Here is a 280,429-nt window from a genome sequence, read left to right on the forward strand (position 1 = left end):
ATTGAAGCGATAGAGTTAGTATGGTGGGAAAGACAGGCAGTGAGGTGTAGGAGAACAAGGGCTTTGGAGACAAAATAGTTGGGTTCACATCCTTACATCTTTTTTAAAAAAATTATATTAAAATTAATTTTTAGAAGAAAGGAGAGAAAGAAACATTGATGTGAGAAACATCAGTCGGCTGCCTCTCACATGTACCCAGATCAGAAATCGAACCCACAACCTTTTGATTACAGGATGACACCCCATCCAACTGAGCCACACTGGCCAGGGCTTACATCTTTATTTCCTCACTTTGACTGTAGATAAGTCATTTCACCTATCTGAACCTTAAATATGGAACTAATACCCATTTCCTAGAATTGGTGTTCAGGGTTAAATAAGATATTTAAAATGCCTAATTCTTAGAAGGTGCTGTGTAAATATTGATATATTAGGTTGGTCCTGGGATAGTTAAATCTGGAGATGAGATTGGATTAGATGATTTCCAGAGGCTTCATCTTTGTTTTAGAATTCTGTTTAGATGGCATTTTAAGTAAGGCTAATATGTAAAAAAACAACATTTGGGCAGGGGTAGGGGCATCAGAACCCTACCCTCTTGTCTCTCACAGATCTCATCCCTACCTCTTCCCTGGAGTCCCTGAGGAATTTCTTTGATTATAATTTGAAAACCACTCATTTTATAGGAAGAGCTCCACCTGGGTGAGGGACCTGTCAAGAGTACCACTGCTGCCTGTGGTGGCAGAGCTGGAACAAAAGCCGTGGGCTCTTACTATTGCTTTGTGAGTTTCCAAACTATTGGTATATGTATTGCTCACATTTGTTTGCCAGATTTAGGGTAGAACACAGAGGAGACAGGAAAGTGGCAGAAATTGCCCCCTAGTTTGAAAGAACATTGGACTGTTGAAGAGTATGATGCCAGAAGTCTTCCTTTTATGATGAAACATACAGGTAGTTTTACACTGTCTTCTTGGCTTGAGACATTCGCCTTCTCCAAATACACACACAGCTCTATTCCCTAGCACCCGATTATCTCCTCATTGCCACATAAGCCTTTACTGCTGTTTAGAGCATCCAATTCGTTTGGTATAAACAGCATAAACAACCACACTGAGTTGACACAGAATCTGCCATGTAAGTTGAGTAGCTCATTACTGATGAGTGTTGAAAATATGAAGATTGTTTAAGCACTTCAATATTAGTTCAGGGGCTCTAGCCTGGGAAACACTGATAAAAAGTAAAGGTTCCTTGACATTTTTGAAGCTAAGAATGTGTGTGTCAAAATATGTTCTTCTACCTGGCCCGTGTGCTTAGTGGTTAGAGCACCGACTCACACAGCCAGGGTCTCGAGTTTGATTCCTGGTCAAGGGCATGTACCTGGGTTGCAGGTTCGATCCCCGGCCCCAGCCCCAGTCGAGGCGTGTGTGGGAGGCAACCAATCAATGTGTCTGTCACATCCATGTTTCCCCCTCTCCTTCCCTTCTCTTCCACTCTCTCTAAAAAAATTCAATGGAAGAAATATCATCGGGTGAGGATTAACCAAAAAAAATAAAAATCTGTTCTTTCTTAAGATATGCTGGTTAAGGAAGGAGTAGAGAGAGTTTTCAGTCATATACAGAAATAGAATCTACTGTCCTGTTGGCAGGATACTGTGATGAGAATGTATAGTGTTAGAAGCTACAATGTACAAGATGAGGGTTGGGACAAGGTCAACTCCTTTGGAAGATGATCATTGTTTACGTGGTGGATTTGTTTTCCCATCATTGCTGCAGTCTGTGGGTGCCAGAGAATTCCCTTTTAAGAAACTTGAAACCATTAGCCGGTACCACCTAAACTTCAGGGGTTTAACACCATGAAGTTCCTTACAGGTGAAAAAGTGGTGCTATTGGGCTGCTATCCACTGGTGGTGGACTACTGCTGGGTTATAAAGTTTCAAAACAAGTTCTTTTGTGTTCTTATATGGCTTATTACAGGAAAATTAGAAAATAAGGCAAAAAATTTTCATCTGCCACCTAAGACATTGTTAACATCTTTCACATCTTCTAGGTTCTAAGATGCTTCTTCCTATCTCTTGCATTGCTGAAAATGCAGTGCACTTCACAATGTCAGAAGAAACTTGTCAACTATTCCTTAATTTCTAGCCCACAAGGGGCACTCTATAATGTGTTGGCATGTTAGATGTTATATAGAAAAGGTATGAGGCTGGGTGATCTCTGGGATTGCTTCCAACCTCAGTAATTACTTCTGTCTTCTTTGTGTTATCTTGTAATGCCTTGGTTCAGAGTCACCTCTGAAGTTATCTTTGACAATTAAAATGGAAAGTGATTCCTGTAATTTGATATCATACTAGAGGCCTGATGCACGAAATTCGTGCAAGAGTAGGCTTTCCTTACCCCGGCTGCTGGCACCGGCTTCCCTCTGGCACCCAGAACCTGCGCTTCCCTCGCAGCCCTGGCTTCATCCAGAAGGTCGTCTGGAAGGACATCTGGTCTAATTAACATATTACACTTTTATTATTATATAATGGCATATGACTTGTATGCCTTGTAATATAGCTACTTGTTTAGGTTTATCTTTAGTGGCCTAATGGGGATTTTGAGACTCTTAAGGCAAGGATTATGGCTTAAACATTTTTGTATTATTTCCTACTAGTAGCCCTGTGCACGAATCCGTGCACCAGTAGCTTTCTGTGGGGCCTGGCCTCTCCACGCCCACTGCCCAGAGGCCCATCTGTGCCCTGGCCTGGCCAAAGGCCCATCCGTGACTGGGCACAGGACACTTACCTCGTTGCCAGAGCAACGAGGCAAGCGTCCGCCAGGCCACTCACACTGCCCGCTCTCAGCGGCTGCCCCCCTGGGACTGGGGGACTCTGGCTGGGCTGAAAGGACTGGGAGCTGCCATCTTGTGGCTATGGGTGCCACCAGCTTTGTGACGGAGTGATGGTTAATTTGCATATTATCCTTTTATTAGATAAGATAACCCAGCCGTGGAGATAAGACTAGAATTTTGAAAGACTAGAAGGTAGAATTTTGAAAGTCATCAGTTTAATAACTTGAGTTGCCTCAGCCACAGTAAAAAGTGGTCCAGGATTGACTGGGTTTTGAAGAAAGCTTGAAATCCGGTTTGGGAAGAGACAGGAGACTAGTAAAAGGCATGGGAGGGAATGGGAAGGGCAGCATCTCTCATTCCAGCTTGAGAAGCAGTGGGGCTTTCCCCCAGGTTTCTCCAGAGCAGATTTGGGCAACTGGGACCAAGGCTGGTCAGATTGTGGCCTCCCAATTTTTATTGATTTCAGAGAGGAAGGGAGAAGGAGAGATAGAAACATCAGTGATGAGAGAGAATCATTGATGGGCTGCCTCCTACTGGGGATCGAGTCCACAACCTGGGCATGTGTCCTTGGCCAGAATCGAACCTGGGACCCTTCAGTCCACAGGCTGACGCTCTATCCACTAAGCCAAACTGGTGAGGGCACTCTCTTTCTTTTTTATTTTTATAAATATTATTGAATATTACATGTTTCCCCCTTTTTTCCCCATTGACCCCCTCCAGTTCACCCTTGACCCCTTGTTGAAAAGTCTAAAGTGGAACAAAGTTTCTTTCTGAACTGGTGAGATGAAGGCAAGGCATATTTCTAGTGACTTAAGTAACCTCTTTTCCCTTTCCCCCAACTAATCATTCTGATGCTAATTCCAGCAGGTAGTCTTCAGTGGAGGGACTAACAAGTGGTTTCTTTTTCTAATCTGGTCCCCTTTATTCTGATCTCTGGCTTGAAGTAGTTGCTTATGCTTTAAGAAAGTGTGTGTACTGCTTTAAAGAATATTCTGGGATGGCCTCTGAGATGTGATTTAAGCTGAAATTTGAAGAACAGGTGCCTGCAAAGAGTGCTCAGATAGAAGGAACAGAAAGTGCTAAAGTTGAGGTTGGCAAGAACTTCGGATGTTTGGGAACTGCTAGAAGGAAGGTGGCTGAAGCGTAGTCAGCAGGATGGAGCAGTGGGCAGAAGCCACTTCATGCAGGGCCTTGTGGCCATTGTAGGGACTGGAATCTGCTCTTGGCACAGTGTGGAAGTTGTTGGAGGGTGTTAAGCTGTCAAGGGATTTAATCTGATGTTAGGCAGCAACAGTGGAAGCAGGAAGACAGTTGTGTTAAGAGATGGTTGCAAATCTAGGCAGGAGATGGGAGATGGTAGTGACTGAAGTGATTTCAGAACTGATAGATCTTTTTTTTAAAATATATTTTATTGATTTTTTACAGAGAGGAAGGGAGAGGTATAGAGAGTTAGAAACATCGATGAGAGAGAAACATTGATCAGCCGCCTCCTGCACACCTCCTACTGGGGATGTGCATGCAACCAAGGTACATGCCCTTGACCGGAATCGAACCTGGGACCCTTCAGTCTGCAGGCCGCCGCTCTATCCACTGAGCCAAACCGGTTAGGGCAGGACTGATATATCTTGCTGATGTATTGGATGTGAGGGAAAGAGAAACTAAGAATGACTTCTAGGTGGATGATGACAAACAATGGGAGAGGAATAGCTTTGTGGAAAAACCAAGAGTTCTGTTTTCCATTTTGTTTTGCTAATGAAACACTGAAGAGCAGATGGCAGCTGGGCAGCTGGATAATGAGCTTGGAATTCAGAGGAGAGGACTGGTCTAGAGCTAGACATTTAGTTTTTACCTTGTCATGAACTCTACGAAGATGGAGGATGAGATCTATGTCCACAGTAGATATTTTGGCCTCTGATACAGGAGGCCCTTCATTGTAAATAGGAAGGAAGAAGATAGTAGTACAGTTGAAGGTGAGTTTGCACATTTAGCAGGGAGGTGAAGTTGAGGGAGGATGTGTCCTAGACACATAAGGAAGTACATAAAATTGCTGAGTTCCCTTTAGAGGTTTGTGTTCATGCATTTAGGGTGCAGCCAGTCAGGTGCCCATTGTGTGACTTGTGTTCAGTGACTTGGCTGAAGACACAGAAGGTGGATAGTTGGGTACAACCAGGGTGTTAATCAGGTCTGTATAGAGGGAGAAGGGATTTCAGCTGATGGTATTTGCAAGGGTGTTACAGTGATAGACCCTTCATCCCTACAGATAGATGCTGTTGTCAAACACTTGGTTTTTGTTCAGATTAGCATTCTGAAAGTGTCTTGCTGTCATCCCCCCTGTACTGGCTTCAGGAAAGATATGCAGCCATGTAAATCCAAGAGTCAGTATGTGAAAGTGTGTAAAAATATAGGATGCTTCTAGTGCCAGGGCTGGTGCAGGTGTGGTATGGGAAGCTCAGCACAAATATCCCAGCACTTAGAGATGCCCGGGATCTTGGAACTCATGTGAAACAGTCCAGCCTCCCAGTTTAGGTATCTCTGTAGCTTTAGCCACAGACTGCCCCTGCTTGAGCACTTGGGTTGATGAGGAGCTTACTGTTTTGAGAAACAGCATGTGATGGCTGTATTGTGCCCATTTGTCCTCCAAGCAGCTGCTCATTTCTAGGACTGCATGCAAGTACTTGCCCTTTAGGATGTGTCCTTTGTCTTGCAGCTTTTGGGTGAGGGTCCAGAGGAGTTGCTACACTGGCAGATATGACTGGGAACTGTCTTGTCTTCAGTTAAATGGCTTATTTTTAGCCAACTATTCCAGCCTATTAAGAGCTTTTTACAAATCTTGATTCTGTAATATACTAGTTATCCTTCCCAATGTTTTGTTAGTTTGAATTTTTATAAACTGTCTTCCAAAGGGATATCATGAAAGACTTTAATAAGATCCAGATGTTTGTCTATGACAACCATCCAGTAACCCTGTTAAAAAAGGAAATCAAGTTGTTTGAGATCACTTATTTTTAATGAAGTCATGTGGCACCTAGTGGTCATCATGTTTAGCTCACTAGTCAACATGTTCAGTGAGCCCTTTTTGAATTTTGTTAATTGTTACACTTACTTGTCTGACTTGAAAATTGGAACTTTGGCTGAGCTCAAGTCTCTGGCAACCTTCTGTTTGTAATGTTTTCTCAAAGAATATTGGCAGTGATTCCTCAAGCTTTTCCAGTATAATTTGCTGAACCAGATTACTTGAATTAATTCAGAGCAGCTCAGTTTGATCAACCAGAGGCTCAGATTCATATCCTAGATTGGTGGTGGCTCACCTGCTCTTGCCATTCAGGGGACAGTCTGTGGACACTAGAGGGCCAATGCACGAAATTCATTCAAGGGCCTTGGCCCTGGCCCCACCCGCCACCCTGCAGCTGGGGGTCCTCTGCTGCCTCTGCCTCAGCCCCCGCCCACTGCAGCTTTGTCCAGAAGGAAGGACGTCTGGTCTGATGAGCACATTACACTTTTATTATAGACCAGAGACCCAGTGCATGAAATTTGCGCTGGTGGGGGGAGGGGCGGGATACGGGTCCCTCAGCCTGGCCTGCACCCTCTCACAATCCAGGATCCCTCAGGGGATGTCCAACTCACAATCCGGGACCACTGGCTCCTAACCGCTGGCCGGCCTACCTGCCTGCCTGATCATCCCTAACTGCATGCCTGCCTGCCTCATTGCCCTTAACTACTCTGTCTGCTTCATCACCCTAACCACTCTACCTGCCTGCCTAATCGCCCCTAGCTGCTCGCCTGCCTGCCTGATCACCCCTAACCACTCTGCCTGCCTTTCTGATTGCCACTAACCACTTGCCTGCCTGCCTGATCGCCCCTAACAACTCTGCCTGCCAGCCTGGTCACCCCTAACCACTTGCCTGCCTGCCTGATGCCCCCTAACCGCCTCTGCCTCGGCCCCTGCCACCATGGCTTTGTCCAGAAGGTCATCCGGAAGGACGTCTGGAATGATGTCCAGAAGGTTGTTCGGCTGCCCGGTCTAATTAGCATATTACACTTTTATTACTATAGATGGTTTCTTAGAGGGGTGTTTGGCTGGCATGAGGGACATTGGCCCTATCTTTGGAGCACTGTAGCTTAGTGGTTAGGAGCATGACTGGATTCAAATAGTTCTGAGTTGTGTCAGATTTCATCTCTGCCACTAATTAGCAGTATGACTTTGCATCTTAGCTAACTTTGCCTAGCATCAGTTTCCTCATCTGTAAAATGAGTGTCTCAGTTGAGGATTAAATGAAGCCTTTAATGAGATGCTTGGCCTTGAGTAACCATCTCCTCCAAATGTCATTATTCTTTGAAGAATTTGCTGGGTGGAGCTAATGAGCACACTGGGGAACGTAGAAAGTAATTTGTGTGGTCTCCTGGGCCCAGGCAGACACCTGGCCCCAGAGCTCTCTTTGTCTCAGAAGGAGATGCTGGGCTCTCTTTGAAAACCAGAGTAGAGTATTTTGACCTTTGAACTAGTGAGAACAAGAGAGCATGCCCTTCCTTTGTGTCTAGACAAGACTTAGGTGAATTTTATAGATGATGGCAGATTTATGAGACAGGCAATATAGAATGGAAGACACCTGGCTCCTTCCTGACTTGAGAATGGGCTCCAAGGAGCCTCAAGTTGCTATTCTCATATGAAATAGAGCAGGGTGTAGGGTTCCAGAAGGGAAAAAGGGGAGGGGGGGTGGATCTGTTCTTAAAACAACAGGGCAGGATATAAGACCACCAGGTCTTGGCGATTTCAACCTGTATCTCATCCCCACTCTCAGGGCTATGGCTTCCCTGAAAGCTGACCTCTCTACTGCTTTTAGGGGTGAGGCTCCGGCCTGAGGCCAAGAGGGCAGGTAACTAGAGCTGAGATTCTTTCCATTGCCATTCTTGGGCTGGGACTGCATTCAGCAGGTGGTAGCAGGAATACAGGTGAATGCACTGGGTTTCTGAGGCCTGACACCTTGACCTCAGTGGCTAGGCCAGGATCTAGCCAGGGCTCTATCCTGCAGGCAGGAGAAGGCATTTCTACTTGAGACTATATGGGAAATGAGTGAAGTGAAGTGTGAAATTGGAGTGAAAAAGGGATCTAAAGGATTAAAAACTCCAACTTCCCTGATCGCTTTTCATTCTAGTAGGAATAAGGGAATGAGAAGTAGCTGGGGGTGTCGGGGGGTCACGATGCTGAGATTTCCAGCTGAGATGACTTGCCAGAACCTAGGTAGGAGGTAAAATCAGAGGGGATGGAAGGAAGATTCCTTGAAACCACATTGAGGGGGCCGGAAAGTGAAAAGACCCCTGATGGTGTCTGCTTTTATTTTTCTCTCCTAGCTTCCATGCTTGCCCAGGGTTCTGGGTGGAGGAGTGAAGCATAAAGGTCTCAGCATCCATGAGCACCTGAGGCCATCCTCACCTCAGCCCCTCATGGGGCAAGGACAGGGTAGGTGTGGCCATTCCTTCCATGGCTACAATAGTAGCATCAGCCTTGCTTGGAAATCTGGTGGCAGCATACCCAGTACCATGCACCTGGCTAGCCACTGAGTGGTGGACTGTGGAGGCCTCCACCTGCTCAGTCTCCCTCCCAGGCATCCTGACAGTCTGGCTTTTGGAACTGAGCCACAGTAATCCTGCCACCTGCCAGGTGGTTCCTTCCAGGGCCTGTGGGGACTGCAAGTGCTGCTACTTTCTCACAATGTCCTATGGGATCTGGCTGGTAGAGCACTGGGTGGCCTGGGTTTTTCTGGAGCAGCTGGATGTCAGCTACAACCAGCTGGTGCACCTGTCCATGGACTTCTCAGCCACCCTGGGCTCTGCTCCGCCTACACCTCTCACAACCTGCTTGCCAACGTGAACCCCTGCAGCCTGTGGGGCCTGGGAAGCCTGGAACAGCTTGACCTGAGCCACAGCCTGGCCACAGTTTGGGGGCCACTTCTGCCTACACTGACTCTTGCTTGCTGGGAACCAGCTGTAGCAAGTTGGGGATGTAGCCCTGGCCACCATGCCAGGCCTGGAGGTCCTCTGGCTGGGAATGACATTAGCAAGCTATGCAGAGGCTGAAGCCTTTGCAGCTCTGTGGGTGCTGGGCCTCCTCTCTAGTAGGCAACAGCACCTCGAATTTAAGGTGATGGTGGGCATCCGGACAGCATGCACACAGCTGCTGCTGGCCAGTAATCTCTGCAGCAGGCCTTCCGGAAGCTGGACCATCTGTGGCACTTGTATGTGGCCAACCTGGGCAATCTGACTTGTGCTGGACCTGGGAGGCTGTTAGGGGGCATAGCTGAGCAGTGTGGAGGCCTGGCTTTGCTTGTCTGAGACAGCTGCTGTGCTGGGTATCATGGGCACTATGCTAGTCACCATGGTGCTGTGGTCATGGCCGAGGGCAAGTGCAGGTGGGGGTGCCCCAGAAGAACAGGAAGCCCTCTGGAGAGGTAGGGTGTGCTGTAGAGAGAAGCTGAGGCAGTTGGATTGGGGAGGGCAGATGGACTGAGGAAAAGGAATGTTCCTCAGAAGTCTAATGGGCTGTAGTCTGTCCAGGCAGGGGTGGAGAGAGGAGGGACAAATGGCTATGTTCATCTCAGGTCTCAGAACCCCATTACTCACTTATTTACCACTTGTGATCTAGCACAATGCCAGCATCTTTCCTAGCCCTATAAAGAGGGATTTGGCCCCTAGTCCTCAGTACCCCTCTGGGGAGAAAGCAATAAAAGATAGAGACTGAACACCAGAGGGGATTGGGATGGGATGGGATAGATACCAAGGGAAAAAACTTCATTAATCCTATTCTCCTTCATACATGTCCCTGCTGTCTGTTTTGGGGGACTTAATTGGAAGGTGTGGTGTGGGGTAGGGGGTTGTTCCAGGTGCGGGCTCCTAAAACTATTTTATGGACATGTATGATCCCATTTCCAGTCCTCAATACCTTAGCTCCTTCCCAAGGTTGTGTATCTTGTCCCATTTGAATCAGGGATGGGTGAGGAGATTAGGAAAATAAAGTCAATTGGAAAGTTTGTACTATGTGTGTTATGGTGATGAAAACTTACCTCATGTAGTTGTCACTGGTGGGCAGGGAAGGTAGGCAAAATGACTTTTTTGTTGTTAATTCTCAACTGAGGATATTTTTTTCCATTTATTTTTAGACAGTGGAAGCGGGATGGAGGAGACAGAGAGAGAGACACCCATTGGTTGCCTCCCGCTCTTGCCCCAACTAAAGTTTGCAACTGAAGTACATGTCCTTGACCGGAATCTAACCTGCTACCACTCTAACCACTGAGCAAAACCAGCTAGAGCCAAAATGACCTTTAATCCAGGCTTTTTCTCATTCCTCTTGCCTGGAGACCTTACCTTCCCACCCTCTGCCCCACCATACACTTACATGATTCCATTCCCTAGGGTTTCTTGTTTTTTTGCATGGATATATCCCTCTCTCACATTCTTTCTAGCTTACCCAGACTTTATTCTAGTGACTTTGTGAAAGTTAAATATGAAAAAGTGTTTTGTAGTCTAGCTTTTACTGGCTGATCAGAAGTTTTTATTTTTTTAATAGAATTTTATTGATTTCAGAGAGGAAGGGAGAGGGAGAGAGATAGAGAAACATCAGTGATGAGAGAGAATAATTGATCGGCGACCTCCTGCACGCCCTGCACTGAGAACTGAGCCCACAACTCCGGCATGTGCCCTGATCAGAATTGAACGGTGACCTCCTGGTTCATAGGTCGACCCTCAACCACTGAGCCATGCCTGCCGGGCTGATGGGAAATTTTTAATTCACATGGTCAGAATGCTGTTTGGACATGAGGCCCCTTTTCCCCCAAGGGAACTAGAAACAGACCTGAATTAAATGGCCTAGTGGGAGTGCTTATAGAATCTTAACTTCAGTATTGGAAGATAAATTTGTATTGTAGGGTGCTGGGATGGGTGCAGGAATATATGTGGGGGGGGGGAGGGGAGCGGCAGCTTTGTGGTGGCAATCCCAGAATGTTCAGAACTTTTGCCTATTTATTCAACAAATAATTAAGTACCTACGATGAATAAGATAGTGGCAACATCTTTTGTTCACTTTATTCAGAACATATGTCCTGAATGCATCTTGTATACTAGGGCCTGAGAATATAGTAGTAAACAGAAACCAGACACTGTCCTTGGCCTGGGGCTCACAAACTAGTATTAATCTAATCATTAACACAAGAATTACAAATATATAATTGCCTGTGTGCCAAGTGATTCAAAGGAAGGGTACCTGATGGTTATGAAAATAAAATAGGAAGCTGAGAACAAATGAGACCAAAGGAGAAGTGGGGGAGACCAGTTGGAAACCTGCTGCAGTTAAACCTACAAAAGATGGTAGTTTGCGCTAGATTGGGAGTATGGCAACTGAAGAAAATGGACTGATTTGAGATGTCCCATATATACACCTCAGATCTCTCTCTCAGGGGACATAGGAAAGGCAGACCAAGACCATACTTCTCTACAGGTGACTTAGGAGAACCCATTACTTTGAATTTAAACCAAAGCAGAGGATTTCCTCAGGCTTGAGTATGTACACCATTTACTGAACCCCTATTATGTGCTAGCATCAGCATTGTCACATTTAAACCTCACAGCAACCCTAAAGTAGAAGTCATTTCTATTTCACAGATGAATCTTGGAAAGTACAATATGCCCAAAGTAACAGGGTTGGAGTTAGGATCTAGCTGCATTCCAAGACTAGTTCGCTTCATTAAGTTATGACTCAAGGCTTTCCCACTGTTCCTTCCTTTAGTCTAGTTTTCAATTTTGCATCTACAGAGAGGGGGCCGTAAGCCTCCATGGGCAGAGGGAAAGGCTGAACTCTGTTGCTAGAACATCTCCTTCGGTCCAGAACTACAGGACGAGAGCCTTGTTTCCCAACGGAAGAGGTAAAAGCAAACCCCGCGAGACAGGAAGTTGCGTATCGCACCTCCGCGCCGGCCTCCCAGACCCGGTTGAGGCCGTGGCGGACTGCCCTTCTCCAAGATGGCGTCGAAGGTGGGTTCGCGACGGTGGCTACTGCAGCTGCTCATGCAGTTGGGCTCAGTGTTGCTCACACGCTGCCCTTTCTGGGGCTGCTTCAGCCAGCTCATGCTGTACGCCGAGAGGGCCGAGGCGCGCCGGTGAGCGGGCCCCCGCGGTGGGAGGCGGTACAGCGCGCCCCAGGAACGGGGATGCGGTGAGGTGGGGAAAAAGTGGGGCCCTTGGGCTGGGAGGAACTGGGATCTCAGACTTGTTAGGGGCTCTGGTCCCGAGCACGGTGGACATCGAGCATAGCGCGGGGGTCATGGCCATGAGAGGGGTCTCCGGTTTGGAGGAGCAGTGGGGCTGGCGGGAAGTCAAGGGGTCTCAAGGCTCTTCTCCCCTCTTCATTCTCACCTCTTTGCTTACCCCCTCCCGGCTTGCAGGAAGCCCGACATACCAGTGCCCTACCTGTACTTCGACATGGGGGCGGCCGTGCTGTGCGCGAGCTTCATGTCCTTCGGAGTGAAGCGGCGCTGGTTTGCACTGGGGGCCGCACTCCAGCTGGCCATTAGCACCTATGCAGCCTACATCGGGGGTTACGTCCATTACGGGGACTGGCTGAAGGTGAGCAACCCGGCCCCGAGGAGGACTTTGCTAGAGTGATGGGGAGCCTTGGGCGTGTGGAGATTTCACAGACTGCAAGAATGGAAGGACCTTAGAGACCACACAAATCTTCCTTTCAGAGTGTGGAAACAGACTTACACCACAGTTATCATCACAGGTGAAGGAGCAAGGATCTAGGTCACCTGGTTTCCAGAGCCCTTAAAACCGTTAGTTTAGTAATCTCAGACTCATAGGGCTAAAGGAACCTTGGAGGTGTTTGGCCCAAAGATCTAATTTTGTGAAATTTAAGTAATCCTAGTGTAGCACATAAGCCTGTAAATGACAGACCCCTGCCAGGCATGGTGGGCTTGGAGATAGACCTGGACAAAGGCACTACCCTTAAGGAATGCTGTCTGTCCAGTAGGGGAGGCAGATGTGTGAACAGCTACAGGAAAGTGAGATCAATGGGTTTTTATGGAACAGACTATACTATATAGCGGAAAGAACATTGGGCTGCAGGCCTGGGGGTGGGAAGGAGATACTTGGTAACTGGGTTCTACCACTTTCTGTAGGATCTTGAACAATTTAATTAACCCCTTTGGGCCACTTCTGATAAAAAGAATTATCTATTTCTGCTGTACCTGCCCACCACACTTGGAAATGATAAGAGGGTTTATCAAATGGAAGGGAATGTATAGAGAGGAAGTTCTGTGCAGTCAGGAAATATGTGGCAATTGCAGTTCCTGACTGGGGTCCCCTTGCCTTGGCCTAGGTCCGTATGTACTCACGCACAGTTGCCATCATTGGTGGATTTCTTGTGCTGGCTAGCGGTGCTGGGGAGCTCTACCGTCGGAAACCCCGCAGCCGTTCCCTCCAGTCCACGGGCCAGGTCTTCCTGGGCATCTACCTCATCTGTGTGGTAGGTTGAGGGACTGTTGGCTGGAGGTGCTTGACTGGGAGTAAAATGTGAGCCCATGCTTGGCAGAACTCAGGGAGGTGGGCACGTAGATCCTGATGGCCATGCTCTGGGAATTGTCCCTGCCAGTTTCTGGGCCTCAGAGGCCCACCAAGAGCCTGAGACCTGGCCAATATTCTTCCAATATTATTGCCACCAGGGGGAGAAAAGATTGGCCATTTACTCCCAAGCCTGAGAGGCAGGAGAACAAGATGGATTGTTCCTCATAGCTCCAGCTCCTAGAGGACTGGGAGAGGAGACAAAGGAGAGGTTTGGTGGGTTCAGGCAGCAGCTGGGACTCTGCCACTTCGAACTGATGGGGATGGGAAAAAAAAAAAAAAAAGCCTGGGCCAGTTGGCTCGGTTGGAGTGCTGTCCTGTACACCAGAAAGGTGCGGGTTCAATTCCCAGTCAGGGCACTTACTTAGGTTGTGGGTTTGATCCCCTATCGAGGCACGTACAGGAGGCAACCAATTGATGTTTTTCTCTCATATCAATGTTTCTCTCCCTCCCTTCCTCTTTCTCTCAAATCAGTAAATATATCCTCAGGTGAGGATTTAAAAAAAAAAGAACTGATGGGGGATGCCTAGTTAGCCAATTGTGGTCGTCCCTAATACCGTTAGTTACTGGGCACCATATTCCATGTGCAGAGCTCTGGATTCAGTGGTGAGAGCCCCCGTCTTATCTTCTGAGCTCCCAGAGAGAGGAAAGACATAGACCTTAATTTCATGTAGCTCCCTAGTCTGAGGGGGAGATGTATGTAGGTCCTACTTTCAGAGAGCTCCAGTCTGAGACAAGAGTCAGAAGCCCACCTTGCAGAGGCTGACTTGCAGGTGCCATCTCAGGTGGGCTTCCGACAGGCTCAGCTTGTTGGACAGTCTTAAAAGATGGTTTGTCTCTAGGCCTACTCACTGCAGCACAGCAAGGAGGACCGGCTGGCATATCTGAACCATCTACCAGGAGGGGAGCTCATGATCCAGCTCTTCTTTCTACTGTATGGCATCCTGGCCCTCGCCTTCCTGTCTGGCTACTACGTGACCCTGGCTGCCCAGATCCTGGCTGTACTGCTACCCCCGGTCATGCTGCTCGTAGACGGCAATGTTGCCTACTGGCACAACACACGACGTGTTGAGTTCTGGAACCAGATGAAGCTCCTTGGAGAGAGTGTGGGCATCTTTGGGGCCGCTGTCATCCTAGCCACTGATGGCTGAGTTGCACTGGGAGAAGCTGAAATGGGTGCAGGGAGCCACTGAGTGCCACCCTACCTTTCTTGCTGGCCCAGTTACGTTTATTTATGCTTTTTGGTCTGTTTGTTTGATCCTTTGCTCTGTGTGTATGTGTGTGTGTGTTGGTAAGAGACAGGTCTGTTCCCCAATTCCTGGGTTCAGCCCTTGATGGGGAAGCCCTGATGATGATAATGCCTTACAGGGTTTTTCCCCCTGTTTGTTAGGAGGAGAGCTGAGGCCAGCTGCTCCCCTGGGTCTTATGTCCCAGAGAAGAGAGTAAGGCGGCACTAGGGTAGGGGTACTGAGAGTGGGAGACAGAGGAAGGAAGACCGAAGAACTGGAAGTGAGCAAAAGTGAAAAATTGCTTTTGAGCTAGCAGATGCAGCTACGCTCTGCGGTGCTTTTGGAGACTGAGAATGAGTATGCGTGGATCAGGCCCTGGAGGAGCAGAGGGGCTGGTCTCCATAGAAGTCACAAGGGTTCTCAGGATATGCCAGAGGCAGAAATAACACTAGTTGTCTACCTTGAGAGCAGAGCAGGCCACAGTCCCACCCTGTGAAGGGGTGGGGTAGGCAGCGGCCAACTTTCCGCTTCCTGCCTTCTGTTTCCAGCTCTGGTTAGCCTGGTGGGGGTGAGTGCCCTCCCAAACACCAGACCACACAGTCCTCCAAAAATAAACATTTTATATAGACATTTGGCTTTGCTTCTCTGTTCTCCCCGTGGGACACTTTGCCATTGGCTGGGATTGATCTTGGGTTTCTTGAAAGAACATATCTGGTTAAGCTCCATCAAGGCCCTCCCGTAATCTTTCCCCTATTCCGAGAGTTCCCACAGTCCTTTGGCTCTCTTTTCAAGGATCTCCTAATCCTCCCTGTAGTATATTCTTTTGACCTCTCACCTCAATCCATCTTGTAGCTTATTTTTCCTCCCCATTTGAAGTCAGCTGCTTTTGAATAAATCCTTGGTGAGAGCAACCTTGAGGGAGAGAACTAACATTAAGTGTCCACTATGAGGCCAAGGGATTTACATTTTACAGATAAGAAAATGGAGACTCAGAAAAGGTAAGCAGCTTGCCTCAAGTCACAGGGCAAACCCAGCCACAGAGCTGGATTGCAGGTCAGGCTGTGTAATGCCATCGCCCAGATGTATACTGAGCATCACCCTTCTGAGGGGAGACAGGCTGCTCTTGGGGTTTGGTTCTCACAGTCCCTGCTGTGCTATGGTGGCCTCTTAATGGACCTTTTCCTACTCATCCATGCACCTCCTGGCAGAAGGTAGTCCCAGCAACCAGTGTGGTACCTGGAACATCATGGGGTCAAAAATATTCAATGAAACCTCCAGCTTTGGCCTACTGCCTGTCTGCTCCCACAAAGATAGGGACACAACCTCTAGGGGGCTGCTGGGGGCGGGGAGGGTTCTGTGCCCTGCCTGAAAGGGAGCTAGGACTGCTGTTGGTCTGGCCTGTGGAATGGAGGATGTTTCCGAACTTAGGAATAGGGGAGCCCCTCTGGGGGTTGCATTGAGGGATATGGTGGCAGCATTCATCGTGTGGGCCCTCCATCTCATTTAGCTCCTCTGGTCTCTAGAAGCCCCCTGGTTCCCCAGCCCACAAGATCTTGCTCTCAGAGAGCCACTGCTCCTTTCAAGTGTGAGCTGACTCTCAGACAAGTATTTTCATTTTAATCAAGGCCTCCTGAAAAGTTGCAACAGCCAAAGGAATGAAAATGAGTGGTAGAAGATCAGGCAGATTGGGCCTCTGTGCTGTGTTTTAGACAAGGGAGCCTCAAAACAGCACAGAAGCCACAGAAACTGACCTACTTTAAGTTTAGCCCTGAGTAGAGCCTGGGAAGGCAAGCCCTCCCCTCCCCGCCAGATCCCTAGACTGAAAATCGAAGGCCATCTGGTGGTGGCTTTGGAGCAAGTGGAGGTCTTGGATGGACTCTTCCTGTGCTTGTCCCACTTCGCCTCCCACCTCAGGCAGAGTAGAGTAGGGGCTGCTTCCTCCTCCAGATCATTCCGCCAACAAACCTGGTCCAGCCTGTAGCTGCCTGGAGCCACCTCCAGCAGACATGGCTTTTGGTCCACCCTGGCTGGCTGAGGGCTTGCAGGGCTGGTGGTGAGGGTCAGCTGCCTGGGTCAGACGCTGGCTTGCAAAAGGAGTCCGGCAGCCCCTTGGCGTGGTTGACCAGCTCATAGGAGTCTCGGATATCAGCCAGGCCAAACCAGAAGAAGATCCACTGCTTGTTGGAAAAGCTGCCATCACTGTGCTTGAAGTACCTGGTGGTGGTGGGAGCTTTTAGTGCAAGGCCAGTGCTCATTTCTCACTGGTTCATTTATTGAGGACCTCCTACATACTAGACACCCCGCTAGGACTTGCTGTCTGTTACCTGATTTTATCCTCACAGCAGCTAAGAGCCTGGCGGTGGGATGCTTTCACAGAGAAGCAGCCAAGGCTCAGAGAAGTGAGGTAGCTTGCCAGAGTCTCAGCTAGGGTGAGAATGAGGACATCCCTTGCTCTCTCCACACTGCCTTGGCTGTGCAGCCAGGGAAGAGGTTCTTGTTCACCACTTGGTGCCCACAGAGCAGAGTAATGGGGAGTGAGGGGATAGTTGCTGAAGGAAAGAGAGGAGTGGGGGTTCTGCTGGGCCTGAGGTCCTAGTGGGCAATTGGGCCTGGAACAGAGCCTGAATGATCAGAATTTCTTAGGACCCTGGGAGAGATGGGGTGGGGGAGGGGCTGTACTTGCTTCCAGGAATCCACTGTTGCAGGGCGGGGTGGGAGGGGGGTTGTTCTGTGTAGTCTGCCTGTGAGGAAATCTCAGGCTCCCTGTGTGGTCCTGGAAAATGGGCCACAGTGGGCGGGGCCTTCCCGGGGAAGGACAGCTAGTGAAAGAAGGGGATGGGACGCCTAGCCTTCCTGGCTGGTGGACCCGAGGTGTGGCTGGCGAGGGCTGGTGAGAGAGGGGTATGGTGCCCAGCTCAGGGCTGGCAGGGGCAGAACCTACCAGGGATTGATGGGGTTAGTTACTCTGGAGCGCCAGAAAAGCGTCTGCAGGTCCCGCCGCAGACACTCCCACAGCATCTGGCCGGAGCCTTGGCCTTGGCGGCTGGAGTTCACCACAAACTTGTCCAGATACGGGGTGCCCCCCAGTACGGGCTCCGTGGTCAGAATGGCGGCAGCGTTGTACCTGGCGCAGCGGGGAAAGTCAGGCTGGGACTTCTCCTTGGTCGGAAGGGCCGGGCTCTGTCCCTTGGCCTCTGCCCTCTGGGGCCCACAGGCTCACCCCTCAGAGACGTAGACAGAGTGCAGCCGCGGGCGCAGCGAGGCCAAGTAGTCCTCGCGGAGCTTCTTGCCGAAGCTGGTGTTGACCAGGTTCACCAGGCGGCCCTGGTCCAGGCTGTCCAGGCTGCGCACTCGCAGCATCCGCTCCACATTTTTGAAGAGGGTCCCGGACCCTGGCGTGGGACGAAGGAGGAGGGGTTAGTTCAGCCTGAGAGCGAATTCTCATCCACTCCTCCGTTTGGGCAGCCTGGGGGGTTCCAGATAGGACTGGGGCTGATGGAACAATTACCCTCTTTGGGAGATTTCCCCAAGGACATGCTTTCAGTGGTCTGCATAGATTTGAAGGTGATTTTCACTCAGGGAAATGCATTTCCCAGGCAGATTGTCCCTGAAGTTCAGCCCACCGCCTGTAGTCCCACCTTCTTCACCTAGTCCTGCCCCCACCTCTCCTAGTTCGGTCCATTCCACTCGGCGTTGCCCGCCAAGCTCCGCCCTCTGCGGTGAGGCCACACACGCCCAAGCCACGCCCATCTCTCTAGTTCCACTCAACTTCCAGCTCAGGCTTGTGCACCCGGCTGACCTCCACCAAGTTCCGCAAGAGCTGAGAGCCTGTGCGGTGGAGTCCCCCTGTGGCCTGCTTACTGGCGGGGAGGCCCCCTCCCCTGCGTACCCCACTCCAGGGGCCAGTACGCACTCCCTGGACCCAGCCCTCTCTTGCCCCGCCCCCCACCCCCTTGCTGCTGCCTTTACCCTTGTTGCTGAAGAGCTCGGTGAGCAGCGTGCTGGCAGCAGTGATGGCGGCCGAGGAGTGGTGGGGCAGGCGGCTGAGCACTTCCACGATGAGCCGAATCTGCTGCCGTTCCTTGGTGCTCACCCACTCCGCACTGGTCACCAGGTCCAGATCAGCGGGCAGATTCACGTTACTCAGGACCTGCGTTGGGGCTAGGAATTGAGCCTCCGACCCGCAGCCGGCCGGCCGTGGATCACCCTGCCCCAGGGACCTCTTCTTGCTGACCCCTTGACCCTCACCACCTCCCAGAATCCTTGGCCAGAGAGGGCTCACATTTGGGCACCACGACGGGCTGAGCCCCTCCCGGACCCTCCATTCTCAGCTCACTCGGCTTGGGGGGGCTCAGCTAGGCCAGCAGTGGTGGGTGACGCCTGAAAGAAGGGGACACACCTTGTGACTGCTGTCGCGCAGGCCGCCTGTGGTGTTGAGGAAGATGATTTTGGTGGGCTGCAGCTCTTTGGCCAGTGCGGCTGTCACCTCCAGCGAATCCAGGAGCACGGAGCGGCGCGCTGCTGTCTCCCCAATGGGGCACAGGATGGGGATGCTGCCCGACTCCAGGCACCACTGCAGCAGGTCGGTCTCCACCGAGATGGTGCCCCCATAGCTGTGGGCCAGACGTGGTGTTTAAGAGGGCCTCCTCCAGGCCCGCTGGGCTGGGGCAGAGCAGACGGGTCATGTGATCTGAGTACTGAGGGGCAGGCAGGGCTGGCACTGACCTAGCATGAGGGGCTGGCTCAGCAGCGCTCAGCACCGACCCGCCGCCAAAAAACGGCACAGCTGTAGCGGCGTTTTGCCGGAGCGCGTCCACCAGCACCTTGCAACTCTGAGCAAGCTGTGCCTTGGCCTCCCAGAAGGAAAGACAGCCAGAGGGCGCTGTGGGCGCAGGCAGCCCCAGGACCACCAGCGGCTTCATGTCCATGCGCTGCAGGAAGGCCAGTGCGAAGGCCAGGCTGGACACGCCCTGCGGACACTTGAGCACCTCCTCGTCCACCTGCGGAGGAGTGGGCGGTCAGAAAGCGCGGCACTGGCCCAGACTCCTGCTGCACCCGCTTGCTCCTGCAGCCTGGCTTCAGAGCCCCATAGGTGTCCCCACCCTGCCCAGGAGCTGTAAGGCCCCATGGCTGGCCACCGGGGCCCACCTGCTCCGCCCTTTGCCCCGTCGGGTCTTGCCATCCCCTTATCTCACATTAGTGTTCCTCTCTCGCTCCTCCCTGCGACCTTGGACTCTAGGACACTGGGGGGAGGTGTGACGGAAGTGACTCCTGCCCAGGTTCCCCACTTGCCATCTGAACCCTAACTGTGCCCATGGTGGGGGGCCTTCTCCAGCGCATCACACTAGGCGGTTCCGCACTCGGACTGGGCGACGGACTTTGGGAAGAGCTCAAAGCCTCGCCCAGTCCTGGGACCCCCTTCCTGGTTCCGCTGTGCAGAGTCTGCGGCCGGTCCTGCCTGCCCGGCGACACGTCGCCACACAACCCCGTGCCCTCGCTGTGACTCGGCCCGCGGCCGGCTCCTCTCACCTCCATGACAGCAAAGGGCTTGTCGGCGGAGTGGTGGTAGGTCTGGAACTGAGAGAGCCAGTGGCGCGCCTCGCCGGGGCTGGCCCCGCACTGGTTCAGGAAGGCGTGGATGTCCCGCTGCACCAGGGAGCGGCCACCTGGGGGCGCGGGAGGTTCAGGGGGTTCCGGGGGTGCAGGAGGTGGCCTCCACGACGGCTCTTCGGCTGCAGGGGATTGCGCATCGTCCTCGGCACCCACAGTCTCCTCTAGAGCTGGCTGTGCGGGTGCCCAAGCGGTGCTGAGCAGGCGCCCCGGGCTGGCGCCCCTCGCTGCCCACCGCCGCGTGCTGCTGCTCAGCCTTCGGGCTCCCCCAGTGCCGCGGGGACTGCGCAGCCTCCCGGCCGCAGCCGTGGCCCGCACAGCCCAAGCCCACCGCATCATCGCCATGACATCCAAACCAGCTCGCCCCCCACGAGTGACCGTCTGTCCCGAGCTTTGTGCTAACCTGCTGCGGGGCGGGACGGGGCGGGACTGGACCGGACCCGCCCAGGCGGCTGGCGGCAGTGGGCTCGGTATCGCATCTGGGTGCGTTTGAAGAGGGTCAGACCTTGGGTCAGTGGGCGGGCCCACAGGATCCCCCGCCCCTAGGGGGGAGGTCTGATGGAACTCATTAGCAAGGGTCACACGACCGAGATAAAGGGTGGCGGCGTCTTTAATCTGCGGCCAAGGCGGTTTTCAAGAAGGGCTCAGCGGACCCAGGGGTGACTTTGTGGGCCTGCGGGGTCTTGGATGATTAAAGGGGAGTCTGGCCCTAACTGGTTTGGCTCAGTGGATAGAGCGTCGGCCTGCGGACTCAAGGGTCCCAGGTTCGATTCTGGTCAAGGGCATGTACCTTGGTTGCGGGCACATCCACAGTAGTGGGTGTGCGGGAGGCAGCTGATTGATGTTTCTAATTATCTATCCCTCTCCCTTCCTCTCTGTAAAAAATCAATAAAATATATTTTAAAAATAAATAAATAAAGGGGAGTCTGACTGAGGCAAGAGGGGAGAGCAGGTGGCAGTTACTCCCCCGCTCCCCCCCCCCCCCCACTGAGGTGGGGAAGAGCCAGTGCTGCTGGAGGTCGGAGGGCTCAGCCCTGTTGTCCCAGCTCCAAGAAGCTTGGAATCATGACGTCACCAGGGTTAGTCAACACCAGCCGCTGAGTCCTACCTGAATATTTTTGTCATATCCTCAAATCACTCCTTAAAAGCATTAAATCTTTTCTTTAGACTTTGAAATTTATTCATATAAAAGCTTTAACTAAAAGGCCAGAATCACTGACCATATACAGAATAAAGTCTTGTTTTAAAAAAAATATTTTTTATTGACTTTAGCGAGAAGAGAGAGGTAGAAACATCTCAAACCCTGACCTCCTGGTTCATAGGTCGATGCTCAACCACTGAGCCACACCTGCTAGGCCAGAAGAAAGTCTTAAGAATAAGAACAAAACAATGTTATTAAATTCCAGCTAGAATGTGTTACCTACTCTCTTGGTAACACAGGGTGGGTATTATTATTATTATTATCCCTGTTTTACAGATGAGGAATCTGAGGCACAGAAGTATGTGAGGGCCAAGATCACACCGCTCATAAGCGGTGGAGATGGTCTTTGAAGCAAAGCAGTTCTGCTCCCAATCCACGCTCTGAGCAAGAATTAAAGAGGATTTACAGACTTTCACAGGATGTGATTCATTGTTACTTATTACTGTATCCTTGTGCCGCTCAGAGCACCTGGTGTACTTTCAGTGGTACACATCCTACACTAGGTACACTCTGACCCATGGAGTCCCACCCTCTGTGTTATAGAGGAGGAAAAGCACCTGTAGAGGTTGGTGTCTTGGCCAAGGTCACACAGCTGGAGTGTCGTGGCCAGATCCTAGGCATCCTACATTCCCACCCCCGCTCACTCCTTCCCTGTGCACAGGCCTGTGCTCCATGCCAGGAGACAGGCCTCCTGGGGCTCTGCCTGAATGGGGATCAATAGCCTGGGCTGTTGTCTCTCCTGAGTATCCCAGAGGATGCTGGGAGAGTACACTGACCCCTTCTGGGGATTCCCCACCCACACACACGTGCATGCATGCGTGCACATGCACTCACAGGCAGACCTTTGGCGGGGGGGCTGACCTTTGCAGCCTCCTCCATTAACTTCTTTATTTTCCTACTTAGAAATCCTTGGTCCCATAAGGAAGTGAGGCAATGGTATGAAGGGTCTGTACCCCTACCCTGTGGGACCACCTCCAGGGCCTTCTTTTTCTTCCCACTTCACTGCTGCTCCCCACTCCACCCAAACACACACACACACACACACTCTTCCTAGAATCCACCAGATGAGGTGGTCCTAGCCCCGGGGGCACAATCATTTTCCTCCCCGCTGCCCTCAGAGCCCCCATCCTCAGATGTGCCCCCTCCTGGGCCCATCCTCCCTGCCCACCCCCTCAGGATTCCTCCTCAGTCCCTCCCCTTTGCTTCTCTGGGTCTCTTGCCCTGCATGGCTTTTCTCTGCTCCTTCCCACCTAAATATACGCCCCTTCCAGTCCTTCTCCCCAGCTATGGCTGAGTCCTGCCTCCTGCCAACTCGGGGGTCCCAGTGAGGGCAAGGATGGTCTCTCCCTTCAACCTGGGGCTCCTTAAGGGCAGGGTTGATGTCGCCCTTCTCAGACTGGGGGCTTCCCGAGGGCCCACCCCTTTCACTAGCCAATAACATCAGCCCCATGTCCTCAGGACACGGGGCGGACACTGGCTGGAGAGCTCCTTCCCACTCTGGGCTTCAGCCAGAGGGCTGTGGCCCCAGGCAGCCAATGGGGCACAGGGATCCCCCAAGTAGATGATTAACTGCAGGCCCAGCAAGTGACCCTGGGTCCACTGTGTCCCCACTGCCTTTCCCTGGAGCAGGCCAGTACCCTGGTTGGGGTCCCGGCCCTACTTTCTGGAGGAGATGAGCATGGGTATATGAGGTCAACACCCAACCCTGACCACGCCCCTCTGAACTGCAGGCCTGTAGGATCATTGCTGGGCTGTAGTTCCACTCTCATTTTTTCCCTCTCTGACGCTGGAGGTTGTTTTATTTTTCAGAGCAAAGCCTGTTGTCACTGTGCCCAAAATCGGGTTTCTGGCTTTTTACCAGGCTGCCCCCAGGCCTTGGGCATTGGAGATGCTGGGAGCAGACACAGCCTTCCAACCCCTCCAGACACCTACCCTCAGTAGGGACCTCGGTCCTGGGCACAGGGTTCCCCTTTATTAGAGCCTCCTTGGCTGCCACTCAGTCCAGGTGGGCATGGAGGTGACAGGAATCTGGGCAGGTGAGGGGCCAGGTTGACAACTGAGAGTCCCAATCACAGCACCTGAGGGGAGGCACAGCCACAGGTACAGAGCACACAAACGTACAGACCCACACCACCTACTGAGACGCACACAGATACACAGGTGTGTGGACACACAGGTGTACAGAGATACACAGACTGCATACCATCCATAGTCACACAGACACTCGTGCACATAGAGATGTGTGTGTAGATACAAGCTGTACAGGCACAGGTTCTCTCAGACACAAGTGTGCATACAGAATTGTGCATGTCTACAGAGGCTTTCTCAGCCACTGTGTCACACGTAGGAACACACGCACATACATGGAAAGATATTGAGAACATACAAATATACACCCGGCTGTAGTCATTGACAACTTCAGGAACACTTAGATCTGGGGACATGGATGTATACTTTGTAAACACACACACACACACACACACACACACACACACACACTCACACACACACACACCATACAGCGTTAGAAGCAAACACATCCCCCCTGAGACCATCCCATCTGTCCATGTACAGAGGTACTCGGCCACACCCATGCACATGCCAGACACCTCTCCGGCATGTGAGCGTTCAGTAAATACCATTGAATGAATGCATGAGGAGAGGACAGAGAAAGAAGGGGAGCCTGTGGGCAGGGGAGCTTGGCTCTGGTTTGCAGGGTCTGAGGATCTGTATTTGTGGGGTTGGCCCCGGGGCTGGCCAGGCGGCCCTTCCCATCTGGGAGGAGGTGGAGGCCAGTGGGCACTGTGTCAGAGCTGCACCTGGAAGGTGTGAGGGGGGCGTGTACGAAGGTCTTTTCACTCAGCCACAGCTGTTGGAGCCCACGCTAGGTGCCGGTGCCGCGCCGGGTGCTCTGAGGATGCAGCCCTGTTTTTCCTGGCTGGAAGTCAGAAGCCTGGGCGCTGCCACTTCCCAGGCTGCCACGGTTTGGGCAAGGCCCTTGGCTTCTCTGAGCATTTAACTCCTCAGTTTTCTCACCTGTGAAATGGGGGAAAGAGAATAAAACTTACTCTCGTTGCATTGCGGTGGGAAGGAGAAGTTCCCCGTGGGCGTGCAGTCAGCAAGTCCAGACGGTGGGAAATTTATAGGACAAATGATCTGGTTTTTCAACAAACATATTAAAAAAAAAATAGGAGTGGGAAAGATGAATATGTACATATTTAAAAATGTGTCTTTAGTGTAGCTCAGTGGTTGAGCGTCGACCTGTGAACCAGGAGGTCAGGGTTCGATTCCTGGTCAGGGCACATGCCCGGGTTGTGGGCTCAATCCCCTGCGTGGGGCAGGAGGCAGGTGATCAATGATTCTCTCTCATCATTGATGTTTCTATCTCTCTCTCCCTCTCCCTTCCTCTCTGAAAATCAATAATAAAAATAGATTTAAAAAAAATCCTCACTTGAGGATATTTTCCCATTGATTTTTAGAGAGAGTGGAAGAGAGAGGGAAAGTCAGAGAAACACATTGATTGGTTGCCTCCTACACGAGCCCTGACCAGGGCCTGGCCAGGGAGGAGCCTGCAACAAGGTATGTACCCTTAACCGGAATCGAACCCCGGAACCCTTCGGCCCCCAGGTCCATGCTCTATCCACTGAGCCAAACTGGCATGCTTCAACATCTTCAAAATAAAAACGATTCAAAGAATTGCTTTGTGTGGAAGCTCCCAGTCTGACATAATGCGAAGTTAGCTTGCTTTTTCCAGGTATAAGTTTCCCCCAAGTCATAAACCTGTGAAATACTAGGTATTGCACAAATGCATAGTGCAAGGTAGAGGAGGGAGCCCTCTGATTCACGGATACAAGATGTTCAGTTCCAAGAGTGCTATGAGCCTCTTGTCCAGCAGGCGGCTCCCTACTCTCTGCTTCTCTCTGGCTACTGCCCTGGGGGTTGTTAAAAGGAAGAGATTTTCAGAAGTGTAAGAAATGGTCGGGCCCTACCTGGTTTGGCTCAGTGGATAGAGCGTCGGCCTGCGGACTGAGGGGTCCCAGGTTCGATTCCGGTTAAGGGCATGTACCTTGGTTGCGGGCACATCCCCAGTGGGAGGTGTGCAGGAGGCAGCTGATCCATGTTTCTCTCTCATCGATGTTTCTGACTCTCTATCCCTCTCCCTTCCTCTCTGTAAAAAATCAATAAAATATATATTTAAAAAAAAAAAAAAAAGAAATGGTCGGCAAAATGCGGCTCGCGAGCCACATGCGGCTCTTTGGCCCCTTGAGTGTGGCTCTTCCACAAAATACCACGGCCTGGGCGAGTTTATTTTGAAGAAGTGGCGTTAGAAGAAGTTTAAGTTTAAAAAATTTGGCTCTCAAAAGAAATTTCAATAGTTTACTGTTGATATTTGGCTCTGTTGACTAATGAGTTTGCCGACCACTGCGCCTAGCCGGTTTGGCTCGGTGGATAAAGTCAATGGGTCCCAGGTTCGAGTCCCATCAAGGGCACATGCCTGGGTTGCGGACTTAATCCCCAATAGGAGGTGTGCATGAGGCAGCCGGTCAATGATTCTCTCTCATCACTGATGTTTCTATCTCTCTCTTCCTCTCTGAAATAAATAAAAAATATGTATTTTAAAAAAAGAAGTGTAAGAACAATATTGCTGACAGATTAGCATCTCAATAGAGACCTCTCAGAGATATTTAGGAGAAAAGAGACATAAATAGGTAGGTAGGTAGGTAGGTAGGTAGGTAGGCAGACAGATAGAAAAAGAACTTGTCCAGCCCTGGCCAGTGGCTCAGTTGGTTGGAGCCTCATCCCATACACCAAAAGGTTGTGGGTTTGATCCCCGGTCAGAGCGCATACCTAAGTTTTGAGATCAACCTCCAGGCAGGGCAGGTATGGGAGGCAACCGAACAATGTACCTCTATTTCTCTCTCTCCCTTCCTCTCTCTTTAAAAATCAATAAACATATCTTTGGGTGAGGATTTAAAAAAATAAGAATTTGTCCACAACCCTAGGGTTGGAAGGTCTCCCTTCAGGTCACCATCTCTGGAGATTTGGGGTACTTAGCAAAGGCTACTATCTTGAAGATAATAATAGCAAACTCTCCCTCGAGTACTGTTCCAAGCACGTGATATGTATTAACTTATTTAATTCTCTCAATCATGCCATGAAATAGGCGTTGCCATTATTACAGCGATCCTAGGAGGCTGGTCTTAGACAAGTGGAGATAAGGAGCTGTTAAGGCACAGGCGGAGCTTCCTAGCAGCCCCTGAGTGTGGCCATGAGCTGCCACAGAGCCCACATGGGTGTCAGAGGGATGCAGAAAAGGAGGCCCACCAGGAATCACCCAGAATCTACAGGTGGAGCAGGCAGGAAGGGGCCGCCCAAATGTAGACACCTCAAAGCCTGAGGAAAGGCCATTGGCTTCACACATCAGTGACTCTTTTGACAGATTAGCATCTCAATAGAGACCTCTCAGAGATATTTAGGAGAAAAGAGACATAAATAGGTAGGTAGATAGGTAGGTGGATAAAAGAATTTGTCCAGCTCTGGCCCAGTGGCTCAGTTGGTTGGAGCCATATCCAGTGGGCTGGTGGGGCGCTGGGGTGGGGAAGCCAGGTGGCAGAGGGTGGGGAGGGGCCTGGGACGAGACCATAGCATGGAACTCCTGGAGGAATTGTGGCCAGAGAAAGAAGCAAAGCCTGGTGACTCAACGTGTGGTCCATGGCACCACCTAAGACCTGCTTAGAAATTCAGAATCTGGGGCCCACTCTCGGCCTACTGAATGAGAACCTGCATTTTGACTAGACCCCAGGGGGTCCTATGTGTATTAAGCACAAAAAATAGTGGAGCAGAGATGTGGGCTGGTCCCTAGAGATTAAAGAGGTGGTATTCAATTTGGGGATGTCCCTAGTGAGTTTGAGGCCAAGGAGGAGGTGGAAAGGGAGAGGTGAAGATACTGCAGTGGAGCTGGACGAAGGGGTGCTGTGTGTGAATTAGGTAGTGGTGAGGTAGTGCAGAGCTAGGTGGTAGTTCCTGTCCCATGGCTGAAAGCTCTCTACCCATCTGTGTGCTCCCCAGAGGAGAGGATTGTGTGGAGGTGCTGCATGTCTGTGTGTGTATGAGGGTGAGGTCTGGGGCAATGTTTGTGTGTGTCTCTTGTATGTTTTTTTTGTGTTTTTACATGTTAAAAACTAACGGTCAACTACTGGAAAGTTCATGTGGTTAATCCTATTATGTGCATATCCCAAGGTCAGGTTAATGTGTAGGTAGGGGGCTGTGGGGTATCAGGGCTCAGGAAACTGTCATAGTTTGGTGAACAGTCAGCCTCTTGGACGAAGGGAACTCAGGTCCAGATCCTAAACTACCTGTTCTGTCTTCAGTGGGTAGAAGGCGGAGATTCCATCCGGTATCCGGCAGGTTGTAGTTTCACACTATGGCCACAAGGGGGCAGTGTCGGCCTGGCCACGCGGTACCAGGCCCGGGTGAGTCCCCAGCGCAGGAGTGGTGAGAACCACACCAGCCCGGCTCTTTATCTTTTTTAAAAAATATATTTTATTGATTTTTTACAGAGAGGAAGGGAGAGGGATAGAGAGTTAGAAACATCGATGAGAGAGAAACATCGATTCAGCTGCCTCCTGCACACTCCCCACTGGGGATGTGCCTGCAACCGAGGTACTTGCCCTTGACCAGAATCGAACCTGGGACCCTTCAGTCTGCAAGCCGACGCTCTATCCACTGAGCCAAACCGGTCAGGGCCCGGTACTTTATCTTTTTATCTTTACAATCTTACCAGGTAAAACATGGTATCATGATTTGTTCTTTTTGGTTACATGTGATGCCGACTATTTGTTCTTATGCTGTTTTTCCTCTTTTGGAGTTGTCTGTTCATGTCCATTTATCTTTTGGGGATCCTAATGTTTTACTTAGAGATTTGTATAATCATTTTATATCTAAAAGATATTAACCCTTCATCATTGCTGCCATATGGATTTTTTTTTTTAGCCTGCTGACTCTTTCATTAAAAAAACACAACACCAACAAACGTACTATTGGGCCCGGCTGGCGTGGCTCAGTGGTTGAGCGTTGACCTATAAACCAAGGTCACGGTTTGATTCCCCGTCAGGGCACATGCCCAGGTTGTGGGCTCCATCCCCAGTGTGGGGCATGCAGGAGGTAGCCAATCAATGATTCTCTCTCATCATTGATGTTTCTATCTCTCCCTCTCCCTTCCTCTCTGAAATTAATAAAAATATATTAAAAAATACTTATTGGGAAATGCAAATCAAACCAACAGTGAAATGCCACCTCACACTCATTAGGATGGCTACTATCAAAAACCCCAGAAAATAACAAGTGTTGGTAAGGATGAGGAGAAACTGAAACCCTTGCGCACTGTTGGTGGGGATGTAAACTGGTAGCGCTATGAACACAATATGGCAGTTCCTCAAAAAATGAAGATGGTAAATTTTATGTGATGTGTATTTTAACTACAAGTTTTACCAAAAGCTATGTAATTGGAAAACATAACAGATATCCACCAAAAAAAAAAAAAAAAAGTTACTGAGTTCCACTCTGTATAAAGTATCTCTGTGCTGGGCATGGAGAGCATAAAAATGATAGATATCAAGGTGCCCAGGACCATGAAGATCGAAATAGAAACCAACATTCACAGCACAATTTCATCTTTGTTTTGTTGGGGATTCGAGCAGCAGTGCAGGGAGCCCTCAGGGGCAGCAGACAACTCAGTCTTGAGGCAAAGAGGTGGGGGTGAGTTCCTTGTGGATCTGCTTCTCCGACAAATTAGGAGAGGTGGGTCAGCTCCTAATTGCAGTTTTGTGCTTGTGACCAGCACACACATTTCACACTTCCGCAGGAAGACTGTTGACTTTTCTCTGTGTGATTGCCTTCAGTGTTCGTACATTCATAAAGGTGCCTGACCATTTTATTTCTTCGTGGTTTTCGATGAGTCCGTTTATTTTTACATGTAACTCTTTAATCTGCCCAGAAATTATTCTGGTGATTGGTAGGGGGATAAGGGACGCTGTTGGAAGGGTGGAGAAGCTTAAAGGGAGGGCTGGGCCCAGCTGGCGTGGCTCAGTGGTTGAGCAACAACCTATGAGCCAGGAGGTCATGGTTCGATTCCTGGTCAGGGCATCTACCTGGGTTGTGGGCTCGGTCCCCAGTGTGGGTCGTGCAGGAGGCAGCCGGTCAATGATTCTCTCTCATCATTGATGTTTCTATCTTTCTCTCCGTTTCTCTCTGAAATCAATAAAAAAATTTTTTTAAAAAAAGAATTCCTCTTTAAAAGAAAGAGAGAGGAAAAAAAGGGAGGATTGGGCAGCTGCCCTCCTTCTCCACTTGATGGCTCTGGGGCTCCCGTGTTCACCCTCTGTCCCCCCGGTGGCTGTGTTAGATGACGGGGTGAGCTGGGTATGTGGCTGAAACCTGGGTGATTGGAGGCGATGACCCAGTGAGACCATGTTGGCCTTGAAGAGTGGGGGATGCAGACTGCAGTGAGGACTTTCCACATAGGAATTAAACAGGTGGGATGGAGGCATATGAGCCCACTTTCGCTGCTCATCCCTGTTACCCAAGCTCTCTCTCTATCCATGCCCTCGCTTTCCCCTCCGGGTGAAAATCTTATTTATTGTTTGTTCACTTGTTTGGGGCTGTGCTCTTGCTAGACCATAAGCTCCTAGCGTGCAAACACCTTGTCTGTCTGTCTTCCTGTCATGGTCCCAGTGCCTGAAGCGGGGGCTGGCACAGAGTAGGTGCTCAAGGAATACTGGGCTGAATGAATAAAAGGAAAGAGTGGCCTCTTCGTGCGGGCCCTGTAGGATGTGCGCACGTAGGGAGCTAGGAGGAGCTGCTGCTCTGAGCTGACTGCTCCAAGGCCTGTGGGCAGATTTGCTGGATGAGGGGCTGGGGAATCTAGAGCAGACTCTTCATAGTCTGATCTTAGGGTCTGCATTCCATCCGGGGCAGGGAGGTTGAGGGGCTGGGAGTCTCTCACACATAGGTGCCCTCTGTGGCTGAAGCTGGGGCTGGGCCTGTGTCTGGGTTCAAAGGACAGGGCTGGGGGAGGTGGGGCTGAGTCATGGAGGCACTGCTCCTGCTGAAGTTTCCTGTCTCAGCGGCTCAGAGACATTCATTACAGCCAGGAGGAGAAGTAATTAAGCCAGAGAGAGTGGCGGGGCGGAGGGGCGCGGGGGACTGATTTTCTCAGGAGGCTCCTGGTGCAGTTAATGAGGGTGGGGAGGGGAGAGCTCTGGCTAGTCTGGGGATGTCGGTAATAGAGACATGGCTCAGGGCCACAGTTGCCCACCTCTGTGCTGACCACAGAGAAGGAGTGGACACAGGGGCCGGAGGAATGTGCTGGCAACTGGCTCCATGAGGCAGCCTGAGCTCGAGGAAGGAGCTCCGGCCGGAGCCAGATGCCGGAGCTTGAGCCCTGGTGTTGCCCTGCAGCTGCTATGGAACCTGGGGCAGCTGCTCTCTGAGCCTGTTTCCGTATCAGTAGAATGGAGCTGGTAACTCGGACCTCGAGGGATGGCTCTGGAGATGAAATGTGAAATGCTTAGCAATGTGCCTGCCGTGAAGCGAACACATGGGGAGCTGGGACTCAAAAAGCAGTTTGTGCTGCTGGGCGTGAGATCCACATGTGAGTGGGCGACTGGGCAGAGGGGCAGGAAGAGGTGGGCTCCCCTGACAATGGCCCAGGGTGCTGAGTCCGGGGACAGGCCTAGAGCCTCAGGGACGGTTTAATGGACACCTACTCTGGTCGGCTCTCCGTGACCTGTGGTCCTTACAGCGACTTTGCAGGGGTATTATTCTTATTCCCATGTATAGACGAGGAACCGAGGCTCAGAGAGCAAAGTGTCTTGTTGAAAGTCAGCAGGCTGTAGAGCGGGGATTCCAGTTTCGGCTTGTCTCATGTCACGGTCCTCAAATGATCCTTTCCTTCTGGCTGCAAGACTGTGGAAACTCGGGGTGCACCGGACACAGAAACCACGTGACCCAGTCCTGGGGTGAGTGATGGGGAACGATGGGCACAAATGCCGTCCTCCTGAACATACACTTGGGCATGTGTCTTCAGGAGGGAAAGACCCAGACACTCGCCTCTCTTTATTGGACCAACGGGGTGTCCCCACTCTGGTGCCTAATCCTGGGGAATCTTAAATCTGTTCCTCCCAGCCACTGGGCCTGGCCTCTGCCTTTTCTCTGCTGAGGCCACGCCCCTCAGGCCCTCATTCCTGGCCAGAAGCTGGAGCCGGGCTTTGGAACGGGGGCAGGGGGTGGTGGTAGTGGTGATTTAGTCCTGGGGCCTTAGGACAAGATGGGGAGAGGAGACAGGGAGCTGTGGACTGAACAACCCTGCCTTGTAGAGGGAAGGCAGGAGAGAAGGGGATGGCAGCAGGCGGAGTTTGGGCGAGACACCCATGGCCTCTGGGGTGAAGGTTCCTGTGGGCTGGCCAACTGGAGGGCAGCTTTCAGGAAGTCTGGGGGCCCCCCGAGGGAGCAAGTGGGGTGTTCTATCCCTGAGCAAACTTTAAAAACATGGTTCCCTGCCCTAGCTGGTTTGGCTCAGTGGATAGATCGTCGGCCTGTGAACTGAAGGGTCCCAGGTTCGATTCCAGTCAAGGGCACATGCCCGAATTGTGGGCTCGGTCCCCAACGGGGGGCGTGCAGGAGGCAGCCAATCCATGATTCTCTCTCATCATGGATGTTTCTATCTCTCTCTCCCTCTTCCTGCCTCTCTGAAATATATATATATATATATATATATATATATATATATATATACACACACACACACACAAAAACAACAACAACAACAACAACAAAAAAACATGGTTCCCTGGCCTGGGCTAGATTGCCAAAAAGGCGGAGGAAACAATGCTTTACAGATTATACTTTTTTAAAATTCTCATTTCTTGTTTGTCTTTAATTTTCTCAATGAAAACTTTTCTGATTATAGAAAGAAATAAATATCCATTGTAAACTATAAAAGTTACAGAGAAGTAGCCCCAGCCGGTTTGGCTCAGTGGGTAGAGCGTCCGCCTGTGGACTGAAGAATCCTGGGTTCAATCCTGGGTTCAATTCCGGTCAAGGGCACATGCCGGGGTTGTGAGCTCCATCCCCAGGAGGGGGCGTGCAGGAGGCAGCCGATCAGTGATTCTCTCTCATTATTGATGTTTCTCTCTCTCTCTCCCTCTCCCTTCCTCTCTAAAATCAATAAAAATATATTTTAAAAAATAAAAATTACAGAAAAGTATAAAGAAAAAAATCACCTGTAATGCCATTCAAAGAGACAATCATAAATATTTCGCGTCATTTAACATTTTTTCTAAAACATGATTTTTAATGTCCACGGAAATAGTACATCTTCATCTATACTATAATTTACCTATAGTTGGGCATTTTGAATATTTGTGTTGTGTCCCTCCTTGTGTGTGTGCCGTTGCTGATTGCTGCTCAGAGGGGCATCCTCGCGCTTATCTCTGGATGTGTTCACTGGTTTCAGGCGCAGAAATGGAAACCTGGGACAGGAGGGATCCCACATGCCACTCTAAGCTGGCCTCCCGAGAGGCCTCCTGCAGTCTCGGCTCAGGGTTTCTGAAGGGACTCACCCTGCCCTGGGCAGCACCAGCATTATCATTTACAAAAGCCTTTGCCAGAAATGTTATAATATTAAAAACGGAGGTCTTTGTTTTGACTTGCACTTTTTGGTTACTAATGAGAATGAACAGATGTTTTACACATTTGTTAGTCGTTTGTGTATTGTCCTTGCTCACGTTTTAAAATGGGGTCCCTGCCATTTTCTTATTGATGTGCAGGTGCTCTTCCTACACGTCAGGTCTGCATGCTCCTGTGACTGTGTACGTGGTGAATGTGTTTTCTTGATTTTGAGGCCGTCCTTTTAACTTCATTTTTTTAAACATAGAGAAGTGTTGTATTTTAATGGAGTCCAATTGATAAAATTTTTCTTTATGTTCCTTTTGTTTGTTTTTGTATTTAGAAGGGCCTTTTCTTTTTCATTATAAAAGTCGTAGAACCACCGAAACCTGTTTGGCTCAGTGGATAGAGCGTTGGACTGTGGACTGAAAGGTCCCAGGTTCGATTCCGGTGAAGGGCATGTACCTTGGTTGCGGGCACATCCCCAGTGGGAGGTGTGCAGGAGGCAGCTGATCGATGTTTCTCTCTCATTGATGTTTCTAACTCTCTATCCCTCTCCCTTCCTCTCTGTAAAAAAATCAATAAAATATATTAAAAAAAAAAAAGTCGTAGAACCACTTCCCTACAGGTTTGGAAGAGAAACAGTGCCATGCCAAGTACCACCACAGGCTGGAGTTCATCGGGAGCCAAATCCAGATGTAAGGATCCCACCAGGCGCTGGTCCAGACTTGAGACAATCCATTGCCGTGACCTCCGGGCACACGGAGGGCCTGCCACCCAGATGCAGTGGGCAGGGCACGGAAGTGGCCTCACAGAGGCCTGCCCACAGCTGCGCCTCAGTTTCCTCATCAGTGAACTGGTGAGGCTGGTACCCTAGGAGGAGGTCCGCGCAGGCTCTGGGTTCAGGCCCATGCGCTCAGGCTTCAGCCTCTCCAAGGAAGCACGTGCAGCTCTGCCCGATGGGGACTCACAGCGCCCCCCCCCCCCAGTGGGTGGGTAATGAAATCAAGTGACAGCAGGGCTTCTCAGGCCACCCTGAGCCTCAGCGAAGCCTCGGCCAAGGTAGATGCTGTTATTTATTTTTTTTATTTTTAAAAAATATATTTTATTGATTTTTTACAGAGAGGAAGGGAGAGAGGGATAGAGTTAGAAACATCGTTGAGAGAGAAACATCGATCAGCTGCCTCCCGCACACCCCCCACCGGGGATGTGCCCGCAACCAAGGTACATGCCCTTGACTGGAATCGAACCTGGGACCCTTCAGTCCGCAGGCCGACGCTCTATCCACTGAGCCACACCGGTCAGGGCAGGCAGATGCTTTTAGTAGTAGCAGGGGTGGTGACATTTAGGAATCCCGGGAAGCCTCCTGCTCCCACCTGCTAGGAATCCAGGTCCACACGTGGGTCCCGGGCTTGACTGGCGTGGCTCAGTGGTTGAGTGTCGACCTATGAACCCGGAGGTCACTGCTTGATCCCCAGTGGGGGGCGTGCAGGAGGCAACCGATCAGTGATTCTTGTCATTGATGTTTCTTTCTCTCTCCCCCTCTCTCTTCCTCTCTGAAATCAACCCTATATAATAAAAGCCCAGTGACCCCTATGGTGGAACCACCAGAACGACCATTTGCTATGATGCATACTGACCACCAGGGGGCAGATGTTCAATGCAGAAGCTACCCTCTGGTGGTCAGTGCGCTCTCACAGTGACCAGGATGAGTGGTGCTCACACAGCAGGCTGATCCCCGCAGGCCACACCCCCCACCAGTGCATGAATCCCGTGCACCAGGCCTCTAGTAAAAATATATTAAACCGGAAAAGAGACGTGGGTCCCTGACTGTATAGAGGACCTCGGGGTGGGAGTGCGGGTGGGGGCAGGACAGGTAGGTGTGCGTGGGGCCACCGGGGCTGTATGGACCTGGAGGAGGCCGGGAGAGGGCCGGCTGAGCGGGACTGGCAGCAGAGGGGAGGCGCTGGAAAGGGCCCCGGTCTCCCCTGAGTGGGGGCCCCTCACAGCGACTCCGTCATTTCTCCGGATCTGCAGGGCGATCGGAGGTGGGGTGGGGGGCCGGGGAGTGGGGTCCCCTCTGCTCCCTCCGGTCCTTATCAGCGGTGGCCGGATCAGCGCGGCGGGGCGGGGTTCCAGCGGCGGCGCTAATGGAGCTGCGGGCTGCGCGGGCGCCCTGTTTGCGGAGATAAGCGCACGCCCCGCCTCCGGCCGCTGTGTACACAGACGGCACTTAGCTGCGCAAACACCACCGCTCCGCTCGCCTGGGACCCAGGCCCCGCTGTCCCCGGGGGTGGAGGCCCCAGGAGGGGAGTGGAGCATGTGGGCTGAGGGGTGGGAGGGTATGGAGTGGGCGCGGGGGTGTGGGGTGAGCGAGCCCTGGGTGTGGTCAGGGTCCTGAGCCTGTGGCCATGCATGCGCGTGGATCCGAGTGGAGGCTTGGGTCTCCGGCAGCCTCTAGGTCCCTGAGGGTGAGAGTTAGGTGTGGAGGGACGCGGGGGGGGGGGGGGGGGGGGAGCAGCGCGGGCACTAGTGGGATCCGAGGGACTGTTCCTGTGGGCTGGGCCCTCTGGGCACAGCCCTCCCAGTGCCCCCTGCAGTGTCCCCTGCAGCCAGCCCCTGCTCCTAACAGGGGGCATCACCCTCTTCCCCCTGGGAGCCGGCAGCTAGGCCTCTGGATTCCCGGGAGAGGGCGCTCAGGCTGCCTGTGTCAGTGGGACATGAGCAGGCCCCAGAGCTGGGGGCTCCATTAGGCAGGGGCCCTGGCGGGAGAGCCCCTGGAAGGGAACCCCCTCACTGCCTCCTTCATCCAGGGCTGTCAGTTCTGCCCCCAAATTCCTCGTTGGCCCCCTCTTTTTTGCTGCCAGCTGCCTTCAGGACTGCAACATGCTGCTGGAGGCTACAAACTTGGGGTCACCACCTCATTCTCCTAAGGACACCCCAGGCCCAAGGTTATCTGAGGAAGGAAGTCTTATCTAGGACAGAATGAGCAGCTGCCCCAAAGGAGGGATGCCCATGGACATAGACTGGCCATAGGCATCCGGCCCAGACTCCCCGTTGAGCACAGAATCCCACTTGGCCCAGCTTCACGCATGAGCCTTCGTGACATCTCGTTCCCTTGACAGATTCCCCAGATTGGTCCGGTCCTGCCCGTTCCATCACACGCCCAAGTCTGCTCCCGTTTCCCCCGCCCCATCCTCCTGCTTCTGCCACAACCTTGGCTACACTTCCTCAGGTTTTGCCCGATTCCTGCTTGAAAGCAAAGCCTCCAAGTACCAGCGTTCAGTTTGTGTCCTGCACAAGAGCGTGGGATCTCAGGGTCACTGTTCACATCGCAGCATAGAATAGAATATACAGGGTGGTCTTAGCTGGTTTGGTTCAGTGGATAGAGCGTCGGCCTGCGAACTGAAAGGTCCCAGGTTCGATTCCGGTCAAGGGCACATGCCTGGGTTGCAGGCTCTGTCCCCAGTCGGGGGCGTGCAGGAGGCAGCCGATCAATGATTCTCTCTCATTGATGTTTCTATCTCTCTTTCCCTCTCTCTTCCTCTCTGAAATCAATAAAAATATATTTAAAAAAAGAATATTCAGGGTGTCCCCCCAAAATGTATACACACTTTGACTGCCATTATGAATTCCGATGGGTTAAATCTGAAAAGAAAGAAACATCAACTGAGCTGTCAGCTGTTGAAGTGTGCATACATTTTTGGGGACGATGATTTTTCATTCTGGGTGGCCAGGCATTGGCTAAGGCGGGGTTATGTGACTAATGAAGAAGGGAAGAATAGATATTGGGGACAACCAGACAGCGCCAGAGAACACACCCCACCCCACCCCATCTGCCCAGGGCTGGGGAGCCATGCCGGTGCTGGGGGCCTAGACCCAGCAAGTTAAGATGAGGTGACCTCAGATAAGGCAAGTCACCTTACCTCGTTGTGCCTCACATCTTTGTCTGTAAAATGGGGACTCATTCATGTCTTCACCCAACACATTTACTGAGGCTCTTTCCTGGCCTGGCGCTGGGCTGGGGCCCAGGATGGAGAAGAATGAGTCCAGGGCACTGCATACGAGGTGCCCCCAGTCCGGGGGACAGATACCTCTGTCCTCTGGTGCAGGGTGTAAAGGGCTACTCTGGGGGGGGGATTACAGAGAGGGGTCCTGGCCCAGCCAGGGAGTTGGGGTGGGGGGTGGCCTCTACAAACAGCATTTCCTCCTACGTTTAAGGTTGTTGTAGGAGCAAATAAAACACCAAATGTGACGGTGGCTGACAAACAGCAAAATGCTGTAAAGAAGTTTGCTGCTTTTCTCTCGGAGGCACAGACCCAAACTGGATGTAGGGGTGTGATTCCCGATGCCCCGAGGCCTGCCAGCGGGAGAGGTGGCCTGGGGGAGAGGGTGGCGGGGGCTCGAAGGATGGATGGAAGCTATGGACGTGCTTCCCCCAAAAGATGTATTTCAGTAGGGGTTCACAGACCCCGGAAGCTCATGGAAGGGCCCCAGTTAAGAACTCTTGTCATAGAGAAAACCTCCATCTTGGCCTGTGGTGGTTTTTAGGAGGCCCGGGTTGTGGGACAGCAGTTTCAAGAGGTTTCCCTGAATAGCATTAACTCTCGAGTCAGAATTGGAAGCAGCAAAACCCCTGTGGCAGGGGCAGAGATGCCTGAGACTGGGCTGCGGTTTTTCTTTTTTCTTTCTCTCTCTCTTTTAAAATATATTTTTATTGATTTCAGAGAGGAAGGGAGAGGGAAGGAGATAGAAACATCAATGATGAGAGAGAATCACTGATCGGCTGCCTCCTGCACGCCCCCTACTGGGGATCGAGCCCACAACCCGGGCATGTGCCCTTGACCAGAAATGAACCTGGGACCCTTCAGTCTGCAGGCCGAGGATCTTATCCACTGAGCCAAACCGGCCAGGGCTGGGCTGCAGTTTCAAGGGACCCCAGCGCTGGGCAGAGGAGAGAGAGCAGAGTGGGTGGAAAGAAGGCAAGAGAAGTGGACAGAGGAAAAGGAGGATGGAGGCCAGGAGGGCCCTGAGCAAACGCCAAGTGCCAAGGATTGGTCAGTGCCTGTAGGGGGTGGGGAGGGGGTGGGGTAGCCATCGGAACAGGCTTCAGGTCTGTGTCCTCCAGTTGGGGGCACCCCACTATGTCCTGTAAGAGATGAAAAGTCGGGGTGCAAGAGGTGTCAAGGTGAGGCCCCAAGACCCTAGTTTCTGTGCATCTGGCCAGGGCCTTGGTCTCCCTGGGAGGCACCAGGAGGGCAGGAGTTGGATTGTTTTTTGACTTCTCTCTCCTGTCACCCTCCACCCCCTCTCTGATGGATGACACAGACTGTCACTGCTAATGGCTTTCTGTGGCGTCCTCAGAACTAATGAAGCTGCTAACAAGTAGTTCAGTAAATGAGTCAGCACCACTTTATCACTCTCCCCACCCCACAGCCCCTCCACCAAGGGCCATGGAGCAGGCCACAGGCTGCGGAGTGGCTCACGGGCTCTGGGGACATGGAATGGGGTGGGGGATGGAGTCTGTCACTGGAGCTGGGCAGGGGAGGTGGGGGGAGAGACAGGGGAGGTACAGGGTGAAGGAGGAGAGGAAAATATGTAGAAAGGGAGTTGGTGAGAATGGTGGAGAAAGGTGGGGAGAGATGGGGTGAGAGGGGAAGGGATATCTGGGGGTAGGGGGCAAAGTTAGGGTCCCCTTCTGCACCAGACACTGGAGTGCAAAGACAGGAAGCCCCAGGCTGAGGAGACTACAGTTTGGATGGAGAGGGAGACAGATATATCCATTATTTTCATTGTCAAAAGAAGCCTATGACACAAGCTTTATTGTTCCCCTTTTACACTCAGGCTCAGAGAGGTCAGGCAACTTTCCCAAAGTCACACAGCTGAGAAATGCAAGTGAAATGCAAACCCAGAGCAGTCTGACTCGGGAATCCAGGCTCTTTCCCCACTATCCCTGGTCCACGAATATGTGGAAAGGGAAGAACAGGTTACTCTGGGTTTACCTGATTTGCCCTGTTCATGGAATTACTTGGTTGGGGGTAGAGGGGCCACAGCCTCCTTGTGTCTGGACTCTGGACTTCAAGAAGGCCTTTGGCAAAATCTCTCCTGACATCCTGTGGACACAAGGTGATGTGTGGGGAAATGGCTCAATGGCTGGAAGAATTCCTAATTAGATGGGGCAGATTCTAAAGCCAGTCGATGGCAGAACCGAGGGAGGCAGTGACTGTGGACTGTGGGGCTGTCTGTCTTTGGTTCTGTTCTGGTTAACATTTTTTTAATTACCCAAGTCACATATGTCTGCTGTAGAAATATATAAATGATAGATAAGCAAAAAGAAAGAAAAAAACACCCTAAATCTCACAAATAACACTCACTGAACAGTCTTTTCAACTTGCTGTAACTTTGAAATTTTCATAATAAAATGTTGGGGATAAATATCCCATCACAAAAGGTAAATCCACTGTTCACATTTAGGGTGCATCCTGCCAATCTCTTTAAAAAATTTTGCCCTAACCGGTTTGGCTCAGTGGATGGAGCATCGGCCTGCGGACTGAAGGGTTCCAGGTTCGATTCTGGTCAAGGGCATGTACCTTGGTTGTGGGCACATCCCCAGTAGGGGGTGTGCAGGAAGCAGCTGATCGATGTTTCTCTCTCACCGATGTTTCTAGCTCTCTATCCCTCTCCTTTCCTCTCTGTAAAAAAATCAATAAAATATATTTTTAAAAAAATTTCATTGAGGTGACATTGGTTAATAACGTTATATAGGTTTCAAGTGTACAATTCTATCTGCCAATCTCTTTATTGCAAATAATAGCAATAAAAGGTAGCATTTTCTTTGGCACTTACAATGTGTTGAGCACTTACAGTGAGCTGGCAATGGTGCCGAGCATCTTACAGGCATCATGTCATTAAATCCTCATAACCCTTTACAAGGACTTTTATGATCTACCTTTCACATGACAGAGCCAGGGCTCAGAGATGAAATAACTGGCTCTGGCCACAGAGGCTGGATGAACGGCTAAAGCGGAGTTTGACCCAGGATTTGTTTGACTCCAGAGCTGAACTCTGAGCAACTATGGGACCCTGTGCTCCCTAAAGTGAGCCTAGACCCCATCAGCCCCATCCCACTTCACCCCTCTAGGGATGAGCAGGACTCTTCACGCTGCTTCCCTGCTGCGTGGCTTGCACCATCTGGGGCCATGACCTAGGATGTGACCTAGCAGAAGACATAGGTCCCAGTAAAGTTCGAGATTCTCTCTGGAAATTAATGGGAAAAAATATCCTCAGGTGAGGATTAAAAAAAAGAAGAAAAAGAAAAAAGCAAGCCAAACCACAGTATATACAGTAAATCCCATTTTATGTTATTTTATTTTTAAAATATATTTTTATTGACTTTAGAGAGAGGGAGAGGGTGAGGGAGGGAAAGATAGAAACATCAATAATGAGAAAGAATCATTGATTGGCTGCCTCCTGCACACCCCCTACTAGGGATTGAGCCTGCAACCCGGGCATGTGCCCTTGGCCGGAATCGAACCTGAGACCTTTCAGTCCACAGGCCGACACTCTATCCACTGAGCCAAACTGGCTAGGGCTGTGCACTTGTCTTTATCCTGTAACCCCAGGGGTCTCGGGTGTTCCTTTCCTAGTCTCGGCCCTCACTCCATCCTCAACACTGCCCAGTGGCCATCCACCCTGTCCTGAAGGGCATGGGTTTGGGCAGGGGGAGAGGGGCCTCTGTCACTTTCATTTAGCCCACCTGCAGGTAAGCACTTGGTGCTTCTCTAAGCAGGGCTCTAGGACAAGTCCTGGGAACTTATGAAGATGAGTGAGAGCCAACCATCACTGTTCCGGCCATGGCCATACTGTTTAGAAATCACATCCGATTGTCACAGCATCCGGAGAGGACCCAGAAGATGAATCTGTTGTTTGCAAAGGAGAAAAATGAAAGCTATAGGTTCAGTTGACATTGTGAAGTGCCTGTCTCTTCTTAGGCAGTGACAAAGCTGTTTACAAAACTATAAATGGCCTCAGCACTTGAGTCAATCCCCAGATCCACCATCTGTCTGTGGGGGCTGGGGCCTGATGAGGACAGTGGCCAGAACAGGTCCCACGGGGCTATAGTCCTGTGGGAGCTCAGACCCTCCCAACTACGGTTGGAGCCTAGCGCCCCCTGGTGGCACGCTGCAGCCTCTGCTGGCCTCATCAGAGGCCCCACCTGGGACCCACCACTAATTCAGCTTCCTTCATTTGGGAAGTCAGAGCCCAGGACCAGAGAAAGGCCGGGGCTTGTGGAGGCAGAACCACCTCCATATTTGCTGTGTGGAAAGGAAGTTGTCGGGTGAAGCATTATTGTTCTTGTTGCCGGAAATCAGAATTGCGAGGAACAAGCAGAACCGATGCTTCCTCACTGCCTTGAGGAAAATCAAGGCTCAGATTCCTGTGGCATCGCCTCCAGTCCTCACTCCTCCTGCCCCAAACTCCTCTCCTAACACACACTTTCTGTGTTTTGATCTGGGACAGCAGAACTGCAGGGGCGAAAGGTCCTTTGCTTCCTTCCCAGGCTTCTGTATGTCGTTCAGGCACAGCCCGCTGCTGTTCCTTGGCCTGGGCTGGGGAAGGGACACAGAGCAGGGGAGACTTGGAGGCCCCTGGGGTTGGGAATCTAGGCCGGAACTCGAGTCCTAGACAGCTGTGTGATCTTGGGCAAGTGTCTTCACCTCGGTGAGCCTCATGTTTCTCAGCCAAAAAGTGGGAAATTATAGCAAACCTTTGACAGCCCCACTTAGAAAAAGAGAGTCCAGATTTTGGAGTTAGACTTCACTTCAAACCCTGAATCTACTACTGACCAGTTATGTCAGACTTAATGGCTCTGAGCCTTAGTTTCTGAATCTGTAAAATGGGTTGTTGTAGGGACTCAGTGAGGTGATTGAACTGGAAGCACTCTGGAAAATTCAAGGCTTTACAAATGATGCTGATTTCTATCACTCAGCCCCCTGGAATGGGGCTCTGAGGTGGCTACCAGAAATTGACACCCCCAGTTCTCCAGAGCCCAGGCCCATCAGTTCTAATTTGCATCCTATACACCAGCCAGAGAGTGGGTTTCTCCTTACCCGGGCCCCCACTCCTTTTCATATTTCCTAGTTTCCTGAGGCACCTCCCCCCTTCCCACCTTGCTCTAAGAACAGACTGGAAAGGGAGTCCGGAGTCTCATCCCTCATCCCTGGTCTCAGAACCCCAGCCTCAGTCTTCTGCCCTGAAAGAATTCGTTGGATGCTTTGGGTTAATCCTTGGGAGGGGGTGCTGTTCCAAGGCTTGCGACCAGGACCTTTCATTCATCCTGAGGTCCCGGGACCCCGACCTCCTTGGACCAAGCCTGCTCTTGGTGCCCAATGGCCGATGGGGGCCCACACGAGACTTACTGTAGTTCACTTTTACCCGTTACACTGCTAAGTGTGGCACTCACAACACTGCCCTGTCCCACCCTGTCCCTGGCCCCAGTGAGCTGGCTGGCGTTGCAGGTACCAGGGAGACCGCCCGAGGGAGGAGGGTGTGAGGGCTGGGGAGTGAGAGAGGTTGACAGAAGGCGGGGACTCTGGGGGGCTGAGGACTATAAAGGGGCAAGGCGGAGAGCAGGGCTGCATCCAGCCTGAGGCAGGTACCTGCTTGGTCTGCTTGCTCAGGACTCAGGGTGAGTGGGCTCAGCCTGCCCCTAGGTCTGGGGGACTCCCTGGGTCTAGGGCCTGGGATGGGGGGAAGAATTGACGGTTTGCAGGACTGGGGGCCTCTGGAGACCTGAGGTCCTGTGTGGGTCTGGCTCTACATCTGGACAAATCTCGCACCCTGGAAGAGCAGTCTGTGACTAGAAGATTGCAAATGCGTGTGGGGAGTGGTTGGTGGTGGCTGTGAACACAAATGTGTGAGTGGCTTTGACCTTGTGAGTGATTGGGATCCGTGTGTGTGTGTGTGTGTGTGTGTGTGTGTGTGTGTGTGTGTGACCGTGACCATCTGTATCTGCATGTCTCTCCCTGGCGGGGGGCGGGGGTAGCGAACCTCAGGCTATTGATTTCTGTCCTCTGGCTCACAAGTTCATTCTGTGTGTCCTGCCCTGTAGGTGAGCAGGAGCACCCTTTCCACCGACCCCTTCCCTCCAACCCCTTCCCTCCAACCCCTTCCCTCCAACCCCTTCCCTCTGACCCCTACCCCACATCTGCCTGCTCAGAGCCATCAGGCCCTGGGCATCGTGCGTCCTGTGCCTCCTCCCCACGTCCCCCTTCTCTGCTACCTTTTCTCCTTTGCGGAGGTCCTGGCTGAGCTCCGGCTGCTGCTGCTACGGAAGGAGCTGTCTACTTTCTGAGGCAGTGTCTAGGCGGTGGGGTGGCCAGGTCCCGGAGGCTCTTTGCTTCGCCCCCTGGTCCCCAGGCTTGGAGAAGGAGGTGATGGGCGAGGTGGCTGGGTGGGTGCTGCCTCCAATGCCCTCCCACCCCTTGCTCCTCAGATGGCTGCTGCACGCCACTGCCTCTCCCTGCTGTGCCTGTCCACGTGTGTGGCTTTGTGGCTGCAGCCCCCGCTGGGTGCCTCGGGGGCCCCGCTGGAGCCAGTGTACCCAGGGGACAACGCCACCCCAGAGCAGTTGGCCCAGTATGCAGCTGAGCTCCGCAGATACATCAACATGCTGACCAGGCCCAGGTGTGTACCAGAGGGCGGGGGAGCGGTCCCAGCTCCTGCCCCTTCCACATTCTTGGGAAAGCAGAACCTCTCTACTGACCAGGCCTGGGCCCGCATGCCCCTGGAGGATGGTACCCAAGGGCAGGCAGGAGGCAGGTGGGCTGGCACCTGGGCGCAGTGCTGGCTTGCCCCAGCTGCCTCTCCCCTCCCAGATATGGGAAAAGAGACAAGGAAGAAACGCCGCTGAACTTCTTGGAGTGGGGAGCCCCCAACAAGGTTGCCCCCAGGTAGGTTTGATTCCCCGCCCTGTGTGCCAGCTCCCTGGGGCTGAAATGGGGGTGGAGGTGAGTTGGGGGGATGAGGGGGGAACAGGGGCCCAGGGCTTGCCTGAGGTCTCCTGAGGGCATGAGGACTGCCCACTCCCACGTTCTGCCCTCTCCCCACAGGGAGCTCAGCCAGATGGACGCGTAGCCACCTCCTGCCTCCTCCGACTCCAAGGGCAGTGCCGGCCCAGATCTCCCCTTGGCTCTGGCCAAAGCTTGCTCCCCGCTCCCACACAGGCTAAATAAAGCAAATCAAAGACATTGCTTCTCTCTGTGTCTCTGTGGACCCCTGGTGCGACCAGGAGTAGCCAAAGGCAGGAGAGAAAGGGGGAGGGGCGGAGGGGAAGGGAAAGAAGGGTGTTAAGAATGATCAGAACATCTATGGGGTCATCAGAGCCATTCGGCTCAGCTCCACCTCACAGAGGGGCAAGTTGTGGCCCAGAGGGAGGCAGCGGCTCCCCCAAGGTCATTCAGCCAGTCAGGGACGTGGCACTCGAGCTTGAACCTTCCATTTCAGCACCTTCAGACTCTCCTGATCATTGGCCCAATAACAGCCCTGTGCCCAAATGTACCCCCACCAACTCTTTCCTATAGTTTAGTGTCCTTGGCATGGGGGCAGGGGTGACAGCTCCGCCCAGCCCAGAGGAACGACTGGAGCAAAGACAGTCCCTGCCTGCAGGATGGCACCAGAGCTGCCCTCTTCTGGGCAGGTCGCTGTGCATGTCCGGTTGGAGCGTGTAAGGGGATACTAGGCTCAGCAGAAGCCTGGCCCAGGATGGGGACGGTGAAGGGGAGGGGTCTGGAGATGGTGTCATGTGTAGATTGTTGGGAAAAGGAGCCTACTGTGTGCCAGGGTTATTTAACCCTCACAACAACCCTGTGAGGATGGTAACTGTTATCCTCACCCTACAGAGGAGGAAACCAAGGCTGAGAGAAGTACTGCAGTTTGTTCGAGGTCCTGCTGCAGATGGTATTCTAATAGAGGGAGCTAGCATCAGCATTAGAGTCTGCAGGAAGCCACCGCTTGCCAACACTGTCAGTGCACCAAGGAACTCGGAAGGCCGATGGACCTTGGGCGTTAGCAGGGCTGACGCTAAGCACCAAGTGTTGAGATAGTGGTGGCTCAAGGCAATTCCCTAACCTGATAATCCTTTTACTGTGTACCAAACTTTACCTTTGATATGCCTGTATGCATTGCTAGAGGGCAAGATGTGTATCTAAAACGGAATAAAAAGCAGACAGGACCCAGTCTTGGGGTGTCTCTTCAAGAAAGAGGTCTCCACCTGGCCCCCCAATGCCTTCTAAATTCATATTTCTTATATAGCATTTTTATTTGTGCGTCAGCCCCTCCTTCAGATCCTGAACCCCACCGCAAAGGTTGCGGCAAGAGTCAGCTGAGCCTGTGTTCAAATAGGACATCTGCCACTTCCTGTCCGTGTGCTTTTGGGCAGGGATATAACCTCTCTGAGCCTCAGATTCTGCATCTGTAAAATGGACAGAATGACAGGGTTGTAGTGAGCAAGACATGAAATAATGCATGTGAAACATTGAGCATGGCCCTTGATCCAGGTAAACGCTCAGTAAACGGGAGCTTGCAAAGGGCAGACTTGCGATGCAGCCACCAGCCAACCGGCTGTTTCCAAGAATATGTGGAAAGACCGCAGCGAGATAACACGCTCTTCAAATGTGGAAGGAGTGGGGAGAGGCCCATGGGAGGGGCTCTGGAAGGCAGGCTTTGGGGGACTATAGGAAATATCCTTGAAGAACCAGAAATTTGGAAAGAAGTTGTCCTGAGAAGTTGTGAACTCCTGGGTGTAGGAGCCATTCAGGAGGGGAGGCCGTGGGGAATTCAGTTCCAGGGAGTGGGCTAATCTGTGGATTCCACACTGCAGCTCTGGCCGGGCTCAGAAGGGATCCTGCACCTGGTGTGTGTGTGTGTGTGTGTGTGTGTGTGTGTGTGTGTGTGTGACTGAGAGGGAGGGGCTTGTCTCTCCCCCTTTCCTGGGCTAGGAGCACCTGTGGATAAGGGAGAGTCACGGGGGTAGGGGTGGGAGGAGAAGTGAGAGAATCAGAACTTTCCTGGTTCCTGGAATGGCTTTTCCTGCCCCCCTCACATGCTCAGCCTGCAGAGATGGGGGCCTGTGGGTTTGGTGGATGAGGGGACCCACCTTCCTGGGCTCAGCACCTCACACGGACCCCACAGCCATGACACCACATCATGTTTCCTCTCCCGTCTGGCTGTGTCTGGTGCAGGCAAATGACCTGAAAGTGGAACCAGGCCCTGAAAGGCAAAGGGCTGGAGAGGATGCAGCTGCCAGGCAAAGGCATGGCTCAGGCTGATTCTTAAGTCCAAGGGTGTGTCTGGGAGGGGGGCTGGTTTCAGCAGATGAGAATTTGGGTCTGGATGATGGAGCCTGAAGTCCTGCCCCAGAATTTTCTCTGGCAGCTGAGAGGATGGGTTCTGAGTAGGGAGAGGTGTAGACACTTCCCAGTATCAAGAATTAGGACCCTGCCCAGGACACACCTGTGAGTTGGACCTGCCCCTGCCCAGGCCTCTCTGATGGCCACCAGCTTCCGGAGGAGTGCCTTCCTCTCACCATCTTCTCTGGAACAGGCCTGGCTGGGCTCCCACCCCTTCCCCTGCTCTGCTTGCTGCCAGTGGGGCTGAGAGGGTCCCGGAGGCCAAGGCAGGACCTTATGCTCTACACACTAAGGGGCTGCCGCTTGTCCCTATACCCACCCCGATGTCCTGGGCCGTCATGGAGACAGCGCTGCCCTGCTCTGCGAAGAAACTTGGGGTGGGGGTCTGGCTGAAGCCCCTCCTTGGAGGTTGCTGGAATGGGCTTCTCTCACTCTGTTCTGCCTCCCCCTGGCAGTGGGGTACATGTGTGAGGTGAATGGGCTGCAGGGAGCCGGCAGGGAAGCCCCTAAAGCTGAGGTCTTTTTCTCAGCAGGAGCCCCAGGGTCCCCTCTCCCTTGAAGGACAGTAGGTTTCTTCCTGTCCAGGGCCCACAGTAGTCGCGGAAGCAACAGACATTCTATTTCTCTTTATTGTTCTCACTGGGGGGTGGGAGGGATGGGAGGAGTTAGGGCCCCTCTCATAAAAAAATATAAAGGAGATCGGTGGGCGCGGAGACCTGAGTCGGGCATCTGGAGGGGAAAGCCCAGCCTGGAGAAGGAAGTCCCTGTGGCCCTGCTATGCCCTGCTCCCCAGGTCTTCCTCCCGGTCCCGCCCAATCTGCCCCCAGTTCCGAGGCTCCTGACTGGTGCCAGCTGTGCCCAGGCTCTCCTACCTGGGACCCTAGGAAGAGGTCTGTGGTGAGGGTTGCGTGGCGTTCCGCGGCGGGGGGCTAGTGGGATTCAGCGGTTTCTCGGGGTTCGGTGGAGGGAGGTTTGTGGCATTGGCTGGTGGGGGTTTCCTGGCGTTCACTGGTGGGGCTTTTGTGCTGTTGTCGGTTTTCTTGGGGTTTTTAACGTCTTTGGATTTCTTGGCGTCCTTAGATTTCAAGCTGGAAAACACGTCTTTGCAGAAGTCGTGGGGCTGCGATGCGCAGGGTGGGAGGGTTGGGGAGCAGGTGGCGTCCGTTTCCTCCCCTCTCCCTCCGTCCCCCCTGCTCTCAGCCCGCTCACCTGCTGTTGAAGAGCTTCTCTATGTACTTGCCGACTTGGTCGAAGGTGCTCAGCCAATATGCCGCCCGGGGCCCGCGGGGCTGCTGCAGCTGCAGCTCCTCCCCCAGCGCCCCCTCCGGCGGCTGCAGCAGCCCCGCCAGGTACAGCAGGGCCAGTGCGCACGCGCAGCGCAGAGCCGGCGTCTGGAGGGGGCGGAACAGACAGAGCCGTGGCGGTCACGTGAGGCGCACCGCTCCGACCCTTGCAGGGCGCTCAGATCCAGGGACGGGTCTGCCGGGGTAGGTGTGGGGGGTACACACGTTCACGAGCGCCGCTGGGGACATCCAGATGCCCAGGCCCATTGGTGCCCCCCTAGACTTGCACAGTGACGCTCACAAAGTACCAGGGAAACTGGTACCGGGAGGATGGACTGTGAGGCACGCCCTGAGGTGGACACACTCACACACACTCACTCACTCACTCACTCACTCACTCACTCACTCACACGAGGATGGCACAGAGCCGTTGGTCAGCGCCCTAACCTCACTGACCTCTCTCATAAGTCCTTGCTCACCCTACTTCAGCCTCTCCTGCCTCCTGGCTGTTCCTTTAAAATGCCAGACAGGTCGTTCTCTTCCTGAAAACTCTCCAGATATCCTCATGACCAATTTCCTTGCCTCCTTCAGGCATCAGCTCAAAATTCAGCTTCCAGTGGGTCCTACTCTGACACCCTTATTTTTAAAAAAAATATATTGTATTGACTTTTTACAGAGAGGAAGAGAGAGGGAGAGGGACATCGATCAGCTGCCTCCTGCACACTCCCCACTGGGGAATGTGACCGCAACCAAGGTACATGCACTTGGCCAGAATCGGACCTGGGACCCTTCAGTCCGCAGGCCGATGCTCTATCCACCGAGCCAAACCAGTTAGGGCTAACACCCTTATTTTTTTTTTTTAAAGTTTTTATTGATTTAGAGAGAGAGAGGAAGGAAGAGGGATATATATAGAGAAACATTGATGAGAGAGGGCTGCCTTCTGTACGCCCCCTACTGGGGATGGAGCCTGCAACCCAGGCTTGTGCCCTGACTGGGAATCAGTGACCTCTTGGTTCCTGGGTCGATGCTCAACCACTGAGCCACATCAGCCAGCTGGGCCTGAACCCCTATTTAAAAAATTGCAACCTATTCATTCATCTTGCTCCACTCCCCCCCCCACCCCGCTCCGTTGCATCTTCTAAATTACTACATTCTGTGCTTTAAATTGTCTTTGTCCCTCCAAAGTGCCCCCCAGCCCCATCCATGTAAGCACCATTATAGCTGGGCTCTTTGCCCCTTTTATTCACTGATGTATCACAAGAACCTAGAACAGTGCCTGACACTTAGTAGTGCTAAATAATACATGTTAAATGAATAATTACAAACACAGTTACATACACCTATGTGCACACCCCCAGTCAAGCACAGAATTTTGTGCCGGCACACACAGCAACTCACATATTATGATGCCCATAAACATGATACAACCTCCGCAACCCCTCCCTGGAGCCCCTGAGACAATTCTCTCTTGACCCGAAAACCCCCTCATCCCCACCACCCAAAGCAGGGACAGAAAACCTGGCAGCTGTCCTGGCCATGGGACTGGCAGAGGGGGCTGCCCTGGCCTCAATCCTTCATGCCTTTAATGCCCTGGGGAGGGGCATTTGGTGCCAGCGTGCATCCCCACGATCGTGGAGAAGACAGCTGACAGGGCCCACCAGACATTACCATGGTGCTGAGCAGGTGCAGAGCAGCACAGCAAAGGGTCTCTGGCCAGGATCTCCGAGGCCCTTTATATTCCTTCAGATCTATGTCCCTTTCCCTTTAAGGTCCCACCCCCAGCTTGACCTCCTTATCCTGCCCCTATGTTATAACCTGGGAGTTGGGAACAGGGAGAGGGTGGGGGTGGAAGCACATGGACTGCTAACTGTCCTGACCTGGGCACAGTCCCTGCCAGGGGTCCAGAGGCGTGGGTGGCAGAGGTGGAGGCACTGGGGAGTAGGGTAACTTTTTGCTTCAAGTCTACAGATACTAAGGAGGAACCGACACTGGGGTTAAGAGGGGGCTATGCTTTTCCCAGGGGCCTTCTCTCAGCATTGGGAGGGGGGCTATGCTGAGAGACCAGACCTTCCCATCCAGCTGGATCCAGGGTACCTCTGTTCCCTGTTGAGCTGCAGTGAGGCCTCAGCACCCTTATTCCTGGCCTCTAGGCCTGCTAGTATGGGGAGGGGGTGAAGATTTTCTTGGCCTGCCTCACCATATTAGAGCCCCTGATGGTTGAGCTGCAGAGCCTTCTAAAGGGTGGTGGGTCTTGCTGCTTTTCTGGAGCAAGGTTATGAAGTGCGGGCTGATACTTTTTCTTGCCCATCCCACCCTCAGAAGGGGCACAGTAGGAGAGTAGGGTCTTCTGGGAAGGAATCCTGACTTCACCATTTTCTGACTGTGTGACCTTGAGTAAGAGACGTTATATCCCTGAGCCTGTGTCCTCATCTGTGAAATGGAGTCGATTGCGCCTATAGCACGAGCTATTGTGAGGACTGAGTCGGATGCTGTAGCTGAAGCCCTTGGGCAGCTCCTGGCACCTACTAGGTGATTAACATGGGTGAGCCCCTCCCCTACCGGGTGCACTCTTCCCCCCCCCATCTTTAGGGAAAGAGTGAGAAACTCAATGTCAATGCCACTGAAGTTAATGGGATGGCTCCGTAGCCAAGCGAGACCATTACTGCATTTCCATGGAGCCAAGAATCTCCAGAAAAAGAAATGAGATTCTTATGATGAAATTCCACAGTATAAGGTGGAAGGAGAGATCTAGGGGCCAGTGCACCCCAAATCCCAACAAACAGGCTGCACTTTATTCCAGTTAGGTGCGAGTCCAATGCTGGTGCCTGCGTTCCCCAAGGAGTTCAAATGATGTGGTCCTCCTGCAGCTTTGGCCTTGAGAACCCCAATTTCATAGCTTGACATTTAAAGTCCTTAACAGTTTGTCCTCAGCCACGAAAAAACACCCCAGAAACCTCTTAAGTCAACTTCATAGAAGTACAATTTACACACAATAGAAGCTGCCCATTTTAAGTAGACGGATAAGTTTGACAAACAAGTACCCACCCCACAGTCAAGGTACGGAACAGATCGCCCCAACAAGTTCCCTTCTGCCCCTTTCCAGTTCATCTGGCCCCAGGCAACTGCTGATCTGATCTCTATGGATTCCTTTTGCCGGGTTTAGAACTTCCTATAAATAGCATCGAACAGTGTGTTCTTTTTCTGCCTGACTTCTTTCACTCAGCACAATGCTTTCGCCATTTCTCTGTGTTCTTAGGCGTATCGGCCATTGTGCCCTTTCATTGCTGAGTTGTAGCATTCCTTCGTGAGGACAGGCACCGTTTCTTTGTCACGCCGCTGTTCTCCATGTTTGTGTTTCCACCCGTTCTCTTTAGCTACACTTCCTGCTGTTGTTCCTCCCTCATTGTACCGGTCCGAGCCTCCACCTGTTTCACTCAGTGGTCTGCTGAGTAGTCCTGCACTTTCACATCCCCCAGCCTGTGCTCATGCTGCCGCTTCTATGTCGGATGGGCTCCTTCCACTCCTCCGCCCGGCAAAATCCCACAGTTCTGGCAATTCCCCTTCTGTGAAGCTTCCCTGGTCCCCTCCCTGCCTGGCCCTGGGCTCCTGGGTCTCTTGTCAGCTGCACCATACTTGAGAACCAAGTCTCGGAAAATGGAACCATCACCTGCAATGTTTCTTAGAGCCCATACACTTGTGGCTTGCTCACAGATGTGAGCGTGGGGAGATGCCAACAGAGAAAGGAATGCTGGGAGAGCACCTCCATCTACTACAGCTTCGGTCTGTTCTGATGTCCCAGAAGCAACGTTAGTGAGGGCCCAAGCAGATTCAAATTGAGTGGGACTGCAACCAATTCTGTCCATGAAGGACACGGCTTTTGTAATCAAGCTGGTCCAGGTTATGCTGTCTGTGGGTGGCTGTTTTCCCCTAGAAAGCAGTTTCCTAGTGGTCTGAGTCGTTTGCAGCTGGCTTTCCAAATTGTTGCTATTTATGCCTTTGACAGTGTCCTCGACAGGCCAATTTCCAGTGCCCCGAGTGTCGTGGCTTGTCTGCAGTGGAGAAGTAGCATCATCAGGAAAAAAGCTCCCATTTCTCCCTTTCAGCATCGGGTCATCCTTCTTAGCTTTCCACAGCTCCACATTAACCTCTACGCGGTGATACCTCATTTCTGTACTCATTCGCCTTGTTCTTGAATGTGTTAAGCGGGCAGCTGGTGAGTTAGCGTTGTCATTGGTGGACCTGGTTATGAGACACAGGGAGGAAGCTGCACAGCCGGCTCCGGTGTCCTCAGGAGACCGTGCAGGACACACAGGCTGTAGTTAGGCTGCTTTGAAAACGTCCACCACGGATGACCCCGAGGACGGTGTTAAGACCACCCTCAATTTTGACATCAATTGCAAGTTCGGGGGTTCCTAAGACTACCATTAGAGTTGATAACTTGCTAGAAGGACTCACAGAACACACTGCAAGCTGTTATGCTCATGGTTATTGTTTATTACAGCTAAACGGTACAGCTTAACGTCAGCCAGAGGAACAGGCACATGTGGCAGAATCTAGGACACGAAGCTTCCAGTTGTCCTCTGCCGTGGATTATGGATAGCATTGCTTTCCCAGCAACGATATGTAACAATATGCACGAGTATTGTCACCCAGGGAAGCCCACCTGAACACTGGTGTTCAGAGTGTTCACCGGGGCTCCTCACGTAGACATGGTTGACTGCCCGTGCGGCTGATCTGTCTCCATCCAGCCCTTCCAGAGGATGAGATGATACCCTGTGATCCCCCACTCCAAATCACATTGTTAGACTACCTGGGGTGACCCAAGGTCCCCTAGCAAACAAAAACACTCCTGTTAGGTATGACATTCCACAGGCTTAGAGATTCTCAGAAGATAAGGGACATCTCTCTGGACAAGGTTAAGTTCTTTACTCCACACATGCCTTTATAGCTGAATAATATTCCAGTGTATGGATATACCACATTTTATTTATTCATTCTTTAGTTGATAGACATTTGGATTGTTTCTACTTTTTGGCTATTACGATTAATACTGCTGTGATCATTTGTGTACAAGTTTTTGTGTGGACATGTTTTCATTTCTCTAGGAGTGGGATTTCTTGGGTCATGTGATAACTCTCTGTTTAACCTTTTGAGGACCTGCCAGACTGTTTCCCACAGGGGCTACTCCATCTGCTCCCTGCACTCTTACTGAGTGAGGCCCCTCCTCAGCTGGACCAGAGCGAGAACCAGTTAGCTGACCCTCGCTTTCTCTGAAAAACAAAATGCCAATAATTTCCAGACCATCATTTCTTTCCCCATCCTCAATTGAAGATGATATTTTTTTAAAATATGTATTTATTGATTTCAGAGAGGAAGGGAGAGGGGGAGAGAGATAGAAACATTAATGTTGAGAGAGAATCATTGATTGGCTACCTCTTGCACATGCACACCCCCTACTGGGGATCAAGCCCACAACCCTGACTAGGAATCGAACCGTGACCTCCTAGTTCACAGGTCGACACTCAACCACTGAGCCACACTGGCCAGGCTGGGCCACCATTCCCGGAGGCCTCTTCTTTTCCCTTGTTCTGAGGGGCACATTCATCTCCCTCTGCTCTGGGTTCCCTACCTGCTGCCTGAGTGCCTTCCACGTGCACAGACAGCTACCTCAGGGGTCCTCTCAGCAGTCCTCACCTGTGCAACACACCTGCCCCAGCCTAATACCCGAGGGCCATGGGCCACATCTGCTGATGATCCCTTACACACACCTTTTTCCAGCCCTGGCTGTACATCGGCATCACTGGAAGCTTCCCAAGCTACTGTCATGTGGCCCCGCCCCCAGAGTCTGCACCACGCGTTAATTGAGCACCCAACTCGATGGCAGGCACTGCGCTGGGTGCTGGAGTTACAGTGGTAGTGAGATACAGCCACTGTCCTCAACTTCACAGTAGTGGGAATGGGTATTTATTGAGTGGAATAATCAATATTTTAAGAAATACCTACCAAGAGGCCACCTCATGTAAATTCCTGTTGGGAAGAAGAGATTTTTATCTCCTATATGAGCAGAGTGGGAATTTGTTACCTTGATGGAGTTGGAAGGGAATTTAGTAACAGTCTCTATGCCCCAACCTCCCATCTTACGGAGGAGAAAACCAAGGACAAATGACCAAGTTTTCTGCACTGGAGGAGGAAGGTGGTGTCTGAGAGCCAGAGGCTCTTGTATCAGGGTATCCCTGCCAGCTGCTTTTGGGATGGCAGAAGAGGGCAAGGAGGCTGCTTTTGGGAGAGTTTTTCAGTCTTTATCCTCTAGATCAGCAATCTGATGTGGTACAAGGCAGGCTGGTGTGTGAATGGCTGGTGGTGATGATGGTGATGGTGGTGATGGTGGTGGTCGTGGTGGTGGTGGTGGTGGAGGGGGTGGAGGGGTTTCAGGTTGTCAGGAGGTTGTGAGGGGAGCAAGAGGCCAGGACACTTGATTCTCCAGGAAGGGTTTGATTTGGTCCTGGAGGGGACCAAAAGATGAACCTTCCCCACCTTAATCCCAGCCTCAAAAGTGGTTTCCAAAGTGGGATGCACCTAGATAATCTGTTGGAGTGTAGTAAGAAAATATTGGAACTTCTATTTATAGTTTTAAATAATCAATTTAAAATTCTTTTTTTGGTGTGTGAATTTTTAAAATACACATATCAGTTCAACAGCACAGATATAATACTAGAGGCTCAGTGCACAAAATTAGTGCACTGGGGGGATGGGGTCCCCTCAGCCCGGCCTGCGCCCTCTCGCAGTCTGGGAGCCCATGGGGGATGTCCAACTGACGGCTTAGGCCCGCTTCCCATGGGGAGAGGGCTTAAACTGGCAGTCGGACATCCTTAGCACTGCCGCAGAGGCGGGAAAGGCTCCCGCCACCTTCACTGAGCTCGCCAGCCGTAAACCCGGCTTCTGGCTGAGTGGAACTCCCCCTGTGGGAGCGCACTGATCACCGGGGGGGAGCTTCTGCATTGAGTGTCTGCCCCCTGGTGGTCAGTGCACATCATAGCAACCGGTCGTTCCACCATTCGGTTGATTTGCATGTAAGCCTTTTATTATATAGGATATAAACATATATACATTGAGGGTTCCAAACTTTAAAAAAAAATTTTAATTTTTTACTGAGAAGTGCAGCCAATAGAAAGGTTACCAGAACAAGACTGCAGGGGTTGCGGGGAAGAGTCAGAGGGGGTGGGTGTAGAAAAGATAGACTCGGGATAGCTGTTGGCGGCCCCTGCTGGCCATTGCCAAAAGTGCAACATTACTCAATGCAGCTCCAGGTCTACTGAAATTCAGAATACCCACCCTGAGTTTTATTTCTCTCTGTGCCCTGACTCCCAAACCTCTGGGGAAGCAGAGACACTGCCTTTATCCTTGTAACCTCTGGGACTAGGCAGGGAGGAAGACAGAGCTAATTACAGACCCCAGAGGGGGAGGACTCATCTCTCCACTTCCTTATCCCTACCCACCCCACCCCCACAGGAGTGGCAGCCCCTAACTGCCATGCATTGTGGACCTCTCAAACCGGCTTCACTTCCCAGATACTCTATTCCCCACCAGTAGCACCCTCATTCCTTTGGGCCCAGCTTAGAACACTTACTGCACCTTTGTTATATCATTCAATTATACCCCCAGAAAGTGTTTGGTGTCTGACACCCTCCCCCGGACTGTGAGCTCCAAGAAATCAGGAGTCACTGAAACTGAAGCTGCTATCTGACTCAGTATCGCTGAAGCTGGCACTTTGTCTGGAACAGAATAGGAGCATCTTACTCTGCATCCAGAAATGCCCGCCCCCCCTCACCCCAAGAAGGCGCGTTCCTTCTTCCTCCTCCCAGGCTGTTGTGAGAATCAAACAACTTATAAGGTCCTGAACAGATGGGAGGGGCCAGCTTTTTATACAGTCCGTAACAGAGAGATATTGTTGACTGGCTAATGGGGGAAGCGGCTAATAATAATGGGTTGGGCTCCACCTCCCTAGTGGGCCAGAATCTGGGATCTCGCTTGGACTTAGGGACCCTGAATGGAATTGAAGCTGTGGGTTGCTGTGTAGTAATAGTTACCTGACTGAGAAGTAATGAGAAGTTTTGGAGGGATTCAGGATCCTTCCACTTCCCAACCAAATGCAAATGGCAGAGTGATTCCTTGCCCAGAGATTGTCAGGTGAGAGTGGGGGGTAGCCTTCATAACGGGAAGGGAACTTCTTGAATTAAATTAGGAGGATCTTCTGGCTTGAAGACAGGGGAGAGAGTTGGAAGCAGCATCTCCAGGAAGCCTCTTTGGTTTGAGACAGAAGCCTGCAGCCACTATTTTCTCCTCCCTCAGTAAAGGCAGAGAGGGCTTCCAGTAGAGTGTGGCCTGGTTCTACGGCTTTTGCCTATACACCTATGCACCTGTGCCCTCTGGAGCTCAGGGGCAAGCAGGGTTTCCAGGGACCCAGGGTCCAGTCAGTCTTCTGCTTCTGGGATGAATTCCCAAGTCAAACCCATTTCTAAGCAAGTGTTCAGGATAAATTCCTTAGCAGCGCCGTAAGTGGCTGGTCCCAAAGGCTGGATGCACTGAGCAAAGGGTGGTCAATGGGAGCTTCTAGCATTCTAGGCCTCACAGTGTCTTTCACTAGAAGGTCTGGGGTGGAGCCAGAGGCTGGCGAAGGCGGGCAACTAGGTTTAACCCTTTATTTACTTCTTGAGATGGGTCTCTGACGAAGGGTAGCGAGTTACTTATTTCTGTATTCCGTAGACGGGTATGGACCAGCTCTCTGGTCCAGGCTTAAAAGAGGGTCTCCAATCCCTTCGTGAAGACGCCTCCCCCTTTGCAAATTGTTCCAGAGAGTCGGGGGTCCAGGTATCCATCATTCGAGTCTTTAAAAATTGCCCCTGAGCCCGAGGCCCTGGTGGTGGGGGGTGGATCTCTTGCTCTTTGGAGGCCTCCCTAAACTCCCCCTGTTCCCTTTCCCAATTGGAAAGGAGGATAACGAGGGAAAGTGAGGCGTGCTTGGAACTGGAACACGGATCTAAACTGAGGGAAAGGGGCGGAGTAATCGTTCACTCACCATCGCCCTTTTAAGGGATCTCTGGGAGACGGGGGACACTAGTGGTACAGATCCCAGCTCGTGCTTCCCTGAGTGGGAAGGATGCAGGGGGTCGTGGGCTGTGCGATGTCTCTCATACCGCCACCTCCCGGCCTACCCACTAGCTGCTCAGAAAGACTACTTTCCCCGGGGTTGTCCCGCGCCCCCTCCTTTCCCCTCCCGGTCTCCGCCCCCTCACGCAGAGGAGGCCTTGCCGCTTTAAGAGCCGGGGTAGCGACTGACAGCAATAAACGCGTAGTGCCTGACTGCGCTGGAGCCGCCCGAGCTAGGGGCTCCCCCGCGCGCGCAGGTAGGCGACCCCCGACCCCCGGGCCAGCACCCACCTCTGTGTCCTCTACATCCAGGCACGGTACTTGGGGTCCTATTCTCTGGGTCCAGTCTCCCCGGGCCCCGTCCCCCAGGCTCGCCTCCTCCCTCTCCACCTCCTGTCCCCCCTTCCTTCTCGGGTGCCCCTAGAGAGAGACCAAACCCCACTGCCCATTGTCACTGGTCCCGGCCCCTGCGGTGAGGGCTCCAAAGTGACCTCTGGCACAGAGCTGGTGAGCTGTGTGGGGACGGGGGCTGTGCGGATTCGGGGGACCTCGGAGCCTGGCATTACGTAAGAACTGCGCTGCTAGCGCTTCCGGGGATGGGGGCGCGAGACAGAGGTTGCGTGGGGTTTCCGTGGCTCCCCGGTCCCCCTCGGGAGGCTAACACCTTAATCTTCTCTGGGAGTAGGGTCCAGGGAAGGGGCGCGTTCCTTCTTCCTCCTCCCAGATTTGGGGTGGGGGGGGAGTTGGGTCGGGGTCAGGGGCCAGGGTTAGCGCTTGGAGATTTGGGAGGGGATCGGTGTTAGGAACCAGGAGCCAGGGTCAGAAAGTTAGGTCAACTAAGGGGGGGCAGAATGAGGACCGGGGCTGGGGACAGCCATTCAATGACCTCATCCCTAGGTCTCCCGCGGGCGCGCGAGCAAAGAGCCTTCTTTGATGGCTCGAAACACGCCCCCCTACCCCCAGGTCCTAGCGCCCAGCGTGTTAGGGCTGGGCCCGTGGGGCGGGGGGGCTCTGGCTGTGGCTGCGCGCAGTCCGCCCGGCCTGTAGCACCCCATCCCTCAGGCTGTCTACCCCTCCCCGCGACCTGTCGGTCTTCAAAGCGCCTTTGTCAGACCCTCCTCTCCCACGTCTCTTTGTGCGTGTATTGATGGAGGGGTGGGTGTGAGGTGGGAGAAAACCTCTCCGGTTCACCGCTGGCCCGCATCGCCAGCCGCCTCTGGGTCATGTGGATAGCCTGGAGGTAGGGGTGAGAGGGCACCCGGGTCCTGGCTTTTGGAAGCCGCGGTGCGAGTTCCCAGATGCCCGGGCTCCGGTCCTTGGCCCGGAGCCAGTCCGGCTTGCCTGGCACTGCTGTTCTCCTGTGGGCACAGCCGGACCCCGCCCTCTCCGGGACTCGGGTGGGGGTGGGGCAAAGCGAGCCGCTGCCGTGGGAACCGACTCCTCGGGGAGAAAACCCAGGCAGGCTGGGCAAGACTTCTGGAGCCAGACTCTCCCCTGCCTCTTCCCACCCTCCACCCTCTACCGAAGGCGGACGACTGAGTCCTCCGTCAGTACCTCTGTCAGGGAGAGCAGCGCCAGCCGCGAGAAGGTTCCAGGTTCCAGGTCGTTAGGACCTGGGATGGGGAAGGAAGAGATCCCTTCTTGCTGCTCTCTAGGAATAGGGACAGCGGGGCTTGGCACTGGCTGGCACAGTGGATCCTGAGCATTTCTCCCAGCCTGATGCCAGCCTGACAGGAGGTGTCCTTCCTCTCCCTGGAAGCTGCGTTCTTCCACATCTTCAGGGGCAGATCCGGGAGGAAGGGGAGTCGACCTGCCATCTTTGTAATTCCTGTTATCTGAGCTCAGGTGACCAGCTCAGGCTTGGGAGGGGAATGGGAAAGGATATTATTAAAATCAGGTCGTGGTCTCTCTGGGAAGAATCCTTTCTTTGGGAGGGAGGTGAAGTTGTGGCTCCCCTACTCCCTGGGCACTGCCATTCAGTCCTAAAGTGGGCACTGCCAGCTACTTCCTCTGCTCCCCCACCCCTGCTGTGAGCCACTGCCTTTTGTTGTCATGGCAACTGGGAATTAGAGTTTTCTTCAGCAGCACAGACCCAGGAAGGCAAAGGGAGGGAGGAAGAGTGGTGGGTTACCCCCCCCATCCCTCCCACCCCTTTCCCTGAAAAATGGGGAAGCCAACCTCACCTTGGGAAGGTTCTGGAATGGGAATTAGGGCTGTAAACTCTACACCTGGTTCTGCCCAAAGCCCCCTGCTCTCCTAGTCCCAACTCTGGGCTAGGAAGGGGAGAAGGGGGGAAGAGGAACCCAGAGAGGCCTTAGGGAGGTATGACATCATTTCTATCAGACGGACTGACAAATGTCTGTGGAGCATCTATCTACATTGGGCTAGGCCTAAGATCCGGAGGCAAAATAAAACAGATGTGGTTTTTGACTTCATGGAGCTTACTGTCTGGGGATACCCATCTTTCCTGCCTTTGACTCAAATTCTGTATTCTTACCCAGCCCCTCTAAAAAAAAGTCTAGGACAGCCTCCTGACTTGTGTGGCTTCAGTTGGTTGGAGCATGGTCCTGTATACCTAGAGGTTGCAGGTTCAATTCCCAGTCAGGGCACATACCTAGGTTGCAGGTTCAGGGCTCTCTCTTTCTCTCTCTCTCCTTTCCCCTCTCTCTAAAATCAATAAATATGTCCTTGGGTGAGGATTTAAAAAAATAGAAAGGACAGGTGGTGGGCAGAAATGCTTAATTTTTTGTTGAGTCATAAAACCTGGATTTTCATTGTAGCTCTCTTTATTAGCTTTGTGACCTCGGGCAAATCAATTAATCTCTCTGATCCTCTGTCACCTCCTCCTTGAAAAACTGGGCATCAAATATCTGCTCTTCCTGCCTCCCAGAACTCTGGGGCCATTCAGTTTACCTTGTTGGCTGATCTTGAGTGGGAGGTCCTTCCTGATTCCTTTCTCATCCTCCTTTTTCCCTCCTCTAGGAGAGACATCTTGGAACCTTTGCCGACCTCACCATGCCAGTTGCCGCCACCAACTCTGAGACTGGTAAGAAAGGGAGAGGAAGTCAGTTAATATTAGTGGTTCAGAGGGTGCCAGGCAGGGTGGGGAGCAGCTATCAGGCACTCCCACAGGTCCCTGTAGGAACACCACTCTCCACCCAGCCACTCCGCCAGTCATTCAGGCAACTCTATGGCCCTCCCACACCTTCCCCAGGGTAGCGCTGGAGACAGAGCTTAATACGCTTCCTCGGAGGGCAGGGGTATGAATGCTCCAAAGATAATGCACACTCACTATTGCTGGAGGACTACGGCATGGGACCTGGCTGGTGAGAAAGTGACCCCCTAGGAGCTGGGCCTTGGAAAATGGCTGAGGTAGAGGGACAACAGCAGCCCAGCCTGGAGATGAGAAGTCCATGATGCGGTGCCCACCGGATAGGTGGAGCAGACCAGCTAGAGATGGGTGTGCGTATGTGTGCAGGGCATAGGAAGCTATGCCTGGAGAATGCCGGATCAGGAAGCCTCAACTTGGTTCTGTAGGAGGTTTCAGGGCAAGGAAATGGGCCACCCGGACAAGCTAGGAAGCCTCAGGAGCAAGCTGCTTAACCTCTCACAGCCCGTTTCCTGTTCCGTAAAGAGGTTGATGGGAGCCTCCAAGGCTGTGTCAGAGAATGAGAGTTACTGTTAGGAACAGTCACAATCATTAGCTATGCTCCAAATTATTACCTCATTAACCTGTAACCCTGAGTCAATCCCTCCCTTTTGGGACCTTGGTTTACCATCTGTAAGATGAGGTGTTGGGACAAGATCATTGGTCCTGGATCCCTTTGAGAACCTGATGACAGCCATGGCCTTCATTATAGACAAATGCTTCTCTGCACAAAATCTGTATTCCACTCTGGGGTTCATGACTCTTCAAGTGCATTTAGGTGACATTCCCTGTGCTAGAGCAGAACAACTCTAAACTACTCTGATTTGTCTGTCTTTCTCATGGCCTAGATGCCTCCCTCTCATGTAGCCCTTGCTGGAGGCCTTCCAGCTGCCTCTGCAAGATGTCCCAGGCTCCTAATTGCAGTAAAATGACTGTTGCTCTCCTCTGAGAAACTGAACCGGGAAAGTAAAGACTGCCGTGAGTGGGCCAGAACCTAAGCTGTGACACCATTGTCCCCAGGAAAGGCCTCTTCTTCCTGCAGTGGAGGGGCTGTGCCAATGTTCCCCAGCCTTTGCAGCCTTGGAGGGCTCAGTGCCTCTTCTTCCTGTGCAACCTGCTGGGTCCCCTGGCCCCGCCCCTCCCTGCTCTGACATGCTTGGGCCCCACTGTAAGCTGCTTATGGGTTAATTAAGCCCATCCCTGAGCCTGTGATTAAAGGCCTCTCAATCTGGGGCTGCCCAGTAAACCCATTAATAGTGCCTGGCAGGGGTGTAGAGGGAGGAAAAGGTCCACCAATTTAGCATCCTTGCTGCAGGCCAGTTGAGTGGGGGACAGGGCAGGGAGTGGAGCCCAGGGGTGTGGCTATGGGGCTTATTTCCTCTGAGGACTCCTGCCCCTCCCCCCCCCCCCTCCCCGCTTCCCTGGGCTGCTCCTGCCTTCCCAAACCTAAAGAAGAACAGGATTACGCTGCTTAACCTCTCGAAGCCCAGGTTTCATCTTCTGTAAAGAGGTGATGTGGGACTTAAAGGCTATGAGTCTCTTAGCCCTTCCTGCAGGTAGCCCTCTGTGCCCAGGATTAGCTTCTGCCCTAAAAAAATCTAATGGTGGGTTCTGCCCCTCCTCACTTGGTGGCCATTACACTTCCCACAGGCCTGACAGACAACTGTGCCCCTGCCTCTGAGGTCAGGTTTTCCCTCGCACTTGCCCCTTCCTCTCGGGAGGGATCCCGGCCATGGGCTCTGCAGAGAGTGAAGCTAGCAAGGTCCTTCTCCCACCCCTCCCCTTGGGTCAGTATGGTCATTATCATTGTGGAGGGGGCATGGTATGGGTGTATTCCTCTTGCAGAGAGACCCCCAACTCTACTTCTAGGAAGGTGGAGTGGCCCTTCCCCTGAGGGTTAGGGGTGGGCTGAGAGAGAGGGAGGTGACAGCATGGGCTGAGAGTTGAGAGAACTTGCCCCTGGAGTCTCCAGACTGGCAGCCTTGTCCTTTCTTTTCCCTTTACCCGATTCCTTTTTTTCTTTGACTCCAGAGGGGATGTAGGCTGAATTCAGATGGAGCTGTCCCTTTAAATCTGCCTTGCAACCCAGGGTTAACCTCCTGGTGTGTAAGCCCTCCTGTTGCCATGGCAACCAGGGGTGCAATGCAAGCTGGTGCCACTCCTCTGGGAATGGAGATCTGGTGGCAGGAGCAGCACCTGGTGGTGGCCTCATGGGTACAGGGTTTGAGAGTAATGGAGGCCCTGGGCTGGGGTAAATGCCAACTCTCTCCCTTCTACCGCCCTTGTCCCTGCTGCAAGAATGCTCCCTCACCTTTTCCCGGCCACAATTCCAAGATGCCTGACTTGCCCACCAGGTAGTCACCTCTTATCCAAGGGGAGGAATTAATGGGAGATGGGGGACCCGGAGAAGCTACAGCTGAGATGTGGGGTCAGAAGGGCTTAAGTTACCCTTCCCAGCCACAGTGGTGCCACCTCTCATCCCCCTCCTTTTTCTCCCTGTCACCCCCTCACCCCCAATGGCTGAGTAAGGCGGAGGACTGAGTCGTTCTGGGGGTGGGGGTGGGGGTGGGGGTGGGGGGGGGGAGAGGCGCTTCCTTTGATTCTGAAGGGGTTATTGTAAAGGGAACTGGGCCTGGAGGGGGACACGGAGTAGAGGTCGGAGGGCACGGGGAGGAGGTGGCGTGGGTGTGTATTAGAGGACAGATCTTCAGAAGCGAGGGCGGGAACAAGGTGGGGCCAAGTCCCACCCCCTTGGGTTTCCTGCAGCTGGGCAGTGAGGGGAGGGTCTCTGAGCGCCGCCCCAGGTCTGAAGGGGCAGCACCCCCCGCCCCCCTCTCTCAGCCACCTCCTCCCCACTCCCACTGGCTGGTACTGAACCAAGGGGGATCTAGCCAGCGGCAGGACTGGGACTCCCTTTCCACCGCCCCCCACCTTTGACCAATCAGTAAGGCGTTCAGGGCGGCTGAACCTTTCTATTGGCTGATCCTGCAGAAGGCGCTCCCTGAGTCCCGCCTCCTCCAGCGCTGCCAGCCTCTGCCTGGGAAGGCGGCCCGAAGCCAGAGTGCAGGCTACTCTTGGAGTCCAGGGCTGGGGTGGGGGGCTGCTATGGCGGGCAGCCCAGGTAGCGGGGCCTCCTTGGAGGTTATAACCCTGGGATCCTCTGAGGAAGCCGACCTCCGAAGGAAAGGTAGGAAGGAGGGTCCGGAGGCGGAGGGGAAAGCTGGCCCTACAGGGTTTGTAGGCATCTGGAGAGGGTGTCCTAGGTACGGGCTTCCAGGAGCCTAAGGGTCTGGTGGCACGGCCCCTCCAGAGAGCTGGCCTAGGCAGAGGGCGCCAACTCCCCTGGCTCAGTCCTTCCTCGGGGTTGGCAGGCTGGGGAGTCTGTGTGTAAGGATAGCTGTGGCGGGTGGAACCCGGGCTACCCTGCAGAGTGGGAAGGGTCCATGCCCTGGCATCTTTCTGAGCCCACTAAGGGTCTTACACGTCTCTGACCAATGGCAAGCCCAGGCCTGGGCAGGAACGGTCTGAAGGACAGACTAGGATGTTGTTTCTGGAAAAGGTGGGGCGAAGGAGGGGGAAGAGGGTGGGAGTCCAGGAGCCCCTGAACCATGTCTGCCGGCTCCAGTTTCAGTGCCTCCTCCTCCCCATCCCCATCCCCATTCCTTCCTGGAGGAGGAGACATTGACAAGAGGTGCCAGGGACTGTATCCACCCTTCCTCCTCCATGGCTTGGGAGCTGTTATGCGGATGTAGGTGTGGGTGGCAGGGTGGCAGATTAATGATACCCCCTGCCCATCTCTGGCCCCCAGCTGGGCACACTCTGCTTCTCCTTTCCTCCCCCAGAACCTGCCACAGCTGGCAGCTCCCTCCTCTGCTGGTGGGTGACGGCCACACCTACCTCAGATCTCAGCGACACTGCCGGGGCCCAGCATCAGGTGTTCTCATGTCCTTGGTTATGTCCTTTCGCAGGCTGAGGGTTTGCTGATCCCTGGGATGACTTAGTCTGACTTCTGCCCTTGGGTGCCCACAGCCATCCCGGCCTGTTTTCCCAGCTCCTGCCAATGTTCTGGGCCTCAGCTTTAGCTTCCTATGTTCTATATTAATTTCTGGATGATTATAGATCACTAGAGGCCCAGTGCATGAAATTCATGCACAGGTAGGGTCCCTAGAGGCAGCCGGCCAGGGCCTTCCTTCGTTCCGTGCCACTCCCTGGTGGTCAGTGCACGTCGTAGCGAGTGATCGAACTCCTGGTCGGTCGAACTCCTGAGGGGACACTTTGCATATTAGGCTTTTATATATATAGATTATCAAAGCTGAAGGGCTTATAGACACCATCTAATCCAACCCACCCATTATATAGGAGGGAAAGACCAAGACCAGTGAGAAACAGTGAGTTATGCAAAATCACACTGAATTAGTGGCACGGCTTACACTAGATAATGTGTGGGCCCTGGCTTCCTGCATGGCTGCCTGTTCTCAGGAACATGATCCAAGCACTGTCTCTCATTCCTGAGCCCTTCAGGGGCAGGTGGCTGAGTCCTGGGGCTTCAGCCCATTCAGAGTTTGAGTGTGGAGCCTGTGATTCTCTGGTGCAGGGCAGAACCTGGGACCTGACGCCTGCTGCCCTTTCCCCGCTCCTCCCACATCAGAGTCTACTTCCTCCTGCCCGGGGCCTCCCACCTGCCCAGGCTGGCGTTACCTAGGACCTGCAGAACAGGCCAAGGCCACTCCCCGCTAGGGCCCCACCCCAGGCATTCCCATGCCTGGCAGGGAGGGAAGTGCTGCTGGGGAGGGTCTGTCTTCTGTGGAGCGAGAGGTGGGGTTGTTGCGGTGTGTTTTGGTCTCTTGTGCCTAGCTGGCACCCGTGTGTCTCACTGCCTACCCCTCCCCCCAGCCATGCAGCAAGTCCTGGACAACTTGGGATCCCTCCCCAATGCCACGGGGGCTGCAGAACTGGACCTGATCTTCCTTCGAGGCATTATGGAAAGTCCCATAGTAAGATCCCTGGCCAAGGTATAGTGCTCCAGGAGGCAGGTACAAGGGCACTGTGTCTGGGGAGGTACAGCGGGGGATGGGATGTTAGACATACAGGGCCCTGGGAATGGGGCATGTGGCACAAGAGACCCCTGGAGGGGGGTATGCATGACCATCCATGCCCAGATGACATCTGAGTGACTGTAGGTAGGGGAGCTGTGCCAGGCCTGGCTGGTGAGTGTGGGGCATGCCCATGTGGAAGCTTGTTTGGTGTCTGCCAGCTTGTGGAACTATGGTGGGGGGGCGGGGAGCATGCCTGTGTGGAATCTCCAGAGTTCATCCTGCCTGTCCCCCTGTCATTGGGCATGGTGTGCAGACATTTTTACATGGTCACCTGCCATGCATCAGGCGGGTAAAAGACTCACTAAACAGGGGAGTTACTAAACAATTGGGTAACAGCAGTGACGGGCAGATGCAGTAGGCATTTTGGAGCATAAAGGACAGTTGCCTAACTCAGCCCGGGCTAGGCAGGGGAGGCTTCCTGGAGGAAGGGCCGCTTGAGCTGCGTCTTGAAGAATGAGGAGGGAGGGGAGCGCATCCTGGGCCATGGGAAGAGCTTAAGCTGAAGCAAAGGTGAGAAGAGTCAGGAGTGAGTATCCAGGGGACTGGTGTGAGGCTGGAGTTGCAGGTGTGAGACAGGGTGTGAGCTTCGGAGATGCTGGCAGGTGGTGGAGGGCACTGGGGGTGGTGCCGGGTGCTTGGACACTGTCCTGTGAGTGACATGGATGGAGTCTTCCATGTTTTAAGCCGGGGGGTGATGATGGAATGTGGACATTTTAGGAGCATCCCTCTGGCAGCCACATGGGGATGGCTCTGAACCAGACCTCTGGTAACAGGGCTTGAGGGAGGGGAGGGTGAAATAAATATTTAGGAAGTAAACTGGCAGTACTTGGTGTTGGCTATGGAAGGTGAGGGGTGGAGGGTAGCAAGGCACCCTGGATTCTGCAGCGGGCAAGTATGGGGCTGGTGCTGCCTTCAACTGAGAGAAGCAGCATGGCTGAGGGGAGGGGCAGGTGAAGAAGGAGCCCCCTCTCCTGAGGAGGAGGAGGGAAGGTGAGAATGGTGCCAATGCTGTGTTGGAGGCACAGCTGCGAGTTGCGTGGAATCATGTGTAATTGCTCAGATTTTCCAGCGGAGGTGGGGCAGTCGTCTGCTGGGAATTCGGGATCGGGGTTGAGCAGGAAAATAGGAGGAATTTGGAAGTAAAGGTTCAACTAATCACTAAAGGGGAGGAGAGTGGGAACTCACCAAAGGCCGGGAGCAGGGTTGACTGAGGTTGATGATGTCATAACCTTGAATTGCATAGCTTGCCTATATATGTATTTAGATGTAAATGCCCCTTTATCTGTGTTTTTATTTTATTTTTTAACGTTTTTGTGTGCTTTTTTTCCTTAATCTTCACTCGAGGATACTTTTTCCATTGCTTTTTAAAGAGAGTGGAAGGCAGGGAGAGAAGGGTAGGGGAAGAGAGAGGGTGAGAGAGACTCATCAAATGGTAGCCTCCTGCATGTGCCCTGACCAGTGTGTTTATTCATTGGTTTCCACACTGAAGGGCAGGTAGTTGTTGCGGCCTATTTGCCTCCCTTAAGGACAATAGGATGTGAACGTCCTCACATCCACCTGGTTCTGCACGTGTGAGAGTTCCTCCAGGGCGGACCCTTGGCAATGGAATTGCTGATATGCACATTATGAACCTCAACATCTGTAACCTTCTAACGCTGGTTTCAGAATTGGATTTATTGGACCACATCATCTCTGGGTCACTTTAGCTATAGCTTTGACAGTGAGACTGCCAAAGAATGACAGGATGACAGAATCTCAGGGTGAGAAGGTCCTCTAGCCAGTCCCCTCTAAAGCATGACCCCCCTCAGTCGCATTCTTCTCTGCGGCTTTGTCTAATCTGTTTGACAGCTCTCCAATGACGGGCTTGCTGGCTGGCCGGCCCTGTCATCCACTTAGTCATTCAGTCATTCAGTCGTCCATCATCTATCCAACAAATACGATTGTGTGCTCACCATGTACCAGGGCTTTGGCAATGAACTGTCAGCTTGTTCTCCTGATGGAGCCCAAGTCTGTCATCTCCTCCTGGGACCTCACAACACAGGCTGGCAGAGAGGTTGCCGATGTGCTGTATCAGGCTGTAAATAAACTCCCTTCTCCTGCCTGAGCTCAGGAAAATCCTTCCCATCTCCTGTGGTGTGGCCCTTTGCAATGTAACTTTTCCACTTCTTGTATCAAAGGGCTGTCTCTACTCTTCAATCTGGGCTTGACCATGTGACTTGCTTTGGATAACGGGACCTACTTCTTACTCCTTGTTACCGATTTTAATTATTCTGTATGTAGCAGTCAGTACATGTCTAATCTAATAGACAAAGTACTTTTATCAAAGATCCAGCTGTAAAAGATTGGTTCTCCTGGCAAAATGGCCCAGAAACCCATAGGAATGGAGCCAAGTGGAATTGCATGTGGTAGCTATTAACCTTCTTATCTTACCCTTGTGGAGTGAGGCTTGACTCTTCTCTCTGGGGATGCCGACGGTGTGGGAGAGGCCAGGCTGGTTAGATCTGGGCCCAGGGAGGGCCAGGGCCTGAGGGACAAACCCAGAGAAGTAAAGGCTCTGGAGGGAAGTCAAACCTGGCAGAAAGGTGATAAATTGAGGGGTTTGGCTGCAGACAGCAGGTGGCTGGCAGGTGGCTGGCATCTGGGAGGGCTGACATGGTCCAGCAGCAGGTGTTTCAACAGCAGGCAAGGCTAAGGTGAAGAGTCCAATGTAGGCGGCACTCAGAAGTTCAGGCACACTGTTACCAGCAGGGGCATCTGCCAGCTGGGAGGCCTCCACATGAGGTGAAGGAAAAAGAACACAGAGTTTGGAGATGGAAGATTCGCTGGTTGGCTGTGACTTTAGTACACCTGACAATGTCTCTGAGCTTCAGTTATTTGTTCTGAGAAGTGAGGATAATGATGCTGATCTGTCAGAGGCATGGTGGGGTTAGGTGGGGGAGGTCATGGATGTGGAGGTGCTTTTTAAATCATGAAGAGTTATTAAAATGTAGTCTTAGCCGGAGTTCACAGGGAGGACCCTACTCCTGTGGTCAGGCCAGGGTGAGAGGGATGGCAAAGCAAGACATGGCCCTAGAAGAATGAGGATCCACGGGGGTCACTGACGAGCAGACATGACAAGCAGAGGCTACAGTGGTGACGAGCCTAGTGTATCAGTTAACCTTTGCTGTGTAACAAATAACCCCAATGCATAGTGCCCTATTTCTCATGATTTTGAGCACCAGCTGGGTGGCTTTTCTGGTATGGGCTTGCTGAGTTGGGGCTGGGTGCTCTAGGATGGCCTCACATGCCTGCTGAGTCAGCTGGGAAGGCTGTGGCATCTAGGATGGCAAGGTCTCTCATCCTCTGGGAGGGTGGCCCCGGCTTCTTCATGTGGTGGTCTCGGCAGCAAACGAGGACAAGCTCCAAATCCCAAGCACTTTCCAAGCTTCTGCTCGTATCACATTTGCTAATGTCCCATTGGCCAAAGCAAGTCACACGGTCACATCCAGATTGAAGAGTGAGTGATGTTTCCTTCTGGCACACCAGTCTCTGGGACTTCTTTCAGTTGAACTACTTAATTATGACCCTAGGTGTCTCTGCCAACATCAGAGAGGTTGGAGAGGGAGAGAGGATGGAATAACTTGCAAAGAATTGGCAGTGTGGCATTTGCAGTTGGCTTATGGTTCTGGAGCAGGAGCTGGCATATCTGGGTTCAAGTACAGGCTCTATCATTAGCACTCTGGTGGCAATCTTCATAAAGTCTCTCAACCAGTGCCAGTGGGAGGGCAAAGCAGCCCCAGCCCCATAAAGGGGAGTTTGTCAGAACCACGTATGTATTTACTGCTTGACCCAGCAAGGCTTCTAGGTATTTACATGAAAGAGCTTCTCCACAGAGTTAGACAGCTATGCCAGCGTTATTCACTGCAGCTTTATTTGTTACTAGAGGCCTGGTGCATGACATTCATGCACTGGGAGGAGGCGGGGAGGGTTCCCTTAGCCTGGCCTGCGCCCTCTCGCAGTCCGGGACCCCTCGGAGGATGTCTGACTGCCCGCTTAGGCCCGCTCCCCCTGTGGGAGTGCCGTTCAGGCAGAAGCTGGGCTCGCTGCTCCTTAGTGCTGCCTCGAGGTGGGAGAGGCTCCCACCACCGCCGCTGCACTCGCCAGCCATGAGCCCTGCTTCGGGCTGAGCAGTGCTCCCCCTGTGGGAGCGCACTGACCACCAGGGGGCAGCTCCTGCATTGAGCGTCTGCCCCCTGGTGGTCAGTGCACGACATAGTGACTGGTGGTTCCGCCATTCTGTCGATTTGCATATTAGCCTTTTATTATATAGCAGCAGTCGCCAACCTTTTGGGCCTCACGGACCACCGGTTGGTGACCGCTGTTATACAGAATAGTAAAACATTGGAACAACCTGAATACCTGGGGGACTGATTGAATAAATTATGATACTCCAAACATGCAATAAGTCAAGTGCAGTAATTAAAATAATAACAATAATAATAATAATAATAAAGGAAAATCTCCACATTGTAGCATAGAGTGATTTCCAGGACATATTAAGTTAAAAACCAAAAACACAAACCAAACCAATTAAACAAAAAACCCAAGGGATCGAAGAGTGTATATAGTGTTCCACCTTTTATGTAAGGGTCTAAAATCAGGATTTGGGAATGGGGGGTTATGGGGCCCCTGTTTGGTACCAGGGCTCTTGGGGAAGCATCAGGTCTCACCTGTTCCACCTTCACCCCCAGGCCCATGAGAGGCTGGAGGAGACGAAGCTGGAGGCTGTTCGGGACAACAACCTGGAGCTGGTGCAGGAGATCCTACGGGACCTGGCGCAGCTGGCCGAGCAGAGCAGCACAGCCGCTGAGCTGGCCCGCATCCTCCAGGAGCCTCACTTTCAGGTTTCCTCCAGGCTGGGGTGCAGCTGGGGCAGGCCACGGGGGGAGGCGCCGGCAGGAAGTTGGAGGTGGAATGGAAAGGGACTGCAGGGCACTGGCCCACGGTCCCTTCTCTTCCCACCACCTCCCCAGTCCCTCCTGGAGACCCACGACTCTGTTGCCTCAAAGACCTATGAGACACCACCCCCCAGTCCCGGCCTGGATCCCACGTTCAGCAACCAGCCGGTGCCTCCTGACGCTGTGCGCATGGTGGGCATCCGCAAGACTGCTGGAGAACATCTGGTGAGGGTGCTGGGCAGGGCCAGATGTGGGGTCCGGATGGGGGGATTGAGAGTAACTAGCAGGGGTCAAATCCAGCCTGGAGAGGGCTGAAAACGAAGGTAGGATCAGCTCTGCCCGGGGATCTGCCCATGCAGACCCAGGGGATCGCAGACTGTGCATATGGGCTGCATACAAACCCGTGCCAGGACCCTCTTCATTCTGCCCACTTGCCCTCCTTTACTGCTCATGTAAGTGAAGAATTTGGACAGAGGATGGAAGAGGAGAAGTCTGTGAGGGTGACATGGGAGGGTGGGGATGGAAACGGGGGGTCCGGGAGATCTAACGGGGTACTGGAATCTTCTAATCTCCATTAGAAGATGCTGAAGTGGAGCAGTCGGGACTCATCTTCCCCACTCTCCATCCCCCAGGGCGTGACATTCCGCGTGGAAGGTGGCGAGTTGGTGATCGCACGCATTCTGCACGGGGGAATGGTGGCTCAGCAAGGCCTGCTGCATGTGGGTGACATCATCAAAGAGGTGAATGGGCAGCCAGTGGGCAGCGATCCCCGTGCGCTGCAGGAGCTCCTGCGCAGCGCCAGCGGCAGTGTCATCCTCAAGATCCTGCCCAGCTACCAGGAGCCCCATCTGCCCCGCCAGGTGAATCCCTCCACCAAGGTGCCCATCCAGCACAAGGCCCAAGGGGTAGCTGAACCTCCCTATCAGGGTCACAGGCCTGGGGTGGGAGCAACTCTTCAACCAGCATTGAAAAACAAGCTAGGGGGCATGATCTGCGACTGGCGAGGCAAGTGACCCAGACACGTCCAGGCATCTGCACGTAGTGCACGCACTCGCATTTGCCCTCGTCTTGGGCACTCATGTGCACGTGCAAGGGATGTGCGTGCATTCAAGGCCTGTGGTACCCAAGTGTACAAGTGAGTGCCTGGTGTGCAGCTGTCTGCGTGCCTGTGTGTGTGTGTGGGTGCGCAGAGTCGGATTGCCAGGTGTCCTATACAGCTGCCTCTCTGTTGGGGGATTGTGGAGGTCTGGCTGCTTTGCCCACTTCTCCTATTGGCCCTCTAGCGGTCTGCCAGAGCCCCTACCTCCAAGGGGAAGAGGTGAGTGGATGGAGGGATCCCGCATTAGGTGTAGGGTCTCTATCCTTTACTGGGTGATCCTGCCTCCTCCGGTAGGTGGGGCCAGGGCCCCAGGCCTGAGCAGATCTCCCATCCTTCTGATTGAGTCCTTTTGTTCTAGATGCAAAGGGAGGCTGGTACCAGGGGGCGGGCCAGGCAGGCCTGGGGGCATCACGCCTTTATTAAAGGGGCAGTACCAGGGCCTCTCTCATCTTTGTGAGGAAAGGGGGGAAGAGGGTGGACTGTATGACACCCCCCCACGAGGGGTTGGGGACGGTAGGGTGGGGAATGGGAGAGGGTCCATCCCTCCAGCCTTCCCTGCTTCTTCCCTTGACCCTTCCCTGATCCCTGGTCCAGGTATTTGTGAAATGCCACTTTGACTATGACCCAGCCCGAGACAGCCTCATCCCCTGCAAGGAAGCGGGCCTGCGCTTCAATGCTGGGGACTTACTCCAGATTGTAAACCAGGATGATGCTAACTGGTGGCAGGTGAGCCTTGGGTGCCCATGTAGTCCCTCTAGGTATGGTGTGGGGTAGGTGAGGGTTTCAGAGGTGTCCCCTCACTCAGGCAGAGCTTTGCCCATGTCTATATTAGGCATGCCACGTAGAAGGAGGCAGTGCTGGGCTCATCCCCAGCCAGCTGCTGGAGGAGAAGCGCAAAGCCTTTGTGAAACGGGATCTGGAGCTGACACCCAACTCAGGTATAGCCCCTGGTCCTACTCTGGGATCTGACTGCATCCCAGCCTGGCCTCACTCCCCCATCTCTCTGTGGCCAGGGACCCTATGCGGCAGCCTTTCAGGGAAAAAAAAGAAACGAATGATGTATTTGACCACCAAGAATGCAGGTGGGTATTGTAGGCGCCCTCCCCTGTCCTCCTCTAACATGGCGCATCCCCTCTCTGCCCCCACCAATGCCTTGTGCATATGCTCCCCTGGTTCTGATGCTGCCAGTCTTGTCCCTCGACCCTGCCCAGTTTCTTCCTGCTGCCCCTGGCCCCTGAGAACCCAGCCCCACCCTTTTCGCCTGATGAGCAGCGCCATCTCCCTGTGTCCAGAGTTTGACCGCCATGAGCTGCTCATTTATGAGGAGGTGGCCCGCATGCCTCCTTTCCGCCGGAAAACCCTGGTGCTGATCGGGGCTCAGGGTGTGGGTCGGCGCAGCCTGAAGAACAAGCTCATCATGTGGGATCCAGACCGCTATGGCACCACGGTGCCCTGTGAGTGGGAGCTGGGCCTGCTGGGTGGGGATCAGGAAGTGGGAATGCCCTGGAGGCCAGGACCGGGTCCACTGAATGGGCATATGCATGGGCACCACGTTAAGTAGCGCTTTGGGTGTGAGGTGTGGGGCGCGCGCCCTCTATGGGCTGATGGGGGAACTGCAGGCTGGGATGTTTCGGGGAGCTGTCCCTTGAGCCTGTGGCCAGATGGGCTGAACTAGCCTTGCCTTTTCTCACGTTTCACTTGCTAAAAGCCAGGCTGGGCATTGATGTGAGACAGGGATACGAGCTGTTGTGGCCTCATGTAAGACAGGGCTTCTTGGTGACAGAACCAGCTGGGGTGAACGCTCCTGCTTTCTGGGGGCAAGAACCAGGTCAGCTTGGCCTTGCTTTATGGCTCCACATTGTCCTCTTGGGGCCTCAGCTCCCCCTCTGTGAGCACTGGGCTGGCTTCTCTCAATATGGATGTCTAAAGTCCCTGTGTGTGCGCCAATGGTGAGGGCGAGGGCACGGTGTGTGGGAGGTGGCAGAACGGAGAATGTGGGGGGCAGAACGCACCCCTAGGGCTGTGTGATGCAAGTAGAACACGTGCATGTGTGTCTGAGGCAGTGCCCATTCCGTCCCTCCTCCCTTGTAGACACATCCAGGCGGCCCAAAGACTCAGAGCGGGAAGGCCAGGGTTACAGCTTTGTGTCCCGAGCGGAGATGGAGGCTGACATCCGTGCTGGGCGCTACCTGGAACATGGCGAATACGAGGGCAACCTGTATGGCACACGTATCGACTCCATCCGGGGTGTGGTTGCTGCTGGCAAGGTGTGCGTGCTGGATGTCAACCCCCAGGTACTGCTGGCCTGCTTTTTCCCCGTCTGCCCCATATCCCCACTGGGTACTCTGATTCCCCCACACCCTTCCCTATATTTCCAGGCACTTATCTCCCAAGCACCCCTCAACTACTGCTAGGGACCAAGCCCCCAGACACCCTCTTTCTCAGCCTCCAAGATCCCCAACTCCTCTAGTCTCCTCAGTTACCCCATCCCCAGCTACTTGCCAGCTGTTCCTTTAACGTTCTTCTCCAGGACTGATGTCTCATTCATTCCCAGGTACCTGTCTTCACCCCTATCACCCCACATGTACACCCTTCTCTCCTGCAGGCGGTGAAGGTGCTGAGAACAGCTGAGTTTGTCCCTTACGTGGTGTTCATTGAGGCCCCTGACTATGAGACCCTTCGGGCCATGAACCGGGCTGCACTGGAAAGTGGGGTGTCTACTAAGCAGCTCACGGTGAGGGGCTCTGAGGGGCAGTGGGAGGGGGCAGATCAGAGTTGATGAGGAGAAGGGGTGTTGAGGAAGGGGAGAGGCACCCGCCCCAGGTATCAGTGAAGGAGGACTCCAAGTTCCCACCTTGTAGTGTGGAAACGGAAGTCTGAGCAAGGAAGTGAAGTGCCTAGATTCCCATAGAGTCAGGGGCACAGCTAGCCAGAGGTGCAGGAGCTTCTGCCAGGCTCACCGCTCCCTCCCCTCTGTGGGGACAGTGCTGACCAAAGGGAGCCCAGAGGGCCGGTGGGGTATCTGTGGGCAGAGGCAGGGGGGCTCCGGGCTATTTACAACCTGGGGAAAGGCTGAAGGGAGGGAGGAAAACAGGCTGGAGGGCTGCTAGAGGGATGAGTTAGCCTTAGGGAGACGGCAGTGTTGGGAGGAGAGGCTTCAAACCAGGTATTGCAGGACTCCAGGGCACCCCCCTACACCTCCCCCCTTGGAGCAGCCTGTTCCAAGAGGTATAGGGTCTGCAGAGCTCATTGCGCAGGTGTCCCTCTGCTGGCCACACCTGGTACTGCCGCTCTCAGGGCCCTCATCACAGCATTGCTCAGGCCTTTGGAGAGGCTGGGCTGGGCTGGGCTGGGCTCCCCGCTGCTGCATGCCACCCTGGCCACAAACACCGAAGACTGGTGCTGCTGGGACATGCTGGCCACAAACACCGAAGACTGGTGCTGCTGGGACATGCTGGGCCAGCCAGCGCTCCCATCTCCGCTTATTTAAGTCAGCGTTCAAGTCCCTTCTCACCCCTGCCGGACCAGCTTGGACTGGGTCTGGGGTGGGGGTTGCCTCGGGCGGGCACTTATGGGTCGCACCAGTACCAGGTCTGACAGGTGCCTCTCAGGCTGCCTAATCAGACGGGAGGCAGCACCGGCTTTGGAGTCAGGCAGGCTCTGTGTAGCCACTGGCTGACTGTGTGAACTCCTGGTACCTCCGTTTTCTCGGTGGTAAATGGGGAATAATGAGTCCTGCCTTGCAGAGCTGGAGTGGAAATTCTGTGAGTTGTAAAGATGTTAGTGCCATGTTCGGCTCTTACTGAGGGCTATTTCCTTCCTTCCTTTTACCTGTCTGTCTGTCCATGCTTGCAGGGGAGCACCTTGGGACATGTAGGGAGGGGCTCCTAGCCAGGGAGTCTGTACCCACCATGGTTGGCCTTTGGGGAGGGATCTACGTGGGGCAGGCAGGCTGTAGATCCCTCTGACAATGGGGGTGGGTGGGGGACACTGACCGGCGGGAGGTCCCCTTGTGTTGGCAGGAGGCGGACCTGAGACGGACAGTGGAGGAGAGCAGCCGCATCCAGAGGGGCTATGGGCACTACTTTGACCTCAGCCTGGTCAACTGCAACCTGGAGAGGACCTTCCGCGAGCTCCAGGCCGCCATGGAGAAGCTTCGGACGGAGCCCCAGTGGGTGCCTGTCAGCTGGGTGTACTGAGCCTGCTCGACTGGACCTTGTCCCCTCTGGGTTGTGATCCAGAGACCTGAATCCATCCCTTTCCCATCCATGACCCTCAGCCACGGTCCTTCGCTCCAGTCCCTGGGGCTCTGGCTCCCTGGGAAGCAGCTCCTCGCAGGCCCCAAGTCTGGCTTCGGCGCAGAGGCATGCACTGCCAGGGAGGTGGGTGTTCATGGGGTACCTCTGTGCCCAGGTGCTTCCCCCTCCTGATGCCCATTGGCCACCAGATGTTCCTCTCTGAGGGCCGCGCTGTGCCCAGGAGTGTGTCAGAGTCACCTCCCAGGGCTCAGACCAGAGAAGAGAAGAGCTGCTTTGGGACCACATGGTCAGTAGGTGCACAGCCCCTGCCACCCCTCTCCAGTCACCTTCTCTCCTCTGGACTGGCCACCCCACCCTATTCTCGAGCTCCTCCCACTCTCACCCCTCTGTCCTAGGAGCAGGCCTTAGGCTTTTTCCGTGTGGCCAGGGGAGGGTAAGGCCCCCCGGGCCTGGGCAGTGGGGCCAACCTGGTGCCATCCTGAAGGCTGCAGGCGCCAAAGCATGATGAGCCAGTTGTCACAGCCGGGAGCAGTGCAGCTCTCTGCTCCCTGGAATGAGGCAGAGGCCCACGAATAGACACTGCCCTGTAGTCCCTCGTCCACAGCTTTTCACTGCCGAAGTCTCTCCACAGACTTCCCCAATGTGCCCGGCAAGGCAGCTCTGCTCTCGGCAGGGCCAGGCCGGCAGGGGGCAGCAGGCTCAGCCCAGGTCAGGGGGCGTTGGAGGCTGAGCCCTGTACCTGGGAGCCTGCTACTACGGACCGAAGAGCTCCAAGCTCTCCAAGGCCCATGGTGAGGACACACCTGGGCTCCCTGTTCACGACCCTTGTCCATTGTGGTCTTGGCTCTGGCCAGGTCCACGTGTCAGGACTGGTGGGGGGGCTCAGGAAGGAGCGGAGGGGAGCTGTGAGCACTGGGCCGTGAGTATTGTGTTCTGACCGGCTCCTCGCTGCCCGGCGCCAGGGGGTGCCATCCAGACTGTTTCTGTGCAGTATGTCCACAGGCGACACACCTGGTCTGGGTTTCTGCCACCGGCATGGGTGTGTCAGGCTTGGTTTTTGGAGAGGAGATGCTTTGGAGGTCACTCTTTGGGTCCCCTTTTCAGGGTTTCCCAGCAGCTCCCATGTCTTTTTTTAAAAAATATATTTTATTGATTTTTTACAGAGAGGAAGAGAGAGGGATAGAAAGTTAGAAACATCGATGAGAGAGAGACATCGATCAGCTGCCTCCTGCACGCCCACTACTGGGCATGTGCCCGCAACCCAGGTACATGCCCTTGACCGGAATTGAACCTGGGACCCTTCAGTCCGCAGGCCGACGCTCTATCCACTGAGCCAAACCGGTTAGGGCGCTCCCATGTCTTATGAGACACTTACCCTAGATTCTAGAGCCTTGACCTGCCCAGGTGTCTTCCTCCAGCTCTTTTATTGTCCCCTGACCCTAAATGCCACTCTCCTGTCCTTGGTGAGAACAATTGTGTAAAATAGGAGACTCCCCCTTTTTTTTTTTTTTTAGAGAAAGGAAGGGAGAGAGAGAGAGAGAAACATCAATTGGTCGTCTTCCCATGTGCCCCAACTGGTGAGTGAACCTGCAACCTGGGTGTGTGCCCTGACCGGGAATCGAACCCACAACCTTTTGGTGTACGGGTCGATGCTCCAGCCAACTGAGTCATACTAGCCAGGGTGAGAATCCCTTTTGAGAAAAGAATGCTGTCCTCAACTTCCCCAGGCATCTCATCCCTCATCCTTCTCTGTGCTCCTTCCTGGGGTGAGCCTGACCTTGCTAGGGGACTCCCCAGCCCCCGTGCTCCCCAGTCCTTCTGAATGTCAGTCAGTGTTCGCTGCAGTGTCAGCCCAAGCTGGCCCCTGAACCACTGTGTGCCCATTTCCTAGGGAAGGGGAGGGAGAAGAAACAGAATATTTATTACAAAGTTAGAAATATATTTATTATATTAGGGATCTCATTGCATTTGCATAAGATATGCAAATGAGATGTCAAGGTCAAGCCTGCTCCCATCTCATTTGCATAGCTCTGCATCCACTATGCAGTCATCTTTATACTCCTCTTTTCCCTTTAGTCAGCCTTCTTTTTTCCTTAATTCAACTCTTACATCGCCCTCACCCTCAGCCCAAGGGGACTGGGAGTGGGAGGAAAACGGGGTGTTCTGCTGGCCTGAGGCCACGGTGTCCTTTGCCAGGTCTCACCTCACCTGGTTAACCTCTGACCAAAAGATGGGGTCAGGGGAGCTGGGCGCATTGCTGGGGAGTTGGCAGGTGGCGCTTTAGGGCGAATCGCCAGTGTTGATGCTCTCTGGCACCTTCACCTCTAGTGATTCCCAGGGGGCAGGACTGGGCCCCTCTCCTGTCTCCATCCCTCTCTGAACAGCGTGCTACCTCCCCTGTGTAAGCCCCACTCCATGGAACAGGTGTGTGCGCCCACCGAGTTAGCTCTGACTCTGTCCTCCCTTCTCCCACTGTGGACGCTTGTATTTGAGGGACCGCAGGATAATGATGTCCCTGTCCCCCACAGTCCACACTAAGACTGAGCCCATTTGCCCTTCCCCCTCCCCTCCCTCAGCCACCCAGTTCCTGAGCTTTCTTTCTGACTGGTTTTCTTTCTTTTCCGTTGATTAAATGTGAAAGCAAAGGCATCTGGGCTGTTTGTCTTTTTTATTTTTTTTATTTTTTATTGATTTCAGAGAAGAAGGGAGAGGGAGAGAGAGATAGAAACATCAATGATGAGAGAGAATCATTGATCGGCTGCCTCCTGCATACTCCACACTGGGGATCGAGCCTGCAACCCGGGCATGTGCCCTTGGCCAGAATAGAACCTGAGACCCTTCAGCCCACAGGCCGATGCTCTACGCACTGAGCCAAACCGGCTAGGGCCGTGGTTGGCAAACTGCGGCTCGCGAGCCACATGCGGCTCTTTGGCCCCTTGAGTGTGGCTCTTCCACAAAATACCACGGCCTGGGCGAATCTATTTTGAAGAAGTGGCATTAGAGGAAGTTTAAGTTTAAAAAATTTGGCTCTCGAGAGAAATTTCAGTCGTTGTCCTGTTGATATTTGGCTCCGTTGACTAAGGAGTTTGCCGACCACTGGGCTAGGGCATGGGCTGTTTGTCTTTGGTTGGGGTCGGTGGATGGCTTCTGGAGAGGGCGGAAGCAGGGAACAGGGCACAGATGGTTCTGGGATGGATTCGGAGTGACATGTCTTGTGTTCTGTGATGTCTTCTGAAATTTCCAGTCCCGCCATTCCACACTCCACATCCCCCAAGATGCTCTTTCTAAATGATGGTATCCAGTAGTCTGGGAGCGCTCTCAGGGGCAGGGGACTGGGACTCCATGGCTAATCCACTCAACATCCCCTAGAACTTGCTGTGTGGTCTTCAGCAGGTCCCTTACTTCTCTGGGCCTCAGCAAGCTTTTTGGGGGGCGGGGGGCGGGGGGGGCGGGTATAGATTGGTAAACCCATGTGGTCCCATCAAGATGGGCCGATCTGCTGCTTTTGCGCCAGGCTTACGGGCCCCACTCAGATCACTGTGGCACCCCTCCCAGCAGCCCGTGCTGGGTGTCTGTCATATTTTCAAAGTGTTGTAGGTGAAGAGCACCTCACTCTGACTTCACGGGTGCCCCAAAGCACCTCTGGGGTATAATGAGGGTACAGTGAGGAAAGTTCATGAGGAGGCCACTAGAGGGTCCTTTCAGCTACTTCAGCTGGTTCACCCCCTGGTCCTGCAGAACATCCTGGACTTGGTCCTGACCAAGAGTGCTGGCTGTTAGATAGACATGGGCAGAGCAAGGCCGATGGGCCAGGTACAGAAACTCGGGGCAGAAAGCTCTGGATGCCTGGCAAGGGGCAAAACTGGAAAAACAAGAACCTTGTCCCCAGGGTAACCTATCCTACCCTAGCATATCGCTAGTCTTGTGGTTTAGACCCCCTGACCTTTTCCTCCTGGAAGATAAAGTCTAGGCCTCAATTGTATTTCAGCTCCAGGCCCAGAAAAGCAGCAAAACTAGACATGTGACATCTTGGCTGCCTCAGGACCAGCTGCATTGAGTCATGATCCCCTGCCCTAACACTGACCAATCAGTAGAGACCATGACCCTGAACGAGCACAGCTGGAAAGCTGATGAATATTCTTTGGAGACCCTCCCCTGAGACCTGCCCTAAGATTTCCAGCAGAGGGAGAGAGAGAGAGAGAGAGAGAGAGGAAGAAGAAGAAGAAGAAGAAGGAGGAGGAGGAGGAGGAGGAGGAGGAGGAGGAGGAGGAGGAGGAGGGAAGGAAGGAAGGAAGGAAGGAAGGAAGGAAGGAAGGAAGGAAGGAAGGAAGGAGAAGGAGAAGGAGAAGGAGAAGGAGAAGGAGAAGGAGAAGAAGGGAAGGGAAGGGAAGGGAAGGGAAGGGAAGGGAAGGGAAGGGAGGAGAGGAGAGGAGAGGAGAGGAGAGGAGAGGAGAGAAGAGAAGAGAAGAGAAGAGAAGAGAAGAGAAGAGAAAGAAGAGAAGAGAAAAGAAGAGAAAAGAGAAGAGAAGAGAAGAGAAGAGAAAGAAGAGAAGAGAAGAGAAGAGAAGAGAAGAGAAGAGAAGAGAAGAGAAATACGCTCAGGACAAAGGACCCAAGTTGCATACCCGTGCCATTCCCTTCCTTCTCTCCTTCCCCGACAGGGACACACCTCCTCACCTCTAAGGCAGCAGTTGCCAACCTTTCAGACCTCACGGACCACCAGTGGTCTGCGGACCACCGGTTGGCGACCGCTGCTCTAAGGGACCCCATGACACTTACAACTGGGGGAGCAATGGGCAGCGGCAGCTCATCCCGGGCTCACCCCCTGAACCTGTCTCCAAGGCCGCCTTTCTCTGACTCCCAGTGAGCCAGAGCAGCCCAGCCTAGGCTCTCCTGGTGCTCCTTCTACGCCCTTCCTTGTTTCACTGTCCTATTATGGTCCCAAAGTGACCATCATGGACCCAGTACCCTTTGGCTCAGTGCTGGGTAGCCCTTCCCTTTGGATGTCTCCACCCCCCGTCCTCCTTTCCTTAAATGAATTCATTTTTTCTTTATCCACCATCCGAGAGGGCTTATTTAACCTGCCCAGGCCTCACCAACTTTAACCTTTCACTGGCGGTCATCAGCGGTGATTACGGTTGTTGGGAGGAATTTCAGCTGATGATGGCTTGGTCCTTTTGGGAAACTTTTAGCAAATGACAAGATACACATTACACAGACCTTATAAATTCTAGGGCTGTATCAGCCAGAGTTATAGACGACATAAAAGATTACTCTAGGCTAGACGACCTGCGAGGCTCCATATGCAGGCTGGGTTAGGGCCAGTTCCTCCGGCCACACCCACAGGGACGGGGTGGGGGGGGGCGCGCGGGGGCGGCGGGTAGAGGCTTTGAGAAATGCTGATGGTGAGGCCCCGGTGGGAGTGAATTTGGTTCTGCCATTTCAGAGAGCTGTGTTAAACCACCACAAAGAAAACCTAACTTCCGCGGCTGAATGCCTCCCCGCCCCCCCCCCCCACCCACCCACCGAACAGGTTTTATTACACGCAGGGGATGGGGCTCAGTCCTTCTTGGCTACTGTCTTCCTCGCGGCTGCAAGGACATGGCTCAGCGCCTCTCTCTTCCTCTTGGCATGGATGTGTGTCCCCACCCTTTTCTTGATAAATTGCAGGGCCCTCTTGTCCTTAGAGACCTTGAGCAGCTCTATGTGCGCGGCTCACAGGGGGCAGAGCCACACACTTCTTCAATCGTGTTCTGCAAGAACGTGGGTGCTTGGTGAGGTGCCTGTGGCGGGCGCTCACATTTTTGGTCACCTTGTGGCCCTTGTTGAGAGGCACGGCCATGGGGGAGCGCAGAGCCATGGCAGAGGCCCTGGGGTCAATGGCAGTGGATCCCACCCAGACTAACTAACCTGCTGAACGCCTTTTTGAAAAGAAAGGCTTTGTTGGGCCATATTGCTAGCCAGAGGAGGACCAGGCCCTGAGCATGAGGTCTGAACCACCAACAGCATGATTCGGTGGGGAAGGCCACGTGTCCCCCATCCTGGAGTCCACGAGCGTTTTTCTATATTTTGTTTTGGGGAAGAAAGATGCCATTTGTTTGGACAGAATTTACATTGGCTGCAGAAGGGGGCTGAGATAAGGTGAGGCAGGGACAGTTCTGTGTTAGGAGCACATTCTGGGGAAGGAAGAAATATTCACTGCTTTTGATTGGTTTCAGGTAACAGTCCAGAAAGTTCATTCATATGCAGGATGCGGTGATGTCTGGGGTCAGCTGGTCGATGCCCGGAGGTTGATTCAAAGCTCCAGAAACATTCAGGAATGTCAGCAGTCTTTTGTCAGTTGGCCCACAGCTATTAATTGGTTAATTAATTCACCACTATAATAATTCATTGGTTAATTATTCCTGTCTCTTTTGCTCACTCTCTTGCCTGCTGTAATTTAATTTAGAACATCTCAGAATTGTTCTTTTGTCAGCTGTTTAGCAATAGGTATTAGCAACTTCAAAAATATTTATACCCTGTGACCCAGCACTTTCACATACGCAAATCCTTCTTAAAGAAATCTCCACGTGCAGATAAAGCCTTGTGCAAAGCAAAAGTGGAAAATAGTTATCTAGTGAAAGAGAACAATGAAAGTAAAGCACACTGATGTGGCGAAATATGACACAGCTGATAAACACTTTATTTATAAAAGGTTTGTAAAAACATGGAGAAATGCTTATATGCTATAATAGAAGTGGGAAAAGCAGGATATGAAGTTGTATATGCAAAATAATTAGCAAAAGAACACCAGCAAATGATGCGGAGAAAAAAGACTGAAAGGAAATACAACAAAATGCAGTAACGAGGGTCTCTGGGTAGCGGTGAGAAGATGAATGACTTATTTTCTTCTTTTCCCTCCATGTTTTGTATACCGGGCAAAGCTATCCTTTCTCCACCCCTCACCCCACCCCCAGTTTCACTGTGAAAAAAAGAAGAAAGAAAAATAATAGTAGCTCTGGGGCCAGACTCAGGGTCACCTTGAGGTTCCCCATAGGTTCCTGCTCTAAACCCTTCCTTCTCCATTTTAGAGACCCACGTGCACCAGTGGCTTCCTACCCCTCACCCCAGCCCCTCACCAGCACCCACAGGCAATGAACCCTTTCTCAACCAGGAAGGAGCCCAGCTTTTCTCCATCCTTCTTCCAAAGCCTGGAATGCAGGGCTGGCTGGGTGGGGAGATCGGAAAGGCAACTCCCTGCCTCCCGGTGTGCACCTGCCCTGGGCTGACCTCAGGCAGGCCCAGGAAAGCCTCCAGCTGGGTCATGGTTTGGTGGGCAGAGCATCCCTATCGGGGCAGGAGGAAGACCCCACATTCCAAATGTAAGTACTAAGCTGGAAGGACCTGAGAGTTCAGGGTGCCCCGGGGTTCTCCACCTTAAATCGCCAAGTACTTGTTAGAAACCCCGAGTCCTGGCTCAGCCCCCGGGCCAGTTTGGAAGGACGTGATGGAGCCCAGGAATCACTTTGTTAAGCAGCTTCCTGAGGCCTGGGATGCATGTTCCCAGCTGCAGTTGGAGAAGTCAGAACTGGTCTACCCCAGCAGCAGGCTCCCTCCTCCCCTCCAGCTTATGCAGGAGAAAGTGGTGCTGCCTCTGAGGATGGAAGGAAGGGAGGAGCCGGTGGGGCCTGGAGGGGGCGGAGGGAAGCCTGCTGCTGGGTCCAGGCCCAGGGGATTGCCTGCAGCAGGTACACCCAGACCAGGTCTTCTGAGCCCTGCCTGGCCCCGGCGAGGGCCCGGGGATGTGAAGGTGCTGGGGAGGTCCTGGGCTCCGCTGGAACCGGATGTGAACGTGCTGGGGAGGTCCTGGGCTCCGCTCGAACCGGGAGGCCACGGGGCGGCAGGCTGACATAGGCGTCCAGGTCCGGCTGGGGCATGCAGGAGAGCCCGGGAGCCTGCAGAGGCCTGGCGCCTGGCGGGTGAACTCTGAGGCCATGGCCCAAAGCTTATTGGAATGAGCGTCAATCCAGCCACTCCGGGTCACAGTTCGAGGCAGGCCTGGCCCGGAGGGCGTTCAGTGGCTAGACTGGGATGAACACGGAGGATCTGAGCTCCTCCTCAGACATGTGAAAGGGAGGCCCTGGGTTCGCCTCACCCGCGGGGTCCTGGAAAGAGGCCTCCTCTTCCTCCGAAGCCTGTAAAGACAGCAGTGGGGCTGGAAGCAGAGCCCAGGCGGGGGAATCTGCGCAGCCTCTGGTCTACCCCAGAGCCTCTCCCCCAGTTCCAGGCCTCTGTCCATCTGAGGGGGCACAGGAACGAACAGTTTCTCCCCAGAATCTCCAGGCTTTGACTCACCGCCCCTCCCCGCTGACCCTCCCTCTACCTGCCCCCGCCCCCCCTCAGGGAGCCCAGGCCAGGCTCTGGCTTTAGATGTTGGAATCCCGCCAGCCCCGAGCTCTTTAAGCCAGTGGTCGCCAACCAGTGGTTCGTGAGGTCCCAAGGTTGGCGCCTGCTGATTTAAGCTGTGATTCCCAACAAGCCAGTCAAGAACTTTCTGGATGGGAAAGGAAGTAAGGTCAAGAGCTCTGGCTCCAAGGGGAACGGCCGAGGCCTGTGGTTATGATGGGGTCGGTGGGTGCATGGGTGGGGGAGCAGAGTTTGGGGAGCAGTGCTAAGGAAAGAGCCCTTCCCCACTTCCCCGCACTGTCAGAGCGGGGCCAGGCTAAGTGGCTTTAGACCCCGAGGGCCCTGTGTCCACACCTGGCTTTGGCACCGGATCTCCCGGACCTCCGTGTAGGGGCTGGCGGAGGGCTTGGGGCCGGCTCGAGGCCCAGTGGGTGCTGCGAGGTTGACCACAGCGTACTCCGGGACCAGGCGGTTCTGAAACAGAGACTTAGTCAGAACAGCCCGTTCTTGGCAGCAGGGATGGTCTGTGAAGGGAAATGCAGGACGGGTGGGCGAGCGGGAGAATATGGGCTGTGAAGTCACAGTCCCTACGTCCCATTTCCTCTGTCTCAGTGGGACCTTGGGCAAGCCACCTAACCTTCCCAAGACTCCGTTTCCTAAGCTGTCAAATGGGGATAAGCATTTTTTCCCTCAGGGTTGTAATGACTCTTCATGATAATGTTTTATCACTCCACAACGGGGACTCCTGCAATGATGAATTTGTTTTCATTATTGTTATTCCCAGCTTTGGCTGCAGGTCCTTTGTAATAGGCTCAGAGAGAGCAGAATTGGACATCTCAAAGATTCACCCAATAACAAACAGCACGAGAAGAATTCTCCAGAGATCATACGTCTGAGTAACCCCTCCTGGATCAGACGGGGAAACCGAGGCCCGGGAAAGAGGTGGGAGGTCCAGCGGAGACTGGGACCTCCCCAACACGTTCACATTCATGGAAAGATGGGCAAGTTACATAACCTCCTCAGCCCCAGTTTTCCCCTCTGACAGGTTGCAGCTAGGAAAGTGTGAGATGAGACAATCCATCAGGCCAGGAGACTCCTGGCCAGACACCTGAGGACAGCTGTGCCCCTGAGAGACTTGGCCAGGGGCCTCGCTCTGCCCAGCTGCTAGGACCCGGAGCAGGAAGTGGAGGGGCCTGGCATCCCAACCTGAGGACCCAAGGATATTTTACCACTGATTCTGAGAGAGAGAGAGAGAGAGAGAGAGAGAGAGAGAGAGAGAGAGAGAGAGAGAGAGGAACGGAGGGGGAGAGACAGAGAAAGAGAGAAACATCCATGTGAGAGAGACACCTTGACTGCAAAACTGAGACCCTTCAGTCCTCTGGCTGATGCTCTGAGCGCTAAGGAAAACCGCCAGGGCAAACCTCCAATCCTTCAACGCTACCTCCGGACTCTGCTCAAAACGACAGAAGCCAAAGAAAAGCGGAAGTTTTCAGCTGGTCCCATTCCCAGGATCTGGCCTCCGACCCTCTTGGGAGACCTGTTCCATCCTTCTGCTAGCAAAGCCCCCCACCCCAGCTCCTCTGCTCACTGGCCCAGTGCCCCTCCCACAGGTGCAGGGGCAGGAAGCAGAGCAAGGCAGCCCTCCCAGTGTGGGCTGGACAGCCGCAGAGCAGGGGACAGGCCTGGGGCAGGCACTCCCCACAGCGGCCGGAGGTCCTCTCTCCTGCCCCAGCTCCTCTCCGGGCATTGGGTAGGAGTGAGCCCCAGGAGGAACAGCCTGGAGGCCGGGCTCCGAAAGTGGCCGGTGGCAGCCCCTGTCCATCTCCTTGACCTTTCTCTCACTCCTGTCCACCACCTTTTGCCTTGTAGAGTTTCCTGAGACAACAACAGCTGCTTCCTAAACCACGCCCAGGACCCCATTCCCGCCCCCGCCCCAACCCCTCCCAAGAGGGATCAGGCCTGAGGCTTTTGTCTTTGCTGGCGCCAGGAAAGAAGTCGGAGTAGCCCCTTTCCTGCCCCCAAGTTTAGGAAATCCGAGTGGAGGCATCTCAGTAAACAGCTGAGGGAGGAGGGGGTGGGTGAGGCAGGCGGGGCTTGGGTTTCCTGAGCCCGTGGTGCTGCAGCCCTCTCCTTACGTGGAAAGGGAAAGGGACGTTGCTCTTTGCAGGGGTCAGGGAAAGGCCAGGGCAGGTTCCCCTCTCCAGGAAGATGGGCAAGTTACCCCCATTCCTCCTTCCCCTTGGTTCCCAGAGCACCACCTTCAGGCTGTGTCTCAGAACCAAGAAAATGCTCAGGGAAGACATTAGGGCGTTCTGAAAAGAGGAGAGATGGGAGATGAGAAATCTGGGTCCAGTTCGCTATTTGGGCCACCACTTGCTGTGTGACCTTGGGCAAGATTTTTACCCTCTCTGGGCCTCCGTTTCCTCTTCTGCAAAAGCAGACCAGAGCCTGTAGTTGTCATACTCTGGGGTGCGTCAGAATCCACAGGGGGCCCCACCCCTAGAGGTTTCAGCTGGGAGAGGATATTTCTGACACCACCTGCCCACCACCCCCAGGGGTTCTGAAAGAGGGTGCGCACCCAACTTAGAAGAAGGCTGGATTAGATGATCTCAAAGGCCCACTCTGGATCCAGCGCTGATCTTCTCTGATTAGAAAAGGGGGATGAGAGGAGGGCGCTGGGCTTGGGGAAGAGCTATGCCTGGCCCTCGGGGAGGAGGAAGGCTGTCAGCTCACAGCCTGAAGGGCTGGTCTTGGGGCTCAGAGATTCCCTGGCGTCGGGAAGCTATCCCTGCCTTGAGGTCAGCCATGGAGGACCAGGTAGGGAGAGGCGGAGGCGGAGCCTGGAGTCCTAACTTCCAGCCCTGCGGAGTCTGAGGGTCCGAGCGTGGCCTTTGCCTGCTTCCTGACTTACCAAGTGTGAGAGGTGGACCTTCTCATTCTTCTGTGTCTCCGTGGCCAGTTGAACTGAAAGAGATTAGAAGGAGCACCTTGAGGCCAGGAGTAGCCAGGAGTAGCCTGAGCTGCTCCCACAGAGGTGGACTGGCCTCCCTGCATCTTCGGGCAGGGGCTCCCTAGAGGGAGTTGGCAGGCAGGTTGGGCAGAAATGCCCCTTCTAGCTCAGCCCCTTGGCAGTGATTGGGCCTTTTGAGATCAGTACATGGACATCTCCTCATATGGGCCAGAACCAGGCTGGGGAAGTAAAATTCTGTGTGCTAAAGTCCTTGCTTCTTTTTTTAATCCTCACCCAAAGAGTGAGAACACTTTTTCCATTGAGTTTTAGAGAGAGTGAAAAGGATGGGGGAGGGGAAGAGAGAGAAACATCAGTGTGTTAGAGATCATCGGTTGGTTGCCTCCTGCCTGCACTCCAACTGGGGGTGGGGTGGGGTGGGAGTGGGGATTGAACTTGCAACCACGTTATGTGCCCTTGACCAGGAATTGAACCAGAGACCCTTCGGTCCATGGACCGACACTCTAACCACTGAGCAACCCAGCCAGCGCTAAAGTCATTGTTTCTTAAACCTCCGTGTGCATACAGGGCCCCAGCACATGTTATTTTTAAAAAATATATATTTTATTGATTTTTTACAGAGAGAAAGGGAGAGGGATAGAGAGTTAGAAACATCAATGAAAGAGAAACATCGATCAGCTGCCTCTTGCACACCTCCTACTGGGGATGTGCCCGCAACCAAGGTACATGTCCATGATCAGAATCGAACCTGGGACCCTCCAGTCCACAGGCCGACGCTCTATCCACTGAGCCAAACCGGTTAGGGCACCAGGACATGTTATTAAATGCAGATTCTAATTCAGTAGACTGGCCTTGGGGCCTAAGAGTCTGCATTGCTACCAGGCTACCAGGAGGGGTCACTGCTGTTAACTGGGGACCACAATTTGAGAGGCAGAATGCTAAGAGGTTCTGAGGTTGTGGCCAGGAATGCTCCCACTGTATGCTCCTCCCCGACTCCTCTGTAGGGATTTGGGGACATGGGCAAAGCTGACATTTCTTCCTGGGGCCGCACAGGGAGGAGCTGGGAGGCAAGCCCAGGATGTCCCCTTAGCCCATGACCATCTGCACAGGGACAACATTGCCAATTTGCAAAGTGCTTTCCCAAGCATCTTCCTGTCTCCACTACTTCCTAGCTGTGCAAGCACAGGGCCTCAGTCTTTTTCCCTGTATAATGGGAGTGCTTATAATAAGTGGTTCCTAACTCCACAGTACTGAGGAGATTAAAGGAATAACGGCAACATAAGCTACACAACAATGCCTGGACCTGGTAGTCTCTATGACTGTTATTTCAGGTATTATCTGTGTTGTCCAACACAGGAGCCACGAGCCACACGTGGTCACTGAGCCCTGGAAATGTGACTCCGAATTACACCGGGTTTCAAAGACTCAATAGGAAAAAACAAATGTGGAATATGTATCACTAATATTTGTATCTTGTTTCCACGCTGAAATGATCGTGTTTTTGTTATATCATGTTAAATAAAGTATATGATTAAAATTAACTCCACTAGTTCATTTTTTTATTTTTTTCATGTGACTATTAGAGAATTGTAAATTATATATGTGGCTCGTGTTCTATTTTTTCTGGACATATATCTGTGATCTGAAGAAGTCGCGGCTCAGGAAAGTTAAATGAGTCCCCCAAGGTCTCACAGCTAAAAAGGTAGAAGACCTGGCATTTGAAGCCACGCCTCCAAAGAAGCTGAGCACCTCCAGAGACCCAGCGGCCACAATGTATGTCACGCTCCAGTTCAAGTGCTGGGTCCAGCCTTCCCCCCTATAGTCAGAACTCACATAGGAGCTGGACCTGCTGAGACTGCACATGGATTCTCTGGGAAGAAATGTTTGGCACCAGGGACCAAACATCTAGTCAGTCCCAAAGGACCCCAATCTCCACTGCCAACCCTGGGAGACTTGTTCAGCTGGGTCTGCACTGGCCAGCACTTGCCCGGATGTCAGTAACTGCGTGCAATTATGTACGAACCCCCAAGAACAATAGGGAGGGAAGTGACTGATGTCTCTGGATGGACGTGAGCAAGCCGAGAGCCCCCGCTCTCACTCCCCCATTTGATTACTTTTTCCTAATGCCGATGGTCCTGTGGCTCCCTCAGAAGGGACTCGTGATGCCGTATCTCAGACTGACACACTGAGCCACAGGGCTTCTCTGGGGTGACGGTGGGAACTGTGGTCTCAGTGAGGTCCCCAGCTGAAAGTCTCCCACCCACTCCCATCTACCTGCGCTCACCTTCCTTCCTGCACCGGAGCAAGCACCTGCCGACGACAGCCAGGCCTGCGGCCAGCAGAAGGATCAGCAGCACCAGGACGGGCGCCAGGATGCGGGCCTTTGAGTGGGACACCCTGCAGAAGGCGCCCAGGGGCGGTCACCTGATAGCAGCAGCATGCTGTGTGCCCCAACATTCCTAGTCTGAGTCCCAGCCACGTTCCCTTGTCTTTCCCAAGGAGATCAGGGGGCACCAGGGACCGGACATCTAGTCAGTCCCAAAGGACCCCAATCTCCACTGCCAACCCCAGGCGACACCTTCAGCTGGGTCTGCACTTGCCAGCAGTTACCCGGATGTCAGTAACTGCGTGCAACTATGCATGAACCCCCCCAAGAACAATCCTTCAGGTTTGGACTCCAGTTGGGTGGGAAAAAATGTTTTTGTTCCATATTTTCATGCTTGGCACAGGGCCCAATGCAAAGCGTACAGACAAAAGCTACTGAACTGGGGTGGCTGTCCCCGGGGCTGGGGCAGAGAGAGGGGTGGGCCCTTCGCCTTGGGTGGGACTGTGTGTCCAGGGCGACAGGGCTGCTGGCCCCTGTAGGGCAGGTGGCTCACTGCTTGAGGGCCCTGCTGAGGGGGGAATGAGGGCTGAATCTGCCCTCACTGCCTCCATCTGTGGCCGCGGCCCAGTGGCTGTCTTCACCTGGAGGAAGGAATGTCAGGTTCTCATTTGCTCAAAGGCTCCTTCCGGTTTGGGGATGGCCTGAAAGGTGACCTTGGTCACCTGGAGCTCACCTGGACTTGGTGTCTTTCGCAGAGGTGGAGTCCAGGTACGTGGAAGGCCGAGAGGTCCCTGCATGAGGAGAGGTGGCTCTGTGAGGGGGGTGCTCTTCACTCGGAGAAGTCCCTGCATACGGAGAGGTTCCCGTGTATAGAGAGTTTCCTGCGGGCTCGGACGGGGACGGCCCTGTGAATGGAGAGGCCTCGGCCTCTGTCTTCCCCTGCTTGGTGACTGTCGGGTGGACACCAGGAGAAGCTACAAGTCCAAAAGCAATGCCTCAGCACCTTCCCTGGCCCCTGCATCCCATCCCCAGATCTCTGAGCCTTGACCTCTGACCCCTCCCGTCCCCTCCTCTCCCCTCCCGTCCCCTCCCTTCCCCAGGACCAGTTTCTCAGAACACCCCCAGGTAAAGGACACCCCAGGAAGCAAACAGAGGCCTAGATAATGCCGTGTTGAGGAAGCCATAGCTCAGGCAAGCCCCCACACCTGTGCACAGTCTCCCGCCTTTTTGTGCCTGCAGCCTGTTCTCTGTGGGGAGGCGCACGCCCCACCCCCACCTCCAAGACGCAGTCCAGTGACCACTGGGTAGATGCCTTCCTGCCCTCCCCCTACAGTCCTGGCCAGTTGTCACCTCTGCTCTCCCCTGAAAGTCCTCATGTCACCATCACATGCCCACCCCCATCACCTAGGACTCAATAGTCCTTGATCTCCTTCAACAGCCTCGGGATCGACAGGGCAGGGTGGCAGGGAGGTCCAGAGGTCAGGCAAAAGGCCCAGACCGTCCTGCTCGCCCCTCAGACCCCCTTGAACACACGGAGGCTCTGCCCGCAGGCTGTGTCTGCTTCCTGGCCCTGCTGCTTCCTGTGTGACCTTGAGCCAATGACCTAACCCTGCTGAGCCTCCCATTGCTCAGCTGACAATCCAGCTCCCAGGATGTGGGGGCCACACAGCCCAGCGTCCGACACCAGGCCGGCACCCACTGGTTGTTTCTCTACGAAGGGGCCGAAGAGGGGCAGAAAAACCATGCACTCACTCAATGCTGGGGGCTGAGTTTGCCAAGCTTTGGCCTTGGGCTGGAGGCTTGTAGCAAAAGGCTGGAAGGAGGGGGTGGGGGAGGGAGGACAGCAGAGACCTAGAGGAAAGGAAAGGCTGGTCTCAGGGAGGCAGGGATCACTGCTCTGAGCCAGATTTCCTGCCTTGGGAGCAGCTAGCAGCTTTCCCACCCCCTCCCCCCATCTCCGCTCAGAGCATCGCCACCTTTCCTCCCCCGCCCCCCTCCGCCCCAGCCACTCAGGAGCCACGGATGGTAGATTCCAGCAGATTGCTGGCCTTCCCCTCCTGCAGGCCCTTGACCTCCCACTTAGCACAGACCTGCTTCCCTTGTCCCCCACTGCCCACCGGCCTTTTCCATGCTGTCCTTCACACCGATGCCAGTTTTGTGTCTAAAATATCTATTGGGTCCCATCGCTTTCTCCTTCAGAACAGTCAGTGACTCCCCATTGCCCGTAAGCTGAAATCCAAACTTTTTCTCGTGCCGTTCAAGGCCTTTTAAACTCAGGCTTCAACCCACTTTGCCAACTTCACCTCTTCCCCATCCCGTGCGCCAACCAGACAGTTATCCTCTGGTCCCATCTAAGCTAGCCTCCTGCCTCTTCCGTACCTTTGACTTGCTGTTCCTTTGTGTGCCATGCCTTTCCTTTCCATCTCGACCTAACTCACCAAGCACCCGCTCAAAAGTCAACTCCACAACACCTTCCCTGGGAGGAGCCAATCCTCTATTCTTCGTGTACCCACAGCACCCTGTGCGTGGCGCCAGTGGAACTAATACTCCATTTGTGGCAATAACTTGTTTATGGGGTCCCCCCACTAGGCTGGGACTCCCCAAGGGTAAAATGCCTAGCCTCTGTGCCTAGCACAGTAGGCAGATGCCTAGCTCCCAGCAGCCACTGGGGCCAAGCTCCCAGCAGCCACTGCGCTCCCCGCTTCCCCAGCCCATCAATCGCCTCCTTTCTGACTTACATGCCATTCTGGACTCTCTTCTTCTCTCACCATTTTCTATTGTGATCTAGGTCAGTTTTTCTCCAAATTTTGTGAGTAAATGATCAAATCTGCAGATAAGGAATATTTTTCTTTTCCTTTCCAATATGTGAACTTCTTAATCTTGTCCTATTTCATTGCCTAGGGGCCTCCAGGTAATGATGAATGGGCATCTTGCCTTGCTCTGACCTTCCTAGAAATTCTTCAAATGCTTTGCCACACTCGGTGGTGTGCAGACACGCACACTGGCTCGTGAGAGCTAAAACTTAGCTTTTCAGGAATTTCGTGAGCTGGTTGTTAAACTGTTGGTGGCTGGAAATTGGCCACGGCAGGGGCATTTACACCACAGAAATGGGCGAACACTACAAGTCAGAGTTTCCCCAGCCATTTGTTATGTACATTCACCAGCCCACCACTGCCATTAGCTTTCTTTATTTTCAATATCCCAACCGTCATCAGAGAGAGGCCAACAGGGTCTGATACAGGAGGATAATATAATGAAAACAGTAGAGCCTCAAATATAGGATTAAAATAAAGACCCATGGATGATGGGGATCTGGCAGTGGGGATGGACCTGGGGTGCGATGGGTCCCAGCTCTGGGGCCAGGAGAGGGAAAGAGCAGATTCCAAAGCCAGAAATGACCTGCTTTTGACTCCTGGCCCCACCACTTCCTGCCGTGAGACCCTGGGCAAATAATTTTCTCTCTTGGAGCCTCAGTCCCCATCTGTGAAATGCGATACAAAGACCTACCGCACCCTTACAGGCATGCAGCCTGGGGCTGCGCGCTCGCCTGGGCCCTCTCTGGCTTCTCCTCCTCCTCGGCTCAGCAGGTCCAGGTGGGATTCCGGGCACCCAGAGAGGTGCTCACCCCCATCCATTGCCCCATGGCTCCAGCCCCAGCCCCCGCCCCAGCCCCTAATGTTTCGGAGCTCAACAAGCCCCTCTGAGGCTGGTTGCCAGGCGCCTCACACCTGTCCATGGGACTTCAAGATCTGGGAAGAGAAGGCGAGAAGGAAGAGCCGAGGGAGCTACAAGCAGGTGAGGCCTGGCTTAGGTCCGTGGTCGGCAAACTGCGGCTCGCGAGCCACATGCGGCTCTTTGGTCCCTTGAGTGTGGCTCTTCCACAAAATACCACGGCCTGGGCGAGTCTATTTTGAAGAAGTGGCATTAGAAGAAGTTTAAGTTGAAAAAATTTGGCTCTCAAAAGAAATTTCAATCGTTGTACTGTTGATATTTGGCTCTGTTGACTAATGAGTTTGCCGACCACTGGTTAGGTGATGCTGTGGGGACGGCCCGGAGGCAGTGATTATGGGCCCAGCCTGAGGAATCCTCTGGACTCTCTCTGACTTCAAGGAGGGAGGGAATCTTTTTTTGTTGCCCCAGCCGAGGCAATCGCTCCCACAGCTGGGCAGAGAGGAAGGGCACTGAGCCGGGCGTTGGACAGACCTGGGTTTGAGGCTGCTCTGCCACCTACTAGTGGGGTGACCTTGGGCAGCAAGAGGGAAAGAACAACCGAGGCTCCTGCGGCAACCTCTGTGCCCCACACGCTGATGCACTTTTGACCTGTGTGGTTTCACTGAGTCCCTGAGACACACTCCCATGAGGCATTGCGCCCTTCGTGTTGGGGGAACAGGGTCCACTACCGACCCACCGCACCCCCCTTCCCCTCGGCATCTCCTGTCCTCCAGCCAGGGAAGGAGAGACATCAGTTACCTGGAAGGACCAGCAGAGAGACCAGGAAAGTCTCATCAATGCCCAGGATGGTGATGCCGCACCAGTAGTCTCCCGAGTCCTCCAGGGTGAGCTTCCTCAGGGTCACGTTGAGCGTGAGCTTCTGGGGATTGTCTTGGATGGACACCCTGCCCTCTGTCCTCTCCTGGCCGTCTTCTCTCGCGTAGATAATGCCCGAGCAGCGGGAGAGGAGGATCCCGCTCCTCCTGCACCAGTATTTCTTGTGCTCCCGCAGCTTCTCCGTGTAGGTGCACTGTAGGGACACAGTGTCACCTTCGAATCCTCTGATCTTCTTCGGCCCCGTCAGCGCTTTATAACCTGGAACCACAGCAGGGACAGAGGTCAGAATTCCCTGGATTCAAGCACCGCGGTCAAGACCAGAGGTTTTTCTCCGTCACCCCTTTCTGGGGGCAGCCCTGTCAGAGCTGGTACTCCCCACCCACCAGGGGACCTTGGGACAGGGCTGTTGAAATACATATATTTCTATATAATTGTTTCCCTAAACCTGACACTTTAAAGGATTATGGGGAGGGAAGCTCTAGCTTCAGACAGCCTGGAGTGTGAATCCCAGCACGGCCACTTAGTAGCTGTGTGACCTTGGGGAAGTTGCTTGACCTCTCTGGGCTTCTGAGTTTTCTCATCTATAGGTAATGACAATATCTTTTTGTTGTTGTTGTTGAAAAGAGTTACTTTTATTGATAGACATAATAACCCAAGGGCAAACATTTATCTACAAAATCCCCTGTTCGTAGAGGTCTGTGGAAAACCAGCCTCATGGCCTGTTACAGAGAGCTGCTCAAGGTGGAGTCTGGAGAGGTGCGATCGCAGCCCAAACCCAGTGAGAACTTGGTCATGGGGGTCACTGACCTCCTGCTCAAATAGGCTAAGGTAGTTGGGTGGCTCCTCTCCTCATACAGACGTTTGGAGTCTGCCTGGGTCTAACAAGTGGTCATGTTCATAACTGGAGACTCAGATTTAAAGGTGGGGCTGAAAATAATAATAAATGAAAAGGCAGGATACAAAAGTGTAGATCCTGAATTATCTGTTTTTTGTTGTGTTTTTTTTAAAATACTTTTGCCCTAGCTGGTTTTGCTCAGTGGGTAGAGCATCAGCCTGCAGAGTGCAGGGTCCTGGGTTTGATTCTGGTCAAGGGCACATGCCTGGGTTGCGGGCTCGATCCCCAGTAGGGGGCGTGCAGGAGGCAGCTGATTGATGATTCTCTCTCATCATTGATGTTTCTATCTCTCTCTCTATCCCTTCCTCTCTGAAATCAATAAAAAAATATACATATAAAAAAGAAAAAATACTTTATTTTAAGATATACACAGTCAGCCAATTAACATTGGTTATCTCTGTCGGTGACATTTTCTTCTCCACACTGCGCACTTGGTAATTCGTTCTTTTAAAATATTATTTTATTTTTCAATTACAGTTTACATTCCATGTTATTTTGTATTAGTTTAATGTGTACAGCATGGTGGTGGGGCAGCCATATACTTTACAAAGTGTTCCTCCTGCTATTTCCAGTGCCCACCTGGCCCCACACATAGTTATTACAATATTATTGACTATATTCTCTGTGCTGTACTGTACATCCCAGTGACGGTTTTGTAACCACCAATCTGTACTTCTGAATCCCTTCACCCTTTTCACCCAGTCCTCCCACCCTCATCCCTTTGGCAACCATCAGTCTGTCCTCTGTATCTATGAGTCTGTTTCAATTTTGTTTCTTTGTTTATTTTGTTCTTTAGATTCCACATATAAGTGAAATCATATGGTGTTTGTCTTCCTCTGACTGACTTACTTCACTTAGCATAAGACCCTCTAGGTCCATCCATGCTGTCCCAAATGGTAAGACTTCATTCTCGTGTAATGTAAGATGTTATCATATGTAAGACACACGATCATTTTTACATACTGCTAAGAAAAACATTGTCAGTTGAACAACTGGCATCACTTACAAAATGCATCCTGATTTTTGATGTTAAAAGGTTAAAAATAAAGCAGGTCTGTGAACTGATGAAACCTGAAAATTGCCTCTCAGGGTTGTTGTGAGTTTAGCAGCAGTTCAAGAAATGTTTGCTGAGTTTGATGTGACAACTGTATGGGGGATGTCTGCTCTGCCTCCAGGCTTGGCTCCGAGTAGGAAAGTGATGAGAGGGGAAAGCTCCTCTCACAGCCACACAGACACCTGGCTCTGGGTCCCAGAACCAGCAAGTGCCGGCCCCCCGAGGGCTGAGGAGGACTGGGGTGGGGGAAGCCTGGCAGGATCAGGCAGGGCTGGGTCACAGCCACATGAACAGCGGGAAAGGAAATGTCGGTTCAGGGGTTCCTCTCTCGGCAGACTCACAGCCTCAGCCCTACATCCCTCCACTACTCCCTCTGCCCCATCTCACCTGGGAGCAGGAGGCAGCCCCACAGCAGGACCAGGGGCCTCATGGTGGGCACAGGACACGCAGGAGCACACGCAGCGAACTGGGAGCGCCTCTTCGGAGCACACGAGCTTTAACTTCCTTCAGATGAGTGGGATCCAAACGAGGAAGGGCGGGGAGGGGCCATGTGGGTCACCCCTGGGCACCCAGCCCAGGGATCCGCCTTTGCCATTCAATCTAATTACCTCCCTCCCCCCTTAACCTCCTCCCCCCACCCCGCAAATATTCCATGAGAGCACTTCTCCCAAACGCCTGCCCCTTCCAAGGAGTCTTAACCATGCCCACAGCCATGCACCTAAGGGGGTCGGTGTGTAAAATTCAGGGAGTCCATGAACTGGGATGAGAAAAAAAGTTACAAAATGACTTTCACTAAGCTTTAAGTACTATCTTTTCCTTCTATTATGAGTGTTAGCAGGACCTGTGACTGCCACCAAGACAAATCACAGACACTAGCACATCAAGTTGTCACCGATAACCCAAAATATGGTGGCTGCTCATTGCATGGAAAATCCTTAGTTATTAGATTTGCCACTAGAGCTGGTTTTAAAGCGCTAATAGAGAAGCACATTTACTCCTATATTACGCACGTACATATTTTGATAACCACTTCAATGTTATTGGTTTTCTTCTAAGCATGTGTATTTTATATATTTAAAAGACCATTATTCTGCCCGACCGGGGTGGCTCAGTGGTTGAGCATCGACCTATGAACCAGAAGGTCACGGTTCAATTCCCAGTGAGGGCACATGCCCCAGTTGCGGGCTGGATCCCCAGTGTGGGGCGTGCAGGAGGCAGCCCTATCAATGATTCTCTCTTATCATTGATGTTTCTATCTCTCTCTCTCCCTCTCCTTTCCTCTCTGGAAAAAAAAAAAAAAAGACCATTATTCTGAGAGGGGGCCGGTAAGCTTCACCAGATTGCCAAGAGGTCAGTGGTAGAGGTTAGAGCCACTGTGGCAGTGCACACGGCCCCTCCTTTATCGGCGGCCGGAGGGCGCAGTACTGTCCTTGGCCACCGGGCGGCGGTGCAGGCAGGGGTCAGAAGCTGCAGGGCTGGGCTGAGAGGGAGCCATCTGCAGGCCGTGCTGCAAGGCAGAGCCACTTGGCAGCCAAAAAAATGAATTAGCGGTTTCCCACCGGAGATTTGAATCCTTCTTGAAAGGAACAAAATGAACACGGGCCCTAGAGGGAGCCATGACACACCGTTTTTCAAAATAGATCTGTCGGTGTGTGTTTTTGGATTGCAAAGTTCACACAGGTTGTAAGCAAATCTTTACACAATGCAGAGATGCTGGGGAAAAAAAAAAAAAAAAAAGAACAACGGGAATGTTTCCTGTAATCCCCCTTCTCTGTCAGAAAACCACTGTTCACATTTGGGCATGTGTACGTCCATAGAGACAGCCAGAATTTTATCCACCTGTTGGGCTAATATTTGAAGTAACAATTCAGTGGTCTGGGAGGGCTGTGTGTGTGTGTGTGTGTGTGTGTGTGTGTGTGTGTGTGTGGTGTGATATTCTGGGGATGTGGGAGACAGGTTTTAATGTCACTGTGATTGGGGGCACTGCTGGGCAGGGACAGAGATTCGCATCAGTGAAAACCCTGTAAGGAGGACCCGAGCCCAGGACCCCACTCCCATTACATGTATAGGCTGCAAAAGGTAACCGGTTTTTGCAGTTTTAAAAACACAGATGAAAATAATATTTATTCTAGCATTTGATAGTATATCTCTCTTCTTTCATTTCTGTCTTGTCCTATACAGAATAATTTCTGACCTTCCTGCTTATTTTTTTTTAAATATTTTTATTGATTTCAGAGAGGAAGGGAGAGGGAGAGAGAGAGAGAGAGAGAGTGTGATCAATGATGAGAGAGAATCATTGATCGGCTGCCTCCTGCACACCCCCCTACTGGGGATCGTGTGGGAACCCAAGCATGTGCCCTTGAGCGGAATTGAACCTGGAATCCTTCAGTCCTCAGGCCGAGGCTCAATCCACTGAGCCAAACCAGACAGGGCCTTCCTGCTTATCTTAAACCCTAACTTGTTTATGACAGGCAGGACAAGCATCTGACACTGGCACGTTTTCCAGTGTCTCGGGGCCTGTGCGTTGACACTTTGAAATACGTTCTATTTGGTGACAAGTTGTTTTCCTTTTCTTTTTTCCCTCTCTTACAGCTCAGGCTCTGTATTGTGATTTTTAAAAAGTACGTGTGAGAAGACCTATTATTTATGATTGCATTTCCGGAGAGTAAAAGAAGTGTTACCAACATGTTAATTTTAAAATATATATATATTTTTACTGATTTCAGAGAGAGAGAGAGATAGAAACATCAATGATGAGAGAGAGTCATTGATTGCCTGCCTCCTGCATGACCCCACTGGGGACTGAGCCCGCAACCTGGGCATTTGCCCTTGACTGGAATTGAACCTGGAACCCTTGAGTCTGCAGGCAGGCCGACGCTCTAACCACTGAGCAAACCGGCTAGGGCGTAAAGCTTATTTTTTTTAAAAAAAAGCAGTGAAGAGCCAACAAAAGCATGAGTGATTACCTGGCTGAGGTCTGCAAGTAGAAACCCAGAAGGATGAGCTGAGCACGCAAGGTGCTTTTGACCTGGAGAGCACCTACTGATTCAGGAGGAGCCACTAAGGGGATGATGGAGTCTAGGGCTATCCTTACATATATTTAATCACCTTAGACTAGGACCCAAAGGGCTGCACTTTGGGAGAAGGGTGAACTGCAGTAAACCAGGCCACCGTGGGCACTCACTCAGCTCTGTCATCAAGTGTCCCAGGAAACTTCAAGCTTTGAACTTGAATTTAAAAAATTGGTCCTGGTCTGGTAATGCCCTCTCTCCCCCTACCCCCAGGTACCTTAAAGATACCAATGAAAATCCTTTCTGGAAGAAGATAGCATCAGCCTATGCCTCAAATATTTGAAAACCATTTTTCTCTCCAAATACAACCCAATTCTATATAATAAAAGGATAATATGCAAATTGACCAAACGGCAGAATGACTGGTCGCTATGATGTGCACTGGCCACTGGGAGGCAGATGCTTAATGCAGGAGCTGCCCCCTGGTGGTCAGTGCGCTACCACAGGGGAAGTGCCACTCAGCCAGAAGACGGGCTCACGGCTGGTGAGCGCAGCGGTGGTGGGAGCCTCTCCCGCCTCTGTGGCAGCACTAAGGATGTCCAGGGAGCGGGCCTAAGCCATCAGTTGGACATCCCCCAAGGGCTCCCGGACTTCGAGAGGGCGCAAGCTGGGCTGAGGGACCCCCACTGAGTGCATGAATTTCATGCACCGGGCCTCTAGTATACAATGAAGGAGAACCAGATATAGTCTGAGGAGACAAGACTCATAAGCGAGAATGTACAAGAGAAGCAGACCGTGGAGACTACCGAGATTGAAAGCAGCAGGAGTCGCCTTAACACAACCATTCTCACTGTGTTCAAGGAGGTAAAAGTCAAGCTTGAAATTGTTGAAAGGGAATTGGAAAGTATGAAAAATGAGCCAGCAGTTTTGAAAAAGAACAACATAAAATTCTAGGACTGAAAAATATAATCCTTAGACTTAATAATTCAATAAATGAGTTTCAAGTGAGACACAGTTGAAATGATAATAGTGAACCAAAGAAATCACCCAGAATGAAGCAGAGAGAAATAAATGGAAGGAAAATAAAGAAGAGAGGGTAAGAGAAATGGGGAATAACATTAGAATGCCCAACATACATTTTATTGGAGACGAAAATGGAAGAAGATAGAGGATGTGACACAAGCAGTAATCAAATAAATAATTGCGAGAATGTTCCAAATGTGAAGAAACACACCATGGGCCCTGGCCGGGTTGCGAGGGTGATTAGAGTGTTGTCTAAGGTTGCGGGTTTGATCTCTGGTCAGGGCACCCAATGAATGCATAAATAAGTGGAACAACAAATCGATGTTTCTCTCTCTCTCTCAAATCAATTTTTTAAAAAAGAAACACACCATGTGTTTTTTAATATGCATATGATTATAATATTCGGGGTGCTCTGCCCAGGGCATGGGCCTCTCTTGCCTGGGTACAGTGTGGACACTTGATCTGTGACAAAGGTGGCACAGTAGAGCGGGGCGGGGAGAGGATGGGCTTTTCAGTAAGTATGTTGGGACACATGGAAAAAATGCGAGATGTGACCCCTGCCTCCCATCACGCACAAAAATCAATTCGAAGTGGATTCCAGAACTAAATGAAAGAGGCAAAATGATAAAGCTTTTTGAAGATAATGTTCACGGCCTCTGGGGTGGGGAAGGAGTTCTTAAACAAGACACCAAAAGCACAGACCACAGAGGAAAAGACTGATAAATTCAACTGTGTTAAAATTAAAAACAGTTTATCAAAAGATGCCATGAAGAGTGAAAAGACATACCCACAGCGTGGGAGGAAAAAATCACAGACAACATGAATAAATCATAAAATGAAGGATAATATTGAGGGAAAGAAGCCATGTGTACAAAAGACATCTTGTGAGATTCCAGTTAGCTGTCTGGAAAGCAAACCAAATGAAACAACGAAATGGTATTGGATTGTGACGTGTAGGTGGCAAAACCAGGAAGCAGAAGTGGTCACCAGGAGAGTCGGGGCGTGGTTATCTCTGTGGGGAGCTGTGATCTGTGAGGGGCCTCTGGACTGGCAGAGTTTATTTCTTCATAGGCATGGTGGCGACACGGGTGCTCATTAATTTGTGAAGTCGTCTTGTTGGCGCACTCCTGTGTGTCTAGTATTCTAGTTCATAAATCTAAACTTTGGTTTTTGAGATAGAATAACGAAAACAACAAACAGGAAAAGTTACCAGAAATCTCCTCCCCCCCCCCAAAAAAAAAGTAGTTTCAGTCTCCCTGGTTCTCACTGAGATGTAAATGGACTGAGTTGCCCTTTTTCCGGACCCTCCCGACTCACCCTCTCGAGGTGTGTCTGGGAGCGAGCCCATTTCTCACCTTGGAATTACTCCCTGCTCCCTCAGCATCTGGGCTGAAGGCCAGACCTACAGATGCAGACCTGAAGCCTGAAGCAGATTCCTTCTGTCACCTCTGGGAGGATCATGACATTCTATCTTTTCCAGAGCCTGCCTCCTACACTCTCCTCTCCCTGCAGAGATGGACTCCACGTCCTTCATTCGTCTGGCGTTGAGTTCATCTTCCTGTTCCATCGGTGGCTGCCCTGGCCTGGCTGGGTGAGGGGACCCCTGCCTAAGCTTCTAGCCATCTTGGCCAACTCTGCCCTGAGTCATTTCCTCTGCCTTGGGGTGAAGCTTTCTCCCCAGCACGCCAGTTCTAAACCCTCGTTCACCCACACATCTCTCTCTCTGTGTGCTTACTTTTCATTCTAACCTCCCTGCCCAAATGTCCCCTGGGCTAAGGACACGTACACATGAACATTTTAGTAAATAATGGCAAATCATCTTCCAGCAAGTTTAATACCAATTATGACTCTTTCCAACTGTGGAAACTGGTTTATTGCCTTACATCTTACTCATCATTTCTATTTCTATTTTTAGTTAATACTTTTGAGTTTCTAGGTTTACCATGTATCACCTGAGCCGCCGCCTTCTAGTATTTATGCCTGTTATTTGTTTTTCTCGTCTGTTCATACTGGCCAACACACCCGGAGCCATGTTAAATGACTCTGGTGATGGTAGGCACCTGGAGGTTTAGGTATTGTATTCATACTCATTTACGCTTGAAATGTCTTCTTGATCAACTGATCCTTCATCATTATGGAATATCCCCCCTTATCCCTGGAAATATTTCTTGTGGGTTATTTTTTTCTCCAATTTCCTTAATAGGTACATGACCATTCAGGTTATCTATTTCTTCTTGAATAGCTTTGATAATTCTTGTTTTGTGGATCTGACCAAAAAAAAAAAAAAAAAGGTATTATTTCACACTGGACGGCTATCGTTGTGTTGGCTGTTGTAATTTTTTTTAAATTTGAAAATCTAAGGGAAAAGTGGTCAGTGCCCCTGACTAAATAGTCAGATATTGCATGTTGTAAAAATTCCTGTGGCACACCAGTGTGCCGTGGCACACTGGTTGAAAATCGCTGTTCTAGAAGAGTTAGAGATACCTGTTCTTTAAATGTTTGGTAGAATTCTCCTGCAGAACTACCTGATGTTTTCTGAGGAAGCAATTCTTTGACAACTCTATTGAAATTGGCCTGTTAATATTTCTGCCTCTTCTGGAGTCCTTTTGCTATTTTGTGTAAGAAGAATAAACTGGGTCTCTGGACCAGCCACGTCAAGGTCTGTGCGTGTAGTGACAGCATCAAGATCACACCGTTCCCCCCAGGAATCCTACAATATGTATTTTTCATGTCTGCCTTCTATCATGCAGTATACTAGAAACACAGCTGTCATTAAACCATGTTGTAACATGGTAGAAATAATCTTTAAATAGTAGTTTGGGGTTTCCCCCCCCCCCCCCACTAATGAGTGAATGTACATATCAGTGTACAGATATACTACAATTTATTTATCCACTCACTTGTTGATGGACATCTGAATTGTTTTCTGGTTTTGGCTATCCTATATAATAAAAGGCTAATATGCAAATTGTCCCTTCAGGAGTTCAACCAACTGGGAGTTTGACCGCTCGCTATGACATGTGCTGACCACGAGGCGGCGGCACGGAACAAAGGAAGGCCCCGGCTGGCAGCTGGAAGGCCCCAATCGGCCCTGATCGCTGGCCAGGCCTAGGGACCCTACCCGTGCATGAATTTCATGCACCAGGCCTCTAGTTAAGAATAAAGATCATTGATATTCTTGTATAGGTATTGTGGACAGATGATTTTATTTCTCTTGGATAACTACCTAGGAGTGGAATTGTTGGATCACAGGGTAGATGTATGGTGATACCTGCTTATGGTTTTAATGTGCAATTTCCTAATGACAAATTATATTGGGTAAGCATTTTCTCATATGCTTATTGGCTATTTATACATTCATCATCTTTTGTGAGGTGTGTTCACCTCTTTTGCCCATTATTTTGGTTATTATTATTATTGAGTTACGGGAGTTCTTTATTGAGTTACAAAGTCCTTTGTCAGATATATCTGTTATGAATATTTCCTCTCAGTCTGTGGCTCACTTATTTATTTTCTTAATAGTGTTTTTTGATAAACAAAAGTTTTAAATTTTGATGAAGTTCATTTCTCAACTTTTTTAGGGTCTATGTTTTTTATGTCCTTTCTAAGAAATCTCTGACTACTGAAAAATTGAGAAAATAATCATCTATGTTTTTCTGGAAGGTTTATCAATTTAGTTTATGTTTAGACCTTCTTAAATGGAATTTTGTATATGGTATGAAGCAGGGCTCCCACCCCCAACACCAAACACACCTGAATGTCTAGCTGTCCCAGCATCATTTGCTGCTGCTCTTGTCAAAAATCATTTGACCCTGTATCAGGTGGCTCTTGACATCTAACACGAAGCACCACAGGTAAAACTGTCTCCTATAGTCTTCCTTTACCCAAAGTGAAGTCCTAAGACAGGGAACATCACATCCCCTGGGAGCTTGTTAGAAATGCAGACTCTGGCAGGGCTCCGGCCCTACACAACCCCTTGATGACTATAGGCGCCTTATATTCGGGGAAACCCTGGTGTAGACGTTTGAGGGAGGAGGGAAAACGTCTTCATGACCTACCTACTCTGCCACTGACAACACTGACCACCATCCCATGCACTGCAGGCTCCTGGGTGGGGAACGGGGACCCATTTCCTCTCCTTCTCTTTCTTTGCTGCTGGGGGAGGGGGAGGGTTCTCACCCACTCCTTACCCTCTGATACCCCCAACCACCTGCTCCCTCACTGGGCAGCTCCTGCCCTCCCCTCCATCCACAGCCGTCCACCCCTGAGCCTCAGTTTCCTGTTACAGAGCAGAGATAATAATAACGGTTGGTGTGATGCGAGGGGCTGAGGAGTGCCGGGGGCAGAGGGACAGCACAATAAAAGTCAGTGATCGTCAAGCCACTTCTGAGCCTGTCCTCACGAGAAGCGCCTGCACACAAGCCTCCCCTTTCCCCGCGCCCCTTCCCCCGCACCCGAGCAGAATTGAGACTTGCGGTCTCCCAGCCCAACTTCTCCCCCATGACTTCTCCGCGCCCCCAGGGCCGCGTGCGGCGATACAGCTTTTCCAGCGCGTTGTATTGTTCCAGAGTTGTCCTCGCGTCTGACCTGCCCCCGCCCCCGCCCCCGCCTGGGAGTCCCTCAAACCCAGGATCTCTGTCTCTGTCGTCTCTGAACCCCCAGCCCCTGGCACAGTGCCTGGCACTTGGAGGGTGCTCCATAAATGTTTGCAAAATCTAATGATGCGTTAAGCAAGCGTCCACCCCGCAATACGCTGGGTGTGTGTGTGGGCGGTGGGGGCAGAAGGGACGGCTGGCTGTATGCCCGGGTTGTGGGGGGGCACAGGCGGGGGGAGGGGGACCTTGGCAGAGGGCCCCTCGGGGCTCGGGTGGGAGGACAGTGGGGAGGGGGTAGGACGCAGGAGGCGAAGCCTGGGCCAGCAGAGGGCTGGCAGCGGCGGACAGCCTCGCTCCTCCCCCTCCTCCTCCTCCGGCGCCCTCCTCTCCTTCCTCCTCCTCCTCCTCCTCCTCCTCCCCGCCTCGCCTTCTGCCTTCTCGGGCTCCGCCACCCCGCCTCGCGCGGTCCTGGCAGGGAGGGGCCGGGAAGGCGGAGCCAGCGGCGGCCCAGGCTCCCGGCCCCCGCGTGGCTCCAGGGCTGGAGCGGAGATTCGGCGCCCAGGTAAGAACCCGCGCCGGGAACAGACAGGGGACCGGGGCCGCGGCGGGAGGGGCCGGGCGGGGGCGCGGAGGATGGGCCGAAACCCGCCTCAGTGCCCACCGCAGCCTCGCGGCCCACAGAGCCCCCAGCTGGGGGTAGGGGGAGCGCAGTCCCCGCCCCACGGCTCCCGGTCCCCCCTCCCGCGCTCCCCATCCCCCTGGCGCCCCGCTCCTTCCCAGCCGCCGCGCATCCTGCTAGACCGCCCCCCAGGGCCCCCCCAGGTTTCGCCTCTCTTTCGCTCAGCCTCGCTCCTTGTTTGTCCCACAGGTTCCTTCTGAAGGCGAGCTGGAGTCTGTGCCTGTCCGCCTCGGGGAGAGGTGGGGTGCTCGGCTAGAAGGAGCCAGAGGGCAAGTCCGGCGTAGGGGGCGGGGGCGCTGTGGCTGGAGGGCCGGGTCCCATTCTCATGCATCTTAGTGTCCGCAGAGGGGCTGGCCCCGTGTTTCCGGAATGAATGAATCATTACTCTCCTAGTCCCCTTCTGAAGGAGGACTTTTTGAGGTCCACGTGCTGCAGAGCAGTTGGGGGGCCTTCTGAGGCAGGACCCCCCTGCGCTCTCCTTTCTTCTCCTCTGTGTGCTCTATTCTCGGGGGAGGCTTCCTTCCGGTTGGGGCTTGGGGGATGGAGGGACAGGAGGGAGCTTGTAGGCCCAGCCAGATACTTGTTGAAGGTGTGACAAGCCAGGGACTTGATTGAGCCTCATAGAAGGTCACAGGAGAAGGGGGTGTTGTGGAGGAGAGCACCCACAGTCAGCCAGGGGCCACGCGTGGATTCTGACCCGCGAGTTACTGAATTCCTCTAAGCCTCTGTTTTTCCATCCGTAAAATAACGATATTAGTATTCATTCCTCGGAGCCTTGTGCAGATGAAGAAAAATGTCCTATGAAATCCCCCAACACAGTGCTTGGCACGTTGCAGGCACTCAGCACGTCTCAGTGCTCCCCCCATTCTGCAAACAGTGAGCAGAGAGTTATTTGTTCCCGTCCCCCTGTCCTCATATTGGCCACGGACAGACACAGTAGATGTGTCATCGCTGTTTGTTGAATGAATGTGCTTGATGGCGCTTCTCCCCGCCTCCCCCCCTTTCCTCCAGGATCCAGGCAGCGCTGGGGGTCTGACCAGCACAGACATGCCGGTGGTGCTGTCGGAGGACTCCGGTGAGTGCGGCCCCAGGGCTTGGTCTCCATGCCCTGAAGGGAAGAAGCTGGAGAGAAAGCAGGCTGCTGTCCGCACTGGCTCTTGGGAATGCGAGCCTGTGGAGGCAATGTTCACAGGACAGCGCTGATGTGTTGTCTGAGGGTCCACTGGGGGTTTCCCTTGGGCGTCTCCATGGAGGTACCCTGTGTCGGCTGTACTTTGTTTTCTTACACTCTCGGCAGGCTTGCATGAGACCCTGGCGCTGCTGACCTCTCAACTCAGACCTGACTCCAACCACAAGGAAGAGATGGGCTTCCTGAAGGATGTGTTCAGTGAAAAGAGCCTCAGTTACTTAATGAAGGTAAAGCCCCATTTTACCCTGTCTGGTGAGGGTTTCTAGAGGTCTTCCTAGCTGGCTGTGGCCCCTGCAGGTCACCCTAGCCACGCCCCTGCCCCAGGAAGGCCTTCAGGAGCCCACTTGCAGGGCTTTCTCTTCCGCTGCCCCGTGGATGACCCAGTTTGCAGCCCTGCAGCTGTGGGCGGGCCGAGTGGTGTCCAGGGTAAACCTAGGCAACTGGCTTGGGAGGCCCCGGCCAGAAATCGCTGTCTTTGCAGATTCACGAGAAGCTTCGCTATTACGAGAGGCAAAGTCCAACCCCTGTTCTGCACAGCGCCGTGGCCCTCGCCGAGGATGTAAGCCCCAAGGTTTTCCTTCTGGTGTCAGCCTTCTCCCCACCCATAGTGCTCTGTCATCTTGCCTCATCACCTTGCTTAGCCAGGCGACTTGGGACTTGGGAGCCCCAAGGTGAAGAGTGTCTCCTCCCCTCCTCCTCTTCCTGCTCCTCTCCTCCTCCTCCTCCTCCTCTTCCTTCTCCTCTCCTCCTCCTCCTCCTCCTTGGGCCTCCTAACAGGCCGGGAGGAACTCGTGAGCCCTGGACTGGGCTTGGGAGTGTGGTGACATGACGACGCCCACTTACTGTGTGTTCCCGAGAAAGTCTGCTTCCCCAGCTGTGAAATGAGAGCGTTTGGATCAGATCTGCAGTTCCCAAGCTGTTGAGGACTGGCAATAGGAACAGGTCAAACAAGACTGGGTCTGGAGAGGCCCAGTGTGAAGTCCTGGGGGAAGGGACTTGCAGCCCATCCCCGCTTACTGGCTCAGGCTTCTCGTTGTTTAAAGGAATGCTTCCTAATTTCCTGTGGGCCTGTCCTCTGTGTTGCATGATCTGGGGAAGCTGTCCCTGTTGATGACTAAGTCCAGCTCCTGGATAAGCTCACCTCACCCCGGGGGGTGGCCTGCTGAGGGGAGGGCGCTGCCTGTGGGCGCACTTCCCTCTCCTTTCTGCTCCATGGGACGCGGTGATGAGGAACATGTTGGGTTGCTAGGCTCGCAGGCACAGCACTGCCTTGACTACTAGCTCTGCAACCTTACACCAGTCCCTCAACCTCTCTGAGCCCCAGTTTCTTCATTTATAAAAGAATGTAGTGATGAGGGCACAGATAATGGAGCCAGGTAAGCCCAGGTTCAAGTCCTGGCTGTGCCACTTCCGAGCTTTCTGACGTTGGGCAAGATATTTACTCTTTCATTTAATTCCCATCTGTAAAATGCCAAAATAATAGTGCCCGCTACATCTAGTTCATCGTGAGCGCTAAGTGAGAAGGTCCACATGGAGCAAATGACACCCGGGAAGGGCTTCATGAGTTCGTGCCCGTCAGGTGTACCCTGTGGAGCTGCTCAAGCTCTTCCGATCCCCGGTGTGAGCTCCCTGGGACCATCAGTCCTGGGTGGCTGAGGGTCCCTGTGCCCCTGGGTGCTGTAGCAGTGGCTGGGAGGGCTCCTGGGTCTGGGTCCAGGGCGCAGGGTGTTCCCTGGGGACTCCCAGCAGGCGTGAAGCACCCACAGCCACCGTCTCATTGCCCTACAGGTGATGGAGGAGCTGCAGGCCACCTCCGTGCACAGCGACGAGAGGGAGCTGCTCCAGCTGCTGTCCACCCCCCACCTCAGGGTAGTCATGTTGCAGTCCCTGCCCACCCACACAGCCTGTGTCTCCTGAGCATTCAGTCATGAGACTGAGGAAAGGGGGCTCCTCAATGAGGGACCCTAAGTATCAGTGTCTGGGGTGGTTGTCTGGCATGAAATCGAGATCCCCAGACCGCTGCCCAGCCAAGGCCCTCTGCCTGACCCCTGTGCGCTCTGGGCCAGCCTCTCATTCCTCTGGCTTTCCTGACAGGCCATGCTCATGGTGCATGACACGGTTGCTCAGAAGAATTTCGACCCTGTTCTCCCCCCTCTGCCTGACAATATTGATGAGGACTTTGAAGAAGAATCAGTGAAGATTGTTCGCCTGGTAAAGAACAAGGAACCCCTGGTAGGTGGCACCCCACCCCCACCCCCATCCCCTTTCCCTGTTCCACCCAGAAAACTGGGAAGGGACCCTCCTGAAGTCTTTGGAGTGAATGACGGCAGCCTTGTCAGAGCTGTCACTGGTCCCTGTCACACTTTTGTGCGCAGGGTACCCCTTTCCCTGGGTAGATACAGCCTCCCTCCACCGTGGCCAAGCTCCTTTGTGCAGTAAATAACCTGCATGGGCAGTAAATAACCTGCACGACTGCACGGGGCAGCTCTGATCATCATGCTCTGAATTGGCAAACCACGGTCCAAGGGCCAAAGCCAGCCCGCTGCCAGATTTTGTAAATAAAGTTTTATTGGCACACAGCCATCCTGTTCCTTTCCATATTGTCTATAGCTGCCTTTACAGTGCAACGGCAGAGTTAAGTAGTTTCACAGGAGGCTATGCGGCCCCCAGAGCCTAAAAAACATACGTTTGGCTCTTTACAAAACGTTTGCCAGGCCCTGCTCCGAATCCCGAGGAAGCCCAGGGCAGCAGCTATTCTTCTCCCCAGCTGACAGATGGTTATCATGTTGGTCCTGGTTCAGCATTGATTGACCGAGCAAAGCGACAGGGCTGTTTATTAGATGGAGGGAAGTAGGGGAAGTCCAGAGAATTGAGTGCTTGCCCCGAAGAACACCGCTGCTGGCACTCTCTATAGTCAGCTTTCACCAGATGACCTCAGAGGATCCCCTTCTGCAGACAGAGCAGGATCTCCCCGGCCTCTGTTTCCTTTCCTTCCAAACGGGCAGTCATCCATCGACTGGGCAGACACATCACGCACCCTTCTGTGTGCCAGGCGCCTGTGGGGTGCAGGCAGTTCAGAGATGATTAAGACCTTGTCCTTGCCCTCTGGGAGTTCACAGGAGGTGGTGACTGGGGGTTTCCTGGAAGGGGTGATGCCTGTGCTGAATTCCAAAAATATGAACAGGGATTTTTCTAGAAGGAAAAGGGAGAAGGGCAATTCCACAAAGTAGACTGCATGAGCAAAGCCATGGGAAGGTAAATGGCATGGAATATTCAGGCAATCGGAGCTGCCTGGTGTGGACATAGAATGCCAAGGTTTTTTTTGTTTTGTTTTTTAAATGTTTTTATTGACTTTTAGAGAGAGAGGAGGGATAGAGAGATAGAAACATCAATGATGAGATAGAATCATCGGTCGGCTGCCTCCTAGAATCATCGGTCGGCTGCCTCCTGCAGTCCCCCCCACTGGGGGTGGGGGTTCGAGCCTGCAACCCGGGCATGTGCCCTGACCGGGAATCAAACCTGCGACCTCTTGGTTCCTGGGTTGATGCTCAGCCACTGAGCTATACCGGCTGGGCAGAATGCCAGGTTTGAGGTAGGGTGCGACAGGGGTGAGGCCAGATCAGTGGCAGATCATAGAAGAACCTGCTTGTCCACGCACAGTTGCTTAGCTTGACCTCCAAGGCAGGGGGAGCCATGGAAAGGTTTTAAGCGAGAAATAGCATGGCCAGATGTGCAGCGTAGAGAGATCACACTGGCTACCCAGCAGGAAGTAATCTGGAGAGTGAGGCCCGACACCGAAAACCAATTTGAAGGTGGGGGCCAGATACATGAGGTTCAGAAACGGGGCTTGACCTAGACCCGTGGGAATAGGGAAGAGAAATCCAAGAAATATTTCAGAAACAAAATTATTGTCACTTTGTGACTGCCACGGTTTGGGCAGGAGTCTGGGGAGGCACCTGGGGAGGCTCAGGTGTCCTGCTTGGATGACTGGGTGGATGTTGGGGCCATAATTCTGGGGAACAAATAAGAAGGAGCTTAGGCCCCACTGAATTCAAGAGGCCTGTGTGACTCGAAAGTGGGGATGTCCAGGAGGTGGGAGGATTATGTGTCCAGAGATACAAACTTGGCAGCCCCCAGCATCCAGGAGGGGTTAAAGTCACACCTGAGCGGGCGAGACCTCCTGGGTAAAGAGTTTACAAAGTGAGACATAAAGAGGGCCAGGGCCAGGTCCTAGCCCTGTAGTCAACATTTCAAAGGCAGATAGAGGAGGACTCGGCAAAGGAGATGATTTGTCATCGAGAAGAACTGGGAGAGAGGTGTCATCAGGGCCCCTTCGGAGACAGAATTCCAGAGGGAGGGTGAGCACCAGAGTCAGGCAGGAGGCTGATCAGAGGAGAGCAGACTGAGGGCTGCAGCTGGCGGGCCAGCAGGTGCTTTTGCTGTTGCATCTGAGGTTGCAGGGCTGAGTGACTCTGAGGGCAGGAAGCAGGGAGAGCAGATGCACTCTGTTTCTTTAAGAAGCTTGTTGGAGAGGAATGGAGACTGGCTTCTGCTGGATGGGGCTGCAGGCTTTTTATGATGGGAGAGACATGATAATATTTTTAGGTCCAGGAGAGAAGGGGTATTGGGGATGTAGGAGAGGGAGGGAGGGCAGAGGCACCGGCCTAGACAGGAGGAGCCCCTCGCTAAGATGGGGGAAGGAGGAAAGGGTGGACACATGCTGGGAAGCATGAAGGTCTAGGGGGCAAGAAGCCACAGGGTTCTCAGCTAATGGCCTCTCTTTCCAGCAACATTTATCTTACGTACTTCAAATAGATGACACAAACGAAGTTAATAATAAGTGCACCAAAGTGTTTGCAGTTACAGCCAATGATAAGTGGCTAGCATTTATTGAGCACTTACTGTGTGCTAAGTGCCTTTATGTTTTACCTAATGTAATCCTTGCACAACCCCGTGAGTTAAATGTTACCTCACACCCCAGAGGAAAGAGAAGCAGAGAGGATAAGGGGCTTTCTTGCTAAGGCCGCATGCTTTTAGTAAATGCCAGGGTCGATTCAAACCCAGGGCTGTCCAACTCCGGAGCTTAGCTCTTGACCTGACTGCCACCCTGCCCTGCCACTCACTGTCCAGCCTGTGTGATGCACGAAATTGAGGGCTTGTTAGACCTTTCTCATCCTAGATAACCTCTCTTCTGTGCTTCACGGACCAAGTTTTGGACCCAAAGCCCTGGTTGGGGCATAATTGATTCCCTTCGGCAACAGAAGGCCCTGTGATTGGTTAGAGGCAGGATGAGAATTTGCTGGCACATGCTCTCCTCATTATTAAATGTCTGCAAAAGGCAGTGGCTGTGAGATGATAGAGAAAGCCCTGTACTGAGCATCACAAAAAGCTTTCCTCTTTCCAGCTGGGTGACCTTGAGGATGCTTCCCTTCTCTGAGCCCCAGTTCCCCATGTCCAAAATGAGATCGGCATTGTGTTACCGTGCTTTGTTTAAATGGTGAAGTGCTGTGCTATACTAATGAGAGATGTCAGTGTTACTGCATCCTCAGCATCGGAAAGATCCCCTCTTCCCTGCTCTCTGAGATGACAGAGGGAGGGATGGGGAGGCTCTGCGGGGTCCAGAGTGTTGGAATCTGAGGTTTGTGGGTGCTTCTGAGGAGCCTGCCTGCTCTGTCTCTGATGCAGGGCGCCACCATCCGACGGGATGAGCACTCAGGGGCTGTCGTGGTGGCCAGGATCATGCGAGGGGGCGCAGCAGACCGGAGTGGTGAGTGGCATCAATGCCCTCCTGGCCAAGGTGGCCTTTATCCCCCAGCCTTCCCCCTTTGACCACGGGTCTCATTTCCCCCTCCTCTGTGGTCACCTGTTTGGGATGTCCTGGGAGTGGGGGAATGGGGCTGAAATTCTCTTTCACCAGCCTGGTAGAAAATGGAATTGTTTTAAAATCTCTCAGACATGGAGAGACTGGGGGGATCAGGACTCATGCATGCAGTATGGGCTTGGTGGGTAATTCCTAACTGGGGGGCAGGGACACCCTTCCCCACCACCGAGTTGCACTATTACGGAACGGGGGGTTGTTCATGTCCCAGATTTGTTTGGATAGAAAAGAAGATGCAAATCACTGTGTGGGGAAGAACTCCTGAGTCGGAGGCAAACCTCCTAGTGTGGGGAGCATTATCCCCAAATCTGGGGATCATTGTGTGGAGACTCCTAGACCAGAGCTTCTCAAACATGAGCAAGCACACAACCCCCCACTCCCACTGGTCCCAGCATCTTGTTAAAAGGCGATTCTGATTCAGCAGGTCGTAGGTGGGCCCTAGATTCTGCACCCCTAACCACCTCCTGGGTGGTGCTGACACTGCTGGGCCGGTGTCCGCGTTCAGTGGCAAACAGGGCCCAGTACCCAGAGACGCTTGTCGTGAAAGCGGAGGCCAGCAGGCAGGTGTGTTTAACACTCCCGATGACATCTTCCCGGTGCTTTTATGTTTTCTTGTTAAGATTTGAGAGGGACATTCTTGGAGTGTGTCTGTAACCCCAGGAAGGGGAAGAGTTAATGCCATTTTTAAAGAAGCAGAGGTTACAGCAGAAAGAACACAGTCTTTCTACCTCACAATGACTGTGTTCGAACACTGGCTCCGTTACTCAGCAGTGTGGCCTTAGGCAAGCTGCGTATTTCCGGATCTCAGCTGCCAACTTGTAAAACTGGAGGTTCCACCGGGTGAGGCCGTGATGCCGAGTGAGGCGCCCAGCACACAGTAGGGGCTCCGCTCATCCCGGTCCCAGCGGTGCCCAGAGCTTTGAGCCCCTTTCCCGTGCTAACGGTCGCTCCGGTGTCTCCTAGGCCTGGTCCACGTTGGGGACGAGCTCCGGGAGGTGAACGGGATCACAGTCCTGCACAAGCGGCCCGATGAGATCAGCCAGATCCTGGTCTGTGCTGCACGTGTGCTGGGGGTTTGGTGGTGCTTCGGGGACCCAAGCCGGGTGCTTCCAGGGCCAGGGCGGATCTGGCTCGGTCTCCCTGTTTTCACGGGAGGGCCGCAGGCAAAGTGGCCTTTACAGTGTGCCCGGGGTGCGGGGTGGGGACAGGAGGAGTTGAACTTCTAGTGAACCTGCCTCTCGCAGACCCTCTCTTCAGTCATTCCCCCGACTTCTAGCTCCCTTTCCTGAGGACCCTTGTGGGAGACCCCCTTCAAAAGGGCCCCCTCTTCTAAAGGGCCGAGGAATATGGACTAAGAGGTTGAAGCACAGGGAGGACCCAAGCAAGGGATTTGGGATCAGACAGTCCTGGGTTTGAATCCTGCCTCCGCCGCTCTCTAGTGGTGCAGCCTTGGGCAAGTCATCGGATCATTCTGAGTTTTGATTTCCTCTCCTGGAAAGCAAGGACAGGGGTGGTTTCTCATCCCATGCGTGGTAATCATTAGGATGTAAACATCTGGAAAAGGATACAGCATTTCACATCTGTGCTGGGATGTAAACAGCCTCCAGAGTCCATTCTGGGAGTTCAAATCAAAACTGAAATTGTAAAGAGCCCCAGTCACAGTTCTGTCCTCTGTATCCTCAGCATCCTCCCCTCACATGACACTCCTTGCCAACTTTTTAAAAAATAATTGATGTTTAAAAAAATATATATATATATATTTTTAAAAAAATATATTTTATTGATTTTTTTATAGAGGAAGGGAGAGGGATAGAGAATTAGAAATGTTGATGAGAGAGAAACATCGATCAGCTGCCTCCTGCACACTCCCCACTGGGGATGTGCCTGCAACCAAGGTACATGCCCTTGACCAGAATCGAACCTAGGACCTTTCAGTCCGCAGGCTGATGCTCTATCCACTGAGCCAAACCAGTTAGGGCTTAAAAATATATTTTTATTGATTTCAGGAAGGCAGGGAGAGGGAAGGAGAGATAGAAACATCAATGATGAGAGAGAATCATTGATCGGCTGCCTCCTGCACACCCCACACTGGAGATTGAGCCTGCAACCGGAGCATGTGCCCTGACCGGGAATTGAACCCTGACCTCCTGGTTCATAGGTTGATGCTCAACCACTGTGTCAACCTGGGTGGGCAGCTGACTTCTTATGGTTTGGGGGCAGAAGCAGGATGAGATGTGAAGAGAGAAGGCTGGCTCTTTAAGGCTGCCTGGCTGCAGGCAGCCCCTTCAAGTCTTCCTGTCTCACTGCCCTTTCCCTGGTTTTGGGCACCGACCTTCTTGTGTTCCAGGGCAATGCAGGGCCAGGGAGACCAGTGGGAGGTGCTCTCATGGGCTGACAGCTTCTTCCTCACAGGCCACCCACGTGGCGGTGCAAGGTTTCTGTCAGGCAGAGGGAAGAGGAACCCCTGGGAAGACAGGAGTAGCCTGGGATTGGAGACCCCACTGGGGAAGATGGAAGCAAAGAGGAAAGTACTGATTGGGAACCAGCCCCAAACCAGGCAGGAAGGAGGAAAAGGAAACTGGGCCAGGTTATTAAAAATAACCCAGGAGGAAGGAGAGAGGGCAGCCCTGGGAGGCACGAGAGGTCAGAAGGGACGCAGAGCTGGATTCAGTGTATGCATTGTCCTCGGGGTCTCATTTAAAATCTTATGTCCTGCCCTAACCGGTCTGGCTCAGTGGATAGAGCGTCGGCCTGCGGACTGAAGGATCCCAGGTTCGATTCCAGTCAAGGGCATGTACCTTGGTTGCTGGCATATCCCCAGTAGGGGGTGTGCAAGAGGCAGCTGATCGATGTTTCTCTCTCATCATGGTTCTCATAGATGTTTCTAATTCTCTATCCCTCTCCCTTCCTCTCTGTGAAAAAATAAAAATAAAAAAAAAATCTTATGTCCCTTTGAAATGCAGGTATTGGCTTTTGAGTTTTGCTTTGTTAACTCAACCGGTGCCACCATGGAAGGGTGGGTCCCAGGGGAGGCAGTGAGTCTGACTTTCCTCCGAACGTGAGTTTTCAGACCTGGGAAGTGAGATGTGAACTCATGGAGGGCTAGACCTGGGGGATGATGAGCCTGCGCTCTCTCTCCTTTCAGGCTCAGTCCCAGGGATCCATCACCCTGAAAATCATCCCAGCCACCCAGGAGGAGGACCGTTTAAAGGAGAGCAAGGTATGGGGGGAGCTGGAGGTACGGGGAGGGCTCCAGCCCAGCCTTTGAAATGGTCATCTGGGAAGAGATTGTACATCTGGTCCTCGGAACATGTGCTCAGTAGATTACGATCCTGTCACAGAGTGATTCATTTATTTGTACCCTGCCTCTTGGTGGACCAGATTTGACCTAGCTTACAAATACATTTTAATTGAAATAGAAAATTGGGGCCATAAGGAGGAGGAGAAGGTACCAAATGTGCTGGCGTTGGGACCAATTAAGTAGCTGCCATTGATTTCAGTGTGTAGCCCACCTTTGTGGGGCACCTCCTCTGTGCCAGGTGCCCTGCCAGATGCTGGCGACAGGGTTGATGAGGAGCTTTGAGGCTTCCTAGTTCAGGGGGAGCCGGGGAGCAATTCAAGTGCCACGGAAAGATTCTCTCCAGGGTTACAGGTGCCATGGCAGGTGTCGCCCGGGAGGCACGAGGAGTGAGGCTTGAAGAGGGTGAGATGAGCGGGTCCCTGGTGAGAAGAGATGGAGGGAAGTTCAGGCAGAGGGGTCTGCATATACAGAAGCTCCAAGTAATGAAGAGGAGTATATACTGGGGTGGGGTCTGGGAGTGGGGGAGGTGGGTGAGGGCTGTCTTCTGAATTACCTTTTTGTTTTGTGGTTTTTTAAAAAATATTTTTATTGATTTCAGAGAGGGAGGGAGATAGAAACATCAATGTTGAGAGAGAATCATTGATCGGCTACCTCCTACACTCACCCCCTACTGGGGATTGAGCCCAACAACCCAGGCATGTGCCCTGACCAGGAATTGAACCATGACCTCCTGGTTCATAGGTTGGCACTCAACCGTCTGAACCATACCGGCCGGGCTGTGTTGTTGTTGTTGTTGTTTTTTAAGGGGATTGATGTACCATGTTTGTGTTTTAGAAAGCTCCCTGAGGTAGGCACGTGGAGGAGGTGGAGATTGGAGGCAGGGAGACCTGGTTGGAGGCTGTTGTCAAAGCCCAGCTGAGAGGTGGCTGAGACCTGAGCTTAGGGTGGTGGTAGAGAGGACAGATGAGGACATTATTTGATTTCAAAAACATTTGGATCTGAACTACCCTCGCAGCCAAGGCAGAAAGGAGAACATAATGAATTGCATGCTTTTTTAAAAATATATTTTTATTGATTTCAGGGAAGACGGGAGAGTGAAAGAGAGAGAGAGAAACATCAGTGATGAGAGAGAATCATTGATTGGCTGCCTCTTGCACACCCCCTATTGGGGATGAAGCCCACAACCCAGGCATGTGCCCTTGACCAGAATTGGACCCTTCAGTCTGCAGGCTGACACTATCCACTGAGCCAAACCAGCTAGGGCAGTGGTCGGCAAACTCATTAGTCAACAGAGCCAAATATCAACAGTACAATGATTGAAATTTCTTTTGAGAGCCAAATTTTTTAAACTTAAACTATATAGGTAGGTACATTGTTATTAACTTAATTAGGGTACTTCTAAGCTAGCCTTTGCTAAAAACTCAAGAGGCCTAAGAGCCGCATGTGGCTCGCGAGCCGCAGTTTGCCGACCACTGAGCTAGGGCAATTGCATGCTTTTCATTGGTGGAAGGAAGGGAGCATGCCAATGTTTGAAGAAAGCTGATTCTCAGCCCCCGCCTCCCAGTACTAAGTGCAAGAAAGAGGGTCATTCCAGCACCTGGCACAGAATAGATGTCAATAAATATCTTGATGAATGGGGATTAGCAATGGACATTGTGTTTGATGTCAGTTTTTTTAATTTTTTAAACAAATGAAGAAATAAGGTTTTTGTGGCTAGTTTCTTATTTGCACTCTTCCATTGCATCCCAGGGCATCCATATTATGGACTCGTACCTGATGGAAGGTGGTTCTTCCTGGGACGAGTTAATGTGGTCCCCATATGCAGCTGCTGAAGGTTTTCACTTGATACAGGGAGAGAACTTGGTTTTCCAGCCCCTTAGCTCATCCTTCCTAAGTATTTCTTCTTGCGCCAGAAGCTTGATCTGAGCTGGCCATTGAGGATTATACTCTCTTCTGAGTGTTTGAGACCCTGGTGACATCTGTGGCTTGATGAGGGTATCTGTCCTTGCAACACCTGGCCAGAAAGTTCTTCCTGTAGTCTAGCTGAATCTTTTCTGGAGGGCATAAAAGAATACGATTTGAATCTGCCTAAGGCGGCGATTTTCAACCAGTGTGCTGCCAGATATTTTTATTTATTTTATTTTTTGCTGACAGAATTTTTTAAACATGCAATACCTGACTATTTAGTCAGGGGCACTGACCTCTTTTCCCTTAGATTGTCAAATAAAAATATGACAACAACCAACACAATAGCCATCCGGTGTGAATGAATCAAAATTATACCTATTTTGTTTTTCAGATTGGCAAAAAATATATTTTGTGTGTGTGTCACAGATGTTAGTACTTAGTTTATGTGTGCCATGAGATGGAAAAGGTGGAAAATCACTGCCCTAAGGAAGCCCTCTGGCTTTTTTTTTTTTTTTTTTTTTTTGTCTATTTGCTGTTAAGTAATTGGGCCCAAATAGAAATAAACAAACCCATGCCACTGAATTATAGAAGAGAACCAGGAAGTGCGACAAAATGCTGTGTCTTCCCACCATCTTCTCTGGAGGGGGTGGCTTCAGGGTAAAGGGGAGAGTTGGGGGTTAGCCAAACGTGTGACAGATGAGTCAGGATTGAACTGTAAAAAATGTGGGCGTCAAGTACCCACTGAAAAATGATGGTGAGGAGTCAGTAACAGTAGTTTTATTGGTATTTGTGTTCTTACCAAAACATCTAGATTACTTATTTAACAGATGGCTGCTGCCTTCATTAGGGGCAGTTAGCATATCAAAAATCACATTTGAATTACGGATTGTGCTTGACTTTACTTTTTGTCCCCAGGACTAATTGTTGCATTGTGTATGCTAAGCACAGCAGATCAGGTAATTAAGGAAATGTTTAGGTTGGAAAAAGATATTCAGACAAGGGGCCCATCTGTTAATTTTCTGATTCTTGAGGGATTTCCTGACTATAATATCCAAAATGGTTGAAGAACAATAAGAAAATATGTGCAGTATGTTTCTGATTAGCTATCTCTTCTCAAGGCTGCTTATGCTTCCTAATTGTGAACGGTAGTTGTCACTTGACTTTCAATGTGGCATAGACAGGTCTATGTCTCCATGATGAAGGGTTGCCTCACTGGAGCCCGTCCTCTGCAGGTGTTCATGCGGGCTCTCTTCCACTACAACCCGCGGGAGGACCGGGCCATTCCCTGCCAGGAGGCAGGCCTGCCCTTCCAGCGCAGGCAGGTCCTGGAGGTGGTGAGCCAGGATGATCCTACGTGGTGGCAGGCCAAGCGAGTGGGGGACACCAACCTTCGAGCTGGCCTTATTCCTTCCAAGCAGTTCCAGGAAAGGTGGGCCTGGGGGTGTAGCAAGGGGGTGGTTCTAGAGGGGCAGAGGAATGGGTACATGGCAAACCCACGAATCTCTGCCACCACAGCCAGAGAGACACACTGTGTGTTGTTCCCTGAGGTAAGTTCCAATTGTACTTATGTTTGTTCTTCTTGACCCATAACCAGTGGTGATGACTTTTTGAGATTTAAAGAAATATATGGAAATCTCTGTTATTAATGTATATTGCATAATACATACTTAGAGAAAGTTGACAAATAAAATATAAAAATATGGAAGAAAAAGACAAGGAAAAGAAAATTACCCAAAGTCTCGCCACCATCTAAACTGCATAATTATTTCCTTCCCGTGATTTTTACGTGAGTGTTTTGAGATCTTGCTTTTTTTTTTAACTGTACATTTTGACGCCAGCATTTTCCACATATCGCCTATTAGTTACTGTGTGATTTTAGTGGCTATATACTAGTCCATCAGGAGCTACACCATTCATGCATAGGCAGCATGAGTGGATTTATTGTGAATGGAGCTGGCCTGTGCCCGGCATCCTGTGGGCTGCTATGAACCCCTGGTTTCTGCCCTGGAGAAGCTTACAGTTTAGCTGGAAAGCCACCCCTTCCCCACCTTTCAGTCTTCTCCAGTGTTTCACAGCTACAAGGCTGCAATTGTTACCTTGCACATAGACTGTCCCTCATATTTCAAACTATTTCCCTAGGATAGGTTTCCAGAGTGTAAATTCTGGGTCAGAGGGCCTGGCAGTTAAGACTGCATTGGCCTCCCCTGAGGTTTGAAGTCCTACAGACCTCGTTCATCCGTTTCGGTGGTCCCCGGCCAGGGGCGGCAGCATCCCCGAGAACCTGTGAGAAGTGCAGATTCCTGGGCCCTGCCCCGGACCTGCTGAATCGGAAAGTCCAGGGGTGGGCTCTGCGCTCTGTTCTCACGGAGGTTCCAGGTGATTCTGAGGTGCTGCAGCTTGAGAACCTGCTCTCTTTCCTCAGGGGAGCCTTAGACCCGTCAGCATCTTTGGCTTCACAGGTCTTGGGGGGGCGGGGGAAGGCTCTTTAGCTGCATTCAAATGTGGAAATCGAAACACCTCCGAGAGCCCTGGCATTTTCTCAGTCAGAGGTGAGACCTTGGCAGCTGCCTCTCCACTAACAACCCCATTGGATAATGTGTCTGGCTGAGGTCTCCGGTGGGAGAAGGGCGTTAAATCAGGGTCACGTTCACCCTCAGCCTCTGCAGAGAGTCCTGCTATTTTCCAGCTTCCTCGGGAATGGGAAGGCCAGGTGAGAGGAGAGGGGGCCTCCCTTCCTTGAGAGTCGGTCGTAGGACAGTAACAACCAACTGCTGACCCTGGGCACTGGGCTGGATCCCTGTGTGTGACCGTTGGGGCTGGGCAAGCGTCTTCCAGAGCAGGAGACTCAGTTTCTTTCTCCTGTGAACCAGTGCGTGTCCCTCTTCCCTGGGACTCGGTGTGATGCAGGAGGCCCTCAGACTGCCAGGCTGTGCCCACCTGTAGGATCCAGCACCAGTTTCTCCACGTTTTCTGTAAGACCTCCCTGACTGGTTCCGTGGCCCAGCTCATGGGCCTGTCCATCTCCTTGTCCATAGGCGCCTAAGCTACCGGAGAGCCACGGGCACCCTGCCAAGCCCCCAGAGTCTCAAGAAGCCCCCCTGTGAGTAGATTGGCAGGGATGGTACTTAGGGGAGGGGCCGGGGTTAGGACTCGAGGGCTTTGTGCCAGGAAGAAGCAGGTGCTGGGCAGGAGGAAGCACCAAGGGCCTTCTCTGATCTCCCAGCCTCCAGAGGAAGGAGGGGGTGGGCAGAGGGGTGAGGAGAGGAAATGGGGGTTAAGTTGGGGGGAGCTATTCCCTGGAGAGGAGCTCATGGATGACATTGGGGGCAAATTAATGCCTCTCTCAAAATTGTGTGTAAACGTGTGTGTGTGTGTGTGTGTGTGTGTGTGTGTGTGTTTGCGTGTGTGTGTCTGGCTGTTTGTCTGTGTCTGGGAGAAGGTCCACAGCTTTCATTACATTCCCAAAGGGCACCCTGGTCCTGTCAATTTAGGAGCCTCGGATTTTGGGAGACAGCTCTGGAGATCCTGCGCTTCTGTGTTAGGGATCAAATTTGGCAAATAAAAATCAAGATGTTCGATTAAATTTGAATTTCAGATAAACAACAAGTAATTTCTTTGCATAAATACATATTGCACGGGCTATACTTATACTAAATGCCGATTCCTTGGTTTTCTGAGATTCAAATTTAGCCCAGTGTTCTGTATTTTTTCTGCCCGCTCTACTCCGCGTAGCACTTTCCCTTTTAGAAAACACACCCACCTGCCTTCTTCCTTGTAGTCGTCACAGCAGCCTGTGAAGCAGTGGGGTCAGAGCACCTCCTTTTCCAAGATGGGAAAACAGGCTCCTGAGGCCAAGGGCGTGGGACCAGGGTTGAGGCCGTGTTGTCGGAGGGCCTGTGATCAGGGCGCCCAGGTAGGGCCTGGCGAGGAAGCTTTGCCACTGCAGGCATCCTAGACTAAGCTGCTCCCCTGGCTGGGTGGCTGCGGCCCACGCCTACTCTCCTGCACGTGCTCTCAGTCAAAGGGCTGCTGAATAAATTGGCCTGGAGGCTCTTAGTGATGAGCTGGCTTTCTTTGAGCTGCTAATGAGACACACACAGGAAGACTAATTAGAGCAAGTCCTGGTTTAATAATGCACCCCAGCTCAGATCACAGGTTTGCCGGAGGAGAGAAAGAGGGGACAGATGGAGGGCTCCTCAGGCACACGAGGCCACGGCTGTCTCTCGGCCGCAGGGCCTCCTGTTCCCCTCCGCTAACGCTGTTCCATCTGTCTTTTGTGCAAACCGCAGATGATCAGCCTTGTGACAAAGGTAGGCCTGGTATTTGTCCCCTGTGTGCATGGACTAGGCCCCTTTTCTGTGGAATGTCTGGGGCCGGAGGGGCTTGTTCCCCGCCCCCCCCCCCCAACTCTGGGGTGGCTGTGCCCTCCTGCTCTTTGCCCGCCTCCCCCTACTCTGGCAGCTGGTCCAGCCTTCTCCTTGAGGCTGCAGAGCTGGTGGGGACAGGGCTCAGCCTCCCCAGGACTCTGGCTGGGCCGATTGTAACTGGCTGGGTAGGACGCACGAGACAGGAGGGGGGCAGGGCTAGGAATCTTCCCTCCTGATTCACAGGGATCCTCTCTCAGAGGGACTGGGATGGGGTCTGCTGGCCCAGAACCCGGCTAGGGCCTGGAAAAGTTATTTGAGGAATAAGCATGGAGAACTGAGCTAAACAGAAGAACTTGTTTTTTTTTTTGGGGGGGGGGGGTGCCAGGACATGGGACTTCTCCTGAGCCTCCCCTGAGACACGATCCCAGAGGGCTCTTCCTGGCCATCCAGGGGCCAGGCACCTCTGGGCTTGGGTCTGTGCCCAGAATGGCTCACTGGACTCCCTCTCTGTTTGATTCGCAGAGACCTGTGACTGTGAGGGGTACCTCAAAGGGCATTATGTGGGTAAGTAGCAGGGAGATCCTGGGACAAATGTGTTCCCCCAACATCCTCTTGTACACCATGCACCACCCACCACAGGCTCCTGGGGCAGGGAGAGACAGAAGCAGAGTGATCTGAGCGCCCAGGGAGGGCCTGTGGGACCCACATTTCCCTCCATCTCTGTCAGCAGAGGAGGGACTGACCTGCCCAGGCCTTGCCTGCCACCTCAACGTTCACCAGCTGCTGAGAGCAGAGCCCTGACGCGGACTCCTCCGTTAATACTGACTGTATTATTCATGTGATCTCAACTGCAGTTTATTCAGTGGTTACACCACCGCCATACCATAATGGAGCCTTTTACTAGTTTCCCAAGTACCTTCGCTTCTTTCATTTTGGTCCGTCTTTTCAGAGACCTGAGAGACAGGCAAAGAGCTTTTCTAACTTTTGATTGGGAAGTAACTTCAAACTTACTGACAAGTGGTAAGAATTGTATGAAGGACTTCCATACACTCTGCACCCAGGTTCACCAGCTGGTTTTTGCCACGTTTGCTGTATCATTTCCTTTTTCTACATATATGCATTCTTCTCCTGAGTCATGGGAGAGTTCGCTACAGACATCTTGTCCCTTCACCCTTAAATACCTCAGCATGTGGTCCCGAAGGACAGTGATATTCTCTTATATAACCCAGGGCAATGATCACACTGGGAATTCAATATGCATGCAATTCTATTATGTGCATGTTTATATATAATACCGTTTATATTAGAATGTTGCCAGTTGTCCCAACAATATCCTTTAGAGCATTTTTCCCTGACCCTGACCCAGGACCCAATGCACACATTGCATTTGTAGATTTATATTTCCGTTTCACAAATAAGGAAATTGAGGTTCAGAGAGGTGATGACCTATTCAAGGTCAGTCACATGCCAAGTAAAACAGTGACCTGGGACCCTACTTTTGGATGCCGGGTGGTCACCCTCTCATCATATTACTGTGTGTCTTGATCAACCCCTTTCTGTATCGGGAGGAGGTTGGGAGAGGCCAGTGGGACTCAGACCCACCTCCAGGTTAGGCCAGGTGGAAAGAGTCTTTAGTGGGAAGTCCTGGGACAAATGTCATGGTGTCCCCTGCCCTTCCCCCAAGCTGGTCTTCGAAGGAGCTTCCGGCTGGGCCGCAGGGAGAGACTGGGAAGCCCGCAGGAAGGAAAGATGTCTGCAGTAACGGAGCCTCTGGAGCTGCTGACCTATGAGGAGGTGACCAGGTACCAGCACCAACCCAGTAAGCGGCCCCGCCTGGTGGTTCTGATCGGTAGGTGATACTGCATCTCCAGGGAGTGGGCTGGTTTCCTGCCTGGAGGAGGGGGCAGGGAGCTCAGCAGGGTCTCTGGTCAGCCTTTCCTTCATTCCCCAGGGTCTCTGGGAGCCCGACTGCATGAGCTGAAGCAGAAGGTGGTGGCAGAGAACCCACAGCACTTTGGTGTTGCTGTTCCACGTAAGAGGGCTCGTGTGTGTGTGTGTGTGGGGGGGGGGGGGGGGTGGGCGGGCGGGCAGGGAGTTTAACGTGAATATTTCATGGGGCCTTGACTCCCTGTATCCATCCTCATCCTTATTTGGGGTCAGAGGGACTGCCAAGCACTGCCTGCTCTAAGCAGATCATGGGACCGAGGCGCGATGGGAATGACCCACTCTGAGTGGTCCACTAGGACCCTCTAAGGCAGAAGGTGGAGGACAGTAGAATTGTATGCATGTTCAATTCCCAGAATTTGCTTGGTTCCTGCCTGGGATGGGAGGTGAGTCTAGAGCACATTGCAGGCAAAGTAGCAACCTCAAGCTAACACCAAGGGGCCTCCAGCCTCCTTTCCCACATGGCTCTGACTGCTACGGCCCCTGCTGTCTGCTTGGAGAAGAGCCGGGCAGGGAAGCCAGAGAGCCCAGTGAGCAGTATTGCCTGGGCACTCCCTTATAGCTGGGTCTGGCCCATCAAGGGTGGCTCCTGAGTCTAGAGGCAGGCAGGGATGCTGAAACCCAATAGGCGGATTGGATGTGATGAGGAAGAGGAGAATGAAGAGTGCTAGGAACTAAACCAGGAGCTCTTCTGTGACTACTAGTAACTTGGTCAGCCTTCCTAGTGCCCCTCAGATGAGGGATTACTATCATCCCATTCTACAGAGGAAGACACTGAGGCTCAGAGAGGTTAAGTAACTTGTCCAACATCACACCGTTGGTAAATGGTGGAGCCAAGATTCAAACCCGGCAGCCTGCTCCAGTCGCATTCTTAACCAGGCTGCATGACAGCCTGCCTCTTCCTGCCTTTTCCTTTCTGTGGGACTCTGTCCATCCCGTGGCCTCCACAGGATACAGCGTTGGCACCTGGTGGCCACCAAGGGGGGATGTTGTGGTGGCGGTGATGGGTCTTTTTCAGAATGTTCTGAGGAAGGGCAGCTACAAAGCCCCGGGGCCTTGGGGCCCATAGCCCAGTCTGTGGGTTGTCAGAATTGTCTTACAGAGCCCAACCTGAAATGGCGGGGATGGGGATGGGGATGGGGTGTGGGGTTGGGGAGGCCATTCTGGCAACACATCGGTAATGGACCTGGTAGGTTTCAGGGAGCCATGGTCTTCCAGACTGAGAGCATGGACTGAAACAGGACATGTGGAATTTGCTCACACATAGGTCCTTGGAAACCCTCAGCCCCACCCCTTGGGGGAAGGGTACCTGGATGGTCAGGCCTACCTGCTTCCAGGTACCACACAGATAGGTGACTTTCCCCCTGGCATTTAGGAGCTGGGGAGTTAGCAAAGGCTTCCTAGAGGCAGTGCCCTTTATGCTGGGTTTTGAAGAGTAAATAGTTTTCCAGGCAGAGAAGAAGGAAGAATTCTCTGCAGAGGGAACAACATGTGCAAGGGATGGAGGTGTGACCTGGCGGAGCAGTGTCAGGGGCTGGGAAGTTGGTGTGGATGATGTCGGGGAGATGAAGCTGAGTTGAGGCTGGGCGGATTGTGAGGGTCTCATAGACTCATCTAAGGTCTTTAGGATGTAGTCAGTGGGTGAATAAACATTTTGGAGCAAGGGAATGACATGGTCAGAAAAGTGACCCGAGCGGCTCTGCCAGAGGTTGGCCAAAGGCACCACTTTAGGATACAGAGCATCTCCTTGGCGGACCCCCCCCGCCCCCCTCCGCCTTTCTTTTGGAATGCTCCGGAAAAGCTGTGTGTTGCTTCGTGTGTGCTCTTGTTCTGTGGCGGACCTGTTTTCCCCCAGGAGAGTGCATCTCAATTCTGTTACGGAAATCCACCGGAAAACTCTGTGTGCTATGAAATGGTGTGAGAAGCTACATCTCATCCAGAAAGGGACTGTCTGCATGTCTCCTGTCTCTCAAAATGGGAAATAATTGAATCAAGAATTAAAAGCATACAGTAAGGTTATCTATGTTTGTGCCTCCTCTGCTCTCAAAAAGCCATTAGGACTAGGGACTAATGAACGTTTAGGACTAGGGGTCTTCTCAGTGATTCCTTAAAAGCCACAGCATCAAGGAGGCAGTTTGGCAGAGTGCTCAGGGCACACACTTGGCATGAGACAGAGAGTTCGGACCTCGGCTCTGTTACCTGCCGGCTCTGGGTCATTGACACGGTGCCTCACCTCTCTGCATGTCTCGGCGTCCTTTCCTGCAAAGTAGGGGGCCTCCTTTAGCCTACATCCAAGAGTTGTGTGAGTCAGTGATGCGCCTGGAAAGGGCCCTGTGCCTGACACAGAGACACGGGATGGATGGAAGACGTTGGTTTATATACAAAGCATCAGTGAACTCTGAATAAGGGCGCAGGCTCCCTGCTGTTCTCACTCACTGTAATGTGACATCTCTTCACCCAGCTTTCCTTGTTTTTTCTTTAAAAGATACCACCAGACCCCGAAAGAGCCACGAGAAGGAGGGGGTGGAATATCACTTTGTCTCTAAGCAAGCCTTTGAGGCCGGCATACATCACAACAGGTACGTTTGCTTGATGGCCAGCTGGCCCTCTGTGCCGGTGTGGGTCTTTGCCTCTGTCCAGTGTTCCACTTGACCTCTAGGAGGGCTTCCAGGTGGAGGAGGTGGGAGAGAATCGTGGTGGAAGTCCATTCATGCTTCTGTGCTAATTTAGGCAGGCTCGGGAACTAAAGGACTTTCCCCCTTTGGTGTTTTAGGTTCCTGGAGCATGGGGAATATAAGGAAAATCTCTATGGGACCAGCCTGGATGCCATTCACGCTGTGATGGCCAAAAACAAAGTTTGTTTGGTGGATGTAGAGCCAGACGTGAGTTCCTGGGCCAGTTGGGCATGTTTTATTAATGGAATTTAGAAACTAGAGGATTGTACATTGTACAACATATTTGACCTCAGTTTAAGGGAGTTTTAGTCTAGAGCACTGGATGTTAAAATTTCTTGGGGTCTCCCTTTGAGAAGCTAATGAAAGCTTTGCACCCCAAAATATACACTTCTATACACAAAAACTGCATTGAAATTGTAGGGAGTCATGGACCCCCTTGGCAGCCAGAGACCCAGGATCGGAATCTCTGCATGGAGTAAGTCATGCAGTCTGGCCAGTTGCGATGGGACAGGAAGTTAGATGTCGGTGCCCAGCTGGAGGCTGGGACTCAGCTCTTCGCATCGGCGCACCTCCTCCTTGAACAGGACGAGTGAAATCAGTGGTGTGGGAACCACTGAGGGAGGTGTTCAGGAGAACAGTTTGAAAGGGAAAAGGGGGAGACATGTCCCTGTGAAGCGCTTCAAAAACACTTTCAGTCTTGCACACCCTGCCTGCTGTGTACTTGACAGGGGCTTACCCACCTTTTTCACCTTGTCTTTGAGAAACACTTCTAAGCTTTGACCTCAACCTGGGTTTTTTTTATTCCTCTATAGACATAGCACTCTGGTTTTGATATAAGCTGTAGGCTTTATTTTATAGAAGTTTGCTTGAAACAGTTCCAAAAAGCACATTATACGTAAGGAAAACCCTCCCTAACTTGGAGTTACTGGGTGTTGGCAGTCAAAATGAAAAGTCTCAATTTCAGGATTTTATTTGGAAAGTGATTTTTATTGTTGTGGCTGCAAATTGTATATATTGCAGTTTAATACCAGTGTTTCCAAATAGAGGCCCTTAAGATACAAGGCACAAATAGGATGTTTGCCTATTGAAAACCTTCTACAGTCTTCACAATTTGTTTCAAGTTCTTAGTCTCTTCATTTGCTTAGCAAACCTTTTTTTTTTTTTTTAATATCAGTAGGAGGTTTGGGCGATAGCATGCATTCCAAATTAGTGTAGCCCAAGTTGATGACCAAATAGATTACACATTGAGTTCTGCTGGCTCACCCATCAGGACTGGGCAGGTAGAGAAGGGCATAAGGAGGTTAATGAGAGCTTGTGGGGTCAGAGCCAGGAGAGATGACAACTCTGGGAGCAGAGGCTTTGGAACCTCCCTTCTCAGCAAGTAGGCCTCCAGGCCTCCAGTTGAGTCCACAGTCAACGTGGAGAGTGAGAAAATGAGCAGTTGATCTGCCCAGTTGGAGTTCATTGTCATGTGACCGTATAATCGGAACCTTTACCCTTGAGGTCATGTGGTGAAGCACACCATTACTGAGCATTTGAAAATTATGTTTCACAATAAGATATTTTCAAAGTATATGATATTCCTGAACTTGTCTTCTCAGGCACTGAGACAACTGAGGACCTCAGAGTTCAAGCCCTATATTATATTCGTAAAGCCTGCAATTCAGGAAAAAAGGAAGATGCCACCGATGTCCCCAGCTTGTGAGGACATAGCAGCCCCACTTGTAAGTTTAAGATTGGTCATTTCTTCTTTTTTTAATTTTTAAAAAAAATATATTTTTTTTATTTCAGAGAAGAAGGGGGAGAGAGAGCTATAAAACATCAATGATGGGAGAATCATTGATTGGCTGCCTCCTGCACACCCCCTACTGGGGATTGAGCCCACAACTCATGCATGTGCCCTTGACCGGAAGCAAATCCGGGACCCTTCAGTCCACAGGCCAACACTCTATCCACTGAGCCAAGCCAGCGAAGGCTAAAATTGGTCATTTCTTTTCTAAAGGCCTAACAGGGCCTGTTACCATTATATAAGGGTGCTTGTACCTCCTGCTGAAGGCCATCTTTCCATTTGCCTATTGGTCAGAGTTCCTTGGTCAAGTGACCAGAAGGGCCAAGGTAGGACAGCCGGAAATGCCTCCCAATTTAGATAGGGGTGGCTTTGTCTGGTTTCCCCACCCACCCTCCCGTCCCTCACTTAAGCACCCTTCCTGAGAATGGGTACCTGAATGTCACAAATCTGTTGAACTAAGACAAACCCAAGTAGTTTTTAATTGACGCTTTCATTGAAACCAAGTCCAGATCTAGTAAGCTAATCCAACACGGGGCAACAGGCAGCGTGAGGGGAGTCTTTCCCACCTGCTTGCTGTTCAGGTCTGTGACTCTTGCTGAAGCTGCAGGTGGTTGAACGGTCCACCTTTACAGGCCAGGAAAAGGATGCAGGGGATTTTTTTTTTTAATTTTTATTGATTTTTTTACAGAGAAAGGAAGGGAGAGGGATAGAGAGTTAGACACATTGATCAGCTGCCTCCTGCAAAGCCCCCACTGGGGATGTGCCCGCAACCAAGGCACAATGCCCCTGACCAGAATCGAACCTGGGACCCTGGGACCCTTACAGTCCGCAGGCCAACGCTCTTATCCACTGAGCCAAACCGGCTAGGGCAGGATGCAGGGGATTTGTGGCTGCAAAACAAATGTCACACATTTCACTCCATTAGAGATTTGAGTTCTTTCAAGATGCTAATATTTCTTAGGAAGATCGAGGTACTCATGGCAAAAATGTTCCTTCTGTCATTTCTCAAATAGCTAGATGTTTCCAGGGTAAACAGTGAGGGGCCTGGAGGAGGGGAAACTCCAGCAGCAGCAGACAGACAGGGCTACAGGATGTGTGTATAGAGGGAGGGAGAGGTGGGGTTGAAGATCCAGGGACGGCATTGAGTGACTGTGACGTGCCTTTGAGTACCAGAGGAACCCTGAAAGATCCAATATGGAAGCTTCTCCAAATTTCATCTAGCTTTTCCCCTTCTGGGGGAAAGGAGGAGGAGGAATAATCGGAGCCTTCTCTTCGGTCTCAGCCGTCTTAGCAGGTAAAAACGGTTTCTGAGCCCTTTAGAACATATCTTCTGAAACTGCAGGTGCTCTCCCTGAAGTAGGAATCAGGTTTTGATTGGTGACAGAGAGAAGAGGAAGAGGGACTTTTTTTGGAAAGTGGGTCTCTTTGGGGGAGGACAGCTCGCCCCGCTCCATGGCAGCATCCAAATATTGAGCACCTAAAAGCAGAGGAGAGAAGGCAGGCAACACAGGACTGGAAAGAGATAGGAGGTGGGTGAATGCCAATGACAAATCATATGTTTTGCAATTTGACTTAGAGTGGATCTGCCACGTTCTTCCCCAACCCAAACTCAGTTAGTCAACTCTCTGCTTTAAATTCTATTTATTAGTGGTTTCTTGAATGCAGAAGCAAACATTGTGTGAGTTTGGTAAGACGGGATCATTGGCTATCTATAACTTAGTGTTAGGTGCCAGGAAAATAATCTGCTTAAAGAAGGCAGGTACCCTAGAGAAATGGGGAATTTGACCAGTGTTGCTCCAGCACTTTCTTAACTCTACTTTGTGTCTTGTGTTTGGCCCTGGTATAAGGAAATGAAAAGTTGAGTTCTACAGCATGAACTTAAGAGTCTTCGGAGGGCATTAGAGTTCCTTATTCGACTTCTTTCCCCTCCCTTCCCCATTGATTTCAGAATTGCTTTAAAAAATAAATAAATAAATAAATAAATATATATATATATATATATATATATACATACACACACACACACACACATATATATATATATATGTATATATATATATATATATATATATATATATATATATATATATAAATTGATTTCAGAGAAGGAGGGAGAGGGAGAGAGAGATGGAAACATCAGTGATGAGAGGGAATTATTGATAGGCTGCCTCCTGCACTCCCCACACTAGGGATTGAGCCCACAACCCCAGGCATATGCCCTGACCGGGAATCAAACCGCAACCCCCTGGTCCATAGGTTGATGCTCAACCACTGAGCCACGCCGGCGGGGCCAGAAATGCTTTTTTATTGTTATTATTTATAGGTCGTTCCTGTAATTATTTAACCAAATTGCCATGCAACGCAATAGTAGCACTTCTTTGGAAATACCTTTGGACAGGACATGTGATATTGACACAGATGTAGAATCAGCATCCCCCCCCAAAGCACTTCGTATCATGGCTTGCGGTTAACGGGTCCTGAGTAGATATTCTGTGAATGACTGACTGAACAACGAATGATTTTTGTCTACTGCCCATTCACTTTCTTGGAGGTTTGATAGGATATTTTCCTCCACTCTGTTCTTTGTGTACACAGTGGGTTATTCATGGACCATCGTCATCATTCATCACTTCAGAATTAGAGCTTGGGACATTGCCCAAGACACAAGGTGCAGGTTCCCTGTTTGAGGGGAGAACCACCCTGTCGCTCCATAACTGCCCCTTTCCTTGCAGGATGAGGAGCAGCGAGAGATGTCAACCTCCGCCACCTTCATAGACCAGCATTACGGGCACCTGGTGGACGCTGTGCTGGTGAGGGAGGATCTCCAGAGCGCGTACAGCCAGCTCAGAGCTCTCTTGGAGAACCTGAGCAAGGACGCTCACTGGGTTCCCATTAGTTGGGTCAGGTAACTGTATCCTAGAACATCCACCTTGGAGGGGACCTGGAAGACCACCTCGTCCAGCCATGTTACCATCAAGGAATCCCACGTGTGGAGAGGGGCAGAATTTTCCATGAGCTCCATCATCAAGAAGAGCATATGTGGGAAGTCCCGTTGATTGGTGTTTATCTGTTGTTTTCCACTATACCCCTCTGGAGCAGAAAACATGAGTTGAAAGGGGGCATATCACAAAAGGACACATTTCCTTCATTAAAGTGTCACAGGCAAGTTGACCCTGATTCTTTGTACCAGAGTTAAGTAGCCACTGTCTTGTGGGGATGGGGATGGCGAATTTATACAGTGCCGATCTGCAGGGATGTAAGCTTTAGAAATAGGGTGACACCTCATGTATCCAGTTCTGTTGGAAGTTGAGTTGCTTTACCCAAGGGGATTTTTCCATGCAGCTGAAGTTCCCCTGTCTTCAAGCATCAAAATGTTGATTTTCACCTTGTTGAAGGCAAGTGCTTGCCTGGCACTGGAAAACTTGATACTGTGCCTTCTTAAATAGTGAGCATACATGAACTTCTGTGGAAGACTGAGGCACCCTTCACTGTCGGTGAATTACTGTACTGTGCTTCAGGGACTATTGAGAGGTGTTTTCAGGGACTATTGAGGAAGGTAAGGCTGCTTGTCCCCTTTCTAAATACCCTGAGACTCCTACGACGGAGTCCTTGCTTTGTTTGATTGGTTCTGATCCACCACTTGTCCCTCTCATTACTGACAGCTATGCTGGTTCTTGCCTGTCCCTACCTTCAGATGATAGGGGCTCCTGTCGTGCGAGATCACGGGAAACCAGATGATCCCTCTTGTCAAAACTGTATCTGAGTCGGGATATATCAGTCCTGACTGAAAATCAAATTATATAGACTCTTGAGTGAGTGGCTAATGGTCTGTCTCTGAGCAAAACTGTCATACAGGATTTGTGAAATATCTTAGCTGCTCGGAGAATTTTATTTCTTATTAATAGCCAATGTATGTCTTTATTCTGTGCTGGGAGCTATGCTGAGGCCTTTAGGTACATTACTTTGACAAATACTCCAATCCTAGAACGTAAGATTCTATCATCTCTGTTATACAATAAGAATAATAAGGCTTAGGAAGTTAAAATAACATGTTCAAGCTCATACAGCTTTAAATAAATGGCAGAGCTGTAGTATTTGAGCCCACGTCTCCCTAATACCGGAGATGGCCATTAATCACTATGCTATACTTTCCTTCTTTTTGTGGTTCCATAATTGAGGCTACCTGTTAAATAATTGACTTATAAGTGAGGAATGATGTCTTCATAGCTAGAATTTACAGTAACATGCAGTGTGGCTGTAGCTTCTAATACTAACAAGAGGCTCTTACACTTGTACATTTTCAAGCTTTTTTCCTCATGAGAAGAAAAGGCGGCCAGGTTAAGGGTGAAGCGCCATGGAGAAGGTTTAGAAATTTCCATTTTGCCTTGTTACACAAGCACACATTTGCAACTTTCTATGTAGCTCACTAACCTGGTAGGTTCACCTAACAGGACCCCTTTTTTAATTTATTTTATTTTTTAAAAATATATTTTTATTGATTTCCGAGAGGAAAGGAGGGGGAATGAGAGATAGAAACATCAATGATGAGAGAATCATTGATCGGCTGCCTCTTGCACGCCCCACACTGGGGATCGAGCCTGCATGTGCCCTGACCGGGAATCGAACCATGATCTCCTGGTTACTAGGTTGACACTCAACCACTGAGCCACGCCAGCCGGGCAGGATCACATTCTTTAGACCTTTCTAGCAAAAGGATGGGGACCGCTTTGCACTTACAGAACATTGGATGGTTATCAAGTGAAGTTAGTCTGGAGCTGTCTCACATAGAATCAGGGCAGTGAGAATGGCACATGCAAAGTTGTATTTCACAGGAGAGCCGTGATCTAAAGTGAGCTCTCAGGCAGAAAACAGGTCAAAATTACTCTGGAAAAATCCCCTAGGGAGGCTCCTTGGTGGAGATCCTCACTATCCCTTAGCAAGCACCACCTGGAGGAACACAGTGGGTGAGCAGCAGGTGACTTCTTCTTTTTTTTTTTTTGTATTTCATACTATTCCGCAGACATTTTCTTCTTCTTAATATTTTTATATAATTATCAGAGGAAATGGTAATAATTCCCTTTATGTACATTATGAAGCAAAGCATTGAAACATGATGCCTGCTTTATTTCCCTATCAAAGTAGCTTTCTCCCCACCCCTAAGACAAGCTGTGCCTACAGCTGTCTGCTGTCTGTGGGAATAGAATGAATAGGGCCCTGGAGGCAGAGGTCCATTTATAAAGTGTTTCTCCTGTTTGTGAAAAGCAGAAGAGTGTTGTTGAAAAAAATGCACCTGTTTACAAATATATATTGGTGGAATGTGTATGAATGCAATTCCAACTCCCATTCGAGCTATTTATATATTCTGAGCTCCTGGGTAAACACTTCACCAAAGTCCATCAGTCTGGGCCTCCACACCAATAAATCTCTTTATTACATACTCCTCGAGATGTACCCTTTCCCCGCCACCTTGGGCTTTCAAACTCAGATAAATTCTCTGTGTCTACAGCCAGAGAACTTGTGAGCTCTAGAGGATTATTCTAGGTCAGGGATGTTAAATGGGCGGGGCATATGTGCTGCAATCGCCCATTCTTGCACTCATGGCAGACATCACTAATTGATCACAGCACTCTCCTGCTGAATCTAGGCACTGCTTACCTCTCTTTCAGGACACAATATCCAGTATCAATTGAGCAGAATTAGCCAATGAGTCAACCCTGTTTGCCATCCATGATCTAGTGATTTGTATCCTCCTCTGCCACACCACTCCACTCCCTGCAGGAGTTGGGTTTAGAAAGGTACAGCCATTTGTCTGTCACAGGCCGTGCTCAGCTGTGTTAAACATCAGTTGATAATGTTTGTATGTACCATTGTAGTTTCAAATAATGATACGTTTTAAGACATGTGGCCCATCAAAATTTTGCACCCATTTATCACATCATTTATGCCACCAAACACAGGATCATGAATCCAAAAAATGATAGCACTTGTCAACTTACTTACTAACTAAAACCCAGCATATGTACAAAGCCCATTCTTGAATTGTACAGTTTGGAACCGATAGGCATTTTCTGTCTGGTAGAGTTAATATGGATCCATTTCTTACTCTACTTTGTCCTGCCCTTTGAGCCTCATTCTAATTTGGGGAAATTTCCTATCTTATGAATTCTGGTGAGAAGCAGAACCTATGTCCAGATGTGGGAAAGGTCAGTTACTCATTTTCTCAGCCTCCCTTGTAGCTAAGGAATGGACAGATGATCTGAGTTACACCAATCAGATACACCTTTACTGACTTGGAATTGGGAGCTAGTGACACAAAATGGCAGAGACAATGGAGACTTCAAACACAGCAGTTGCAGGTCAGCAAGATCTAGTTCTAGTGGAGCAGGGCTGTAGCACCCACAGAGCAGTTCTACAGCAAGATTTTGGGCGTTGTTCCTTGATGTGCAGCTTGAAGCTTGGCTCTGCAGTTTTTGAGCAAGTATTGTTAATTCATATTCTTTTAATAAATTATTTCACTACTTAAATCAGACAAAGTCAGTTTCTGTTGAAAACTAAGAATTTTAATTGATGGAGGCTTTAAGAGACATAAGGGACAGGATCACGGGTGGAGGGGCATATTAACATACTTTGCATGCCATGTTTAAAAGTATGGCTCACTCTGGAAGGAATGGCAAGTGACAGAAGGTGTCAAATTAGAAAGTGTGAGGGACATATTTTTGCATCACTAATACAGTTGTAAATCACAAGCTCCTGAATATGAGCAGCAACACACACAGAGACCTGGAAGTAGGACTGGTAGCTTGAAAATATGTAGGGAGGGGGAAGGGATGAAAGAGGGAGTGAAGTGAAGGATGACCACCAGGCTTCTCACCTGGATGTCTAGAAGAATGGTGGTGGGTCCTCCAACAGAGATGAATTGGAACCAGTTCAATAAGGAATTTATATTTGGACATATGTTTTCTTTAAACTTTTCATGTTGAGGTAACTGTAGACTTACATGTATGTGATAAGCATACAGATAGATCCCGGGTACCCACATGCAAAATACCCAGTTTCCCACATGCAAAAACTATAGCACAAACAGGATATTGACAGTGATACGGTCAAGATACAGAATACTTTCACCCTTGATAAATTGGACATCATCAAAATTAAAATACTTTGCTCTGTGACAGACTCCTTGAAGATGACAAAAAGACAAATTACAGACGGGGAGAAAATATTTTGAGAATCACATATCCAGATAAGGGCTTGTAGCTAGAATCTAGAAAGAACTTCTAAAATTCAATATTTCAAAAAAGAACAATCCAATTAGAAAAGTGGCAAAAGATATGCACAGACATTTTACCAAAGAGGATAGACAGATGGCGAATAAGCACATGAAAGATGTTTAACTTCATTAATTAGAGTTATGCAAGTTAAAACCACATGAGATGTCACTACACACATATTAGAATGACTAAAATAAAAATGGTGATAATATCAAATGCTGGTGAGGATGTGGAAAAACTGGATCACTCATCCATTGCTGGTGGAAATATAAAATGGTATACTACTCTGGAAATTGTTTTATAGTTCCTTTTTATTTACTTACTTATTTTATTATTTTTTAACCTTCACCTGAGGATATTTTTCCATTGCTTTTTTCAGAGAGTGGAAGGGAGGGGAGAGAGAGAGAGAGAGAAACTTTGATGTGAGAGAGACACGTCAACTGGTTGCCTCCTGCACGCCCATGCCCTGACCAGGTGGTGGGGTGTGAACCTACAACCCAGGTACATGTCCTTGACTGGGAATTGCACCTGCAACTCTTCAGTGCACGGGACAACATTCTAACCACTTAGCAACACCAGCCAGGGCTGTAGTTCCTTTTTAAATGGATTTAACATGCAACCCAGCAATTGCACTCTTGGATATTTATCCCAGAGATATCAAACTTATTTTCATGCAGAAACATTGTGTACAAATGTTCATAGTAATTTTATTCATATTAGTAAAAAAACTAAAAACTACCCAATGTCCTTCAGTGGGTAAATGGTTAAGGTACATCCATATCATGGAATATTAGTCAACAATAAAAAGGAATGAACTAATGGTATACACAACTTGGATGAACCTCAAGGAAATTACACTGAGTGGCCAGATTATTATGATCTCTGAATGCATAATAATTTGGCCACTCAGTGTATAGCCTATATAATAAAAGGCTAATATGCAAATTGCCCCCTCGACCAGGAGTTTGACCAACAGACAGGCCAGCCAACCGTCCATGTCCCCTCCCCCTGGCCAGGCTTGCCAGACCCCACCCATGCATGAATTCATGCACTGGGCCTCTAATATATATCTATATAGATATAGATATATACACACACACACACATACACACACTAGAGATCTGGTGCAGGAATTCCTGCATGGGTGGGTTCCGGCCAGTCTGCCCCATCAGGGTGGGGGTGGGGGAAATCAGGGCGGGGCCAGCAGGGGGAGGGGCAGCAGGCAGTTGGCCCCCTGGTCAAACTCCCGGTGAAACTCCCAGTTGAGAGGACAATTTGCATATTAGCCTTTTATTATATAGGATACACACACACACACATACACTGAGTGGCCAGATTATTATGCATTCAGAGATCATAATAATCTGGCCACTCAGTGTATATGGAGTGGAAAAAGCCAATCTCAAAAGAATGGATACACACTGCACGATCCCACTGATGTAACAGTCATGAAATAACATAATGATAGAGATGGAAAACAGAATAGTGATTGCCAGGGGTTAAGAATGGGAGGAAGAGGGTGGCTCTTTTGATAATGGTACAGTTAACTATCTTGAGTGGTTGTAGTTACACACATGATAAAATTGCATAGAGCTATACACACATAAGATGAGTGCATGTATAACTGGTGAAATGTGTATATGCTCTGTGGATTGTACCAATGCCAATTTCCTGGTTTGGTGGTGTACTATAGTTACACAAGATGCTAACATTGGAGGAAGTTGAGTGAAGGGTACAGGAGGAGTCCCCCCATCCCTCTCCACTCCTACCCTATACATTTATCTGCAACTTCCTGTGAATCTAATTATTTTAAAATAAAAAAGTTTATTTGTGGTAAGAATATTGAAGATTTATTATCTTTCAAAATAAGCCAGGCTCAGAACCAACATGACCAGTCATAGAAGCCACTCAATGTTGTCTTGCCATATGGTTTAATATATTTTTTATATTTTCACTGTTGCTGCTTCTTATAAATGAACACGGTACATGGAAAGTCAACGAAGCATTCTTTCCCAATTCTGCATATTCACAGGGAACTAATGGCATACGTTCTCTGTGTTGTCTGAACCCTAATTTCCTCGTGTGCTTCTGTTTTCCATTTTGATAGAGCTGAACTTGTGGCTGGATCATCTCACCCCACCTTTTCTTCCCCCAGAATGGTGATGATGGTTTATGTCTTAAAAAGTTCTCTCTCCTCTCTCATTAAAACTTCTTTTCATAGCCCCAAATAAAAATGCTTGTTGCCTCTTTTCTTCTGCCTGCCCCATTCTGTCTCCATTTTGGGATGGGACTTAAAGCCATTGGGTACCTTAAATGTAACTTACTCATTTTGTGTTTCAAGCTTTATTGTAGCATCCCTAAGATTGAGCATTCAGCCATTTAGGCGTGTCTTGAGATTCTAAGCAGCTAAGAAATCCTAGGGCCTTCTCTTGTCTCTGTTCTGTGGTGAGTAACCTTGTATTCAGGGAGAAGCGAGGGAGAGAAGTAGAGAAGCATCAATTATACAGAATTATTCTTTGGAAAGCCCAAGTGTCCATTTATCCCTCTCCCGGGGAAGAGGGGGAGGCACGGGGGGCAGGGGCAAACTTAGTCGTTACTAACAATGTTCAATCATACAAAATGCCAACACAACAGTGCTTTTGAATAGTGACAGAGACCTGTAATGTAACTTTGGCACAACATTAAAGCCACGAGACCTCCTGTTTATATCTTCTTGGAACAAATCACTTTCCCTTAGACATGTAAAGCCTCAAAGCTGATGACAAAAGACAGTCATTTCCTATTTAAATAGAGAGAAAGCAGACACAGCTCTAAGGTCTCTGAATGGGTAACCAATAGATACTACAGAGGAGTAAATTCACCCTTTAACTGGGCCCCTTACTCTACAGTTCTCAGGGCTTTGGTATCAACTGTGATCACCATGTCCGATAGTAAAGAGCAGCCGGGGTAAGACATACCTATTCATCTTGGGAGAGAAGATACTTTGTTGTATTTCTGATATAACGTCTTGAATTCTTGAAGGGAAAAAAAAATCAGAACGGTTTATGTCAATGCCAGGGCGCTGGTGCGAAAGTTGAAGTTCTAAATTCTAAGGACAGCTAGAAAAAGCTTACAGATTAAAGTCAGGGAGTGGAGGTTTGGAAAATACTGCCAATGCCACCACCCCCGCCCCAACACACACTTCTTGAAGGGTTACTCCTAAACGAAGCACGTTAACCACGTGTGGATTGTATACCCTCCCTCCTCTTCGCTTGGACATTCAGCCTTTCTGAATGAATTGAGGGGAGAAGGAAAGTGCTACCAGATATCTTTCTGAAACATGCAGGCTGGCTTTGCTACCAAGGAGCTATCCTTGGCTCCCGGATGGTTTGCTTTGGGTGGCTTTTCTTCTACCGACCATGTCTCATGATCTTGCCCTCAGTGGTGTATGGGCCCTCCTGAGACTGACTCTGGTCTGAACACAGACAAACTCTGTGCACCCGCAGCAACATCCCAGAGTCCCCACGTGCCTGCCAGTCCATCTCCGACAACCTGCGGTCATAGTTCGGTTTGCGATCATCGAGCCTCTTCAGAATGCCCTGGTTTTCCATGGTGATTCTCACCAGGTCCCGGTTCCTTGTTTCTCTGTTTAAGCTGAAAACACACACACACACACACACACACACACACACACAAACAAAAAAACAAACAGAAACACAGAACCTTGGTGAAAAATAAAATTCTCCTCCTGGATGGGAATGGGGGCAATGAAGTCACGATGTCATAACGGCCTGAGCACAGGGAGCAAGCTGTCCCCGCTGAGCCCTGCGGCCCCGCGTGCCTCCTGAACCAGACTGCACCCTGGGAAACGGGCATGGCACTGGCCAGCTTAGATCAGTGGTTCTCAGCCCCACTGCTCCCTAGAAGATTCCAGTTGCTTGGTCTCGGGCAAAGCTTGTAAAAAGTGGCACTTTGTAAACGCCCTTAAGGAATCATGTGAAACAAGGACTGAGAATGTCTGATTTCTGTGATGAGGGAAGGTCTTGCCTATAGATAAATCTCAAATGGCCGCTGACAAGTTTTGTTTCATCTCACTTCCCTTAGCTTTGAAGTCAATTTCAGATATACGAGGACCCAGGAAAGGCGCGGGCACACACACACACACACACACACACACACACACACACACTCTCTCTCTCTCTCTCTCTTCTTTCTCTTACACACACTTTTGTAGCCCTGACCACATTGGATTATTATTTACATGACTGTATCCCCTATCAGACCTGAGTTCTTTGAGATTAGGAAATATATATCTTATCTGCTCTCTGTATCCCAGTGCTGAGCACAGAGTAGCTCAGGAAATATTTGTGGAACTGATCCTTAAGAAGGCTGTGTCATAGTCCCAGCGATGGGCACCACTTCACAGAAGTATGCAGTGCTTTCCTGCCACAAACTCTGAATGAGACTCTGAAATCAGTCTCTTAGCTGATACAAACGCTCTTTAATGCTGGGAAAGTTCCCCATTTTTGGTAGTTTTCGTTCTCCTTAACATCATCTCTTTGGTTATTTCTCAAGATAACTTCCCCTTAGTATTCCTCCCGCTCGGGAGAAACTTGCACTAAAACTGAACAATGACATGAAGAGGAGAAACACTACCTCTTGGAGAAGTATTCGTTCCAGCAATCCACCATGGCAGGGCCGCGATGGGCGTTCGCGATTTTCTGACACAGTTGCTTGTTTTCATACTCGATTTTGTTGATTCTCTTTTGTTCACCCTGGTGAGAAAGCCCACCCCTCCATGATGGCAGCATCGCTACATGGTGCTGCAGCACACAAGGTTTGGCAGGCTGTCCTCTGGGATTGTGGGAAAGGGCAAACCGAGGACCACAGTGGAGACTGGGAGCAGAGCTGAAGAGACTAGGGGTGATGTGTATGGGGAGGAGGGGCATTCACGAACCTTTTGGTTAGGTGGGTATTTAGAAGATTCTGGGAAACAGGACCTCTTTAGGACACAGATAAAACTCAGTAAGGTACGTGTGCAGATGGCTAGAACACATACCTGTAGTTTGCCCAGTTTTAAAATGTGATGTGTGTGTGCCACTGGAGGTTTGGTATCAACAGCAGGTTTCACTGGAGGATAAAAGAGAGCAATTTTATATCATAGGCGACCTCGCAGCAGCCTCAGAAAACCTCACATTCTAGACCATGACCATGATTCATAAACATTACGATTTTGAATTCTGACCTTAATCCAGTTCAGGAATTTTAGTTTAATTTCCCAAACTGACATCTTTGAAGAGTTTTGAGCAGGTCAGGATGGTAAGGGCTAGAATAAGTAAAATTTATAGAGACATATGTCCTCTCAATTCCATGGAAGAGCTTCTCTCCCACCCTTCCCCAATAGGACCAGCTTGTCTATCGAGTGCTGAAGCCCTATCCTCTTTCTATCTTACTTTGGCTTTAAAGTATTTCAATGAGCCTGGCCAGTGTGGCTCAGTGGATTGGGTGTCGTCCCATGCACCAAGAGGTCACCCGTTCGATTCCTGGTTAGAGCACATGCCCAGCTTGTGAGCTCGATCCCCAGTGTGGGGTGTGCAGGAGGCAGCCAATCGATGATGTTTCTCTCTCTCCCTCTCCCTTCCTCTTTAAAAAAAAAAAAGAAAAACCCCAATAAAAACATATTTTAAAAAAGAATTTAAATGAGCATTTCTATCAAATGAACCCTAGTGGGAGATAAATTTTGCCACTGGTGCTAATGTCCTTTTGACCCAACTCAGCAGATAAGGCCACATAATCTCAAAGCCATGTGCTGGTCTGGTTTGCTGTCAGTATCTCTAAGGCGGACCCTTCCTGAAGCCCTAATGGCGGTGTCCCACCCAAACTGCCCACATACCTATTTGTATCCTATTCTTGTGAGATATGTAATGGCCAAAGTCCAGTTTCTTCCTGAAGTCTGTGCTCTGCCTGTGATTAGAGACGATTACAGGGTAGGCTAGATACTCCAGGGAATTATTCATCTTCTCTTCCTAGTCTCACTTCAGAAGTGAGGCAGCTAGGCTTTTCTGTGAGGTACTTTGCTGTCCCTGTGATGGGTTGTCATAGTGACCCAGTTGTGACATCAGGGACAGGTCCCAGGGAAGGAGGAGCAGCGGCAGAGCATGCCTAGTTGTCCCTGGCTTCTCTTTTGAAAGCTAACCCAGGCCCAAGTCAAGATGAGGAGCGAGGACCTCAGGAGCATTTTCACCTGCCTTGAGTGCAGATGCTACCAGGTACGCTATGGGGGGAGGGGGTGCTGGGGTGGGGGTGGGGGGTGCTGGGGTCGGGGTGGAAGTGGAGAAAGCCAGCCTTGATTACATACTTTAAGCTATAAGTAGCCTCCACAGCAATGGTTCCCCTAAAAGTCTGAGACCATAAGCTTTTGGGGGAGATGAATGATTCTCTGACTGATAATTTGATCCAATTTCTTCACTTTGCTCAGTTTCTGAGGAATCTGAAATCCAGAGCAGCAGCCAAGTTAGAGGCAGAGCTGGGCTCAGACCTGGTTTTCCTGAATCCCGGGGCCACATCTGCTGGGGGGTGGGGGGGATGGATGGGGAGGTGAACCTACCATTTTCCTGGCAGTTGGGGAGGACAGAGACTGTGTCTTTTGCTCCTCGTGAGATCTCAGTAAAGGATTGTCTGACATTCTATGGCTACAGCGGGCCGGCAGCTGCTCCACTGTGGATTCACCTCCACTAAGGCTTCATCTCCACACCAGCACAGGGCGTGGCACCTAGGGGTGCTTCACACATTTGCTGATGGAGAGGGAGAACTAGCCCCTATTCGGTGCTCAGTATTAGTGCCGGGCTCTTTCCTTAAATGTCTTTAATCTTCCAATCAGCCCTAGGGAACTAGTAGTATTATCCCCGTTTTTCTTTTTCTCAGCAAACAGGCTCAGAGACATTAAATGATTGCCCAGAACCAGAATGCCAAGGCTGGTTGCACAGAGGTGCCCACGCCTTTATTTATGCACCAGGCTGACCCTCAATGAATGTTGAAAGAAATGTGCCCCAGAATCGGGCTTCTCAAACTGTAAGCTTCGTAGGGCCTGTAAAATGCACATTGTCACTCAGAGGGCCTGAGCGGGGGCAGAGAGTCTGACAGGCTCCTGGGGGTGCCAGTGCTGCTGGTGCGCAGTAGGAAGTCAGCGGACAAGCGGAACCCCGGTAATCTGAAAAAAATAAGCGACACTCGGGTGTACCCGGGTCAATAGGAACGTTTATTGTGCCTCACATTTGATCTGATGGAGTTACTGCACTTCCCAGTTTATGATGATACCGGGTGGAATAGGACCGCCCCCCGCCCCCCCCCCGCCCCGCCCAGCCCAAACGCAGGAGTGCTGGCGTTTCCGCCCCTGGGGACCGGCCCAGAGGGCTTCCTGAGGTTCGCTGGGTGCTGGGCGGCGCGCGTCCTTCCCCGCGGCTTCCAGGACCCGGCGGACCCGCCTCCGGGGCGGGGAGGGGCGGGCCCGGGCTCGGGAGCTCCCGCCCCGCTGACCAGGCCGCTCTCCCCTTGCTGGTTGCCGCCCCGGCGTGCAGGGCCCGGACGCCGCCATGTCGGGCCCGTTCGAGCTCTCGGTGCAAGATCTCAACGACCTGCTCTCGGACGGCAGCGGCTGCTACAGCCTCCCGAGCCAGCCCTGCAACGAGGTCACCCCCAGGGTCTACGTCGGCAACGCGTGAGTCGCCGCTCCGAGTCCCAGCCCCTCTGGGCCCTCCCCGGAGCGCATCGCCCTCCCGGGAGCTGGGGAGGGGGCGTCGGCGACTGCGGGTTGGGGGAGACGGGGCGGGGTCGCCCCTTCCGAGCTGCAGCCGGGACTGAGCCGGGGCTGGGCATGGGCTGGGCGTGGGCTGGAGTCGCCGCCCACCCCCACGCGGGGGGCGGAGGGGCTGGTCCCCGCCCCAGCCCCGCGTGGTCCTTCCCTTCCGGGGGCGTGCAGGGCCTGGGGGGTCGCTCGGCCAGCGCCACGTGCGTCCCGCAGCGGCTACCCGCTGGGCACTCGGCCTTGGGTGGGGTCGGGCTACCGTGTTCACTAACAGGTGGAATCGGTCGCCCGGCCGAACTCAGGCCGGCGCGTCATGTGACAGCTGCCTGGTTCTGCAGTGAGGTCACCGCGGGATGTCTGCCTTCGCTGCCATGGCAACGGGCTGACGTCACAATTCGGGCGTGGAACATTTCCCGGCTGGGCATGTCCAGATCTGGGAATCGAAATACTCCAAATGAAGGGGCATCCAGAGAGCTGGGCCAGGGTTTCCTCGCTCCTTCTCCCACCTTCCAGATAGGATTTGATTTACATGGATTCTAGAATGATCCAAGGATAAACCCCATAAGGACCCGAGCCATCCCTTAGAAAAGGCTTTCCGCCTTCTCACGACCAGGAAATGCATTATTTATCACTTACGAGTTCTTAAATTGATTTTCTCATTTTCTGCTAGCCAGATTCCTAGTAAGAAATTCTCAGCAGCAAGAGAGACCAGTGTTAACCATTCTGAGAGGGGTTGAAATACCAGTCCAAGGTAAAGCCAGATTGCCAAGCCTGTACAGCGTTGGGAGGCTCAGGCTGGACTTTCAGAAGACCCTGAGGACCCAGTTACCAATGCCCTGAGAACCATGGGCCCTGACAACCATGGGCCCGGGGACTGCATTTAGAAACCCAGAACTACTCCCCTTCTCTTGTTTTACACACACACACACACACACACACACAGAGTGGCAACCAACCAACCAAGTGGTTGAGGGAGTGTGAGGACAGGGTCAGTGTCTTTCTCATGTCAGTATTCTCTGGGTCCTGGACTAGGACTTGATGCCAAGAACTGCCACAGACATGGGGGTCATCTTGGAGCTTGAAGGGGTCCATAGGGCAGGTCCCAGCCTCATTCATTGCATCATTCACTCACTATATTGAGTACCTGTGTGTCAGGCAGTGTACAATGCTCGTTCATAGTAGTGACAGTAATGATAATGGTAAATTTATTGAATGTTGAATTAGTATTAGGGAAAGGAGATGAATGATAGTGACTCTTCAAAGTTATTCTATTGTCTGTCTGTAATGAGCCACTGCTTTACCATTGCATAAAGGGCCATGAGTAGGGATAGATCAAACAGAGCCCTAGGGTCACAGCCAAAGGCTTTAGTAATTGCAAAGTTCTGAGGATGACCGCCTCTCAGACACCAAAGCAGCAAGTGGCCTTGGCACCCTCGGAAACCTTGGTCTTTTGGGCAGTCTGGCACGTTCAGTTGTCACCACTTCCCAACTGGAAACTGCGATTGTGACCGTCTAGCGCTAGCCAAAGTGGCTAGTGCTGACGGCCGCTGTAGAAAACACATTCCTTGCCCTCTAAGCAAATTTGACCTTGACTTAGCCAGGGGCGTGTCCGGCGCCTGGCAGAGAGGATTGACTGAGTACCTAGTGTCCCCCCACCCATCAGGAGCCCCTTAACAAAACCAGGGCTCCTGATCAGGGCTCAGAGGGCAGAGAGGAGCCTGGATGAGCCACATTTTCCGGGTGTCGGGATTTGCAATGATGTGGGCATGAGAGGCAGAGTGAGGGGGAAGACAGAGCAGCTGGTGTCAGGAGAAAGGAGGTCTCCTCCCAGCTCCGCGGCTCAGCAGCCCACGTGAGCACATGCACACCCTTCTGCTGTCCTGTCAGGCTGGAGTTTAAGCTCTGTCTTTCCTTCCTCACAGACTGTGACAGGCAAACCAGATCCTGTAGGACAAGGCGTTCGGTAACATATAAAGGCTGTTTGAATTGGGATGTTGTTGTGAGATGAAATAAAGGAGCCCTTTGACTATTCAAATCACATGTGTTGTAACCCCTGTAAGTCCTGTTGGGGCCATGGCTCCCAAAGTGTTTACTCACCCAAGAAAGCATCAGCAACGTGGCTAGTGGACTGTGGCAGCAAGGATCCCTCTGGGGGATGGGAGGAGGCTGCCATCCAAGGAAGGGGACAGCCTGGGATATGCTGAGTTCGTTCTTCTTCGCTGATGTACCACATGTTCATTCAGCAGCTACTCGGTGCCAGGTACCATCGCAGGGGCTGGGCATACAGATCTGAAGCAGACCCAACGCTGTACAGGTCTGTGGTTCTTCCGTCACAGAGCTCACTGCCTGGACATTAAACAAATGAGCACAGTCAAGTGTTAGAACAGGAGCACTGATTCAGTGTCTGGCTCTGTCTATAGAACAGAATAGGCCTCATTTAGCATTCACAAATCCCAGGGGTCAGGTGCTGTTATCATCCCCATTTTACAGACAGGGAAACCGAGTCACAGAAAGGTTAAGTGACTTGCTCAATGTTGCCTGGCTGGTAAGTGGCAGGGCTGGATTCAGACTCAGGCAGTCTGGCTCCAGAGCCCATTCTTAGCCGCTTGGCTATAACGACCACCACCGTATAGGGAGCATGATGCCAAATGGAAGGGAGGCAATCAGGAAATACTGGTACTGCAGAGAGTGGTGAAAAATGAGAGGGTGCATGTCCATGGAGAACGGCATTCTAGGCAGAACAGCTCAGGCATGAAACCAGTCTATTTGGGGCAGCTACTGGTAATTAGATATAGCTGGGGTGAGGGACGAGGGGCATCAGATGAGGAGAAGCTCTGGCAGGACCAGAGCATCGAGGGTTTCTTGTTTGCCAAGAGGCTTAGCATCTTCTCCATCTTCCTCCCCCTGGGATTGCCATTTGGTCCGTTAAGCATCCCCTGTTGATGTCCCCTGTCTAGATCTGTGGCTCAAGACATCCCAAAGCTGCAGAAACTGGGCATCACCCATGTCCTGAATGCTGCTGAGGGCAGGTCCTTCATGCACGTCAACACCAATGCCAACTTCTACAAGGACTCTGGCATCACCTACCTGGGCATCAAGGCCAACGACACGCAGGAGTTCAACCTTAGCGTCTACTTTGAAAGGGCTGCAGACTTCATTGACCAGGCCTTGGCTCAAAACAATGGTAAGGAACCTGCCCCTCAGGAAACAATGGGAGGCAGGTTTTTTTATTTTTAATTTATCTTTATTGTTTGAAAGTATTACAGATGTCCCTTATTTTCCCTCCAAAGGGAGGCGGCTTTGACTGGACTTTTTCTTGGCAAACCTGTTGTTTCCTGTCTTCTGTGATGAATGACTGAGACCTTTAAGTCTGTCAAGTGGCCCCACGTGACACAAGATGTACAAACCTTTCACACAGTAGCAGCCTCAGGGTCCTTGTGTTTGATTTGACTTTGACAGAGGGTTCATTTCCAGCACGGCCCCCGCTCCCCCTCCCCCCAATTCAAAGAGCTTTAGTAACGAAGATTTCCTTCCCATGATAAGAAGTGCTGAGGTGCCGGCGCTCCAGGCTGGTTGATTCAGAAGCTCCACAGTGGCATCAGACTAGGTGCTTTTCCCCTCTCTCTCCTGCCACCCTCAGTGATGGACACTCCCCTGAGGGTCCCAAGATGCTGCAACATTCTGGTTACCACTTCCCAACAGGACAAAACGCAGCAAAAGATGCAGCAGCCATCACTTCCTCATGTTTCTCTCATTTAAAAATTTTATTTTTTAAATTGATTTCAGAGAGGAAGGGAGAGGGAGAGAGAGATGGAAACATCAATGATGAGAGAGAATTATTGATCGGCTGCCTCCTGCACGCTTCCCACTGGGGATCGAGTCCACAACCTGGCCAGGTGCCCTGACCGGGCATTGAACCATGACCTCCTGGTTCATAGGTCGATGCTCAGCCACTGAGCCATACCAGCCAGGTTCTCTCATTTTTTAAGAGCAAATAAAACATTCCCCAGAAATCCTCCAGTGTGATTTCCCTCACATCTCACTGGCTAGGGTTGGGTGATAGGAGTACCTGCCAAGGGGAATGGGTAGCCATGATTGGCTTAGGCTGGGGGTCAGCACACTGCAGCCCACACGCCAAATCTTCAAGTCGGATTTTAAATGGGTCCTGCAGCTCCCAAACGTAAGGTAAGACTGAAGCAGACCTGCTGAGGCGCTGGCAGCTGGGCAAGGCATGCCCGAGAGAAATCCTAGAAGGCCAGGGGCAGATATCTGCTGAGTGGCCTGGGCCACTGCCCTTCTGCTTTCAGCTGTTTCTCTCAGCAGCTGTCTTTACCTTCATGCTGCCTCCAGCCTCGTCCTTCCTCCCCACCCCAAAACTACCCAGGGGAAGTGACCCCCACTGAGGTGTGATCGACCCTGTCCCCCTGATGCTAGCCTGCCTCTGCTACACGGATCCTCCTTGCGCCAGCAGCTTCCCCACTGAAATGATTGCCTTCACTAGACGCTGGTTATCTCATAGTCGGGGCCCAGGAGGGAAGTTTGAGCTCCCGGGGAATCTGCAGACTTTACCATCAGGCCTTTCATGGTCGTCATGGTCCTGCCTGTGTCACCCCCTCCACTCCAGCTGTTCCGAGCTCCTGTGTGGATGAGAACAAGGGTTCCAGTTAAGGGGATGGATGTTGCTCTTGTGTATTGGTTGGGCACCCATTCAGGGAACTTAGAGTTCTCTGACTTTGTTTCCTCTTTTCATATAGCTAGGAACATACCCTGCCTTTTTGTGATCACCTGCCTTAGCTCACATGGCCTAGGTCAGTGGTTGGCAAACTCATTAGTCAACAGAGCCAAATATCAACAGTACAACGATTGAAATTTCTTTTGAGAGCCAAATTTTTTAAACTTAAACTTCTTCTAACGCCACTTCTTCAAAATAGACTTGCCCAGGCCGTGGTATTTTGTGGAAGAGCCGCACTCAAGGGGCCAAAGAGCCGCATGTGGCTCCCAAGCCGCAGTTTGCCGACCATGGGCCTAGGTCATCAGTCTGGAAAGTTCTCCCTGCCTCTCCTGACGCTGTCCTCTGGCAAACGCTACTGTGAGCTTTAGCGCTGGGCCTATCTCCTCTCCTCCGTGACGCCTGCCCTCAGGCTGGGTCCACCGTGTCGCTTGTCTGTCTCCGCAGCACCTGATGTAGCGTTGGGCACGTAGCAGGGACACTTTTAGTGATTACTGAACAAGTGACCAAAATGAATTCCGTGGGCTCTACTGCCAAGTGTCAATGCTTCTGAGATTGGCCATGGCCAAGTGAGTCAACAGAAACTTGCGGTCCTCCCACAGTGTACAGGGCTCGGGGGAGTCAGGGGCCCATCATCTTGGAGAGTTAGGGAGACGGCCAGGGGTGCTCAGGAGGGAACAGTCACTTGCAGCCCCGATGATCAAGGGAGGCTTCCCTGAGGAGGTGGCGTTTGGGTGGGGCCTGGAAGGATGGGCTTTGAACCCTCCTCTTCCACATTGGCCCTGTGAGCCCTGGCTGTGCTGAGTGTTCCCGGTGGTGAGGCAGCTGCTCTGCAACTGGTCCCATGAGCAGGGCCAGGCAGGGAAAGCCCCACTCTGAGGACTTAGGGTACGCTGGCCAGAGAGAGAATGGGCAGGAAAGCGGAGGACTCCCCCTCCTGCTTTGGGAGGCATTGGGAAAATAGAGCTGTGTTTTGGGGGACAGGGTGCTAGGAATAGAAGAGGGAGAGGAGGAGATTACTATGCCAGGTGGGGCCAGATGCTGCAAGGGGTTGTGGGCCATTTGGGGCGCCATGAAATGGTGTGTTTGATTTTTTTGTCTTGGTTTATTTTTGCATTTGAGAGTTGGGTTCCTTAATTTTTTAACTGCTTTGTTGAGGTATAACTGACATTGAATAAACTACACATAGTGTAATTTGGCAAGTTTTGACATATGTATACACTGTGAAACCGTCACCACAACCAAGATAGTGAGCATATCCATCACCCCCCACATTTTCCTCTGTCTCTTTGTGACCGCTCCCTTCCGCCCTCTGTCCCCTCCATTCCTAAGCAACCACTGATCTGCTTTCTATCACTGGACACAGTACATTCAGTGGATTTTTATATAAATGGAACTATACAGCGTGCATGCCTTTTTGGTCTGGCCTCCTTCGCTCGGCATAAGTACTTCGTGTTTCATCCATGTTGTTGCATGGATAATAATCCATCCTTTTTATTTTTTTTAAATATTTTTATTGATTTTTTTTATTTTTTACAGAGAAGAAGGGAGAGGGATAGAGAGTTAGAAACATCAATGAGAGAGAAACATCGATCAGCTGCCTCCTGCACACCTCCTACTGGGGATGTGCCCGCAACCAAGGTACATGCCCTTGACGGGAATCAAACCTGGGACCTTTCAGTCCGCAGGCCGATGCTCTATCTACTGAGCCACACCGGTCAGGGCAATAGTCCATCCTTTTTAATGCTGAGTAGTATTTGGTCATACAGCTGTACCACAATTTGTTTATCCATTCACCTGTTGATGGACATTCAGGTTGTTTCCATGTTTTGCTTTGGACTAAAATACAAGATTCATAATGGAGAAGTGGCCATGTCACAAGTATGTAAATCAGTGCACTGCACACACCCATGTACCAACCCCCAGATCAAGAGATAATAACACAACCAGCACCCCAGACAGTCTACCGCGTGTCCAGTCTTAAATCCCTCTGCTCCTAACTCTTTACCACTATCTAGACTTCTAACGGCATAGATCAGCCAGGCCTCTCTCCTAACCTGTGGCATCATACACATCCTATTGGTGTGTTTCATCCCTGTGGTTTCTGATAACTTAATCAAGCATGTCAAACATGCAGCCCGCCGGCTGCGAGTTTGACGTGCTTGGGGGATTGTACATTATTGTTCTTTATCCATCCTGCCATTGATGAGCCTTGGGGAGTCTCCACACAGGGACTATTGTGAATAGTGCTGTCTCTGAGCGTGCTGGTGCATGTCTTTTGGTGAACGCGGGTGCGCATTCCTGCGGGGCATGGATCGGGGGCGGAATTGCTGGGCCATAGGGGATGCATGGGTCCAGCTTGAGTAGATACTGCTTCTCAGTTTCCCAAAGTGATGTGCCAGCTTGCACCCCCTCCCCAGCTACCCGTCAGAGTCCTGGCTGCTCTGCATCCTCACGGATGCTTTGTGTTTTCTGTCTTTCTCATTTGAGCTGTTCTGGTGGGTACAGAAGGGCCTCGCCTTGTACTTGTCATTTGCATCTGCTGGAAGGATTTTGACTAGAGTCATGGTGCGATTGGATGGCCCCAGCTCACCGTGTCGCCCCATTTCTTACAGGCCGTGTGCTGGTCCACTGCCGTGAGGGTTATAGCCGCTCCCCAACTCTCGTTATCGCATACCTCATGATGCGTCAGAAGATGGATGTCAAGTCTGCCCTGAGCATCGTGAGACAGAACCGTGAGATCGGCCCCAATGACGGTTTCCTGGCCCAGCTCTGCCAGCTCAATGACAGACTAGTCAAGGAGGGGAAGCTGAAACTCTAGGGCACCCCCACGGCCTCTTCTCTCGAGGCCGGACGGGGGAAGCCCTGGTTGAGGTGTCCCTAGCTGCCACGTTTAGGAAACACAATGTACCCTGCTCCCAGCATCACCAGGCACTTGCCCACAAATCTGTTCCAACACAGCCCTGGGCCTCTTTGCCCCTGGGGAACACATAAAGAAGCTTGCTAAGGGACAGTCTTGCTCCCTGGTGTGTCCTGTGCCTGCATTTATGGTGTCCTCTCCCTGAGGTGGGGTCGCAGAGGCGGAAGACCTGTGACATGCATGCTTCTGGATGAGCCAGGGCAGGTCTGTGGAAGTGTGAGACCTGAGACGCTCACAGGGGCCCTCCTGACCTCCCCGACTCCTTACCCCTGGGTCCTGTCCTGAGTGGGGACTGTAGCACCTCGAGCCTTGTAAAGGAACTATGCAAACTCGGGGCCCCCCTCACTCCCATGTGTCTCCCCCTGGCTCCTTGCAGCCACCCATCCCCTGCTTGTAGGCAGAGGCACTCCGTGAAGTGTGAGGCTGGCGTGGGGGAGCCGTCAGTTGTTAGTGGGTGAAATTCCCATGGAGAGACCACATTTGAACTGTTCCGTTAAGATTAAAGATGCCTAGACAGACAGAGAGGCCCTCAGGCAGGCAAACCGTTTCCCCTGGAGGTCTCTCCTGAATCAGCAGTTTCTAAAATGTGAACCCTTGGGAGGCTTGAGGTCCGAATCCACGGGGATATTTCCCTGGGGCTGCTCTCAGTTACCTGGTTTGTTAGAAGAGCGATGCCTTGGGCATGGTTTATTTTTCTTTTTTAGAAAACAGGGTGTTGAAGTCCAGCCTATTTAAAAACCCCACCATTTGGAGAATTACAAGGGTTTTGTCCTGAATTATAGTGTTGGCGAGCCCAAGCCACTCGTGCTAGCTGCTTTTTGTCTCGGTTGCTATTCCAAGAACAGGAGGAGGAAGTTGGCCAATTACTGTGTGTGTGTGTGTGTGTGTGTGTGTGTATGGGGGTGTGTGTCTCAGAAACACAGCCAAAGGATGGACGAGCACGGAGATGAACGGTCCCAGGCTCACACCCTGCCCACGGTCAGGTCGTTCTTTTGGCTCTCTGGTGCCAGAAAAGATCCTGGGCCCTTTGGAGCAAAAATGACTCAGCCAGGCAGAAATGAAGCATGACGGAGCGTCCAAATGGAGCCTTTATTGGTGGTAGAGCAAGCAAACAAACAAACAAAAAGAAACAACTTTTTTTAGGAATGCACTAGCTCACACATGTGTGCGCCCATTTGTCAGAATATAGGGTTTTCTTTTCAGCAGTCTTGTTAGAACTTTGCATGATTGTCGTCATGGAAAGTGATACAGTGCTGTATACAGGTTCCCAAACAGCCATGCCCCCAACACCTAGCACATAGGTGTCTGTTAGAAGTCTGTGGAATTAAACCTTTTTTTTTTGAGCACCAAATATATGTAGGGCATTGTTCTGGTGGGTGTATCAAGCTCCCAGAATCCTGAATTTGTGGTAGGATCACTTGCAAAGATTTGCAAAGGAGTCTTGCCTGAAATGAAATATCAGGGACTTTTGTGGAATATTTAAAGTTGTTTTAAATTTAAATCCAGGCAGTGTTAACACGTGGAGGTGTGGAATGTGCCTTTCTCAGTCGACCAGGAGCTTTCCGCCAGGACAAGGAGAAGCAGGCGTGCCTTTGGAACTCACTCGCAGGTGTCAAGGTCTCTATCTCAGCAGTGGCAGCACTGAGCAGCCTGGACTGCACTTTTCTCTGTGACCACAGCAGCCCTGAACAAACCAGGATCTTTTTCAGATGCTCGCTGCCCAGATAGAGCCACCCAGGTGAAATGGCCATCATCGAAACTCTGTACCTCAGTCTTCAGATAACCCTCCCACTTACTCTAATTTGATCCTCACCATAACCCTAGTTGGTGGATATTCGTGTATTGTTACCTTAAAAGAAAAAGGAGCTGGGGTTCAGGGTGATTAAGGACATGACCCCCTACATTGCCCAGTTTAAGGCAGAATTGATGCCATATTTCAGGTTTGCTGCTTCCTGAAGCTGAATTCTTTCTCTCACACGACACTCCTCCTCAAGAAATGAGCCCTCCTACCCCCGTCCCACCGGCCGTGTCCAGGTGTGCTGCACCTGTCCTTGACCCAGCCCATGTGTGCGAGGGCCAGTTAGCTTTGTGGACAGAGTGCAACAATTCAAGCTGTGGTGCCAAGGGAGGTCTAGAGGAGGGTGAGACAAAGGTGGCACAAAGCCATCCGTGCTCCAGGAACAGGAAGTAAAAGATTGGGTTCGAATGTGCGACTCTTCTTCCAGGAAACGTAGCATCCCTAAGTCAGAGCTTTCTGCTCCACTTCTGGAAGAGGCTCAGGATATGGGGCCCAGGCTCCCCTCCCACACCCAGGCAGTGGTCACCCCACAGGACAGCCACAGCTACGTAGGAGCTCTTGAAGGCCTGTTCGTGGGGCCCTGAGGGGAAACAGTGGGAGAATTATTGCCTTTACGTTGGGACTACTTCTATGCTGGTAACTTAGGTTTCTTGAGAGTCTGTAGTCTCAGAATCCCCATATTTACTTCACAAAATTTAGCTCCTAGTTCTTTGGGTAAGTAAGAGTCAACACGTGTCCAGTGCTGAGGGGAAGCTGTTTCTGGACAGCTTTACCCCTGGGAAGTGATGGAATAGGAACTCAGGGTGCCCTCAACTCCCTCCCCTGACCTGATCCCTTTCTTCGACTAGCAGACCCCCAAATTAGAGCACCAAGCATCTCCTCTATCTAAAGCAGTACACATGCCACAGGCGGGTCTGTTTCCCCGCCACTCTGAATTACCTGGAGAGCATATCAGCATCTACAAAACCAGGGGCCTCGTCTAGAAGGCCTCTAAGGTCCTTTGGCTCTGACACTAGGATTTCCTAAGAATCCCCACTTGGAATTGAACACCACCTGGAAGTTAGAGGGTATGTCATAATACGGTGACAGGCAGGTGTCACTGCGTTCCACCTGTGGGGATGGATGATTTGAAAATGAATGTTGGTGCCTTTTGTGTCACAAGTTAATGTTCAGATGCTAATGTTTTAATCAGAATAAGCACTGATCTTATAATAAAGATATAAGCTTTTCTCGCAGGAGATTTCCTGTCATAAAACCGGTGTCAAGTATCACTGAAGAGCCAGCAGTGATGGTCCTTCCACATCAAGATTTTACTCTGGGTTAGAGGCCATCTCCGGAGGAGAGAGTAGATTGGCTGGAAGCTTACCTTACCTCCTGTCAGCTTTCAGGGTAATTTGATTGTGAAAGTGCGAATTTTCTGGACAGAAAAGGGGAAGGTATTAAATTGTTTTTTAAAAGAAGTTTAATGTCTGTTATATCACAAATCAGTGTTAAAATACTAATACTGTAACCAAAATAAATGTCTTATATTACCAAGAAATGGTCTCTTTTTGGTCCTTATCACAGTTGGTTGCTTTTATGCATACCTTTTATGTTTGCTTTTTCTAACTTTTAAAAAGAATCATCTAAAAATTGGCCCTCCCAAGCTAGTTACAGGTTCCATGCTGATTATGTTTAGACAGTAGATATTTGCTGAGAATCCTTCCAGTACCAGAAATGTCCTGTGTTAGCAAGTCTTTTTATTTATTTCATTAAAAAAATTCAGATTTATTGAGGTACTAGAAGCCCAGTGCACAAAATTTGTGCACTTGCAGGGGGGTGTTCCCCTCAGCCTGGCCTGTGCCCTCTTTCAGTCCGGGAGCCCTGGGGAGATGTCTGACTGATGGCTTAGGCTCACTAAGCCATCAATCAGACATCCTTAGCATTGCCATGGAGGTGGGAGAGGCTCCCACCACTGCTGCTGTGCTCGCCAGCTGTAAGCCTGGCTTCTGGCTGAGCGGCACTCCCCCTGTGGGAGCACACTCACCACCAGGGGGCAGCACCTGCGTTGAGTGTCTGCCCCCTGGTGGTCAGTGCACATCATAGTGACCATCATTCCACCATTTGGTCATTTGCATATTAGCCTTTTATTATATAGGATAATAGACTGGAATATTCTTGAGTGCAATGGCCCACCCCTAATGAGGGAGGTAAGATTTATGGTTCTAAGAAAGTAGGGGATTGGAGTGACAGTTTCAAGGTGGCCTCACATGAAGATGACTGGGTGGCATTTTAGGATTTGTTATCCTGCAAAGGGACAGTCCCAAAACATATCCCCAACCCCAGATGCTTTAAATCCCACCATTAGCATGATCCCCCCCTACCATAAGCACTGCCTTTTTTCCTCTGAAGAAACAACTCAGAGTTGGGTGCCTTTATTCCCAAAGTCTGGACAGCAAAAGAGCATCTCTAGTCTTTACTTAGAGGCACTTAGACTAACTCATTATTTGTCAGACCGCTGTGGCAACATAATCTTACAAAATCTTAAAGCAGAGCACTAAGATGTAAAACTGGTAAAGGTGCTTTTTAAGTCTAATTTTTAAAACATTTTAAGTAATCAATAGTAATAAACTCAAACAATACAAAAGGCTTATAATGAAAAGTGAATCTCCTACCCCAAACCTTCAATCCCTCTCCTCAGAGGAAGCCACTATTAAGTATATCCTAGAAAAATTATTCCTTACAAGTGCATGTAAATTTACAATTATCTCAAAATTAAAAGTTTAATTTGAAAAATTGCTTTGTACAGGGTGTTCATAGCAACCCTACTGAGGATAGGGGAACGTTGGATGTAACCTAAACGACCCACAACAGAAGTCAGCTAAAACCCTAGGGGTCCCTCCTGCAGCGTTGTCTAGCTCTGAACGACAAGCTTGTGGACTGGGTAAATATAAAGTTGAATTGTTAAGTAAAAAAGCAGATGGTGGCCCTGACCAGTTTGGCTCAGTGGATGGAGTGTTGGCCTACGGACTGAAGGGTCCCAGGTTCGATTCTGGTCGAGGGCATGTACCTCGGTTGTGGGCACATGCCCAGTAGGGGGTGTGCAGGAGGCAGCTGATTGATGTTTCTCTCTCATTGATGTTTCTAACTCTCTATCCCTCTCCCTTCCTCTCTGTAAAATATCAATAAAATATATATTAAAAAAAAAAAATAAAGGCAGATGGTGCCCTGGCCAGTGTGGCTCAGTTGGTTGGAGCATTGTCCCATATACTGAAAAGTTTCAGGTTCAGTCCCCAGCAGGGCACATATGGAAGGCAACCAATTGACGTTCTCTCTCACATTGATGTTCCTCTCTCTCTCTCCCCCGACCCTCCCTCTCTCCCTTCCAATCTCTATAAAAATAAATGGAAAGAATATCCTCGGTGAGAACTAACAGAAACAAAAAACAAAAAAAGGAAGCATATCCTCGGGTGAGGATTTAAAACAAACAAACAGCAGGTGGCATCATAGCCGGGTTGTCTCTGAGCCAATCTGCGGAAAGCATGGCTCTACACTGGCAGAGAACACGTCAAAAGTTTGGAGATAATTAAGAGAGTCAAGTCCACTGGCTTCTTCAATATCTCTCTCTCTTTTAAACATTAGTTTCAAAGAAAATAATGATATAAATAAAACCCTGACCTTCGCCATCGCCATCCGGTAGCTGGCTTCTCCTTCCACCTCCGGCAGGTGGCAGAAGTGTTCCAAGTATGGTCCCCACGTCTCCGGTTCATGCGATGGGCCTGCAGCTTCTAACAGCAGGTGGGGCTCCAGCATCAATCCCGCCAGCTCAGGGTCTCTGGGCATCAGCACTGCCCTCTCCAAAGTCCGGGACAAGAAGGCAGTTGTCCGGCCACAGTAGGGTTAACGGCTCACATTCCAGAGCCAGGGAAAAGGAGGCTGGAGGGTCACAGACAGGGGAGGGGGCACGAAGGACCAGCTTCTCACAACACACAGGCTCTGTTGGGAGAGATAGATCACCCCCAACAATGGCCACAGCTGTTTTCGTCTGCCCCGAAGGAAAGACGAAGGAAGCAGGTATCAGAGAGGGCCCTTCCTGCAGGGGCTTCTGTCTGGCTTGTAAAACTGTCAGCGCAGCTGCATTCATGTGCTGAGTGATGGATGATGGAAAGGAGGAGGGACCGATGGCCGCAGATGGACACCACAGACTTACAAGTCGAGGCAGGTGGCAGAGGCCTTGCAGATGCTCTGCAGGTGGGGCATGCTGATTCATTGCCCAGTGAAAATACCAAGGGGACCTGAGCCACAGCCCTCTTCCCAGTCTCCTCCAGGGCCAGGAGCGGCTGCCTCCTCAATCCATCTGCAATGAAAGCTTCCGCGGCCTCTCCTTTCTTTTCCTGCACCTCAGGTGTGAACCTTCTCCCGCCTCTGCCCCTCCCAGGCCCCTCATTCTGCTCCAGGGCTGCGGGAGCAATTCCTTTTGGTTTCTTGGTGGCTGGCCGGACCCGGGAGGGCTTCATGGAATGCGCCCCGTGGTAGGTAGGCACCAGTAAGATTTCCCAGAGAGGACTCAAAGCTGGTTTTGAAACATGTAATGGGCTGGGAGACAAGGAAGAAAAAAATGTCAGCACTACAAATGTCGGCCTTGGCTTTTGCTAAGAAAAGGGGCTTTGTGTTCGCCACTCCTGCCCACAGCCTGCCTGGCTAGGGAAATGACTGCCTTTGGAACACCAGCCTGCAAGCCACAGCGAGTGTCCTGGCCAAAAAGTGCCTGTCACCCTGCGCAGGATCTCTGAGGAGCATGAGCTGGGGTTTCCTCTTTGAGCTCCATCGCCAGCGCCTGTGAGCCTGCCTGGTAACCAGGATCCCCGCCCCCTCGCCAAGCGGGTGGCCCTCAGTTTTCTCTCTTGCCTTCCAAAAGATGTCAAGAGGGGCTTTCTTGACCAGCTGAATCGATGTTGAGCCTCGTGGAATGGAAACCAATGAGATTTCTTTAAAAGCCCTCTTCTGCCTCTGTCTGGGTCTGTGGGGGCCAAATTGACACCGTAAGGCCATTTGTTGGGGTTACAAATGAACTTGGCCTGAGAAATGGGATCGGCGGGGCTCAGCCCAGTGGAGGACTCAGGACTGCAGCTTCCTTTGTTAAGCTGGTGCAAAGTTTGTTTCGAGAAAGCCCGAGGGGCCCAGGGAAGTGGAGATTTAGAGCTGGGGCTCATTTTGATATCTGAAAACCACAGCCGCCTGCACAGAGGAGGTGCTGGAGAGCAGGCTCGCGCCCCCCCCCCCCCCCGCCCCCTCCGTCACCAGGAGCACCGGCAGCAATTTGGGAGTTTGCTGCACTTGAGGAGAAGTCTTTGGAGAGGGCTTGCTCTGAGCACACCCTGTTCCCTCCCCCTGGGCTGAGGGAAGCATGGGGCCAGCCCTGCCCCAGCCTGTCATTGGCTGGCATGAAGCAGAGGGGGCTTTAAAAAGGCAAACGTGCCTGGGCTGGGGACTGGAGCCTGTGCTACTGGAAGGCCAGGTGCCCTCCTCCAGCTGGCACCATGCAGCTCTCTCTTGCTCTGTGTCTCGTCTGCCTGCTGGTGCACGCAGCCTTCCGTGCGGTGGAGGCCCAGGGGTGGCAGGCCTTCAAGAATGATGCCACGGAAATCATCCCGGAGCTGAGCGAGTACCCTGAGCCCCCACCGGAGCTGGAGAACAACAAGACCATGAACCGGGCAGAGAACGGAGGGAGGCCTCCCCACCACCCCTTTGAGACCAAAGGTATGGGGTGGAAGAGAGCACTTTGAAGGCTGGGGTAGACCCTCAGGTGCTGCTGGCAATGGGTGGAGGGACAGTCTTGCCTAGAGGCAGGGGAAGGATAGCATGCCAATGGAACCCTGGAACCGAGTGCAGGGACTTGAGGCTGGCAGAGAGCCTGGGGCACGATGGAGATGGGAAGGCTGGGAAAGGAGAAGGTGTCAAGGAACGCCTTCCTGAGACTTAGGAGTCAGTGCAGCTGCCAGCATCACTGGGGTCAGGACAAAGCAAGGGAGCCTCACATCTATAAGCTCTTGCTGGAGGCCAGATGCTCTATGTGGGCTGTGCATGTGCTACACCCCAGGACTGTCCATGTGGGAGCCCCATGAGGTGAAGTCCCAGATTGAAGGTGAAGAAATAGAGGTTCAGAAGGTTAAGTAGTCTGGTCATGATTAGAAGGACTGAGATTTGGACCCAGTTTGATCCAATTCCAAGACAGCCCTGGTGGGGGATGATGGGTGGGGTCTTGGGGATCAAAAACCAGAGCAAATCCCCCCAAAGCAGTGGGAAAGGGATGACAGAGAGACACCTCATCAGCTCCCCCTGCGCATGGTCTGCCTCGTGAGCTGGCCCTCGAATGGGAGTGTAGGCACCGTTTTAGCCTCTAAGGTGGGCGGCTGCTGGGCCCAGGCCCTGGAGGGGCGGCAGCATCAGCACCCTCCGTGCAGGGAGCAGACACTGAGCCCAGCATCCGTCCTGTGTCCCCACCTCAGATCCGGCCTTGCCCATTCCTGCGGCGGGAGCCTGACCCGAGCGAAAAGTCAATGGCCCCAGTGGAGGGTACACCTGGGTTCCTGGTCAGGTCTGCACAGAGAAGCCGGGGGGGGGGGGGGGCACTGTGCACAGCTGGCTCTGCAGCTGGCAGGAATGGCTGGGGGCAGGGGCGGGCTGAGACTTCAGAGTGAGGGCCTCACTGCCCTCAGGCCACGGCCCAGGTGGGAGAGGAGCCCACTTCCCAGGCTCCTGCATCCCATCCCTCCCTGCCTCCCACCCACTGGGCTGCAGGGGACCCAGGTATGAGGTGTCCACTTCCCTGAGAGGCCACAAGCCCCCAAGGGAGCCACTTGTTCAAAACAAAGTCACCCTCTGCAGAGGAAGTGCCTGGCCTTGGGGCACTATTCTTGGAAAGCCCCAAAGCCTCCTTCCCTGGGCAAATAAGCCACCCACACACACCACCCCGGCAGCCCGGGAGCAGGACGAGGAAGCCAAGCCAATCCCGAAACCAGGAGGCCAGCCACAGGAGGAAGGCAAGCCGCACACCTCCGCTGCTGCGCATGCTCTCCGTGCCTGGGGGTGGCTGCCTGGCCTTCTCTGCCCCCATCTCTGGTTGTGGTCTTAGGACTATTTTCATCCCTTGGTGTCACATGAGAATGGTCCCCATGAGACCCTTGGGGTGGACAGGTGCTCGCAGGAGGACCAGCTATTTAAAAAGATCCCACCCATTTAAGCCCACGATAGGAGACATCCTCAAGGTGACTTCAGGGGACCAAGTCAGGCCTCAGAGAACAATCTCCTCCCACCCAGCAAGCAAGCCTGTGCCACCGTCAGGTGTCCATCCAAACGGCACAAACAAGAGATGTGCCCAGCAGAGTACCTGGTACCCAACAGGTACTTAAATGTTTGTGGCAGCTGAACCTGTAGGTTTTGTCAGAGCTGGGTCCCTCTCTGGTAGGGGAGTAACTATAGTAAAAAGCACCCCCTTGCTCCCCACGTCCCCAGCCCAGCTTGGCCACACAGCTTCCACCAGTGCTTTTCCCTCTCTGGGCTTCAGTGCTCTCGGAGCAAAGGAGGGGGTTGGACATGCTGCCTTTGGCTCCTTTCAAGTCTAATGACTTCTCCTCCTCTCTACCTCCCTTCCATCCCTCTCCGCAGCAGCTGCCCTGATTTATTACCTTCAATTAACCCCTACTCCTCTCTCCATCACCTCACGGCCCCTCCCAAGTGTCTGGAAAAGGAATTTGGGCCAGAGGCATGCAAATTGTGCGGCTAGTATCAACCTTGCCATGGTCAGGGGCCCTGTGGCATAGATGTGACTTAAGTTTAGGAAAGAGGTCCCCCTCGGAGAGAAATAATAACACATAACAGCCAACACTTCCAGCTCTTACTGTGTGCTTGGTGGTGTCCCCTGCATTATATATCTAATGGATTAACTCACGGAATCCTCAGGACAATCCATTTTACAGATAGCAAGCACAGAGAGGTTAAGTCGTTTCCCCAAGATCACACAGTGACGGACCCGGTATTTGAACCGCAAGAAAAAAAGAAAAAACTCCAAAGTTTTAGGGGAAATCTTTCCACCAGCTGGGCCCTTCCCATAATAGATGTCCAGGGGCAAAAGCGCCTGGAGAGAGGCGGGTTTGGGGAAGGCGAGGTGGTGTGGAGGGAGCTGGCCAGACCGGGAGGAGTGGTTAGGCCGGGCCTCTGCCCTCACTCGCGCCTCTCTCCGCAGACGTGTCCGAATACAGCTGCCGCGAGCTGCACTTCACCCGCTACGTGACCGACGGGTCCTGCCGCAGCGCCAAGCCGGTCACCGAGCTGGTGTGCTCCGGCCAGTGCGGCCCGGCGCGCCTGCTGCCCAACGCGATCGGCCGGGGCAAGTGGTGGCGCCCGAACGGGCCCGACTTCCGCTGCATCCCCGACCGCTACCGCGCGCAGCGGGTGCAGCTGCTGTGTCCCGGCGGCGCGGCGCCCCGCGCGCGCAAGGTGCGCCTGGTGGCCTCGTGCAAGTGCAAGCGCCTCACCCGCTTCCACAACCAGTCGGAGCTCAAGGACTTCGGGCCGGAGGCCGCGCGGCCGCAGAAGGGCCGGAAGCTGCGGCCCCGCAACCGGGGCTCCAAAGCCAACCAGGCGGAGCTGGAGAACGCCTATTAGAGCCAGCCGCCAGCCGCGCCTCCCCAGCGGGCGCCCCGGAACCAGGCGCCCCAGGTTTCTGTCCTCTGCGCGCGGTCTGATTGTTTGTATTTCATTTTAAATGCCTGCAACCCAGGGCAGGGGCTCAGACCTGTCTGGCTTCGCAGGAGGTAGCTAGGCCCGGTGGATCCCGGCTGCCAGCAAAGCCCCACACTCCCCACCCGCCGAGGGGGTCCCTCAAGACAGGCGAGGGAGCTGAGAGTCACAGACACTGAGCCATGCAGCCCCGCCCACCAGGGCCACCTACCTTTGCAGGTCCCACTTGCGAGCAGGCAGAAAAGGAAGCCCTGGGGTTTAGGGAGCGGTGGGGAGTGAGAAAAGTCTGGGGACTGGTTATGAAAGGTCAATAAGATCCCCCACCTCTGCCCATCATAGAACATAGTGCCATGCTGTGCCAAGAGCACAGGACTTGGGTTCTCAGATAGGGCTTCTAGTCCTGGTTCTGCCACTCACTTTTTGGGTGACCGTGGGCTACACTCTTCTTTTTCTGAACCTTGACTTCCACTTTGTAAAATGCAGGTGGGGATGGGATTAGGATCTCAAGGAATCTACTGCCATGTGATTTCCAGGGACTTGGGTGGCTTTCAAATGAGCAGGAAGAGAGAGGTTGGATTGAATCACTGCGTGGTCATGTCCAGAACCCCGAGTTGTAATTTTCTGATCTGTCAGCCAAAGATGGAAAACTAGCAGGGAAAAGAAGGGTCCGTTTCTGGCTGCCAAACTCCTGAAAGATGCTGAGCTGTCTCCCAGCCCTGCCGCCCCAGGTGGTTGGCTACCTCCGCCCCTCCATCGCAAAGGGTGCAGAAACGCCATCAACTGGGGTGGAGGAGTAGGTCCCCAGGGTGATGGGAGGGACAGAAATCACCCTCCTGTTCCCAAAGAGCAGCACCCTCCCCCCACGGCCATATTTTAAAGTCACCTTCTGTAAAGAAGCTCAAGGTCCCAGGACACTGGGCTTACAGGCCCAAAGGAGTAACCCCCACCCTTTCAAAGACCACCAAATCCCTTCTGAGTCACCTCCTCCTGCCTACCACTCACGGACACATTTTTGTCTAGAAAACTGCTTTTTACTGCTGTTTCATGGGATGGCATATCTTACATTAAAATAATATTATTGGGGGGGAATGACAAGTGCTGTACATAAGCTGAGAAATCACTAAGCCAATAGCTGCCATCCAAAAATCTTTTTGAAAATCGTTTTCAGACACCTCTTACTTTCTGTGTAGTTTGTAATTGTTAATTTTTTTTTTTAAACAGAAGCACATGCCATGTGAAAGAAAGCCTACTGGGCTGGTCATTTTTTGCAATCTTTCATGTGGGATTTGTCCACAGGAATGGAAGTTGTGGTTTTTAAAAAGAGTTAAGTTACATATTTATTTTCTCACTTAAGTTATTTATGCAAAAGTTTTTCTTGTAGAGAATGACAATGTTAATATTGCTTTATGAAATACCAGTCTGTTCTTTCAGAGTCCAGAGGCATTGTTAATAAAGACAATGAGTCGTTACGGAGAGGATGTGGTCTCAGTTTGTCAGCCACACACAGTCATTTCTGTCAAAGTCAACATCCTTCTCTCGGGCACTGTGACACCTTTGGCTGCGCGATGGTGGCCCTTGTGGCAATTACCTTGCTTTGAAAAGTCATGTTCAGCCCTTCCTTTCCACACTCGGCCATTGGAATAACCTCAGCCATTGGAATAACCTCAGCCTCGTCTCCCTCAAGCAGCCTGCCCTTCACATTGTTTCAAAAACACTGTTCTGATCCTGTCACAGCCTTGCTCAAAATTCCTTAACAGCTGCTCCTTCCCAGGATCAAGTTCAGGCTTCTCAGTCCGGCGTATAAGGCTTTGCCTGCTTGATTCCCACCCCCCACTCCAAGCTTCCTTAATGACTCCAAGTGCCACATGCTGTATTAATGATCCCCACCTCCTTAGCTCGCCACCTGCCCGCACCCCCAACAACTCCTGCTTTTTCTATTGGGTTCATGTTCCTTGTCATCTCTTCCCTGACCCTCCCAGAGATGTTTCAATCTCCACCGATCCTTCTCTCCTCAGATGTCCAGCCCCTTTTGTCCACGCCTCTGAGTCTATGTCTTTCATTTGACCTTCATTCACAGACCACCTGCCTCATCTGGCCACGCCCTGCTTAGTACTGGGATAGACACAAAGCCATGTCCCATTCAGGACCAGCTCCCTGGGAGCTCAGCCAAGCTTGTCCCCAAACAGGAGTTTTATGCCTCTCTAGTGAAGACATAAGCAGGGACAACGCCTTGCACTTCTCTCAGAGTGCCGGATGCTAGCTGAGACTCAGGAAGTACGCTTCAGTTGCCATAAGGAGGGTCAAGCAATTGCAAAGCTTTAAATCAAGTCCAGCCCATCTTGGGGGAACCCCACCCTAAGAGCCCAACTTACCCCCCAAAGTAAGCTGAGGTCCGCCCTGGTGACTTACCACTTTAACTCCCAATGAACCCTCCCAAATCCATGATCATCATCAACGAGTCTATGGCAGGCGTCATTGTGTGTTTCTGCCTCCAGGCCCCAGGAGGCCTCAGTGAGACCCTGCAGGGAATCTATGCTTTCTGAGGGGTGCCCCAGAGCCCAGAACACAAGAGCAGGTAGGAAATGGATACATTATCCAGCTCCCAGAGGCAGTGTGGTCCAGTGGCTGAAACATGAGTTCTGAAGCCATGTTTGTGTTTGAATCTGAGGAAACGGAGGCACCAAAGGGTTAAATGTTTTGCTGGATATGAACTCAATTCCCTGCCCAGACACTCATTCAAGCTGCTCAGAGCCTGGTGGGCACGTGGGCAAATGATCAGGTCACACTGTTCTGTACAAAGTGTTATGGTACCAAAGACAGGAGTAACTGGCTCTGTGGTGGGGACCAAGTTTATGGAAAGGTTCACAGAGGTGGGTGCTGCTTAGAGGCTCACCAGGTGGAGAAGGGAGCACAGACATTCTAGGCGAAGACACAGCCCAAGCAAAGGCCCTGGGGCTGAAGATGTGTGTCTGCTTATGGTGGACAAGACTGCATCCACCATTTCTCAACATGTACTGAGTCCTCCCTGTGCGCCAGGCAGTGCGGGGGACCAGGAATGCCAAGCAATGCCTCACACCAGATACACCTTGGGTCTGCTTTCTGGGACCTGGAGATCCAGGAGGGATCAGCTCAGGCTACAATCCCATTACCACGAGGGGAAAAAAACCTCAAAGGCTAAATTGTAGGTCAGGCTAGGGGTTATTTATGGAAAGTTATATTCTACCTACATGGGGTCTACGAGCCTGGCGCCTTTCAGAAACGGAGCAGACGTTGACAGGCTCAGCTGGAAGGGGCCGGGTTCTGGAAAGCAGAGACTCGGGTCTGTCGCTGCCCACCAATACCCGGTCAACGGCAGGCGAGGCCGCCTCCCATGCACTGTGGTTGCATAGTTGTTGTTCAGTCCATCTAGGATCTCTTCTCTCTCGAGACTAGGTGGATGGAATGCAATAGGATGTAGGGATGAAGGTGGAAGTGGGGGGTGGGTGGAGACTTGACCTCTGTGAAAGGAAGCTGTTTGCCTGGATCAGCTTCTACTGGGTCTCTGAGGATAAGACACAGCTCCCACCCTCAAGCAATTTATCATCTTGCTGGGAAACAAGTAGAAAAGGAGGGCACCGGGTGCCCCTGTGGATTATCTGATCATTTGCCACGGCAGTGCTGAAGATCCGAGGGGGTGAGGGAAGGGGCAGCGAAGAAAAGGAGCAAGGGGATCCCACACCAGGGGTGGGGCAATGCCAGCATGGGACCTGGCACGCAGCGGGCGCTCTCTATCCAAGTTTATTACACAAGGAAGCAGCAGAAGCCAGGAAGGAGAGGACGTGGGTTGGGGATAGAGTTGGATACTGTCAGTCAGGGCTGAGGAGAGGAAGCATAGAGTGAAAAGGAGGGAGGGGCTGAGTCTCATGATGGTGGCATCAACTCACATGGGAAAGACGAGAAGCTGGGTCGTGGGTGCTGAAAGGTGCCTCGAATGACGGGCTGCTTTGGAGATGGAACCCTGCCTTTCTTACAACCTTACTCCCCCGAAATTCCCAATTTCCCTACAATCATCTGGGGTGCCTGAACCTGGATGCTGTGCACCAAGAGGGCCAGAGCTGGCAGAGGGCAGCTGCAGGTGGGAGGGAGGTACCCATGAGGGAGAGCAGGAATGGGAGATGGAGGAGAGCGGGCCAGCGACACCCCTCATTTTCCTGCTTAAGGTGGAGGCAGGAAAGATGGGAGCAGGAGAGGATGGACATGGGGAGGAAGAGAAGGGTAAGCAGTCATCATTCCACTAATACTGACTGAGTGCCAGCTGTGTGCCAGGCTCCACCCGAGGCTCCAAGAGTGTGGTTGTGGTTATGGAGCCTCGTGCAGCTCATGGTCTGTGCCAGCAGGGAGACGGATGTCAGACAGATCAAGAAACGCAGAGCATAATGCCCAGGAATGCAAAGCTGTGTAAAGCAAGATAAAGCTGGTGAGCAGATCGAGAGCCAGGCCAGGCCTCTCTGAGGAGGTGGCATTTAAGCTGAGACCTACACGGAGTGAGGGAGAGAGCCACTCAGGACTGCGGGGATGCACATGCCAGGAGGTGGAACAGCAAGTGCAAAGGCCCTGAAAGTATGTAGGGGGTGGTGAAGGGACACCACTAATTGCCTTGGGTGTCTTTCAGGCGTCTTCATGCCAAGGCTGCTAACCCCTAATCTGGAAGCCAGCATGGTAATTATAATTATAGTGGGGAGGTGTGTGTGGGGTGTGTGTGTGTGGGGGGGGGGGTTGTGCGTGTGTAAGAGAGTGTCCTTTTGTTCTCCTGGCTCTATATGTTAAAGACCATGTGGCCCCCAGAGAATAATAATTTACATATTATTAATAAGTAGCTATGCACACCTTGATTCTTTTTTTAAAAAATTATTTTTATTGATTTTTAGAAAGAGAGGGAGAAACATCACATCGGCTGCCTCCTGCACACCCCCTGCTCGGGATCGAGCCCTCAACCTGGGTTCCTAGGCCGATGCTTAACTGCTGAGCCACACTGGCCGGGCCAGCGACAACCCTCATTACTCTTTTTTAAAAAAATATACATTTTATTGATTTTTTACAGAGAGGAAGGGAGAAGGATAGAGAGTTCGAAACATTCGTGAGAAAGAAACATCGATCAGCTGTCTCCTACACACCCCCTACTGGGAATGTGCCCGCAACCAAGGTACATGCCCTTGACTGGAATCGAACCTGGGACCCTTCAGTCCACAGGCCGACGCTCTATCCACTGAGCCAAACCGGTTAGGGCCACACCTTTATTCTTAAAGTGCATGATAGGTTTGCTTGCTTGTGTAAGGCTGTGTGCATTGGACAGATGCATTTCTCCTAGGACACACATACATTATGAAATTTGTATATAGTTGCAGAAAAGTCCGCAGCTTTCCTTGGCTGGATGCCCACAGAATCCAAGCTGGGCTGAAAGCAAGCATGAGCTCAGCCAGGAATGTGCAGACACGAATGTGTTGGTGCTCTTCCCGGCAGTGGCTCTAACCCAGTCACATAAACACATGTCGAGGAATACATGTTTATTCTGTAGGAGAGGGGATTGAGAGCCGTAGAAGAAGGAGCGTAGAAATGGATTCCTTCTGAAAAGATTCATTTGTACTTCTGTGAAGTGTGTAAGAACGTTCCTTTCCATAAGCATGCTCCACTCATGGCATCTACTGCAAACTCTCTTCTCGAAGACTTGAGTTCACTCTGTTCTTTGGCTTTGCACATGTAGTCACACGTGTGTGCATGCGTGCGTGTGCACACACACCATCTTTACTCTGAATATACAATGCCAAACATCCCCCAGTGTTCTGCCCCTTGGTTAGCAGGTGTCTAAGAATGGTACTGGCATCCGGGGACTGTGAACAATGCTGAGATCCAGAAGTCAAGCCAGATCAAAACGGTGGCCAGTTCTGGACAAGACAGAGCTCCAAGTCCTCCAGGGACACGAGACAAGAGGTCAGGACCGCACCTCAGGGGGCGCGTTTTCTGACTGTTTACCCTCCAGGCCGCCCAAGCTCTGCGTCCAGCTCTGCTCCACCCAGGAGGAGCTACGCAGGTTCCTTCTCGCACTCTCCCTCCCGTCCTCTCCAGCACTACCAGATGGGCCTTTCTCTGTTTAAAAAAAATGTTTTTAATGCAGGAAATTGAATGTTCTAGCAGTTTTGCTTAATTATTTCTTTTCTATATAAAACATTATAGATAAAATCCTCTTTGTATTTCTTCCCTTCCCCATGCCTTTCCCTCCCTATTCAGAAGCAACCACCCATGTTTCTATGCTTTTCTATGTATGTATTATTTATAACCAATATACAAACATGTGTGATTTTAAATTTACATACACTCTCTCATACTATACATATTCTGATACTTACCTTTTCTTACTCAAAATTATGCCTCTAAGAGATAGCAAGGTTGGGTTATTTTTAACTATTGAACCCTATTATGTTTTATCTCCTTGCTTATATATCCATTTTTCTTCTTTTTTTTTTTTAAATATATTTTATTGATATTTTTACAGAGAGGAAGGGAGAGGGACAGAGAGCCAGAAACATCGATGAGAGAGAAACATCAATCAGCCGCCCCCCGCACACCCCCCACCGGGGATGTGCCCGCAACCAAGGCACACGCCCCCGACCGGAACCGAACCCGGGACCCTTCAGTCCGCAGGCCGAAGCTCCATCCACTGAGCCAAACCGGCTTCGGCTATATATCCATTTTTCTACTGGTAGATATTTAGTTTGTTTCCAATGTTTTCACTATCACAAGCAATGCTGTAAGGAAGTTGCCTGTATTAACCTCTTAATATGACATATGGTGGAGTCTCTTCAAGACAGAAAGGAGTGAATGTTCTAATACAGAAATCTAATCATGTCACTTCCCTGCTCAAAATTCCTCCATGGCTCCCTATTACATAAAGGATAAACTCTAAACTCTTGTTTATAAGGATACCAGAGGCCCGGTGCATAAAATTCATGCATGGGGGGTTGGGGGTGTCCCTCAGCCCAGCCTGCACCCTCTCCAATCTGGGATCCCTCTCACAATACAGGACTGCTGGCTCCCAACTGCTCACCTGCCTGCCTGCCTGATTGCCCCCTAACCACTCCCCTGCCAGCCTGATTGACATCTAACTGCTTCCCTGCCAGCCCGATTGCCCCTAACTGCCCTCTCCTGCTGTCCTGGTCACCCCTAACTGTCCTCTCCTGCTGGCCTGGTCACCCCTAACTGTCCTCCCCTGTGGGCCTGGGTTCCCCCCAACTGCCCTCCCCTGCCGGCCATCTTGTGGCAGCCATCTTCTGTCCACATGGGGGTGGCCATCTTTGACCACTTGGGGGCGGCCATCTTGTGTGTTGGAGTGATGGTCAATTTGCATATTACCTCTTTATTATATAGGACAATCTGGTTTCTGCCAACCTGTTCAGGCATTCATCCGACCAGTGGCCTCTTTAGCATTTTATTCTTTATAATATTGTATTTATTTTAATTTCCAAAGGGTCCAGATAGTTCCAAGTCTCTGTGCTTTTGTGCATTCTATTTCATCTGCCTAGTTCACTCTCCTCCTACTTCCCTGCTCTGGAAAGTCCTCTTCATCTTCAAGTCTCACCTCAAACACTGCCCCTTCCGTGGAAGCAGACCACTGTGCCATGTGCATACTGTATTACAGGAGCTGCCAATTTGCCTCCATTCCCTCTGGACTGTGAGTCTATTGAGGGCAAGGCCCCAGCCTTTGCACATTTGTAACCCCAGTGCCTTTGCACAGCCTTAGCCAGAGCCAGTGCTCAAAAACTATTTGCTCTATTAGTGGATGCTTGGCCAGTGGGGAGTGATTTGAGCTGCAGGAATGAGAGGTCCAGCTTCTCTCTAGCTGGGCAGCAGGCGTTTTCAGCTGAGACATTTTCAAAAGCATTTCTTTCATTCAAGTCCCTCCGTAGCTTTGCAACGGTGTTGCAGGGGGAAAGGGCCCCTCCCAAGAAACTAAGTCCATGGTTGTTTACCCAGAACATTGTCAAGCGCCCAAATTACAGATACCTCTATCACTTGGCCACCAATTTGGTGTTGCGGTGTTAGGTTATTTCTATGTCTGAAGAAAACAGCTCAGCTCTGACTAAAGAAATAAATGATATCATTTTTCATTCAGGCAACCAGATTCCTCGGTACAAAGGGCTCCCTGGGGAGGAACGCGGGACAGCGTGGCTCCTCTGAGGCTATTTACATCTGTCAGCTTCTCTAATCTCGTGCCTTCCTTCCTCTCTGCCCGCTTCCTTCCCCTGCTCAGAGGCCCTCTGGAGCCCCATTCTCGCAGGGAGGGTGGTGGGGCCACGGGCCTCACGTATGCGCTGGAGGTATGTGGGGGTGAGGTTTTGGCCCAGCGCATGGTGTTTTTTTTTCTCTTCTCCTTTTTCTTAGAAACCAGCCTCAATTTAAGATAATGACTCTCCTCGTTCGCCAATGATCCCTATTTGTAGGGACTTATTTTTCCCTGGATAATTTGCCCAAGAGAAGTTGAATCTAAAAGGGAACATTTTCTAAAAATGTTGCTGGACAGTTTGCAGGGCACCAAGAGGCATCTTCTGGGTCACCTGTTCCATGAGAGCCTGGGTGCCCTCTTCTCAAAGCAGAGCTGGAGATGGAAGCAGACGCCGACCAGCCTTTTATGCCCAGACGCAGTCAGGACGGCTCTTTACGGCGTCATAGAAACCTGGGGTAACAGGGACCCTGAGGAATCATTTGGTCTGGACGTGGCCAAAATATCTCAGTTTCTGCACGGTCAGCCCAGCCTGGTCTCCCATCCACATCCCCCACCCCCACCCTGGCTCTGGCTCCCCACTTCACCCACGCTGCCTCCCTTTTAGTTCCTCGAAAGCACGGGCTCCTCACTTATAACAATGCTGTTCCCTCTGCCTGACATGCTCTTCCAATCTCAGCTCAAATGTCCCGTCTTCAGAGGCTCTCCACTACCGCCCCATCTGAAATAGTATCCTGCTATTCTCTTCCCCAACCCTTGTCAGGATTTGTCATTTGTATTGGTGTCGTGTCATAAGTTCTATTAGTCAGGGACTGCGCGGGCCCACCCTGCCCCCCACACCATGTGCCCAGTGGGGAGACTATGGAGTGTGGCACAGAGCAGGTGCTCGGCAAATGTTTGCTGAGTGAGTGCACCCACAAGAGCACCCGACCACTCCCTCGACTACCGCTGTTAACACACCCATTGTAGGTGTCCCTTAAATACCAGATGCCAAACACTTTAGAGTTTTGGTCGCCCCACAGCCCTCCTCCTGGAGAGAGAGAAAGAGACCTTAGACCCGGAAAAACATTTTGAGCTCTGATGCCTCGTTCCATGTTTCTTTATGCACAAGCTGCCTTCCTTCCCTCGGTCACTGTATGTGCCCCTTTCCCAGCAGCCACACCGTCATTAAAGACTTCATTTTACAAGCAATACTGGTCATGGAATCCATTTCATGTCCTCCTGCTCTTTTTGGCTGTCCGTGGAGACCAACCAGACACTCTGAAGTCAGTAGGGGGCCCATTCACGCCGCTGCTTCTGCTCAGTGGCCGCCTGGGTGCCTCCAACTCCCACAGGGGCTCCAGCCAGAAACCTGGAATCCCCCATGATTTGTCCTGCTCCCCATCCCCTGCATCCAACCTACCAAACATCACCTGAGTGGTGTCTACCTTCTATAACCTGCCGAATGTCTCTTGAGTCCATTCATTTCTCCCCAGTGCTAGCCCCAGGTGCAACCACTTTCTCCCCTGGCCTGGCCTTTGAGGTTCTTCTGGCCTCTGGCCTCACCTCCAACATTTGAGTGTGTGAGGGCCTCTCCCTTCTCCAGTCCTCCTGGCTATTAAGAGGTTTACCCCTAGTGAGTCGTGTGTGTGTGTGTGTGTGTGTGTGTGTGTGTGTGTGTGTGTTTGTGTGTGTGTGTGTGTGTGAGAGAGAGAGAGAGAGAGAGAGAGAGAGAGAGAGAGAGAGAGAGAGAGTTTGGGGAGATGCTCACAGAGAAGGTTTTTCCTGCTCTTCAAAATGGACTCAGATAAGGACCATATTGATCAGGGTTTAGCCAGGGAAGCAGTGTATATGGGAATAAGGGTATATTATAGGATTACATGTAGCCAGATGTGGGAGGACTGGGGAAATGACATTCTAAAAGGGGATTTGATGATCAGAGGAAGGGTCATTAACCAGTCTTGCCATGGGTGACAAGTTGAAACTTGTAGAGACATTTGAGATACCACGTGTGTTCAGCTGCCCAAAGGGCCACGAGGGAGCTTCTGGAGAGGTCCGTGGGGAACCCTGCTCAGCAAGGCCAGCAGTGACACCTCTGCCTTTGCCCATCACAGTATCTGACAGTGACAACCCCCTTGAGAGTCATGGTGTTGCTTCACTTCCATTTTCCAAGTCTCCTGTAAATAACCCTTTTGACCAACTCTACCCCAAACCCATATGGGAAAAAGGGTCTGGAAAGCTGTTATTCCCAGATTAACCAAGCTGACATATACAAACCAGCATGGGGACCTGCCCCACTCATTTCTCCAGCCTCCTCTCCTCCCCACCACCTTAGGTCCATAAAGTTATATCTTCTATATGATAACATAGCATTTTCCATGCTGCTGCAGGGTCTTCATAACCATTATTCCTCACTAGAGGCCCCATGCACAGATTTGTGCACTGGTGGGGTCCCTCTGCCCGGCCTGCGGGGATCGGGCCAAAACCGGCTCTCCAACATCCCCCGAGGGGTGCCGGATTGAGAGAGGGTGCAGGCCAGGCCTAGGGACCCCACCGGTGCATGATCAGGGCCGGGGAGGGCTCCAGGGTGTGTCTGGCCCTTTTTGCCCAGTCCCTATTGGCCAGACCCCAGCAGCAAGCTAACCTATCAGTCGAAGTGTCTGCCCCCCCTGGTGGTCAGTGCACATCATAGCAACTGGTTGAATGGTCGAATGGTCAATCAGACACTTAGTGTATTAGGCTTTTATATATATAGATGGCTGCCTGGGCCATTGAAATGATGGGTCATGGTTTCCTTAAGGGTTGTCTGTTGTCTTCTGACACACTCTTAGAGTGCTATGTCCTATCACGGGCCAGGCTCCTGCTCCATGAGCCCAGCCCTGTCAGCCCCTTTCTCCTGCCTATCCTCATCCCCACTGGAGATGGAGCCTTTGACCATCATAAACCACTTGAGTGATACCCTGAGTACCCACCCTAACAGAGACGATTATGTCAAGGGTCCTGGGGGGGAATGCAGGGCAGGTAGTTGTAGCCACTTTGGGCACAAGGGTCACAAGGAACAACCCAGACTTGCTGGCTGCTGACCAAAGGGGATGAAGCTGGCTTTCTAAGAGAAGAATGTTAGAAAAGGAAGAAGGAGAGAGGGAGACCAAGCCACATGGAGGTGGTAGGCACCATGAAACTGCTCTCTGGAAGGCAACCCAACTGAAAGCCTGGGGATCCCCTGCATCCTGAGTGGTGCTTGCTGGTGGTGGACTGAGCCTGTACCCACTTTTAGACATTGAACTTCTTTGCCCAAATAGATTCAGAATTTTTTTTGATTTTTTTTTTAGGATTTTTTTTCCCCCCAGAAGGGGGCTGTTTCTGTATATTGATCGACTGCCTTCCAGCAGGTAAGTACCACTTTACAGTCCCATGGCCCAAACAGGCTGAGAGAAGGTCCTGTTTCTGGTGCCTATTAATATGCAATGGATACATGTTTAATAGCAAGCAGACCAGAAAATCTGTGGGGCCCCGGTGCCGTTGCTGGAGAAACATCCAGATTTTTAATCCCTGGGGGCCACTTCAGCTACATTTGCACAGGATTAAAGGATCATTACTAGATGTTGCCAAACTGAATCAATACATGGAAACGGCAAAGGCTGTCTTTGGATCTTAGAGCAGGGCAGATGGAGGTGATTTTCGAAAATCTCTCAAGGCCAGGATAGACATCGCAGGGTTTAACCCGCTTCCCCCCCCCCCCCCCACCTGCCATCAGAAGGCTTCTGCAACCCCTGCTCTCTCCCACCGAAGGCCCGGGTGGGAGGAACTGATATCCCATCAGGATGGGATGAAACAAGAGAGAGGTAATGGATCAAAGAAACTAAGGTAGAGGCAACAGCAGCAGCTTGCTACTAGCCACGCTGCTAGAACATTGGAGGTCGCCAGGTGCCTGGATGGGGTTGCCAGCGTTTGGCCTGAGGCAAATCCAGCCCTCTGCCTTTACTTTTTTTTTTTTTTTAATATATTTTATTGATTTCTTACAGAGAGGAAAGGGAGAGGATAGATAGTTCAATCAGCTGCCTCCTGCACACCCCCCACTGGGGATGTGCCCGCAACCCAGGTACATGCCCTTGACTGGAATCGAACCTGGGACCCTTCAGTCCGCAGGCCGACGCTCTATCCACTGAGCCAAACGGGTCAGGGCCCAGCCCTCTGCCTTTAAACAAACAAACAGCCTGTGAGCTAAGAATGGTTTTACAAATGAACATTTGCAATTAATCTGATGGATCCAGTGACGTGAAGTGTTATCCAAAAATTTCATTCTCATTACTAAACCTGTATAACAAGAAACCTCCCCAAATATTGCGATTATATTTAACATTTTGTCAATAACCACTTTGTGAAAATTCGTTTATTCTTTTGCTACATAAGTGATAGATCCTTCCTTCCCCCAGCTGGTGGGCGGAGTATGACGTAACCGTCTGCGCTGGGACATCCCTGAGACATTCAACCACCAATCAGCGCGTGCCAAGTGCCCTGGGCCCCACCCCCTCCCGTTCCGCCCTGGCCCTACCCCTTCCTGTTCCTCCCCTCAAAAGGCGTGTTCACCGCTGCACGTGTTGCTGTCTCCCCAGTCTGCGAGGCAGTCCGGCTGGCTCCTTCTTCTCCTCCTCCTCCCCCTCCTCTAATCCTGGTTTTTCTACCCTCCTCCGTAATGAATCTCGCTTGTTAGTGCGGAATAAACTTCCTCTTTAACATGCCTTCGTCTCCGACTCCCGTTTCCTGCTCCTCGAACCTTACAGTAAGTACCCATACCATTCTCAAATTTGCTTCTTGGTCCCTAAACCCCCAAATATCTACCATGTGACTCAATCCTTTATCTATCTGACTCTTCCCAGGAGGAGTCACTGCCCCAGCTCCAGGGCAGTGCTTCTAAAATTTTGCTGATCGTAGACCATCCCCTGGAGAGCTGTTAAAACGCAGATTCCTGGACCCCCACCCCAGAGAGTCTGATTCAGTAGGTCAAGGGTAAAGCCAAAGATTTTTTAACAAACTCCCCGGTGAGAAGAGTGCGGCCCATCTGGAAGCCACACTTTAAGCAACAAAGCTCTAGCAGAAATGCCTTGGGAAGCAGACAAGAATGCAAGCCTGAAAGTGAAGCTCTAGCAAGTACCATCACAGCCCTGCAACTTCACTCAGAGACGTGTTCTTGTGACGTGTTTTGAACCAAGGGCAGCATATTCTTTGTGCATCTCAGAGTGTTTAAAATTAGTCTTTAAAAGCTTCTACAAACCCATCCATGTCTGGTCAATCGGTTTAATTTTTTATTTTATTTTAGTAAAATACAAATAAAATGTACCATCTTTGAGATGGAGAGCATTATGCTAATTGAAATAAGCCAGGCAGAGAAAGATAAGTATCACATGATCTCACTCATTTGTGGAATATAATGAACAACATAAACTGATGAACAAAAATAGATCCAGAGACAGAGAAACATCAATCAGAACATCAAACCTCAGGGAAGGTAGGGGACAGTAAGGGTAAGGGGGAGAGATCAACCAAAGGACTTAATATGCATGCATATAAGCCTAATCAATGGACACAGACAACAGGGGGTGGGGGCATGAATGGGAGATGGGGTGGTAATGGAGGAATAAGGACACATATGTAATACCTTAATCAATAAAGAAATTCAAAAAATGTACCATCTTAATAATTTTTAAATGTAGCGTTCAATGGCAATAAGTACATTCACATTGTTGTGCAGCCACAATTGCCATCCATCTCCAAAACTCCTTTTATCTTGCACAACTGAAACTCTACACCTATTAAAAAAAAAAATAACTCCCCATTTCTCTAAGCCCCTGGCAACCACCATCCTAAAACAAGAAAGAAGACTGCTGTTTCCTTGCGTGCAATTAAACTTTTTCACTAGCATCTCTCAACTTTTTTCTCACCAAAGTTAAGAGTGCATGAGGAAAAACAGCTGCAAATAATTAAGACCTGACACTTTGGTAACTCAAAGACAGCATGACGGGCTTGTGGGATCAGTGACAGCCCTGGACTGGCTATTTTGACTGGTTGACTTATCAAGAAATAAATGACGCCAGAAACAATCAAATACCGCGTGGACAAAAATTTATAGCACCTTTTGTGTTTGTGGTCGGAATGACCGCGGATGTGGTGAAGTCAGAATGTGTATCGGCAGCCACAAAATAGATTTGGGTTTTTGTCTTGCAAAATCCATCTGAACTTCATGGCTCCCCTCGCTGGACCCAGAGATTAAGTCATCACCCAGGGTGGGGTTTCGGTTAAGGTTGAATGAGAGCCGGTGAGAGGGAGCACGCAGCATAGTGCCTAGCTTATAGGGATGCTTAAGAAATGTTGAAATACCACTTGCCAGTGTTGAGCTGTTGCTGGGAAGAAGCAAGCTGGAGAGCCCAGGAAGGCTAAGAAAAGGGCATCCAGGCTCCCCAAGGGGCAGCTGTGCCCTGATCTTGCTGCCACACCCCCTGGGCTTTAAAGAGAAGGCTTGGGCCAGGTGTGCATCCAAGCCTCTTACATGAATTTCAGTGTCTGCAGAGGGTGGACCCGGGAGAAACAAAGGACCTTCTGCTCCCAGGAGTGAGCATCTTCTGCAGCTCCTTGGCTGGCCTACCTTGGGAGGGCTCCACCCCCACCCGTACACAGGGTGGGGCAAAAGTGGTTGTACAGTTGGTCGTTTGAAAAGGTAAAACAATAATTAATACCTAATAATACAAGCATGAGCTCTGTGTTTTGCACACACCTTCGACTGTCAATCTATGCAATCTGCTTTATCGCTGCTCTTTCTTTTTTGAAAGGAAACATCTTTGGTGACCAGCATTACACGTCAAAATAGAGATTGTGTGACCAAGGGGGCCTGGGGCTCAGGGAGAATTCTGGCCAGCATCAGTCTCTGCCAGATTATTTTTCCAGAATCCCAGTTACTAATCCTGTCAGTCATCTTCTCGTAAACTTTCTATGACTTCCAGCCACCAAGCAAATAAAGTGCAACTCAGGCATTCACAGATCTCAGCACTACAATTTGACCCCAGTGCAGTTAACACGACCTGGAATTAGTGCAGACTCTACAGCAGGGGTCCTCAAACTTTTTAAACAGGGGGCCAGTTCACTGTCCCTCAGACCGTTGGAGGGCCGGGCTATAGTTTAAAAAGAAACTATGAACAAATTCCTATGCGCACTGTGGGCCCGGGACGAGTTGGCTGCTAAGCAGGACAGGCAGCGGCACCCGGCGGGCCGGATAAATGTCCTCGGCGGGCCGCATGTGGCCCGCGGGCCGTAGTTTGAGGACGCCTGCTAAGAGCACTGTCCCCAGCAAGACTGCCCTCACTTCAGACACCAGCCACAATTTTAAAAAAATATTTTTTTTATTGATTTCTGAGAAAGAGGGAGAGAGAAATAGAAACATCAATGATGAGAGAGAATCATTGATTGCACCAGCCACATTTTTGAGGGGTCCTCAGGTCACCTGAATTTCTGACCAAAGGGCTATAATTTTGGGGGTTCCTATGACCCTGGTGCCTTGACATCCCCACTGATTGGTCACTATTCCCCAAAACTGGTTACTACAGTAACTCCTAGGCTCAAAGGTCAAATCTCACATGGAACATGTGAGGTTCTCCCTCCTCCTTGCTTATTGTTTTCCTATTCCCTTTGGGCTTTCTTCGGATGAAGGGCTTCCTTCTCTTTATTTTGTAAATATAGACCTTTTGCTGTTCCCAGCTCCCTCATTCTATGGAAATGTACCTGTTGCAGCATTTCAGCTTCCCTATTCTATGGAAATATACCTTCTGCTGCTCTGCAGCCCTGTGCTTCCTCCATGGTCCCCTTAATTTCCAAAATTTCTAAAATTTACTGAACCTGTCCTATTTTACCCCCACAATTCCTGTTTCATCAAGAAGGTGGCCATCTGCAAGCCAGGAAGAGGGATCCGCACTATTAACCGGTAAATATTATTTTAAAAACCCGCACTCTTAACCGGTAAATATTATTTTTAAAATCCTCACCATTAACCGGTAAGTATTTATTTTAAAATCCGCACTACTAACCGGTAAATATTTATTTTAAAATCCAAATTACTAACTGGTAAATATTTAGGAAAGAATCCGCATTAGAAAGGGGCGATTGGTGTGGCTTCCATTGTTCAGGATTTAGGGCGCCATGAGGGGCGATAGAGGCCGAGGTCGTAGTGGGTGCTTTGGTTCCAGAGGGGGCCCAGGAGGAGGGTTCTGGCCCTTTGTGCTCCATATCCCATTTGATTTCTATTTGTGTGAAGTGGCCTTCCCTCAGGTTAGGCCAGCCTGATGAATCTTCCTTCCGTGAGGCATTGCTAGAAAGAAATTAGGACCTTGTTCCTAATTCTGCTGAACAGGCCTCTATCCTTTCTCTGGTGACAAAAATAAGCAATGTGCTTGACAATTTGATTGTGGCTCCAGGGACATTGGAAGTGCAAATTGAAGAAGTGCAACAGGTTGGATCATATAAAAAGGGAACAATGACTACAGGACGTAATGTGGCTGACCTGGTGGTAATCCTAAAGATTTTGCCAACGTTGGGAGCTGTTGCTGCCGTTGCTGCCCTAGGGAACAAAGTCCAGGCAAGCCTAAGAGCACAGGATCCTTCTGAAGTTTTGATGCTGACCAATGAAACTGGCTTTGAGATCGGTTCTTCTGATGCTACAGTGAAGGTTCTCATTACACCAGGGCCACCCCATCTCTGAACACTGGATCCAGAACTCCATTTGGACATCAAGGTGTTGCCGAGTGCCTTAGCAGCCATCCGACATGCTCACTGGTTTGAAGAAAATGCTTCAGTCCACAGTTAATTTCCAAAATTTCTAAAATTTCCTAAACCTGTCCTATTTTACACCCCAAAATCCTGTTTCATCAAGAAGGTGGCCATCTGCAAGCCAGGAAGAGGGATCCGCACTATTAACCAGTAAATATTATTTTTAAAAATTCGCACTACTAACTGGTAAATATTTATTTTAAAATCCGTACTATTAACCGGTATATATTATTTTAAAAATCCGCACTACTAACCAGTAAATATTATTTTAAAAATCCGCTCTACTAAAATATTATTTTTAAAATCTGCACTACTAACCTGTAAATATTTTAAAAATCCGCACTACTAACTGGTAAATATTATTTTAAAAATCCACACTCCTAACCGGTAAATATGTATTTTAAAATCCACATTATTAACCAGTACACATTATTAACTGGTAAATATTTATGAAAAAATCTGCATTATTAGTTGGTACTATTAGCAGGTGCACCGGTTAATAATACGGATTTTTTTCATAATACGTGCCAGTTAATAATGTGGATTTTTTTCAATGAAATATATACTGGCACATATAAAAAGATTCACTTTAATCCTTCCCTAACAAAAATCTTGCATAAAGACACAGCCCAGAGACTGTTATTTCTTCTCTATGTTGAAGAACATCATGACACACGCTCCTGGGAGCTGTGGAAACCCCACTCTTTTCATCCTGGGAGAAGATGGTTTCTCCCCCTTTCCACTCTTGAGGCATCTTCTCCTCGTCTATTTCCAGCCACTGTTCAAAGCCAAGTGCAAAATCTTAACAGTTCCTTCTCGTCTGGCCGGTTTGGCTTGGTGGTTGAGCATTGACCCATGAAGCAGGACGTCACGGTTAGATTCCCGGTCAGGGCACATACCTGGGTTGCAGGCTCATCCCCAGTTTGAGGCAGCCAATCAATGATTTTCTTTCATCATTGATGTTTCTCTTTCTCCCCTTTCCTTCCTCTCCCTCAAATCAATAAAAAATATATATATATATATATATATATATATTTTTAAAAGTTCCTTTTCTTCCTTTTATTAGTTCCTGTAACAAATTATGATAAAATTGGTTGGCTTAAAAAAACACGAATCTATTTCCTTACAAGGATGGGGTTCTCCATCCTGTGAGCCGAATAAAATGGCTATATGCCACCAAGTTTGGGTTGCCCTGAGGAGGGCATAAGACAATAGCCATTTTATTAGGCTCACAGGATGGAGAACCCCAGCACGCTGCCCGTCCCCCCTCCACTGCAAGGACAGCACTCGCCACGGGGCCAGAGTCAAAGGGAGAATGTCCAGCGAGGTTGAGACCTTCAGGGACCCACCATGGAGTGTCAGGATCGCCTTGTCCCAAGAACAGGGCTTAGGGCAGGAAATGGATGGGAGGCTGTAGATGGTGACCGTCTTCTATCTGGCCGATGGTATTGATCCTTCTGGAGGCCCCTGATTCTTCTGAGAACCTGATGAAAGTCGCTGGTCTTTTCTCACAGGCGGGCGCAAGTATAGGCAGCTGGGCCCTACGACCATCTCCAGAAAGAAGGGATGAAGCCCCCAGAGGGACTAAGGTCCAGCATGTCCTTCTCATTGGCAAAAAAAAAAAAAAAAAAGGAAAAACTAGAAAGAAGTCCAACTGTCCATGCTCCAGGCCATGAAAAGGAGAGCTTGGTATGAGCACAGCCCCGGTGCTGGGGCCCCTCGGCTGGTGTCGGGGAGCTTCTGGGCCCTAGAATGTGCAAAGCCCCCGAGCCTGCTATGGAATGAATGGGAAGATTCTCCTCCCTCCCTCTGAGCTATCCCAGGCCTTTCCAGAGCCCACACCGAACTCAGTAAGCACCCCACGGGGATGGTGCGTCTCCAGAACTAAAATAAACGTAAATAATATCCCAGAAAATAGTAAATTGTGTACTGAGGAATTGGAATGTATGAGGAAGGGCTTTCCCTTCCTCTATTACAGCTTTCACGAAAGGGAGACAAATAATAAAGCTCCCCCAGGCTAAAGTTAGAGTCGACATATAGTTTACACAGGAAAATATACAGTTAGGTCTCCGTGTGGAATGCATGTACTTCCAGTGTGAAAGCTTCTCAGAGGCCACAAGCTCCTTAAAGCCAAGAGCAGGGGACATCTCTGTGTGGTCCGAGGGCTCGGGAAGGGAGGGAAGGAGAATTTATTGAATGTTTACCATCTACCTGGCACGAAGCCCACCCCGGCTTACAACATCCTGACAACACTGTGAAGTAGATTTTATTAGCCTCATTTTGGGGTGGGGGTGGGGGGATGGACTGAGGTTTGAAATGGACAATTAACTTATCTAATATCATGGGTGGAGGGGGAACCATTAGCTTGATGCCAACGTAAGCAATGGTGTCTTTGCCTAATCACATGTTTGCGTCTTTTAGTGTACTATTTGTCCCTCTTCTTTTGAGTGCTCTAAGGAGTTCATCCAAGTTCATTTTTTCAAATGGTTTACTGATTATTAAAGTTGCTGGGTGTGACTGCTAGTGAATGGCAGAGCTGGCACTCACAGCCAGCCCATCTGAATCCCCTGCCCATGACCTTGAGCTCAATGGGAGGAGGAAGACAGGCTTGCCCCTGGGATCTGAAAAGGCTAGAGAGTTGGGGGCCTGAGGCGGAGGCTGGAGGGCCACACTGGACCCTTCCATCTGCCCTGTCAAGGGGAGGGAAGCTTTGAGCCTGTGCTGACAGAGGTGAGGGGGTGCTCACATCCCTTCTCTGGCTTCCGTTTTCTCTTCTGTCTGCCAAGGGTACGAGAGAGGATGCTTTCAGGCAGTGTTCCCCCCAAGCTGGGGTCCAGATGCTGTGCATCAGAATCCCAGGAGGAACTTAAATATATATAGTTGCCTGAGCTTCACTTTGGACCGATTACATCCAAATCCCTCAGGGTGGGAGCCAAGCATTTGACCTGTTCTCTGGGTGCTTCTTCCATACCCCAAGGTCCGGAACCCACTCCTCTATGGCATCTCAGGGGAGTCTGGGTGTCCTGTCTCCCGATGTCCCCCCTGCCCTTGAGGCTCGGAATGAAGGCTTGAGTTAAGGGTCCCAGCTATTGCCTCTGGGTGGTAATACCTCAGCCCGCTGTTCCTACCCCCATTTAACAGGTGACAGGTGTGGCTGCCCAGGGACTTGTAGATGATTAGAAACCTCATCATCCCTTCCCAGTAGAGGAACATCTCCTCTTGGGAAGATGGGGGTGGCCCTGCTGGATTAACAAGCACCCCTGGCTTCCCAGGGTTCATGCTGCTCCTTCGGAGGTTGCCAGTCCGAGGGCAATGGCCCAGCTGTCCCCACTTAGCCATCTGAGTTGATCCTTTGTGCCTGTGCTTTTCTACTTGCACTTGAGGGTCCTGCTCAGGCTTCTCTTCAGTCTGATGTGTCTCCTCTGCTGGGTGACCTTGGGAAGACTTAGAAATCACCTGATGTCATTTCTCTTGATTGAAGCAGTTGAGAGCCTGCCAATATTCAAGGAAAGAAGACATAAACCACATCTCAAGAGGAAGAGTCAAAGAATGTGTGACCATGTTTTAAAACTGTCACACATACTGGTACCCTATTGATTACAGTTGCATGTGCTGGAACCCGGGACAGGGGCTAGTTCAGGAGGAGGACTCCAGTAATTTGTAAGTCTCAGGCTCTTGGCCTGATGCCGCCAGTCACACCTGCTCTGTGGAACGGAGTAGTCCTTTCTGCTTTCTTGACCTCCATTCCCATGTGACATTCAGAGCATAAACTGCTGCAAGATCAACAGGATTCCCTCCCCTGTGTCTCCTTGTTGCTGGTGACTGTCTATGTGGTTTGGAGGATCCGTGGCTCACAACAGAGACAATGGGCAGAGTCCAGCCCAACCAGTTTGGGAAATAACCCGAACGGAAGGACTGTACCCCCACTGTCCCTCAGGCACCCTGAGTGGGTGGTAACCCTGCTGTGTCTTGGCATCCAGGGGCAAGGAGGGCCTCCCTGGGCCCTGGGTAATGAGGATCAGCTGGTTTTCCCACACTCCCAAGGAGGCCCTGGAAGTGCTGGGCAAGGGTGAGGATAATGTCGCCCTGGAGGCCCCGCGTTCAGGTGAGGAGAATGCCGAGTGTGCGGATTGACGGCCATAGAGAAAAAGGACAGAGGTGTAGCAGATACCAGTGAGTGGGGTGACCATGCCAAAAGGCTGGTGAAGACAGAAACCCGTGGCTTAGTGCCCAGTCCTCCAGCTCCCCCTCCCATGCCACGGAAGCAACTAAGGAGCTGCCCTGAGGAGGGAGATGAGAAAACCGAGAAGACTGAATTTAAATCTGAAGTTTTTTAGTTCATTTGAAACTGATTACGTTTTCTGTTGGTAGGCAGAATGGGGGTCCCAAAGAGAGAGATAGGGGAACTAAGTCGCATTTTGTTTAGAAACCCCACATTGTAACTAATCCATTTCTTCTTTGGGTCCAGGCAGGGGCTGGCTGCGATATCAGCCCTTTCCAGGTGTGACATCCCACCGTGGGCTGTCCCTGGGCTTCTCGACCTTGTCGCTGCCACTGCTGCTGCTACAACTCAAGGGACTGTCTGAATATACACAGATCACTTCCCAGTGGGTCTCCGCTGGGCCCGGCCACGGTCTGTGGTTTGCCCCGAATCTTTATGTCAACAGATACTATTAAGAAACCACTGTGCCTGGTTCTAGGGACAGCCAGTTGAATAAGACACTGGCCTCCTCCTCAGCACATGTACAGTCTTGTGGCAACAAACAATTGGAAGCCACTTGTTCTAGAACTTCGGTTGGGAATTGCTCCTGATTGCTGCTTTTAAGAATTGGCATCAACACATCTCCTGCTGATCAATGAACACCTACTATATGCCAGGCCCTGTTGAGGTGCTTGGGATAAATCTGGGAACAAACAATATAAATATAAATAAAGGGGCCTTGAAGGTCCGTTTTTATCCCTCTGCCCGTCTTGATCCCGGGGAAGTAGTTATCGGTGCTTCAAGCTGAACAAGCCAAATGATAAATTTAATTATAAGGCATTTCCCACCCCTGTAGTCACCCCCTGAATTCCCATTCCCTTTTGATCCCCAGTCAAGGCCAACTTCAAAAATCCCTTGGTAATCAGCTGGGAGCTTGCAGGCCTCAGACAGCCCTTCAGCAGCCTGTGGGAATGTCCCAAGAGGAACATTTTTTTTTGTCAAAAGAATGACAGGAGTTTAATTACTGTGTGGCCCATATTGGTGATTTCCATCTGACAGAGTGCAGCTCAGACAGTTCCTAGGAAGCCCCGTTGTGTGAGGTTGTGGCCACGGGGCCCTGCACCAGCCAGGGCAAGAGAGAGCCTGGGGCCTACACCCTGGGTGGGGGCAGCAGAAATGCTTTGAATGTCTTGTCTGCATGTGGCCTTGGGTCTTGCCACTGGCTACCGGGGGCAGTTTAATTAATAACGTCCCCTGCTTGTCATTTATCATTAGCAAAACAGGAGGGGCCAGGTTAAGGGCAGCCAAGAGGGCAGGGAGGCACTCTCAAAACAAGGTACATTAATAAATTAAAGTTTTACCCCTCAGTCTCGTGGGGTGGCCGCTATGGGGCAGCCCCACATTGTTTTCCTCTTGTTCAGAGGCCCGTCTCGTCCTTCTGCCAGGCTTTGCAGCAGCTTGTCAGAGGTTTCATCAATGATTGTGTTCTTCCCTGTCAAGTGTCAGTGAAGGGCTGGGTTTGGGAGGTACAAATGGGAAGAAGAGAGAGTGGAATGTGTCTTGGGGATTGGTTCCCGTAGGGGCTGAAATGAGAACTCTAGGGTGGATCCTTCTGGGGTTGGATATTGCTTGGCCTCAAATGTATTTGACAAATTGGAAATTTTTACATTAAAATCTGGGTTTCTGGCTTTTCTTCAAAAAGCAAGATGTGGCAAAAGCCAAGTCCTCTTTTCCAGCTCGGCAACATGCAGCTGATGGCAGGCGTAGGCAGGAGGGCAGTCACGTGAGGCTGGGGAGGTTGTGCCCTGCACAGACACCTGGCAGTCTGCCCTGCAGGTGCCCCGTGGGCAGGATGTGGGCCTTCTAGTGCATCGCCTCCAACAGTCCCCGCTGCCTTACCCTCACCTGCCCCATTCACTTATAGTACCTGCTTGAGTTTTGACTCCCAGCATATTCAGGACACCACTCCATGTCCTCTATGTGAGAACTCCTCATCCTTCAAGGCTTAGCTCAACTCAAACACTCAACTTCAACGTCCTCCAGGCATCTTCCTGGGCTTCCCATGGGGGTGGGGGGCGGAGGGGTATCTCCTCTGTGTTTTCTCAACAGCCCATGCACACATGGCTCTTAATGGCGCTCAGCACACACCATTGTGCTCTAATTTGTTAGCAGGTCCTTGTTCCCCATAGATGCCAATCCCCTTAAAGGCACCCGAATCATTTCTGCTTTCCCTTACCTGACACATAGCACTTAGCCACTCAAAGCTGAATGGATGGCTTTTGACCAAGGTTACATCAGGAAAGGGAGGCCCTCAAGAAGCTGCCAAAATTCCCAAGCCACGAAGGTCAAGAAAAGGTAAAAGATTTTAGCTTTGGGGTTTTGAAATGACATTGGACTCCCAGTTCCCTCTCTTGGATGCTCTATAGGGCACTTGAAATTATATATATATATATATATATATATATATATATATATATATAATCCTTTTCCCCAAGATTATTGAGGTCTGATTGACATATAACATGTGTAAGTTTAAGGTATACAATGTGATGATTCGATACCCCATATAATTACCATTTGTGTGTGTGTGGTGAGAACGCTTAAGATTATCATCTGAACAACTTTCAAGAATACAATACAGCGTTGTTAGCTAAGAACCCATGCTGCGCATTAAACCCCCAGAACTTACTTATCTTATAACTGAAAGTTTGTAGCCTTTGACCAGCATCTCTCCATTCTCCCCAACTCCTTGCCCCAGGAAACCACCATTCTACCCTCTATTTCTATGAGTTTGACTTTTTTTAGATTCCTTATATAAGAGATCATACAGTATTTGTCTTTGTCTGACTTATTTCCCTTAGCACCGTGGTCGGCAAACTGCGGATCGGGAGCCACATGCGGCTCTTTGGCCCCTCGAGTGTGGCTCTTCCACAAAATACCACGGCCTGGGCGAGTCTATTTTGAAGAAGTGGCGACAGAAGAAGTTTAAGTTTAAAAAAATTGGCTCTCAAAAGAAATTTCAATCCTTGTACTGTTCATATTTGACTTGTTGACTAATGAGTTTGCCGACCACTGCCTTAGCATAATGCTCTCAAGGTCTGTCCATGTTGTTGCAAATGGCAGGATTTCTTTCCTTTTCATTGCTGAATAATATTCCATTGTGTATACATACACCACATTTTCTTTATCCATTCATCTGGCAATGGACATTTGTTTCCATGAATTGGCTAGAGTGAGTAGTTCTGCAATGAAGAAATATATCCAGATATATATCCAGAAGTGGGGTTGCTGAATTATAAGGTAGTTCTATCTTTAATTTCTTTTGAGGAACCTCCATACTGTTTTCCATAGTAGCTGTACCAATTTACAATCCCTCCAACAGTGCACAAGGCCTCCCTTCTCTCTACCTCCTTGCCAACACTTGTTCTCTCTTGCCTTTTTGAAAAGCACTTTGACCTGGTGGTTTCCTCTGACCAGACAGCTGAGTGTCTGGGATTTTTCACATTTTGCTTGTAAGGAGGGGAAAGAAAGCATGGCTTTGGAAGCTTCTGCTCTCCACGGACTCATGCCCCACTTCATTGGCCAGAGCAAGACACATGGCCAACCCTGAGTGAGGTCAGTGGGTGAGGAAAGTCGCATCCTTTTCCAGAGAGACCTGTGTAGCACTGGCATTCAAGCAAGTGAATTCCAGGATGGGAGAAGTACCACAGACTTCTGCACAGTGCTCGGGAGGGAAAGGGGCTGACCCTGCCTAGAAGGCAGGGAAAGCTTCCCGGAGGAGGTGGCATATGAGCTGGGTCTTGAAGAATGTGTAAGAGTTCACCAGGCAGGGAAAACAGGAAACATTTAGGCGGAGTGAGAAGGTAAATGGCAGAGAGAAACCAAGATGGTGGCATAGGTAAGCACCTAAACTGCTGCCTCGCACAACAATTTCAAAACTACAACTAAAGGACAGAACGGACACCATCTAGAACCACAGGAAAGCTGGCTGAGTGGAAATTCTACAACTAGAAGGAAAGAGAAAAGCTCACAGAGAATTGGAGGTACAGCAAAGGGTCTTTGTGCGCACAGAGAGGAAGGGCGGCTGAAAGCCTGGCTGACTTTCTCTGGCGGGAGGGGGAAGGAAGCCCCTGACTGCACTGAACCCCAGTTCCAACTGCACTGAACCCCAGTTTCAGGCGAAACCCTGTGGACCCAGGCTCATACAGGGGGAGTCTGGACTGTCAGGTAGAGAGAAAGGCACTCGGAGACCCGGGGGAGCCCCGGCGGGCAGGGGTCTGGAGGCGCATGCGCCGGTGTGCACAAAGACTGCGGAGGTTGCCACAGGCTTTCCCTAGCAGAAGGGAGTTGGAAGCTCCTGACTGCACTGAACCCCAGTTCCAGGCGAGCCCCTGGGGACCCACGCTCTTGCGGGGGGAATCTGGACTCTCGGGCGGAGACTCGGGAGCCAGCGAAGGCAGAGGTCTGGAGGCGCGCACGCGCGCAAGGGCAAGGCTGACGGGAAGCCAAACTGTCTGCTCCGCCCTGAGACTCCACCCCTTCCAAGCTGAGCACAGAGGCTTTTGCAATCTGGCAAGGTTAATCCTATAAGACTGTCTCCAGCATCGAAAATCTCCCTGTGTAGACACAGCTGATCCTCATAGCCAACTGGCCTGCAGGTCAATTCCTCCCAGTGATACCAACAACAATCAAGACTTAACTACAACAAGGCTGTACACACAGTCCACAAAGGGGTGCACCAAGAGTGTCCACCTCAGGTTAACTGGGGAGGCCGACCCACTGGGCCATATAGGAAACCTAGCACAAAAAGCTACCCTACCAACTCAGGGAATCAATGAAAATTCGGCGACAAAGAAACAGATCACAAACGAAAGAAATGGAGGAAAACAAACGACTGGATATAGAATTCAAAACCACGGTATAAGGCTTTTCAAGAATATCCTAGAAAAGGCCGATAAATATAACGAGACCCTCGAAGATATGAAAAAGGACCAACTAGAAATTAAACGTACACTGACTGAAATAAAAAATATTATACAGAGACCCAAAAACAGACTAGAGGAACACAAGAATCAAGTCAAGGAATTGAAATACAAAGAAGCAAAAAACACTCAACCGAAAAAGCAAAAAGAAAAAAAAATCCAAAAAGTTGAAGATAGTGTAAGAAGACTCTGGGACAACTTCAAGCGTACCAACATCAGAATTATGGGGGTGCCAGAAGAGAGAGAGCAAGATACTGAAAACCTATTTGAAGAAATAATGACAAAACTTCCCTCACCTGGTGAAAGAAATAGACTTACAAGTCCAGGAAGCGCACAGAACCCCAAACAAAAGGAATCCAAAGAGGACCACACCAAGACACATCATAATTAAAATGCCAAGGGAAAAAGACAAAGAGAGAATATTAAAAGCAGCAAGAGAAAAACAGTTAATTACCTACAAGGGAGCACCCATACGATTGTCAGCTGATTTCTCAACAGAAACTATGCAGGCCAGATGGGAGTGGCAAGAAATTTTCAAAGTGATGAATAGCAAGAACCTACAACCAAGACTACTCTACCCAGCAAAGCTATCATTCAGAATTGAAGGGCAGATAAAGAGCTTCACAGATAAGAAAAAGCTTAAGGAGTTTATCACCACCAAACCAGTATTATATGAAATGCTGAAAGGTATTCTTAAAGAAGAGGAAGAAGAAAAGGGTAAAGATAAAAATTATGAACAACAAATACATATCTATCAACAAGTGAACCTAAAAATCAAGTGAATTAAAAACCTGAGGAACAGAATAATCTGTTGAATATAATAGAATCAGGGGCATAGAAAGGGAGTGGACTGATAATTCTCAGGGGGAAAGGGGTATTTGGGGGGTTCAGGAAGAGACTGGACAAAAATCATACACCTATGGATGAGGACAGTGTGGGGGAGGTAAGGGCAGAAGGTGGGGTGGGAACTGGCTGGAGGGTAGCTATGGGGGGAAAAAGGAGAAACAATTGTAATAATCTGAGTAAAGATTTATTTAAAAAAAAAAAAAAGAAGGTAAATGGCAAGGCATACAATTGCGAAAAGGCCTGATGTGCTCCCAGTGGCGTGAGGTGGGGGGAGGGGGAAGAGGGAGGAAGAGGAAGGTGAGAGGAGGGAGGGGCTAACTCTGGGCCAGGATGTGGGACGCTTTGGACATCAGGCCGGGGATTCGGGGCTTTTCTCTAAGAGTGAGGCAGAGGGTTAGAAGCACAGAGGCTTCTGAGCAAGGAGGTACCATTTTGAACCCTGGAGGTGGCTGGGTGTTGGTATGTTTTCATCCTAAGTGCAGAGAAGCAGCCAAATAAAAAGGGGTCCTATATCAGGGTTCTCCCTGGAAGAGGCAAGGTTTTCTGCCCTGGAGCCCATAAATGAACGATCTCCCCGGGGCGGGCGGGTGGCATTCGTGATGCTCGGAGCGGGCGCAGCTCGCAGGCCCCTGCGGACAGGGGGGCAGCAGAAACGGCGGTCCTGGCGGGGCTCAGCCCCTCGGACCCGCCTGACCCTGCCACCCCCTTCGCAGGGAGAGAGGCCCCTCCCCAGCCTCCGGAGGCCTGGCGTGGCGGACATTTGTCTGTGATACGATTGTAATTTGGGCCCCTTTTGGCCGCAGTCAATTGTCCTGTTTGCACAGCGCCAGGCTGAAATAGCCCGGCGCGCGCCCCGGGAAATGAGCTCACGGCCGGCCTGGCCGCCGCGGAGAGCGCACGGCAGCCGCCCCGGCGCTTCGGCGCCCCCGCCGGCCCCGTGCGGGCGGAGCTGCTATTTTTTCATTTGACCGACTTAAACAGGTAATTTGAATTAGGATCATGAAAAAGTGCCCCGAAGTGCTCTGTCTGCCACCGAAAGCTCACAGCAAAGGGGCAGGCGCCGCCCTGGGGGGTTTGGGAGGCTGTGGCATCTTCTTCTGGAGGCCAGGGCTCGGTCTGAGGTGCGCTTCTTGGGCTACCTCCCAAGAGGCAATAAAGACGGCAGAACCCGAGGTGACAAATTAGGATTTCACAAAAATGATTTCTCAATAGGACCCTCCAGCCAGGGGCGAGAACGTGTGAAGCGAGGTTCCACCCACCTTCCCGGCCCCTGCGTGCGGCTCAGCATCTATTTTAATTTCCCCAGCGCTGGCGGCTCTTCACCCCTCCGCAGACACAGACTTGTCCGCCTTGTCATAATCGTGGCATGTGTACAGTTCTGTGCTCCCTTTTTTTTTCACGGGCTTTTCATTTCTAAATACTGTCTCTTGTTACACAGTTTCCAACTTACCGTTTTACTAGAGGCAGAGGACTCGTTTGGATGTATGCGCCATCATTTCTAGGACCATCCCCCTAGGTTGGCCCGAGAGGCTGTCTCCAGTTTTCCCCCTCTCATAAATAACATCGCAGTAAATGTCTCTGTAGATAGAGAATTGTTCTCTCTTCCTGATGAATTATTTCCTTGCGATTAATTCCCAGGAGGAAGATTATTGGGCCAAAGGCTATGAACATTTTTATGTCACTTGGTATTACTGCCAAATTGCTTTCCAAAAAGGTGGTGTCTGATAATTTACAGTTCTCAAAGGAAGAGGTAACCCAGTGTGTACACTGCGCGTTCCTATCCACACACAAAGACCATGACCTTGGGGGTCAGAACAGCAGGTGCCCATGGGCAGCCCCAGGTGGGGGTGGAGGTCCGGGTGAAAAGGGACTGGGAGGGGTGGGTGCTGGGAGAGCCCCCGCCCCAGGGTCAGTACTTTCTGGAAGGGCAGGCTTCCTGGGTTTGGGACTCCTTCTCCCGCCCTTTCTGTCCTCTCTGTCAGGTGTTCAGACCTGTCACTCCCAAGCCCCCACCGTACTGTCCACTCCTCAGAGTCCCTTCTGACAGGGCCACCTTCTGTCCACTTCTCCATGGCACAGCCGTGGGAGGAAGACCTGGGAGCATAATGAGTCTCTGTGAAGGACTCCTGGGTGCCCGGGACAGCACTGATGTGGCCGATCTACCCAGAACTTCATCTCATACAAAGTTGGGGCCCACGTTCCCTGCGGGGCTACGTTCCCTGAGTAGAAGTCAAGTCTGTCTTCCCTTAGCCCAGTGGTTCCCTTCAAGTGCTTTCTTCCTACAGTTACCAGGAAAATAACACACAGACCATGACGTCAGCTGGTGATGCCACAACACGGGTGGGAGAAAAGACATCAGCACATGGAATGGCTGGGGTGTGGCCCGCAGGGGTTTGTCTTTAGTTGAGTCTCCCCTGGATCCGACACGGAGCTATGGGCTGAGGTAGTGAGACCTCTTGGAATGGTTGCCAGGGTGGCAGGTGTGAAAACAAGCTTCGGCCACGCACAGCAAGGCCGGGGCAACGAAAGCAAACCCCGTAAGGGCCAGCGGAAGGAGCCGTTTGCCCTGGCTGGGGAGTTTGGAAAGCTTCTTTGATGAAGGGAATTTGGGTCGAGCTTTCAAGAACGTGTAGGATTATAGGAAATGCTGAAGGGTGTTCTTTAAGAAGAGGAGGAAGAAGAAAAAGGTAAAGATAAAAATTATGAACAACAAAATGACAAATACATACCTACCAACAAGTGAATCTAAAAATCAAGTGAATAAAAAATCTGATGAACAGAATGGACTGATGAATATAATAGAATCAGGGACATAGAAAGGGAGTGGACTGACAATTCTCAGGGGGAAGGGGGTATGAGGGGTGCGGGAAGAGATTGGACAAAAATCTTACACCTATGGATGAAGACAGTGGTGGGGGGTAAGGGTATGGGGTGGGGTGGAGAATCAGGTGGAGGGGAGCTATGGGGGGAAAAAAAGAGGAACACCTGTAATAATCTAACAATAAAGATTTATTAAAAAAAAAAATAACGTGTAGGATTGTAAAACCTTGATGGGGAGGCATCATTCCAGGTGAAGAAACAGCAGAAGCCAAGGGATGGAGGGAGGTAAGGGATGGGGGAAGGGCTTCCACACATCAAAACGACCTCTGACCATCTGACAACCTCTAACACCCTTCAGTGTCATGACAACAAGCCTCCCTCCCTCTCCCCCCAGCTCATCCTGACAGCCCAGTGGAAGGTCAGAGAGAAGCTCCCCACGTTGATCAGCTGGTCCTGAGTTGGGTGAGGGTAGCTGCCCCTCCATTCTGAGGCTTTCCCTCCCCAGCGGCCCCCCAGAGCTAGACATCTGCACAAGACCCACAGCAGAGCCCTGGGTGCTGGTGTCTGGTCCTGCCCTGGGAAAGTCCAGCTTGGGGCTGGAGGAAGGGAGCTGTTGTCTAGGAGAGGCATGGATTTAAGTCCCAACTCTGCTCCCTACTGGTTGTGCGCACTTAGGCAAAGGACGAGCAGCTCTGACCCTTGGTCTCCTGGCCTGTAAAATGGGAATAGTAATAACTGTGCCCATACCCATTCCCCCGATTGACCCTCACCACTATTGGACTGTCTTGTACAGAAAATCCAGGTGCCTGCCCTTTGGGAAGTTCCTCTTGCTGCCCCACCCCCCTCCGCCGCCCATTGTAGAGTGGTGGTGGGGGGGGGGGCCTAGAACACAACCAGGGTCTTGAGGGGCAGGGATGGGCGAGGTGATCAGAGCTTGTTCTTTTCACTGGGGAATGTGGGAGAACGTGATGAGCAGTTCAACTTTCTGAGTTGTTCTAAGCCTCTTCCCCAGCCTTCCTCTCCATTCTGGAGTGTCCCCTCGCCCTTCCAATAAATTCCCAGCTTGCTCAAGTTAGCCGGAGTCGAGGTTTAAGGTTTGCCGCCAAACAATCCTCCCAATTCAGCTCTTCTATCCAATTCACAGGGTTGTCGTGGAGATTAAAGATGAGTGCACATTGCAAGGGTGGCAGAGACAGTTGTGGACACCATTATTATTCTCAGTTCATCTTCACAACAGCCCGTGCATGAGGCAGGTGGCATGCCCACTTGTAAAATGAGGAGGCAGAGGCTCAAAGAAATCAAGGGACCCTCCTGAGTTTCTTTTCTAAATGGCAGAGCAGGGACTCAATCCCAGGCATGTGTGATCGCAATGTCCCCGAGCCATACGCTGCCCAGGGCTCCTTCTGTGCTGGGGCACCTCGCCAAAGCATCGCCCCTCAGCAGGAACCACACTGCCTTCCAGAATGCCTTCTGCAGCTCAGGTATTGGCCCGGCAAAGCGGGGCAGGATCCAAGGACAGTGTTCTGGAGTGCGTGTGCGTGAGGGGGAGGGGAGCATCCAGGCTCTCCACGTGAGCACCCTGCAGCCCAGGGCTTGTCCCTGCTTCTCAGGTAAAACTTGGAAACCTCAACCCCTAATTACCGCCTGGCACAGGGCACCCAGTGGTTTCCGGGTGGCTTGTCTTGACTCGCGCAGTCTTCCTAGGACATGGGTCTGGGCTAAATTTAAGCACCGTCACAGACAATTTAACAGTTTTCTGTGGGGGGGTAATTTAATGGTAAACCATAATTACCGATACAACTGATACCTTAATTCCCAAAACAATCTGTGGAGGTGTGTGGAATTCAAATCAGTCCAATTAGAATTCCATCTTCTCATAATAAAATACAGCATAATTGCTAATTGCCCCCCTGGCTCACAATATTTTAAGGCAGAAAGTTGAGTTTGTTTTTTAATATGGCTTTTATTTTAAAGTGTTTGTCTTCAGTTTGGACCATTGCCCGTGAGAGGGGGAAAGATCCAAGTCTCTGCACTCAGGGCTCCTGTGGGTCCTCAGAGCTTCTCCCCTTGGCAAGAGCAGAGGCCAGCTATGCACGGGGCTCCACGCACGTCTGCGGTCCAGCTCTCTGCAAGACCAGGAGAAGCTCTGAGGACATAAGTCACTTGAGTTTTAGGGCACTTTGCAGTTGACAAAGCATTCTTTGTTTGTTTGTTTGTTTGTTTGTTTGTTTGTTTGTTTGTTGTTAATCCTCACCTGAGGATATTTTTCCATTGATTTTTAGGGAGAGTGGAAGAAAGAGGGAAAGACAGACAGAAACATCGATGTGAGAGAGACACATCAATCGGCTGCCTCCCGCATGTGCCCGGACCAGGGCCCAGCCAGGGAGGAGCCTGCAACCACGTTACGTGCCCCCGATTGGAATCGAACCCAGGACCCTTTGGTCCACAGTCTGAAGCTCTATCTGCTGAGCCAAACCGGCCAGGGCTTAACAAAGCATTCTGACCAGCACCAGAGTCAGACATGCAGAGGCTGAAAGCCAAACCATAGGATGTGGGGCAAGTTCTTTAACTGCCACCTGACTCAGTAGTCTAATCTGTAAAATGGGTATAATAATTGACCTTCCGCGTGGGGTTATGAAGATTGGTGCAGTGCCTGGCACATGTAAACACTCCAGAAATGGTAGCTGGGTTATATTATAAATTTATTCATTTGTACTTCACAACATACTGAGTATGTTCAGTATGAGAAACACATACTGAACACTGTATGTGCCAGGCATAGTTTTAGGAGCTGGTTCAAGGTGCTGGGGATAAAACAGTGTACATATCAGACCAAGACCCTGCCTTTGTGTGACTTCCATTCTAATGGGGAACAGATGATGCTAAACCAGTGAAGATGTAAAATAACCTCACCCTTCGAGAGTGATGGGCTGTGGTCCACGTGGTGTGGTCAGGGAAGACCTCCCCGAGGAGAGGCCCTAGGTGGTCAGGCAGCGAATGCCACGAGGAAGACATGAGGACCTGAGGGGCTGTGATCGCAGCTCTCCACCGGGAAGCTGCCCTCAGGATCACCTGGAGGTTGCAGGGGAGGAGAGAGTGCTCAGGCAGTGGAGTCGGAGAGACCTGGCTTCAGATCTGGCCCTGGACCGCCTTGCTGAGTTCCCAGGTCTGGGCCAACGGCTTCATGCCTCTCAGGCCGCAGCCCCTGTAAAACGAGAACAAGAGCGTGTGTCACAGGGTCCTTGGCAAGAGTTGTATGGGATCGTGCGTCTCAAGAACTGGGCCCTCAAGCAGTCCCAGGTCTGTCCCCCTACTGAAACTGAGGCCCAGAGAGGGCGTTGACTTGCCCAAGGTCACACAGCAAGTTGTGGCAGAGAGGAGGCAGGTTTTGGTCCAGTGTCCTTCTCATCCTTCCTGACAGCCAGGAGGCAGCTTCTCCAGGGGCCAGGCAGAGGGTCTCTGCAGGACAGTGGCTGACAGGCAGCAGGCCAGAGAGGAAGCTGCAAAGAAGGGAGGATGCATGTCAAACAGAGGCACCCCAAGTTGATGAGCCATCTTGATTTCGAATTCAGGTTTTCAGTTATTTTGAACTGTTGGGCATGTTGGAGACACAGGGAAGAGGAGGACTGTTTCAGGGCCTGGGGGAGGTTGGAGGGATGGCAGGGACTGGTCTGGGATGGAGACCTATTGCCCAGGACAACCCCCTTTGGCTGAGAAGCCCTCGGGCATTCCCAGACGGCTCTCCCCTCCCCGTTTGACAAATCCCACTTCCCAGCTGAGATCCAAGGGGCCTCCAAGATTAAAAACCTGGTCACCCACTGGTTATGGGGCAAATGGCTCCTATTACAAGAGGGCTCCAGGGGCCTGGGAACTCAGCAAGGGGTGGGCAGGCGCCTGCTGACACCATCTTATCCAAGTCCAGGGCCATTCACTGCCCACATGGAGGTGGGGGTCTGAGGGCCCACCTGCGTGCCCTGCACCTCACAGTAATTACCACTCCTTGGCTGGCCACTGTCCAGACCACCCCACAGATGGGAACCTGGGTCCCAGGCTGAACAGAGCTCAGCTTCCTGCTCAGAAGTGCCCCTTCCCACGGCTGGGGCCTGGGGGAGGGGGTTTGGGGGATGGATTCAGACTTCCAGCAGCCTGTGGGAGAAGCAGCAAAATTCAAAGACAGAGTCCCTAGAAACAGGGCAAGTCCCAAGTCCCTAGACTGGGAAGGCTGTTGGGGTTTCATTCACATTTTTAGCCAACGGACCCCTTCTGCTCCCATGCCCTCAGAGGCCTTCTGGATATAATGTTTGACTCCTGGGTTCCCTCACTCATGACTTCTGCGATGGCAGATGCAACTGGTACACCGAACAAGCACAGCTCCTGGTATCATCAAAACACAACTTTATTTTTGTCTCCCACCTTCCTTTAAATATTCTTCCGTGAAAGTAATCTCCCCTGTTTCTGAATGAAAACTCGCACAGGCCCATGACTTTCTGCACACTCTTACGTACAAGAGAGTCCTGACATCACTTTAAGTCACAAACACCATCAGTTCGGACACTGGGATTTCTGGAATCTGTACAATACCAATGTGGCAAGAATGATCCCTTCGAGTAACAATAAGTAAAATAAGACATGTGTATCCTGACACAATTCTCATTTACTCACTCGTTCTGCAAACTCTGGCTGAGGGTCTGTGGCTGATGCTGGCTGGGAGAGCTCCACAGTCTTGTCTGGAAGTGCACAGACCCGCGCTCGGCCATGGATCTCACAAGGAACAGAACCTCCATGACACCCTGGGTAAGAAGAAATCCATCTCTGTTTAGGCAACAGTCAGAAAGCATGGTGCTCTACAGCCACTTCTAAAGACCACATCTCATTTAACCTTCAGCAGTGACCACTTTACTGAAGGGGAAACTGAGCCCAAGAGAGGTTAACTAACGTGCCGGACGACGCTCAGTGAACGGCAAAGTTTAGGATCCAATCCACGTCTTCTAGCCCCAACTTTGGAGATCTCTGTTTCACCACCAGCCGCCTGTGCACTTAGGGCCACGATGTGACTCTCTTTTGTTGTCTTTGTGGAGAAGAGCGAAGCGGGGAACTTGTACTCTGAGAAATAACCAGGGAGGAAGGGCAGGCGGGCTAAATCCTTCACCACTGTCAGCTTTAGAAATCTGCCAGGCTCAGACCAGGGAAGCTGCAAAGCAAACGGCAGCCTTTAACTCCAAAAATCTGAGAAACTAGGTGAGTCCTCAAGTGCTAGGATATTATTGGTGAGAGGAAGAACTTCAGGAAAAATTAAGGTTTGGTATTACCAGGGGTGAAAACACTATTGGGAAGTTGTAATGAATAGCACAATGGCTGCCAGCAGCTCCTGGCTCACATTCATTCTCCCAACTGCCCCAGCATTAGAGATTTTCTTTTCCCAAGAATTCAGGAAAAGAGTCCCAGAATAGATCCTCATTGGCCCTGGTGGGTCCAGCTTGTCCTCCCTGAACCAATCACTATAGCTGGAGCATTCAGTGACCTGATTGGCCAGTCCTAGGTCACATGACTGGTCTTATGTGAGGCAAACTGGAGTCAGCACCTCATGAACTACATGTACTGCATTTAGGGAAAGGGTTATTACCAGAGAGGGGAACAGGGAAACTGTAAATTAGAGACCTACGAAGGCTTTGTACAGATGAAGGGCTTCTACTGTATAAATGGGCAGTAGGAGTAGTGGATGCTTTTATCCCAGGAAAAATGGTCCAAATGGGGTTCAGGGAGGTGAATCAGGCAGCAGTGAAACTGTTGCTTTTTGGGACTTTTAATCATTAGATGTCAATGAAACATACATTAAATGTATTAATATAAATTACTTAGCAATATGGCATCATGACTAAGAGTAAAACCTGATTTTGTTTTACTTACCAGTGATTTTGAGGAAGTTGCTTAACTTCTCCATGACTCTGTTTCCTCATCTGCAAAATGGGTATAATAATGATAGTAATAATAATAACAGTAACTGTTTCCGATTTTTATGTGCAGATTAAATGAATTCATACACACAAGGCACTTCAAGCAGGGGTAGCCCAAGTATTTGCTTCAGTTCCCAAGACTTGGGACACCTCAGGCCCTGGGGGAGCCTCCAGCTCTGGCTGCACAGACCTGACCAGCTGGCCGGGCAGTGGCCTGAGCGGTGACCCAGTTGCCCGCTGTCCTCTGCAGCCTCTCTTGGCTGACAAACAGGAAAGTGGCAGGGCTGCCTGGGTGCCCATGCCACCCCCACAGCCCTGTGTCTGGCCCCAGCCCTCGTCGCTACTTGAGGCTGCGGTGAACTTGGATGGCGCTGCGCTCAGTGCAAGCCACAGCCCGTCACAAATGGCCCTGTGGCGAGTCCCGAGCACATTTATAATGGATGAAATCAGGGGCGAGAGCTCCTGGCTGAGGTGTTCAGTAAATAAAACCCTGGCTCTTGAGAGGGGCAGGGATGCTTGATAGAAAACACAAGGACGGAAAGGTGGGGGCAGCCCGCTCAGAGTGCTTACAAGGCCCCACCTCTCAGCTTTTGCTGGTATTAGTAACCTATTTTGAACATTTTCAGTCCTACAGAAATTTGCAAGATTATAAACTGCCATAGCCCTGACTGGTTTGGCTCAGTGGATAGAACGTTGGCCTGTGGACTGAAGGGTCCCAGGTTCGATTCCGGTCAGGGCCGTGTACCTTGGTTGCGGGCACATCCCCAGTGGGAGGTGTGCAGGAGGCAGCTGATTGATGTTTCTCTCTCATCGATGCTTCTAACTCTCTATCCCTCTTCCTTCCTCTCTAAAAAATCAATAAAATATATTTAAAAAATAAAAATAAATAAAAAATAAACTGCCATATAGCTGTCACCTAGTCACCCAGTCTTCACATTTTGCCACATTTGCTTTAGTTCTTCCTCGCTATACATATGGACATCTACTATAATAATATACACACTATGATTTTTACTCTTTTCTTTTTGTTGAACCACTTGAGAGTAAGTGGCAAAGATCATAACCATCCCCCCAAATATTTCAAAGAAAAATATTTCAAGAACATTCTTTTATATTTCTTCAGGAGAATAATCAACATCAGGAAATTGAATATCAATAGAATACTACGATCTAATATATAGTGCAGTCCGTTTTCAAATCCCACAGGTTGCCTAATACCATCCTTTATAACAATGTTTGTGTGTTGTTTTTTTCAATCCATCCTGACAAACTCTTCAATAGTCAGGGTCTCAGGGAGTTGGCTCCTGTGCCCCCCCCCCCAAACCCGCTCCCTCCCCCCCCACACTGCTGGACACCCTCCCCCCACCCTGGGTTTGGAATCTGTAAGGACAGTGTGAGCCAAGTCAAGCCAGGGCCCTAGGGCCTTTTGCCAGCCCTCATTCTCCTGCTTTTCCTTGAGGTTCCCCCTCCCTTATCTGGCTCTTCCTGCCCTTACTCCCCTCCTACCTCTCCATCACCCCCACTGCCTTCTCTGCCCCCCAAACTAGACCTTCCTCCGCATCCGCTCGTACCTTTCTGCTCCTCTCAGTCAGCCCCAGCTCCTCTCTCCAAGTGGGGACGACTCCCACCTCTCCAGTCCCGCCCTGTCTCTGGGACCCTAGACATGAGCCCTGGTGGCCTGTGGTCCTCTCACACTGAACGGGGTTTAAGCTGAGCCCATCATTAGGGGAGGGGCTCTCAGGACTGAGACTCAGAGAACCCTCCCGGAGTCCATTCAAGTTCCAAGGTCAGCATTGGCTGGGCTACTGGCTTCATTTTTCTAAAATTCTGATTTCAAATGTCACTCCTCAGCCCCTGCCTGAGGTGGCTGGTCTTCCCCACGGGATGAAGGAACCCTCCTGAGCTGGCCCTGAAGTGCTTCTCCAATTGCGTCTCAGTTTACCTTTGCTCCCAGGTACACCCTCCCCTGTAGCCTATGGGGACTCCCCATTCTCCTACCCTGCCCCCAAGCACACTTTGCATCCTTTGCCTTATCTTGTGATCAACAGGTTTTTACTAGGACCTACTATGTGCAAGGCACTGTCCGTGTTGCTAAGGAGCAGGGGGCACCCAGCAGTCCATGTCTTCATGGAGCCTGCAGTCCCCGGAGCACCCTAGGGTGCCTCCCCCCACCCCACTTCTCCTTCCTGCCCCTCCCTCCAGGCTGGGCCACTCAGGGCCTCAGCGACCAATGCCTCTCCTGCCACTGGGCTGTCAGGCACATAAGTATATCTTGCCTTGTGTCTGATTATTCTTTTAGGTATTTTCTTTTTTTAAATTGTAAAACTAATGTGTGCATCCTTTCCTTAAAAAAAAAAAAAAAAGTGTCTTCAGCTGCTGGCCTTCACGCCCCCTTCCTAGCAGAGGACAGCCTTGATTTCCCCAGACTGCCCTTCTCTGGCAGATGGGCCAGCTCCGGGGACCCCACGGCAATATGGGTGTGAGCTATGCTGCAAACAACGGAATCAAAGCCTTTTCTGAGAGTGGGAAGAGTTTTCCAGGGGTGGGGAAGAGAGAGGCGGGAACATAGAGAATTGAGTTCTTGTTGGAAATTGGGGGCCCCACAAAGGGAGCCTCCGTGTCTGGGAAGCCCAAGAGAGCATGTTAAAATGCAGGCCCTGAAAAGCCACCAGGAAACCATGCTGACGGACTGCATGACCTCAGCCTCTCGGAGATGCTGTTTCCCCACGGGAACAGACATCACCACACTTTGTAGGGAACAGCAAGTGGCACAAAAACCCTTTGTTAGACGGTGACATTGGCACAGAGGTGAGGGCGCGCTGCTTTCCTGGGCGAGGGCCTGGTCTGCGTGCCATATCCCTTGAGGCCCGGAGCCACTCGAGGACAAGGGTCACATTTATCCATATTCCTTCTCCGTGGGCAAGCAGGAACACAGCACATTTATTATGCACCTACTGTGGGTCCCCCACATATGACGAGAAGGAACCTCAGCGCTCAGACACACCCTCTATACAGATGGGAAAATCAAGGCTTGCAAAAGTGACTTGACTCCCTCAGGTAGTGATGGGGCCGGCACTCAGACCCGAGGCGGGAGGGAGGGAATGAATGAAGTGAAATGGGGCGGCGGTCAGTGTGAACAAGAGCTGATCTCTGACGAGTCTTAACCTTGACTCTGCCCTTTGGCCAGGTCAGTACTGCTGTATCTCTTGATGTGCAGGGCATGGAGGGCAGACCCCAGGGCCCAGGTGTGGGCATGTGCCAGCAGCCTTTGCCCGTGGGCTGCCCGGCTTTGCCACCCTGCTCCCGGAGCGCCAGCTTCTCCCCAGAGCACAGGACACCACTCCCGGTTACTCTGGCCCAGTTTCTTACCCGCTGCTCTGCAGTGGCAGTGTCCCAGCGCCGCTATAAATAGCGTCTCTCCTGGGCTCCAGACGGCCAGTTGGCAAACACTGTAATTTGCTGAAAAGTTTGGAATGTGTCTAAAAATGAAGAAGGCAAATGAGACGAGCCTTGAGGGGGTGCGACCAGCGTATCCATTTCAGAGGAGGCCCAAGCCACTGCCCCGCTCCTCGCCAATGTCTTTACAAGGGCACTGCAGGCCAGGGCTCAGGGAGAGGGGACAAATGTGGGTCTAGGAAGTAAATATTATCATTTCCACCGACAGAGGCCACCTCCTGTATTGGCCTCACCCCTGACCTTCCTGACCCAAGAGGAAGAGGGGCGGCCACTGATGGGAGGGGCGGCCACTGCTTACCCCTTTCCTGGACTATGCTAGCTGCATCGAAGGGGACGTGGTGAGCACATAAGGATTGCGAGAGCCAGAAGAAAGCCCCCCAAATAATTTCATCCAACCTCCCCCGCCCCCCACCCCAGTTTGCAAATGAGGAAGTGATTAGACAAAAGCCAAACAGGACGTTGCTTCAGAACTAGATGTAGGTCAAGGGGCTTGGGCTCCCAGTTTAGTGCCACCCAAGTCTTGGGCTCACACCTCCTGTGAGGGGTCACCTCTCAGAGGGATGGGGGCAGGGTCCGTGCTGACATCGGAGAAGGCGCTGAGTCTTTCTGATGTTCTGGTCTGATCGGCACTGCAGCCATCGTTCTCCTCGTGGCCCCAGCGGGTGGATTCATCCTCACCCCTGAGCCCGGGAAAGGCTCAAGTGGAACTCACTGCTCTGCCCCAAGCAGGACCAGGCTGTGCCCAGCCTCAGGCGGAGCTCACTGATTAAAAAGCATCTCATTATTCTCGGTGCTATCTTCAGGGGGTTGGTTTTCCTCTAAAGCAAGAATCAGAGCATTGGAAATAGTGGTAGACTGGGGATCAGGAATTTTGAGATGGACCCCCAGATCCAGCACTGTCTCACTACCTGACCTTGAGCAAGTCATTTCCCTTCAAAGAGCCTCAGTTCATCCATATAGAAAACTATTATGACAACAAAAGCTCCCATTTATAGAGGACATAACCATGCAATATATATATATTAGGGTCCCTCAGCCCGGCCTGCCCCCTCTCACAGTCCGGGAGCCCTCAGGGGCGGGAGGTGACCCAGCAATCAGGGGAAGGCGACACCCCATCACACCTCTGCTGCTGCCACTGCTGGCAGCGCAAGCCTCGGCCGGCCCTGGTTACCTAAGCCTCGGGCAGCCCTGGGCGGCTGGGGGGCTGAGGGGACTGGGGGACTCCAGAGGCAGGTGTCCCAGCGGGGGTGAGGGGACTGGGCGCCGCCATCTTGTGACTGTAGGTGCCGCCATCTTTAAGGGCATGGCATCAATTAGCATATTCCCTCCTTATTGCCTGTGGGTGCTGCCATCTTTGAGGGCGGGGCAGTAATTAACATATTCACTCCTATTGGCTGTGGGCGCCACCATCTTTGCCACGGCATGAGGGTCAATTAGCATATTCCCTCTTTATTAGATAGGATATATTCTCTTTGTCCTCATAACAACCATATGTGCAAGATGTATTTTTATCCTATTTTACAGATGAAGAAATTGAGGCAGAGAGAGTAGATAAGTTGTCCAAGATCACATCGTATTTTTTTTTTAAAAAAAGCTTGAAAGCCATTGCATTCGATGTTCTGAAGTTTCTCCAGCCTTAGTAATTCTGCTTTGGGTGGCTCCAGACACAATAGGAACTAGTCATAGCACAGCTGGTAGCTCCTCGCTCTTGTCTGTCAAGCGGCGTTGTTTGAGGCAGAGGTCGGCAGGAAGCAGGGACAATGCACATCCATGGAGAGGTTGTCCGCTAGGAAGGAGCCAGGAAGCCCTGGTCTTGGCCCATCAGCTGTGGCCATATTTCTCTCCGCGGAAGGCATCTGCCTCCCTGTGGGTGCACCGGCCGGGAATTGTGGCTGAAAAGCGACATCTCGTGGCCAATTGTAGAACTGAACCTCATCAGAATTTTCATTTTCTCTGAAGCTCAGACTCTAGCAGGGGTCCTCAAACTACAGCCCGCGGGCCACATGCGGCCCGCCGAGGACATTTATCCAGCCCACCGGGTGCCGCTGCCTGTCCTGCTTAGCAGCCGACTCGTCCCGGGTCCGCAGTGCGCATAGGAATTTGTTCATAGTTTTTTTTTTAAACTATAGTCCGGCCCTCCAATGGTCTGTTTAAAAAGTTTGAGGACCCCTGCTCTAGAGCCTAGAGAACGCCTGCTAGACTCTAGAGCAGGGGTTCTCAACCTTTCTAATGCCGCAACCCTTTAATGCAGTTCCTCATGTTGTGGTGACCCCCAACCATAAAATTACTTTCGTTGCTACTTCATAACTGTAATTTTGCTACTGTTATGAATCATAATGTAAATATCTGTGTTTTCTGATGGTCTTAGGCAACCCTGCTAGCGGTTAGAACCACTGCTGTAGAGCCTAAGACCATCGGAAAACACAGATATTTACATTACGATTCAGTTATGAAGTAGCAACGAAAGTAATTTTATGGTTGGGGGTCACCACAACATGAGGAACTGCATTAAAGGGTCGTGGCATTAGAAAGGTTGAGAACCACTGGTCTAGAGGATCATGAAGAATGGGTCGAGATATTATGTTATAAATATTATAGATTTGGATGTCCACTAAATTATTTGCAGAGTTTCTTTTTAAATGCAAAGGCACCAGGGCCTCACCTTAAACCCAGAAAACCAGAACTCAAGGAGAAGGAGGGGAGAATCTGATTTTTTGGGCCCAGGCGATTCTGTTGCAGCCTAGCTGAGAACCCCAAGTAGAGACGGCTTTTAGGGGTACCTGTGCTGGTCAGAAGTCCTCTCTCTCTTTCTCTCTCTCTCTCTCCCTCCCTCTCTCTCTCTCTCTCCCTCTCTCTCTCTCTCCCTCCCTCTCTCTCTCTCTCTATCCCTCCCTCTCTCTTTTCAATGCAGTGGTTCTCAAGTGAGGTGATTTTGCCTCCCAGGGGGCACTTGGCAATGTCTGAAGACATTTTTGGTTGTCACGCCAGGGGGTGCTGGCATGTAGCGAGCAGAGGCCAGGGATGCTGTTGAACATCCTCCAATGCACAGGGCAGACCCCCAGAAAAAGAACGATTCAGTCCAAAATGTCAGTGTTGCTGTGGCTCCGAGCCCTGCTTTAATGCGCACAGGGGCTCCTCACTTCAGCCCCGGGGATCGGGACTCGCCTCCTTCATCCTCCCCACCGGGACCGGCAGGGGCAGGTTCTCAGTCCAGGCTGAACGACGAGAGTGCAGGGAGAGGTACTTTGAGGGGAAATATGTCATGTGCACCCATTTGAAAACCTCCTTAACATGCACACGGTTCTGGGTGCACTTCTACATGACTCAGACTTCCTGCAGCTGAAAAATCTCACTCTCCAGGTGGGCGGGGCCCCACTAGATCAAATACCAGCTGGGGGGATGGGGTAGAGCGGAGTGACAGGAGGGTTCGGACCCAGGACATAGGGATTAAATCTCAGGTCTTCCAAGCTGTGTAACCCTGGGCAAGTCACACCACCTCTCTGGGCCTTAGTCTTCCTCTGTACCGTGAGGCTGACACACCCCTTCCCGGGTCGCTGTGAGGGTTAAATGGCATCGTGAGCATGAAGCGCTGAGCCTCCAGCCCGGCCCCATATGTGCTCATTACATGTTAGCTACTATTGGCGTTACTGCTACTCGTGCGGCACTTGGTTGTGTGCGGCCGCTGCGCTGCCAGCGACGGGCTATCGGCCACATTGTATGTGAACGTGAGCACCAATGAAGCATAACTAAGGAATGCCGCCGGCAGCGGGGCAGAGGCTGCTCGGCCCACGGACTCAGAACCTCGGAGGGAGGGGCCTGGGAAGGAACAGTTGTCATAAACTCCCAGGTAAGTCTGGGCAATCTGGCTTTAATAGGAAGACTCTGGAGTGACCCTGCCTGGGTTTTCAGCTCCAGGTTCTGCTGCTTACTGATTGGGCATTCTGAGGCAAGTTACTTCACCTCTCTGTGCCGTGGTCTCCCCACCGGCTCAGAACCTGCCCAGCACTATTCTGGCATTCAGTGGGAGTCAGCCAATGGCAGCTCAGCCCTTCTTTTCTCTAGCCCTATAACTGGGAGATTTTTTTTTTAACCTTCATCTTCCATACAAGGCCTGTCTCCTGGTCCCAGCATTTCCCTCTGATTCATCTGTTTTCCTCAGCCCCTGCTGTTCTGAAGTGGGGGTATTTGTCACCCACTGGCCACCCCACAGACTTCCCCATCTCTCCTACCCACCGCCTCGGTGAGTCCTTCCAACAGTAGCAACAACAGCACCCACACGGGGATTTACAGTTCTGAAAGCATTTTTCCTAATCGATTCTTCCCAATCATCCTGGATCATCAGCAGGATGTCCCTTACACGAATCTGCCTCTAGGACATGTTCCTGCCTTCACTGTTGTTGCCGTGGTGGCGGTCCACAGCCTTTGAATCTGAACTGCTCCTCTTCTGAGCTACTCGCACACCTAAGGCCACCCGAGGTCAAGCTCCATGTTCCTTCCCATCGGAAACACTCCTCTGTGCCCCACCATTCCTTGGGCTTCCCCCTTCCACTACCCGCCCCCCGCCCCCCCCCCCCCACACACACACACACGGTGGTGCCCAGGCGCCAGCAGGGGGAAGCGGCAAAGTTTCAAGATTTCATTTGTAATTCTTTGCAGATGAAATGTCACAAATATTGGAAAGACAGAGTCATAAATCTGATCCTAATATAGCATAGAGCTTATTAATGAAGAATAAATCACTGGGGCGAACCTCCCTGGAGTGCTCCGCCGGGGCCCGTGGAGAGGATGGCATATTTATGTGCAAGTGGATCGTGTCTTTTACTTTCTCAGATATATGGCCAAGGCGGATTTGTTAGGGCAGTAGCCTTAACATCAACCAATTATATTTTTTTTCTAGAGAAAATTAATCTATTCTATAGAAATCTCCTAAGCATTTATTGGATTAGGACCACATCCAAATGTAGAAAATTACACACACACACACACACACACACACACACACACACACACACACACACTCTGTAGGACTCTGAAATAGAACAGCTATACAACCTCCCCCCAGGGTGCTCCCTGCCTAAAATATTCAGCTGAAGGGGCTGGAGGGGCCCACCCTCACTGCACAGGTGGGGAGACCAAAGCCCAGAAAAGGGACAGCCTTACAGTCACCGGAATTGCTATGGCTGATGTGCGACAAGAACCCCCAAAACATGCCCTAACCGGTTTGGCTCAGTGGATAGAGCGTCGGCCTGCAGACTCAAGGGTCCCAAGTTTGATTCCGGTCAAGGGCATGTACCTTGGTTGTGGGCACATCCCCAGTAGGAGGTGTGCAGGAGGCAGCTGATCGATGTTTCTAACTCTCTATCCCTCTCCCTTCCTCTCTGAAATCAATAAATTATATTTTTAAAAAAAGAACTCCCAAAAGATGTCCACATCCTCACCCCCTGCTCGCCCCAGCGTGAACACGGTACCTTCCACGGCAAAGGGGGCTTTCCAGGTGGGATTACGTGAAGGAGATGATCCTGGATGGGCCAGTATGATCAAAGGGTCCTGAAAGGAGAGAGGGAGGGAGGCAGGAGAGTCGGGGAAGGAGAAGTGAGGGCAGAACAGAGGCCAGAATGATGGGGGCCATGAGCCAAGGCCCGGCAGCCTCCAGAAGCTGGGAAAAGCGGGGAGACACGCCCTGCCTTCGAGCTCCAGCAGGAAGGCGCCGGGGGACGCCTGGGTCGGGGACTGCTTCCCTGCAGAACAGCAAGATGCTTGTGCTGCTGAAGACACTGACCTTGTGGTCTGTTGCAGCAGCAAGAGGCAACTCTCATGGTTCGAGCAGAGCTTTGTCACGGCAAACTGTGCTGGCAGTGCCTGCAAACAGAGCCAGAGAGGGACCCCACCCCCCAAGGTTAACCCAGTCATCCCTGGCATCTAGGGTCGCTTCCTGTCCAGAGGCCACAGCCATCGCCTCTGCCTGCTCCTCCCTTGTTGGTGACCCCCCCCCCTGCGTGCTGGCTGCAGTGGGGTCCCCTCCCGTCTCCTTGGTCCCTCCTCTGCAGCCTGACCCACCTCGGTCTCGGGAGAGTCGGGGACTCCCCTGCAAGGTTAGCTAGCACCCTTCCCCTCTCCCATCGCTCCTCTCAAGGACCTTTCTTACCTCTGAGAAGCTAAGGAAACAATGACCTTGGCCAAGGCGTTTTCCCTGCCGCCTCTCCTGTTCTCAGCCACCTTCCCCAACAGCCTCCGGAGCCAAAGAGCGAGACTGCCCTGCTCTATGCCCCTTTGGGGGTCTGCTCCAGGCTAGGGACCCCTCCCTCCATCCCGGGCCCTCCGGACAGAGATGTGGCTCAGAAAGCTCCCATGGACGCAGCTGGGGGAGGGCAGGTGGAGACTTGTGAGAAAGAGGCCGCAGTGGCTGCCGTTCTCGCAGCCTGGCCAGGGGCCCGCCTCGCCTGGCTGGTGGCTTATTAAATTCTCCCTTGCCAGGGCAGAGTCTAGGCAGGGGTCCTCAAACTTTTTAAACAGGGGGCCAGTTCACTGTCCCTCACACCGTTGGAGGGCCGGACTATAGTTTAAAAAAAAACTATGAACAAATTCCTATGCGCACTGCGGGCCCGGGACGAGTCGACTGCTAAGCAGGACAGGCAGCGGCACCCGGCGGGCCGGATAAATGTCCTCGGCGGGCCGCATGTGGCCCGCGGGCCGTAGTTTGAGGACCCCTGGTAAAGGTGGGCCCAGGAACCTGCAGCTTGATATGCTCCTGGGGTGTATCTTACTCATGGAAACTATAGAATGAACAGGGCTGTGGTGCCAGCAACCCTGGCTGAACCCTCCTGGTTCAGCTGGGAGAGTCATTTAACCTCTCCAACCCCCGGTGACTCCTCCATAAAGTGGGGGCTCTGATATGCACGTGACAAGAAGTATGAGGACTGACATAAATACATAGAGCGCAAAGGCAGAGGCTGTGGGTGCCCTGACCATATCCCCTGGGGCCCCATCATCCTGGGTCCCCATCATCCTGGGTCCCAGCGGACCTACTTGTGACTGTCTGAGGGCCAGAGAATGAATGCCCCCCTCCCACCCCACAGTCCACCAGTGACAGAGTGGAGGTGGTGTGTCAATACCCAGCTCCCTCCACCTGCAGGCAGGATCATTCCGAGGTGTGGCTCCCACACCGGACCCCCGAGTCCCCGAGTCCCCCAGGGAGATTAAGCCCCAGTCACCCACAGGGTAACTTGCCGAATAGCAATGCCCTTTGCAAACCGCCTTCCCGCCTTCCTGCCCGCCTCTGCTGGAGTTTTCGGCGAGCACCTCTCAGATAAGCAACCTGCCCTTGAATCCTTGTGCCAGGTCGGCTTCTGAGGACCCCGGGCTAAGATGAGCCCAGCACAGGGTCTGGCAGCCAGGAAGTGAGTCCCCTTTGGCTCAAGTGTGGACACGGGTTAGGCCAGGCCAGGCGAAGTCACCATAGGGCCCTGTGAAGGCCGTGGCCTGGAGGCGAGTGTGCCATCACTGCTGCCCGGGACGGGCCAGAGGGGCCCACCGGCTGGACGAAGGCCGTGGTGGCCCCGGGAAGCCAGTCACCCTTTCCTTCCCTGCATTCCCAACTCCAACGATCCATCTCCTCTGATGCCACATCCCTCACATCTATCGTCTCCAACCCCATCTCCTTTCCCTAGTTCCCCCAACAAAGCAGACACCCCTGAGAGACGCCGCTCACCTAAATCTTGAAGCTGCCAGGCCAAGTCCCCTCCCCCTCCCCCCCCCCCCCGCCCCGGGCTCCTGCCACATGAATTCTAGCCCCCAGGGCCATTGAAGTCACCTCCCGGAGAAACCCCTATGATTTCATCTTCTATTTAATCTTTATTTCTCCTCATACTTTTTAGAACTTCAAATAATTCCTCATTTGTAGTAACTAGGAAGCCATAAATCGCCCCTTTATGTCTGAGGAAAATCAATTGTTATTTGACACTTTACCTTAATATTCCTGACTTCCTTCAACTGTAATAAAGCTTCCATCTGCCTTTTATTTTACAGGCAATTAGTAAGTCACCTTTTAAAAATTTCCCCACATTTTCTATCAGATGAATGCCAGGATCGAAAGGGGAGAGCTGTTTTATGGGATTGAACTCACTGAGTAGAAGGGGTTTATCTGTAGCCTTCGCGGTACCAATACTCATTACTGGGTTTTATTGATTTGAGGGCTTTTTAACCCTTAGCAATAATACAGGTGTCACCTGCCTGCGGCACTTGGGAGGGGGTGGGGATGCTGGGAGGGGCGCGGAGAGGCCTACTCAGTTCTGAGCTCTGGGCCCAAGCTGGGAAGGTCCAGAAGAGTTGGAGCCCTTTGAAATGTGATCACTCCAGGCCCAACCCCACTCTCAGGGCTGAATCACAGCCCAGACTTTCCTAGAGAGAAGGTTTGGGGGTTCCCAACCCCCTCGAATTACCTAAGGCCGTGGTCGGCAAACTGCGGCTTACGAGCCACATGCGGCTCTTTGGCCCCTTGAGTGTGGCTCTTCCACAAAATACCACGGCCTGGAAAAGTCTATTTTGAAGAAGTGGTGTTAGAAGAAGTTTAAGTTTAAAAAATTTGGCTCTCAAAGAAATTTCAATCGTTGTACTGTTGATATTTGGCTCTGTTGATTAATGAGTTTGCCGACCACTGACCTAGGGGAATGGGACACCGCTGACCCTCCCCCACAGGGTCAAAAGAAAGAGGACTGTCCTTGGGGTCCCAGACCTGGGCATGGTCCCCGGGTCTGCCTCTTGGAGCCCTGGGACCTTGGGCAGGCAAGTGAAGGAACCTCTGAGGCTCAGTTTCCCCAGCTGCAAAGTGGGGAGAGAAATCTCCTCCCTGTCCCCCTCATAGGGCTGCTGGGGCTGCCCACTGGACCCCCTTTGTGAGAAATGCTTGGAAGACCATCTTAAGAAAATCCTTGGGGAACTTAACAAGAACTATGGGGCAGGAATCTTAGCCCACAAACTCCAGAATGACACCTTCCTTGACTTTCTAGAATGCATCCTCATCTGTCCTGCACCTCCATCCACAGCTAGAGGAACTTTGGCCCCAGCCTGCCCCCAGCAAGTTCTCCAGCAGCTTCCCCCACCTCACCCACAGCGCCCCCTCCTACAGGCCACTGGCTGACTCCAAAGCCTGGAGGCCTTTCTTGGTCCAGAGAGCAGGGCTGGACGCTTCAGAGGTGTGAGCAAGAACCAGCGTCCAGTAGCTGAGGACAGAGCCCTCGGTGAGTGTGGATTCGGTGGCAAGAACCTGCCAGTAGATACTCGGAGAAGAAAATACAGTGAACGTTCTTGGCAGGATCTGGGCGGCAGGTGTGCGGTGCTCACTCTAAAATTCTTCCAGCATTGCTACGTGCTTGAACTTTTTCACTAACATGTTGGAGGGGGCGCCCAGCCAGCATGGCTCAGTGGTTGAGGGTCAACCTGTGAACTAGGAGGTCATGGTTCAATTCCAGGTCAGAGCACATGCCCAGGTTGTGGGCTCGATCCCCAACATGGGGCGTGCAGGAGGCAGCCAATCAATGATTCTCTCTCATCATTGATGTTTCTCTCTCTCCCTCTCCTTTTCTCTCTGAAATCAATACAAATATATTTTTAAAATAAATAATAAAATAAAATAAAATGTTGGATGGGGGCAAATTTCCTAGGTCAGTGGTCGGCAAACCGCGGCTCGCAAGCCACATGCGGCTCACAAGCCGCGGTTTGCCACTCTGTTGACTAATGAGTTTGCCGACCACTGTGCCCGGTGGAGGGCCTGCCTGTGATGGGAGAAGGAAGGCAGGGGGCCTTCTGCATCCAGAGGGATCTGCTTGTAGGCACCGCTGTACTATTTGAGGGCTCAGTGCAAAATGAAAATGCAGGGTCCCTTCTTCATACATAATTAAGAATAGCAAGACGGCAGCAGCCGACAGCAGAGCATTAAACTAAGCACAGGCCTTCTAAGGCAGAGCCCCTTATGCCTACACAGGGTGCCCACTCAGGAAGCCAGCCGTCTGCTTGGATGAGAGGTTTGTTTTGACCAACCCCTTCCCACCCATGTCTTCATGTCTGATCTTTAAAAAACAGAAAACAAAAAACCAATACTCTGCTCTGGTCGGGTGGCTCCGTTGGTTGAAGCATCATCCCATACACCAAAAGGATGCAGATTCGATTCCCAGTCAGGGCACATACCTAGGTTGCAGGTTCCATCCCTGGTCGGGGCGCATACGGGAAGCAACCAATCAATGTTTCTATCCCACATTGATGTCTTTCTCTCTCTAAAAATCAATGGGGGGAAAACACAGATCCTCCAGTGAGGTTTTAAGAAAGAAAAGCAATACTCTGAACCTGGCATCTGATACAAGTGAACAATAATTGGTAGGTGGGTAGATTGGGGCCCTTTCTAATAACAATGAGCTAATTAATGTTCAGGCAGCCCCCGCCATGATTCAGCACTTGGCATTGCATTAACTCATTTAACCCTCCCAACAATCCTATGAGGTAGGTCTATTATTACTCCCACTTCAGAGATGAGAACACTAAGGCAAAGACCAGGTAAGTCTTGCCTAAGTTCTCAAGCTGGTAAGCGGTAGAGACAGGCTTGGTCCCAGGCAGTCTGGATCCAGAGCCGGGCGTTTAATCACTGCACACCGCTGCCTCTCTGAAAAGATGGCCGAGAAAAGCCAGCCAGTGACAGACACTGGCTGGAATTTTTGCTTGTCCCAGGAGGGCAATCTTCTCAGCATTTCTAGCTCAGAGCTTTTCAACTACGATGTCAACACACATCATCTTGAAGTATGTCATAGTTATCATGTTACTAGTTTTAAAGTAGCAGAAGCTGTGAATAATTGAACTTTAAAAAAAAATTAGGGCAGATTTAAGTAGTGTCACTCCCACTCATTTGCCTTGCAATTGGCTTTCCTGGCTGCAGGAGAAAGGGCTATAGGAACAGCCAGGGCCAGAGCCCTGCTCGGTCCCAAAGAAGATTCTTGGGGGAGTGGGACAGCAATGAACATCATCACAAGGTGTGGCAGGGCAGGAGAAGCAAGAACCTGCAGCTCTAACTTCATTAATTTTTTAAAAAGCAATGCTTTCTGTTTCATGGGCTCCCTCTAGCAATACAGCTGCCCCAAGGACACCACTGACACCTTCTGGCCAGGAGTGGAATTGCAGGCCTAGTGTCTGAGGGCCCAGACAGGCTCATTCCCCTATCTGCTGGCCTGGGAGAGGAGCTACATTCCCAACCCCAATAATCCAATTTTCCCTAATTCCAAATCCCTCAGTCCCCCAACCACTACCTTTTTAAACCCCATCTCCCTTTCCTAGGTCCTCAAACACAAAGTAGTTTCCACTCTTCGGGCAACTGGCCTCAATCTTGAAGCCACCTTGCCAAAGGGTCCTACGTACAGTCATAGCAGGAAGCAGGAGATCAGCTGTGTTTGGGGCGAGTCAGGAAGAGCCCCTGGGAGGAGGCCCTTGAGGATGGGTAGGAATTGCCCAACGAGACAGAAGAGGAAAGACACTGGAGGAGGAGGGGACAGAACTCAAACCATGCTTCACAAGAAAAGGGCACACACAAGGCGTGTTGTACCAGGAGGCCCTCTGTACTCACTCTCTCACTTCACCCTCACCAACAACTTGCCAGGGAGCTATCATTGCTCATGTTTTAAGATACGGAAATTAGGATTCAGGAAAATGAATGTATCTGCCCAAACTGGCCAGACATGTCCGTGGCAGGGCCAGTTTGTCCGATGTGGAGGATTTGAGCTGATAGAGATCAGGAAGAACTCGAGATCAATGGAAGTGCAGGGTAGTTTTCAAGTGCCCTCACCGTGGTTGGCACTAAAAGCCTGCCCCGTCCTCAGAGGCACTGCCAGGACGGATGAGGGTCCCACCGAGGCAGCCTGCACTGGCTGGACTCTGCTTCCACACGAGACAGAGAGGGCCACAGAGATTGAGATTTACGATGGCCATGGCCTTCATGACTTAATGGTCAGGAGTTGAGCTATTTCATCTCATCATACAGTTTTGTCTAGAAATAGCTGCAGACCTTCACTCCAGGATGGCTTTCAGTCATGAGAGGCTGACCTGTGTATCTCCTAAATCATATTAATACGCAGGGCAGCAGGCCTGTGCTTCCTTCCTTCCCTCTGCGGTGCCTTTCGCCATCCGCCACCCGCTTTCTTCTCTAATGCAGAGGAACGCAGGGGAGGGGCAGGAAGGCCACTCGAGTGTGGCCCCATCTGCCCACCCAGACAACTAGGCAGTGTCAAGGAGCAGCAAATTGGCTTGGCCTACCCCCCACCCCCTGCTCTCTCTGAGGATTAACGTACCTTCCCTCCCTCTCTCCCACTCTCCCTCTCTTTTCATGTCTTCTTCCCTCTCCCCCTCCCCACTCTCTCAGCTGTCCCTCCTTACCCTCCAGGACTTCACTGGGATGGGACTCCTTGCTGAGCAGTTCAGATGAAGGCATGACCCCTTCCTCCCAGGGGCCTTAGTCCTTGAACAAGACCCTCCAAGACACCTGTGCTCCCTCAGCCCTCCTCCCAGTACAACGGTAGGAACTCCTCTCCACACCTGCCTGGGTGTCCGGGGCTGGCTTTAGGGCTCTAGGAGTCCAAGTCACAGACGGAGACAGAGCAAATGTGCCATTTTGGGTGCAGACTGGGTGATCCAAGGGCAGTGTTTGAGCACAGACTGGGGGATGGTCTCAGCCGTGGACACTGGCTGGTGATGACTCACTCTGGCAGTGACCTCACTGGTTCTTCTCACCAGCCACTCGCCATCTCTTCCTGACTCGCAGAGGGGCCCTGAGAACCCCTTCCCCAGATCTGTCCTTAAACCTAGGACCCCACCAGCACCCCCTTTGCTTACTCCTCCCCTCGTTCTCCCCTGGGGTCCCATCCCACACCCTCTTGGCCATCCACGGAAAGTTCCTTCAGTTTTCTTTCACACTATAGCTTGCTGGTCTGTTAAAAGCTAAGGCCAGGTCATTAGTGACAGATAGCTGCCCTTCTCTAAGCGCTGGGAGGCCGTCTTCAAAGCCTCCCCCAGAGGTGAGAGGCGGTTGCATCCTGCCCTCCTAGAGTCATGCCCTCCCCTCACCCTCAACCCCCAGAATAGGCAGGAAATAGAAGAGAGAAATGGAAAACTGGCCAGTGTGCACACTAAACAGAGGGCTCCTGACAGCCCCAGAGGGCCCACCATCTTGGATGTATTATTAACACGCCAGCCGCCTTGCACCAATATTTGGCTATCACTGTACCTGTATCAGGAGCCTTCCCTGACCTCGTCTCTCTCACAGCCAACATGTGAGATGGGCGTTATGAATAACAGCTACCCTGTGCTGGGTGCTTCCCATAGGTTCTCCTATGCAATCCTCACACCGACCCTGCAAGGTCAGCACTATTATTCTCACTTCAAAGGTGAGGCTCTGAGATCATGCAGCTAAAAAGCACCGATGTGGGGCTAGAGTCCCAGTGGGTCGTCCTTCCGGAGTGATGGGTAGGTGCTTCCCTCTGACTTCTGGGGTGTTTGTGCACAGACATGACGGGGCTGTCGTGCAGGACTCTGCCAGCAGAGGGCGCTCCGAGGTCGCGGGGCCCGGGAGTCGATAGCCTGCCTGGACCATCTGAGCCGCGGCTCCTTTCTCAGAGGCTGCCCTGGAGCCAAAATTTGTGGGCAGGTGGGGCCAAACAGTGCTAGGCCGCTGCAGATAGCTGGAGGTGCTTTTCCGGTGCCTACGTATTGGGTTCTGGTCCCAGTTGGTCGCTGAATGGCTCTGTTTCTCAGTGCCTCTGTTTCCCCATCTGTGAAATTGCAGGGTTAGTATGCCCTGCCCCTTGAACCCCTGAAGGCAGCGGGGGGGGGGGCGGGGGGGGGGCGGGTCGAGGGGGGCGGTCGTCCTCTGTCATTTCAGGGAACCCAACGGAAGGGGCATATCCCCCCTCTAGAAAGCTGCCCAGAGTAACTGAAGTGCCGAGGGCTGACCACCCTGCAGACACGGGGTCTCTGATCCAAAGCTAAGAAATGTCCCTGATGATCAAAATAAGAGAAGAAATTAAATGCAAGAAAACGAAGCTTCTTTGGTAAGTAAGAACATCAAATCACAGAGTTCGGGGTTGGGGTTGGTGGCCAGCAGAGGTGGGGGTCCCTTCCAGCTCTCCCAACCCTGCCTGTCTTTCATCCCCTCTTTCCTGTCTCTTCCCTAAGGAGACATTGTCACGAGTCTCCTCAGCCTGGCTGTTCTGTGTCCTCCCACTGCCAACGCCATCAAACCCAATGACCAGAGACAGGCTCTGCTCAAAGAGGAATTGAACGGAGCTGGAGGGTGGGGGTCCCAGAGGCCCCGCCTCCCATAGCCTGGACCCTGGCCCAGACTGTCCCGACTTCTGATTGCCCCGTCCCCTGTCCTCCATGCAGCCATGCCAGGCTCACACCTTCAAGTCCTCCAAGATGACTTCTGTGACCACTCCAGCCCCAAATGACCTTCCAGGCTGCAAATGCCTGTGAGTGCCACACTGTTTAGCACTAACATCTTGTGCTGCCTTATAGGCTTTTCTGTTGTTTTATATGGATACGTCTCGTCTCTGAAATCAGGCTGTGTGACAGACAGAGAGAGGCACCAGAGTTTACCATTGTGTATTGCCAGGTGTCCGGGGTAGTGCTGAGTCCGTGGCAGTTTCTCCATGGAGAACACCCAGAGCTGCCCTAACGTCCACTTTGGAACAAGATGGGGTAGCAATGCACAGTGGCCTGCCCTGTGTACCCCTCCTCCCACCCCACTACAGTTCTGACTACATTTCTGAGCACTCCCCACCTCATTCACTCTGTTCCAGCCTCTTTGCATTCCTTGAGCTCTCCACGCACTTCTCTGCCTCTGGGCATTTGCACATGCTGCTGTTCTCTCGGCCTAAGCCAGTGGTCGGCAAACCGTGGCTTGCGAGCCACATGCGGCTCTTTGGCCCCTTGAGCGTGGCTCTTCCACAAAATACCACGGCCTGAGCGAGTCTATTTTGAAGAAGTGGCGTTAGAAGGAGTTTAAGTTTAAAAAATTTGGCTCTCAAAAGCAATTTCAATCGTTGTACTGTGGATATTTGGCTCTGTTGACTAATGAGTTTGCCGACCACTGGCCTAGACTGTACTCCTGGATTTCAACACATTCACTCCCTCCCTCATTGTCCATTAGGTCTCTGCTCTTCCACCTTATCCGAGTGGCCATCCCTGCTAACCCTACAGAATACAACACAAGCCCCCACCCACACCGCCTCTGCTTATGTTTCATCTTGGCACTTAGCACCCTGACACATTCTTGTTGGTGTGTGTATTGCTCCTCTGCCCTCCCTAGAAGGTAAGTTCCTTGAGGGCAGGAGCTTGGTCTATTTTGTTCACTCCAGAGCTTAGGGCAGCAGGGACTCAATCAGTATTGTTGGCTATTGTTAACAGCAGATGGTGGGGACCATACCCAGTCTGCTGGCTGTCACATATCTTCCATCTAGAGTCCAGAAAATAGAAGCTGAGGCAGACATAAGCCTGGAGCTGTGTTGGAGGGGAAGTGTTCAGTAACTTGAAGATAGCTCTCCTTCCAGCCTCCATGTCTGCATGCAGCTGTTGGGGCCACAGGAGTCATGGGGGTTTGATACCCCATCCTTCCCCCTGCCCCTTCTAGGGTCAGAAATGAATCCTCACATTCTGGAAAAGGGAGAGGCTTAGGCCTGGGCTCATTGCAGAATTTGCTGCAGTTCTGGTGTTAGCCACCAGATAGCGCCCCAGAAGCCCGCCCTCTCTTTCCTCTGAGTGCTAAAAGATTTCCACTTTAAACCCTTGGACAAGTTTTTCTTACTCTTCCTCTCCGCGTAGGTGAAAGCTCCTCCAGAGATTATGAGGCAGGACCCGTTGGCCAGGGTGTGACATGCTTGAAGGTCCAAGACCTGGGACATTAACTGAGTGTCCAAACTGGGAGTTGTGGCGTGGGTAAAGCCGACAGAGATGTATGCAGTTGCTGTTTGAAAACATAACCCCACATTCAGCTCTCAGAACTAACCGGAGGCTGAGGACATACCTCAGTGTGTGTGTGTGTGTGTGTGTGTGTGTGAGAGAGAGAGAGAGAGAAAAAGAGAAAGAGAGAGAGAGAGAGACCAGACCATCAGGGTTTCAGAGCCCATCTCTCTGTCCCACTGCCTGAGAGTTTGGACTGATAAAACTGCACTCACAACACCTGGTGAGGGAGAACAGAGGGATGTGGGGACACCTCTGTTCTGATGAGCCTCCTAGCGTGTCTAGGGAGTACCTGGATTGACCACTGGTGGCTGTGCTGTGTGTGTGCCTGCCCCCGCTCTGGTATTTCTGCCCAGACGACAGGGGCTCTGCCATAAGGGTGAGCAGACACACACAGCAGCATCTCTGAGAGCATCTGTCATGGACACACACGTGGTGCTGGTGTGCTGAGCCTCTATTTGATTTTGTGTGACGTGTGGCCTGCGTGTATGGGCTCTACATAGGGACGCTCAGGGCCCAGACAGGAAGCGTGCATATGTGTACGTGTGCTTGTGTGTGGTGTACCTCTTGTGATCTCCCTCTCCCGGGGCTCAGACAAGGCCAGCGTGCTCTCTACTTCCCGGATATTTCACTTCTCCATCAGCCAGAGTCCTTCCTGGCGGCTGCTCTCTCGTTTTACATTGCACCTGCCTTTCTCCCAGGCCTAGCATGCCTTAGGGGAGGTTGTTTATTTCTTCAATTAAAAGAAGGAAGGCCCTGGGAGCCTGAACACTTGAAATTACCATGTAGTAAAATGCTCCAGCATTCATGAAACCATAAACCTCACCCTGGTGTCCCAGCTACCCCCAGCCCAGATTCCGAAGGGGTCACGTGACCCCTCTCCTGAGGCTGGGGGGATCTGTGGCCAGAGAGACCCTGTGTATCTGTTTGCATGTGTGAGCTTGTATTAAGCGTTCACTTTCCAAAGGTATTTTCTGCCTCGGTGTGGTGGACAGGAAAGTCTGGAAATCGGGATACCCAGATCCGAGCACCCTCTCCCCGGCGCTGTGACCTTGGACAAGGCCCCTCACCCTGCTGGGCCTTACACTTCCCTCCCCGGAAAAAGGAAGCTGGTGTACTCTATGACCTGAATGAAGCGCCGCCCTGCTCTGACCTGTGTGATCGGAGGCCCTGTGTTAAGTAGAACCTTCTACAGTGAGTCTAGGAGTCGGTGTTAGCCCCACTTGGCAGGAGAAGGTGACGGTCGGCGGGATCCCTCCTAGGACACTGCTTTCTCCACAGCACCGCCCTGACATGGACAAAGGTGGAGAGGGCTGTTCTGAACACGGGCACGTGCTCACCACCGTGTGCGGCGATCGGCTCCCAGAACACCCCAAACAGCCAGGAAGGAATTGATGAGAGCTGTCTCACAGCCCTGCACAGTAATTATTGGTGTTCCTAACGATGCCCCAAGGCATTACATCCCCCTGAAATGCCTTCGGAATCATCAAAGAAAGATTAAACCATGCCTTGTATAATTGCTCTTTGAAATACCTTCTATTTTATTCTCTTGCTTGGAAAATTGATAACCTATGGATTTTCAATTAACTTTAAGTTACGAAGAATATTCAGTTTACCTAAGTATTTTCTGTTCTCTTTTAGGGGTTTATTATCCATCTCAGGCTGTCTCCCTGAGGATGACAGAATTTGGAGGTGGAAAAACTACAGATTTGTCATTGGAGGACCAGGCTCCAGCCCTTCCTAAGACTGTTACTCTGCAAGTCACCTAGTCCCTCCCAGCCTCCATGTCCTCACCTGTAAAAAAAATGGATTAATGCCAGCCTCACTCCCTCAGGGTCATTGCCAGGAGCAAGTAGGTTACATGTGTGTTTGCAGATGTCATGTCTGTGCAAATGAGACCTGCTTGGGAAACACTTGAGAATAGCTTGGTGAGAGCCCGGGCTCAGCCAGCAAAGCTGCTAGCTTGGGCCAGGAGCACAGGACAGGCATCCTGGACCCATGGTTTTCCTAATAGCAACCTGTGCAGCCTTGGGCCAGTCACTAGGCCACTGTGGGCCTCAGTTTTGTCATCTGTAAAATGGGAGCAGGCTGACTTGAGGAGATCAGAGGTTGCAAATTGCCAGTTTGAGAACCAAATTGTGCCCATAGGCAGCTTTTAATTGAGCGGCAGTATTTTAAATTTGTTACCAACATTTAAAAATTGAGAGATCACCTATAAAAATCTGGAATCTGGAATCATGGCTCTTTTTTAAAACAAGGACGATCTGGTAAAACTAGGCCCATATTCTTGCAAGGTGAAATTGGCCAGTGCCAAGCAGTCGTTTTATTATACTCCTGTGTCTCCCTCCCAGCTGGCTTCCCTAGCTTGTGTGTACTGGCCTGGCCCCCTGTGGGGTCATGACCCCTAACTGAGTGATCTCTAAGGCTTCAGGCCTTGACCCATCACAGCTCCCCCAGGGATGCTGGCCTACATCCTAAATAGGACAGAGAGCCACCTAGGACCTGCCCAAGGCCACCCTTCCCACCTGGATCGTGGCTGGGGAAGGGCACATTCCTTCAGCAGCTTCCAAGCTGATGCAGAGCAAAGCACAGTGGAGACCTCCTCCCCCAGACCTTGCAGACAGAGCCAGTAACTCACAGCTGTGGTTACCCGCGCGCTGATTTCTGTTTTAAAAAATACTGCTGGATAAACAGTGAGGGAAACCCGAGCTGTTCCCACACCACATAAATCCCCAGTTTGCTGTCCTATCTGGTTAGCTGGTTCCCCCCAAAGAACGGCACTGCTGCCTTGCGAGCAAGGGCTGCAAAAGTGCGCCCTGGAAAGCGAGAGCCAGGAGTCTCCCCGCCTGGCGTCTCCCCGCACTGGTGGCCTCCCTCCTCCTCTCTTTCAGCGCTTCCTGCCCAGGGGCACTCACCTTTGTTCTCACTTTTTCCACCTGGACGCCCTTCCTCCTTTCCTCCTCCTCCCTTCTGCTTTGTCTCACCCAAACAGCTTCCACGGAGACCTTTCTGGGGGACCCTGGGCTCCTCCCGCAACCAGCAAGCCCACAGCCAAAGGCAAACCTACCCAACCACCACACCCGCCCCTGGAATGCCTTCTCCTTTGGAGTTTCCGTCCAGGGTCTTCCTCAAAGTGCAAATCTGGCTGGAAGGTGAGGCTGAGCCTTCTTCCCCTCGAAGATGACTTTTGCCTTAGGGTTTCCAGATCTGGAGGGTGGGGTGGGGGGTGGAAAAGACACACAGTTCAATTTGAATGTCAGATAAACCACAAGTAACTGGTTAGTGTAAGTATGTCCCAAACATTGCACGGAACATACTTACCCTGGGCCCCCTGTATTTTGTCCGCTGCCCTAACTCAGAGCCTTTCCTTGAGCTCCACATGCCTCTCACTGCGCAGGCGCGGGAGCCCCGGAGAGGGCCCGCCTCCCGAGCACCTCCCGAGTGTCTTACACGGTCTGTACAGTAAGCCTCTACTTCTCAGTTTAGGCAACCGAGGTCACGTGACTTCCAAAGACAAGGTCCCAACGCAGGCCCCTCTGGGTATTGTGTTTTTAAGTCACCTGCCCACTATCAGATGGCCAGCACTAAAGTTTAAAATATATATATAGATGGACAAAAGCATTCATCTAAGGAAGTTGTCGCTATTAACTCTTTTCTGGGGCTCAGCGAAAGACCCCATCATTGGTTCCCTAGGATGGACTGTCTGGCCCCCCTTTGGGGCATCTGGGACAGACGTGAGGACTGTAGTCTGTGGTTTGCTCAACTCTGTCTGGTCATCCTATTATTTGAGCCTCACGAAGTCCATTAGGGCAGTAGTGACCCCGCTTCCTCAAAGCCTTCTGAGATGCAAAGGACGTACAACATTCCAGATAAATGCCAGGCCCCGTGGTAAATATCCCAGTCCAGGGCGATTTCTACCATAGTCAAAGCTTGGCAGTCTCCTGTCCGGTCCCCCAAGGTCTTGCTCAGTAACAGGTGTCTTGTCCGGTTCACATGTTCAACCATGTGAGTGAATTCTAATGGCTTCAACTTGCCCCTCTTTGGTGGTGTGTACATTTTCACAGGGCCTTCTGGAGTTGTCCTTAAGATGAACCTCTCAGCTATCATCATCAGCATCAGCAGCAGCAGCAGCAGCTAACTAGTACCACTGAAAACTCTATACCAGGCTATGGCAAAAGCTTTTCTAAGGCTCACCTCACTCACCTCTTTCAGCAACCTCATGGGAAAAGAAGAAAAAGTATATCCCCATTTTATAGATGAGAAAACTGAGCCTCGAGTGATAAAGTGACTTGCTGAAAGCCATAAGCTTATTAATGACAGAGCTGGGATTAGAACCTCTGCTCTCCTGGGTCCAAGGCCACGATATTGACCTTCTGTTATGTTGCCATAGAAGGTCTGTGGAGGCTAGGAGGAGCCATCCTCATCCTTCACGTAGACGTGCCATGCCCTGTGGTCCAGCAGAGTAAGGAAAGAAAAGGCATAATAATTCCCAGGTGCATCATCCTTTACAGTCAGCCAGCTCTTTTCACAGCAACGGTTCATTTCGCCACAGAATAGCCACCCGAGGCTGGTACTCTCATCTCCATTTTGGCAGTGAGAAAACGGAGGCTCAGAACATGGGTGTGATTTGCCTGAGACCACACAGCTGATGAAAGACAAGGCCGTACCTTCAACCCCAGTCTCCAGCCTGAGGCCCTAGGCTCTCCTGCAGCCACCCCTGCAACTCCAGGAGCAGGCGGGTGGGGTGGCCGAGCACGGGAGTGGGTCTGTGGTGCCAAGGACACGCCTGCTTGTCGTGCACAAGGAGGGAAATTCCAGAAGTTCTTTGAGATAGCTCAGGTGTGGCCAAGCCAACTGCCCCCTTCAGGGCTCCTCGGGGACCTCCTCCTAACACGAGCTTTTCCTCTTCCTCCCCCTCCCCCGCCCCCAACAACAACCAGAAACAGGGGCCCCTCCCTTCCTGAAAACCCTGCTCCTCTTGGCCGCCAGGCCTGGGGCTTTTTTCCCCAAACAGCCACTTCTATTCATCTCTGTCTCTCCGACCTGCGGGGCCTTGACGGGGAAATGCTGACTTTGAGGAGGTTAAAGGTGCTGGTGCCGGGCCTTCATCTAACAAATGGGTTGCCGAGAGGGAGGAACTGTTGTTGTTTTTTCCTGGCCTCAGAAGAGGGGCCTGTCAGGAAGATGTAGAGGCCAGTGGGCCCCCAGCTGTGCCCTGTGGGGTGCCTGACAGACGCCAGCAGCTGCTCAGGTCGCAGGGGTGCCAGGGTCCTGCGCAGAGCACCCCTGCCGGGCCCCCTCCCTGCTGACCTCTCCGCCCACCCCACCATGACCCAGGGCCCACCCCTTCCAGGGGCAAAGGGCCAGGCTGCTGGGCCTCCTGGGCCAGATGAGGAGGCCAGAGCAGGAATCCAGTTACAGCCTGCGGGGCCAGGCCCCAGGAAAGCTTTCCTAGGGACTCTGACAGCCAGCTCTTCCTCCCAGCCTCGGCCTCCTGGGGATTCCTTCTAGAGCCTCACAGCCCGGGGCCCCTCGAGGGACCTTACAAGGCTGTTTTTGTAGAATTTCCTCAGTGCTCCCCAGTCCCACAGTCTCCGTTCAGATAGGCTGAGAAGGGAGCTGAATGTATCTCTTACCCACTTCGCAATTCACATAAGTGATTGATGTAAAATTTTCAAATGTCTGTGGGATAGGCATTCGGATGCAGTGGGGCCAGGCTGAATTCTAGGTCCTTCACTTCCCAGCTGTGTGACCTTGTGCCGGTTACATAGTCTCTCTGTGCTTTAGAGTCCTTTTCTGAAAAACGGAGCTGATGAGGAAAGCACTTGCATCAGAGGGCTTTTGTGGGGATCCATTGGGGGGGAATATGTGTGAGGTTCTAAGATCAGTGGGTGAATGTCAGCCATCAGTGGCTGAATCGACCGTCATCCCAGATGTGGAAACGGAAGCTCAGAGAGGTAAGGCGACTTGTCCCAGGGCACACAGCCAGAAAGTGGCCGACTGGGGATTTGAACTCATACCTGTTTAAGCCCGGAGTCCACGCACCTGAGGGCAGCTCTTGATTCTGCCACCGCCTAGCTGTGCGATTCTGAGCAGCCCCGTCCTCTGTCTGAGCCTCGTCTTCCTCATTTGTGAAACGTAGAACACAATTCTTACTTTACCCATAAAGGAGAGTGGTGAGGTTCGGAGGAGAAATGTGCATACAGCAGCTGAGTCCTGGACAAAAGGAGAAATGAGTCTGGTTGGCGGCCATCCCCCCATCTCCTCTGCTGGCCTCCAACACCCTGGCTGCCCATTCCAGGAGATGCAACGGCTTTTTCATGAAGAGCGTGAGCTAAGACCCCTCCTCCTTCGGAACCAGCCAGCAGAGACGCCGCTATGGTGCCCAGGTCAGCCCCGATCCAGCGGCTCTGGGCCACGGGGAGGAGCTGTGTCCTATGGTCTTGGAATGCCATCCTCCAAGAAATTACATTAACCCTCCACAGAGACCAGCGGGCCCCGGGGAGGAACTGGACGGATTGACCAGTTGAAATGGCCATTGGCCCTCCTGGGATTGGCACCAGCCAGGAAGACCATGTGACAGTTTGCCAAAGAGAACTCCTTTGGGAACGAGACTACCCCCAATTCCTAGTTCCATGCCCCAGAGTTCACTGGGGTTGGGGAGGGGGAAGCAGGTGGGTGAAGGTTAGGGAGCCAGGAGCAGGTGCGGGAGGCCTGGTGAAACTTCAAGGACTTTATCTAAGAGCCTCTTTTTTTTTCTTTCCGAGGAGAAAAATGACTTGAAAACCCCTTTAGAGAAGAGTGTGGCTAATGGGCATTAAGTTGAGGGTTAAAGAGAGGAAGGAAGAATCTGATTTTTTTTTTTTTTTAAGTTACTGAGAAAGTGAGAATGTCACTTTGGACAGAGAGAAATCATTTTTTTTCCCTGGGTATGTCTTTCTTTATACCACAGACCCTAGTGGGCCGCGGAGACTTGCAAAAAAAAAGATTCCCTTTAATCCACCTTCCTTTTTGCAGGCAGCGGTGGAAGGGCCTTTAAATCACATGCAATCAGCAAACTTGTCTCTTGCGCTTATTCCCTGCTTCACTCCCTGGAATTTGGCACTTGACGGATTCTGGATCTGACTTAAGGCTTTTTCCAAATCCAAGACTTGGGGAATTTTGTTAACAGTGTAATAAAATAACTTCATAGTGTTACAGGAGGCACATTAAAGAAGTGGTGTGTGTGAGCTGCTCTCTCTCTTTAAAAAAAAATACAGACAATGTTTCTTTAAAAGTCTCCATCTGCAAATCCCATTAGATGTGCATATAAGGTTTCTGATGATTAATAGTTGCCTGCTCGGGTTTTGGTTGGAGGGGATTGTGTGGGTGCGGGTTAACCCCTCCCTCTCCTCTCTCACATTTCACTTCAGAAATTTGTCACTCTCTCCCCACCGCAGCATTTAAAAGTGTGTCTCCGCAGCCCTGGTCCAGCCCTCTGCAGGCATTTGCCGAGGGCTCCGGGGCGAGCACTCCATCAGCTGGTGCGTCTGGGCTGGGACAGTGAAAATGTTTAGTGTCATCGGCGACAAATACACCCACAGGGGATCCCACTAGGCAGGCTGGTGCATCCGGGGGCAGGAAGCCAGGAGTGAAGTCGGACATAAGTGTGTGCACACACATACGCACGTGTGTGGACTTTTAAAAGAGACTTTAGTTTTGGGTTTTGTTTTGGTTCCTGGGGTGAACTTTCTGTTGAACATTTTTCCCTAATATTTAATTAAAAAAAAAATTTTTTTTTGCATTTTTTTAAAATTTGAATATAAAAAGGGTAAGAATCGAACCTTTGAAAGACTGAGGCGTGCTGCAGACAGCAGATGGATCCCGTGGCCAGCAGCTGCATGAGGAGCCCTCACCCCCCGGCCCCCGTCTGGGGCTGCCTTCGAAATCCCCACTCCGAAGGCAGCGGGGCCTCAGGGCTACCCCACTACCCGCCAACCCCGTTCTCCTTCCACCAGAAACCAGACTTCCCGGCGACAGCGACAGCAGCATACCCCGACTTCTCGGCCTCCTGCCTGGCGGCCACCCCACACAGCCTGCCCCAGGAGGAGCGGGTCTTCACTGAGCAGCACCCTGCCTTCCCACAGCCCCCCGACTGGCACTTCCCTGTCTCAGAGGCCCGGCGTAGGCTCAACCCGGGCCCAACTGGGGGCTCCAGGGAGATGGGGGCCAGCAGCCCAGGTCTGGTGGACGCCACGGGAGGCCCAGGAGAGGACTATGAGGTCCTTGGGAGCACTGCCAATGAGACGGAGAAGAAGTCAACCAGACGGAAAAAGGATAGTTCAGGTAGGTGGCCGAAGAGCAGCTGACCATGCTTTTACTGTGTGGCCTTGGGGAGGTTTCTTGCCTTTTCTGAGCCTAACTGCCCTGACTGTGCATTGCAAACAATTCTATCTAACCTACTCAAAGGCAGGAAGGAGTTCCCTTCGGGGTTTCTTCTACTCAGAGCTCCAGGATTCTCTGGTGATGGGGATGTCTGTGACCCCAGTACTCGTGGGCCCCAAGAAGGGTGTGCCAGCCAGAGAATGAAACAGGATCCACAAAGATCTGGAGGACATGTGGGAGGGAGCCTCCGTGTAGGCCGGCAAGGGCTAGAGAGGGGCTTTCCTGACCCCAGGCTGCCTCTGGGTCATGCTTCTTCTCCCTGCCAGGCCCCCACCAGCTCCAAATGGTCCCAGAGCCACAGGGTGTGCTCACCACGGGAATCAGCTGAGACAGAAGCTGGGGGGTGGGGGCTAGAACCAAGGCCAGAACCCTGGGTGGTCAAGCAGAGCCAGGACCCTGTGTCTCCAGGAGCCTAGAGAGAGAGAAGCAGGACTAGGGCTGGGAGGGGAGAGGCGAGGAGTGAGGGGAGATGGATGCTGAGAGCTGGAGCAGACAGCCCACAAGGTATCCCCCTGCCTAGGTGGGCCATGCCCAGGCCAAGGGGGCAGTTCAGCATCCTAAGGTCTGGGTGACCCTCGGGGAAGGCGCTCCTGAGGGATCACCGGCCGTGGGAGAGTCAGGGAGGCAGGCAGCCAAGGGCAGGCACTGGACTTCAGAATGCAGGTAAAGCCCAGCTCGGCGCTGGAACCCAGAGGCCAGAGCATGGAGCTGGTCCTCTTATTAGGACCCCAGCGTTATCCCATCTCCTCGCTGTGGTAGGGACTTGTTTCCTCATCTCCCCATGGGCCCTCCTAGCTTCTCTCACTGCCTGTTCACCTTTTGTCTGGGTCCCTCACCCCACCTTGCCCAGAACAAGGCAGTACCCATGCCTCCTGCCCCCGCTGCCCACTATGTCCTCTTGACAGCCACCCTTAAGGCAACGTCTACCTATCTGAGCCTATAGAGGACCTTCTCATGGGCTAACCAGGGGCAGGTAGGAAATGAGGGTGCCCGCCAATCAATGACAACATTCTGTGTTTTGCTTTACAAAGCACTTTCGATATAGCACAGATTTCCTGAGCATTTCTTTTTGCCAAGACCCGACCACGGCCCTGGGGATGCAGAGATGAATAAGATGGTCTCAACCTGCGTCCCCCCCTTCCCCCCTCCCCAAAACTCAAACTGAGAGGGAGGAGAGGCCTACAGATGCCTGTCTGATAGCAATGTGCTGCAACCAGGGAAGTTCAAAGTGCAGCAGACAACACACATTAGTTCTTTTGAGTCCCACCAGTTTTCGAGGTAAGTCCAGCAGGTCTTACTAGTAGGTTCTATATGTGTGGAAAGGAGATGCGTAAAGTTTAAGGGGGGGGTGGTCTTTTCTTTGCTAGAATGGAGTCTAAACAGCGTGAGCCACTCATTTCAGTTTGCCCAGGACTTTTCTGAATTTAGCATTGAAAGTCTGTGTCCTAAGAAACCTCTAAAACTGGAGCAATTGGTGACCCTAGAATTCAGCTCAAACCCTGAATGTCAGACCGCAAATCTCACACCCTTCAGTAGATTTCAAGCACAAGCCTCATTTTGAAATATGAGGATTTTCAAACATGCTTAAAGAAGTCCCTCAACACGTTCACAATGGATGATAAGGATCACAGCCTTCCTGGCTGCTCAACAGAAGGGCCCTTTAAATTTCCAACCAGTTCAATCCTGAACTCTTCCTAGCCCTGGTTGGAGATTTGCCGAGAATGGGACACTTTGTGCTTCTCCTCTCCAAGGAGCTCTCAGAGACTTGGCTCTGAGCCTGATTGAAGAGCTCTCCCCTCCATGGCGCCCTCTCTGCCCACACCTCCCTCCGCTGCATCCAGCCACTTTCCAGGGAACTGGGAGCCAAGGCTTGGGAAGGCACGGGCACAGCCATGGGCTGGGCTCGGGAGAAATCACTCCGTGTTTCAGCAAGACCCAAATACACGTCTTTCCTTTTGGCCAGTGGCCCACGGCACTGCGTTAGGGAGTAAGCTCGTGTGCCAAGCAGCTGACCACCCCAAGGGGACATGGACACCCTCTGCTGAATTTCCTGCAGGCTTCATAGGGTCAGCTTCGGGGCGGGGGAGGTTCCCATCCAGGTGGGGCCCTGGGCTCTCCCTTGAGGACCCCTCAGGAGCAGCAGCAACGGCAGCAGTCACATGAGGTCTGCCGAGCACAGCAAGCTGACTTTCATTCATTCTCTGGGGTTCCAGACCCACTCTCCCTTCAGCATGGAAATCTTTATCACCCAGGTTAGTTGCTTCAAGTCTCCCTTTGGAATTTAGCCCGAGGGGAAGGAGACAGGAAAGACCAGCTTTATAAGAGCATAAAGAAAGGGGAAAGTGGTGGGAAGGCTCACCTCTCTAAGAAGCTGCTCACAAGAGACAAGCCCACCAAGTACCCCCTCACCATCCCACCAATCCCGAGTCTCTGGTTGGATTCTTTCTTATTTAAAAGTTTGGTATTTTATTCAGCATAGATTTTTTTGCATTAATTTTTATTTTAAAAAACATTTCAGTACAATATTATTTCTCTTGATTTACTGAGGTTTTAGGCGCCCCATGCACTTTGTGCTCAAAGGGAGCGCCTTAAACACCTCCCCTTCGCCCCGGCTAAGCCATCTCTGGAAGGTTAACCAGCGTCGGTCAGAAATGTGTTTTCTGTAGTGCTTCACGGTTCGGCAGACAGAGTCAGTGTCAGCATCACCACTTCTGACGGTGTGACTTGGGGAAATTCTTAACTTCCTGGAGCCTCAGTTTCCCCAGCTCTAAAATGAAACTATAACAATAGCACCTTCCATTGAGAGAGGCTGTGGAGGTTAAACACCATGATCCATGAGATTAACACTGTGCCTGGTCCATGAGTTCAATAAATGGCAGCTATGAATGGAATGAGGCCCATATCTCCAGAACCAGCCTTCTGTCAAATCTCCCTATTATTCTCGGGCTCAGTGGAATTGAAGGTTTCAAATACACCGTCTCAGAAATTCCTGAGTCTGGGGTATAAGACACCGGAACCTCTTACAATCATTGTTGGTCCTAAGAAACCAGTTGTCATCAATTAGGAGCTTGGAGCTCAGAGATCTGCTGGAGAGGGTGGGGGGCCAAGCGGGGTGTGGGGAATGGGGGGGGGGAGAGGGTGCCTGGTCAATGCCTCCCCTACTGGCTGGCGGAGAAACCTCCTGGAAAAGAAAGTCTGTTTCAAAAGGAATATTCCTCTGCCAGCCGCAACTGCTCCCACTGGAAGTGGGCTGATTTGCTCAAGTAAATGATCATGAAAGCGGGGTCCCTGGCCCCCCACTCCGAGACCTTCGGTTGGTTCACAGCACAAGACTGATTTAGAAGACCACTGTGATGTTATCTCACCCCAACCTCTCCCAGCCCTGGGCCAGTGGGTGTTAAGACCCCTGCTGGCAGGGACAGCTGCGAGGCCGCTGCTGTTTGCCCCCAATCTGTCATTGCTACTGTGGTTGTCTTTAATTTATGGGGATGAGGGATTTCTCGGTGATTTCCTGACGGGGTTCAAGGGAAGGTCGCGCGTGATGGGCCTGGCTGCAGGTGAATCTGATCGCCAAGAGGAGGCCCCAGTGCTTGGGCTCAGCACCGCTGGCTGGGCTCTCACGGACTCACTCTGCCTTCATCAGACTCGCTTTGTTCCATCCTCCCTCGGCTCCAACACATGTGCCTCCCAGGGACTCGGCCCTCCCCATCTCTCCCCTGCAGGACCTGGCCTCTGCCTGCCCCTGCCCCTGCCCAACCACGGGAACTCGCATTTTGCTCGAAGTTTAAAACCTTCCACAAATTGGCTCCTTTTGCCCTTTTCTCCTCCTGTTCCCCCTGACAGGCCACCTCCACCTCCACGTACCTTGCCACAAACCACACCGGTGTACTTGCCTTGCAGAGGCACTCTGCTTTTTCCCCTCTACCCAATTTGCTGGGAACCTTTCCCTCCCCGACGCTTCTGCCCATTGCTGTCCTACTTACTTTTACATCCAGCTTGAAAACCATCCCCTTCAAGAATTCTTTCTTTTTTTAAAATTGATGACTCCACTTGGACACAGCATCGTTTCAATGAAAACTATAGTTAAGGAGTTTCAAACTGCAGTATCCACGACAATTTTAACCACATAGGAGCTCTCCTGAGAGTCTTATCATGAGACATCTTGTATTTGAAATCTCCTTGGCTTTGCTTTTTATTATGGTCAAAAATGCATCAGATTTACCATCGTAACCATTTTTAAGTGTATGGTACAATACATTGTTGTGCAACAATCTCTAAAACTTTTTCATCTTGTAAAACTGAAACTCTATGTCCATTGAATGACAACTTCCTTTTCCCTTGCCCCAGGCCTGGCAACCAGCATTCTACTTTCTGCTTCTAAGAGTTTGACTACTTTAGATACCTCATATAAGTGGAATCATGCTGTATTTGTCTTTTTGTGACTAGTTTGTTTAGCATAACGTCCTTGGGATCATTCATATTGTAGCACTTTGACAGGATTTCCTTCTTTTTAAAGGCTGAATAATATTTCATTGTATGTATATCCTTTTTTTTTTTTTTAACCCATCTATCTGTTGATGAACAGACACTTGAGTCGCTTCCACTTCTTGGTGCCTCTGTTGAAGATCACTTGATCATATATTGAGGGTTTACTTCTGGGCATCTATTCTGTTCTATTGGTCTTATATGGCTGTCTTTATTCTAGTACCATGCTGTTTTGATTACTGTAGCTTTGCAATGTATTTTTAAATCATAAATTGTGAGACCTCCAGCTTTTCTTTCTCAAGATTGTTTTGTCTACTCAAGGTCCTTTGAGATTTCATATGAATTTTAGGATGATTTTTTTTTTATTTTTGCCAAAAAAAAAAAAAAAAGCCATTTGGATTTTTATAAGGATTGCATTGAATCTGTAAATCACTTTGGATTATATGGACATTTTTATAGTATTAAGTCTCCCAATCTATAAACATAGGATATCTTTCCATTTATTTGTCTTTTAAAATTTCTTTCAGCAATGATTTATGGTTTTAGATGTACAAATATTTTGCCTCCTCAGTCAAGTTTATTCCTAAGTATTTTATTCTATTGGATGCTTTTGTAAATGTAAATTGTTTTCTTAATTTTCTTTTCAGATTGTTCATTGCTAGTGTATATAAATGCAACTGACTTCTGGTGTTGATTTTGTATCCTACAACTTTGTTGAATTGGTTTATTCGTTTTAAGAGATTTTTTTTTGTGTGGAATATTTAGGATTTTCCACAAGATTATGTCACCTGCAAACAGATTATTTTACTTCTTCCTTTTCTATTTGGATGCCTTTTGTTTCTTTTTCTTACCTGATTGCTCTGGCTAGGACTTCCAATATTATGTTGAATTGATGTGGTGATATTGGGCATCTTTGTCTTATTCCTGGTCTTAAAGAAAAAGCTTCCCATTTTTCACCATTGAGTATGATGTTAGTTATAAAGTTTTCATATGAGGCCTTTATTGTGCGGAGACAATTTCCTTCTATTTCTAGTTCGTTGAGCCTTCTTTCTTGACCTCCCTCCCCACATACACAGAGCAAGCCTTGCTTATGCCTCCATTTTAGCATCAAACAACAACTGGCCTTGCACCCAAACGTTTAGATGTGTATGGGTGACTTTCTCCCTAGAACTGAAGTGTCTGGAGGGCCAGAATGATACCTGATTCACCTGTGCAGCCACCCTAGAATCTACTGAGACATTTATACACAAGAGGAGCTCATCCGACGTCTGGCCAGTAGTCTCTATTGCAGCCTGGCCGTCCTTCATTCATTTTCTCTCCTTCTCTCTGAGCTTGACTCTACCACCTGGCCTGAGGGTTTCCACCGTATGTGATGTGCTTCTGTAAAATGCATCAGAACATTCACTGTCTCACTCATGAAAAAGTGTGCAGAGAGCCAGACTTCAATCATACAACTAGCCCAGGGTCAGGGCGAGTGCTGGGGTCAGAAAGACACACAGGCAGCCACAGGCAGGCTGGGCTGACTCTGTAAGAATCCCCCTCGGGGTCCTGGGGTCAGCTCCCAAGTACCAGGGCCACCATGGGAAATAAGTGGAACTGCTCTGACTGAGCAGTAAAGTGAACCCACCATGGCAGAGCATTAGGGGGGCAGACACAGCTAGGCTGCTAGAGGGCCCAGACAGTCTAGAGAAAAGGGCACCTTTTTCTAATTTACAGAGAGGACCCCTACGGGCTGGCATCAGCCTTGCCAAGCACCCCTCATGCCTTTGCTTTCTCTCCTCAGCGGTAAGCACTGGCTGTGGGAATTTAGGGGGTGTCTTAGTCTGCTCAGGTTGTCATAACAAAATACTACAGACTGGGTGGCTTAAACAAAAGACATTTATTTTCTCAGAGTTCTGAAAGCTGGAAGTTATAGGTCAAGGTGTCAGCAGGTTTGATTTCTCCTGAGGCTTCTTGCCTTGGCTTGCAAATGGCCACCTTCTAGCCATGTCCTCACACAGTGTTTCCTCTGCTGTCTATGTTTCTTAACCAACAACTGCTCTTATAAAGACACCAGTCAGATTGCATAGGGCCCACCCAGCAGCCTCATTTTAACTGAATCACCTCTTTAAAGGCCTTATCTCTCAATACAGTCACATTCTGAGGTCCTGGGGATTAGGGCTTCCAAAAATAGGAATTAGAGAGGAGGGTCACCATTCAGCCCATAAACAGGGGGTACAGGGACAAGGACAGGGTTCTAAGCAGTGGCACAAACATTCCTGTTAAAACCCATTTAGTGAGAGCAGCCTCTCAGAGGTGGGCATGACCTCAGAGCTTTCCTGGCCCACCATCCCAACTGCCTTTCCATTCGGAGCAGAACCCTGCTTTCTTATCTGACACTAACAAAGAGAGATTTTTAAAAGTAGAGACAGCTCTGGCCAGGTGGCTCAGTTGGTGGGAGCATTGCCCTGTGCACCAAAAAGATTACAGGTTTGATTCCTGGATTGGGGACATATCTAGCTTGCAGGTTCCATCGCCGGTTGGGGCGCATAAGAGAGGCAACTGATCAATGTTTCACTCTCACATCTCTCTCTCTCTCTCTCTCTCTCTCTCTCTCTCTCTCTCTCTCTCAAATCAGTAAACATATCCTTGGGTGAAGATTTTTTAAAAAAGTGGAGACAGTTTTAGGAATGAGTCTCTAGAGAAGTGAGCTGTTTGACGGAGGGATAAGGAAAGGAGGTGACAACCAAATGAATGGACTTCAGTGAGTGTCACCTGGGTCTCTGGAGTGATGCTGAGTACCACACTGGCAGCAGCACTAACAGGGGGAGACCTGGTTCAAGCCCTGGACCCACAATGATCTGGCTCTGTGAACTCAGGCAAGTCCTAACCCTCCCAGAGACCCAGTTTTCTCCTCCGAAAATTGAGGACAATGGTATCTCATAGGGCTGCTGTGGGACTAGATGAGATTATAGCTAGAAAGTCCAGAGCCGGCACTTTGTAACCCCTCGCCGCGTTTTTCCTAAGCCTACAAATGAGCACCCTCCTCTTTTCACAGTCTTCCCTGATCCTGGCTGCACCCCAGGCTGCCCATGTTCACATCCCAGCGAGGCAGTGACCCAGGCTCAGACAGAGCCTTTGCAGCCTGCCACCAGCCGGGCCTACGTGTTTCTGTCGGTTCACTGGACCAGGGTCGCTGCAGTGCTGGGCAAGGTGTGGTTTCAGGGGAGCACAGCAGCTACACCCCTCTCTTCCCAACTCCAACCCTAGAACCCCCAGCAAGGAAGAAATCTTAGGCTCCAGAGTAGCCAGCCTGGGAGGAGAGACAGAAACTCCACATTCCATCCTTCTGGGCATCCCCTGGCTCCTGGTGAGAGCTCCTGCTTCTCCTCTTCTGACAGGCCCAAAGCAGGACCCCAGCCAGGAACTCAGAGGCGTCAGCACAAACCCTGTGCCTGGGCCTGCTCAGGCCCCGCCCAAATACATTCTGGAAGTTCTGGAAAAAGTCAATTTCCACCGAGGCAGCAGGATTCTGACCGGCTTCTAAGATGTAAGGGTCCAAAAAGCCCATGGGCCATAGGAAGGTCAATTAAGGGACCACCTCAGCCCTGCCTACTGGCCTGCCAGGCTGGGGGCTCAGGATCCCATCCCACTCCCCTATCTCTGTGGCTTGAAGAAATCAGGCACCTGGACCCAGGAAGGTGAGGATGATCCCAGAAGCAGAGCAGTCCTTTCTCTTTTCTTTTTTTAAATCCTCACCAAGAATATGGTTGTTGTTGTCATTGATGAGAGAGAGAGAGAAACATTGATTCATTGTCTCTCATACGTGCCTGGGCCAGGGATGCAACCTGGTAACCCGGGTATGTGTCCTGACTGGGAATTGAATCCGAGGCCCTTCGGTGCCTGGGATGGTGCTCTAACCACTGAACACACAGACGAGGTCCAGAGCAGCCCTTTCTTTCTGGGGGGCAGGACCCCTGCAGACCCCCAGAGCCAGCCCCTTTCCCCAAGCGCTACTCACTGAATCAGGCTTCCCTGGCCTCTAGCCAGCATTCCTCCCCCACCCCCACCCTAGCCTTTTATATTTCATGTTTTTCCCTGTTTTCCTTAAACACAGTGGTGGAGGTATAGTGTGAGCAGTGGGGCCTGGGTCCTGAAGCCCACACTTCCTTTGGTGACAGCTAAGGACGACATCTGGAACTTATAAACACCAACAAAGCCCAGTGCTGCCCATGCCTCCCCCAACCCATCTTGGAGGCTTGCTGCTGCTCCCACCTCTCATTTCCACCACCTCCCTTCCTTCTCACGTCTCTGCTCCCCTCTTCTTGGGCCCCACACCCCATCTCATCACCCCACTCATTTCACTCTCCATCACCATCATCCACCCTCACTGCCCACCCCACCTGGGACTCTCAGCAAAGACTACTGAACGCCAGGCATTTTCATTCCAGAAGAATCTGCTTCTCTCCCAGAATACATGCCCTAAATTCCCCAGACCCCCTGGACACCTACGGGAGAGGGAAGGGGCCCCAACCTTAAGTTCGGCAGGGCCCAGTGAGAAAGGCAGGCCAGTCCCAGGAAGCCAGGGAGGTCCTAGAAGCCAGCACTCCACTGGCCTTGGGGGACTCCATCCAGGTCTTGTCTATTTTGATGGGCTTTGACTCTTCCTTCTGAAGTTGAAAGTATCAAAACTAACAAGGATGTCAAAGGTGTGCTTTGTGAAGGAAGCCAGACACCGTCTTCAGAGGGTTAGCCAAGGTCTCACCTACTGACATCATGCCCCAAATCTCCCCTCCCTGAGGAGTCCCAGTGAGACAGACCTGGACCCAGGCCCAGACACTGTCCCTGGAGTGAGTACAGTCTCATGCTCATCCTCCTCCCAGGGCAGTGTGACAGAATGGCTGTAGCCCTGGACTGGTCCCAGGGGCTTCTGGCAAGCCATTTCGTCTCTGGGTTTTACCTTCCTCACCTCTTCGATGGATAGTATGCACCTTACCTGTCTCACAGAACAACTAAGAGGATTCAACCGGAAGCAATCTAATCTGTGGAAATAGCTTCCTATCAAGAAATTATGGGTCCTAGGTCCAATTCTGCCACTAACTTGCTGTGTGTCTTTAGGAAAGTCTCTGACCTACTCTGAGCTCAGCTGTAAAATGAAAAGGCAACATTAGATCATCACTCAGTCCCCTTCCAGCTCTGTTATTCTATGATTCCGTAGTACATACGGAAAGCCCAAAAGAAGTTTATCTCTGGGGGGAAGTACATTGTTGTCAACTGCAAATTGTTATTCGACTACATGGCATATGGCTTTCTATCTGGTCTTGGATAGAAATTTATGTAAAGTGGCTGTGAGAGTTGGAGATACAGAACTCCAAAAAGGCATGTTCCCCAGAGTCTGTCTGAACTTCCTTGTAGCTCCGATAAAGCTGTCTGCTGACTTTAGGAAGGCCTGCCAAAAGTGGCAGCTATTTATGAAATAATTTAGTTTGGGTGGTGTTAAAGCTCATGGTGGAAACCGCAATCGCACACACATCCTGTTTGCATTTCTCTGGGCACTGCTGACTGTTCCATCATGGCCCGGCTCGCTCAGAGGGTTGTGCAGGGCCGGCGCAGCCAGCTGCGCACCAGCCTCCTCCCTCTGCAGTCCTGGAAGAGGCACCACTGCCCCTGAGAGAGAAGCAGGACCAAGGGGACCGATGGATGATTCTGATCCATGCCAGTTCCTGTGCCTGGATCCAGGGTCCCCTGGAAGACTGACACATGAGAGGCTAACAGCGGCCAGAGACACAGATCCAAGCAGAGACATAGAAAAGTAGTAGAGCAGGAAAAATAGTTAAAAGGCCAGACATTGAAAAGGCATCGCCTTCACACATCTTCTCTCACCTCCACCTTGAATCATCACTCCAACAGCATCTCCGATAGAACCTCTTCTGATGGTTCTTTCAGAGACTCAGCAGTGTGCCCCGTACGGTGCCAAGTGTTAGACACACCTTGCCCATCTCATTTGACCTTCTCGGCAGCCTTCTGATCACAGTGGACGTAGGTAGCTATTCTCATTTTGCAAATGAGGAAACTGAAGCTCAGAGAACTTAAGAGATTTGCCCAGGGTGAGAGAGCTCCTTCTTGGGCCCAAAGAAGGCCCAGGCTCTCCAAGGGGTCCTCAGACACCTCTGTGAACACTCAGCTTGGGGTGATGAGCTTTATATGGCGGGGAGGGGTGGGGGGCGGTGGGAGAAATAGTCCTGGGCTGAGGAATAGATCTTTGGGCTGAGGAACTTGGAAAGTCTGGGGTGGGGGTGGGGGTGGGAGTACGGGAGTGGACCTGGGACAGAACATATGCCAAGAACCCAGATCTGACTGAAGGAAGGAACTAGAGGCCAAGATAAGACTATTTGAAACTGGAAGGGGCTCAAGTTCAAGGCCACAGGGGTCTCAACAGAAGAGGGAGTAGGGAGAGGAGAAGAGGATGTCGGGGGCTGCGTATTGAGCAACGACACTGACACCAGGTCCCCAAGGGAAAGAAGACCCAGCCCGACTCAATCCTTCCACACATGGGGAAACTGAGGCGAGGGAGGGAGGGAGGCTTCCCAACAACAGTGTACTCCTGTGATCAAACCGTCCTGGGGGTAATGTGCCATTGGCCTGTGCATGTGAGCTGGCAGGCGGAACAACCCTGGCCATAAATGGCATGAAAGTGCTCATATAGTTGTTGTTGTTGTTGTTGTTCTACTTCTTCTTCTCCTCCTCCTCTCTGTCTTGTTGAAATGTTGGAGAACAAAGAGAGCCATAATTCCCACTTCAGTTTTCATAGCTAGTTTCCCATGCTTCTGGCCCTTTTGTCATTTCTACCCGTGAGGAAAGTCCCTCCCACTCAGGGAAGCTGATGAGGGACTAGTGTCCTCCCGGCACCAGTTCCCCACCCGCTCTAGTAGCGGTTGCCCAGGCTTCACACAGTGGCTCAGACACTAAGTTCCCAGGCTTCTTGGTCCCATTTCCTCTTCTTTCCTATCCTGAGGCCCCAGCACCTAAATCGGGATAACAGAGACGGGACAGGAGAGTGAGTAGGGAGTGGCTTGGCTTGGCTGGCAGTGGTCAGCTGCCCACATAACCAGTCTAAGACCAACTCACAGGGGCCCTCTTCCTACCTCCCCTTGTCTCTGTCAGGAGGATTGCAGACAGGACTGTGAGGGTAGGTTAGGGGGTTGTTTTCTGAGATCCCGTAGGGCACCTGTGTACACATAAGCAGGCCTGGGAGGAGGGGTAATGGGGTGTGGACATCAACCCAGGATGAGCCCCCTGGGAGCCCTGGAGGCGGAGACCAGCAGAGGAAAGAGGAAGAACCTGATGCCAGGATTGGTGATCTCAGCACCAATCAGATGGATCTGGGTTCGAATCTGCGTTCTGCCACCTAAAAGCTGCCCAGAACACGGGGCAAGGTCTGGGGCCCCTCGGAGGCTGCTTCCTCCTCTCTATACTGAGACCGGCCTCCTATGTGCCAGGTACAGTAGCAAGCGAGAAAAGACAGTTCCATCCCTGGGGATCGAGAGAGCTATTAATCAAATTATCACAGGTCCACGTGGCTGGGAGAGGGGATAATAATAGGACCTCCTCCTAAGGGTGATGTGTGGAGTTGAAAAATGGGAAGTAAACTTTACATTTTTCCGGTGCTTTAAAGTTTCAAAAGCATTTTCCACACATTAGCTCGTCCGATCTTCCCAGTAACCCTGGCAGGTGGGAGGTGAGTGAAGCTCAGGGAGGTTGAGTGACTCCCTCAGAGGCTCCAGCAAGGAGATCCAGGGCTTTGCACCACCCCGTTGTTCAAGGGAAGGGCTGGAGAACGCTGAGCCCGGGACCGGAGCGGGTGGGAAGTGAGCCACTCCGTGGGCCGGCCGCATGCGCTCCGGGGGCCGTTCCTCCGCTGCGTGACCGCCCGCCCTCCCCGGCCAAGGCCGGGGGCTCCTGGGGGACCGGCCGGGGCTGCGCGTCCTTCCCCTCCAGCCCACGCTCCGGCTTCCGGAGGGGTCTGGGCCGGCCTTCTCCGCCCGGAGCCAGAGGCCGCCAGGCGGACATCCCGGGCGGCGAACGCGCCCCCTGCTTGCTCCCCCGCGCGCCCCGCAGGCCGCCCACCCGTATCCCGCGCCAAGGTCCCCAGTGCATGGGCATCGGGACTTCGGGGAATCGGGGAACCCCTGGGGTGGCCCCTCCTCCGCCTTCTCGGGACGCCGGCAGCGCCCACTCGTCTTCCTGCCCCAGGGCGCAGGGTGAGCGGTGGCGGCGCCCAAATCGCTTTACCCGGCGCCTCCCCGCGCCCCGGGGGCCGCCACACCTGCCCCCCCCCCCCGAGTAACGAGGGGGCGGAGGACCAGGATCCTGAAACACAAGGGGACTGAATGGAAAGCAGGAGAAGGGAACTAGCAAGTGGGGTTGACAGGGGTCTCTACGGCCCCACTTCTGCGGGGGTCAGGGGGTGCCGCTTGGCCCAGAGGCTGGGCGGCCTCCACGTCTGTCAGTTTAGACTCGGCCTCTGAGAGCAGATAATCTTCCCCACAACACTCACAGCCAGGTGGGGATGGGGCCTTGAAGGGGCAGGGGGTTGGGGTGCAGCTTTCAGTAAAGCACCCGACTGTGAGGCACGGCCTGTCTGTAAAACCAGGACAAGGAAGTGAGACTTCCCCAACTTGCAGAGCCTGCAGGAAGAGTGGTTCCTGGGGCCCCCGCACCAGCCACGGGGCTCCCATTGTCAGCTCCCGGTGCAGGTGTGTGGGTCTCCTTCCTGCCTCTCCACCCACCCCCACTAAACGCGAAGGGAGAGCCCCTCGTACCCTGCTCGGAGGGCGCATACAGTCCCTTTCATTACTTTGCAGTTTGTAAACCCTTCCTACATGTATTTCACTTGAACAATATGGGAGTCAAACTGCCTGGGCTTGATCGCTGCCTCCGCCACTCACTGGCTGATTGCACTTGGATGAACGCGGGTCAACTGGCTTCACTTCTCTGTAGTTTTCTGGTCTGTAAAACAGGGCTAATACTAGAACCCCTCCAGTGGGGTTATTGGGAGGATGAAGTGACGGATGCATGTACTGTGCTTGGTCCCTGCACCCTGTTAACAGGTATGATTGAGTGAGCCCCTGCTGTGGCTAACGGGAGCCTCCTTCATAGATGAACTTTCCAGACTCCTCCTGCCGTCAAAGGGCGAAAGAAGCTTAAAGCAACACTTTTTGACTGACAGGTGCACACAGCCCCCCCCCCCCCCCGGAGATCTTGCTAAAATGCAGATTCTGATTCAGTACATGGGGGTGGGCGCTGTCTGAGATCCTGACCAGCCCCTTGCTGAAGCTGCCACCAGAACACCCTTTTAGCAAGGTCTCAGGGCCAGGGCAGTGGTTTGTAAACTTGATGGTGAGTCAGAATCACCTGGGGGGCTTGTTAAAACAGGTCACTGGGCTCCACTCCCAGAGTCTCTCACTCAGTAGGTCTGGGGTGAGTGAGGCTCCGGGACCTGCATTTCTAACAGTTGATGTTGCCGAGGACAGAGAAACTGTTTTAGAGCATCTTGCCCATTACTGATGTCAAGCTGGGGGCGGGGGGGCGGTGAGCTGGGTGGCAGAGGTCACTGAACAGCCAAAGGTAGCTTCCTGTGCTTTGGGAATAAAACCGTGGGGGTGAGGGAGCCAATAAAACTTCCCATTTCTCAGGGGGTTAAGACCCCAGAAGGAAAGATAAAGGGACAGTGTGGGTTCTTTCTCAGCATCCTTTAAAAATGAGAGAGACAGGAAAAGGCTGCTCGGCTGCTTCATGACCAAAGAAAGGGAACCGAGGCCCTTGAGGTTTACGTCTTCCCATTCGGGGCCCTCTCTCCCCAGACAACCAGGAGAACCGAGGAAAAGCGGAGGGTGGCAGCAAGGCCCGCAAGGAGAGGACCGCATTCACCAAGGAGCAGCTGCGGGAGCTGGAAGCCGAGTTTGCTCACCACAACTACCTGACCCGGCTCCGGAGATACGAGATCGCTGTGAACCTGGATCTGTCCGAGAGGCAGGTGGGAGCTCTGGGGACGCCCTCCTCTCCTTGGCTCTCTCATCCCCCTCCCTTCCCAGCACCCCTCCCTGCATCTTCTCCACGTCTTCTCCCTCTGCCCAGTCCAATGGACCTCAACTGTGGCTGTACCCGAGAATCACCTGGGGAGATTTTAATGACACTGATGGGATTGGATTGGTTTTATGGGACTGGAATAGAGTTCAGGCATCAGAGTTTTTTAAAGGCCCCTCAGGGTGATTCTCACCTGCATCCAGCATTGGAAGCCCTGATCTGGTTATTCTCAAACTTGAGTGTGACTGGAATCACCTAGGTGCTTGTTTAAAGAATGTAGATTTGGGAGCTCCAGAGAGTGACTTTGCAATAATAATGAGGGGGCCTGGGATCTGCATTTCTAATAAGTTCTGCAGGTGGTTCCGGTATGGGGCTGGTTCCTGGGCACACACTGAGAAGAACTTCCTAGCCCTTTGTTTTGGGCTTTCCCTTAGAGCATTCCACCCACACCCATGCTCTGACGTAGAGTAAAGTATAATAATAATGATGATGATGATAACAATAGTATTTGATAGCACTCTGCCAGAGGACTGGATTTAGAATCAGAAGACTTAGATTCAAATCCTGCCTCTACCACGTCCTAGCCCTGTGACCCTTGGGACATGTCTCCCACCCTTTCTAGGTCTCCATCTGTAAAACAGGTCCTAACCCCACTCTTGATGCAGCCCAGATGAGAAAATGTGCAAAGCAGCGTTATCTAAGCTTTATAAATGTGCCTAAAGATGAGGCTGCTCGTCCTTTGCTCCCAGACCCTTGGGTAACAGAAGCTAGAGGGAGTGGGTGGCCCTGGCCGGTTTGGCTCAGAGGATGGGGTGTTGGCCTGCTGACTGAAGGGTCCCGGGTTCAATTCTGGTCAAGGGCACATGCCGAGCTTGCAACAGGCAGCCGGTCTATGATTCTCTCTCATCATTGATGTTTCTCTCTCTCTCCCTCTCCCTTCCTCTCTGAAATCAATAAAAAAATATTAAAAAAAAATAGAGGGAGGGGGTGGTAGCACAGGAGGGGCGGGGCATGTGAAAGGGGGTGGAGCCAATGACAAGTGACTTGTAGAAACTGTCCCCATGTGTGCCTGGGACTTTTTTTTTAATCTGGAGACACAAGACAGGCCTCTGAGCAGATGGGCATGTCCTCCCTTTGGTCTCTGTTCTTGGAGCCTTTGGAGGAGTGAGGAGGGACAAGCAGTGTTTAGAGCTGGGGTCCCTGGAGCTGCCCCCCTGGCTAGCTTGAGCATCAGTTGAGGAGGTGGTTGTCTTGACCCGGCTCCTTTGCTTCTTTTGTCAGGTCAAAGTGTGGTTCCAGAACCGAAGGATGAAGTGGAAGCGTGTGAAGGGGGGTCAGCCCATCTCCCCTCATGGGCAGGACCCTGAGGATGGGGACTCTGCAGCTTCTCCAAGTTCAGAGTGAGATTCTCCATGGAGAATAAAAGACTGAGGACTGAGCCCCTCCCCAACTCCCCCACCCCAATCCCACTGTCACCTTCTTCCACCTACCCCAGGGCAGCCTTTCCACATCTTGCAGTGACTCTTGGACATGAAGCTGCCTAGTGTTCCTGGGAGCCTTGAAGTTTTCCAGAAAGTTCTGTCCAGCATTGCTGTCTTAGTTACCCCTTTCCCAGGGTCTTTTCTTCCCACAATCCTTGTGAATCATTCAGCGGCCAGATCAGACCTGAGTGAATCCGGGGGGCAACTCCAGGGACACTGCTTCTCAGGGTCTCTTGTCTGCTGCCCACACCTTCCCCTACCAGCCTCCTCCTACATCGGCCAGGCCTCCTCCAGGTCTGAACACCACCTGGCCTGCTGGGAGAGGAGCCTTGGGAGCAGCTGGTGACTCATGACAGCTAATGCTTCACAAGAAAGGAAATGACTGAGACAGACACACACACACACCGAGACCACCTTTCCTTTCTGGGCTCTGTATCTGAGCCTTTGGGGGCCCTGAGTTCCCCCAAACCCCTGGGAAAATCAGAGTGAGGAGGGGTGAGGGCAGAAACTCAGCTGCTGCAAATCAGAAACCATCCCGGTTTCCAAATGTGTTGGCTGTTAGGTGGGCGAGTTTAGTAGCACTGGCCGGAAGAAGACAGCGGGAAAACATGCTGGTGTACGTACATCTCTGCGGTCCTGTACAGGCCCATTCACACTGGCTTAACTTGAGGGGGGAGGGGCGGGATGAGAATGGACCCAGGACACCACCTGCTTTTTCCAAATTAATTCAGAAATACAGCTGGGACTGTTGGGCAGTGTCCAGAACAATGGAGCAGGTATCCCTTTTAAATCCACAACTTCTGGATTGAAAAACTATCCAGATGCTCCCATTATTGAATTGAGGGCTGGAAAGAGTCCCCTATGTTCTAGGGCTGCTGGGCAAGGGGCTAGAAATGTTGAACCCTGGAGAGCAAGGTCCCCCAGCTGCAGTGTCCTGTGCTTTCCCAAGACTAACTGCAAATGGGGACAACACAGCAATCCCCCTTTCTCCACGGGGTGCATTTGAGCCCCTCCGATGTGTTCCACACAAATGCTACTTTTATGGGAGGAGCTGCTAAGTTTATGGGTGTGGACTGCCCATGTCCTCTGGGGTGACAGTCCAGGACTGATGGCCGAACAGCCTGGGACAACTGAAGCCTTGGAGAGAGACCCCCTGCCTGCCCCAGTGCTCCATCTCCCATACCAGCTGCTGTCGCCGAAGGAGGTCAGCAAGAGTTTGGATCTCTTGTATGTATATTTAATCATTCACTTGTAAAAAGAACCCCACCTCCCCATCCCAAAAGGACGACTGTTGTGGGAAATGATTGCCAAATGAGATGGCTGGTTAGAGCATGCGTAATTTCTTTCTAAATCATACTTCATCTATTTTCTTAAGATTACATCAAGGTAACTGTGCGAGGTCAATTCACTTAGTAAGAAAACTCTTGGAAAAATAAAATCAATAAAAATGAAAAGCTCCCACGCCTTTTTCCTTGCAGAGCTAAGAATCACAGCTCTGTGTGCAATCCTCTGATGCTCCTGTGATGGTGGACCAATGTCTAGAAGCAACAAAAAGGGGGAGAAGATATCTAGAACAAGGTAGCCCCTTTTAGGCTCTTCAGGATGGGGGCAGGGGTGCAAATGTAATTGTTGCCCCCCCAAAAAAATCTTTCTCCCATACAACTGCACTGTCCTATTTCCCATTGTAAAATTTTAGCTTTCAGCTTCCCTATCCTCTGGCTTATTGAATAGTCAAAAGTTCTGTATACAAAAGATGAACTCTTTTGTTAATAAAGAAATCTTGACCATAAACTAACCATCCCTAATTTTTAAAATCAAAGTTTGGAAGTTTTGTTTTTCAGGGCAAAACAGTATACACCAATAGTAATAAAAATAACACAAGAAAAAAATGTCCCTAATTCTATGTCTTTTTAATTAAAAAAATATTTGTCTCACTGAGTTGTCAACAATGGACATAAGAGGACTGGCTAGAAAGAGGAGGGAGGGAGGGAGGGAGGGAGGGAGGGAGGGAGGGAAGGAGGGAGGGAGGGATCCAGAAGAGGAGACCTGGCCAGGAATTGGCTTTGAGGCCGCCTGGGCCAGGTGTGGGCAGTGACCAGAAATGACATCATCAGGAGCTGGCTGAGGAAAGCAGACCCACCAAAATCAAGGTGCCACAGAGAAGGTTCAGGTCCAAAGCTAAGCAAAACAGACCCCTTCAAGGACTCTAACACTCCCTCCCAGCTTCACTCCAGTAGCTTCAGAGGACATTGGCCCCAAGGTTTTACAGCCTGTTACTGGTTGTGGTAGAGTAGATGATGGGGCCCAATTATTTTCCTCCTTCTCCACTAGGAGAATACAGCCCACTGACCATTGCCAGAGGCTGTACCTCCCAGGGGAGGAAGGTCCTTCCCTGCGTCATTGAATCCAGGCTTGTTCCTGTGACCTGCTTTGGCCAATAGAAAGTGAGCAGAAGCGCCGGCTGCTGGTCTACTAGTAAGCAGAAGTTTCAGAGCCACCCTGTGCCTCTGCCATTGCTCTTTTCCCTCTGAATGTGGCTGAGAGGGGTTCCACCAATAGCCTGGGCTGCAGAACCCACTACCTTCATATATGTCAGTGAGGATATAAAAGTCTGTTGTTGTAAGCTACTGGGATTTGGGGGTCATTTGTCACCGCTGCACCACCTCATGAAAACTGACCACTCCAGTGATGACATTGGGATTTGAATCCTGGCATTCTGGCATCTGGCCAACACTTCCCTATGCCCCATCTGGGAGCGTAAGGTTTCATATTCCTCTGCCGATTTCCCTGTGCTACCTAGATGACTACAGGCACCTCAAACTTAAAATACCTGAAGGGGGAGTCTCCATTCCCCCGATGAGGCTGGCTCCTTGGCCTGCATTCTGAATCCTGTATTGCAGTTGGCAACACAACAACCTACCCATTCACTCATACTAGAACCCTGGGACACATCCTTGATGCTCACCCTTGGCTTTGCAGAATCAATCAATTACCTGGTCCTGCTCACTTCACTTTCTATGTAGGTATTTCTCATACCACTGCATTCTTGATCTTTGTACCACCATTGCCTTTGTTCAGACTGCCAACATCTTTCAAAGTTGTGGCTCCTCAAAGTCCATCCCCTAGAGCAGGGTGGGGAACGTCCGGCCCTTGGGCTGTGTGAGGCCCAAGAAATCATTTGGTCTGGCCCTGCCAAGGCATTAAGGATGAGTTAGTTAAATGTTTGACCAAATATAGCAGGCTGGTTTTTTAGTTGATAATGTTGTATGGCCCAAGAATGGTGTTATAAATATCCAAATGGCCCTTGGCAGAAAAAAGGTTCCCACCCCTGCTATAGAGCAATCACATGCACACACACACACACACACACACACACACACACACACATACAAATCCATGTCACCCTTGATTTAAAACCTATCAATGGCTTCCCATCACCTACAAAATAAAGTTTTAAAACCCTACACAGGCCTCCAGGGTCCCCATGCTCTGCCCACTACCTACCTTGACCCACCACCCCTACCACAAACTCCATTCTCCAGCAATACCAAGTCACCCACCTTTCCCTATGCACACGCCAAGTGATTTCTCTCCTATATTTTGCTCATTCTCCTCTGTTTGGACTCCCAGATCAAGGACTTAGGCATTTTAGGAGCACTTAAAGGGACAATGCGAAAGGAACACAGAGGAAGTTTTAATGTGTCAGTAAGGCTCAACTAATTTTCAATAATAGGCAATGCCTGACATCAGGCAGCACCATCAGCCAATTTCTAAAATCAATAGGAAAAAAAAATCTCTTTTTATATGAGAATTTTAATTTCCCCAATAAACAGTTTAAAAATCAACTGGGGGGAGTCTGATGGTGAAATTAAGGGTGCACACACACATCAATCAAGTGTTTTCTGCTTCTTTTGAACACTCGCTGAGCTCCTCCCACACTTCAGTGTTGCCGTTTGATTGACCAGCACTGGGTGAACAGTAGCAGCTGGAACCAGCTGCTTCTCTAGTTGGTGAAAATCCTCTGCTTTTCCTGGGGTGCACATCTGTACCAGGGAAGCAAGGCCACCCCACTGGTGACTCCCTGATGTGAACCAGTGACTATGACCAGAAATGGTGGCTCAGTAGGAATCCAAACAACCAAGAATTTCCTGACAGTAACTTGTCAGTAATGGGTTTCTCCATCCTTGAGAGAGCATCAAGGACGAGCAAGTGTGTGGCTGCCCTTTGGAGAGAGGCAGAGAGAAGAAAGAGATGAAGCAAGTAGGGAATCCATTTCTAAATGAAAGGGCCTAGGGGTGGCCGGGGGCGGGGAGAGATGCTTAGGGCTTCAGAAATCTACCCACCTGCCTGGGCCAGGTCCTGCAGTGGTAGCATATTTTTCTACAGCTCTTGTGTTCAAAGAGAACCAGTGTGAGGCAGAGATCCACTCTTTCCTATCTGTAACCCCAAACTGCCACAGTCCCAGTAACCAGGAGAGCTCATGGTGGGTGGCTTTCTTTCTTCCATTGAGTGGAAATGTTTTCCATTAAGAGTTATATAATCTCCAGCCAGGCAGAGGGGCCTGTGCCAACTAATCCCTTACAACTACCAATGCAGCAATTGTCAATTGCCTCCTCTCTTGGCCACACAGCACTGGGCTCTCACCATGTGCCTTCTCTCAGCGGTTGCCTTCTCAGTCCCATTTGCTGCAAACCATTAATCGACACCTTCAGAAATAGCTCAAATCCATGCCCTTCTCTAATGCCACCATTATCCCTGGCCACTACTGTCTTTTTATCTCTGCCTTCCCACCTTGTGTGTATTCCTTTATGGCCCTTACCACCGTTTGCAACTCTTCTATTGGCTATTTGCTTACTCATTTGTGGTCTGCTTTGTAAGCTGGAGGGAAGCAAAGGAGATGTGCTTCTCTGATCATTTTATTCCCAGCTGCTAGCATGATACCTGGCACATAACAAATGCTCAATAGGTAGTTATGGCATGGAAGGATTGATGGATGGATGTTGGATGGATGGACGGATGGATGGATGGATGGATGGATGGATAAGGGACTTGTTAAATTAGTGGTATTGCCTGGTTTCTCAGGTCACAAGTGCCCATTGCAGGCCACATGGACCACACAGGGAAGCTCTCGCCCAGAAGCTGGTTAGACTAGCTGGCTTGAAGCCAGACAGGTCTTTAGAGCCCATTGGGCCTGGCAAGCCATGTTCTTGCCCAAAAAGGGGGCACTGGACACTTACCCTGGCAGCCCAAGGGAACTCTCTCTGATTCTGGCCACAGGACTAAGATTATCTGTCATTCACTCCCCCACTCTGAGGCCTGAGCTCTGTCTGAAGTCTGAATGAGCCTCTTCCCTTTGACCTGCAGTTGCAAAGAAACAGCGTCCAAGGCCTGCCTGACCTGATAAGAGGCTTGTGAGCAGCTTACGCGAGTCTCTGAGGGTGATGCTTAATAGCTTGAAGGTGACATCAGGGTCGGGACTAATATCCGATTGAACAGAAAGAGACATGACCTAACTCGTCTCTCACCATGGGCCTGGCTGCAAGAGCTTCTCATTCTTTATTAATTTTCTAACCGGGGCTGCTGGCTCAGGACTCCAGCCTGTCCCCAGGGCTGGGGCCCACGGCCGGGCTCAACTCCAGCGTTATTGGGAAGGGAGCAGGCTCAGCTGGGTCTGAGAGCCCCCGTGAAGGGTGGCCACCATTGAGACTGTGCTGATTATGGCCAGAGCCCGTCAGTCGGTTTTCTCTACCATCCAGCTGATTGACCATGCTTTGAGAAAATCCAGTAGGGCAAACTCAAAGTCTCTAAAGGTTTTCTTTCATCAGCCAGCAGGCTTCCCCAGGCCTGCAAAGAATGGTTTTATTTGTGTTTAAAAAATTATTTAAAACCAGTTTTCCAAGAGCACAAATCCTGTCTAAAGCACCCAGCACACCTGGCTAGAGCTGAACGCCTGTGTCTGAGCTGAACGCCTGCCTGGTGGGACCGTGCTCTCTTCGGTTGTTTTCTTTTAATATACTCTTCACAGCAAGAGGAGAAATCCCTTACTCCTTATCACCTTCCCGCCCCCAGCTCCCAACACACACACACACGCACACGTGCGCGCGCTTGCACACACACACACACACCACATGTGCGCGCACACACATGCACACACGTGCACGCGCACACACACACGCACACACACGCACACACACACACTTCAGGGACTGACGGACTGAGGTTCCGACCCAGGCTCTGCCACAAACTGGCTGTGTGGCTTTTGTCAAGTCAATTAATTTCTCTGAGCCTAGTTTTCTTACCCCAGTGGCCTGCAGAAGTTGTGGTGCTTGAAAACAGTAGTTGAAAAATGCTTCTAAAAAATAGAGATTGTATTTATTCATAGGCTGATGGGTGCTTAGATTTATTTATTCATTCATTCATTCATTCATTCATTCCACAAAAAATATTTCTTGAGTGCCAACTATGTGTTAAGTTCTGGGTATGGTGAGTGGAGACAAAGCCAGCCCCCCAGGACAATGGGGTCAGATCTGCAGAGTGCCTAGCACAGTACCTGGCTCAGAGTGGACCCTCAGTAGGGTGAGATATATTCCCTCTCTCTCTCTCTCTCTCTCTCTCTCTCTCTCTCTCTCTCTATCTCACACACACACACACACACACACACACACACACACACACACACACACCATGTTCTAGACAGAGTTTTCTTCTCTTTCCACAAGGAGGCTGCAAGCCAGTGACAACAAAAGCACAGGGCAAGGAGGAGAAGACCTAGGTTTCAATATCTGCTCTCTTACTCATTTGCTGTGTGACTTTAAGCAGACCACTTACCCTCTCTGGGCCAATTTCTTGGTGTACAAAAACAAAGCATTGTAACACCTTCCTCTACCTTGATTACAAAAGATAAGCAGACACTATGGGCAAAATGTTTTCCAAGCACCAAACTGTCCAGATAAGAAGCACTGCTGAGAAGCAGTAGGGGCAGTGATGAAGATCAAGATCTTGGGGGATGCTAGATTCTGATTTGCTTCTAATGTGTTGGCCCAGAGCAGAACTCCCATCTACTCCCACACTGTGACCACACACAACAGCCTTAAGCACACCTATGATAGCAATTCAGCTGTTAAAAACATCCTCCTCCCACCCCAACACACACACCCTCCGTGGGACCTTGACCCAGGATACCTGGGGATGAGCAGCCTCTTCAGAGGTGGCTGCCCAGGACACTGCGAGACAGCATTCTCCCAGGAAGTCTTGCAGTGGTTCTCAACCCATAGTCCTCTCTGGCCAGCCCACTCTCCCTTCACTCTCTCTCCCCTCAGCACTACCCCTGCACCCCACTTTCCCTCCCCAACCTGTCAACAATCTAAAGCAGGGAAAACCAGGCACAATTGCCTCTTCCCAGCGGCTGCCCTAAAGTTCCCCACAGAAGGCGAAGCCAAGGACTGCGGCCATGTTTCTTCTGGGAGAGGGTGAGGGGGCCCAGTTCCCCTAAAATGCCTCTTCATCCTCAGCCTCTACGTGTTAAATGTTTTCCTCACCCACCTCTCCCCTTTCCAGAGCTTTGGGGACCTGAGAGGATTGTTGGGAAGAGGGGGGTTGCTGGGGCAGCCGTGGTCTCCAACACTGGGGAACCCTGAGCCAGGCCCAGACTCTTTAAGCTCAAGAATTTGTGGCCCTTCTGGGGGTTGTGGTGCAGGATGCACCTTCAGCCCCCAAATCCCCTCTGTGCGTCCCGGATGGATCTCTGTGGAGCAGATGCCAGGGTGGGGAGGCAGACACAATGCCCCTCTTTGTTGGGGGGATCGGGCCAGCAGTCAGGGGAGGAAATTAGACAGCGCTCCTGACAGCAGGCTCTGTCTGGGGTGTCTGTGAAATATGGGCCAGAGGGGCTCCTTCCTGAGGCCAGTTCATGGCTGCCGGTCCCCCCACCCCCGCTTTGGGCAGAGAGGACACTGCCTATTTGGAGAGAAGTGATATATGACACCCAGCTTCCTTCCTTCCTCCCCAGGCGCTTCAGGGAGCTCATGGTCGCTCCTGGGAGGTGAGGATGTACCTGCATGTTTGTACACATGTGGGCATGGGTATGTGGATTATATACATGCATGTCCACATGGGTATGGTTGTATGAGTGTGTGTTTGCTGTGTGTGTGTGTGTGTGTGTGTGTGTGTGTGTGTGTGTTCACTCCATGGCCAGGGAGAGCATTCAAAATGCTGCCTCCAAAATACTGGCCAGGATGGCTCCCTCTTCTCTCATGCCTGCCTTTGCTCAAACCCAGATGGAGGCCCTGAGGCCCTCGCGCCTAAACAAACTTATTTAGAGAATTACGCTGTGAGGGAAGGGGAGGAGGCTGACGGAGCCCCCGGCCTCTGATTTCATCTTCCAAGTAGCCACCTCACATGGAGGAACTGTTCTCAAGAGGAGCAAAGCGCCCGCCTCACAGAGGCTCCGGGGAGGTTCCTAATCCAGCCGAGGCCTCAGAGCCTCAGTGGCCCTGGAGCCATTTGTCTTTCAGGGAGGAAATGGGAGGATGTTCCCACCCACCTCCTTTGTGGCCATCCAGGCCTGCACATCTGGGCCACAGCTGGCTGCTGAGCTGCCCTGACGGGCCTGTTCTCTCTAAATGACAAGAAGACAGAGAGTTGTCAGCAAAAAGCACCCCAACTCCTCAGCCAGCTGGGAGCCGTAAAAAATGGGACTTGGTTTCCCCATCGGTAAACTAGAGCCAAGATCAAGGGCAGCCCTGCCTTCTGAAAGGTCTATTGGGAGAATTAAAGAATAATATAGCCCAGGCGGTGTGGTTCAGTGGTTGAGCATCGACCAGGAGGTCACGGTTCGATTCCCGGTCAGGGCACATGCTGGGTTGCAGGCTCGATCCCCAATGGGGGGGTGTACAGGAGGCAGCTGATCAGTTATTCTCTCTCATTGTTGATGTTTCTATCTCTCTCCCCCTCTTCCTTCCTCTCTGAAATCAATTTTTTAAAGTAAATAAATAATAGTAATATAAAGTGTGGAAATATTCAGTAAACTCTAAAGGGCTGCCCAAAGGTTGGTGACTAGTATACGTCCAACAAATACCTGCCAGGCATGTGCTACAGGCGACACTGGGATGGGCGCTATGGGAGAGTAAGAAGGAAACGATGTATTACATCAGAGCCGGTGAAGTCTTTTCACTGTTGCTGCCTGTTGACCGGGATGGGGATCTTGTGCCCATTGTGCAGATGAGGAAACCGAAGTTCTGAGAGCTGGAGGAACTCGCCCAGGGTCACACATCTCCTCTGTGTTGGAAATTATGGCACCTTTTGTTGTGCATTGTGTCATGTGGGCTCTCTCTGTGGCGAGCCAGGCTGGTCAGCCGCGCTGGGCATGACCTGAGATGGGGCGTGGAATTGGTGTGAAGTGACACGCAGAAAGCCTTGGACGAGAGTTATTACCACATCCTAACCAGTTTCTGAGCCTTGAGCACTTCCCTTCCTCTTCCCCTGTCTGCCAAAGGGTTCGGTCTTTGGAGCAAGATTCCAGGCACTGTCTGCTCTGCCAATCTGCCTCCCCTGTCCTCAAGGAGCCTGGAGCCTCATCCAGGAAGAACCCAGATGGCTGAGTGACACAGGAAGGGTTTTAAAGACTCCGTGGAAAGAATCTGGCCTTTAGAGTCAAAACGATCTGGTCTGAATCCTGGCTCTACCTCTTCCTAGTGTGGGAGCTTGGCCAAGCCGGAGCTTCTGAGCCTCAGTTTCCTCATCTGCAATGGGACTTGTCATCGTTCTGAGCTGTTACGAAGATTAAATAAGCTAACATGCATGAAAGAGCCCAGCCCAGGTGTGGTCTTCATCAGTGCTCAGGGAGAGTGGGTCGCCTTGCTCTTCCCCAGGGAAGACGTGACATATGAGATACAAGACTCGTGCGTCCAGGGGAGGAGGCAGGGGAGACCGCATTGGCTCTGGGACCACGGAGATGGAGCAAAGGACTGAAGCTTTGGCAAGACGAGTCTGGACAAGATGGCGGAGAAGGCTTCTGATGCATCAGCCGTGAGTCACGGGGAGAAGCAGAAAGGGCCTGTTCCCTCCCCATCGGAGGAATCCTATGACCAAACACCCCCCTGGGCAGAGTTGACAGGATCTTAGAGACCATTTCATCCAGCTCCTTTGACCCATGAAGAAACTGAGGCCCAGAGAGAGGGGACTAGTTCAGGACCATACAAGGTATTCATTCCTGACAGACTCCTGACTCCTTCCCGTGCTCAGTTCACCCCCCAGGAGGCCTGGGTGGGGCCAGGGAAGGCCTGGGGCCTGGGGAGATAACCTGCTCCCACCAGTGGGAGGTCAGAAGAAGGGCAGGGAGGAGGGCTGGACCAGAAACAGCAGCCAAATCCTGGGTCCCCACCCTTCTGCCCTGGGTCTGATGGCCTCTCAACAGGTCAGATCTGCCAGCGGAAGCCGGCTGGCCACTGTGTAGGTCCCTATCTGTCTAGACTGCTCCCTGGCCCATCTCGCCAAGAAACTTGACTCAAGGGGGTATGGGGCAGTCAGGATGGCCTTGCAGGTCCCCGACAGCTCCGGAAGTCTGCACACAGAGTCTCTAGAAGACTGAGAGGTGTTGTCTCTGCAGAAAAGCCGACGGACATTTCCGTGTGACGGTGACACAAACCATTCCTTCCCCCATAATCACCCTTGCTGCAGCCCTGGCTCAGGGCAGACAGTCTGCCGTGCACCGGCTTTATTTTCAAATCCCTCTTGCTTTTTTTCTATCCCTGGGAATGCCTGGACGCCCAGGCGGAGGAAAGCACGCAAATCTGTCCTTGAGTGTGCTGCTGTGATGTGATGGCCCAGACGGGACCCTCCGAGCTCCGCGGCAGAAACAAACCCCCTGCTGATGTAATTTAAAAGAACAACCTCCCAATTTTCTCATCTCCCTTTGCTGGATACACCTTATCAAATGACAGGAGAAGCCAATGTTTGGCTAAATGGTTCAGAGGTTAATACTCAACAGATGGGAGATATTTTTGCCTCCCCCCCGCCCCCCCCCCCCTGCTCCTTCCAGGAGATCTGGTTTGCTCCTTTTGCTGAGGGGACCCAGGGGTATTCTTCCCTATCATGCCCTTTGAGGGAGCCCCATTCCCCCCCCCCCAATTGCACAAGGGACCCCGAGGAACTGTCTGGATGACTCTATTCAATGTGGTGCCACTGGCCACATGTATTTGAAATGTGGCTAGTCTGAACAGAGATGCGCATGTGAAATACACAGCAATTCAAAGACTAAATAACAAAAAAGAATGCTTAATATCTCATTCAAATGTGTTTTCTTGATTACACATTATATTTTAGATATATTGTGTTCCATAAAATATATTGTTAAAATTAATGCCACCAGTTCAGTTTTTATTTTTTTAATGTGGCTACTAAAAATGTAGAATTATACATGTGACTCTACTTTCATTGGTCAGAGATAGTAGAGAACATGCCTCAGGGCTATCCCCCATAAACTCCAATCCTGAGCTCTGTTTCTAAAAATAGTAATAAGTCTAATAATGATCATGTTAAAATGTGGAATGGGATAACTATAGTGAACGCTGCTCTGTGGTATATTTGAAAGTTGGTGCTGGAGGAGAGCTCTATGGATACTTAGACCACCAGGAAGATGAACAAATGGGTCCTAGAGCAAATTAAACGTGAAGCATCGCTGGAAGCAAAAATGACAAAACTGACGCTGTCCTACTTCCGGTACATCATGGGAAGGCAGGGCTCTTTGCGTGGCGGCGGGAGGGGAAAATAATGCTGGGAACATGAAGGCAATGCTGGGAACATGAAGGCTGCAGGAAAAGAGGAAGACCAAATATGAGATGATCGACTCCATAAAAGAAGCCACAGGCATGAGTCCACAGGTGCTCAGGAGGACTGTTGGGGACAGGGCATGGTGGACGTCGCTCTTTCATAGGGTTACCAGAAGTCAGAGCCAACTCAATGGCATGTAACACACACACACATCCACATACACACACACACCACACACACACACACACACACACACACACACATACACACACACCACACACACACACATACACACACACACACACACACACCACACACACACACATACACACACACACCACACACACACACACATACACACACACAAACACAGAAGAGAGTAGATACTAAAAGTTCTCATCACAAGGAAAATACATATTTCTTTCTTTCCCTTTTTGTATCTATGTGAAATGATGGACACTAGCTCAACTTACTGTAGTAATCATTCCACAATATATGGAAGTCAAGTTATTTGTCTGTATACTACCTTGAACTTATACAGTCCTGAGTGAAGAGCTTTGCTCAAATGGTGACTTGGAATAACCTATATGTGCTCCTGCCCCCTCTCCCAGCCACTGGCAAGCTTTAAAAGCATTGCCCAAGCTACACCCTCAAGCTGTTAAAAGGCGGGAAGAAAATGTTTTGAGGGTAAATCCTATCTAATAAAAGAGTAACATGCAAATTGACCATCACTCCAACACACAAGATGGCTGCCCCCATGTGGTCAAAGATCCTGCCCCCATGTGGACACAAGATGGCAACCACAAGAAGGCCAGCAGGGGAGGGCAGTTGGGAGGGACCAGGCCTGCAAGGGAGGGCAGTTGTGGGTGATCAGGCCAGCAGGGGAGGGCAGTTGGGAGGGACCAGGCCTGCAAGGGAGGGCAGTTAGGGGTGATCAGGCTGGCAGATGAGGGAAGTTGGGGGTAACCAGGCCTGCAGGGGAGGGCAGTTAGGGGCAAACAGGCTGACAGGGGAGCAGTTAGGCATCAATCAGGCTGGCAGGGGAGTGGTTAGGGGGTGATCAGGCTGGCAGGCAGAAGCAGTTAGGGGAAATCAGGAAGGCAGGCAGGCGAGCATTGGGAGCCAGCAGTCCTGGATTGTGAGAGGAATGTCCGACTGCAGGATTGGGCCTAAATGGGCAGTCGGACATCCCTTGAGGGGTCCCAGATTGGAGAGGGTGCAGGCTGGGCTGGGGGACACGGGGGTGCACGAATGTTGTGCACTGGGCCTCTAGTATGTTTATAAAATGCTGCCTAGCAAATCCCTTTCCTGGATTCAATATACACTGCACATCGGCTTGTTAAAGGCCTTCAGAAGTCCTATGCCACTAGCTATTCAGAGTGTGAGAGGAAACAGGCTGTTTCTCTCATTTTCAATCTGCCTTCGTTGAGCACTCACCCGTCTCCCCAGAGGCTCCCCAGGTCCCCAGTGCCACCATCCCCATCATCTGAGCAATGAAAATCTGATCGGTTCTCAGTTTTCCTCATCGCTGGTGTAAGACTCAGTTGTTGTTGTTTATTGTTTCCTCTCCTGGTCTCCTTGTTCTTGTGGGTTTATGCTTTTTTTTAAAAAAAAAAAATCTGTTGTTTCATGCGGATTTTGGTTTGGGAAGAAGCAAAAGTTGATGTGTGTGCATTCATCTGTCACCTATAAATGGGAGAAAAGTGGGGTCACATCAGGCAGCAGGAAGGGCTGGGAGAAGGTAAATGAGAGACCAAGGGGTTGGGAGGAGATTGCTTGTCTTTCTTCCCTAAAGCACATGGAATGAGAGTAGGGCTGATTGGCCGAGAACTTTGCTAGGGCCCGGGAAAGCAAAAGGTAAAAATATGGAAAAGCTTCCTCCCTCCAGGGTCTTAGTGGGTGAGAAATAAGTGGCTGATTTTTTTTTTTTTAAGTAGTAAGTAGTGATCGATATAAGCACAGAGGACTGTAGGAGCCCCTACGAGAAGTGGTGGTGCAGCCACAGAGAAAGAGAAAGAATGTGAGGCTTCTTGGTGGAGTGAGGGTGAAGGACAGCACCCCGAGGAGTGCAGGTGGCTGAACAGTGCCGTGTCAAGCCACTGTGACAACCGAGGATGGAGAGGAGGCAAGGAAAGGACGAGAAGGCCCTGAGCACCACACGGGAGCTTTGACTTTATCCTGTGGGTGATGGAGAGCTCACTTGGGCAGCTGCGTGGAGAATGGGCCCAAGGTGGACAGTGCTGGAGTCTGGGAGACCACTTAGGCAATCACTGTGAATCTCTGCAAAATCCCGTGAGAAACGAGGAGGCCTGCACTCAGGCGGCGAGCGTATTCATGGTGGATCATTGGGGACACAGTCAAGGAGGTGAAATCAGTAGGGCGGAAAGATGTGGGCTGGGGCGAAGAGATGAGGAGGGTGGCCTCATGGAAGTCTCCCAGGTTTCCAGCTCTTATTGGCTGCCGGGGGAGGGGATGGGTTATCCCTCCTGGCTCCCCCTCCTGCCCAAAACCCAGACCATGAAACGAGCTCTGGCTCCTCTCCCTGCCCCACCTTCCCTCCTCCAACTGTTTTCCTGGAGTCCCTGGGGAAGAGAGAGAAGGAGATGAAATCATGGAACAAAGGGGATTAGAGCCGCATTTCTTCCCTTCTCTACAATGGAAAACTCTAAGTTTGTTGGGAGAGGGGAGCTTTAGGGGGGCAGAGGGAGCTTGATGAGGTTATGGTTTTGAAATAAGAGCTGTCTGGAACCACCAATCTGACAGGCGACAAGGTTCTCATATTTCTTTCTTCTAAGTAGACGTTCTTCTTGGTTGACCTGTTTAGAGCCTCCTCTGCTGGGGGAGTCTGTCCTATTATATTCCCAGCCTACGAGTGCCCCCTTCCACCTGGCTGACCACTGGCCTGGGCACCCACCGAGGAGCAAGTCGTCACCTCCTAAAGGAGAAGGGGCTCCTCACGGCAGGAAGGGGGTCCAGGGCGTCAGACAAGCCAAACAAGGGGTTGGAGGGTTTGACTTCATGTCCAAGTTCAGCCACTTGCCAGTTATGCCAACTCAGGCAAGTGTCTTCATCTCCCTGGGCCTCAGAGTCTTCATCTGTGAGTGAAAATGATCAGACCCAGCTCATGGGATCACCGTGATGACCAGACAAGATCAGGTCAGTTAAAGGATAAGAGGCACTTTGGAAACCAGGCCCACTCCTATCAGTTGTGGGGCCTTGGGCAAGAATGGAGGTTCACCTGCAATTGTCTAAACATTGAAGAACTAAAAATCAAGTTTAACTCTTAATTGTGTTTTACCTTCCAACCTTGACAGGTATTCTATAATAACAACCTGGAAGGCCAGGTCTGAATTCAGAGTTCCTGGACTCCTTGTTGGGAAGCCGGCCTCTGGCCCTCATGCCCACAGCACATTCCCTCTTCTCTTCCCACCGCCAGCTTCATTCTGCATAGAAGGGCTTCAGTGCAGACACATGAGGACAGTCCCGCCTAACAGCACACATGCGTGCGCACACACACATACATACACACACACATACACATGCTTCAGTGCTGCTAAGCATCTCCCTTCCCACATCCCTGGAAGACTCAGAGGCCTGTAATTTATTGTCTGAAAACAGAGAATCCTTAGGGCCTTAGACAAGAGCATGGCCAAGAACCTAAAGCGGGAAAAAATGCACCAAGCACAATGAAAAGTGGGAAAGGACATTTGGAGAGACATGGTGATGCCCACCTGGACAGGAGATGCAGGCCCAAGGTTAGACTCAAAGCTGTACTATCCCATTTCCCATACCTGGTGGGACAGCACACCCAGGCCCTGGTGAGCCCGGAGGAGAGAGGAAGAGGTTGCAGGGAGTAATGCAGAGAGGACTGGAGTCTGAACTAAGATCAAGAATCAAGCTTGCACCCGCCCAGCATGGCTCAGTGGTTGAGCGTCTACCTATGAACCAGGAGGTGATTCCCAGTCAGGGCACATGCCCGGTTATGGGCTCAATCCCCAGTAGGAAGCCTGCAGGAACAGCCTAGCCGATCAACGATTCCATCTCATCATTGATGTTTCTATCTCTCTCTCTCTCTCCCTTCCTCTCTGAAATCAATACAAATATTTTAAAAAACAAAAATAATCGGGCTCCTAGGGTGGTGAGCATTTGGGGACAAAGAATGTGGACTCCACGACCCCAGACCTATGACCAGCTCTACTAATTCCAGCTGCCAGCTATCTGAGCTCAGGCAAAGTCCCTTCCCTCTCTGAGCCTCAACTTACTCATCTGTAAAACGGGGATAATGGTGTTTTTTTCTCACAGAATAGTTGCAATGACTTAATTAGATAAAATTCGAGATATGCTTAGCACGGTGCCCAGATGGAGAAAAGGATCAATAAATGTTAACCATGCAATTGTTACTATGACCATGGTGCCTGGAAATGGTCAGTCAAATGCTAGTTGAACTTGTATGACCTTCAGGGGATCTTGTCCCATTTAAGGGGTCTCAGTTTTCTCATCTGAAGAATTTCTCTTATTCTCTAGAAACATTTCACTGTCACTGCCCAGAGTTCCCCTGACAAATAATAGCTAATACTTGCAGCCCACTTGTGGGGGGCCGGGGCGCTGTCCTCAGCACTTCACACATGTGACATCATGTCATCCTCCCAGGCCCCTTTGAGGCCCCTTCTGTTATTCTGCATTTGGCTGATGAAGCACCTGGGGCATAGGAGGCTTGGGGATTTGCCCCATGTCACACAGCACGGCCCAGGCAGTCTGGCTGTGCAGTGCGTCCTCCGATGTCTCATCATTATCCTTCTCCACCCAGCGGGGCTGTGCCCCTGCTGGAAGCACCAGGCGGTGCATTTTGATTGAACTCGCGGGTCAATCCACTGATTTCCCCACATGGAACTCGTTATGGGGCCAGATTAGTCATTTTGGCACTCGAGTCAATGATCCTGCCTCAACGTGTTTAGATTTACTGACAGTGACACATCCCTCTGCCTCTGGGTCTGAAAGAATCAGTGGTAAGAAATACTGATTTTGAATTAAAATGGAAAAGCGGCCATTCCTGAGATCACTTGCATCATCTTGACCAAGAACGTTGACCCACCTTGTCTCATGGTACTTGCCATCACACAGAGAGATACACAGCCGGGCCAGCATGGCTCAGTGGTTGAGCGGTCGACCTATGAACCAGGAGGTCACAGTTCGATTCCCAGTCAGGGCACATTCCCGGGTTTTGGGCTCAATCCCCAGTGTGGGGTGTGCAGGAGGCAGCCAATCAATGACTCGCACTCATCATTGATGTTTCTATCTCTCTCTCCCTCTCCCTTCCTCTCTGAAATAAATTTAAAAAAATTTTAAAAAAAATTTTAAAGAGATACACAGATGAAGAAACCCAGCTGAGAACAGGGAGGTGCCACCAGTGGCCTGGGATCATACAGCCTGCTGGTGGTGGGGCAGAGGTGGGATTTGAACCCAGGGCTCCCGATGCCTGGACTATTCTGCTGGTAACACCCTCTTAGGGGCCTGGAGCCCCTAAGGTGGGAATCACAGCAAAGGGTGGGAATGGCTGCAGACCATTTGGCCAGGCCTCTCCCATTTGCTCTGCCTTTTGGCAGTGGTCGGCAAGCCTACATTAAGCGTTCTTTTCTGAGTTGTTTGTGGGCAGGAGAAGACTGGAAATTGTAAGGAATGAAGGCACCTGGCTCCCCGAGGACAATTTCAGAGCCCATCTCCTCACCTTGTTTATTTGTAAAATGGGAACACAGACACAACGGGTGTATGTTTTACATTAAACCAAATAGGAACTTGTGGCGTTTCTGTCTGCACTTGAGACATGTTTATACTGCTGGGTCCATTATGAATCTGTTTAATATCCTCTGAATTCTCTGAGTCCTTCCATCTCTGCAGCCAGGAAGTGGGTAATGTGCGCATAGGGAAGAAATTTCCAGGCGTTAGACCTTTAGGTAAATGAGGACTCTTTTTTTTTTTCTTAGGGAGAAAAGCCCGTTGCAGAAAAATTAAATTCTTCCTGTTCAAAATAGTTTTTCCAATGTTCGTTTCCTTGTAGGAAATTGCTTAGGTCCTAGAGAGATGCCAGGGAAACCACCAGCTCCGGGAGCCTGTGGCCCCACTGGTGAAAGCAGTGTCCCTTTGCCCTGGAGAGGCTGGGTGGGGGCGTGGAGGGGAGTGACCCTGCACGGTCACCGGAGGGCTGCCTTGCCTGCCGGGGGCTCCTGGGAAGCCGGATGGGGAACAGGCTTCCCAGAGGACTGCTGGCAGGAACAGCTCTCTGCTTGCTGGCAGAACAGGGAGGTATTATTTTAGGGAGAAAAATGAGATTCCTGTTATTGCTTATTCCTCCTGCAGAAATGTTGGTGTGTCCCAGCCAGGGCCAAGAGGAGGCGAGTCAGTGCCAACAGAAGAGTGAGCTCATCACATGTGGGGATATGAGGTGTTTCCAGCAAGGCACCATGTGGAAAAAAAGCCCCAGGCTTGGGATCCCAAATCCCTTGTCAAAGCAAAACGCTTTGACCCTCCCATCACCTCCCTCCTCCATCAGCTAGGTCGTCTGTCACCTTCCTTCTCCACCTTCTCGCTCCTCCCAGATGTGAGTCCATCCCCATTTGACCTTTCTATCTTCTTGCATCTCTGACCAAATACTCCTCCTCAAGACCCTTGAGTGTCTGTGTGTGTTCTTGTTTAGAGACTGCGTGAAGGGAGGAGCCTAGGCTTTGGAGTCTCAGAAGCCTCAATTCAAATCCCAGCCCCACCGCTTACTGGCTGTGTGGCGTTGGACAAGAGCCTTCACCTCTCTGGGCTCCGCTGTCTCATCTGTTATCACATTATCTTACAGCCAGATAAGAAAGCAAGTGGAGAAATACCCAGGGCACAGTAGATGCTCATTTAGTATTTCCTTCCTGTGGAAGCAAAAGATGTTGTATAATGAAGCAGTTGTAAGGCTTTGGGATTTCCAAATGTCAAATTCCCACAGGACTCTGGGAAATATGGGGTCACAGATAAATTATTGTGCTCATCACCAGAGTCCCTGTCATGGCCGAGGGCTGACACACGTCACTCTGAACTGAACCTGGAATTAAGAAGAAGGGTTCCAGGGAACTAGAGGAAACGTCCCTGGTCTTGGACAAAAGAGAAACGGTGTGGTCAGGAGCCCAGGCCAGAAAGGGCAGGAAACAAGATGATACTAGTTGGACAGAAGCAGTCAGAGAGCTGGGGAGCAAGAGACTCCATAAAGTGGCCACAGACTTGTACCAGTTGGAACTTCTGAAAGGTGAGGTGAAGAATGAGTCACCGGTGGTAGGTCACAGAGCTCTCAACTGGCATTCTGGCGGCCTGCCTCAGGCGAGGGCCTGAAACACACCCTCCAGCCAACTTTGATTTTCCATCTGTGAGTCATGAAGAGGGTGTTATTAACAATGGGCCTCTGGAAGCTTCCTATGGAAGAGCCAAATCCCTTTGTTTCTACCATCAGTATGTAAATTTTGCAACATTTGTAATTTTATCACTTTCTGGAATTCTCTTTTGAAATTTCACATCCTCTAAATTTCCAGCCCTGTGGGCGAAAACCCCAGCCATCCTGGCCTGGTCATGGCTGTGATGGGGCGAGGTATCTCTAGGATAGAAACAGAACAGGTTTATGCTTAGCTTCCTGGATTTTACTTCTCTTTGTAGTTCATGAAATATTTTTTTAAAACTCCAATGCTGTCTCGGTTTTGCTAAGGAAAATTAAGAAAAGGGATTTGGGTCCAAACTATGGTGAATAAGGGACAAAGGATGGACCAGAGGGGATAGAGTCGGGGGGGGGGGGGGGGGAGAGGGGTTGACAATGGGACCACAAGCAAATGACCTTGTCGGGGTTAAGATATAAGCTAAGATGCTGCAACAAACAGAAGTACAGCTCTCCTTCACTTCCTTTTGCTCCCAGCCTCCACCCACAGCCCTCCTCGCCATCCAGAAACTTGAGGACTGGTCCAGAGTGAGTGTTAGACCCCAGGAAGCGTTACAGGAACAGCTGTGAATCAGTTACTGAACTTTCATAACAACCACCAACACATACTGAGCACTTAGTAGGTGCTACAGCTCCAGAGAAAGACACCATCTCCTGAGGATGACACTCAGCAGACAAGTGGTAATAATCAGACCTGTCCTAGCTGGTTTGGCTCAGCGGATAGAGCATCGGCCTGCAGACTGAAGGGTCCGGGGTTCAATTCTGGTCAAGGGCACATGTCCAGGTTGTGGGCTTGATCCCCAGTAGGGGGCGTGCAGAAGGCAGCCAATCAATGATTCTCTCTCATCATTGATGTTTCTATCTCTCCCTCTTCCTTCCTCTCTGAAATCAATAAAAATATATGAAAAAAAAACTTAAAAAAATAATTATTATTATAATAATCAGACCCAACCTAAAAGTACATCTGTGACTCTGGGCAAATCCCCATTCTGAGCCTCAATGTCCTCATCTTCTTTCAAATAACTTCCATCTCCCAGGGTTTGAGAAAGATTTGATGGGAGCACATATGTAGCATGTCTGGTCCCGTGCCAGGCACAAAACAAGACAGCAATCAATAAAAGGCATCCTTAACTCACCTAACTTGTATGAGGCAAGTGGTAAATCCAGATGGAGGGTGTGGGGCTGTAGTAGGTAGTCGAAAGAGCTCAGGCTTACAGCCCAGCTCTGCCTCCTGCTCATTGTGTGAACCTGGGCCACGTGCCTGCCAGGTGGGGTAAGGGGACAGGTGCAGGGCAAATGCTGGTTATTTGAATTACTGCTCTTTTAGATTTTGCCGATTGGCATGTCACTACCATACCAATGGACACCTTCTTGCCTGTTGCCTTTTTCTTTTTTTTTAAAATTATTTCCTTGGGACAAATTCAAAACCCTTTCTCCACCCTTTCTGCAGTTATCAGATTCCAAAACACAGGTAGCTGTGAATGCCACCGCGGCTGAGGCCCAGGACCAAGTCGTGGCAGCTGCCCTGCTGGGAGCTGCCTGCAGCGGGTCACCCACAGCTGCACATTCTAGCAGAGGCCCATGTGCCAGCGATGACCTCATCAGGAAGGATGGGTTCTCAGCAGCCAGGCCGGGAGGGGTGGCAGTAGCAGGACTTCTTATCTCTTGGGATTGGTACCTCATCCTGAGCGGGTGGAAAACTGATACAAACGCAGCGGGAGGCTGGCCCAGTAGTCCTTTGAGAACAGTCCAGGAAACTCCCAGGGGGCGTATGTATTACATCTCAGAGGAGTTAGAGGGAGCCGAGTATTAGGGTGGGGGCCTCAGCCTGGGGATCCGCTGCATGGGAGGAAGTGCACGAATGAGTGTGGAGAAAGAAAGTAAATGCTGGAGAAAGAGGTAGGCAGGGTCCAAGGTGGAGGCCCCCCAGTAGGTGGGTTTCAGGGGACCCCGAATTCCCCAGATTGTATGCAATAGTTCGTGTGTATGATCCAGATGTCAGCTAAGACACCCGGTCCTTTGAGTTCCAATAGTATCAGTGCATCCCTTCCAGCCCCTCCAGGGATTTGGGGATCTGACTAATGACTTTCCTCGTTACCACAGGCTCTACTGTCTTCTAAACTGGTTCCATTTGAGGATCACCTCACCCCCCGGTAGGTACTACTCTTATGCTCTGGACTGACCCAGACACGGAAATGAGCCCCTCTCTGTGGCTTCAATACACACATGGGAGATCACTCAAACTGCGATCAAGTCATATTGCAGACTGGGCTAGAGGTTCGAGGACCAGTAAAGGAGGCATTCGCTTTGTTTTGATGTTGTTGTAATTGTGTGTTTGTTTTTTATCCGCCCAGTAGTGTCCATTTCACCATTTGGTAAAAATAGAGAATTGCCTTTACCCAGTTCCATGGTTCTGCAAGTGTTGCCATGTACCATATTCCAGCCCACAAGCCACTGGGCCATTGACCCAGGCCTGGCCCAATCCATTGACGGTACCCCATCCCAGCACCCAGAGACGGGGTGGCTGAGCTGATGTGAGGTAGGCCTGGGGCTTTGGGGACATCTTCACCAACTCTGCAGAAGAGGCCTCTCTCCAAGAAAGAAAATGAAGCAAAGACAAAAACAAAACAAAACAAAACAAACAAACAAACAAACAAATGGAGTCAAGAGAGACAGGGGACAAGAAGGGAGGGAGGTATCCGTTGAGTCCCTGCATCCACTGGGGCCCATCTGAGAACTGCCGCACTGTGAATAGCGTCCCCTGAGTTCTGTAAATCAACGGGACCAGGACTCCACTGTCCATTTCCCAATTAAGCGAGCCAACGTAGTTCACTCTTCCTTTTTTTGTTTTTTTCTTAAAGAACTTGAGTTGAGGTTTAATCACTTGCTACCAAAAGACTGAATACAGACAGGGTTGCCATCTACCCTACCTTGCTGGTCCTCAAGCCTTCAGCCATGTTTGCAGCGTGGTTTTTTTGGTATTGGAGTTTTGGGGAGGGCTGACTTGCATGCCTGAGTCAACGCAGAGTAGAATGAGGGCAGGACCTGCCGGGGGATGAAATGAGGGCCAAACGGAACCTGTTTCTGGTGCAGAGCAAGTTAGTCTTTCCTTTGTCCTGCTCCCACCTTTCAGCCCTCAACCTGGGACCTACAGCCCCATCAAGTGATTTTCCCAAACAAAGGCATTTTCTTTCCCAAAAGGAATCAGATGCTAAAATAGTTACATTTTTACAATGTATATATATATATATATATATATATATATATATATATATTTTTTTATGTGTATTTTTCTGGAGAGAGGCTTTGTTTTTTCATCTACTTCTCAAAGAGTTCCATGACTCAAAAAAAACAGGATAGAAAAAATGGTGATGGAATGGGGGAAGGGGAGAGGGAAGGGTCCTTATACATTAGAGGGAGGAGCACCCTGCCAATGAAAGCTGGAGTCAGACCCTATAAGCAGCTCACACCCTATTCCAGCCAGAAGTGTCCTGAGGGGTTTTCAAACACTTTCAGCCTTGGCACCCTATGTTCAAACAAAATCTTATAGGAAAACAGACTAAAGGAGGCAGGGAAGGTGATGAGGGGGCGGGGGGAGCCTTAACACTTGAAGACCCCAAGGTGAAAGCCTTAAGACTCCTCAATGCAGCCCGACTGGCGTGGCTCAGTGGTTGAGCAACGACCTATGAACCAGAAGGTCACAGTTCAATTCCTGGTCAGGGCACATGCCCAGGTTGAGGGCTCGATCCCCAGTAGGGAGCATGCAGGAGGCAGCCAATCGATAACTCTCTCTCATCATTGATGTTTCTATCTCCCCCTCTCCCTTCCTCTCAGAAATCAATAAAGATATATTAAAAAGAAAAAAAGACTTCTTAATGTCTTTTTGCAAAATCTGCTCCCCACCCTTGCCTCCCTCCGATCCAACCTAAACAACAACTAACTTCACAGATGGGGAAACCGAGGCCACAAAGAAGTGAGTTGCTCAAGTTGTCCGACTAGTTGTGATATCATCAGGACGCGAGTGAGAGATCCCAGGCTGCAGTGGCCAGGGGTGTGCTCCTCTCTCTGCCTGGGGAACATGTGAAAACCGTACTCTCTGCCCCCAAACCTCAGAGTCCTCAGTCCCTTCCACAGCCCACACACAGGGGCCTGGCTCTCGTCCTGTAAAACGCCCCCCACGCTAGCCCTCTCTTGGCCTTTCTGGGCGAGACACTGGGGATCTCCTTCATCCCGGAGCGAGCTGTGGAGGAGGGGCGGGAAAACACCGCCTCTCTCAGCTGGCAGCGCAGTCCCGGCTGCAAGTCATCTATCAGGGTCCAAGGAGAAGCCAGTGTCAACCTGGGGCTCAGGGCCGAGTCCCAAGACATCTCACTTTACAAGGATGGAATTTCACAACTTGTGTATTTTAATTAAATTTTTATTTTTATGGAATTTTAGTTAAAGTTCCCCCAGTCCTGCAGCTCTACTCATTGTTATTAAAAACCATGGCCAGATGGGGGGGGGGGGGGGAAATAAAGAAAAGCTGTCTGAGCAGCGAAAATGAGGCCACTTGTTAGAAACTATCTGACCACATTGTACACTTGAAACCCACTCCCAGCCTTCAGATGCTGATTCCGCCCCACGACTTCACAGATCAGATTTTAAGTCTGTGGCTTATTGCTTTCTGAGCCTCCTGGGGCTTATAGGATTATTCTGGATTTAATCCTTTAATAATTTTTCCTCCCTCCTGTCTGAGGCCTGGTTTTCCAGCTGAAATCAGCCTGAGTGAAACAGCTTGCTTCCAGCCTTGATGGACTCCCCTCTCCGACTGCTGACCACTTCGGGACTTACACAGAGAAAGCTTCAGGGCCCTGTTCCGAAGCTCTGGTGGAGAGGGGGAGGCAGCCATGCCCAGGCGTGTGCCTGAAGCCCAGCAGCATACGTTATCTTCGTTAGTCCTCACAATCGCCTTGGAAGGAGGGTTATTGTTATTATTCCCATTTTACAGAATGAAAAACTGAGTCTCGGGGACAACAAATAGCTTAAGTTGACCCAGGTGGTAAGAAGCAGACCAGGCTTCCTGCTCTTTCACTGGACTCAGGAGTCCCTGCTCTCTGAGCCACACCCGCCCCTGGACACTGTTCCCCTCCACCCCAACCTGTTATCCCTTTCAGCTGAGTATGTGGCTAGACAGGGACACCCCTGGAATCGGGGCTGGGGAAGGAAACCCCTTGCTCAACCAAGCAGCCGTGGTAATTAAAGTGTGAGAGGTGCCCCAAGCCGATCCCCCTCACCAACGTACACTCCAAGATGAGCAGGTGTGCCGCAGTTAAAAGCACGCTGAGTGCCCACGACAAGCCGGGCCGGAGAACAGAGGTAGAAGAAAGAATGAGACTTCTGGGGCAGGAACCGAACTCATGTGAACTAACATAACAGGCCGTGATGTTGCTGCCATATAGGAGCCCAATGAGGCTCTGACCTACACAGAAGTGAACACATTTGGACTTGGCCTTGAGTGGATTATTTGGGTATCGACCAGCAACGACGGAACAAGGGGAGTGCTGAGAAAGCGCTTCCCTAGTTCCTCCATGAGCAAAGGTGTGGAGGTCTGAAAGAAATGGTGTTTTTAACAAATTATAGAAAAGCCCAGCCAGCATGGCTCAGTCGTTGAGCTTCAACCCTATGAACCAGGAGGTCACAGTTCGATTCCCAGTCAGGGCACATGCCCAGGTTGCAGGCTCAATGCCCAGTGTGGAGCATGCAGGAGGCAGCTGATCAATGATTCTCTCTCATCATTGATGTTTCTATCTCTCCCTCCCTCTTCCTTCCTCTCTGAAAGCAATAAAAATATATATTTAAATAAATAACTAAAAATGAAAAATAAAAAAACTATAGAAAATACAGTTCTGCATGTGGAAGGGGAGGGGCAGCTATAGAGATAATTGACATAGGAGGTGTCCTCATGGTTTAGGGCAGGGGTGAGATCCTGCCTGGCTGTGTGGCTGGGATTTTGACCTGGTTCAAGGGAAGGGGCTGGGTCCCCAGTATCCTTTCATCATCTGGCATTCAGAGGTCTCCGAAGGAGAAAATCAAGCTGAAACCCTGACTCCTCATTTCTACTCCTGGCATCTCTGGCTGGCAGCTGAGTCATGGTCCTCCTGTTTCAGGCTTTCTGGGAGACGTCCAGGGAAAGAGGGTTGCACCCATTCACCTTGACTGGGGTGATCCTGAGAATCCCAATAACCAGCCCTCCTATCCAGCAGCCCCTCTCTGGAAGATAACAGCCAGGTCCCCCCGCTCCTCTCAACTGAGCTTTGCAACCAGCAAGTCAGTTCTATATCCACAGTTCACTCAATCAACAAGCCTCCGGTGGGCACTTCACTGCACCACGTGCCAGGCGGGTGCTAAGCATTGAGCTATGGAGATGAAAAAGACAGTCCCAGCCTCTCAGTGGAAGGAAAGGACAAATAAACAGGTGATTGCAACTCAACAGGATAAGTTCTACCAGTGGAGATGGTCATAAGTGAGTAGATCAACATCAGCAAATCCAGGGAGCTCGTGAGAAATACAAATTTAGCCCTAGCTGGTGTGGCTCAGTGGATAGAGCCTCGTCTTGCGGACTCAAAGGTCCCGGGTTTGATTCTAGTCAAGGGCACATGCTGGGATTCGGGTTTGGTCCCCAGTGGGGGGCGTGCAGGAGGCAGCCAATCAATGATTCTCTCTCATCATTGATGTTTCTCTCACTCCCTCTCCCTTCCTCTCTGAAATTCAATAAAAAATATATATTTTTTAAAAAAATACAAATTTACAGGTCCTGCTCCAGACCCATTGATTGGGAAACTGGGGGAGAAGAGGGCCTAGCAATCTGTGTTGTAACAAATCCTCCAGGTGATTCCAATGCAGGCTCATGTTTGAGAATCAATGAGCTATAGGAATACAGAAGAGAGCAGTACTTAACCCTGAATGGAGTGATGGAGAAGCTTTCCCGGAGGAAGAAACTCCTGAGGCGGATTTTCTTTTTCTTTTTTTTTTTAATATATTTTATTGATTTCTTACAGAGAGGAAGGGAGAGGGATAGAGAGTTAGAAACACCGATGAGAGAGAAACATCGATCAGCTGCCTCCTGCACACCTCCTACTGGGGATGTGCCTGCAACCAAGGTACATGCCCTTGACTGGAATCGAACCTGGGACCTTTCAGTCCGAAGGCCGACGCTCTATCCACTGAGCCAAACCGGCCAGGGCCTGAGGCGGATTTTCAAGAACAAAGAGCCAGATGAAGGGGTAAAGAGCCCTCCAGCTGGATGAAGCTGTGCGCTCAAGAGCACAGAGGAGGAGGGGCTCTGGGTATTTTCAAAGAACTACAGGGGTGGCAGCCCAGTAAGCTAGAGGAGCTAGGAAAAGAGATAGAAAAAATGAAAGATTTCAGAATTCCCAATAGAAGGAAACTAAGAGCTGAGGTGCACGGTGGACCCCATGCCATAAACAACCCGGTCAGGGCAGCCATGCGGGACAGATAACTCCAAGCGCCTGGAAGCCCCCCACCTCGTCCCTGAAACCCCTTTGGTTAACCCAAACGGCATGACCTCATGTGTTATGGCTGCACAGGCACGGGGGAGGCCAAATCCGGTGTTTGTATTGAAATTAATTGGGGGCTTCGCAGATGATGAAGGCTTTGAGGAATGCACAGGCCGCGATGTGATCCCGCGCACAATGGTGTCGCTTACGACCACCGCGGGCCCCCAGCGGCTCCCATCTGCACGTCCACAGCCCTTCTTGATGAAATCAGAATCACAGACAGATACGAATATTTTAAACTCAAAGCAGATATCTCCCAGGGACCGGTAGATGGGGAGGGCTTGGGGAAGCACCCCAGAGCTATTTTTAGCCCAGGAAATGGAGCCCCCATTTTACCAGGGCAGCCACTTGTCAATCAGGAAAATCCCACTGCTCACCCCCAGCCCTGATTTATGGTGATTCAGAGGGGAGATGCTGCCAGGAACAGGGCTGGGGCCAGGAAAATTTCATCTGTCTGGAATCCGACAGGAAAAAAGAGGCCTGGAAATTTCAGAGGAAGCCGGGATCTGTGCCGGTTACAGCGCCTCTGTTTGTGTTCACTCAGCTGGCTCCTGTTAGCGAGTTAAGGGTCCGCTGAGGAAAAGCATCGGGCCAGGTTTTTCCATCACTCCAGAACCTTGAGCTTGATCCCCAGGCAGCGGCTGCTCTTGCGACCTCTGACCCCACACAACAGGAGCCTTCACCAGGTTTCCCTTGGCCTCCAGCCCTGGGCCCTAGCTTAAATCAACATCTTTGTCTTTTTCTCTTCTCTTACTTAAAAAAAAAAAAAAAAAAAAAAAAAAAAGATAGCCAAGTGATTCTATCTTTGTTGTTATTTGTTTAATCGGATTTTAGCATGCTCAAAAAGCAGGGTTCCATATGAACACTAGTTAATTCTATTTAGTTTTAATTTGCACCCCTGGAGTGCCCCAGCTCTCCCAAAGTGGCCCTTTCACTCATCCTCCCTGGTGCTTGGGCGCCAGGAACCCCTAACTTCCCAACCTGATGGGATGAGCTCCACAATGAAGCCAGGGACCAGGGCTCTGTTCAAAATCTTGTTGTGTGCCCTAACTGGTGTGGCTCAGTGGATAGAGCATCTGCCTGTGGACTGAAGGGTCCCGGGTTCGATTCCGGTCAAGGGCATGTACCTTGGTTGTGGGCACATCCCCAGTAGCTAGTGTGTAGGAGGCAGCTGAATCAATGTTTCTCTCTCATTGATGTTTCTAACTCTCTCTCTCCTTCTCCCTCTCCATTCCTCTCTGTAAAAAATCAAATATATATATTTTAAATCTTGCTGTGTGACAAAGTCAAAGGGGCAGACAAGATTATGGCTTTTCTATTCGTGCATTCACTCACTCAGAGCCTGTTTTATGCCAATCCCCATACTGGAGGTGTGGGGATGGGGCGGAGGGGGGTGGATATAAAGTAGGCATGACCCACCCTGGAGCTCACAGTTTGGCTGGGGGGCACAGCCCTGTAAATAACTACAGTGAGAGGAACAAACGGGATAACCAAGATTAGCAGAGGAGAGTCGTGAAGCACAGAGAAGTCCTTGGGCTGATTCAGAAGGTAGATAACAGGGGACAAAGATGTGTGCAAAGACCAAGAAGGGGAAAAGAAAGGGGACAGACCCACACCCACATCCTGAAGAGTCTGGTATGCCTGGACCATAGACAGGATCCCAGGGCTGGGCTGGCCCAGGAAGGGCTTTGTTTGAGCCAGGTTGATGGAGACTCAGATACGGTGCCCCGCATGCCAGCTCTGTGGCACAGAGGGCTCAGCAAATAACACTGGCCTCTGCCAGCACTTGTGTCTGGGAGAAAGCTGCCCCTCCAATTCTCACCCTGATGCCAGGCAAGTCAGTTCCTCCCCGGATGCCCCAGGTCCCCCTGTTTAGAATGTTGGGACTTATATTGGGAGTGCTGGAGAGTTTATCTGGGAACCCCGAGGTCAGATGTGCATGTTGTGCAGGTGGCTCTGGTGGCACTGTGGAAGCTGGGGTGCAAAGGGGTGAGGCTAGAGGCAAGGGGACCAAGCAGAAGAGAAGACAGGGGCTGGCAGGGCAGGGCAGGGCAGGGCAGGGCAGTGGGAATGCAAGGGAGGGCAGGGTTTAGAAGACATTTAGAATCCCAATTCTGTTACCTCGGCGCCAGGCCGACGGGAGCTGTTCAGCAAAGAAATACTAATGGGCGAGGGGAGACCTAACTTCTGAAAGAACCCAGAGCAAGACCTCATGCCACAATCTCTGAAGGAAAGAAAGTGGCCAGGCCTGCAGCTACTTTGGACAGGCTGCTTGAGACTGTGGTCCCCCAGGGGTCAGTGGAAGTGAGCCCAGGGGCCTGGCACTGACCTACAGCTACCCATCTTGGGACCCAGGGTTTCCAGGACACTAGGGGGAAGCCCTGAGACATCAGTGAGGTACTTGCCTAAGGCACAAAACTTAAGGGGAGTCCCCAAAACTCAGAAATCAAGATAGATAATATATTTTTATTGTTGACAATATCACATCGCCCCCCTCTACCCAACAGATAGATAATATTTTAATGCAGTATTTTAAGTCAAAATTAATGCAAACATTCACAATGAACAACATGCAAAAATTTCAAAAAAGACAAGGTTTAACCTTCATTATTCAATGCCCTGCCTCATCCTCCTCACCTTAATCCCAGCCTTGGTTCCAATAAAACTTTATTTTAAAAAGCTGATAGCTAGCCTGGGGACTATAGTTTACTAATTTTTTTTAACACTGTGTTAAATTTTATTTTTCTTGATTACTGAGTTTTCTGGCAATATGTCTCTCCCCTCACTCTAGACCTGGGCCTGCCCCAGAGGGCCCCTTCCTGGAACAGAAACCCCAATGAAAAGACCTCTTGCCTGCAGAGAACATTCTACGTGAGTTTGGCTTAAGAGCGCTCTGAACCTACATGTGTTGAGGGCTCCCTGTGGTCAGCAACTCTGAACCAAGGGGCCCCGAGATCCTGGTACCCTGTCGCTTGGAAACCCTTGATGGTACCTTGCACCTGCAAAAAGTTGTGCAAGCTCTCTAAGCGCAGTTGCCTCATCTGTAAAATGAAGAGAAGAATCTGTGTTTTTTTTCATTTCAAAGAAATCTAAGTCAGCCCAAACCCAGAACTTTCCTACACCTAATTCACCAACCCTACGAGCCCATATCATGTGCTGCGTACTGTCTTGGGGAGATGGAGATAAACAACACATAAAAAATGTATTCCTGCCCTGACGGGTTTGGCTCAGTGGATAGAGCGTCGGACTGCAGACTCAAGGGTCCCAGGTTCGATTCCGGTCAAGCGCATGTACCTTGGTTGCGGGCACATACCCAGTGGGGAGTGTGCAGGAGGCAGCTGATCAATGTTTCTAACTCTCTACCCCTCTCCCGTCCTCTCTGTAAGAAAATCAATAAAATATATTAAAAAAAAAAAGAAAAAGAAATGTATTCCTAACCCCTAGCCACCACTGCAGTTTACACCCACATATTAGAAAGAGCTAGATCCAAACACAGGCCAAAATCATTCAGCCGTTGTTTGTTCATTCATTTATTCCTTCAATAATAGACAACCACTGAGTACCTGTAGATGTCAGATGCTGCCAGGCACTGGGTGAATCAGACATGCCCTTGGCCCCAAGACCCTTATAACCTAGTAGAGTCAGACAGACAGAAAAATAACTGCCATATGAAGTGACATGTGCTCTTTAGAGATAAAGAAATATGGGAATTAGAGAAGACAGTTATTTAGGTGATGAAGGGAAGGTTTTGCAGAGCGGGATCGTGAATTCCTTACAGATAGAATCGTGTCGTACAGATGGACTAGCATTTTTCGGACAGCGTTCTTGTCTTAGTTTGTTCGGACTGCTATAACAAAACTACCACAGACTAAGTAGGTGGCTTATAAACAACAGAAATTTACATCTCACGGTTCTGGAGGCTGGGAAGTGCAAGATCAGGATGTCAGCAGATTTGGTGTCTGGTGAGGACCCACTTACTGGTTCATAAATGCCTGTCTTTTACCAAGTCCTTTATGGCAGAAGGGGCAAGGGAGCTCTTTGGGGCCTATTTAAAAGGATACTAATCCCATCCTGAGGGCAGTGCCCTTATGACCTTATCCCCTCCCAAAGGCCCCACCTAAACACCATCAACTTGGGGATTGGGGTTTCAACATGAATTCTGGAGAGACACAAATATTTGGCCCATAGCAGACCTGCATGTGCTAAGGCCGAGCGTGAAGGAAGGCAACATGATTAGAAACGAGGAGAGGCATGGATGGCCGGGCAACACACGCAAGAGAAGCAGTGGTGGGAGAAGGAGGGGTAAGATAAACTTGGCATAGACCGAGAAAAGCCCTGTGTGCTGAGATAAAAACTTAGATTTTATTTCGTTGGCAATGGGAAGCCAAAATGGCATTTTCTGTCTGTTTTTAGAAAGAGAACGCTGGCAGGAATGGAGAGGAGGGATCAAAGCTGGAAGTACCTGGAAACAGAAAAGTCAGTCGGGGTATTTTGCAATGATCCAAGGGCGAAATGGTAAAGACCTGACCAAGACTGTGCGGTGAGGATGGAATCAGGAATGGAGTTAAAGAGATTTCTGGTAAGAAGCTATACAACTTGCGGACTAGGTGTCTGGGACCCAGGGACCCAAAATACCTCTGCTATTTAAGCCAGCACTTCCTACAAAGGCTGGCATGAGGGATGGGCAGACAAGTACCCCAAAGCCCATCTAGCACAATAACCCTGTACTTCTCTCTAACCAGCTGATATGGTCTGAATTGGAGGGATGACTGGGGTGGGGAACGATGAGGTCTCCAACCACCATTCAAGGGTTTTTAAGGCAGCGACCACCTACTCGTATGAGGGACGGCTGAGGTTATCCCATACAGACCAGGAAGTGGATCTGCAGTAGATCATTATGAGGGGAAGGGGGTGAACGCCCGTGCTCCCCACATACATCATGTCTCCTCCACCCAGAGATGAGAGGAGTTGCCCCCTTAAGGCACTGGTGTCGTAGGGTCAGGGGACCCCTGTGCCCAGTGCTCTCCTGCCTGCTGACTTGGTGCTGGCCTTCTGCAGGCCTCTTCCTTCGAACAGTGAGAGGCCTTGGGAGATCTGGGGTGGAAGCCTGAGGGTGTGTCATGAACCTCTGACCTCAGGCCCACCCAGCAGGGTGTACTGTCCCCAGCAGGGTGTGAAGGTCACTTAGGCTTCTATCCATCCTAGCCTCCTCCTCCTCCCTCTCCTCCCACGTCCACCCAGCCCATAACCAAAACAGACAGCCTAAGAGGGCTCTCTTAGAAGTCACTGGCTATCCTTTCCAAAATGGGAAGAATTCCAAAGCCAAATTCCAAATACCTTACCTCCCACAGTCTCCCGCAGCCCCACCCGCTTGTCCACCTCTCCCAGCACAAGGAGCTAGAAACCTGAAGCGCAGAAAATGACATCAGCGGACATTGATCAGAGACCTGCACCCCAGGAGGGGAGCTGTTCAAGGGAGGGGGCCAAAGAGCAGGGACCTTAACTGACCCAGCGCTCCGCCTGCATTCCGGCTTCTTTCTCCCTGGCCCTGGAGCCTCCAAAGCCTTCGCTGCACAGGAAGATCGTGTCTTCCCTAAAGCAGGCAGAATGTTCACCTCTGCTATTAACAGAACATCCGGTAACATCTTAATTGAAAATTAACTCTAATGACTCCACCAGCTGACCAGGAATACAAGCAAAACCAAGACCAATGGTGATGCTGCAAATAGATATCCACATGGACAGATGGCGTGAGGGAGCGGGACAAAGGCCGAGGACAAATAACCAGGGAACCCAGGAAACTCTCCTGCGCGCAGCTCAAGCATCATGTCTCTGCCTCTCAAGAGACTCCCTTAACACGCTCACATCTATCCTTTCCCCCCCGCCCGTCTACTGTCCCCGCCCTATATGGGCCCAGTGATCACTATTCTTTGTTCAGATCAGACCTGCTGTCAGCAGGGTTTGTGTGTGTTTTCAACAGGAAGCCGAAGTTTACTTAGCATATACACAGGTCGTGTCTGACATTTGAGAAAAATGCTATTTGCATAAAACACCGTAGATTAAAAACACATAGAATTTGCCCTGGCCAGTGTTGCTTACTAGTTAGAGCTTTGGCCCGTGCACCAAAGGGTCTCAGGTCGATTCCTGGGCAACAGCATGGACCTGGGTTATGGGGTTCATTCCCCACCCTCGGTAGGAGCATATTCAGGAAGCAACTAGTCACTATCTCGCTCACATTGATGTCTCTCTCTCTCTCTTTTTCTCTCTTTCAAGTTCTAGCTCTAGCTCTCTCTCTCTCTCTCTTCCCCTCCCTTCCTTCCTCCTTCCCTTCTACTCTCTGAAAATCAATGGAAAAGATATCCTTGGGTGAGGATTAACAACAACAAAAATACATAGAATTTGTATTTTAATACAATAATAGGGTCCCAGGATTCAAACAAGGAAGTTTGATTTCAAGTCTGCATTACAGAGTTCCTTGCTCAGCTACAAAGAACTATAGTGGAGGTAAACTTTGCTCATATATTTCTCAAGTCAAATATTCATGAATCTCACATACAGGGCTTTGCATCTGTAGAAGAAGGTAAATTTCTTCAGCACGTGGACCAATTTCTGAGTCTTCCATTTCAGATTCCTCACCAGTTTCCTCTTCCGAACCAAATGTCTAACTATCCGGTGGTTCAAAGTTACCCAGGTTCTCCTTCAGTCTCTCTGTGACCTACCATGTACTGTATGGGTTCTGCCAATTCTTTATGCTCCTTTTTCAGGCCGACAGTTTCACTGTCCTTTCAATCTCTTTATGAAGTTTCACCTTTTCCTTAAGTGCTTCATAGACCGCCTTCCTCCGTTTCTCTGCCACTTCTTTCCAAGATTGAGAGGATGGATTTTCTGTAACCATAAGACCAAATGCTTCTTGGGCAACTCCTCCGAGATCTTTATTTTCACTAAGTTCTGGGACAATAATAACTCCAGAGCTGGAAGTCGGAGATGTTAACGAGTCATTCCAATGTCTCCTTTTGGACAAGCCCTTAACCAACTCATTTTCTCCTCCCACAAGAGACCAGCTGTGGAAGGCTGGATCCTCTTCCGAGTTCTTCTTGGGACAGGACTATGCACATGCCTTTGGGTCCCTTTTTGTTTCTGCTTCATACCGGGACTCACTGTGCATGGCAAGGCCGTGGAGTCATGGGAGGGCCGATTCCAGTGGGAGGGAGTGAAGTGGCTGATCTGGCCGCCCTATGCACCCCCACCTCCATCCCACCCCACCGTACACCTCCTGCCACCACTCTCACTCGCTGGAGGAAACCTGGCTCAAGACCCCCAGCCCACCTGCTGAGGTCCTCACCTCCCCAGTCAGCAGATTTATATACAGATACATTTTTTTAAATTGATTTCAGAGAGGAAGGGAGCGGGAGAGGGAGATAGAAACATCAATGATGAGAGAGAATCAATGATCAGCTGCCTCCTGCATGCCCCCTACTGGGGATCGAGCCCGCAACCCGGGCAGGTGCCCTTGACTGGAATCGAACCCTGGACCCTTCAATCTGCAGGCCAACACGCTATCCACTGAGCAACACCAGCCAGACTCAGTCAGCAGATTTTAATGTTGTGACTCCAGAGGGTGACCCGAGACTGCCCTTTGCTCCGCACAGGCACCAGCAGGGTGCAGAAGAGCCTGCGCAGCCACCGGAAGCAAACATGGTGACGTTCCTTTACCGGACTACCTGGCAGCAAGAACCTTTGTTCTCACATAAAATCGACCCGGATAGATCATGAGGGAGAACATGCCACGTGCGCACATGTTGAAATAAAACATCATTCTTCAAATCATGTGGGCCAATACAACGGGGTACCCAGGATCAGATCCTGGGACAGAAAAAGGACATGAATGGAAAAACTGGTGGCATACAAATAGACTGGAGGTTAGTTATCAGTACGGCACAATGTTAATTCCGCAGTTTTGACTAAATTACGTTGGTTATACAAGACGTAAACACGAAAGAAAACGGGGTGAAGGGTATACAGGAACTTTTACTATCCTTGCAACTTTTCTATAAATATAAAATTATTCCACAATAAAAGTTTATTTTTAAATAGTCATGTGGTTACTCTGGTTTTTCTCCCCCCACCACCACCACTCCCAGCAGCACAAGTTCACACCGCCCCACCAGAGTCCCTTGAATGGCAACCGCTGAGAACCCCACAAGGATGGGCTGGGACCCGCGGCAGGATGTGTGGTCATGAGCAGGTCTGAGCCAGCTCCAACACCAGGGAATCAGTCTGCAGAAGCACAGACAGACCAGAGCCCTGGAATTCCAGACCATTCCAGATCTCCAGGTCATTTGTTCATTTCCTAAGTGTTTATCACAGCATGTGCCAAGCATCGAGCGAGGCTGCTGTTGAGAACAGGAATGTGGAGGAAGAGGACTGTGGATACAAAGATGAGTTAGACCCAGAGAAACACACAGTCGCCTCCCTTAAGGAAGCAGTGAGGGGAACAGACATGCTCCCCACACAGTGACAATACCCAGCAGCGACTGGAAGGCAGGGGTAGGCACAAAGCCTGCTGGGGTGATCAGGGAAGGCTTCACAGAGGCAGCAATATAAGCTCCTGCAACTGTAGCCCAGGTGCTCCCCGTGGCCCAAAGACAGCCACGCCCGATCCTCCGACTCAGGCAGCTGGAAAGAGGAGCCAAGACGTAGGGTGTTGCTCTCTGCAAATATCAAGTGCTGTAATCATCATAAAATCATCATCATCATCACCACCACCACCATCAGACTCTCATGGCCCGGTGGGAGGTCCAGGCCCTGAAGAGGGCCCCCAGTGAGGAGCGAACAGGCAAGGAGGAGGCCATTCCTACAGCGAGCGGGGCCACTTTGGGACGCAGGGGCATGTTGACACAGCTGGGAAGAAAGTCTTCCTCTGCCTCATTAATCACCTCTGCACAGGAGCTCTGAGGGAGGGGCACCCCGGGCACTGGGCCGGTTCTCACAGGGGCTGGGGTGGGGGGTGTGGGGGAGGGGGCCTGGCCTCCAGCCCAGAACCAGGGGAAGGTTTGAAGAGGCCAGGATGGCATGGAGCGAGGCTGCCAGGCCCCAGGGACCCCCAGGCCAGGGGATTTCCCAGCCAGGATGTTTGTCTGAAGAGCAGCAATCTTCCTGCCTGGAGGTTAAAGCCACTTCCAGCCTTCGGCTGGTAACCCCCCAACAGGCAGGTCCCAGGAGAGGCTTTTTTTTCTTCTCATTTGGCCAAACCAATGTCAGCTGCTTGCCATGCGGTTCCTGACCCTGCCCGGGGTGTGTGTGTGTGTGTGTGTGTGTGTGTGTGTGTGTGTGATCCGAAGGCATCAAGGATCACCAGCCTTTGCTGAGAACAGAGAAGATCCATTCGGACAAGAGGACTGCTCTGAACGCAAAAAGGGAGAAGATGGGGAACCAGCAGATGTGTTTCTTCATCCCTTGTTTATTATTCATTCCACAAACACTTTCGAGCACCTACTCTGTGCCTGGCCCTGATCTGGGTGCCCGGGAGACAGCAAAGAGCAGAGAGAGGAGGTCCTGCTTTTCTGCAGCTTGCCTTCTAAAGGGAGGAGCAGAGAACAGAAAGCAGGGCGCTCCCCGGAGTGGTCAGGAAGGCCAACGCCCTGAGCTCAGACCCAGGGTCCAGAAGAGCTCTCCCTGGGTCTCCTCTTCCTCTTTCCCGGCCCTCACAGAGGCCCCTCCCCCATCTGAACCTGGAGGCCTGAGGCTGGACCAGAAGCTGGAGGACATGAGACCTGAGCTATCTGGACTCCCCTGTAGCCTCCGCCTGCTCAGAGGGGAAATAAGGCCGTTTAACGCCCTCCAGGTTAATCCGAAACCCTCTAGACTAGCAGGTGGCCCAAGTGGACCAAGGTCTGGGCCCTCTTTACCACCTTGGGGAGCCAAAGGTTGTGTACCCTCTGCCTCTCTTTCTCTCACTCCTTTCTCTTCCCTCAGACATCTTTTCATTCTTTCTCCTCCTTTCTTCCTTCTCCTCTCCTCACTCCTCATCCCCTCTTCTCTCCCCCTCCCGCCTCCCCTTCTTCCTGTCTCACATTTTCCTGCCCAGGAATCTAGACCCCAGACAGTACCTAGGAAGTCTGCGGGCTTGCCTAATAGAACCATAATAGTCCTCGGGGAGGCGTGATAATGACATCCTCCTTAAATAAAAGGACTTAATGGAGATTTCCCAAATTTGAAAACCACATTTCCACTAGCAACCTATTCAGCAAGTGCCTGTTCTGGAAAGGAGCTGGTGGGAAGCTGCAGGGGGAGGGGGCGGGGGGGGGAGGAGAGAAAGAGTGTGCAAAGAGCATTCTGCTCAGGGATTTCAGTGGCAGGACAAAGTGCCTGGTCTGAGGACACAAGTCCTAAAAGGTGGGCTATCTCAATCCTTCCCACCCCACCCGGCCAGCCCAGAAAGAGCGGAAGCTCAGAATCTGGAAGTCCTGCATGACCACGCGTGAGTGACTTCCCTCTTCAAGCCTCTCCCAATATCACCCAGTGAGGGTCGGGCCATTACCTCGTTCCTAACGTGAAGCAGAAGCCAAAACAACTACAGGCCAGAGTCTTAAACAAACACAGCTAAACTGGGTCCTTCTAAACCAGAGCCAGTCCACCCATTCACCCTGGATTTAAGAAAACACCAGACTGTTGCAGGGAGGAAAGGGGAGAAATGGCTTTCTCATCGCCTCTCTCACTAGGATACACATTAATATTAAGTGAGGTGCGGAATATGTAGTTAAGATCTTGGGAGATCTGGGATCCCTAAATGTACTTCAGGTAATCATGTAAACCTTTTGGGGGCTCCTGAAAACAGCCAAGGACTCTCAAGCCCACCTAATTTTCCCATCCCCAACCCTGAGCGGAAGAATAACAGGAAAGAGCCGGATGAGAAAGGTATGTTGAATGAACCTGGTCAGGAGTCCTAGATGGACTATGAACCCAGCCCTGCCACTGAGTTGCTCTGAGATCTTGGGGAAAACTCTTCTTCTCTCTGGGCCTCCATTTCCTGAGGTATAGAATCATGGCATTAGGTAATCTCTAAGAGCATTCCCCTTCTAAAAATAATTTAAATTGGAAGTAAAATTCTTCTGACTTGGGGCCTCTCTGCAGCGCATGGGAGGTGGTGTGTTTGCCAACACCGCCACCTTGTGGCAGAAATACACAACTCCCGGCTGAGGCCTGGAGTTACCGCCCTTGTGGTCAAAGCCGCCAAGGTGAGAAGGGTCCTTTCAACCCACCCATCGCACCTTCATCCCACATGGGAGACCATTCTTGGCATTCTTACCAGCAATGGCTCTGTTTTGAAAAACCCTTTCCTTCACTTTGTATCATAGGACACTCTTCGTTGCAAATATGATCCTGTCTTGGAAGAGGAAAGAAACTGCCATTTCCAAGCTCCTACTATGTGCCAGTTACTGTAGTAAATAGTTACACACACATTGTCTTGCTTGATCCTGAAAACAACACTGTGAGGAAGATATAGTTGGCCTTTGTTTTACAGAAAAAAAGTAAGTCTGGGGCTCAGAGAGGTGATGTGAATTACCCAAAGTCATACAGCTAGGAAGAGATTTCCCCAAAACTCAGAGAAAGCTCAATGGACTCCAAAACTCCTTTCAACGTTAACACTTTCCTAAACTCAGGCCACCACCTCAGGAATGAGTAGCTGATTTTTCTCAGCTATTCCAGGCCCCGTTTTCACAGGCCTCTTAAGTTGGCACGGGGGTGGCGGGAGGTTACTGAGTTGAAGAAGAAGGGAAAGAGGTCTCTGGGGAACAGTTCTGCCCTGCTCCTGGAATGGGAGCAGATGGACCCTCACCCAAGGCTAGGGGTTCACCAGGCAAACTTGGGGCACATCAGAATTTTTCAGAATGTTCCCTGAAATTCCGAAGAGAAATCTCCAGATCCTAAAGAGGTTTTTGGTTATGAACCCATAATTCAGAGAAACCAGGAACTTGTCGTGTGTCTGTGCATGTTTGTCATTTATTCTGTCACCACTAGTGGGAACTGCCCCCTCCCAGAGGTCATGCCCAACCTGAGGTGGCAAAGGAAGACAGAGACCCACCCGGTCCTCAGACACTCAGGAAAAGCGACTCTTCCTGTACCTTCCTTTGCCTCGGGAACAGGACAAGCCCAGCTCTATATTTCCATAGAGTTGCTGATCAGTTCGCCCCTCAAACACATTAGAACATCTCTGACCCCCCGAAAATGTAGCCACCTCCACCCCAGAATGACTGACACTCCGCAGCCATGTGGGCATCAGCAGGAGAGACTGCAAGATATTGTCTGTAATTGTCTCATCCAGGAATCTCATCTTATTCTTGTGGGCTTGTAGACTCCTGGAGCATAAACACCCAGTCATGGACCCTGGCAATGTCCCAAATAACCAAGACATGCCAATATGTCCGCTGATTCTGGGTGGCATAAATACTATGGCTTCCTGACTCTACCCCTCCCCCCAAAAAAGACTATGACACTCAAAGGTTAAACAATAGCAATAATAATAACATATAAAAGATACATGCAATCACTGGACGTGGAGTTAACCAGCAAAGGCAAGCGAGAGGAGGCAGAGCACAGCCACGGTCTCTCCCTGCAGTCCTCTGCCCC

At 51.3% G+C, this 280,429-nt stretch overlaps 11 protein-coding genes and 3 pseudogenes across 34 annotated transcripts; 8 read left to right on the forward strand and 6 right to left on the reverse strand.

Annotated features, from left to right (window-relative positions):
• Positions 1 to 10,874: 10,874 nt before the first annotated feature.
• NAGS (N-acetylglutamate synthase) lies at positions 10,875 to 20,778 on the reverse strand. 5 transcript variants are annotated; one of them, XR_013961242.1, is made up of 9 exons: positions 20,190 to 20,744; positions 19,386 to 19,660; positions 19,060 to 19,273; positions 18,630 to 18,810; positions 17,881 to 18,052; positions 17,602 to 17,784; positions 16,626 to 16,874; positions 13,206 to 13,329; positions 10,875 to 12,398 (listed from the first exon to the last, which is right to left on the reverse strand). XR_013961242.1 is itself a non-coding variant. In XM_080681063.1 (7 exons), the coding sequence occupies exons 1-7, from the start codon at positions 20,613 to 20,615 to the stop codon at positions 16,721 to 16,723; spliced, it is 1,605 nt and encodes a 534-aa protein (XP_080537189.1). In that variant the 5' UTR covers positions 20,616 to 20,778; the 3' UTR covers positions 15,260 to 16,720. The 5 variants fall into 5 exon arrangements, 1 of the variants encoding a protein (XP_080537189.1); XR_013961243.1 differs by having other exon boundaries at positions 10,879 to 12,398; positions 13,210 to 13,329; XR_013961244.1 differs by having other exon boundaries at positions 10,879 to 12,398; positions 13,206 to 13,619.
• TMEM101 (transmembrane protein 101) lies at positions 11,629 to 15,288 on the forward strand. 5 transcript variants are annotated; one of them, XM_080681068.1, is made up of 4 exons: positions 11,629 to 11,738; positions 12,258 to 12,438; positions 13,190 to 13,336; positions 14,274 to 15,288. In XM_080681068.1, the coding sequence occupies exons 2-4, from the start codon at positions 12,295 to 12,297 to the stop codon at positions 14,580 to 14,582; spliced, it is 600 nt and encodes a 199-aa protein (XP_080537194.1). In that variant the 5' UTR covers positions 11,629 to 11,738; positions 12,258 to 12,294; the 3' UTR covers positions 14,583 to 15,288. The 5 variants fall into 5 exon arrangements, with proteins under 5 accessions (XP_080537194.1, XP_080537193.1, XP_080537190.1 ...); XM_080681067.1 differs by lacking the exon at positions 11,629 to 11,738 and adding an exon at positions 11,798 to 11,847; XM_080681064.1 differs by lacking the exon at positions 11,629 to 11,738 and adding an exon at positions 11,819 to 11,972.
• A 22,645-nt stretch (positions 20,779 to 43,423) lies between the features above and the next one.
• Positions 43,424 to 44,274, forward strand: PPY (pancreatic polypeptide; the record flags this gene model as incomplete). The annotated part of the gene is made up of 3 exons (XM_080681551.1): positions 43,424 to 43,824; positions 44,016 to 44,090; positions 44,250 to 44,274. The coding sequence occupies exons 1-3, from the start codon at positions 43,634 to 43,636 to the stop codon at positions 44,272 to 44,274; spliced, it is 291 nt and encodes a 96-aa protein (XP_080537677.1). The 5' UTR covers positions 43,424 to 43,633.
• Positions 44,275 to 47,158: 2,884 nt separating this feature from the next.
• Positions 47,159 to 48,097, reverse strand: LOC308254938 (uncharacterized protein; the record flags this gene model as incomplete). The annotated part of the gene is made up of 3 exons (XM_080681552.1): positions 47,159 to 47,635; positions 47,757 to 47,938; positions 48,056 to 48,097. The coding sequence occupies 3 exons, from the start codon at positions 48,095 to 48,097 to the stop codon at positions 47,428 to 47,430; spliced, it is 432 nt and encodes a 143-aa protein (XP_080537678.1). The 3' UTR covers positions 47,159 to 47,427.
• A 9,020-nt stretch (positions 48,098 to 57,117) lies between these two features.
• MPP2 (MAGUK p55 scaffold protein 2) lies at positions 57,118 to 78,165 on the forward strand. 9 transcript variants are annotated; one of them, XM_080680489.1, is made up of 13 exons: positions 57,118 to 57,234; positions 59,960 to 60,023; positions 65,019 to 65,137; positions 69,952 to 70,104; positions 70,234 to 70,383; positions 70,791 to 71,018; positions 71,852 to 71,983; positions 72,090 to 72,195; positions 72,271 to 72,339; positions 72,550 to 72,711; positions 73,349 to 73,551; positions 73,863 to 73,991; positions 75,280 to 78,165. In XM_080680489.1, exons 2-13 carry the CDS (start codon positions 59,993 to 59,995, stop codon positions 75,454 to 75,456), a joined length of 1,659 nt encoding a protein of 552 aa, XP_080536615.1. In that variant the 5' UTR covers positions 57,118 to 57,234; positions 59,960 to 59,992; the 3' UTR covers positions 75,457 to 78,165. The 9 variants fall into 9 exon arrangements, with proteins under 9 accessions (XP_080536615.1, XP_080536618.1, XP_080536620.1 ...); XM_080680492.1 differs by having other exon boundaries at positions 65,019 to 65,119; XM_080680490.1 differs by having other exon boundaries at positions 57,198 to 57,543.
• A 2,910-nt stretch (positions 78,166 to 81,075) lies between these two features.
• On the reverse strand, positions 81,076 to 81,376 carry LOC308253844 (large ribosomal subunit protein eL36-like; annotated as a pseudogene). The gene has a single exon. The product of its transcript is annotated as a large ribosomal subunit protein eL36-like (transcript).
• A 1,971-nt stretch (positions 81,377 to 83,347) lies between these two features.
• On the reverse strand, positions 83,348 to 96,122 carry CD300LG (CD300 molecule like family member g; the record flags this gene model as incomplete). Its single annotated transcript, XM_080679616.1, has 8 exons — positions 83,348 to 83,690; positions 84,256 to 84,375; positions 86,813 to 86,865; positions 89,154 to 89,266; positions 89,929 to 90,169; positions 90,948 to 91,046; positions 93,666 to 94,001; positions 96,080 to 96,122. 8 exons carry the CDS (start codon positions 96,120 to 96,122, stop codon positions 83,577 to 83,579), a joined length of 1,119 nt encoding a protein of 372 aa, XP_080535742.1. The 3' UTR covers positions 83,348 to 83,576.
• An 8,637-nt stretch (positions 96,123 to 104,759) lies between these two features.
• MPP3 (MAGUK p55 scaffold protein 3) lies at positions 104,760 to 132,138 on the forward strand. Of its 3 annotated transcripts, none has more exons than XM_080681098.1 (20): positions 104,760 to 104,883; positions 105,190 to 105,269; positions 106,012 to 106,075; positions 106,298 to 106,416; positions 106,671 to 106,748; positions 107,978 to 108,058; positions 108,284 to 108,421; positions 111,875 to 111,956; positions 113,031 to 113,116; positions 115,213 to 115,287; positions 118,509 to 118,705; positions 120,312 to 120,376; positions 121,566 to 121,586; positions 122,166 to 122,207; positions 123,328 to 123,492; positions 123,595 to 123,675; positions 126,073 to 126,166; positions 126,361 to 126,469; positions 127,864 to 127,986; positions 130,784 to 132,138. In XM_080681098.1, exons 3-20 carry the CDS (start codon positions 106,048 to 106,050, stop codon positions 130,958 to 130,960), a joined length of 1,761 nt encoding a protein of 586 aa, XP_080537224.1. In that variant the 5' UTR covers positions 104,760 to 104,883; positions 105,190 to 105,269; positions 106,012 to 106,047; the 3' UTR covers positions 130,961 to 132,138. The 3 variants fall into 3 exon arrangements, with proteins under 3 accessions (XP_080537224.1, XP_080537225.1, XP_080537226.1); XM_080681099.1 differs by having other exon boundaries at positions 105,190 to 105,239; positions 130,784 to 131,227; XM_080681100.1 differs by lacking the exon at positions 107,978 to 108,058 and having other exon boundaries at positions 130,784 to 131,226.
• A 5,541-nt stretch (positions 132,139 to 137,679) lies between these two features.
• Positions 137,680 to 141,318, reverse strand: CFAP97D1 (CFAP97 domain containing 1; the record flags this gene model as incomplete). Of its 2 annotated transcripts, none has more annotated exons than XM_080678064.1 (5): positions 137,680 to 137,776; positions 138,280 to 138,336; positions 139,958 to 140,076; positions 140,361 to 140,431; positions 141,195 to 141,318. In XM_080678064.1, 5 exons carry the CDS (start codon positions 141,316 to 141,318, stop codon positions 137,680 to 137,682), a joined length of 468 nt encoding a protein of 155 aa, XP_080534190.1. The 2 variants fall into 2 exon arrangements, with proteins under 2 accessions (XP_080534190.1, XP_080534189.1); XM_080678063.1 differs by lacking the exon at positions 137,680 to 137,776 and adding an exon at positions 138,832 to 138,955.
• A 116-nt stretch (positions 141,319 to 141,434) lies between these two features.
• On the forward strand, positions 141,435 to 154,086 carry DUSP3 (dual specificity phosphatase 3). The gene is made up of 4 exons (XM_080682449.1): positions 141,435 to 141,570; positions 142,879 to 143,018; positions 146,063 to 146,289; positions 150,450 to 154,086. The coding sequence occupies exons 1-4, from the start codon at positions 141,514 to 141,516 to the stop codon at positions 150,653 to 150,655; spliced, it is 630 nt and encodes a 209-aa protein (XP_080538575.1). The 5' UTR covers positions 141,435 to 141,513; the 3' UTR covers positions 150,656 to 154,086.
• Positions 154,087 to 158,025: 3,939 nt separating this feature from the next.
• SOST (sclerostin) lies at positions 158,026 to 162,740 on the forward strand. The gene is made up of 2 exons (XM_080679625.1): positions 158,026 to 158,291; positions 160,777 to 162,740. Exons 1-2 carry the CDS (start codon positions 158,072 to 158,074, stop codon positions 161,196 to 161,198), a joined length of 642 nt encoding a protein of 213 aa, XP_080535751.1. The 5' UTR covers positions 158,026 to 158,071; the 3' UTR covers positions 161,199 to 162,740.
• Positions 162,741 to 177,693: 14,953 nt separating this feature from the next.
• LOC308254939 (interleukin enhancer-binding factor 2-like) lies at positions 177,694 to 178,357 on the forward strand (annotated as a pseudogene). The gene has a single exon. The product of its transcript is annotated as an interleukin enhancer-binding factor 2-like (transcript).
• Positions 178,358 to 223,970: 45,613 nt separating this feature from the next.
• Positions 223,971 to 242,808, forward strand: MEOX1 (mesenchyme homeobox 1; the record flags this gene model as incomplete). Of its 2 annotated transcripts, XM_080678172.1 has the most annotated exons (3): positions 223,971 to 224,891; positions 239,318 to 239,490; positions 240,822 to 242,808. In XM_080678172.1, the coding sequence occupies 3 exons, from the start codon at positions 224,423 to 224,425 to the stop codon at positions 240,942 to 240,944; spliced, it is 765 nt and encodes a 254-aa protein (XP_080534298.1). The 2 variants fall into 2 exon arrangements, with proteins under 2 accessions (XP_080534298.1, XP_080534299.1); XM_080678173.1 differs by lacking the exon at positions 239,318 to 239,490 and having other exon boundaries at positions 224,423 to 224,891; positions 240,822 to 240,907.
• A 31,539-nt stretch (positions 242,809 to 274,347) lies between these two features.
• On the reverse strand, positions 274,348 to 274,945 carry LOC308254940 (geminin-like; annotated as a pseudogene). The gene has a single exon. The product of its transcript is annotated as a geminin-like (transcript).
• Between the last annotated feature and the right edge of the window lie 5,484 nt (positions 274,946 to 280,429).

This window comes from Plecotus auritus (genome assembly GCF_963455305.1).
Source record: "Plecotus auritus genome assembly, chromosome: 7".
Classification (NCBI taxonomy): Eukaryota; Metazoa; Chordata; class Mammalia; order Chiroptera; family Vespertilionidae; genus Plecotus; species Plecotus auritus.

What these genes read in the sequence shown, in the direction of transcription:
- TMEM101 (XM_080681064.1), top strand. Translation starts at nt 11,836, where the DNA reads ATGGCGTCGAAGGTGGGTTCGCGACGGTGGCTACTGCAGCTGCTCATG. An exon ending in GAGAGGGCCGAGGCGCGCCG is followed by an intron (nt 11,973 to 12,257) that starts GTGAGCGGGCCC and finishes CCCGGCTTGCAG; the next exon opens with GAAGCCCGACATACCAGTGC. An exon ending in ATTACGGGGACTGGCTGAAG is followed by an intron (nt 12,439 to 13,189) that starts GTGAGCAACCCG and finishes GCCTTGGCCTAG; the next exon opens with GTCCGTATGTACTCACGCAC.
- MPP2 (XM_080680487.1), top strand. Translation starts at nt 63,231, where the DNA reads ATGGCGGGCAGCCCAGGTAGCGGGGCCTCCTTGGAGGTTATAACCCTG. An exon ending in AGCCGACCTCCGAAGGAAAG is followed by an intron (nt 63,313 to 65,018) that starts GTAGGAAGGAGG and finishes CCCTCCCCCCAG; the next exon opens with CCATGCAGCAAGTCCTGGAC. An exon ending in AGACTGCTGGAGAACATCTG is followed by an intron (nt 70,384 to 70,790) that starts GTGAGGGTGCTG and finishes TCCATCCCCCAG; the next exon opens with GGCGTGACATTCCGCGTGGA.
- DUSP3 (XM_080682449.1), top strand. Translation starts at nt 141,514, where the DNA reads ATGAGGAGCGAGGACCTCAGGAGCATTTTCACCTGCCTTGAGTGCAGA. An exon ending in TTGAGTGCAGATGCTACCAG is followed by an intron (nt 141,571 to 142,878) that starts GTACGCTATGGG and finishes CCCGGCGTGCAG; the next exon opens with GGCCCGGACGCCGCCATGTC. An exon ending in GGCCTTGGCTCAAAACAATG is followed by an intron (nt 146,290 to 150,449) that starts GTAAGGAACCTG and finishes CATTTCTTACAG; the next exon opens with GCCGTGTGCTGGTCCACTGC.
- NAGS (XM_080681063.1), bottom strand. Translation starts at nt 20,615, where the DNA reads ATGGCGATGATGCGGTGGGCTTGGGCTGTGCGGGCCACGGCTGCGGCC. An exon ending in GAGCCAGCCCCTCATGCTAG is followed by an intron (nt 19,274 to 19,385) that starts GTCAGTGCCAGC and finishes TCTGGCCCACAG; the next exon opens with CTATGGGGGCACCATCTCGG. An exon ending in CGAGCTCTTCAGCAACAAGG is followed by an intron (nt 18,053 to 18,629) that starts GTAAAGGCAGCA and finishes GTCCCACGCCAG; the next exon opens with GGTCCGGGACCCTCTTCAAA.
- SOST (XM_080679625.1), top strand. Translation starts at nt 158,072, where the DNA reads ATGCAGCTCTCTCTTGCTCTGTGTCTCGTCTGCCTGCTGGTGCACGCA. An exon ending in CCACCCCTTTGAGACCAAAG is followed by an intron (nt 158,292 to 160,776) that starts GTATGGGGTGGA and finishes CTCTCTCCGCAG; the next exon opens with ACGTGTCCGAATACAGCTGC.
- MPP3 (XM_080681098.1), top strand. Translation starts at nt 106,048, where the DNA reads ATGCCGGTGGTGCTGTCGGAGGACTCCG. An exon ending in TCCAAGCAGTTCCAGGAAAG is followed by an intron (nt 118,706 to 120,311) that starts GTGGGCCTGGGG and finishes CCTTGTCCATAG; the next exon opens with GCGCCTAAGCTACCGGAGAG. An exon ending in TGGTGGATGTAGAGCCAGAC is followed by an intron (nt 126,470 to 127,863) that starts GTGAGTTCCTGG and finishes TTGTCTTCTCAG; the next exon opens with GCACTGAGACAACTGAGGAC.